This window comes from Daucus carota, chromosome 9, assembly GCF_001625215.2.
Source record: "Daucus carota subsp. sativus chromosome 9, DH1 v3.0, whole genome shotgun sequence".
Taxonomy (NCBI): Eukaryota; Viridiplantae; Streptophyta; class Magnoliopsida; order Apiales; family Apiaceae; genus Daucus; species Daucus carota.
In genome coordinates this window covers 26065719-26312397 of record NC_030389.2, presented here as the reverse complement: position 1 = coordinate 26312397, position 246679 = coordinate 26065719, and the positions used below count along the sequence as shown (strand labels likewise).

Here is a 246679-nt window from a genome sequence, read left to right as displayed (position 1 = left end):
ACTGATAAGACAAAGGATTAAACATGAATTGTAAATAGCAAAAAGTTTCTGGTATTTCATTAGACATTCACCAGAATTCAAACAAGTACATTAGATTACATAAGGATGTTCTTACTGAACATATATTACAAATTCCTTAACAAATCTAAAGATCAACTTCTCCTTCTTCGATATCTGAACTGTGAAGGACAGGAGTTGACGGTTCTTCTCTGGTTGGCACTTCAGATGTAGTGGATTCACCACGCTTCTTTCGTTCCTTTGCCAGAGCCAGTTGATGTAGCACTTCCAAATCCACAGGGTCTTCGCGGAAGTCTGATGGCTGAGATTTTGTAACATGTTTCATCTTTCGAAAGTACTGAGCAACATTCTTTCAAGTGCAATAAGCAAGAATCACATCATCAGCATCAGACTTAGCTTTAGAAGCAAAGCCCTTGGTTCTTAAAAGAGTGGAGGCAAGAGCAAGTTGTTTAGTTGGATACTTTGACAAGGCATCTTCGTTGAGATAGACAGTGCTGAAGATCTCCTTGTGAACGAACTTAACACAGTAAGGATTCCTGACAACCTGAGGACTGTTGAATACAGCTTGTTCCAGCAGTTTGTCACGAAGAAGTTCATTCAGGTTGGAGCTTCGCCTAACCTTGTTTCGAAGTACCCAGAGCTCAGATACAGAGAATGATTTCAGAGATTCGACAGATAGTCTGAAAGAACCATTCCTCTGTGTATAGACAATTAGCTCCCATTGCTCTAGCAAATTGTTGACCCCCACAGTTACATAATTTAATTCCAAAGCAAAGGCATGCATAAAGACATCCTCGTCAGAGTTTACCTCTCTAAGATCATAGATCAAAGATAAGAACTTGTTGTCGTCGAAAGGCTCCCTTTGAGGTCCATTAAAGATTCTTCTTGCAATGTCCCAGCTTTTTCCTTCTTTCCTTCTTATATCAAGATTCTTCTGCTTGCACGCAGCATCATAGATTTTCTGCTTCTCTATCTTGATTTGCTCTTCAGTTATTAACTTGTCCTCTAGAAGTTTCTGGTAATCACGAAGCTTACGCTTCCTAGCTTCATTCTCAACTTTAAACTTCCGGACATTCTCTTCATGTTCAGGGTCAACAGGTTCTTCATCCTGAAACAGATAGCTCTCCTCAAATTTGCCTTCTTCCTCTGCTTGACGGTAGGTAGCATCGAAGACGTCATCATCATCCATGTCTTGTGGAAAATCATCATAGTTATCAGAATCAAAGACATTCTCAGATTGATGTGCCGGCTCTTTGCCCTTAGACTTTCCAGAATTGTCAGGAGCAGATTCAGAAGTATTCCCTTTGTTACTTTAATTCGAACTATTGCCCCTGTCACCTTTGTCTCCATCTCCTCCTCTATCTCTTCTATTCTCCCCCTTAGTTGAGGGATCCTCTCTGGAGGTATCAGCATCTGACTTTGAGTTCCTGAGGAGTTGATCCAGTTTCCTGTCGATATCATCAAACTTTGACATATACAGTGCATGATTAGATCTCATCTCGACAGTCAACCCATGAATTTCTCCTTTAAGCTCATCCCTGGAAGAACTGGATGGCCTTTCATCAGCTTTCTTCTCTAGGGTCACCAACTGTGCACCCTTTAGCCTCTCATTTTCAGCAATCATTCGGGCTAATTCAGCTCTAAGCTTAGACATTTGTTCCTCAAACAGAGCCGGGTTAGTGTGTGCACTCACCTCACGTACACTCAAAGCTGTTTCACTAGCCTCACGTGCATGTGTATCGCTCGGTGTTTGCCTTTCTTCACTCATAGTATTCACTCTTCCAGCTGTACCTGTGTAAACTACCAATGTCCCCTGAGATGGGTTCAAAGGTAGTGGAGGAACAAATTGTCCTCCGAATGCCTGCGAGGGCAGATTGACTTGCAAGCTGCCAAGTTCCTCCTGATCATCAAAGAAAGTGCGATCAGTAAAGTTTTCATACATATTTATTGGATTTTGAAAATCTGTGCAATCAGTAAACATAGTAACCTGTGTATCTGTTTGGTCTTGCACTAGCGTGAGTGCTAGCGCAGTGCTTGACTCTGTACAGGGTACCGTGGCCGGACGGTCAACTTCAATGGCATCATTCTGTTGAGAGAATGAGTCCAGAGACTGTTTCATTGCCTTTTCCAAGTCCAAGCCTTTTTGGGAAGGCAAGGATGAGGCTGCAGATGTCTCCAGGGCTTCCAATCTTGGCTTCTTTATGGAAGACAGAGCTGCGGGTTGACTCGACAAACTGCTTGTACTCCTCTTTCTGGCAATCTTACGAATAGGTTGAGTTGAAGAGTTGGTTGATGTGTTTGGAGAAACAAATATTTGTTGAAGAGAATCTTCAGCTAGGTTATGAACCTGTGTGTTGTCAGGTTCATTGCTGGTAGGCTGGAAAACAAAATCAAGGTCACAAACAAAATCACAACCATAATCTGACGTATCAACATTAAAATTAGATGATAAGTTAGAAAGTACCTGAGCTACCTGTAGGTCCTGACGAAAGGACTGCAACTCTGGATTTGAGGTAGAGTCAGCAGGTAGTGGTTGTGAGGTTGATTGTTGTTGATGGTAAAAGTGGGTGTGTTGTTGTTGCGGTAGTGGTTCAGATGAAGACGGTTGGGTTTCGAAGAAGTTGTATTCCTGACGTTCGTCTTCAACTGTGTGTGTTTGATGTAGAGGGGAATGATGTGGTGATTGGTGTGGTGACTGATGTGGAGATTGATGTGGTGATTGGTGGGGTGACTGATGTGGAGATTGATGTGGTGATTGGTGGGGTTCAGGTTGTAGGTGTTCTGGTTGTGGTTGAGGTTGTTGCTGTTGCTGTTCCTGAGCCACTTGAAACGGAAGCAGGTGTTGTTGAGCGTTGAACTGTTTAAACAAGTATGGAGTTATGACCAGGGGTACATTTTCATGCTTTCTCTTGTTGGTCAGAGATTTCATCAGTTTTGTACAGGCACGCGGAGTTGGTGCAATTGGAGAATTGAAGTATGAATTCTTCTCCGCGTCTGTCATCTTGTCATTCAGAAAGAGCATCAAGAATCGAGGGTAAAAGCATATCACTTTGGCATTCTGTGCAACTGATCGGCTGCTGAGTGGTCCCAACTTCTTTAAAATCGACTGAAGAAGCAACTTGCCAAAGTTGATTCGTCGATTGTGAACAATACAGAACCCAATGATCTGAAGAAGGGAAGATATGATGTTGTAGTTGCTTCGAGTGGTAGGTGAAAAGACTTTTGCCAGCGTGTCGAAGAACAAGTCCCACTCTGGTTTAAGATTCCCTTTCAGCATTCTCGGTAGATGAATCTCTCCTTGATAGTGAATGGTCTGAAAGAATTGGACAATCTCAGCATCTGTAGGAATCTCAGCAAAGTTGTCGCGTGGAAATCCAAGAATCCTATTTACATCATCCACAGATATAGTGATACTTCGTCCACCACCAATATTTCCCGAGACTCTGAAGCTTTCCAGCAATGTAGTGTTGATGGCAGAGGAGTAAAAGTCCTGGAGTGGTCGAATCTGTAAATCAGCATGAGCGGTGATCGCCGTGCTGACTAAACTTTGACTGTTGAGGAATCTCACCCAGGGTCTGAATCTCAGTAAACAGATATCAGGGTCTAAGTACCCGTTGTAGTTCGTCTCCCCGATCACAAATTGGCCAGCCATTTTATAATTAAAAATTGAATTAAACGAGAATTTTTCAAATAAAATGTGAATTCTCAAATTTCTCGTAAATTTCAATTAATAATTAAATAACAATTAACCAATTAATTAATAATTCGAATTAATTGATTAAACTCGAATTAAAAATTAATTAAATTGTGAATAGCCAATTTAAATCCACAATAAACCAACAAAGTCCCAAAAAGCTCCAATTAACTCCAACAAATCTCAAAATTGCTTTAAAAACCCTAAAATTTCGAAATCCAAGTTAGGGTTTTAAGAACTTCAAATAAATCCACCAATAATCAATCCCAAAGCTGAGTTACACAAGTAATGCACGACGTCCCAGCCACAAACTCGGTCAAGAATCGGTCGAACTCGTTCGAACTCGGGGAACCCAGTTAACCCAGTCAAACTCGGTGAAATCAGTGCAAAAACGGGCAGAGTAACGGCTTAGAAATCGATAAATTAGTAACCAGCAAGCAAAATCGTGCTTGAAATCAAGTAATCAGCAAGTTTTTGAAGAGAAAACTTGAAAAACCGAGGAAGAACAATGGAGTTGTGTGTGTAAACGGAGAAGATGAAGTAACAGTATGACAAAGTCTGTTTATGTCATACGAATTTAAAAATTCGGTATGACAATATACGGAAATGTCATACGGGTTTTAAGCTTCGGTATGACAATTGCTTCAATTGTCATACCGAGGTTTGAACAGTTGAGAGAATCGCTCGGTATGACAATATAAGACATTGTCATACCGAGATCTGATATAAAGAGTATGCGACACGCGTTATAACCTTAATATGACAATGCTAATTGTCATACCGAGAAACAAATCAGCCAAACAGACTTGGTATGACAATACTATAGATTGTCATACCGAGTTTAATAAAATTAAAAACAGAAATATATATATATAAATATTATGATTTTTGATTTTCTTTTGAAATAGAACATTTTACATATAAAATCAAAAACCTAATTCAAATAAGATATAATATATTACACAAATATTTTGTAAAATTCAACTTTAATTAAATATAAATATTTATGAATTTAACTTTAATTCATTAAAATGAATTAACTTAAAAACTAATATTTATGCTTAATTAATTTTGAAAAATACAAAATAGACACAAATAATTATCTAAATGCTTGAAAAATAATACAGGGGAGTATGCAGCACTTAGAACATTAACAGAAACATATATGAACATGCATAATTACTCAGAAAATTATCAGATAATGTACAAACAATTATATAAAATCTAATAAAATACATATAATTACACAGAAAATTCACAATAATATATAATAATATATAAAACAAATATATAAAATTTACAAAGAGAATCATGGCATATTTAACATTCCTAGCTCACAAACCAACTTAGAGAAAGTGGATTCATCAAGTGGTTTAGTGAAGATGTCTGCAATCTGATCAGCTGTGGGTACGAAATGTAACACCACAGTACCATTCATGACATGTTCTCGAATGAAATGATACCTGATATCTATGTGCTTGGTCCTGGAGTGTTGCACTGGATTGTTTGAAATGGCTATGGCACTGGTGTTGTCACAAAATATAGGAATTTTGTCGACAGAAATACCATAATCATTTAATTGATTTCTGATCCAGAGAATCTGAGCACAGCAACTGCCAGCCGCAATGTACTCAGCTTCAGCAGTAGAAGTGGACACAGAGTGTTGCTTCTTGCTGTACCAGGAAACCAACCGACGTCCTAGAAATTGACAGCTTCCAGACGTACTCTTTCTATCAATCCTGCAACCTGCATAATCAGAATCTGTATAGCCGGTTAAGTCAAAACCAGTATTCTTAGGGTACCAAATACCTAAACCAGGTGTACCCTTAAGATATCTAAAGATTCTTTTGACGGCTATAAGATGTGATTCCTTAGGATCAGCTTGGAACCTAGCACATAAACATGTTGCAAACATGATATCTGGTCTACTTGCAGTAAGATAAAGTAATGAGCCAATCATACCTCGATAGCTTGTAATATCAACTTTCTTACCAGATTTATCCTGGTCAAGCTTTGTGGCAGTGGCCATGGGTGTCTTTGCCGGAGAAGAGTCTTCTAGATACTACTTCCTTAGAAGATCTCTGACATACTTTGACTGGCAAATGAATATCCCATCTTCTTTTTGGCTTACTTGAAGACCAAGGAAGTAGGATAGTTCACCCATCATACTCATCTCATAATTACTCTGCATTAACTTAGCAAATCTCTTGCACAAGTTATCGTTAGTAGAACCAAATATAATATCATCAACATATATTTGAACAAATATCATATCATTATCATGCAATTTGTAAAAGAGAGTTTTGTCTATGACACCTCTAGTAAATTTATTTTCAATTAGAAATTCAGAGAGGGTGTCATACCATGTCCTTGGTGATTGCTTAAGCCCATAGACAGCTTTGAATAGGAAGTACACAAAATCAGCAAATTCTGGATTTTCAAAGCCAGGGGGCTGTTCCAGATATACTTCTTCTTCCAGCTTTCCATTCAGAAATGCACTTTTCACATCCATTTGATAAACTCTGAAGTTGGAGTGTGCAGCAAATGCAAGAAAAATTCTGATGGCTTCAAGACGAGCAACTGGAGCATAGGTTTCATCGTAGTCAATTCCTTCTTCTTGAGAATAACCTTTTGCAACCAGTCTGGCTTTGTTTCTCACAACAATGCCATCACCATCTAACTTGTTACGGAAGACCCATCTAGATCCAATTGTAGACTTTCCTTTTGGTCTTGGAACTAGGGCCCAGACTTCTTGTCTCTCAAATTGATTGAGTTCTTCTTGCATGGCAAGAACCCAATCAGGATCAGCAAGTGCTTCGTCTATTTTCTTTGGTTCTAATTGTGAAAGAAAACCAGAGAATAGACATTCATTTGTCGTAGCACTTTTAGTCCTTACACCAACATCAGGATCACCAATAATCAGATCAAAGGGATGATCTCTGCTCCAAATCCTTTCCCTTGGAAGTTGTGTCCTTGATGATTCAGCAGTATCATCATTAGGCTGATGTGTATGACTAGTTGATCCACCAGCTCCCCCTGAGCTGTTGCCAGGTTGACTTGATGATCCACCACTAGCATTAGTGGAATCTCCAGCATTATTGCCATTTCCTCCACCATTGCCTGGATCATTATCATTGTTGTCATCACCTGTTGCAACCTCAGGTGGCACATCATCATCTGAATCAGAATCTGGATAGTTGTCAAACCTCAGAGATTCAGATGGATCAGCAGATTGTAAACTTGGTAGTTTAGTGTCATCAAATGTTACATTGACACTAACTTTCACTGACAGAGTATCAATTACAAAAACTCTATAAGCATTGTTTGTATAACCAACAAAAATTACTTCAGATGCCTTTGGCTCAAACTTGTTCAAGTTCTCTTCACCATCCTTGAGAACATAACACTTGGCACCAAAGACATGAAGATGTTTGACATAAGGCTTCTTGTTGTTATACAGATGAAATGGAGTTTTCATATGATCCTTGTTGATCAAAGTTCTATTCTGGGTATAGCAGGCAGTAGACACAGCTTCAGCCCAAAAGTACAGAGGAAGCTTTGCTTCAGCAATCATAGTCCTTGCAGCTTCGATCAGTGTACGATTCTTTCTTTCGACGACTCCATTCTGCTGAGGAGTCCTTGGTGCTGAATACTGCCTTCTAATTCCCTTTTCAGAGTAAAAGTTAATTAGAGTTTGATTCTTGAACTCTGTGCCATTGTCTGACCTTACAGCTTTGACTGGCACACCTTTATCCAATTCAACTAACTTTATATGATCAATCACTGTCAACGGGGTTTCATCCTTAGAAGCCAGGAAGTAAACCCAAGTAAATTTTGAGAAGTCATCCACAATAACCAAGGCATATCTTCCTCCATCAATGGATGCAACATTTACAGGGCCAAACAGATCCATATGCAACAAATGAAGTGGATCTGTAATGGTATTGATGGTTTTGCCTTTGTGAGATGCTCTCTTCGCTTTTCCTTTCTGACAAGCTTCACAAAGATCATCAGTTGAGAATTCCAGGGAAGGCAATCCTCTCACTAGATCTCTCTTGACTAGAGAGTTCATGGTTTTGAAATTGAGATGTGAGAGCTTCTTATGCCATAACCAACTATCTTCAGCAGACGCTTTGGCGTAGAAACAGTGAACTTCGTTTCCTGGTCCTGAAGATAAATCAGCTACGAATATATTGCCTTTCCTTATGCCACATAGTGAAGGACGCTTATCCTTGATATGTTTGATGATACATATCTCCTTTTCAAAATGAACATAATATCCTTTGTCACAAAACTGACTGACACTCAGGAGATTATGTTGAAGTCCTTCAACTATAGCAATATCTTCTATGATGATCCTTCCAATTTTGTACTTGCCATATCCCACAGTACGACCTTTGCTATTATCAGCAAAACTGACTGTAGGGCCAGCTCCTTCTCTTATGTCCTCCAGCAGGGATTTATTGCCAGTCATGTGCATTGACGCTCCACTGTCAAGCACCCAGGTAACACGAACAACTCCACTGGCACCCTGCAAAAGACAACTTGATTAGACAGTCTTTGGGACCCACACTTGATTGGGTCCGGCAGTCTTAAAGAACTGATTTCTATCAGGTAATACAACAGAGCCCCTTGGACTGATACTTGGTTCAGATTTGACTGAACTTACTTCCATAACAACAGCCTTATAAACCTTGGCTTTAGGCTTTGGAACATAATTCTCCTTTTTCTTATGAGAAGGACTAGCAGTCTTTGATCTAGCATGCTTGTTGTTTGTGTGTTGTCTAGGTGATGTGTTTTCATTTTTGGCATGCAAATTTTTAAAATAAGCAGACATCAAATTGAAAGCACAAGTCATACAATTATCAACACTACAAGATTTATGACATGCATCAAAAGCAGGAACAACAGAAGTATCAGTCATAGTAGTAGGAACATCAATAGATTCTACTCTAACCTTGTTATCAGATTTAAAGTTCTCAGTAGAATGACACCTATTGTTCTTGTTCTTACTATTAACAAAATTATTGGGCTTGTTGAATTTGGTTCTCTCAGAGTTGACACCTAAACCAGCTTTAGGCAACCTAACATTGCCTTTCACTTTAATTGGTTTCAGGTTTGTCAAAATCTCATCTCTCATCTCATTACTCTCTTTCATTTTAAGGTCTTCCTGTTTTAGTTCATATCTAATGACAACAGGAGTCTCTAAAAGAGGTTCAGCTTCTGAGGTTTTAAACAAAGGTTTAAGGGAATCTTTCAACACAAAAGGAATCCCTCTCTCTTCAGCACTCTTCTTAAAAGGAGTAATGTTACTAGCCTTACCTACAGATTTGTTATAGTCAAAGCCTATTCCAACAGTTCTCTTGATCTCTTGTTTATCATTAAGTTCTTTGACTATCAAGGAGGCATCCTTAAAGGCTTTACATTTCACTTTCTCTTCGTCTAGCTGAAGTCTTAAAGCAATCTCACCTTTCTCTAGAACTTTGACTTTAGCACATTGTAATCCTAAGTCCATAGTCAATTGTTCTATTTTAGGTTTCAATACTTTCATCTCATTCATTTTATAAGCATGAATATCTAAGACTAAAGTATCAATTTTAAGATTGGCAGCTTTCAACCTTTTAATAGCATCATCTCTTTCGAGTCCTAATTGCATAAAAAGTTTAGGGCATGTAGGATCTACCTGAAAGCTTCCAGTAGGAGGAGGTGAAGATGATCCAGCATTAGCCATGAGAGCAACATTCCCAATCTGCTCTTCTTCATCACTGTCTGTATCATCCCAGCTTTTCCCTTCTGCTAGATATGATTTGCTCTTGAAGCTTTGACTTCCAGAAGTACCATGATGCTTTCTAACCAGTGCATCATACTTCTGCTTCAGCTCATCATACGAATCTTTTCTTTTTCCTTGAACCTTGGGCTGTTTGCATTCAGTTGCAAAGTGTCCAGGTTCACCACAATTGAAGCATTTGAACTTGCTTCTGTCCACCATCCCAGTCTTGTATCCTCCTTTGCTTGTAGAAGATGAATAGCCTCCCTTCTGAAACTTACTAACAGTAGGTTTGTATTTATAGGAAGAGTTCTTCCGAAATCTCATGTTTCCAAACTTCTTGGCAAACAGTGATAGAGATTGATCTTCTAACTGTTCAAGCTCTTCCATTGTATAGAACTCTTCGTCACCACTGGAAGAAGCAGTCTGACCCATCTCAGGTACAACAAATTCCTGAGTGGTTTTAGAAGGAACAACAACATCCTTCTTCTTTTCTTCCAGCACCGGTGACTCAACAACTAGAGCTCTTGACTGGTTCTGTGTTTTACCCCAGCCATATCTCTGTTTACTCTGAACTTGCTCCAGTTCATAAGTTTTCAAAACTCCGTAGAGTCTTTCCAGAGAAATCTCATTCAGATCTCTGCTTTCTCTGATGGCTGTGATTCTGTGTTCCAGATGTTCAGGAAGGGTTAAGAGAAACTTCATGTTGACCTCTTTCTTGTCGTAGAATTTCCCATTCAGATTTAAATTATTTATCAAATTATTAAGTCTGATAAATACTTCTGAAATCCCTTCACCGGGATGTGAACCAAACTGTTCATACTGAGCCATCAGTATCTCTTTCTTGTTTTCCCTAACTTCCTCTGAGCCTTCATTGATAATCTCTAATGTATCCCAGATTTGCTTGGCGTTCGTACAATTTACAACAGCATTGTACATCACTGGATTTAGAGATTCAACCAAGATTAGTTGAAGAGCATCATCTAAGTTCATCTGATCACTCTCTTCATCGGTGTACTCAGAAAGTTCTTTCGGAATGACCTGATGAGGTATCAACACACCATCCTCTTCGTGTGCTAATATGACCTTCATCGGAGTAGTAACACCTTTGTCCAAAATCCCGATGTATTTTCTGTTCGCAGTGCGGAGGAATAGGAACATGTGCCTCTTCCATAGGCCAAAGTGTTCCTGGCTGAACGGTGGGATTTTGATGCTACTGATCTTTTGTGTACTCATGTTTAAGGGTTTGAAGTGAATAGTGTTTGGATGAGATTTGGATTTTTGAAAGAAAAATATTTTAAATCAAAATTAATTTTTGTAATAAAATTAATTCGAATAAAAAATATTTGGACGTTACAGAGTGTGTATAGGATCTGATACGGAAAAATGGTATCAACCTGGCTCTGATACCAATTGTTAGGTCCTGAAACGATTGTAGAAGGGGGGGGGGGGTTGAATACAATCGTCACTAAAAATCGCGGCGGAATAATCTGATTTGAAATAAACTTGTTAATCAGATTTTAATTAATTAATATAACAATGTTTTAAGTCGTTATATAATTAATAAGGTTCGTTTTAATGTCCACTAAAGTTCTTAGAATAAATTCGACAGGATGTATTCTAGTTTAGTGATTAAAACAACCGAATGATCAAAGCACAGGAAACTGTGGATTTAACGAATAGCAAGTTACTAACAACTTGAAAGTTTACAAGGCAATGAACAATTACAAATGAAGAGGTGAAGGCCTATTTATAGGCAAATCACTTGAACTTGTATGACAAAGCTGGTATGACCATGCTACAAAGATCAGAATGACAATGTGAGCTAATGTCATACTAAAATTGAAATCAGTATGACAAATGGTGCTAATGTCATGCCATACAAAATTCGGTATGACAATCTGAAGCATTGTCATACTGAAAAAATTCGGTATGACAATCTGTAAGACTTGGGGGCTAAGTTAGAATCGGTATGACAATGCCTAACAATGTCATACCATATGAATTCGGTATGACAATGCAGGGTATTGTCATGCCAAGTCTAATTCGGTATGACAAACAGAATAATGTCATGCCAGCTGAAATGGAACCTTCCAGGGGCGGTATGACAATCTATATGATTGTCATACCGTGCCCAAAATCAATATAAATTGATTTTCTTTAATATAATTAATTCAATAATTATTCACTTAATTATATTAATCATATAAATTCATAAATTAAATTAATTCAAGTGTGAATCAATTTAATAAATAAATTATATAACTTATATAATTAATTAGAGATGTGAATAAATTAAAAGAATAATTATATTGAGCATAGTCTTCAGCAGCAGGTCTTCTGACTTCCTTTAAAAGATCTGATTCTTTGTCTTGATTGAACGACCACCTATTGTTGATGCAGAATATTTAATCGGAGTAGCTGACACACAAATGTACTGTCTGGTTCATCTGTATCTAGCTGAATCAAATATTCTTTATCAAATAAACATTTGAGAAGTGGCTTGTTCATCGAGTCTTTGTCTTCGTAGTTCATCTTCATCAGTAGAAATAGTTTGGAATTTTCTGAATAAATAAAGTATTAAAACTTTATACCTTCTGGACTTCTGGACGTGCTACAAAATATTATTTGTACACTGAGGCTTGAACATATTAATGAACTTCTTTCAGTGGTGTGCAGCAGCATCTTGAAATTCTTCAGACATATGATTTTAATAAATCACTTGACGTTCTTCGTACGGATTCCTTCAATAGTGCTTGCTAATTTACTTTCTTTCTTATCAGAGTTGAGTTGATACTCTTAAATACAAATAGGCTTAACATATGCCTTTCACTTGAACTAGTGAGAACTTGGAGGAGAAGAGAGAATTTGATAAATGAGTTGTGAGAAATGAGGCAACCTCACTTCTCTTATATAGCACTTGCTTCCAGGTCGCCAGCAGGTTTTACGGGCTTTTGACCTGTAATAGCAGGTTAACAGGCCTGAAATACCGGCCCAATAGCAAGAAAGATCTAGAATTCTACAAGGAAAACATGGAAAAACAAATAATAAGATCCTCCTAGGAGCTTCTAGAATTCTCAAGAAAATATCAAAATATAGGAATTGTACAAAAGATAAATTGAATTTTGAGAAAATTCCAAGCTTGTGAATAATTTGGCCAAGGCCTGAGACGTACGTGTCCCAGATATAAGGTATAATGTATAAGGTCCAATACCTCCGTAAAGGACTATACCAAAAAGCCTGAATAAAGGCTTGGATTACACCTCGAGTAGTAATTACTTCCATGACTAAAACTTTTGATTAGTTTAAGACTTTAAGTAGTAAACATAAAAAAAGATTGGCGGGGTCCAAGCAAAATAAGTTTTTATAACTAATGAAAGCTCCTGTACGATGCTTTAAGTTTGGAAATTATGTGTAAAGTGCCATGCATGCGAGTTATTTTACTAAACATGCGTGCAAATCAGCGTTTTGACCTCATCTCAAAAATAAACACTCGAGCAGGAGCTTGATTTAAGCATTTTTATTTAAGCTGAAACAAACTAAAAATAAGCTTCGTTCTGGGCAAAAAACAAAAAAAAATGCCGCTTTAATCAGCCTCCGTTGAGGTCACAAACACAAGCATATTGTTGTTTCAGAGGCGAGCTTACTTAAGCTCGAACATTAAGCTCAAAACAACGAGCTGGGTGCCCACTCAAAGCTGGTACTCGCCTCGAGCAGTCAACTTCGACCTCGAACGAGACCATGATAAAGCGAAAAACGAGCTCGAAACCACTGTATTTCTGGCTCAGCATCTAGCTCTACAAAACCCTTGATTCCTCCTCGGATTAGTCGCCGAGCTGGAGGGTATTTTTGCATTTAAACCGAGCTAAAACCAGCTCGCTAGTGTGCGTTACCAGCCAAGGAATCGAGCTCGGTTATACAGCCGAGCTGGAGGATGTTCGCATGCGTACACCGATATCAAATGAGGTCGATACAAACCTGGGACTTCAGCTCGCTGGTATGGTCGAGCTGGTGGATAAGGAAGGCCTAAAATCGACCTAAAACCAGGTCGATTATGGCTGGTATTCTGCTCGACAGAAGCCTCGACGTAGAGGCTGTTTTGTTGCCACGGTCGAGCTCGTTCTTTACCTGGGATCCGCCTCGGTTTAGTTGCCGACATGGAGGGTATTTTGATGTCTAAACCGATCTCAAATGAGGTCGGTATGAATCTGAAATTCCAGCTCACCAAGAGCTCCGAGTTGGCCGCTTTTCTTGAAGTTAAACTCTGTTTCGTTCGACCTGGTTTCAAGTCGCTGGGGTTTAAAAAATAGAAAGCTGAGCTTTTTACTCGAAGAACATGGCGAGCTGGAGGTGTATTCACCTATGATTGAGTTGACGCCGAGGAAGGCTTAAGCTTATTTTACAAATGATTCTGGCAAGCACGCATGTAATATGTTAATAAAACTTGCAAGTGAAATCTGCCGCAAAGCTTTTCCTCTCGCTTTGTTTATTTTCTCTTCAGCCAAAGAATCCAGCTTGGTATTCCAGCTCGGTATGTATGACGAGCAGGAGGGTATTTTGACCCTTAAGCCGACCTCAATTGAGGTCGGTAAAAGCCTGTCAGCGAAAAAAGATTCTAAAAAGCAAGCTCAGTGATTAAAAAGGAATCAACAGGTTTGTTATTAAAAATCCTGGAATCCTTATAAAAGTCGGGGTAAATTCACAACAAATGAATTTAATTTTCAAATCATTTTGAAAATTATTTTAAGGCTCAGAAAAACTTCTAAAAGAATCAGGATTTGATTGCGAAAATTCCGATAAAATAGAATTAAGCCCCGAGAAAAATATAAAGATGCTTGGGAGCACTATAAATTCAACAAAAGTATTTGTAAAAATAAATAAAGACTCGATAAGTCGTAAAAAATAAACAGACTTGATAAGTCATAAAAATAACTCGATAAGTTACGCAAAAAAGGCTCAATAAGTCCTGTAAAAGACTTGACAAGTCGATAGAATCCTTTAAAACTTTCGAAAAATTCTATGAAATTTATCGAAAGTTGGGGGGCAAATGATATGGGTCAGAAATAATATTTAATTATTATTAGATATTAATGGCCCAAAAATACGAAAGATTATTTAATTAGGGCCTGAGACACTTAAATATTAATTAATTACGAAGTTAATTAATAAGGCCCACAAGCAGGTCCACGGTTGAGCTACTTGGACTGTCAAAGCCAAGAGTTGAGCTTCCAGCCCACTCGAGGCTGGAATCCAGTAACCAGCCCTGTCAAGGCCCGAATGCACAAATACTACTCCAAGTAGGCAACTGAATAGGACGCTCTAGAACCTCAGTGTCCTACGAGTATTCTAACTCTTCGATGATACACGTCTAGAGACCTAGATAAACATCGAGTCTACAAGATAAGTGCCTTATCTTTTCTCAAGATAAGAAGCATACTTCGATGACGTTTCTGATACATGGAATCACACTTCCATACAATCTCTAACATCGAGACCTCTATATAAAGGGCTCTATCCCTCCAAACTAGAACTACGTTCAGACTTGATTCTTCACATAGCTGGAGATACGTAGGCATCTCGAATCCCGAGAACAGTCTAAAAAGCACGACGCTTCACCTTCGTTTTACGATCTATAACAGGGATGTTACAAATTCCCACTTAAATTCATGGCGTCCTTGTCAGGTCGAACGAATATCCCATAGGTCCAGATCTTACCTCTCTAGTCATTATGGGATAATACCAGCTGGTTTGGCGTCCCCACCTCCGGATTCTTGCCATTGTGGGATAATACCAGATGATTTGGTCTAAACGCGAGTCTAAGTGCCGTTGTAGAGTGACAAATTTGGACTTTTTTTCTGGATCGAGATAATTGGGTCATTCAGCGTCAAAATCACGACACACACTAAGGGCCATTTCTCTATTACTGGTGAGCATAATATTTTTTTAACCATCGCGCAATTACAACCCCAAACCCTCAACCCTAAACCCTAACCGTCAGTTAATTTAATTTAAAGTATAAATTAATCATTCTAAAACCCAAATATAAACCCTAAATGTTAACGATTGTTAATTTATTTTATTAAACCGGTTCCTCGGCTTTAGGGTTTAGGGCCTTCGACCCTAAAGCCTCGAATTAATTAGGGTTTAGCCTCGAGGGATTTGAGCCTAAAGGCCCTAAACCCTCAGTCCTAAACTCTAACCGTCAGTCAATTAATTTAAATTATAATAAATTGATCATTCTAAAACCCAAACATAAACCCTAAAATTTAACGATTGTTAATTTATTTTATTAAACCGGTTCCTCGGCTTTACAGCCTTCAGCCTTAAAGTCTTGAATTAATTAGGGTTTAGACTCGAGGGATTAGCGCCTCTAAAGGCCTAATCCCTCAATCCTAAACCCTAACCGTCAGTCAATTTAATTTAAAGTATAAATTAATCATTCTAAAACTCAAATATAAACTCTAGATGTTAACGATTGTTAATTTATTTTATTAAACCGGTTCCTCGGTTTTAGGGCCTTCGGCCCTAAAATTTTCGAATTAATTAGGGATTAGGATTGAGGGGATTAGGACCCTAACTGTCAGTCAATTTAATTTAATGTATAAATTAATCATTTTAAAACCCTTATACATAGCCTAAATGTTAACGATGGTTTATTTAATTTATTAAATCGATTCCTCGGCTTCGGCGGCCAATTAATTTACGGTTATAAAAAAAATCTTTGTAGACCCATATATGAACCCTTATGTGTTAAATGTTTACCAATTTAATATTTTTTGTAAACGTAACTTGATGTAACGTTAGAGTCTTGTGAAAAATGCTAAGATCAAAACGTGAATGCCTGAAATAAGTTTTATTTTAAAGTGACAGGTTGGGGCTTTTTTTGGATCGTGATAATTTGGCCATTCGGTGTCAAAATCATGACAGGCCTTCTCTCCTATAAATTGAACCCGGCTTCCTAACGTTAGAAATTGAAAATTAAAACGTAAGTGTGATCATAAAGAGCGAGAGAGAGAGAGTTGTGGAGAGGGGTATTGTTAGAGAGAGAGAGAGAGCTGGTTAGATATAGAGAGAGATAGAGGCATAGAGAGAGAGACAAAGAGAGATTGAGTCAGAGGGAGAGGGTTAGAGAGAGAGAGTTGTGGAGAGGGTCAGAGTGAGAGAGAGAGAGCGAATTAGAGTGAGAGACATATAGAGAGGGAGTTAGAGGCATTAGATCACATACAGAGTCAGAGAGAGAGAGATTGAGTTAGAGAGAAAGTTGGAGAGAGAGGGGGTTACAGAGAGTTTGCATGAGAGAGAGGGGGTTACAGAGAGTTTGCATGAGGGAGAGAGGGGGTTACAGAGAGTTTGCATGAGGGAGAGAGGGGGTTTTTCTTTATCATTATTTAATTTGTCGACTTCTTGTTGTAATTCTTAATTGTTAATTCATCAGAGTTTAAAGAAAAAAAGATTTATAGATTTGTGTTTTGTGGGGTCGAATCTTGAACATGCTCTGTTAATATATAAGTTTGTTTTATGGGTTTTGATGTTTTTAATTTGTGGTCATATAATTTTTTATTGGGGGTTTATGTATGAATATTTGACGTCAATGTTTGTGGTTATATGGGTATCTGAATGTGTTTTGCTTTAATTCTTGATGGAACTAGATATTTTGTGGCGGGCTTCTTTCATGTGTGTTTTAGTGTGTACTGGGTTTTTGATGTGTTATATATATAGGTTATAGGTTATCTGTTTTCTTGCAATTCCGATCAAATTACAGGAGAGTATTACTGGATATGCATGTTCACGTAAATCTTGATTTTAGTCCAGGTCCGGTTGGGTTGCCTTTGTTAGATAATTCTATGTATGTGTGTTGAGTTCTCTTTTCGTGATTAGTTTGATCTGAATTCTGAACTGTGTTTGTAATTGTGTAATTGACCTTTTTTGATGATAAAATACTCGTAATCTGAGTTTGATTTAGATTCTTTGTTGCAGATATAATATATACTTCAATATATGTTAGTAATTGTTTGAGAATATCAAAGTTGATACTCTGATTTTTGTATCGCCAGTTGGTGGACAAAAATTGAAATAAGGCAGTTTCAATTATCTGGACTGCGATAAATGTTGGTGATCGAGTTGATAGTGCTTTGAAAGACATGGCAGTTGTAATGAAACAGTTGGACGGACCCGTGGAGGCGATTCAGGCTCTTTCAAACATCCTATCCTTCTGAATCACAACAATATCTTCACAACATGCTCCTTCAATCTGGGATTTGCTTTTGTTTCTAAGGTAGTATCATTTTGTTTTCCCTTGTGTCTGTAACTATTTATGCTACTGCACAATACTGTTGGGATGTTTAATAGATTGAAAGATGGGAGCATTTTCCATGTCTTGCATTATGCTTAAGGATATTAATGTTGAGAATATACATGGCTGACTGAAGTTTGGTTGACAATGTTCTGGTACTCAAGGCATAAAACATGATATTGAAAAATGAATCATTTAAGTCAAATCTCTTCTAAACAATGGTACCTTATCTATTGGCACAATCAATTGCATATGTGTTAATCACATATCCAATGATTGGATATTCTTGGAATGCTTACAAGGTGTTTTGGTACTTCTACTCCATGTTCTGCACTTTGTTGTATTTCACGTATATGGGAATGATGATTGTTTCATTCACGCCTACGTTTCCAGTCGCTGCAATTCTACAGTCTTCCTTCTACACTATGTTTAACCTGTTCTCTGGGTTTATTATTCCTCAACCAGTAAGCTTTATTTCCGTTTTTGTTTCATTATTAATTATGGCCATCAATTATGTCAAATGAGAATGGAATCCACCAATTTTTTTACATGCAGAAAATTCCCAAGTGGTGGTTATGGTTCTATTACCTCATGCCTACTTCTTGGACTCTAAATGGCATGCTTACCTCCCAATATGGAGATGTAGAGAAGGAGATTACCGTGTTTGGAGAAAAGAAGACATTTGCAGCGTTTGTAAAGGATTACTTTGGATTTCACCATGATCGCTTGCAATGGTTGGTGTGATTTTGATGTTATACCCAATTATATTTGCTTCAATTTTTGCATATTGTATAGGGAAGTTCAATTTCCAAAGGAGGTGAATGTTGTGAAGTACTTGTACTACTTATCAAAATTTAGGCATAAAAGTTATCCTTTGATGGATCTGCATATGGGATCTATGTAAATTTGTATGTGTATTCAGTGTGTTTTTTCTGTGTCAATTAAATGTTTAATTAGTAACGGTGATCGAAATTTTGTTATAGGAAATTTGAAGGGGAGCCATACAATTAGAATCAGTAGTTTTCTCGTCTCTGGTTGCTTCTCATGTGAATCAACGATTTTCTGATCTTTTTATTGAACTGTGTAAGGTCTAAAGTCTGGTTTGTTCTGTAAAGTTGTAGATTCATATGCATGCTTTGTTGTGTTTAAGGTTGAAATCATCCTAGTGTTTAGTATCGATCAACTGTAAAACAGCACACTGCTAATGAGATTTCAGTTACTGATTATGTGGTTCATTTAAGGTTTCTAAATGGATAGTCATGCTCACCATATTACTAGTTAGAGGAATCTTTGATTTGCAGGTCTCAAATAATGCCAAAGTCGAATGTGACGCTAATCATCTTCATAGCTCTCGAGCTTGTAACTGCTAAGAAAATTCCAGGCGCGACATACACTGGTACTCTGACCTACACAACCTCCTTATATGATGTAGAGTCTAGAAAGGGTGCTTCTTCACTTTGATTTCATATCAAGCCCAACTTTCCAGTAACTCAATGCTGGTCAGTTTGGGCTTTGCAGTTAGTTTCTAAGGCTTCCTCTCTTCAACCTGCTAGTTGAATTGCCGAATGTTTAGGTGTGTAATGTCTTCTCTGGTGCTAGTGTCACGAGTCCTCTAGTAACGACCTTGCCTCTCTTGACTGTTCCTTGCTGACATGAAACAGAAACCTGTCATATATGGTGATACCATACGCTGTTTACACTGGCACTGTCTAGCAGGAACTTTGACTGCCTCTGCAGTTCCTTCGTGGCACGAGATACACACCTGCTAATATGCTGATAACGTAGACTGCTTACACGAACAACTTATATGATCTGCCCTATATAAGTGCCACATATCTTTCAACTTCAAGGGTGAATAAATTATCAGTCTGTCAGTCAATTTAATATGACCTGTCTATCAGTCTTAAAATTCTCCAAATTCAAGGGTGAAGAAAGTTTTAAGAAGATGTTCATTTCTATCATGTAAGAGGTATTAATGTTCATGATGAAGTTGCAGAATATGGACTGAAATTAACCAATTCCTTCGTGCCAGATGGTATGTTGTTACTGCTTGACTTGCATTGTAGTATCATCTATCTGGCCAAGGTTTAAGAGAGTAATCTCTTAAAGAGGGAACTGTGACCAGCACTTACAAAATTAATCAAAGGATAAAAAACCCCTGAATATCCTCGCACCCTTCTTTCAAAGGTGAATTACTGATACCAATCTGTTTGTTAATATGCCTATCTTATGAATCTATTTGAGTGTATGTTCTATAGTCTTGATTATAAATTCTAGATTTTTTGTATCAGTCCTATTTGAATTAATTAATAATTGAACCGTTAATTATTAAAAGAAGGAATAATGATTGAAATTTGAATATGTTTTTTATGATTTTTTTTGGTTAGAATCTTTTAATTGATGTCTCTCAGTGATAGTGGTTCTCCTTGAGCTTGATTCTCAAGCATCTAGATAGTCACCTTTATTTACATGCGAGGAAACTAATGAATGTGCTTAAGCATTTTATGACTTTTGAGGTCATAGTTTACCTTGGAAAGAAGACAATTATGTTCTTCATTTTAATCGATTTTCACTCTTCATTATCTGACAGGATCACCTTTTCTTCTTATTCATGTTTAATACAGAAGTTTCCTTGTTTATGTTATAGGTATGATATATCTTGTTGTTAGCAGATAAGCAGAAGCATGGTGATCTGGGGGATAATCTCTATGACTTCATCACTGTTGTTCTGTTTCAAAAACTAGAAGGTATCATAGTTGTTGCTTTGTGATTATTGTTAATCATTTTATGGATGTCTTGGTATAAATTAACATATACAGAAAGAAGCCTTAAGTAAAGAATTAATGCATCTCTAAGCTGCTATAATTTTGACCCCTTGGTACCAATTTGCAGGGACCTTCCGCAAGACGTTCTTCTTGCCAGAACAATAAAGAATCTGGAATAGAACCAAACTTTTGTGCACATCCTCGAGTTGCAACAAAAAAAACATACACGTAGTCCTCATCTTTGTCAATTTGATGTGATATGCTATCTTGTTTCTGGAAACTTGGATAGCGGGTGCATGCCAAGAGGAGGAATACCTTTCTGCTGCTGAAGGCATGATGCATGTGTGCTGTGCATCAGGTTTCATATATAGGAACTTGCTATAATTTGATGTGCAAGGACTTAATTGAAAAACTAGTTTTGTCTCTACACTGCGACATTGAAGGCTGCAAAATGCATATTGAATGGCCTTGAAAGAAATGATATGCTATATGATTGATCATATAATTTATAATTCAGAGACTGCAGTCCATAGGTTCCTGACAAAATGTCTGCCACATGCAATAAAACAGTTGTCGTCCTCAATGTTAGGTGGTAATAAACAAAGACCAAATATGTTAAAGTAATAACAGACTTTAACTCTGAGTTTTCAGTGTTTTCCTCGTGCTCTTTAACTTACTATAAGGACATAAGAAACAGATTTTTTTTTTTAATGTAACTGTGTAGGAATCAAGGTAATATTTAAAAATCAGTTGATGCTCGATTATTAGGTAATGCTTCCAATTTAGTAGTTACTTTATTACTTCATTCTTATCTTCTGTATAATATGCATGTCCAGGTAAGATCAAGGCTAATATCCAAAGTATCTTAGTGAAAGATGTAGGTTTGTTTCTGATAAAGTATTTCTCAATGTGATGTTTATTTGCTAATTCTCCGCTGGTTTGTGTATTTGACATTTTGACCAGATATCCTTGAGTATTGCTTAATTAGATTATTAACTCTTGAGCCTAAGTGCTTTAAGAATCTGCTTCATGTAGAGTTAGCTAGCTGACAATAAGCCATCTGGCATATTGAAATATTAAAGCGAATCAAGTGTGAGCTCACCAAAAAGATATCCATGCGCTAATTATAAGAATTGTAAGATGTGCCTTTCCTTACCTTGTTACTTTGTAGTCTTATTCAGACGGACGGCGAGCGATCTATTGACTTACGGGACCATCTCTTCCTGTCATTCGCAGTTTGGTGCTCTGCAAAGTTGTCCTTGATAGCGCAGTTAGCTAGAGCAGGTGATATGTATTCAACAAGAACTGACCTATCAGAGGTAGGAAGAAGTTTGAGACCATCTTCTGAGCTTTCCTTACAAATTCTAATTCTCTGGTGGATAATGAAGATGATGAGTATGTGGAGCAATGGGCTGAGATCAATAGATTGCCTACTTCTCAGCGCTTGAGGTTATCACTGATTGATGATTATAACACCGAAGGAGACAGATGTGATGCTAAAGGGAAGAGGATAATAGATGTTTCTACTGTTGGTGCACTGGACAGGCATATGTTCATTGAGAAACTTATTAAGCATGTTGAGGATGACAATCTACATTTGTTGCACAGGATTAGAAAAAGAATAAACAAGTAAACTCTCTTCTTTCTGCTATAAAAGATGAAGTTGTCTACTTGCAAACAAGTCCTACATACAGATTGAAAGCTGCCAGCGTGGTATGCTCAACATATGGATCACAGACATGAAAGGATGCACTTATGCACATCTATAGAAAGTAAAGAATATTTGAGGGATTGTTACCTGCAAAATATACAGTTCAGTATTACTGCATATGCTAACTACTCACTCTTCATCTTAGCTCTTTAATATTTGTAGTTCCTTGACATTTATAAATTCACAAGCATGACTAAATGGTTAGTTGGGTAAAAGTTCTAAGTATTTCTTGCAGAGTTGGTCTGAAATTTCCTACTGTTGAAGTGAGGTACAATAAGCTGCATGTGGAAGCAGAGTGCGAAGTAGTTAGTGGCAAGCCCCTGCCGACTCTCTGGAACTCCCTGCAAAGAATGATCTTTGTAAGTGGCTACATTATTTTTGAGATCAATTTAGAGGTTTCTTGCTATATTTTTGTGTCTTATTTAATGTAGGATTAGATCTTAGGCAAAACTATGTTTAGAACTTAAAGAAAATAAAAAAGAAAAAAACTATGTTGAGAAGCATTGACGAAAGTAAATTTTCCTTGCCAGTACAATCGAATAAAAAAAATTATCTTCTTTTGAAATTTCCTTTGTTATGCATTGGATGTGTAAGTCGATTAGAGCCACTAATATAGTGTAATTTATCAGTTACAAACTTACAATTACTGAACCACGCTACCACCCAAGTCTTGCTTTATCTTCTCTTAATCTAAAATCTTATAGGGTAATTATTTTTTCCTTTGTAATAGGATATTGCCAAGATTGGTGGATTGAAGTCGAGAAAGGCCAAAATAAGCATCATCAATGAAGTCAGTGGTATCATCAAGCCTGGAAGGTGGCGGCAGAACTTCATCAAATGTAGCTCAATTATGCGCAGAAAATCTTTATCCTACTAATATGTGACTTTCTATATTAAATTTCCTTCCTAGTTCCTTTATAGTCTGCTTTCTAATTAATTACCGAAACCTCCGAAAGAAATGCTTTCCAGTTGCCAGAATGTTTTCCTGAGGATCCACTTATTTGTAGGTATACATGGATATGTCTCGTTACTACCTCCCTAAGTGACCTTCACTGGTGCCAATTGACATCGAGCAGATACATATAATATCATAAATGTGCAAGAACTAAGAAGAATGAGAAAGGATATCCCTGTTATATACAAATAGTTTCTTAACTTGGTTAAGAATTGTAGCATTGTACTAGGATTTATGGCAGGTTTACTCTGTATCATTGTATGTAGAAAAATATGTAAAAATGGTCGATAGAAGTTCTCATATTAAATTGCAGATCATGTTTCCAGTTACCTACAGGCCTATAGGGATTGTGCAATGCTTTCAACTCTTGATACTAATCATTGATTAATTTACATATACTGATTTGCATAGTGAAAGGTTTGTTCTTTTATGGCTAGCATAATTTCGATGTTCTAAGGGCTCAACTTCAATTGCAGAATGACTTTACTGCTTGGCCCTCCAGGATGTGGGAAGACTTCTTTCCTCAAATCACTTTCTGGAAACCCAGATAAATCTTTAAAGGTCCCTCATTTCACTCTTATATTTCAACTACTATATTTTCTGGCATAAATAATGCCTCCTCAGTTAAACCTTACATTACAACCGAATGAAATGTTTTGTATAGAGAAATATTTGCTGGGATGTATTCGCCATGGGCTTATGCACTTGCACAGGTATAACGACTACATTACAGTCTTCGGAGGATAAATTTACAGATTTGCTTTACTGAATACATGCATCACATGTAGGTAATAATTGAGATACCTTATGTATTTTTGCTCAATCACTTGCATGTGGTAATAACCTATCCAATGATTGGATATTCATGGACTTCTTACAAGTTACAAAGTGTTGTGGTATTTCTACTCCATGTTCTGCACATTGTTGTATTTCACATATATGGGGATGATGATTGTTTCGTTCACTCCTACGTATCCAGCAGCTGTGATTCTGCAGTCTACTTTCAACACCGTTTTTAACCTGTTTTCTGGATTTGTTATTCCTCAGCCAGTAAGCCTTGTTTCCGTTCTTTTAGTCAGCAGTTTTCTTAAAAGAGAATGTGGTAATTAATCTTTTTTTTTCCTGCAGCAAATTCCCAAGTGGTGGTTATGGTTATATTACCTCACACCATTGTCATGGACATTGAATATCATGCTCTCGTCTCAGTATGGAGATGTAGAGAAGGAGATTAATCACTTTGGATTTCACCATGATCGCTTACCAATGGTTGGTGTGGTTATGATGTTGTACCCAATTATCTTTGCTATTATATTCGCATATTGTATTGGGAAGTTAAATTTTCAAAGGAGGTGAATGTGGTGAAAGCATTGTATCGGGAAGCTTAGTAAAACTGACCTCGGATGGAACTTGCTGCAAGATCTCTGTAAGTTTGTCTTTATTTAGTGTATTGTTGCGGTGTTTATAACGTGGTTGATTAGCAACTGTGAGGATGGTGGTTGAAATTTGTTCACTCGAAACTTTAAGGTAAACCATACAATGAGAATTCGTAGCTTCCTTCTCTCTCAACTGATCTGAAAATAATTATTGACAATGCCATTTTTGACCACTTCAGTAGGTTTCTTTTCATTGAACTAGCAAATTTCTGATCCTGCTATTGTACTTCCCCAGATCCTGGTTTATTTTGTATTTACGCTTTGTTTGTCTTAAATGATTCGTGTTTCCAACTGAGTTCATTCTGGTCTTAAGCCTGATCGTCGTATGCACAATGAAATAGCATGGGCGACTGTGATTTCATGTTAGAGGAATCCCAATCCTCATACGCCTATTAAGTAGAAAACCATCAAAAGGGAAACCACAACACACCTTAGTTCCTGCGACCTTTTTTAAGAAAAACATTAGTGGTGACGTTTCAGTTTGACGCCAGACTCAGTGTCAAATGATACTAAGAACACTCTAATTTCAGTCTGCAACGACGATGATCAAAATCTCAGGTACTGACATTATGCATAGGGATAACCTAATAGCCTGTTATATAGTATAAATTAGGCAGGAATTCTCAGGTCTTTGGCAGCTAGGCTAGGCTTAAGGCTCTTAGTAAGAGTACCCTTTCACCCTTTTTTTTTTCCCCCCCCCCAGGTTCTGGAGAGGTTTGCCAGTTCGACTTACTTTTGGATCAATCAAATTAGGCACCTAAGGTTACAGAGCTGACCTCTAAGGTTCGGCCTTCTCTTTCAAAGAACTTTGCCGGCATCACTGAGCAATTTCCTATCAAATTGTCAGCCTGCATTGTCCTCTCCAAAAGTGATGGCGGATTTGGACATTTGATTAATAAATTTTTTCTTTCATTTCCTTGCTTTTTCTAATATGTGTTTCAAACCTGTTAGAGCAAGTACAACAATATTTCAGTTAATGCCTTATGAATATAATAAAAAGTAGTTTCCTAGTGATTTAGGACATCATTTTGATGTATGAACTCCAACAACATGCCCTATAATTGTGTCTTATTATTATATTAATAATTTATTTGAATTAGTATTGGAGGGAAGTGAAAAATTAAGAGAGGGATACATCAATTTAGGACGTTGTTGGACTTGCTCTTGACACAATAAAATTAAAAGCATTTTGAATGTGATAAGAATTACATAAAATTTGCTGAACGTGTGAGACATCATGTTGACTACATTAATCGACTATTTATTAGAAATAGTATGTCCCATTTTCTTTTGACCTACCTATATAACCTTTATACAGTAGCTCAAAATTGTCCTGGGAAGGTCCTTTTTCGAACCACGGAAACCTATATTGTTGTACAATTTCGATGAAGTTCCTCTCTCAAGGTAACAATTCTCCATAATAATGTATATAGGTTCATTTTTACAAAATGAATCCATTTGCTATTTCACATGTTCATGGAATTCTCCAGAAAATTTGATACCGCGGGACTTGTCGTTTTCGTGGGCAGGGGCGCATGCAACTTGTTTGAGGACCTACTGCAAGATGTTCTTGCTAAGACATAGAAATCCAGATCTGAGCCTTTTCAAATACTCTAGTTTCAGGAACCACAGGAATTTGTAGTTTCCCAACTTTGTTATTTTAGGTGAAATTATATTGTTTTTATAAAAGATGAAGTTGTCTACTTGTAAACAAGTCCTACATACAGATTGAAAGCTGCCAGCGTGGTATGCTCAACATATGGATCACAGACATGAAAGGACGCACTTATGCACATTTATAGAAAGTAAAGAATATTTGAGGGATTGTTACCTGCAAAATATACAGTTCAGTATTACTGCATATGCTAACTACTCACTCTTCATCTTAGCTCTTTAATATTTGTAGTTCCTTGACATTTATAAATTCACAAGCATGACTAAATGGTTAGTTGGGTACAAGTTCTAAGTATTTCTTGCAGAGTTGGTCTGAAATTTCCTACTGTTGAAGTGAGGTACAATAATCTGCATGTGGAAGCAGAGTGCGAAGTAGTTAGTGGCAAGCCCCTGCCGACTCTCTGGAACTCCCTGCAAAGAATGATCTTTGTAAGTGGCTACATTATTTTTGAGATCAATTTAGAGGTTTCTTGCTATATTTTTGTGTCTTATTTAATGTAGGATTAGATCTTAGGCAAAACTATGTTTAGAACTTAAAGAAAATAAAAAAGAAAAAAACTATGTTGAGAAGCATTGACGAAAGTAAATTTTCCTTTCCAGTACAATCGAATAAAAAAAATTATCTTCTTTTGAAATTTCCTTTGTTATGCATTGGATGTGTAAGTCGATTAGAGCCACTAATATAGTGTATTTTATCAGTTACAAACTTACAATTACTGAACCACGCTACCACCCAAGTCTTGCTTTATCTTCTCTTAATCTAAAATCTTATAGGGTAATTATTTTTTCCTTTGTAATAGGATATTGCCAAGATTGGTGGATTGAAGTCTAGAAAGGCCAAAATAAGCATCATCAATGAAGTCAGTGGTATCATCAAGCCTGGAAGGTAGCGGCAGAACTTCATCAAATGTAGCTCAATTATGCGCAGAAAATCTTTATCCTACTAATATGTGACTTTCTATATTAAATTTCCTTCCTAGTTCGTTTATAGTCTGCTTTCTAATTAATTACCGAAACCTCCGAAAGAAATGCTTTCCAGTTGCCAGAATGTTTTCTTGAGGATCCACTTATTTGTAGGTATACATGGATATGTCTCGTTACTACCTCTCTAAGTGACCTTCACTGGTGCCAATTGACATCGAGCAGATACATAATATCATAAATGTGCAAGAACTAAGAAGAATGAGAAAGGATATCCCTGTTATATACAAATAGTTTCTTAACTTGGTTAAAAACATTAGCATTGTACTAGGATTTATGGCAGGTTTACTCTGTATCATTGTATGTAGAAAAATATGTAAAAATGGTCGATAGAAGTTCTCATATTAAATTGCAGATCATGTTTTCAGTTACCTACAGGCCTATAGGGATTGTGCAATGCTTTCAACGCTTGATACTTATCATTGATTAATTTACATATACTGATTTAAATAGTGAAAGGTTTGTTCTTTTATGGCTAGCATAATTTCGATGTTCTAAGGGCTTAACTTCAATTGCAGAATGACTTTACTGCTTGGCCCTCCAGGATGTGGGAAGACTTCTTTCCGTAAATCACTTTCTGGAAACCTAGATAAATCTTTAAAGGTCCCTCATTTCATAATACCTCACTGCTGTAATTTTGATTTCATAATACCTCACTTCTGTTATTTCTGACCACTCTTCGTTGACTGATGTAGGATGTGATTTTTGGCAAGAGTCTCCCTGGCTATGAATTCACATTCGCAGCAGCCGATGATTAATTGGTCAAGCTCAGGTTTTTATATAAGAGGCCTGATCTTACAATAGTATTTCTTCGCAGCAGCTGATGCTTCATCTCTTCACTCTCTCTCTACAAATCAGATGGTAATGATCTTCATCATTAACCTGTGTGTATATGTGGGTGTATCTATGATGATGAATGTGTAATAATGTAAACGCTGCTGCAGGCATCTAAGAAAGAAAAGGTATCTTCCCTATCTCTAAGCCTCTTCCAGCACTAGGTTAACATTTCCGCCTCTGGGCAACTTGATTCTCTGAAGCTTGCCTTTTAGTTATGAGAATAAATGATCACTTAGAATGATAATCCAATCAGGCTCACCATGGCACTGTATTGATTCAGTATCTTGGTAAGTTGATGATAGTTAGTTTTACATCTTTATGTCTATTATCTGTTAATAAGCAGCGTTAATTAAGAAATTTGTTCAAATTTTGAATGGAGAGATTGTGCAGGACTATGGGTATTGTGAACTCAATCTTCAAATCTTCAAATCTTCGAACATGATATTCGGTAAAACTGAACAGTTTTCGGTCGCACAAGGAACAATCTCAGGTTACGTGATGTTTAATTCTTTGTAGGAGAAAAAGTGTTTATGGATATGAGAAAATTCTGGGGCAACAACTTAGGTATTGATTCTTATCTGTGTATTCAAAGTGTTTGTTTTGTAGGCATACATATTTTGATCACTATTTGATACTCACTAGATGGTGATTCTTCCCGGAGAAGCAATACTGGATAATGATCTCTTTGTTGTCATTGGTTTGATTTTGAACTAATCCCATATTTTCATTTAAACTCTATTTTTCTTTACTATCTCTTTATCAGTCTATAATTATATACATTTTTGTGTTTGTTTATATTAACAATGTTTTGTATGTTTTTGTTATGATATAGGCTCTATAATGATGAAAAGGTATTGTTTGTGGTTTTCCCTTTCCCTGGTACAGGCCCTTGGACAGGAGCCATAATTGCTTCTGTTCTCAGACATGCCATTCTGGTCTGCTGTCTCAGCAAACTTTTTTGGCGTTGTCCTGACTGGCTTTTTGGTTTGCTGATGAATCTTGGCCTCAAGTATGTTGTACTTAATGGTATTGCGCTTTTCATTATATCAACATTCAGTTTTTTTTTTTGCTAAATAAAAAAAAAAAAAAAAAAAATACATCCAATTTTATGGTATTATCACCGTTGTTTTTTAGATAAAAATACATCCAATTATTGAAAACACGTTTTTCTTGGTCTCTAGATGAGGGACTCTGGCATCTGCTATGTTTATCGGATGCCTGCCATACCTAATAACAGTGGTGAAAGGATTATCATGTGCAGGTTTGTCGATCCCAAAAATAACTATTTGTTTTGGCTGAGCCATAAATGTCTCATTTAAAAGATCTGCATTAGGCTTATAGACACCTTGAGTACCAAAACACAAGGAGAAGTCATCTGCTGGGGTTCAACACAACCGGCCTGCACACACACTTGGTGAATCGATGTGCGGAAACTCTTCCACATGCCACGCCATGGATCTGTAAGTTTTCTTCGATTTAAGATGGATTTCGTATGTTGTAAATCTGTTACTAGCATTTGTACATGTGTAATATACGAAGGTTGAGCACTTATATATCTAGATACAATATGTCTGACATATTTCTTAAAAATCTGTTTTTACCCCTTTTTTGATTACTCCCGGTAGTGGTAATTAACGGGAGCCATTTGTTTTTAAAAACATAGACAAAGTTTGGGCATCTTTGTAAGAATTTGAAAATCTGACGAACTGATGTGCTTCATGATTATAACACATTGCAATTATTAAATTTACAATTCTCAATTGTTTTGATACCGCTCAATCCTCTAAATGTTTACTATTCTCATAGTAATGCATAGTGTTTTTTTTTATGAATTAATCTATTTAGAGTCCTTTTTCGCAGCTCGGAAACGTGTATCTGAATCAACAGACCTCGATTTGCAAGGAGGTAAATTTTTTGGTTACAACAGACCTCCTTGCAAATCTAATATCTCATGCAATTTTAAATTTTGGATTGAAAAGCAGTGTTCATTGGTAGTGAAGCAGTTACGCTATATTAACGGGATCCTTTCTTTGGTGAGAATTTCTTCAGTTTCTGATTTATGATGCTAAGGAATTAAGCGATATGCTGTTATTGTGTGATCGTGATCGTTTTCTTGATCGATCGGCTTCAGCCTTCCTGCCTATTCAAATTTCAAACCCAAAATTCTCACCAATATACACGCACAATCAGTATCTCTTATTTCAACTACTTAAAAATCGAGTCGCTGATTTTTATAGTACTCTCTGTATTGCTTCTTTGCTACCTCCATGTAAAGGTATGTTTTGTGTATTTATTAATTTTTTTGTGTTTTGTTGACGTTATATACGGTTGATATGTTATTTGTTTGTTATGCATATGTTTGTAGGAAACTGTTTACCTTAATATGACGGAATACGGCTAGACAAATCTATTGATATAAGATTTACGCATTTTTGTGATTCATCCTGTTTGATATTGATTTCAGAAATAAATTACTCGCAGACCATTGTCTCCTTCAGTCAAGAGTTCCTCTTGGCCTGTTGTTTCCTTCAACAAATAATGGCCGGTAGATTCTTTCACACCCATGTTACCAATCTTGCAGTTTTGTGCAGTTTGTGATGTGTTAAAGATGATGATATGATTCAAGACAATTTCATTAACTATAGAGCGCTTTCTTGCAAATAGTTTTGGGATTCGCATACAAGGTTTTTGATTTACATTCTCTATGATTTTGTTTAATTCTATAAAATCTTCTTACACTTTTCCCTTCTTTTCATTCTCTATGATTTGCATTCCTCTGTGATCTCAAAACAATTCTTTTCGTTTGTTCTATTTTATTCAGAATGGACAGCGGGTTTACAAGAGGAAGATATGGCTGCTTGAGGAAGACATGCCTGGCTTCAAGAGGGAGCTTAATTTTAATTATTTGCCCAATACTAGAGATCTTACAGTGTAAATGTGCAGTGCAAAGGCATCATTTAGTTCAAATTTGAAAGAAAAACATATTTTTTTAAATATAAGCTCTATGGCTTGAATTTCCTTACCCCTGCCCCTCTCTTTTATGTTGTTAACCTTTGTTTGCAACTAATATTTTTCTGTAGAGGATTCATCCAGGGAAGTATTTGCTCAAGTTTCAACCTTTAGATGCCGGAAAATGGAAACGATAAGAGATGGAGTGAGAAATGGTAAGAGATAGAGCTAATCAGGAGATTGCAAAGCAACACAAGTTGGGAAAACCAAAGCTTCCACCTCTGGATCCCCCGGGAAGTCTTGATGGTGTGGAAATGTTTGGTTTGACTTTGCCAACTATTGTGCAGGTAAAAATTTTGTCATAAAGATCCCGTTTCCAAGTCTCTTAGCAAGTTATCTTAGCAGTCTGTCAGCAGTCTAGATCTTATCTTAGCAGTCTGTCATCTCATGGGCAAAATCAAGTTCCAAGATGTGCTCCATATTAGAACATGTCTATTTTGTATAGACAATTCTAGATCTTTTGCCTTGACGTATTCCTCTAACTTTATCATGTAAAGTTTTTCACCTAATGTTGACAGTTGTAATCAATCATTTTACTGCAGTTTTACGTCTTGGAACTCCAACTCCCACCAATATTTCTTGCCAAATGCCATTACATTCTACCCAAGCAACAGTTGAAATACATTTTTTTTTTTTTATCTCAGGTATTTATATTTGCTCATAATATCTTTAAATACCTGATCTTCACTTTTTACATTCTTATTATTTTCTCTTAAACTTACAACATAGGTTCCAATAATCCAAATCGCTCTGAAGTCAATCATCCAGTCCATGGGTTTCAGACATCAACTCAAACCTCATGTATGATAATGCGTCATTTTCTATCCATGACGTTTAATATAAATTATAACTCTGTGTTTTTACTATACTGTATTTCTGAGTATTTCATTGTTAACTTCGATTTCAGGTTCCAATACTACACCTGGTACTTGGTCTCAAATCACTAATCGAAGTCATGGAGTCAGGAATTCAACTCAGACAGAAGGCGACTTTTATCAGGCTGAAACTATTGAGAAAAATACTGTCTTAGAGATTTATTATGTGAACTGGAATCCATAAACATGGTTATTACTACTTCTTCTGCTCAGGCCTACCGGTCTTGGTGGTAGTCAAGGATATCTGACACCATCATAGAGGCGGCTGTATGGCATTGATCTTTCTGGTAAGTATCCCAGTTAAAACTCTACGAAAAGTTTATGTATATATTCATTACTGAGAGTTGAAATTTTGTTAAAATTAGGTTCCAGCCCACATGTTTTAATTAAGCTATCTTGGAAGGTTTTATTGGAGCATTGTTAGAACTATAGTTTCTGCATTTATTAAATTTTATTCACATATGATATTAATATATAAATTGGAAAAGAATGACCTCCACTTCTCTATAAATATGAATTTCTACTATTTTTTCTTTGAATTTCTTTCGCTTCTTTTATTTGCCTAGAGTGCAGTTTCATCCCATTGCGGAACCTAATAAGCTGTAAAATATGGCTCAGTGATATGGTCAGTAGTTTAGCACAAGCTTATTCTGCGGACACCTCTGACTCTTCATATGATGCTCCAAACGTGGTATACATTATAATCCTATGGGACAGAATATGACATTAAATTTTGAGCTGTGATTTAAGGTTCTGTGGTTTTATGTAACTGATGTAATGTTCTTTACAGTATGCACTCAGGTTAGTTTATGTTGCTATTGGAGTTGGAGTAGCTGCTTCCATTACATGATCATCAGTTATCTGCTTCAAGGGAGAACAAGGATCCCACTACTGAAAAATTCTCTAGCCGGCAGATTCACGGGTTCCATCTGGAGCATAGTTTTCCATATGATGAACACAGAGTTTTGATTATACAGTTTTCTAACTAATAATCATTTAAAATTAACTCCTGCCACGAATGTTGGAGTATTTCTTCAGAGTAATTTGATTGATGAAAAAGGGAACAAGAACCTCCAAAAACTACCTTTGTATCTCTTGCCGGTAATTTTTTAAGGTTGTTGTTTTGTCTAATTATTGATAATTGGTATCAATAGAATATTCCTAATCCCCGCTAGCAATAAGTTTTTCTATTTACAATAGATTAGGTGTATCCAATAGCTATTGTTGCAAATAAAAATGATGATCTTACGACTCATTGTGTTCAAATTCCTTCATACAGCTTATGTGATTTTCTCTGCAGGACGAGGTTTTAAACGAGAGAGAGCTAAAAGAAGCCAATTATCCTGATCAGAGTAATTAAATTTGCGTGGCAAAAGGGCACCAAGATTACATGCATGTCTAGCACGTAAGTTTTGACCAAATATCTGGTTCCTATAATTTAGTATTTTTGTCAGCACCTTATTTAATCCACCACTTTTGGAATAGAAATTTGCGGTGAAGTTTTCATGTAGTGTAATTACAGAACTTTCGATTACATTTCTGTGTTATCTTTGTTGTGAACAAGATCAAAAAGATCTGATTGTGTTGCACTAACGAAAAGCCGTGGCAAAAAGTTACTAACTAATCGATCTGTTGAGCACTAAAAAGAAATATAAAAAAATAATCTCTAGCATGTAGCTTCTGGAAAAGTATGTGAAAAAAGTATAATTTAAAAGTCACAATACTGAGCACCCTATAGCTCTCTCCTGCAATCCCTCCTTTATGGTCAGAGTGCCACGATTGAATAAATATCTCAATGATTAAGGCTATGTTTCATGATGACGTGAAGGTGAAGTTTCATAATGTCTAGAAGATTTAGTATAGAATGCTAAGGCCTTTATAATTAGAGTATTATAAGACTTGCTGGTGTGTTTGAGCTCATATAATTAACAAAGCTGAAATTGATGTAATAAAATTGTTGTGTTATTGTTACCTACTTGCAGGCTGCTGAAAGAGAGAAATCACTTAGGCTTCTACACACAAATAGTTTAATTACTTCATAAGCCTAAGTTAATCATCTCGCAGATCTAATTACTTTAAGGAATGTAGAAGCTTAATTCAGTATTTTTACTCTTCAGTCTTCAGTTAGGTTTTTTTCATGATGAGTATAAACATTTCACCTAAGCTCACTAATAATATTCACTCAATTCCTCTGAACAAGCATCAGCGGCGTACTTTTTACTCTAAGTCAGACCCGTATGTGGTTTACTTAACATTAAAATTAAAATAAACTGTTGTGTTATATCCTTAATCACTCATAAAGATGATTTCAGGGTAAAAGCTTTATGTAAAGAGCTGTTAACTTGGTGCCTTTGAAAGCCAGGTTATTTCTAAATTCCAAAGACCATATATCATTTTGGTTCTAGATTAGATTCTGTTGCACCGCATGATGGCTTCCCTTCTCTATTTTTTGAAAATTACAGAGAATTACCAGAATCATAAAACCAGGAGCTGAATTTTTTTATTATATCATGATTTAACTTTTGTCTGTGACTTGCATGTCTATAGCGTGAGTAGAATAAATACTATTATTATAATATTATTAATTAAAAAATCTAATCAGTCACCATGCGAACCAGCTATAAGAGGACAATTTATTACTAAATCTTAGTAACTAAAATAAGATTGATAATTACAATAAATCTAAGTTATTAATCACAGAAAGAATAAAGTGATGATTAAAATAATATTAATGATTAACCGTCCGATGAGTGGAGTATATGAGAGATCTCAAGTGAGATCAGATCAGACGATTGGTAGTGCAGCATCGGTCAATATGTTGTCTTGGTTAATGTACTTAGACATCTAATCTTTGCTTCCCGTGCAAAGTTCCTCTTAATTTGATCAGTACCAACTTAAACAGAATCACAAATCCTTAGAAACGTTGTTTAGGAACCTCCCAGAATACTACAGTTACCAAAGCCAATGGATAATGTCCTGTATTTTCTGTTGCAGTCTGTGGCTAAGCTACTGTCGTTCTGATTATTTTTATAAGACCTGGACTTTAAAATGGACTCAAACTTGGACTGCATAAACAATCAACTAAACTTTGGCCTTGCTGAAGTGGAGTGTCTCAACCAGCTACTATCACGGTATTAGTGAAAACAAAAATCTACTGAACACTTTAAACAATGTCACTATGTGATCAACTGGTTTAATGAAGAATGCAAATTAATCAGACGTCCAAGACTTCAGGCAGTGATAACATGCAGATGCTTATGCTCTGGCTCTGTCCAGTTGACCTGTGTCTGCAAAAAGCTTGCTTGCTTTCTTGGTCGCATATTACAGGACTAATGCTCCTGGGTCCATCACTGGTTTTGTCTATTGTAGCATGAAGTACTCTATGTTCTAATAACTTCCGTAAGCAACAAATATGGATATTCTCATATTGATTTGAGGTTCAGACAGGAGAGCGGATTCTGTGCCGTCACGCATTTAATGAATCAAAAAGGGCTTATGTGGTGCCACAACGTGTTGAGGAGCTTCTCAAGTGCTTTTTGCCTGAAAGTCCTGGTGAGTTTCTATTACTTTATAATGTGTAACTTGTGCCTGAATTTAACTGTTAGCAAACACTTAATTTGGAGGGTTCTTAACTTGCAATCGGAAAACAAATAGGCTACACTGTCCAAGCAAATAATTTGAGAAGATATCTCCATAATTATATTTTTGATATATAACTACAAGTCTAAGATTTTTTTTTCATCTTGAAGATAAAGCAAGAGAAGAATTACTTCCTCTTAAGGATATCATCTCGGAGTTGGTATGTGAGCCTCCCGGCTACTTTGGAGACTTTTTTTATGGTGTTCCGCCGCTGCCTGCAAACATCAGGGTCTAAAGATTTGCAGTTGGCTGTTTTGCTCATGCGGATTTAGAATATTTACTTGCTTCTGGGGTTTTTGCTTGATAATAAAAGCTGTCATATATCTGCAATAACCAAATTTAAGTATTAAAGAAAACTGATTGCCTATCGTAACATAATTATGAAGGATATCTTGAACAAACAAACCTGTACATTATCAGTGCCGATACATTTGAAGTTAAGCATTAGTCTTGAACGAACAAAGGCTTTTATTTGGGACTCAAAATTGAAGACTAATGCTCGGAATGTGTCTGGAGATCTTATATTCATTTTGCTCGAACAATGTATACTTGAGTGCGTTAAGGTCTCGAAGTATAATAACTATGCTCCGGCTGGCAAAATTCCCTAAGGTTTAACCGTGTTTATCGCTGCAATATACACACATGTCTAATTCTCTACCATTTTTTGAATTTAACGAAGTTAATAAAATTAATATATTTTTACGAGGATCCCCGCACGCGTAGCGCGGGCATGCAGGTCCAGAACACCTCTGTGCTGATGTGAGGCATGATGCACTTCTGCTATGTTAGAGGTTTGATTTATATATATATATATATGTGTATATATATATAAAGTTGCAATGTTATGCACAGGGACCTGACTAGTAGATTAATTTCTATTCTACATTGTGTCATTGTAACCTACAATATGCATATCGAATAGAAATGGAAGATATGAATATGCTAAATGGTTGTTGGATCTAATAGTTAATTCTATGCAGATAGATAATGAGACATTTAAATCAAATAACACAGTTCCACAAGAGGATATCTGTCAAACAGAAAGTTTAATATGCTCGATCTTAGGATTGAATAAACAAAGACAATGACTTAAAATAAACAGCACAAGCTGACTCTGAGCCTATAGCGCTTTCCTTGTTATCTTTATTTAATAACGAAATGCAAGAATACTTATGGTTATTTAATCTGTTTTGGCATTTAGGTATAATCTGGACATAAGATAATGCTCTTGTACTGTTGCCTTTTAGATTTGCATGTTCAGGTCGTGTGCTGTACAAATATACTAAGTACATAATGAAAATTGTAAATGATTCTTAATCTCCTCTGCTGTTCTGCGTAATTTATCCCATATTCTTGAATTTATATATCATATTCATAATTCTAGTGTGTAGATGATCAGTCATTTCGCCTAAACATTAGCTAGCCGAATCATCAGATATAATCAAACATAAACAGCATACGTAACTTTGTGATATTGCATAAAAGACTAACTTCAATTTAAGGGTTATGTGGACTGTAAATGCAGTCACACTGTGAGATCCTAGTTTTCTATATGTTCTCCAGTGTGATTGGTAGTCACTCTTAAATATCTGACACGACCAACTATATCCTACTTCGTGTTTGAATAAAAAAAGGTTCTTTGTTTATAAATGATACCTTGTCTTTAGCAGAAACATGGTGAGCTTATTAATAATCATATAAAAGTTTCACTATTATACTTCTTAAACATCACTAGAAGGTATTATGGTCTTTGTTTCACTTTTTGTAGTTTCTCGTATTTCCCATGTCATGTGATGCACTATTCTGTTTATAAACATTTGTTGCAATAATCTGTTACAAATTGACAGATTTTTCGGGTTTATTTTACGGCAGGCCTGCAAGTTTGTATTGTGGGTGCAAACCTTGAGGTCAAGAACACCTTTTTGCTGATTCGAGGCATTATGCATGGCTGCTATGTATACAAGGTCTGGATGCAATGTTGTTATTTACAAAGACTTGATTAGTATATTGATATTGTTTTTACAATCAGATCTGATATGCATACTGAATGGTGAATAAAAATGAAAGAAAGGAACATACTGAATGTTTGTTGGACCTGAATTTAAAAATGTATGCAGATTAATCGTTGGATTTATTAAATCAGAAAAATACAGCTCTATAAGTACCTGACAAGATGTTTGCCACATGCAGCAATTTTTTATATACTTAGCTCTATAGGATTTTAAATAACACCAGACTTTGACTTCAGTGTATATAAAATTGGAGGTTACTAAAACTGTCTTGGCATCAAAGTAATATTTAAACATAAGAAGATGCTCTATAAATACACCTTGTAGTCCTGTACATATATCATTGAGTATTCTTGCCAATGCATTATTTACTTTTAACTATATTTTTGTCTTGTAGCTTTGCATTTTCATCCTTCAGCTTACGTATACATAATTGTTTTAAAATTTATTTTGAAGGTGTCGATTTATATCTGCATACAAGAAGGAAGTAAAAACTTTTGCTACTTTTTAATCGAAATCTTAACTATTGTGCCCAAGTGATTGAACCATATGCTTAGATGAAGATTTGATAGAATCAGGAATCTGAAAGCAGGCAGAACATTGTGATATTGCTTGGAAGACCAACTAAAATTTTATGGGTGCTTAACGTGTAAAAGCCGGTCTTGTATAATACTATGATAATTGGTCTGGAGGTAGACATTAGCTGTAATTTAAAGTTGAGTTTGAATTAAATATACATTGCTGAAGGAAGCTCACATGAAAGTCAACCTTGCTATGGTAGCTACTTGAGCTCTCCATCCTTTTTCCAACTCCCACCTTTTGAAAATGCTTAAATTCAAATGTGAGCTGATATATGAAATAATTAAGTATTTATAAATCAAAAAATATAAGATGATGCATTCCCTTACCTCATAGACATTATACACTTAAATAAATGGAAGTCTATTGTGCCCACACATGCACAGAGAGGGAGAGAGACTCACATATACACAGCAGTCTCTTGACTTGAGCCTTATCTTCTTCTCTCATTGAATTTTTGGTGCTTTGTATAGTTGTCCAGAATGGCTCAGTTAGTTGGTGCAGATGATATTGAGTCACTGAAAAATGAGATTTCAGAGATAGGAAGAAGTTTGAGATCATCTTTTCGGTATTACGCCTCCAGTTTCCGTACGAATTCAAGTTCTCTGGAGGACAATGCCAATGATGAGTATTTGGAGCAATGGGCTGAAATCAATAGATTGCCTAGTTATCGACGCTTGAGGTCATCTCTAGTTGATTATAATGATGAAGGAGACACACTTGATGCTAAGGGAAAGAGAATAGTTGATGTTTCTACTATTGGTGCTTTAGAAAGACATATGTTTATTGAGAAGCTCATTAAGCATATTGAGAATGACAATCTACGTTTGTTGCACAAGCTAAGAAAAAGAATTAACAAGTAATACTTACTTCTCCCTGATATAAAATGTAGTTGACTACATGTAAATGAGTACAACGATACAAAATCATGGAATACAATGAAAAGCTAACAGTGTGGTATGCTGAACATGTACACATAGGTATTTGACAAACACAGTTATGCATGATTCTAGATGGTTAAGAATATTTGGTGCAAATGATAGTACAAAGTGCAGATATAGGGTTTTTTATTACTGTATTATGTGCTATTCTGAATATTCAAGTAGCTATTCGTGTGAATGAATTAATTCCATGGTCTGGATTTCTGTGCTTAATTGTTAAGGCCACATGTGCTTATCGTTTATCTCAACTCCTTGTAATTGTAGTTCCTAACAGTTTAATACTTCACCCGCATGATAAATGGTTATTTAAGCTCAAAATCAGTTATTTTCTGTAGAGTTGGTTTGAAGTTGCCCACTGTTGAAGTGAGATACAATAATCTGCATGTGGAAGCAGAGTGCGAAGTCGTTCATGGCAAGCCCCTACCGACTATATGGAATTCTCTGCAAAGCATGTTTTTTGTAAGTCGACACTGTTCCCTTAAAATTAAGTTAAATAGGTTTTACACTATTTGTGGATTTCATTCTCATTCTATAAAGGATTAGATATCATATTTAAAAATGTATTGAAAATGGTTGAAGGAAGCAAATTTTTTTTGCCAGTGAAGTCAGTTCAGATGAAAAAATTGTTTTTCTAATTGCCTTGACAATGTGTTTGATGTACTAGTGGATTAGGGGACATTGATTGGTGACTTATTAAATGGTACAGTTGGTATCAGTTAGAATGAACAAGACTTACCGTTAATTCTCAGTCCAGCATATCTGAAACAAATTCAGTCCAGATTTGAAGATTAAATTGCTCAACTCATCAGGACGGTATTTTTTGATGGTACACTTTTCTGCATTGATTTCCAAGTCAAATCCGTCACTAACTTATTACTTCCCCTTACCTGCAAGCCCTCTGTAGTAAAGAGTGGATCAGTATGAGACCATTATTGGTAAATTATCAAAGCTTTACTGTCCGAGTTAAGTATCTGTGGATATTGGGAGTATAAGGGTTCTAATTTGAGACAGCTAAGGTACCATGTCACATATATCATCTTAAAAGAATCTAAAACACTATTAGATAATCTTTTCAAGCCTTGCATGCAACTGCTTTCTATCTAGCACAAACATGTATCTTGTTTTCATCATATATCAAAAGAAGAGTTGTGTCATCTACAATTGTTGACATCACTTCCTCCAGGAAACTGTACTTATCATCTATGCCTTGCTTCAGTTTCAGTTATTTTGAAAATTTATTACGGTAACCAAAATTTTCTTTTGTCATAGTATACTGCCAAGCTTGCTGGTTTGAAGTCGACAAAGGCCACAATAAACATCATTAACGAAGTTAGTGGTATCATCAAGCCTGGAAGGTAGCCGCAAAAATTCATCTACAAGTTGCTCAGATTTGTACACAATATATATTACAATCATAGCTATTGACAACTGGAAAACAAAGTTACTTTGGTTATATATTTATGAAAAGCTGGCTGATAAAACTTTCTTTATTCAAAATTGCTTATTACTTATTCGGTTGAATTACGTACAGGAAAATTTGGGTTCTGCAATGCTTTTAACAATGTTTATGATGGATAAGTTTACCCAAGTAGAATATCTGTAAAGAAGTAAAAGGCTTGTTCCCTTTTGGCTACTTCAAATTTAATTATCCAAGTGCTCAACTTTATTTGCAGAATGACTTTGCTGCTTGGTCCTCCAGGATGCGGGAAGACCTCTTTACTGAAAGCACTTTCTGGAAACCTAGACAAATCTCTGAAGGTTCCTCATTTAACAGAATATTTGTTTACATTATAGCTTGAAAAATTTATTTACTTAAACTAAAGTGAATTGGGGGCCTAGTCAGATGTATTGTAGTTAATTTAATTCACATTAAAGAATAACCCAGATAGGGGTCATTGTACTAACTGTATGAGATAAAATAGTTTTTGTATTCTACTTGCTTCCACATTATGATAATTTGGTGCTTGTGAATTGTAATTCTCGTATGTCATTACTGGAAAAGCTATTGGTATGATAAAATTAGCTTGCATGTAGTGTTCACTTGAGATATTCTGCAATCTATCCCTGAGAAGATGTTTTAGTAAAGCCTATCCTAGTGGATACCCATGACCAAGAGCTCTAGGATTCAGGTTCCAGTGGGGAAACATGTGTGCTGCACTTCTAAAATTTCTTGTAATTGATCTTACCCCCCAAAAGAAATTGTTTCTCTAGTGTCAGAGTCTTAACATATATGTCCATCTCCTTTATAGACAATTATAGACTTGCCGTGACCTGTAAGTACTGATGCAAATTACTATCACCTTTACCTCCATTTTGAGTTGTTACCGCAAGATTTTGAAAGGTATAGTGCTAATTCAGCTTACTGTCACCTGTAAATATTTGTCAGTAATTTCATAGGGACTGTTGGAAAGAAGCTCTGTATTTCATCAGGGGATACATATTAATTTTGATCAATCCAAAAATTGTACATTTTTGGGGCAACAGTACTCTGCTGTTTTGATAGCCAGCTTCTTAAATATGCTTATCTACCTTTACGTTGACAGTGTGGTGGAGAGATATCTTATAATGGCTATAAACTTGAAGAGTTTGTCCCTCAGAAAACATCTGCTTATATAAACCAATATGATCTTCATATCCCGGAGATGACTGTAAGGGAAACACTTGATTTTTCAGCCCGCTGTCAGGGCATTGGAAGTCGAGCAGGTATGGTTGCTATGTTTGCACAGTAATTCAATGTATTTTAGGCCTCTTACCAGTATATCACATATTCCAGACATTTTCTTCCATATGGCACAGAGTTGATGGTTGAGGTCAGCAGGAGGGAGAAAGAGGCAGGAGTATTTCCGGATCCCGATATAGATACCTATATGAAGGTATCTTTATCTCTGAATATTTATACAATTGGAGTTTTTATGCTTCTTTATGATTTAGAAGTATACTATGCTTTAATCTAGTCTAGTTCCTGGCACGGGGTAAGTGCACATGAGAGAGACTTAATATTTATTAATTTTTTTAAATTTCTGATTTCACAACTAAATTTTGAAGTTATAACAGTGAAAAGTAACTAATAAGCCATCATTAAAAGTAAAGCGACATTCTTACGTTTATTTCAGTAATCAATATCCACCGATCAAGAAGATAGGGGTGCAGGTTTTCTGAATAAATGGTACAGGTTCTGCTCAAGCTATTTGCATGCTCACCTGTTCCAGGCTTCTAGCACATGTTCCCGGCAATGATTTTCTACCTATTTAACCGTCAACAATATTGAATATGATTTATAGCAGTTCCATGTATATTTCTTGTATAAGCAGCTAACAGGTCCAAAACCCTGTCCATACTGTATTTTGGCACGCTAGAAATATCAAGGATTTTTTGTTTCTAGTATCAATCAACCCAAGATGCTTTTCAGGCACAAGGCTCGAGGGTATTGCAGTCGTTTTGAGATAAAGACGAGATATACTCCCTCTGTCCCATTATACATGTCTCTTCTGAAAAAAATACGCATATTAAGAAAGAAGTTAGTTAGATATAATCTTATCTCATATATCATTAATTAATGCATTGAGAAGTGAGAATAGAGTTGAGTTTCAAGAAAATCACAATAATATAGAAATTTATTGCATTGAGAAATGAGTATAAGATTGAGTTTCAAAAAAGTCATAATAAATATAGAGATAAATTTGTGTTGGAAGAAGAGAGGGACATGTAATTTGGGACTAATTTTTTTTCTTAAAAGGGACATGTGTAGTGGGACGGAGGGAGTATCATATATGTGATTGCAACTAAAGTTACATAAACCTATTTCTTAAGGTCATTTATTTGAAATGTTTACACTGTTTTTCTTTTCGTCTGTAACGTTGTTTCTATAGATGCTTCAACTCAGCTAACTTTTACAGGCGATATCTGTTGAAGGACAAAGTGCCACCCTTCAGACTGACTACATTTTAAAAGTACTACTCTTTTTATCCTGTCCTTAAAAATGTAATTCTCGATGACCAATGCCATTAATGATGCACCCTGTATTCATATGGTTTTATAGATTCTTGGCCTCGATATATGTTCAGACATACTAGTTGGAGATGCCATGAGAAGAGGCATATCTGGTGGTCAGAAGAAGAGATTGACTACAGGTAGTTTGAATACATTTTTCAGCATCCAGATGGAACCACATTTATTCATTTCCTTGAACATTCATGAATCAAGTACATGCTAGTTCATAATGACTCGGTGAGAGATAAGATAATTGATAATGTTCAGGGGAGATGATTGTTGGCCCAACAAAGGCTCTATTTATGGACGAAATATCAAATGGCTTAGATAGTTCCACCACATATCAGATTATTTCATGTCTCCAGCAACTGGCTCACATTACAGATGCAACCATAATTGTGTCACTTCTTCAGCCTGCACCAGAAGCATTTGACATGTTTGACGACATCATATTGATGGCAGAAGGAAAAATTGTGTATCATGGACCACGCAGTCGGATTCTAGAATTTTTTGAGGAATGTGGGTTTAGGTGCCCTGAAAGGAAAGGAGTGGCTGACTTTCTACAGGAGGTAACTTCTGAGCTCATTAGTTATGTTAGTTCGTCTGTCATTTATGCCCTCTGTGGAAGTAAAAATATTTCTTTTTGTCAAGGTTATCTCCATGAAAGATCAAGCACAATACCGTTACAGAACTGAACAAAGTTATGAATATGTTTCTGTAGACACACTATCTAGAATGTTTAGAGAATCCTCCATTGGTAAGAAGTTGAATGAGGAGATGTCCCAGGAATTTATCAAGTCAGATAATCATAAGAAATCAATTTCACATAGTGTATACTCTGTGTCAAAATGGACGCTTTTCAAAGCCTGCATGTCAAGGGAAATTATTCTGATGAGGAGGAATTCGTTCATTTACAAATTCAAAACAATTCAGGTTATTTTGCACGATTTCTTTTGTAAAAGCGATTTCTATTATTTAAACTCTTGCGAATTATTAAACAGTATAGATTTTTTGTCGATAAAATGAAAAAACTTCAAATTATTTTGTGCAGCTTTTTATAATTGCCTCTATCACAATGACTGTATTTTTGCGAACTCGGCTGGAAGTTGATGCTTCACATGCAAACCAATATCTAAGTTCCCTCTTCTATTCTCTCGTTATTCTTTTAGTTGATGGATTTCCAGAATTAACCTTGACTGTAGCGCGACTTTCAGTTTTCTACAAACAGAGAGAATTGTGTTTCTACCCAGCATGGGCATATGCAATTCCAGCTGCCATTCTGAAGATTCCGCTTTCTATATTGGAATCTTTAGTTTGGGTATGTCTGACGTACTACGTCATTGGGTACAGCCCAGAACCTGAGAGGTGAATATCACATAAAAAAGCTCCTCATCATGTAGTTCCTCGACAATCTTTCTCGAATTCTCATTTTTTGATGAATAAGTGCAGTTATATTGATTGTTCCAACCAGTTTGGTTGAATGCATATTTGAAACTAACTTTTCTCATATTTTTAATAGGTTTTTTCAACAGTTACTTCTATTATTTTCTGTGCACTGGACATCAATCTCTATGTTCCGGTTCTTGGCATCTTTCTGTAGGACTTCAAGTGCTGCTACAACTGTTGGTAGCGTGTCAATACTATTTGTACTAGTATTTGGTGGATTCATCATCCCAAGACGTAATGTTTTGACCTCTCTTATATTGTATATTTTTGATACTGAAAATGGAGTAAAAAGATATATATGAATTAATTTTGGTTGCAGCCTCAATGCCATCTTGGTTGAAGTGGGGATTTTGGGTGTCCCCGATAACATATGGTCAGATAGCCCTTACTTTGAATGAGTTTCATGCTCCAAGATGGGAGAAGGTTAGTGTTTAAATTTAATTATTAAATTCCATTGTTTTTGTTCATCTTGTGCTTTTCTCATTTACTTTATGGTGGAATATAGTCTGAAAGTATTCCCTTCAGTACCTAGACAATCCGAAGAATACGTTTACTATCATCATTTATCTGTTCATAACATATTGGGTATCGTAGGTGATACATCTCTTGTAGCAAAGCATATCTATTTTCCACCCTATTTGATCTATTGAATTACTCTGCGACACAGTGATTGTTGTGGTTGTACTTTTAGACTAGGTCAGGCTGTCCACATTGAAATTTCAGACCTTAGTACCTGGAGCTTACTTCTTATTGGAATATCCATCCAAATTTCTAGTAGTAGGAAAAATTCATTTATATGTTACATCACTCTTTATTATGCTTATATACTCAACATGTCTTTTCATGCATGACATGATTTTGAGTCGAACTTTGGGGAATTGGGCCTTACATGTATATGAGGCCATCTACTTTAATACCATGCAGATCATATAAATCGAACAAATAGTAATGGAAGGATTTGTACAGCATTAATGCTGTCTATATATACTGTTAGACATTCATTCTTTCCACTGAGCCACTTGTGATTCCCTACTTTTCACTTCAATTATGTAGATGCTGTCCACGAACACAACAATAGGGCATCAAACTCTCGTTGATCGTGGACTGGACTTCAGTGGGCGCTATCTTTGGGTATCTCTTGCTGCCTTATTTGGGTTTATATTGTTTTTCAATGTTGGATTTATCTTGGCCTTAACTTTCATAAATGGTGAGTTCATCGTTCTTTATATCATGCCAAGTTAAGAATTCAGTGTTCTGCAGTTCTTTTGAAACTTTTAAATTTATTCAGCTCCTAGCTCTCGTGCAATCATATCAAGTGAAAAGCTATTAGAAATAAAGGGAAGTGAAGAAAACACAAAGAATGCGACTGTTGAAGAGAAAACCAGAAAAAGAGGTAGGAAACCATGTAGTATTACATTTAAGAATTCTTTCCAGAAAACTCTGTTAATAATGTTCTTAACATAAAAAACTGCTTGCTTATGATTTTACAGGAAGAATGGTTCTTCCTTTTATACCTGTTAGTGTTGTGTTCCAAAATGTTCACTACTATGTCGACACCCCTTTGGTAATGTTTGAAATAAGTCTTAATTGTACCTCCACATGACTGTACAGTAAAATGCTGATGTTCAGGTGTATTTATGTGGCCATTTCTATCCTGTTACTGTTTTCAGGAAATGATTGAACGTGGATTCAGTCAGAAAAAACTCCAACTGCTTTGTGATATTACTGGTGCATTTAGACCTGGTGTTCTTACTGCACTGATGGGAGTCAGTGGAGCTGGTAAAACAACACTTCTTGATGTTCTTGCTGGTAGAAAAACCAGTGGCACCATCAAAGGTGAAATCAAGATTGGAGGATATCCCAAGGTTCAAGAAACATTTGCTAGAATCTCGGGATACTGTGAGCAATCTGACATACACTCTCCTCAAGTTACTGTCGAAGAATCGGTGATTTTTTCTGCTTGGCTACGTCTTCAACCACAGATTGATGCAAAAACTAAATCGGTATGTTTGATGTACAGAAGTCAATTGTAGTTCTACAGTTTAGTTTACTATTGTAATATGCTTCATCTTAGTATTTTTCTCATTTATATGTAGGATTTTGTGAGGGATGTCCTTGAGACTGTTGAACTAGATGGGATAAAAGATTCCTTAGTTGGCATGCCAGGTGTTAGTGGTCTATCAACTGAGCAACGCAAGCGTCTAACTATAGCTGTAGAGCTCGTCTCTAACCCCTCAATCATTTTCATGGATGAACCTACTACTGGACTGGATGCAAGAGCAGCAGCTATTGTTATGCGGGCCGTAAAGAATGTCGTTGATACCGGAAGAACCATTGTTTGCACCATTCATCAACCTAGTATTGACATATTTGAGGCATTTGACGAGGTAGGAAAAAATAACCTCATGTTATAGAGAAGTTTATGATACAAATATATTCATGGAATCTAATTGGGTAGAACTGCATGGTATCATGATTTGTCTAAATGACAGTGCAACCCCAGTGCTGATCAAACGTTCTCCAAATTTAGGTGCTGATCAGTCATGCCAGGGCAGAACAGAAACACATAAGAATTAAGCATGTCTCAACCAACAGTTGTTCTCTTGACGGTCTTTTTCAGTTAGCATGGATGTCTTTAGATATTGGTGCATGACTACAGTTTTTGCTGTAGTTTGATGTTAGATGTTTATACGTAATTGGCGACTTAGCATAGTTTAAGGATTAAATTGTGGATCAATTGGTTTACAGATATCTTGCTTCCTATATTATATTTCAGGCATGTCTATGCATTCAATACATGAAAGTGGAAACTATGCATTGTTCTGCCTATTTGCTAACAGCAACTGTAATATGTTTGGGGGGACCTTTTGTATATTATTAAACGGTTTTCTAGTGTGTGCCCATGGGCACATGCTAAGCGCGGAATTTTACAAGCTTGGGAGCTTTTAATTGGCTCTCATATCTTAATAATGGTGGACCCCCCCTGCAAATACAACAACCACACCAATCAAAACCTCTCAAACATATCAAATTCCGCGTTTAGCATGTGCCCATGGGCACATACTAGACAAACCCATTATTAAAACTTTTTCTTTTGGACTGATCTAGTCCAGTATAATATATGTTAATACATTTTGGAAAAACATAATTATAACAAACTATGAAATAATGTTGACTTCTTACATGCACATGTAGTTAATTCTGTTGAAATCCGGCGGGCGTGTTATCTACTCTGGACCACTGGGTCTGCATTCAAGTCGAATCACTGATTACTTTGAGGTCAGTTTTCCCAAGAGTATTGAATTGTGTTTTTCCTACTAGTGTTGTTTAGCCTTCAACATCCTCATGTACATGATACAGGCTCCATGTTTGAGTTCAATTTTCTTTGTTTTGCTAACCAGGGCATCTTAGGAATACCAAAGATCAGAAAAAATTATAATCCAGCAACATGGATGTTGGAGGTTACTTCTATATCCGCAGAAGCTGAGCTTGGTTTAGATTTTGCACAGGTTTATGAGAGTTCTATTTTGCATGAGTGAGTTTCCTACCATTCCTTTAGATAAATTCTTACACCACCTAAAGCTTGCTTGGTCTGATTGTCACTGAAGAGTGAGCAATACGACCTATTCTAGAGGTTCATTATGTTAATGACATATTGCCGCCCACCCTCATTCCTCTCATAATTGTAGGTGTATCTTTGGCCTTTATATAAGCCATATTCCTAACTGAAATATCTTATCTCTAAAAAAACTGCGATTACAATTCAAAAATATTTTGGGTGAGTTGGGCAACCTACAAGGCGTATGCTTAAACTGTGTATTAAGCTAAATTATTATATATTAAGGGATTTCCATTCAGACACACCAACAAGATGGAAAAGTTAGAGTTTAAATTCTGCTATTACTTATAGAAGGTAGATCTTGTTTAAGATTACATCTTCAGATAGATGTTAATTTCTTTCTCACTGTTATATCAGAACAACAGTGAAACCAGATAAATTTAGGACATGCTTTGTACTACCATCAGAGCATATATTCAGCTCACTTATATATGACTCTTCATTTGTTTCTATGTGATCTTAGGAGAAATGAAGAGCTAGTCACGAGCTTGAGTACTCCACCTGCAGGTTCTGAGGAGTTGCATTTTTCCACGCGCTTTTCACAAAATGGCATTGGACAGTTCAAATCCTGTTTATGGAAACAGAATTTGTCTTATTGGAGAAGTCCTTCATACAATTTCAATCGTTTTATGCATATGATATTCTCATCTGTTACTTTCGGGATTCTGTTTTGGGATCAAGGACAGAAACTGTAAGACCTTTTGATTCAAGGCTGGTCATGTTAAAACCCTCTCTCTTTCTTGATACTTAATGTTATTTTGTCATTTGAATATAATTACAATAACTGACATTGATATTATTTTCATTTTACAGAGATAACCAACAGAATTTGTTTAGCATATTTGGTTCGATGTTTTCAGCTACTATATTTTGTGGCATAAATAATGCCTCCTCAGTTCTACCATACATTTCAACAGAACGCAATGTTTTCTATCGGGAAAAATTTGCTGGGATGTATGCTCCATGGGCTTATGCACTTGCACAGGTATAACAAGAACTAAAGAGTTATATTTGATAGACTTTGTATTTGGACAAGCCTTTAAAAGAATACATCCAATTTCTACTTGACGAATTTCTGCTTTTCTTCTAGGTGATAATTGAGGTACCTTATCTATTGGCACAATCAATTGCTTATGTGTTAATCACATATCCAATGATTGGATATTCTTGGAATGCTTACAAGGTGTTTTGGTACTTCTACTCCATGTTCTGCACTTTGTTGTATTTCACATATATGGGGATGATGATTGTTTCATTCACGCCTACGTATCCAGTCGCTGCAATTCTACAGAGTTCCTTCTACACTATGTTTAACCTGTTCTCTGGGTTTATTATTCCTCAACCAGTAAGCTTTATTTCCGTTATTGTTTCATTATTAATTATGGTCATCAATTATGTCAAATGAGAATGGAATCCACCATTTTTTTTACATGCAGAAAATTCCCAAGTGGTGGTTATGGTTCTATTACCTCATACCTACTTCTTGGACTCTAAATGGCATGCTTACCTCCCAGTATGGAGATGTAGAGAAGGAGATTATTGTGTTTGGAGAAAAGAAGACAGTTGCAGCGTTTGTAAAGGATTACTTTGGATTTCACCATGATCGCTTGCCAATGGTTGGTGTGATTTTGATGTTATACCCAATTATATTTGCTTCAATTTTTGCATATTGTATAGGGAAGTTGAATTTCCAAAGGAGGTGAATGTTGTAAAGTACTTGTGCTACTTATCAAAATTTAGGCATAAAAGTTGTCCTTTGATGGATCTACATATGGGATTTATGTAAATTTGTATGTATATTCAGTATGTTTTTTCTGTGTCAATTAAATGTTTAATTAGTAACGGTGATTGAAATTTTGTTATAGGAATTTGAAGGTAAGCCATACAATTAGAATCAGTAGTTTTTTCGTCTCTCGTTGCTTCTCATGTGAATCAACGAATTTCTGATCTTTTTATTGAAGTCTGTAAGGTCTAAAGTCCGGTTTGTTCTGTAAAGTTGTAGATTCATATGCATGCTTTGTTGGTTGTGTTTAAGGTTGAAATCATCCTAGTGTTCAGTATGGATCATCTATAAAACAGCACACTGCTAATGAGATCTCAGTTGCTGATTATGTGGGTCATTTAAGGTTCTAAATGGATAGTCATGCACACCATATTACTAGTTAGAGGAATCTAAATCTCATGCGGGCATTACCAAGAGGGCAAGTGAAAGTGAAACAGCAACACAACTTATTTCTTATGAACTGTATCTGAACAGAAAAAACGTGAATCTTTGATTTGCAGGTCTCAAATATCGCCAAAGTTAAATGTGACGCTAATCAGATTCATAGCTCTTGAGCTTGTGGAAACGGCCAAGAGAATTCCTGGTGCGACATACAATGGTACTCTGATCGACACAACCTCCTTTATATTAAGTAGAGTCTAGAAAGGGAGCTTCTTCACTTCAATTTCATATCAAGTCCAACTAGCCAGTAACTCAATGCTGGTCACTTAGGGCTTGACAGTCAGTTTCTAAGGCTTCCTCTTTTCAACCTGGTAGTTGAATTGCAGAATGTTTAGGCGTGTAATGACTTCTTTGGTGATAGTGTCACGAGTACTCTAGTAACGACCTTGCCTGTCTTGACTGTTCCTTGTTGACATGAAACAGAAACCTTTCACATATGGCGATACCATCGCTGTTTGCACCGTTAGCGGGAACTTTGTCTGCCTCTGCAGTTCACTGTTTACACTAGCACCATCTGGCAGAAACTTTGACTGCCTCTGCAGTTCATTCGTGGCACACACCTGCTAATATGCTGATAACTTAGACCTTTTACATGAACACCTTATATGATCTGCCCTATATAAGTCTTTTAACTTCAAGGAGTGAATAATTATCAGTCTGTCAGTCACTATAATATGACCTGTCTGTCAGTCTAAATTTCTATAATTCTCCTAGGCATCTCGAAGAGGAACTTTTTTAAGGAGATGTCATTTCTTTTATGTAAGAGGTCTTAATTCTCATGATGAAGTTGCAGAATATGGACTGGAAATTAACGTGGTTACTGCTGTATGCCTCGCATTGTAGTATCATCTATCCGGCCAAGGTTTAAGAGAGTAATCTCTTAAAAAGGGAACTGCGATAACCACTTACAAAATTGATATAAGGATAAGAAAACCCTGAATATCCTTGCACCCTTTAATTGCTTCCAAAGGTGAATCACTGATAACAATCTGTTTGTTAATATGCCTATTTTATGAATCTATTTGATTGTATGTTGTATAATTTTGATTTAAATTCTAGTGTTTTTGCATCAGTCCAATTTGAATTAATTAATAATTGAACCGTTAATTATTAAGAGAAGAAATAATGATTGAAATGTGAATATGTTCTAATGAATATTTTTGGTTAGAATCTTTTGGATGATGTTCCAAAAACTAGAAGGTATCATAGTTCTTGCTTTGTGATTATTGTTAGTCATTTTACGGACGTCAGTATAAATTAACATATACAGAAAGAAGCCTTTAGTAAAGAATCAATGCATTTTTGAGCTGCTATAATTTTGACCTCTTGGTATCAATTTGCAGGCTGCCGCAAGACGTTCTTTTTGCTAGAACAATTAAGAATCTGGACTAGGACCAAACTTTCTTGCACATGCGTGAGTCAAGAGAAAAAAACATGTAGTCCTCATCTTTGTCGATTCATGTGATACGCTATCATGTTTCTGGAAACTTGGATAGCTGGTGCATGCCAAGAAGAGGACTGCCTTCATGCTGATGAAGGCATGATGCATGTGTACTATGCATCATATACAGGAATTTGCAATTTTTGATGTGCAAGGACTTAATTAGAAAATTAGTTATCCACTGCAACATTGAAGGCTGCATAATGCATATTCAATGGCCTTGAAAGAAATGATTTGCTATATGATTGATCATAAAATTTATAATTCAGAGACTGCAGTCCAATGGTTCCTGACAAGATGTCTCCACATGCAACAAAATAGTTGTCGTACTCAATGTTAGGTGGTAATAAACAAAGACCATATATTGTAAAGTAATAACAGACTTTAACTTTGAGTCTTCAGTGTTTTCCTCATGCTCTTTAACTTACTATAAGGACATAAGAAACTAATTTGGTTTTACTGTAACTGTGTAGGAATCAAGGTAATATTTAAAGGGTTTGGCTAGTGTGTGCCCATGGGCACATGCTAACGCTAAATTTGATGCTCGATTTTTAGGTAATGCTTCCAATTCAGGAGTTGCTTTATTACTTCATTCTTGTCTTGTGTATAAACTTCATGTCCAGGTAAGATCAAGGCTAATATCCCAAGTATCTTAGTGAAAGATGTAGGTTTCTTCCTGATAAAGTATTTCTCAATATGATGTTTATTTGCTAATTCCTCCGCTGTTCTGTGTATCTGACATTTTTGACCACATATCCTTGAGTATTGCTTAATTAGACTATAAACTTTTGAGCCTAAGTGATGTATAAGTTAGCTAGCTGACAATGAGCCATCAGACAGACATATTGAAATTTTACAGCCAATCAAGTGTGAGCTCACCAACAAGATAAACATGTGCTAATTATAAGAATTGTAAGATGATGCATTTCGTTACATTGTTACTTTGTAGTCTTATTCAGACGGACAGCTAGAGATCTATTGACTTACAGCCCCATCTCCTCCTGTCATTCGCAGTTTGGTGCTCTGCAAAGTTGTCCTTGATAGCGCAGCTAGCTAGAGCAGGTGATATGCATTCAACAAGAACTGACCTATCAGAGGTAGGAAAAAGTTTGAGACCATCTTCTGTGCCTTCCAGTTTCCTTACAAATTCTAATTCGATGGTGGATAATAAGGATGATGAGTATGTTGAGCAATGGGCTGAGATCAATAGATTGCCTACTTTTCAACGCTTGAGGTTATCACTCATTGATGATTATAACAATGAAGGAGACAGATGTGATGCTAAAGGGAAGAGGATAATAGATGTTTCTACTGTTGGTGCACTGGAAAGGCATATGTTCATTGAGAAGCTTATTAAGCATGTTGAGGATGACAATCTACATTTGTTGCACAGGATTAGAAAAAGAATAAACAAGTAAACTCTCTTTCTTTTGATATTAAAGATGAAGTTGTCTACTTGTAAACAAGTCCTGAGAAAAATAATATCATGACATACAGATCGAAAGCTGCCAGTGTGGTATGCTCAACATATGGATCACAGACATGAAAGGACACAGTATGCACGTTTATAGAAAGTAAAGAATTTGATAGATTGTTACCTTCAAATATAAAGTTCAGTATGACTACATGTGCTAAATACTCACTCTTCATCTTAACTCTTTAATATTTGTAGTTCCTTGACATTTATAAATTCACAAGCATGACTAAATGGTTAGTTGGGTAAAAGTTGTAAGTATTTCTTGCAGAGTTGGCCTGAAATTTCCTACTGTTGAAGTGAGGTACAATAATCTGCATGTGGAAGCAGAGTGCGAAGTAGTTAGTGGCAAGCCCCTGCCGACTCTCTGGAACTCCCTGCAAAGAATGATCTTTGTAAGTGGCCACGTTATTTTTGGAATCAATTTAGAATTTTCCTTGCCAGTATAATCGAACAAAAAATAAATTATTTTCTTTTGAAATTTCCTTTGTCATGCATTGGATTTGTAAGTGGATTAGAGCCACTAATATATTGTAGTTTATCAGTTACAAACTTACAATTACTGAACCATGCTACCCCCCAGGTCTTGCTTTACCTTCATCTAAAATCTTATAGGGTAATTATTATTTCCTTTGCAATAGGATATTGCCAATATTGGTGGATTGAAGTCGAGAAAGGCCAAAATAAGCATCATCAATGAAGTCAGTGGTATCATCAGGCCTGGAAGGTAGCAGCAGAACTTCATCAACTGTAGCTCAATTATGTGCAGCAAATCTAAATCCTACTAATATGTGACTTTCTAGTTTCTATATTAAATTTCCTTCATAGTTCCTAGTCTGCTTTCTTAATTAATTACAGAAACCTCCGAAAGAAATGCTTGCTGAAATGTATTTTTGAGGTTCCACTTATTTGTAGGTATACATGGATATGTCTCGTTACTACCTCACTATGTGACCTTCACTGGTGCCAATTGACATCGAGCAGATACATAATATCATAAATGTGCAAAAACTAAGAAGAATGAGAAAGGATATCCATGTTATATACAAATAGTCTCTTAACTTGGTTAAGAATTGTAGCATTGTACTAGGATTTATGGCAGGTTTACTCTGTATCATTGTATGAAGAAAACTATGGAAAGATGGTTGATAGAAGTTCTCATATTAAATTGCACATCATGTTTTCAGTTACCTAAGGCATATAGGGATTGTTCAATGCTTTCAACTCTTGATTTTTATCATTGATTAATTTACATATACAGATGTGCATAGTGATAGGTTTGTTCTTTTATGGCTAGCATAATTTCGATGTTCTAAGGGCTTAACTTCATTTGCAGAATGACTTTACTGCTTGGCCCTCCAGGATGTGGGAAGACTTCTTTCCTCAAAGCACTTTCTGGAAACCTAGATAAATCTTTAAAGGTCCCTCATTTCACTCCTATATTGTTACCGGAAAAAATTGAGTGAATCAAGTAGCTCTTTGAAGTGACATGAAGTAAATACTCTGTTCTGGTGATTAAAATGGTTTGATTATAACTTGCATCTCTCCCTGGGAAAATATTGCTCGAGTACTAAGTTATTCACATACAGATTTTTCTTCTTTTGATCTAATGAAAGTAGTTACATACTACTGCATTCACTGTTACCTCCACTTTTTCAGTAGTTTCCTTAAGATTTCTAGTGGGATCTAATCCTACTGCGGATTGTTATTACCTGTAGTACTTTTCATTAATCTTATTTAGATCCCTGGAACATAAAAATTTGGATTAAGAGCACTGTATTTCAATGGGAATACAATAGCAATATTCAAAAATCTTGTAATGCGCTTTTCTTTTTGAAAACCAATTTCTTTAACTATGCTTATCTACCTTTCTGTTGATAGTGTACCGGAATAATCTCTTATAATGGCTGTAGACTTGAAGAGCTTGTGCCTCAAAAATCTTCTGCTTACACAAACCAATATGATCTGCATATCCCTGACATGACTGTAAGGGAAACACTTGATTTTTCAGCTTGCTGTCAGGGTATTGGAAATCGAGCAGGTATGCTAGCTATGGTTGCATAGTAGTTCGATGAAGTTTAGACTGCTTGCCAGTGTATCAAATATTTAGTACTTATTCTTCCATGCGGCACAGAGTTAATGATCGAGGTCCTCAGGAGGGAGAAAGAGGCGGGAATCATTCCAGATTCAGATATTGATACCTTTATGAAGGTTTTTTATAACATCTGATTCCTATTTACCATTCTGGAGTTTATGCGTTGCTTTCTCATTGAGTATCTGATCCTATAAACGTATTTTTTGTTGTCTAGTGTAGTTCTTGGTTACATGAGAAAGAACTTATCACTTTACCATGACTTTGTAACTTTTAAACATTACTTTTCAATTTTCAACCATCAACAAACTAAATTGACATTTGTACAGGTTTTCCAATCAGATTTTTCTGGTTTTGCTTATGCAATTTGCATGCACTTACTTTTTATCCAGGCATCAGCACATTATTCCTAGTAAGTAGTAACAAATATGTCATCGTGTTTACAACATTATCAAGTAAAATTTCTTGGAATTGGTCCAAACAATCTATAGATACTATGTTTTAACATGTTACGAAGCATCAACCAACCCCTACATGATTTGCAAGTACATGGCTTAAAGGATTTATTAGTCCGTATGCAATAAAGAATAAGAAATATACCACTTAACTGCTGGTAAAATAAAATTTATATCTCAAGGATTTATAAAAAAAATTATCACTCTTTCCTTCACTTTGCACCTTTTTACTCACTCTTTAGGCAATATCTGTTGGAGGACAAAGAGCATCCCTTCAGACTGACTACATACTGAAAGTAAGATTCTGTTTATTCTGTCCTTAGATCGTGCAAGTACTATTAGCTAGTTCTATTGATGATAAACACTGTATTCATCTGGTTTCAAAGATTCTTGGCCTTGACATATGTGCGGACATACTAGTAGGAGATGCAATGAGAAGAGGCATATCTGGCGGTCAGAAGAAAAGATTGACTACAGGTAGTTGGACTGCATGTTTCAATCACTAGAAGATGGAACTATGGTTCATGCAGTGCCTTTCAACTTACTGAATTAACTCCATCCATGGTAGTTCATATATGACCAGGTGATAGATAACATAACTGATATTTTGTAGGGGAGATGATCGTTGGCCCCACAAAAGCTCTTTTTATGGATGAAATATCAAATGGACTAGACAGCTCTACCGCGTATCAGATTATTTCATTTCTCCAGCAACTTGTTCACATCACAGAAGCAACGGTTATTGTGTCACTTCTTCAGCCAGCACCAGAAGCCTTTGATATGTTTGATGATATTGTATTAATGGCAGAAGGGCAAATTGTGTACCATGGACCACGTAGTCATGTTCTTGAATATTTCGAGAGATGTGGCTTTAAGTGCCCTGAAAGGAAAGGAGTAGCTGACTTTCTGCAGGAGGTAAATTCTTGATAATTTACAGTTCACTTTGTTCTTGTTTATGTTCATCGTGGAAGTAATGAACTTCTTACCATTTGCAAGGTTATATCCGTAAAAGATCAAGCACAGTATTGGCATAGACCTGAACAAACTCACCATTATGTTTCTGTGGATACACTTTCTAGTATGTTTAAAGAATCAGATTTTGGTAAAAATCATGAGGAGGAGCTATCTAAGGATTATATAAAGTCAGAGAATCATAACAAATCTCCTTCATATAGCATTTACTCTCTGTCAAAATGGACTCTATTTAAAGCCTGCATGACAAGAGAAATTATTCTCATGAGGAGGAACTCGTTCATATACAAATTTAAAATTTTTCAGGTTGTTATCCTCAACTTCTTTTTCTAGTGAATTTTGTTATAATTTGGAAGAAAATTCTATGATAAACTGAAGAAAATGTGCAACATATCTTTGTGCAGCTTTCATTAATTGCATCTATTACAATGACTGTATTTTTGCGAACTCGGATGGAAGTTGTGGCTGCACATGGAAACCAATATTTGGGTTCCTTATTCTACTCTCTCATTATTCTTTTAGTAGATGGATTTCCAGAATTAACGATGACTGTAGCACGGCTTTCAGTTTTCTACAAACAGAGAGATTTGTGTTTCTACCCAGCTTGGGCTTACGCAATTCCAGCTGCCATTCTAAAGATTCCTCTTTCTATTCTGGAATCTTTAGTTTGGGTATGTCTTACGTACTATGTCGTTGGGTATAGCCCAGAGCCGGAGAGGTGGGCACTAAGTGACAAATCATCGTGTTTTGTTGTTCCTAGATAATTTTTTTTCATGTTCTCATTGTTCTTTTATGATAAGTGTTGTTACCTTCATTAATATGAGAGACTTCCTCTACCAAAAACTAAATTATCTCTTATTTTTGGCAGGTTTTTCAGACAGTTATTTTTGTTCTTTTTTGTGCACTGGACATCAATATCTATGTTCCGCTTCTTGGCATCTGTCTGTAGGACTGCAGGTGCTAGCGCTACAGCTGGTAGTGTGTCATTAGTACTTGTATTATTATTTGGGGGCTTCATCGTCCCAAGACGTAAGTTTCTGACAGTTTCTATTTTATATATATAAAAAAATTGGTACGAGGATTGACAATTTGTTTAATGGAAAAGATTGTAACCAAATCAATTTATGCCTTGTCTGTGTTGCAGCCTTAATGCCATCTTGGTTGAAGTGGGGATTTTGGGTTTCACCAATAACATATGGTCAGATAGGCCTTGCTGTGAATGAGTTTCTTTCTCCAAGATGGCAAAAGGTGAGTACAATTTTGACAATCAGCTTCCATGATATTCTTATAGCTCTTCGTCATAAAAAATGCTTGTTTATAGTTCTGTCATGTTCCGAGTGAATAAATGATATGCAGATGCAAATTATTTATTTTACTTAATGAGGAATAATTTTTGTTAACTAATCTCTTAATACTACACAATCCATCAACTGAATTTATATTTATCAGGACCAAATTTTCTATAACACTGGATGAGTGGATGTTATTTCTCCACCATCAATTGAATTTTTATTTTCTAGGTGACAAAATAATGTTTGTTTCTAGTTCAGAGTCTGTTGAACTGCAGTCACTGAAACATTAAACTATTGCACCTGGATCCTACATGTTGTAGTTTTCTACATGGTACGTGTTAACATACCCTCTCTTGCATAACCTGATCTTAGACAAACAAAGGCCATTGGGCGATAAATGTGGATGAGGTCTTTCTCTTTGCCACGATGATCAATTAAATCAAACAACTAGTGTTGATATTTTCTCTCAAAGGTGAGCTAGTTTATTGTTTCCTTATTATTAGTTTTATAATGTAGATGCTGTCCACCAACACAACAATAGGGCAACAAGCTCTTGCGGATCGCGGACTGGACTTCAGTCGGTACTTTTTTTGGATATCTCTTGGTGCCTTATTTGGATTCATACTATTTTTCAATGCTGGATTTGTCTTGGCCTTGAGTTTTTTGAATGGTAATTTCATCTTTCCTGATATGACATCAAGGTAAGAATTCAGTGTTTGTCTTTGCTTAAAATCCTGAATTCTTTGCAGATGCGGGCTCTCGTGCTATTATTTCAAGAGACAAGCTGTCAGCAAACAAAGGAAGTGAAAATATCACAACAAACACAACTAATGAAGAGAAACCCAAAAATGGAGGCAAGAAATTATGTATTACATTATTCAAAACTGTTCTCTCGGAAGCTCAATCTACATTTCCCTAACAATAAACGCCTGCCTATGTTAATACAGGAAGAATTGTTCTACCATTCGAACCTGTTACTCTTGTGTTCCATAATGTTCAATACTACGTGGACACCCCTTTGGTAATATTATTAATAAGCTTGGGTTGTCTGCACTAAAATGCAGTCGTTCAGGTGATATATTAGGCCGTTTCTGCTTTGTTATTGTTTTAGGAAATGTCTGAACATGGATGCAGTCAGAAAATGCTCCAACTTCTTTGTGATATCACTGGTGCATTCAGACCTGGTGTTCTTACTGCGCTGATGGGTGTCAGTGGAGCTGGTAAAACAACACTTCTCGATGTCCTTGCAGGAAGAAAAACTAGTGGCACCATTAATGGAGAAATTAAGATTGGAGGATACCCTAAGGTTCAAGAGACATTTGCTAGGATTTCAGGATATTGTGAGCAATCTGACATACATTCCCCTCAAGTTACTGTTGAAGAGTCGGTGCTTTTTTCTGCTTGGCTACGTCTTCACCCACAGATTGATTCGAGAACTAAATCTGTATGATTTTTTTATTTATAGATGTTAAGTGTATCTCTACTGTTTGGTTTGTAACTGATATTTTACTATATAGTAAAACTCATTCATGTTTTTGAAGGATTTTGTGAGAGATGTCCTTGAGACTGTTGAACTTGATGGTATACAAGATTCCTTAGTTGGCAAGCCAGGTGTTAGTGGTCTATCAAATGAGCAACGCAGGCGTCTAACCATAGCTGTGGAGCTTGTTTCTAACCCCTCAATCGTTTTTATGGATGAACCTACAACGGGACTTGACGCTAGAGCAGCAGCTATTGTCATGCGGGTTATGAAGAATGTGGCTGATACTGGAAGAACAATTGTTTGTACCATTCATCAACCGAGTGTCGATATATTTGAGGCATTCGATGAAGTAAGAAAAATTTCTAATTGTTATACGTAAATTTATGGTATTATTATTTTTATAATGGAAGCTGAATGGAATAGAACTGCATGAATCATGACACCAAGATTTGTCTAAATAGTGAGCTAAACATCGTGTAAATCTTGACAGCAAAGAGTACAAAGTTTAAGCACAGTTGTAAGAACTTAGTAAACATCTTGAATATTTGTTAAAAAAACTTTATTATAACGTCGCCTCTATACTGCTGTGCATGCAGTTGATTCTGTTGAAATCTGGTGGACGTGTTATTTACTCTGGACCATTGGGTCCGAATTCAAGTAGAATAACAGATTACTTTGAGGTAAGTTTTCCACCAAATTTATTAATATATCAACGTATATTTAAGTTAGTTTTGTGTTCCTCCCAGTACCCATGATATGTTATGCGCTCACAATGTTTTATTTATACTTTTTTTGGCTATGTAGAGCATCTCAGGAGTACCAAAGATCAGAAATAATTACAATCCCGCAACATGGATGTTAGAAGTTACTTCTTTATCTGCAGAAGCAGAGCTTGGCCTAGATTTTGCCCAAATCTATGAGAGTTCTTCCTTGAACAAGTGAGTATGTCCCAGGGTTTTACAGATTGATAAGTCATGGCTCAGAAAAAATTTACCACAAATTTTCTTGATCCAACTATGAATTTAATTATGCAAAGCTCGTGGACTACAAGTTATTTTGTCTTATGATGTGTAGCACAGGCATGTCATCCACACTATTAGGTCACCATGATATCAAAATATTGCAGCAAGCATAAGTAAAAAGATCTGTTTTTCTGTTTAGCAAAAAAAAGATCTGTTTTCCTATTCAAAGAGTTCATGCCCTTCATTGTTTTATGCAGTGTGCAGCAGACACACCCGCTCTTTACTCATTTCTCTCTTTTAACAATATTGACATACCCGTTGGGTCCTAAACCCCTCTAAACACCTTAAGATTCTGGGTTAAATAATCACCCAACAAATGGTTAGCTCAGAGTATGTTTCATATCTGCAGTTACTCTTGTCTAATTCTTTCTTTGGTATTATTGTAATCTTAGACACAATGAAGAGATAGTCAAGAGCTTAAGTATTCCGCCTCCAGGTTCCCAGAAGTTGTATTTTGCCACCCCTTTTGCACAAAATGGCATCGGGCAATTTAAATCCTGCCTATGGAAACACCATTTATCTTATTGGAGAAGTCCTTCATACAATTTCAATCGTTTGAGGCATATGATATTTTCATCATTTGTTTTTGGGTTTCTCTTCTGGGATCAAGGGCAGAAACTGTAAGTACATTAATCTCACTTTGGGAGACATGCACCTGACCTCCTAAATAAGATTCTAGTTTCTATCGTTCTTAATGCTTCATATTTTGTCTTTCAAACGGCATTATTTAGATAGCTAACATTTATGTTTGTTTTACAGAGACAACCAACAAAATTTGTTCAGCATATTTGGTTCGATGTTTTCAACTACTATATTTTCTGGCATGAATAATGCCTCCTCAGTTAAACCTTACATTACAACCGAACGAAATGTTTTGTATAGAGAAATATTTGCTGGGACGTATTCGCCATGGGCTTATGCACTTGCACAGGTATAACGACTACATTACAGTCTTCAGAGGATAAATATACAGATTTGCTTTACTGAATACATGCATCACTTGTAGGTAATAATTGAGATACCTTATGTATTTGCTCAATCACTTGCATATGTGGTAATTACCTATCCAATGATTGGATATTCTTGGACTTCTTACAAAGTGTTGTGGTATTTCTACTCCATGTTCTGCACATTGTTGTATTTCACATATATGGGGATGATGATTGTTTCGTTCACTCCTACGTATCCAGCAGCGGTGATTCTACAGTCTACTTTCAACACCATTTTTAACCTGTTTTCTGGATTTATTATTCCTCAACCAGTAAGCCTTTTTCCATTCTTTTAGTCATCAGTTTTCTTAAATGAGAATGTGATAATTAATCTTGTTTTTCCTGCAGCAAATTCCCAAGTGGTGGTTATGGTTATATTACCTCACACCATCATCATGGACATTGAACAGCATGCTCTCCTCTCAGTATGGAGATGTAGAGAAGGAGATTATAGTATTCGGAGAAAAGAAAACAGTTGCAGCCTTTGTAAAGGATTACTTTGGATTTCACCATGATCGCTTACCAATAGTTGGTGTGGTTCTGATGTTATACCCAATTATCTTTGCTTCAATATTCGCATATTGTATTGGGAAGTTAAATTTTCAAAGGAGGTGAATGTGGTGAAAGCATTGTATCGGGAAGCTTAGTACAACTGACCTCGGATGGAACTTGCTGCAAGATCTCTGTAAGTTGTCTTTATTCAGTGTATTGTTGCAGTCTATATAACGTTGTTGATTAGCAACCGTGAGGATGGTGGTTGAAATTTGATCACTCGAAACTTTAAGGTAAACCATACAATGAGAATTCGGAGCTTCCTTCTCTCTCAACTGATCTGAAAATAATTATTGACAATGCCATTTTTGACCACTTCAGTAGGTTTCTTTTCATTGAACTAGCAAATTTCTGATCCTGCTATTGTACTTCCCCAGATCCTGGTTTATTTTGTATTTACGCTTTGTTTGTCTTAAATGATTCGTGTTTCCAACTGAGTTCATTCTGGTCTTAAGCCTGATCGTCGTATGCACATTGAAATAGCATGGGCGACTGTGATTTCATGTTAGAGGAATCCCAATCCTCATACGCCTATTAAGTAGAAAACCAGCAAAAGGGAAACCACAACACACCTTAGTTCCTGCTACCTTTTTTAAGAAAAACATTAGTGGTGACGTTTCAGTTTGACGCCAGACTCAGTCTCAAATGATACTAATTAAGAACACTCTAGTTTCAGTCTGCAACGACGATGATCAAAATCTCAGGTACTGACATTATGCATAGGGATAACCTAATAGCCTGTTATATAGTACGAATTAGGCAGGAATTCTCAGGTCTTTGGCAGCTAGGCTAGGCTTAAGGCTCTTAGTAAGAGTACCCTTTCACCCTTTTTTTTTTTTTAAGGTTCTGGAGAGGTTTGCCAGTTTGACTTACTTTTGGATTCATCAAATTAGGCACCTAAGGTTACAGAGCTGACCTCTAAGGTTCGGCCTTCTCTTTCAAGGAAAAGATGTTTGATGAATCCATCTTAATTCCTTTCAAGCAACTTTGCCGGCATCACTGAGCAATTTCCTATCACATTGTCAGCCTTCATTGTCCTCTCCAAAAGTGATGGCGGATTTGGACATTTGATTAATAAATTTTTTCTTTCATTTCCTTGCTTTTTCTTATATGTGTTTCAAACCTCTTAGAGCCAAGTACAACAATATTTCAGCATATGCCTTATAAATATAATAAAAAAAATAGTTTCCTAGTAATTTAGGACATCATTTTGATGTATGAACTCCAACAACATGCCCTATAATTGTGTCTTATTATTAAATTAACAATTTATTTGAATTAGTATTGGAGGGAAGTGAAAAAAGTAAGAGAGGGATATATTGAAATGGAGTAAAGCTAATATTTTTTTGAGAAATTTGGTTTAGGACATGCCCAATAGTGCCTTAAAAATGAGGCACTTGTCGGATGTCGTACTAAATTAAGGCAGCACTACGACATTGTTGGAGCACACATTTCATTCAAATGCCTTAAATTTGAGCTTAGGACATCAATTTAAGACGTTGGACTTGCTCTTGACACAATAAAATTAAAAGCATTTCGAATGTGATACTAATTACATAAAATTTGCTGAATGTGTTACATTAATTGACTATATTTTAGAAATAGTATGTTATTATTTTTGGTTATAAATAAGATATGATACTTGAATACGGTAATAATAGATGTGAAATCTTTTTACATGTTAAAAATTTGACAAATATAATCAAGATAAGAATGTTGACTAAAATTGTAAACAACAGGAATAATCTATTGAAGTTGATTTTATTTTTATACATAATTTCCATATTATTTATAATTTGTATTTATTAGTTTTAGATGAGAGTTTTACGAAATACTCTAAGAGTCATTAATTGAATAGCATATGGCCTCATATTCAATTTGGTTACTCATAAAAATTGCATGTCAATAACATGTTGAAATTTGATTTGATTCTTAAGAACAACTCAAGAACGCAAATGAAAATTACTGATTTACTCTCGTTTGACTAAAGGTAAAGGTCAAAATAGACGAAAAGGGTACAATCTGTTACGAGATGAAAAGTATGGGGGTGCAAACTGAATTTTATCAAACTACGTTACCTATTTTGCATTTAGGCCAAATCAAGAGGATTCAAAATGCAAATAAGTCTATTTGGAATTGTAATTGGGAAACTCAAACTCCCTCCGTCCTGGCCAATTTTTTAAGTTTGGTTTGGACACGGAAATTAAAAAATAAGTATAAAATAGTGGAAAAAAGAAAGAAAAGTGGGTGACTGTGGTGAGACTCAGGATGATAATGGAATAAAAGTTGAGTGAAAAGGGAGGAAGAGTGATAAAGGTAGTGGGACTCATTGATTATTTTTGGTAACTTTTGAAATGTAAAGAATTGAATGGTACATTTCAAAAAGAAAACCGTGAAGAAATGGTTGGCAGAGAGGGAGTAATTATTAAGCGAATTACACATTAGTTCATAAAAATTTAAAAACCTTGATTTTTGATATATTTTTTGATAATTTAATTATTTTCTTTACAAATACTATATTCACGTATATATAAAAATTTAGACAAGATATGAATCTCAATTTTTATTTGTATTCATTTATTCTATTTTTAAACACACGATAATAATATCGTAGAGACTTGGCTGTATTTTTCACCGAATTCCAAAAAGTAGTCAAATTTTCAATTTCATAAATTAATAACCAAATTTTAATTATGTACTGTCTCGTACTAATTTATAACATGGGAATTAATTGATTTTCAGAAAATGAATGTAAAATTGGCCATCCTTTTGAAAAAAGAAATAAACGACAAATAATAAGTCAACTTTTTGAAATTCAATACAAAATACACTCTCTATTTCCTAACTTATGAATTTCTTTATTATAATTAAACACACTCTTATTTGACTAGATATACCTAGGGCTTATTTCTTGCAGGGCTTGTGCTTCTCCTTGAGCTCGATGGTCCATTTTTGCTTCTTCCTCCATTTTTGCTTCTTCCAAGCATGCCTTTGTGCTTCAGATTCCAGAACCTTACGCTCAGCTTCTGCCAGCATCTCCATAGCTGCCTTGACTCGACGTGAGGGAGAAATATCCTTTATTTCATAACGGAGGCATTTCAAACCCCAGTCCTTTGCAGCATCATTTATAGCCATCACTATCTTCACATCGAGGGTGTCTTGTTGCTCAAAAGATTTGTCCAACGTTATTTGACCAAACACACTACGCATAGTTGTCTGTGCGAGTTGAGTAGCTGCATACAGAGGATTTTCCACCCCATAAGAAGCCAATTTCGGGTCCACGATCTTAACATAGAGAACCCCATCAATGGAGATGCTGGCATTATCCTTGGTAATAGCTGTCTGATCTGGAATATGAATAGCCTCTTCCTTCAATGAGTGCGCGTAAGCAACTCGATCAACAAATGGAATCAGTTGGTGAGTTCCAGGAGTAGTAAGGGTCTTGACGTATTTCCCGAATCGCTCAATGACATAGGCTCTCTTCTCCGGCACAATACAACGCCCCCACTTGATCGGTGGTTCAATAACATAATTGAGATCGCGGACGTAACTGGAGAACGGAGACGACCATAAGAGCGCGGCAGAAGGGCGAAGATTAGGAGCAAGTGAAGCGTTGAGGATGCGTTGTTGATTAATAATCGTTGGCGAGAAAAGAAGAAATCTCGCCGAGATGCGAGAGATTGATCTGGTGAGTGCTTGACTCATGATTATTGTTTGATTTTGTGAGGGTTTTTGAATACAATGATTTTGTGGAGTGAAAAACCCTTGTTATTCTATTCTATTCTCTCTTCCTCGCTCTCTCGGTCGCCCAAAACAGATTGTTATTAGGGGTAGTTCATGTGGGTATCCGAAATGAGGGGGTGAGTATAAGATGGAGGTATCAGATTTTTTATTTTTTATATTTTTCATATTTTTGTCTCTATTTAAATAATGGAATATTAATGTTTGATATAACATTAAATCAATGATACAAAAATATATAATAATAATAATTTTATTAATATTTCTAACTAATATAAATTAATAACTTTTTTTTTAATGAAAATTGTATATATTGATTCCAGCACTCAACCAAACAAATGATATCAGATATGATACCTCAAAACCATACCAATTTAAGTCGATTCCTCATTCTAACCCCATACTACTCCTCGAACCAAACGACCCTTTAGTGTGGAACAAACTATAGATCGTCAATATTTAGAAATAATTTCTAAAATATTTAACATTTTCTTGAATATACAAAATAAATTGAGCGAGACACGTACAATCTTCTGGGAGAAATGTTTGTAGTAGAAAGTTAGTAAGAGATGACGGTGCGTGATGCTGGTATCTATACTATCTATACTATCTATACTATAATATAATAAGCCAACATAGGTTTAATTTGTAGTCGTACAAAATTTTGGTTTGATCATCTTCTTTATAACTACAAGTCGGTCACATGTAGACTTCTCTTACTCTTACAATATTAAAGAGTTTTATACCGTTCAAATTACAAACACTTGTGATATAATACAAGATAAAAAACCTCCACCATTATTCTTTTAAATATAATTTATATATTATTTATATACTATATTATAATAAACCGATATTGGTATAATTCGTAGTCGTCCAAAAAATGTAATCAGTTGGTAAATATAATCTGGTTAAAATTTAATTCATTAATACTGAAATACTAATAAGATGATGTTAAAATTTAAATTATAATTAATAAATTACGAATTTTATACCCGCCCGTGCTTCGCACGGGTTAAAGGCTAGTACTATAAAAAGCCAATATGGGTATAATTTGTAGTCGTACAAAATTTTGGTTTGGTACACTCCTCTAAAACTAAAAGTCTGCAACATGTAGATATCTATTAAACAGTTTCATATACTAAAAACACTCCTGAGTAGTTGAAAAAAGGTGAAACTATTGTTAATAACATATATTAATATTAAAAAATACTTATAAATAAATGTATAACTAATTATAAATATACAATTTTGAATATCTTTTGTCTAAAATACATATAAATAATTGAAAACGCTACTTTTTAATTATAACGTATTCTACTCGAAATTTAACTCTAACATGTTATATTTCATTACAAATATGAACCATTACATAACATATGAAGATATATGATATATGAAAATTTTGATTTAAAATTAATTGAATAATAAACTGTCACATATCAATATCAGAAAAATATTTATAGATAGATAATAAATTGTGAAAGCTAAATTTCCGTTAGAAGATATAATCAGTTGGTTAATATAATTTAATTAGAATTCAATTCATTAATACTAAAATACTAATAAAATGACGTTACGATTTAAATTATAATTAATAATTAATAATTTAAGAATTATATACGCGCCCGTGCTTTGCACGGGTTAAAGGCTAGTATTCATGTAAAACACTGAACTACAATCAGGAATAGTATATTCATGATTTTGTGTATTCATATGGGATTTTGATTGATTACATATAATGTATGATTTTTAATGAATTGTTTTTGATTTTTTTTTTTGACAGAATAAAGCACTTGCTCGTATCGAGATACGCCAATACTCTGAGGAGTTTCTTTCATTCAAAAATCTTATTATCTAACCGAAAGACATGGAAATGTCTCCGGAAGTTTAGACAATAAAATTTAATGTCTGAAATAAAACATCTCAATAGCTCTAATCCACGCTAACATCACCTCATCCCTGAAACAATATAGAGACAAGAAAAGCTTTATTAATAATCGAGCATCACTTAAAATTATTGAGATGAAATAGTAAATAACATCAATACATTTAACAATATATAAAAGATGAAATAGTAAATAACATAAAAGAAAATAAAAAAAAAACTATCCAACCAAAGGGAAACTTTGGTTAGATACTAAAAAACACATTAGCACCCTGCCGTGGGTAATTCTTCTGTTGTCATCAGCTTAGCATTAGACCAGATCGACAACGCAATGTCACGTTCAGTTTCAGTTAATATGGTTGGTCCTTATAAACTAGCAAGCTAATGGGGGGAAGTTTAAATATCAGAATACTACGACCAAGCTTTGCTAAAAAAGACATATCTAACTAGGTTGTTGAGCTACTAACTGAACAAAGCTCCCTCACCATTACTAAGATAAAAGGACTCATGATAGAAAAAAAGAAAATCGGGGCATTATATGAAATTTGCTAAAGATGATCAGATTACAAGCTTAAACCAAATATACATGTAGATTATAAAGACACTCTTATGTATATTTCAGAGGACCAACCATGTAGACTCTCTGTAGAAACAATAAACTGATTTTTGGAAATAAATTCTGCACTAGTACAAATTTATTAAGAAAAACTATACTGATGTAACAATCCCACCCTATTCCTGTTGTTGTCTCATGCTTTCACCATTAAAAAATACATAAGAAAAAGAAAAAATGGTAAACTCCAGCCCATACCTAGAAGGCTAGAACTTATTAAAAACTTTCAATCGAACATAAATACCAGTCAAATTCTTGCTAAAATAATAACTGTTTAAAATCCATACCACTTATTAACTAGTTACTACAGGTCAAGGATTCTAGCCTGGTAAAGGCAAGGTGTTTGCAAAAGTATACAGTATATCTTTTTTAATTGACCTTACCTAAAAACAAACTTTACTAATATAGGGAGGCCACAATCTCAGCAACTGTATATTTGCTAATTCAAGCCAGAATTGTACATGGTCTACATATACACCTTGCCTATAAGAATCACAAGAATTCATGTCATAATTGAAGTTTCTTAGCCTTTAGTTTATTAGACTGAATTTCTTGTCAACATAGTCTTGTAGATGCTAACTTGGTGTCGGGTATTTGATTTAACCCATTTGTTTAAACATCTCATGAACAGGGGCGGATCTAGGAAGAGGCACGGGGGACATGTGCCCCCCCCTAAATTTATTTTTTTACATTTTTCATTATTTTAAGTTTTACAAAATTAGAGAAGCGCTCCCTCAAAATTTAAAAATATATAGATATTTTCCGAAAATTTGCTTGATGTCCTTTAAGAGTTTGTGTCTAGATCCGCCCCTGCTCATGAACATATATAAAGTCCTATCTACATCACTCCAACGAAAATAGCTATATTAGATTAAGCGTTAGAGAGTGCATTGAAAACTCTTCTTGTGAATTCTACTCTAATCGGCTATTATGAAAGATTTGACATACCCAAACACATAGCATTTTTTGGCTTTACACTACAGAATTGTTTTTTATTTTGATTTCATATGGGTTATATAAAATATCGTAAAGTTGCCGTAAAATTTTTAGAATTCAAGTATTGTGCTTGAGATATTATGTATTATTACGATGGGATCTCAAAAAGCATAAAATATACTGAACGATGCGTAAAATTCATTATTTTTATGAACTTCAAAAAAATCTATTCGAATATCATTATATTTTAATAAATTTTAGATAATTACAACCGGATATCATCAAATTTTTAACTATGCTTTAAAATTTTGATTGAATATCACCAGATTTTATAACATAATTTAAAATTTTAATTGAATATCTCGATATTATGATACATCACTTTAAATCTGAATTAAATATACATAAATTTCATGAATGATTTTTTTTTCAAAATCTCAATCCCTAATTATCTTACTACTATTCGAGCCAAACATCAAATTTATTTTTGGAGAAGGCGATCCGAAAATTCCGATAAAAAATAGTCGTTTTTCTTGTAGTGCACGAACCATCTGCAAAAATAAAAAATGCGAGGTAACCAGGACTTTTGTGTCAACCGCACGAATTTAACATAGAAAAACTTTCAGCACAAAGTATATGACAGATATTGTGGTCCTCTTAAGTCTTAACGGAGCTGTCGCGCTGAAATAAGCGAACCAGAAAAAATATAGAAAATCTAACACTAGGCACGTAAAATATGACCAAACTAATCCATCGAAAATGAAAGCTCCAACGTAACATCGTATTCCCAAGAAGATTCCATGATACAAAGTTGCATAAGTTGAATAGAGAGCTGGTCCTGGTGCCCTTGATAGCAAGTTAACTTCGTTTTATTTTGTTTGGTAGGTAAGAGTCATCGCTATCTTTATATATCTTCGTCCATTTGCTCTCTTTAATTTGTTTGGTACCTAAAAAGTAATTCATGTCTTCTTTTTTCTTTATTTTATTTAAAGCATTCCTATCTTTATTTTGTTTTTTAGAAAGTACTCCTATCTTTATTTATTTTTATTTATTGGCTCTCTTTGATTTGGTATCTAAGAGTGATCCATGCCTTTACTTATTTTTGTCTATTTGCTCCCATATAATGGTCGTCTGTGTCTTATGTAGACCTGGCAATTTGACACGTAACACGCTAACACGAAACGAAACGACACGAAAATAATGGATATGGGTTTTGATTTTTGATACACGAAACACGAAAGTACACGAACACGAAATTACACGAAAGATTTCGTGTCGGGTATGGGTTTTCATTTTGGATACACGAAATACACGAAAGTACACGAAATATTTGTACATAATTTTTATTATATATATGTTATAATATATTATTTATATAATAGTGTAAAATATATATATTTATATGTATATGTTAATATATATTAAGGATACATTAACAAATTTGTAGAGAATTGTATGCAAGTATATGTATATCATTCATATTTAGTAAAATTATACAGAAAAATATATATTAAAACTATTTTTTAATTAAAATTATATTAATAATTTTATATATAATATACACGAAAAGTACACGAAAAATACACGAAACGATTCGGATCGGATACGGGTTTCAAATTAGGTACACGAAATCAATAACGGGCGGATACGGGTTTCAACTTCGAGTACACGAAACACGAAAATACACGAAACGAAAGTATACGAAACGAAACGATTGCCACCTCTAGTCTTATGCAGGAAAAAGTAACATATGATATAAATAATTGTGAGGTAAAAAAGATATAATTTGTTGGAGGTAAACATTGTTACAGTAACATAGAGGCAGTTATTTAAAATATTTAACAAACCAATGTCAAGTTCAAAGTTAATGAAACAAAATATGAAGGTATAAAGCATGCATGTCAGTGACTGGATTGTAAAAGATTAGACAGAAGACATAGTGTTCACCATGGTTATAACTATATACAAAAGTGTAGTATGAAATAACTGAGTCGGCAGGCCTTACTCGAAGTCCTAGCTGTTCTTGAATTGATAATTGCTCTTACTTACATTGTGTTGGGATGCCTATAATTTTTTTTTTAAGGATAAGACAACTCCGAGTTTGGTGTTCACAACAACAACAAACTCAACTTCGACTGGTACCTCAGTCGCCGGAGAAACCAACAAACTATATAGCTTGAGAGATGGCAGTGAGTTTAGAGAGAAATGTGTTTTCCGTATGTTTTGTGTTTTTAAGTCTGCTGTCCAGACTCACTATTTATAGTGAGACCAAGTTGTAAGTGAAACGACAACATTAAACAGAAAATATAATAAACTGACAATTTTTAATTTAATAAAAGAATCAAAACATATGTAACGTTAGAATTTATATTTATAATTTTTTAAATTGAATAACATATATACCTATTTGATAAACACGTTCGGATGCATGTGTTAAAAAATTAAAACAATTTTAATATAAAACGGGTATTTGAAAATGTTAAAGAATTATTTAACAACGAAAAGAATATAATTAGGGAATTATACAATCTTCGACCCTTTTATAGCATATCCAAGTGTTGTCTAAGATGGTCGATTAAAATAATATAAAAAACTGGTCGTGTAAAAATAGTTGAACTTATGATATTAGTTTTTTTTGAAACAAAAGTATTAATCTAATAATAAAAGTCCATACGGTATCTACACCAATGATCGAGTCGAACAAACAGTAAATTGCAATCGCCTGCTCTCAGTTAAACGATATTTTGAAGAAAATGTATGTACAAATACAAGTACCCGCTTCATGCATTCTCGTTGAATTACTGGTACCCTCTTCATCATGCCCCGTCAGAGCAATCGTTTGAGCCAGCGATTCCATACAAACTTTCATCACCAAATCAAACCCCGCTTACAATTAAGAAGCGAAAAACAAAGCTCTCACCAGGGAGAGAAAACAACCTTAGATGGAACCACAGAAACAAGAGGAATCTGACTGAAAATCCACCCACTTGAAATAGAGAAGAAAGACAGCGAAATATCCGATAATTTTAGATCTAAGAACTCCCGAGAATAGATCTGGAACAGAACCACAAAAATAAGAAAAACGAACTGCAACTCACCCGCTTGGAAGAGAGACAGCGAAATCTCCGATGGCTCTGAATCTAAGTTTTCCGAGAAAAAGTATTATTCAAAAACTAAGAATAAAACAAGATAGTTAACTGATTCGGGACTTTCCACCGGTGAAAACCGATTACGACAAGAGAGAGGCTAGAGAACTAGGGTTTTTTTGGGAGATTCCTCGTGATATTAGTTATAATGATTAGCTGTATTTTAAAATATTTTCAAATTATTATAAATACAATATTCTTTTTATTATAATAGCAGAAGATATTGAATCTTCGTGCGGGTCTCGTATCATGGTGGAGAATTTTTACATATTCTCTATAATTTTAATAAAATTATTTATCCAATTTAAACTAGTGGGTTAGATAAATGATACGACAAAATTTTTTTTGATATAATTATGTAAATAATTCTTCAATCTAAACACATATTCTTATCATCTAAATCATGTAAAGAAGATTCGACATCATCGATTATCATAATAAAATAATGAATTTTATTTAAATAATTTAAAATAATAACAATATTATTATTTTTAAAATAATAATTAAAAAATATATTCTCCTACATGAAATGACATATGCACACTTAGTGGGATATGCGTTTGTTTTCATCATTACTTGCCACAATAAACATGACTATACACGGTTTGTTTTATTTAATTATCTCAAATAATCTCACTGATAGTATTATGTCACCTGAGAAAATTAAAGCTTTCTGAGTGAGAAGGCAACATGAGTAGTAGAAACCTTGTAGTGTCAGTCTATTCAGACACCAAGTGCTGCACTGACATGTGTTCAAAGACGTATTATTAAACATAGGACAGTTTAAATTTTAATGTGTCCATTCTAATTTTTCCACTCCAAACCAATGAACATCGAAACTTTTTGCAGATGATTATGCATGTGTTCATTGAAGGAACAGTACTATTGTATAAAATAGAAACCTCTGTAAAAAAAGTCCGGGTAATGGAACGTCCACACGGAGGAAAAACACATGGATGGCTTATTTCTATTTTTGATGTATACGCAAAGGTGTTCGGTGTATCATCCAACAAAATACGGAGTCATTTTAATGTTTTTCTTGTTCAACGGTTTTTTTTCTCGCCGGATATATGATAGTAATGATCGATTTTTTTTATATTTTTTCTTTGTCCTTTTTCAAGCTAGTTGGGGGCTTCACTGGTTTTTCACAGTTGAAAACCCCAACTCCTTTGTAAAATCCATTTTTTTGGCGTTCGTGTGTTTCTTCTTTCCGAGTGGTTGTTTATTGTCTCTCCTTTTAGAGTGTTTCGTTATTTGTTGAGAATGATTCTATTGATATTCTTGAGCATTTGGAGAGTCCGTGTAAATTTTGAGCCGATGATAATTATAGCAAGAGTTCATAATCAAAAATTGTTCATTTGTTAAGAGTTTACACATTCAGCATGTCTATAGTTAATATGCGGCATGTTAATAACTGAGTGCCGCTACTCCAATCTTAGTCTCGGTTTATGTGTTTAGGTTTCTGAACATTGTTCTAAAAATGATTTTTATGTGATAAAGTCAATTGAGATATTGTTGCAATTTTGTCGGGACTGTATTTTATTCTGATGGAAAAAAAATCGCTTGTTCTGGAGAATAATCTTTTATGAATTACTTTTTTATGCTCCAAATACATAAAGTGATGGGAAACTATACAGAGACCACCATCATTTTATTAAAACGGAACATGTTTTGGATCAATAACAAGGAAGTCCTCGTGTAACTCAACCTAGTAAAATGAAGACTTTTCTTCCCTCATTAACATTGTAGCAGATAAATATGTGAACATATTCACTGAACCATCTATTGACTTCCACCTTCATCTCTTTCAGGCATTGCCACTTTGTCTGAAATGTCTCAGTTAGTTTCTGGAGGTGATATTGTCACACTGGAAACTGAGCTATCTGAGCTAGGTACAAGTTCGAGTCCAACTTCTGTGGAGCAAAATACTTATGATGAGCATGCTGAAAAATGGGCTGAGCTCAACAGATTGCCTAGTTTCGAACGCTTGAGGTCATCACTAGTTGATGATCATGATGATACTAAAGGGAAAAGAATTGTAGATGTTTCTGCTATTAGTGCATCAGAGAGGCATATCTTTATTGAGAAGCTTATCAAGCATATTGAGAATGACAATCTACGTTTATTGCAGAAGCTTCGAAAAAGAATTTACAAGTAATACTCTTTCTTTCTTCACGTACAAATGCATTTGGCTACTTGCGTTGCAGAAATCAAAAATTGTGCTTTCATGCAGGGACGGATTTAGTAAGAGGCACATGGGGACACGTTCCCCATTAGTTTTTTTTTTTTTTTACCTTTTTTCACCATTCTAAATTTCACCACATAATTATAGAAGTGCCCCCAAAAATTTTTAAGATATATAGGTGTTTTCCGAAAATTTGCTTGGTACCCCCAAGATTTGAATCCTAGATCCCACACAGTTATGCACTTATGCATGGCTCTAGATGGGAAATGACAGTCTTTTTTATGTACTTGTACTGAATATTGAATTAAATTTATTGTTGAACGAAAATATTTCAATGGTCTTGGTTTCTCTGGTGAATTTTAACCACAAAAATGCTCATTGTTGATATTAATTTTCTGTAAAATATGTAGTTTTCCAGCAGTTAATAACTTGGTTAGCACGGATAAGTTGTGAGTTGGGGTCTAAGCCTCAAGTGATTCTTGCAGAGTTGGTTTGAAGTTTCCCACTGTTGATGTACGATACAATAATCTGCGTGTGGAAGCAGAGTGTCGAGTAGTTCGTGGCAAGCCCCTACCAACTATATGGAATTCTCTGCAAAGCTTGATTTTTGTAAGTGTCTTACTTCTCCTCCAAATTGATTTAGAGATTTATCAAGATTTCTGTATTCATGTTATAATGTGTTTGATGTTAGATGTCGAGATTTGTTCAGAATGGTTGCCGGAAGCAATTTTTACTAGCCAGTAGAATCAGATAACCTTATCACAGGGAGTATGCAGCTGACTTTTCTGTCTTGCGATTTACTCACTCGGTCCCAACCATTTCTTTAAACTTTTTTTTCGAGATGTCCCATCCAATTCTTTACATTTCAAAAGTTGCGAAGTATAGTAAAATTTTATAAATATAATAATCAACTACTCCTCTGTTTTTCTTTAGTATGCTTACTTTATATACTGTATTAAATATCAACTGGTCCACCACTATTGTCACTTTTTCTTAGCTTTGGTGTCCAACTAAATGTAAGCCTTTTGAATGGGACGGAGATAGTATTAATTACTATAATTTCCTCCAGGAAACTATAGAACTCATCACATTCTTGCTTCACTTGCTGCTAATTTAAAAACTTGTGTGGCAATTAAATATTTCCCTCTTTGTAATAGAATATTGCTGAGCTTGGTGGACTGAAGTCGAGAAAGGCCAAAATATGCATCATTCACGAAGTCAGTGGTATCATCAAGCCTGGAAGGTAGCATCAGATCTTCATTTAATATTACTCAAACATATGCAAAGAATCTTTATTTGAGTAATTTAGTTACTATTGAATTTCTAGAAACCTGGGTTTCTTATGCTATTAAGAAAATCCCTCCGTATTTTCTGCTTTCTAATTAATTTGAGAAATCTCTAATAGCATGCAAGCTCCAATTATCTATCTACTACCTCCATAATTTTTTTCACCAATTTAGTGCATCATATATTATTCAACACTACGCCTCAATGATATGATTGAACAAACATACACAGACCATAAACAACCAATTAAATTAAACAAATGGAGGTGGGTGGATTCGAACTTGAGAACCCCCTCTAAACCGAGCTTTAATAGGTGCTAAATGGAACTCATAAATATTTTTTGAAAAAAAGAACTAATAGATATGGACTTTACTTATGTTTGTTTTGCTCAACAGTTGAAGATATCTACGTTCATATTTGGTTTTGACATTCATGATTGCAGATTAGTGAGATGACTCTAATGCCTATTACCTTTTAGACTTTCGATTTATAAGCTCCTCTAAACTTTATGACGTCTGAATTGGATTAATCTTGAACAGGGCCACTGGAATAACTGAAATTTGTTCCATTTTTAAAATGTTGCTAAAATATGTACCATACATATATATAGTTGTAGTAAATAGTTGCTTCACTGGAGTAGATAGCTGTAGTTGGCTTTTCCCTTGAAGTGTACTTTAGCACTGCATAAATTGAAATATGGAAAGCTGGTTGATAGAACTTTCTCATTTAGAAATTGCAGATCATGTTTTCCGTTACCTTCAGCAGAATAGCAGTCATGCAATGCTTTTAATACATTATGTTTATCAGATATTATTTTTCCTTTGCAGAATGACACTACTGCTTGGCCCTCCGGGTTGTGGGAAGACCTCTTTCTTGAAAGCACTTTCTGGAAACCTAAACAAATCTCTGAAGGTTCCTCCATTTTTCCTAATTTTATTTACATTGTACCTCGGAAAATCTAGTTACAGAAAAACTGAAGTGAATCAAGTAGCTCTTTTGTTTTAGGTGTTTATGTGTAGTTGATTTGATTCAGATTTTCTTAACACAAAAATATTTTGATTCAGATATAATAATAATTCATAGATGCATCTTTGCATTTCAGATATAATGTGATTTAGTATATGTACTTTGCATTTCAGAAGTGATAATATACTCTACTGCATTACTTGCTATAGCATATATTACAATCAGTTGTTTCCATAGGATTCTGAAAGGGATCTAATGCTAAAGCGGAATGCTGTCACTTGTACATGCTTGTCAGTTCATTGAGACTGTTACAAAAGAATATATTGAATTTTAAGCACTGCATAATCAGATTGGATAAAGTTCAAATACTGAAAAAACATGAAAAAATGTACATTTATGGGGTAATGGTTTTGATTTAATGTACATTTTTGTATTAAAAGCCAACTTTTATCACTATGCCTATGACTGACCTATCTACCTTTCTGTTGACAGTGTAGTGGGGAAATATCCTATAATGGCTTCAAACTCGAAGAGTTTGTGCCTCAGAAAACTTCTGCTTATATCAACCAATATGATCTTCATATATCTGAGATGACTGTAAGGGAAATACTTGATTTTTCAGCCCGCTGTCAGGGTATTGGAAGTCAAGCAGGTGTGCTAATTATAATTGCACAGTAAATTAGTGACTGCTTTCCAATATATCACATATCAATTACTTCGTCTTCTATTCGTCCCAGAGTTGATGACTGAGGTCAGCAGGAGGGAGAAAGAGGCGGGAGTGATTCCAGATCCAGATATAGATACCTTTATGAAGGTAGTATGATTATTGATTTTTTTGATCAACTTATTAGAGTTTCTATGTATTCTAGTTCTCGACAAGGGGTTAGTCTGCTACATGAGAAAGCACAATATTTAACAATGCTACTGCTGATATCTAACTTTCAAATACAAGTATTCCTTTTGCACAAAAAGTAAAGAGTATAGGTTTTCGGATTAGATGGTACAGGTTTTCCACATACAATTCGAATAAGTAGCCTGAAGCGCCGCTTCTATCTCATTTTTCCCAGTAACAGAATTTCTACTTGTTTGGTGCCAAATAAATGATATATCAGGTTACAGCATTGTCAAGCTTGATTGCTTGTTTAAGTTGTTGACAGGTTACATAACCTATCTATATTCGATATGTTAAGGGTGTTTATTTATAATGTATTCATTAATTTCTTCAGTTCGAAATCTTATTTCAACGGATGCTTCTACTCTGTCAAATTTTCAGGCGATATCCATTGAAGGAAAAAGCGCATCCCTTCAGACTGACTACATTCTAAAAGTAAACCTCAGGTGATCTTGGCCTAATGTGTGAGTCTTAATGACCAGTCCCACTAATAGTATACTCTGTATACATTTTGTTTTGCAGATTCTTGGCCTTGATATATGTGCGGACATCCTTGTTGGAGATGCCATGAGAAGAGGCATATCTGGCGGTCAAAAGAAAAGATTGACTACAGGTACTTTAATGCCTGTTTTCAGCATTAGCAGATCGAATTATGTCCATAGCTGATAATTTATGATTTCACAACGTGAATAATATAATTGATCATCTGAAGGGGAAATGATCGTTGGCCCTACAAAAGCTCTGTTTATGGATGAAATATCAAATGGCTTAGACAGTTCCACAACGTATCAGATTGTTTCATGTCTCCAGCATCTGGCTCACATTTCAGAAGCAACTATAATTGTATCACTTCTTCAGCCAGCACCAGAAGCCTTTGATATGTTTGATGACATTATATTAATGGCAGAAGGAAAAATTGTGTATCATGGGCCACGTATACACGTTCTAGAATTCTTCGAGGGATGTGGTTTTAAGTGCCCTTTAAGAAAAGGAGTAGCTGATTTTCTGCAGGAGGTAACTTCCCTGATCATTTAGTATTTGTGAGTTAGCGTTTTATATGTGTGTTGAGGTAATTGAACTTTTGACTGTTCGCAAGGTTATTTCCAAAAAGGATCAAGCTCAGTACTGGCACAGAACAGGACAGACTCACCGCTATGTTTCTGTCGATAGACTATCCCAAATGTTTAAAGAATCTACTTTAGGCAAGACGCTGGACGATGAGATCTCTAAGGATTTTTTGGAGTCAGAGAACCATGACAAATCTATTTCACACAGTGTATACTCTCTGTCAAGGTGGACTTTGTTCAAGGCATGCATGTCAAGAGAAATTATTCTGATGAGGAGGAATTCGTTTATTTACAAATTCAAAACAATTCAGGTTATTTTCTTCAAGCTCTTGTCATAGAGAGTTTTTCATATAATAATTCTGCTAAGTTACTAGGATAATTGGAGAGAAGAAAAGTAGTGATGAACTGAAGAAAGGTCCAAAATATCATTTGTGCAGCTATTGATAATTGCATCTATCACAATGACTGCTTTTTTGCGAACTCGGATGGAAGTTGATGCAGGTCATGCAAATGAATATTTGGGTTCCCTCTTCTATTCTCTTATTATTCTTCTAGTTGATGGATTTCCGGAATTAAGCATGACTGTTGCACGACTTCCAGTTTTCTATAAACAAAGAGAATTGTGTTTTTACCCGGCTTGGGCATATGCAATTCCAGCTGCAATTCTGAAAATTCCCCTTTCTATCCTGGAATCTTTGATTTGGGTGTCTCTGACGTATTATGCCATTGGGTACAGCCCAGAGCCGGAAAGGTGAGTGTCACATGAAATGGCTCCAAGTTATATATCACACATTTAAATGTTTTCTTATATAGTTTCGTTATCTTCTTAAATGTTATTTGACTGCCTCTTCCAACTAAATGGACTTTTATCTAAAACTTGATTATCCCTCATATTTTTGGTAGGTTTTTCCGACAGTTGATTCTATTCTTTGCTGTGCACTTGATGTCAATATCTATGTTCCGGTTCTTGGCATCTGTCTGTAGGACAACAGCTGCTGCCACATTAGCTGGTAGCATGGCAGTACCATTAGGATTACTCTTTGGTGGTTTCATCATCCCAAGACGTAAGATTCAATAATTTTATTATATTTTGGGCCGGGTGAGGTTCTGAGAGTTTTCTTATCTGGAAAAGAGTATAAAAATAAACTGAAGTTTGTTTTGGATTGCAGCCTCAATGCCATCTTTGTTGAAGTTGGGATTTTGGGTTTCCCCAGTAACATATGGCCAGATAGGCCTCGCTGTTAATGAGTTTCATGGTCCAAGATGGCAAAAGGTGAATTTTTCTGTATGATAATACACAAATGGGATGCCATCATGTTTATCTATCTTGATGGTTTATATGATTGTGATCTGTTTACAACAAAAGCCCTCTCCTGTTTAGTCATAAGATCTGAGTAACCAGGAGTCAAATTTTTTAACAGTGGTTGATTGTTTCTCAACCATGGTTTAATCCTATATTTACTTCGTGATTTTCTAGCTCAGAGTCTGTTGAGCAATGCGTAATTATACCAGAGAACATGGATCCCTAAACTACACCACCGTGCCTGAAGCCTACAAATTTATATGTTAAGTGGTTCATTTTGGGACTACTTGGCATGTCCTCTTTTGCATGACATACTTCTAGACTAACGTGGCAAATTAGGCCGTATATGATATTTTATCATGATGAGCATTGCAATCAAAAAATCATAACGGTAAAAATGAGATGATCATTAAAATTTATTGAGAACTAACGGATTTATTTTTTTCCCTGATAGACAATAATTCTCAAGGGCGAACCACTTGATGATTATCTAATTTTCAGTTTTATTATGTAGATGCTGTCCACCAACACGACGATAGGGCATCAAACTCTCGTGGATCGTGGAATGGACTTCAGTGAGCACTTCTACTGGATATCTCTTGGTTCATTATTTGGGTTTACATTGATTTTCAATGTTGGATTTATCTTGGCCTTAAGCTACTTGAAGGGTAAGTTCATCTTTCTTAATATGACGTCAACCTGAGAATACAGTGTTTTTAATCTTGAAATACTTATTATTTATCAGCACCTGGCTCTCGTGCTATTATATCAAGGGAAAAGCTTTCAGAAATACAAGGAAGTGAAGAAATCATGAACGCTGAATGCATTAACAGGAGGTCTAATGCTAACGGTATAAAAATTGCGCTAAGACAAAGACCAGAATTCCCTTTTTTGTTTAAGCTCCTTTATATGTTTCTCCAACAAAGACCAATTGCTTGCCTCTAATTGTACAGGAAGAATGGTTCTACCTTTTGAACCTGTTAGTTTTGTCTTCCAAGATGTCCAGTACTACGTGGAAACCCCTTTGGTAATTGTTGAAAAATTCCTCAATTGTTTCTTAACATGACTGTGTTGTAAAAGTGAGTCATTCAGGTGAAATAATATGGTTAGTTGTGTTCTGTTACTGTTTTCAGGAAATGATTGAACATGGAACCAGTCAGAAAAAGCTACAACTTCTATGTAATATCACTGGTGCATTCAGACCCGGTGTTCTTACTGCATTGATGGGAGTTAGTGGAGCTGGGAAAACAACCCTCCTTGATGTTCTTGCTGGAAGAAAAACTAGTGGCACCATTACAGGAGAAATGAAGATTGGAGGTTACCCTAAAGTTCAAGAGACATTTGCAAGAATTTCAGGTTACTGTGAGCAATCCGACATACATTCTCCACAAGTTACTGTAGAAGAATCTGTGATTTTTTCAGCTTGGCTACGTCTTCACCCACAAATTGATTCAAAAACTAAATATGTATGTTTTTTTTGTGGAAAAGTCGATTTTAGCTCTACTGCTTTATTTGAGGTTAAAATTTTACTCCAACTTTAATTTGGCACTTTTATTCGTAGGATTTTGTGAAGGATGTCCTTGAGACAGTTGAACTTGATGGACTAAAGGACTCCTTAGTTGGCATGCCAGGTGTTAGTGGTCTATCAACCGAGCAACGTAAGCGTCTTACCATAGCTGTGGAGCTTGTTTCCAACCCCTCAATCATATTCATGGATGAGCCCACAACTGGACTGGATGCTCGAGCAGCAGCTATTGTCATGCGTGCTGTGAAGAATGTGGCTGATACTGGAAGAACAATTGTTTGCACCATTCATCAACCGAGTATTGACATATTTGAAGCATTTGATGAGGTAGGGTTCAACTTTCCACTGGTAAAGATAACTTACCGTTATAGATAATTTTGTAAATATTAATGTCTAAGAGTTTTTTGATAGAGCTATGTTTATGTGAACGGAATAGAAGGCATCAAATATAGATTTGTCTAGTTGGCTCTCTAGGCATCCCAGACTAGCTAGTTCTGTCTAAATAACTTGCTCCATCTTTTATCATCTATTGATGTTGCTTGGGCAGTTGAGCCTAAAATACATACGACGCAAGATCCTTAATGATAAAGTTCTTGAGCATTAGAACGCAAGAAACTATTTCAAATAGTTATAGCATTGTGATGTCTATTTGAATTCTAGCATTGTGATGTCTATTTGAATTCTACCATTATATGTTTGATTCGAGGTGGGGTTATGATGAGGTAGAATTGTATACCATAAATAGTATTATATGTCGGCTCTTACATGCTTTGGATGCAGTTAATTCTATTGAAATCTGGTGGACGTGTAATCTACTCTGGACCTCTGGGACTACATTCAAGTAAAATCACTGAGTACTTTGAGGTCAATTTTCCACAGAATAATAATATTAAATTGACTAGTGTTGTTCTCCAACGTCCATATACGTGAAACTCTCTCCTCTGTTGAGAATATTTATCTTTGTTATGCTATACCAGTCCATCTCAGGAGTGCCAAAGATAAAAAATAACTACAATCCAGCAACATGGATGTTAGAGGTTACTTCTACATCTGCAGAAGCTGAGCTTGGTCTAGACTTTGCACAGGTTTATGAGGGTTCTACCTTGCATGAGTGAGTTTATCCTACCATTTAAATTCAGGAAGTTCCATCATGACTTACCCACACAGACACATGTTGGCATAAGAGAATGTAATAGTCTGCTATAGTAAGTATACATGGTGGCCTTATTTGGATGATAACATCTTCTAATAACATTGATTTTTCGCTTTTATATTGTGATGCAAGTGAAACCAGATAAAGTTACGACCTGGTTTATAGTTTTCTTGGAGCTTATCTGCAGTGTTTAGTAACCAGTCATCTAAAACCTTGAGATTTCGAAGGAAGGCCCCAACAGGATCTTATACTCTTCAACATGCAGCTCACTTGTGTCTTGTTTTTGCTGTAATCTTAGGAGCAATAAAGAGCTAGTCTTGAGCTTGATTACTCCGGCTCCAGGTTCAAAGGAGTTGTATTTTCCCACGCGCTTTTCACAAAATGGTATTGCACAGTTCAAATCATGCCTATGGAAACACCATTTGTCATATTGGAGAAGTCCTTCATACAATTTCAATCGTTTGATGTATTTGATCGTCGCGTCTTTTCTCTTCGGGATTCTCTTCTGGGATAAAGGGCAGAAACTGTAAGTACATCAAATTCAAATGAAATCATGTCACTCTTAAAGGGGTAAACTTTTCAAATAATCATAATCCACCTTCTAATTCTTTTTTTAGTTTTTATAAATACAATTTACCTCAAACAATTTTATTTACATCAATATCGTTTTTGTTTTACAGAGATAACCAACAGAATGTGTTCAGTATGTTTGGTTTGATGTTCACAGCTTGTACATTTATTGGCATAAATAATGCCTCCACAGTTCTCCCTTACATTTCAACAGAACGAAACGTTTTGTATCGGGAAAGATTTGCTGGAATGTATGCTCCCTGGGCTTATGCACTTGCACAGGTATGATGACATTATGTACATTGTCAAACCTTTCAAGGATAAATCCGCAATCTCTATTTATTGCATATGTGCATCACTTGTAGGTGACTATCGAGGTACCTTATCTATTTACACAATCAGTTGCATACGTGATAATTACATATCCAATGATCGGATATTCTTGGACTGCTTACAAGGTGTTTTGGTACTTCTACTCCATGTTCTGCACATTGTTGTATTACAATTATATGGGAATGATGGTTGTTTCAATTACGCCAACATATCCGGTAGCTGCAATTCTGCAGTCCTCTATCTACACTATGTTTAGCCTCTTCTCGGGTTTTATTATTCCTCAACCAGTAAGCTTTTCCCCACTTTTAGTACTCACAAATGATTTATCTGTTATGTCGAATGAGGATGTGATGAACAATATTTTGACAATTTTTTTTTTATCCTGCAGCGAATTCCCAAGTGGTGGTTATGGTTTTATTACCTCATTCCAACTTCTTGGACATTAAACGCAATGCTCTCCTCTCAATACGGAGATGTAGACGAAGAAATTATGGTATTTGGAGAAAAGAAAACAGTCGCAGCTTTTCTAAAGGACTACTTCGGATTTCACCATGATCGCTTGCCAATGGTTGGTGTGGTTTTGATGCTATACCCTATCATTTTTGCTTCCATATTTACATATTGCATTGGGAAGTTAAATTTCCAGAGAAGGTGAAATGTAGCTGTAAAGTCATGCAGTGACAGTTTCTCTGGGAACTTAGGCTTAGTAATTTCAGCCCTTAATGACTCTTGCTAGTAAAATTTGTGTAAATTTATATACTCAGAGATCTGTGTAAATTTATCTACTCATTTTATTTTTCTTGTGTTAATAAAGCAACACTAGTTTTTGCAACTGAAATCAACTTAGAAATTTGAAATTAATTCAGATCAAGTAAGCAGTTTTTTCATCTGCCTATTGAACTCGAGTCTCAAGAGTCTTGAGAATAGTTCTTTTCTATAAACATGTCGAAAATAAGACGAAACTAATACTTGCATCTTACGGTACTTAGAGCATCTTCAGCAGCATCTTAGCCCATTCCTTAAATATAATATAAAATATTGGATCCTAGTGGCTTAAGATAATAATAGCTATTCTCACCTCCAACAATATTCCTTATATTCATTCCTTATATATTATTTTATTATTAAAAGTTACCATTATTGCAATAGGTGAAGAGAGAGAACATGTTTGTATTCAAAATTTATTATAAAATAAGATTTAGGAGAGGAGAGAGGTTACCTAAAGATAAGGCATGGCTAGTGGATCTTAGTGATTTAGGGAATCACTAAGATACTGTTGGAGTGGATTATTTTTCCATATTCCTTATATTTTGGTTTAAGACTCCAAATAGGAAAGCTGTTGGAGTTGCTCTTAGAACATCTCCAAAAAATTCTTAAATAATGACTCTTAAATAGGCATCTCCAAAAGATTCTTAAATAGGCTCGCAACTCAAGATATAAAGAGGATGATCAAAAATTGAGCTCAAGAGGCTACCACCGACTCTTAAAAAGGTTAAGAGCCTCTTTCTCCTCTATTTTAGAATTCATATAGTGGCTCCTAACTTGTTTTCGATAATAAAAAATGCATTCTTTCCGCTACTTGAATTTGAATCTTTGACATATTAGATTTAAATATAAATAAAATATATAATAATGAGAGGACTAAAGAGCATTGTTATAGTTCACACTCTTAAAATTACACTATATTACTAAGATCCATATTTTTCATTTTTAATTTAGGAGCCTACAAGAAAGATCTTAGAGATGTTCTTAATCAACGAAACGTACCTCTATTGTATCAAGAGCATCTACAAGAGACTCTCTAAACAAGCTCTTAATTTCAAATTTAAAGAGTCGAGGCAAAAATGAGAGCTCTAATGGTCATGCAGTGACCATAGCAAATGTAACGGCCACTTGTGTGATTGTCACCATGTATGTTAATCTTTTCTTTGTTTATCTTCTGTCGTCGGATTCAATTCTAGCTCAAAACAGATACTTATTTGTGAGGTTATAAATCATATTTATAAAAAAAAATCACAATATACAAACTTTTAAACTAATTATCTGGCTCATAATATTTAGTTGTCGTCCTGTTTTAATACTCATTTAAGTTGACAAATGCATTTTCTTCTTTTGTTGATATTATTTCATCACTTAACAATTCTAATTTGTCAAAAACAAAAAGAACGGGGTGTTACACGAAGTATAATGTGTTGTAAAAAGCTCTACTCACTTGAGCCGAGTTGAACAGTAACTTCATTGTATTATGAATTCTCAGTGCAATTATTTTTTATCAGGTTTCTTAATTCAAAATTTTACACAATTTTTTTTTTGTTACATACATTCCTCTAATTACATACATACATTCCTAAAAGAAATTTCTTTAATAATTGGTAGCAAATAAAATAATATACAAGTTGATTACGAGGAAATATCTTTATAATGCATATGATTATCACATGCTATTTATAATTAGTAATAATAAAGTAAAGTATTAACATATCTTAAAGGATTTTAAATAATAAGATTAATTATTTAATAAATATCAATAATAAAAAAGATTGAAAAAATGACTTCAATTACATTAATATTTTCAAATGTATAAAAGAAATTACATATATACATATAATTTGTTTAGCGAGTATTATCATGAGACATGATTTTATGAATATTATTTATTCAGTAAAAACGTGTTTGATTAAAAGGCTACTTATAAAAGTAAATATTTAAAATTTAATATTTATATCATAATATTTATTTATATAAAAATTCGATCGTATTCTTAATTTTTGTATTATTACATATCCTTTTATTGAGATCGTCCTTTATATAAATATATAAATATATAGATAGATGGGCATATTCATATCTGGTGTCACAAAATTTAAAAACCTGGACTCAACTATCACTATGTTTTGCGATGTAAAAAGCTATACCATATCGCATTTATCTTCTCCTCTTCTTTTCATCGTGTTTTGAAACTCTAAAACTGCTTCATATGAAGTTTTACGATCAAAGCGTAACTTCTTTCTTAACGCTACACGAATAGAGCATTTTAGAATCCTAAATGCTACTTCATGCATCCTTTTTTTTTTTTGCCAAAACGCCAGATGATGTTATATATTATAAGATTTTTTAGACCAAAACGCGACGATATGCCGTTTTCTTCCAAAAATCAAAATACCGAATATCCGACATTAATAAGTGGATGTAGGTCCATTTCTTTCTATCTATTACTTGCTAGTTTTGTGACATGTGAGAACCAATACTTAAAATAGAATCATATAACCACAAAGGTTCTGCTGCGGAACCGTATATTTTTCATAGATTTTCAAGATCTCAATCTAAATACATGTTTTTTTGAATTGTTGTGTGTATTCAAAAGTAATTTCAAAATATAATACATAAATAAGACATTTTTTTCATGTGCAGTTCTGCTGCAGAACCCTAAGAGCAAGTCCAAGAGATGCCCTATATCATGTCGTAAGTTATAATTCAGGACAATTGATGAAAAAACTTGATCCAACAATGTCCTAGTGATGCCTTATATCATTGGGACAAACTCCTCAAGCCTTATTTTTTAGGCACATCTCTCCTTGCCTTATTCTATATAGTATTATAAATTCTAATCAACACTCTCTTTCTCTCTTTACTTTTATATTATGCTTTAATGATGAAAGAGAGTCTTAATAATAAAATATTAGACATATTGTGAAAATAAGGCACATTGTTGGAGTTCAAGTTAGTAAAATATGTCCTAAGTTACTAGGACATGATATTTTATATTATATTTGGAGTTTGAACTAAGACACTCTTGGACTTGCTCTAACTAAGAGTATAAATAAGGTAATTGTTCTAAGGGTTCTCTCTATAAATAAGATAATGGTTCTAAGGGTTCTCTCCATAATGATTCTCTCTTGAAACATGACCCTGCTGATGGTTCTAAGGGTTCTCTCCGTCATGATTTTCTCTGGAACATGACCTCTGTCACTAATTTTATTAATTATGCTTCGGATAAACTTTTCTCATTCATATCTGTGTCTTGTTTCGGTAATTTTATTAATTGTGTTTAGTAATTTAAGATCTAAGCGACAATTTAGTTGTCATCCTTGTTGAGCGGCTCCGTGTACCAAGGTTTTAGTTGGTGTATCTTAAATTCAAATTTAGTTTCAAGCGATAAATTTTTATTTTTATTATGCACCTGTACATAAAAATAATGCATGACTATTGGGTATCCTTGCTCTCAAGCTCAGAATTAGATTCACTCTCATCAACCACTTGACCTTCCCAATCCTTCATTTCATATACTCTGTACATGCAGTCTTTACATATTCTATTTACCAACAAATACATTGTGTGGTCTGTTAAATTAAGCTTCATCTGTCACTCATCAATATTCTTTTGGTGAGAAGATTAAATAAAGTGCTCAAAATTTGTGTTTTAGTTGGAGGAGAAATTATTTGATTTTTATTTGTTTCGATTTACAGGAAATCATCAAGATGATGGAAAGTGATCAGGTGAAGAAAGCAGAAGAGAGTAAGACTAGAGGTCTAGTGGATATTGTGTTTTCTTGGTCTTTCCATGATGCTCTCAACAAAAATATTTACATGGGCAAGGTTCAATTCTTTAACTATTTACTAGAACTACTTTTATTTAAAATTGTAATCAAGTTTTAATAATTAATGTATTCGAGTTCGAGTTTGAAGTTTGTGAAATGGAAGTTTATAATTGTGCATGTGAATTGAACTAAACTAAACATACCCGATATGTTCCGCTCTGGGAGATTTATAAGATGTAGGCGCGGATCTTACCTCTGCTCTTATTTGGTTTTGCTACAGGTGAATAAGATTCCTACAACATTCTTCTCAGTAGAGGAGTACAAGAAGTCATTTATGAATCCTCTTATTGAGGAGACACATGCAGACTTACTCTCTAATATAATGAAGGTGAATCATGCACCACTGTTTGAAATAGTGGATATCAATATGTCAGAAGGGTTTAAGCCTCCCAGAGATCTGTTTTATGATATTGTTTTGAGAAAAATAGGAAGAAAAAATGAAAATGAAGAAAATGATGAACTTCAGATGTTTGATCTTATTGCCTTAACAGACATAAGGCCAAGGTATGTAGCTGATTTGAACCGGCCTAATTGGCCGTATACCATTGCATCAGTTGAAGGGAAAAGTACTACTGTAAATAAAGTTAAAATTTATGAAATCTTATCTTCAAAACCAATCATGCTGGAGAATTTAGGGAAAGGGGGTAGCAAAAGAGTGAACCTTTTTTCAGTTCATCTGACAAATTTGAACACAAATATTCGTATTTGGAAGGCATTAAATTGGAGGGCAGCGAACATAAACATAGTCCGAAACCTTCTGCAAAGTGATTCTACTGTAAGTATTGATTATTGTTTGTAGCTATTTGATCTGTGCATGTATTAGCTTTCTGTGTCACTAATGTTATTTTATTGGAATATACTTAGGCTGGATTAAGCTGTTCTAAGTGTGATGTCCAGGAAATTAATAGTTCTATCTCGACAAAATATGGAGAAACAATTGGATCCTTCAAGCTGGATGATTCTCAAGAAGCTGCTGTTGTAAGTTGTGTAGCGACTAGTAGATGCTTTCATCATCATTCTGTCAAATTGTTATGGGGTCCTCCAGGAACAGGGAAGACGAAGACAGTAGCTTCTTTGCTCTTTATGTTGTTAAGAATGAAGTGCAGAACATTGACATGTGCCCCGACTAACATAGCAGTTGTTGGAGTTGCAAATCGGCTTATGAGCCTAGTGAGGGAAGCTTCAGTGTATGGAACTTATGGACTAGGAGATATAGTTCTATTTGGAAATGTAGTCAAGATGAAGATTGATGATCATAAAGATCTTCGTGACATATTTCTTACTAATCGAGTTTTATGTTATAGGATATTTCTGTCTCCATTTACTGGATGGAGAAGTAGAGTGGAAAGCATTATCTGTCTTCTTGAAGATCCTAAGAAGCAGTATAGAATGCACCTAAATGGACTTGATAAAGAAGTTGCGTTTTTGCCTCCACATAAACGTTTATCAGATATTTGGGAAAAAGAAAGCGATGATGATGACAGTACAGGGATGGGGGGAGAATTAAGTGAAAGTATATTGACATACGAAGAATTTTTGAATGAAAAATTCAGTTCAGTAGGAAAGAGTTTAATGGCTTGTATAGAAAACATGTACACGCACTTGCCTAGTTCTTTCATCTCAGTGGAAGTAGCAAAGAAAATGATACGAGTAGTTGAGCTCCTTCAGACCATAGAGAGTCTGATGAGAAGTGGATCCCCGCCATTTGAAGGTCTTGATGGATTCGAGGATGCAGGAGAGATGGAAAGAAGGCTTTTGTATGGTCCAGTAATTACTTGTATTGAATTGCTAAAAGAACTTCGCGCTACAGTGTCTGTTCCAAATCTAAAAAACAAAACGCAAATTAGAAACTTTTGCTTGCAGAATGCAACTTTAATTTTTTGCACTGCATCAAGCTCAATTAAATTGCACTCTTATGCAAAGCCACCCATGGAGATGTTGGTTATCGATGAGGCTGCACAATTAAAGGAATGTGAATCCACCATCCCTTTGCAACTCACTGGTCTGCGCCATGCTGTACTAATTGGGGACGAGAAGCAACTTCCTGCAATGGTGCAAAGCAAGGTTTCAAATTATATACTGTTTTATATGTTACACTAGTGAATCTTACTGTGTTTTCTTTGTTTATCAATCATGAAACTTCCTATTTGTAATCTTTTTGCAATTTGTCAGATCAGCGCGAAGGCTGACTTTGGACGGAGCTTGTATGAGAGGCTTGTGCATGTGGGACACAAGAAGCACTTACTGAAAGTCCAGTACAGGATGCATCCATCAATAAGCTTATTTCCAAATAAGCAGTTCTATGACAATATGATATTGGATGGCTTCAATGTCAAGAAGAAAACTCATGAAAAGCATCTGCTGGAAGGCAAAATGTTTGGTACATTCTCTTTCATAAATGTCCCTTATGGGAACGAGGAGTTTGATAATAACCATAGTCTGAGAAATATGGCCGAAGTGTGTGTCATTGCTGAGATAGTGGCGAGGCTGTTTGAAGGTAGTACCTGATATTTTTGTCTGAAAAATCTTGCTATATTTTTTAAAATTATTATTATAGCATCATTCACATTTCAGAGTCAATGCTAAGAAAGCAGAGGGTAAGTGTGGGTTGTATATCACCATACAAGGCTCAAGTATACGCCATTCAGGATAAACTGGGAACCAAATACCGAGCAGGATCAAATAATTCTTTTTCTGTCAGTGTTAGCTCTGTTGATGGCTTCCAAGGCAGTGAAGCAGATGTGATAATTATCTCAACTGTGAGAAGTAATGCAAATGGAACTGTTGGTTTTCTGTCTAATCTGCAACGAGCAAATGTTGCTCTTACTCGTGCCAGGTTTAAATATTTACAAGTTCAATATCAATTGGTTTACAAAAATGTAACTGCTAACATGTACTTGATTGTATTCAGGCATTGTCTATGGATATTGGGTAACGGGTCGACTTTAGTAAATAGTGGCTCTGTTTGGAAGAAACTTGTTATAGATGCCAAGTCTCGGGCATGTTTTTACAATGTTCAGGAAGACAAGAAGTTAGCTCTAGCTCTTGCTGGTTGCTTAATTGAGATTGGACAACTTGATTCTCTGGTCGCAAGATCTCTCTTATTCCCGGAGGGAAAATGGAAGGTATTCAGTAATCTAATCCCGTCTTTATGTTTTATGGACTTTGTTTATAATTTTCAACATTACCTCTAGCAGAGTCTATTTTTGTTTAGTTAGTTTAAACATGCGGTAATTGTCTCTAATCTTATGATAGGTTTTCTTGGGCGAAGTTTTCCTGAAATCAATGTCAAAAATTAAAAATGAAAAGGTTTGTTCGCAAGTTCTTTCTCTATTGATGAGAATTGCCAATGGCTTGCGTATGCCACGAGAGGATCAAACTATCAGTGTCATGCATGTGGATGTAACTCTTTCTCAACTGTCAAAAAATGTTGCACGGAGAATCCTACATCTGATTTGGATAGTCGACGTTATCAAGGAAGATGGGAATTGGGTCCAGGTGGTAAAGGTTTTAGATGTTCTGCCAGAGTATAAAATTCCAGAACTGAAACAGAACCTTAAAATATTATTTGAGAAATATACCACTGAACTTAAAAATCGCTGCAACCACCGATGTATTGAAGGGTAAGTATACATGTCTCTCCTGTCCGTAGTCCATAAATTTTACAAACACAATTTAGCTAAAAAAAACGGAAACAGATAGAGTGAGTGCTTACTGTAACACTGTTGGATGCAGGGATACAGTTCTGCCAATGACATGGCGGATGCAATCAAATGTTGCAACTAAAGCTGTAACTTATAGCCCTGATCAGAGCCAGTCAATAGCAAGTCAATTAGCTGCACTCAGTCTTGGCAATGACACAGATAAAGCAACTCAAAGTAACCGGTGAGTTCTATGTAGCTAGTCAGTTCAAATCATTAATTTGTATCCTCAAAATTTTAAAAATGTCTAGTTGCAGAATTGCAGTATAGCCAACTTCGTTTTCAGTTGTGACACTAAGCTAATTAGATCTGTTACATTTCCAAAGAAAGTGATGTTTTATTAAGGAAACGGATAGAGTGAGTGTTTACTGTTGGATGCAGGGATGCGTTTCTGCCAAAGACATGGCCAATGCAATCAAATGTGGCAACTAAAGCTGAAACTCGTAGCCCTGATCAGAGCGAATCAATAGCTAGTCAAGTAGCTGGACTCAGACTTGGCAACGAAACAGAGAAAGCAACTCAAAGTAGGTGAGTTCTATCATCTATGTAGTCTGTTCAAATCATTAATTAGTATCACAAGATTTTAAATATGTCAGTTGCAGAATTGCAGTATAGCCAAATTTGTTTTCAGTTGTGACACTAAGCTAAAATAGATCAGTTATGCTTCTGAAGAATGTGATAATCATAGTGTAATCTTGTTAAGTATGGTTGTATTTTCATGCAGGGGGAGAAGAACAGGATGCTTTATATTGTAAGTTTGTAAGCGGAGGATTTCTCTAGATCATCTGGCAACTCTTTCAGAACTGAACTATTGATATCTTTAGTAATGTGATGCAACCAGCAAGGTTGACAGTATTCTTATTATTTCATAACCGTACTTTTATGGATATATTTTTATCGACTTTTATGGATATTTAGCACTGGTTTTCTCTCAAATTTTTGCTTGTCAATCTTTTATTACTTTGAGCATATCAAAGAAAGGCAAATTCAACGATTGTTTTAAATAGTTCTTTTGTCAGTTAAATCAGTTAATTAAATGGTTCTCTAATTTATATCTTATGAATATTAATGAAGATAAACGTAGATTATATAAATGACATTAATGAAGATAAACGTCTGGATAAACGCATAATCTTTAAGAAGCATCATAAAAGTTTAATATCTGAAAAATACTATACACTACAAATAAAGATAAAAATTCATTTAATATCTTGTCATTAATGAAATTTTGCTTATTTTGAGCATGTTAAGAACTATATAAAGCCATGAAAAAGACACAATCTTACAATCAAAACACCAGAAAAACAGAAGACAAAGAAGTTCAATGGCAAAAACAGTTTCACATTTGTGCTGCATCTCCATTTTACTCGGTCTCATTGCTGTTTCTTCTTGTGAGATATCCACACTGACGGCTAATGAAAAGGATGATATCGTAAGTCTGGCAAATTTTTTTCTGCTAGTTTTTGCTGCAAAAGTTGCAGGAGGACAAAAGTCCTAATGAATTCCCTTCTTCTTGCTAATAAAAAAAATCAGATAATCCGAAATGTCATGCTTGTAAATCATCTAATGTATTTCAAATTATATTATGAACCAGATTCCGGACCAAATTCCTCCACAGACATGGTGTGTAGCTTCAGGTTCTGCAACGGATGCACAACTCCAGGGATTCATAGACTTTGCATGTGGAGGAAAAATAGATTGTCGTTTCATACAGCCTGGGGGAACCTGTTATCAGCCAAACACACCAAGAGGCCACGGATCCTATTGTCTCGATGCATATTACAGAATATATAAAAGCTGCAATCCGATTGGTACTATCGTTTACAAGGACCCTTGTAAGTTACTAGCTCTCTCATTTCATAGTTTTACTGTTACTACCTTCAGATTGCATTCTTTCTTCCCTAAAGTTGCGATTTTGTACTAATGTTTTATCGATTAATTGTTTGTGCAGCTTATGGAGATTGCCTTTACATTTAATTCAACACATTGCAGTTCTTATGGAAGAAAAGGAGCCTCAAAATTATATTTTTTGCTGTTCTGTTTTTTTTTTGCCAGAAATATCCCAGCTGAAAACATATTTCCTGGAGAAACATGTTCATTACTTGAATGATTTTCTTCCTACAAATACTTCAAAATAAGCAATGCAGTGAATATCTAACAAGAATTGATGGTATCTCAGTGTTCAGTTGCATGCAATTCTTTATATAATTTGCTACTAACAATAAATAAGACACGAGTGTTTAGTAGTACAAAATGATCTGATCCAAAAACACTAATATATTACCCTTTAAGTTTTAATGATGTGATTTAATCAAATATTGACGGAGTAGTTTAGAGAAAAGGTCTCATAAGTCACTATTTTAAGTTCAATGGGCCTCAATTTCATTTTTTTTTTGAAGGGAAGGAAACAAGCGTTTCAATTTTTTGAGGAAAACACGGATTCAAGTTGGTTAAGATTTTAAAATTATTATTATGCTATCTTTAAGAGACTTCTAATATTAGTTAAGATTTTGTAATGTAACAGTTATGCCACCAATAGAGTTAAATTACTAACAAAATCCTTGAAATCCTTTACACCGAAACATCAAAAGTACTTCCAAATTTGGTTATCCTGGTATAATTGTATTTGGTTATCATCATATAACTTTTTTATTTAACAATTATTATCATTATGCTATTATGAAAAAACTTTCATATCATCAAGATTTTGTAATAATATAAAAATTATCCCACTCATAGAACTATATCACCCACAAAGTTATTCGTTTTATTTTTTAAAACTCAAACAACTTAATTTATGAAACAACTGAAAATTTCTATAATGTTTAAAAATTCAAATAAATAAGGATTTCATATTGATATTATTAGCTAAATTCATATCATTCATATTCTTTTTTAATAAATGCTATTCACTTTCAATAAAACATCAGAAGCATCATCGAAGTGCCAAAATTTGGTAATCATATGGTTTATTTTTATTTAATAATAATTAGTATAATTTTATGAAAATACTTTCATATTGGTCAGCATTTTGTGATGTAACAATCAATATACTTATATAAAGGAGAAGCGAGGGGCGTGTATGTGGCGCCTCTTACATCGCTCCGTTCTATTTATCTAATTTTCCGGAATTAATATACTTATATAAAGGAGAAGCGAGGGGCGTGTATGTGGCGCCTCTCACATCGCTCCGTTCTATTTTTCTAATTTTCCGGAATTTTTTGATGAAAATTATCAAAAATTAAAAATACTTTTTTTAGTTTTGGGTATATTAGAGGCAAGTTTTGGAATCTGATTTTGTTTCAGATTATTTATGGAATATAGTAGCTTGAAAATTTTAATCTGATTTTGTTTCAGATTATTTAATTATGGGAAAGAGTAGCACACAAGTCTCTCTGCACCTATAAATACCCCTATATGGTTTAGATCATTCAAACACAACCTCTTCTCTTTCAGTACCACAACCCTATCTCTCTCTGATGATAGTTCTCTTGCTCGATTCCTAACTTGGTGGTGCCGTTTTTCTGCAACGATAAGTGAAGGCTGTTTATACAGTATTAGAAAAATATAGATTGTTGTAAGCAAAGGTACTTATAGACCGCCATGTGGGAGTCGACAAATCCAAACACGGGACATGATATTGATGGATGATGTCAATAAATTAGCAAGTTTTGGAATCTGATTTTGTTTCAGATTATTTATGGAATATAGTAGCTTGAAAATTTTAATCTGATTTTGTTTCAGATTATTTAATTATGGGAAAGAGTAGCACACAAGTCTCTCTGCACCTATAAATACCCCTATATGGTTTAGATCATTCAAACACAACCTCTTCTCTTTCAGTACCACAACCCTATCTCTCTCTGATGATAGTTCTCTTGCTCGATTCCTAACTTGGTGGTGCTGTTTTTCTGCAACGATAAGTGAAGGCTGTTTATACAGTATTAGAAAAATATAGATTGTTGTAAGCAAAGGTACTTATAGACCGCCATGTGGGAGTCGACAAATCCAAACACGGGACATGATATTGATGGATGATGTCAATAAATTAACTATTAATGATGTATGTTTGTTGGTTATTCTTTTATAATATTTGTTTTGTTCATCGAACATGTTTGTTGTTGTTAATTTTATATGATTTACTTTGTATACAGGAAAAAATTATTCATGCATTATCTGTTTGCTCCGTTCAATTTGAACTTTAAAGTGAAGGCTGTTTATACAGTATTAAAAAGTAAAAGTTGTTACAAGCAACGGTAGTTATAGACTACTATCTCACGGATTTAAGATAGATGTTTTTGTGCACAATCAATCCAAAAAAATTGGAGGAGGGTGACAATGTAAAAACATGATTACTTTTAAAAAAACAAAAAAATTAAGATTCGTCGTACACTTTAAATTGTTAATTACGTGTATAAATTTATTTTCGTTTTTTCACCATGAATTATAGTCCAATTTTGCAATTTTATATATTATTAATAGTATTACATCATAATTTTTATAATATAAAATTTATCTTATCCTACAAATATTAATTTTGAATTATTAATATACTTTTTATAGACAACCACAAAATTATTTTATTTTACAAATATTAATATTAAATTATTGATATAATTTTTATAGGCTGCCGCAACGCGCGGTTTCTCAACTAGTTATCTCAATAACAGAATTGTATCACACTTGGTTATCTTGTTAAGTTATTGTTGAAACTAGGGCTGAGCATTCGGTCGGTTCGGTACCGAACCGAACCGAACCGAAAAAATCGAAAACCGAATTGAGTGTTTTTTCAAAACCGAACCGAACCGAACTTTCATTCTAAACCGAACCGAACCAACCGAATTATTTCGGTTCGGTTTCGGTTTCGGTTTAAAAAAACCGAATTTTTTGAAAACCCATTACTGTACAAGCATCAGTAGTTACAATCATACGTGGATATACTCAGAAGACCCAAATCCATTTAACAAATCTATCACAGGAGAATTTTCAACTAAAAGTGAGAGTTGTGCAGCAGGTATTGCCGATGAAGTTTATGCTAATCACGCTAATCACTTACTGGGTACTCGAACCTTGACCCAAAGATAAGAGAACAGCCAAAATCCTCCAGAGCTTTTATCAATATGAGAGATTTAGACTTAACTTCTTGTTAGTTCGTGTTGATTACCGACCAGAAACAGAGCTAAGAGACGAGCTGGGTTAAGTGTTATCTATAAATAATATATGTATAATATTTATTTATATACAATAAAAAGTTCGGTTATTTCGGTTTAAACCGAAATATTATATTAAAAACCGAACCAAACCGAAATTATATTCGGTTCAAACCGAAAAACCGAACTAACCGAAATTTTGAAAAAAATGAAACCAAACCGAACCGAAATTATACGTTTCGGTTTTACGGTTTCGGTTCGGTTTTGCTCACCCCTAGTTGAAACAACTATTATTATTGGACCTATGAAAACACATAAAATTTTATTTACTAACTTCTAAAATAATCACTAATCAAAATTTTTATAGAGGCACATGATCATGATAAGATGATAAGACACCTATTAAATATACTCTCCTATCATGACTTGGCAAAACATATATGAAGCCGGCCGTGATATAAAAATATCTAAAAATAACAAAGTACAACATATGATACCATATACTGGTATAATTATGCCAAAACTAAAACATTATTTTCCTTTGGTGCACCATTGTTAAAACTACAAGAATTTCAATCAATATTACACATAACATTTATTAGATATCTAAAATATTACAAATTTCAAATTTTACTAAATATTAGAAACCCTGAAACTCAACTTTTATTTGTTGATATTGTAAATATTTTTTCCATCTCTTTGGAAATCATCGGTGATACCTTCCGACCTATATTAACTCTTAGCAACTCTTGCAATATCAATCGAATCGAGATAATTTTTGAAAACTTATATTTGTTGGTTTTGAATTATTAATATTTAAAATGTTTATGAAATTATCCGGTACTTGGCACTTGTATTAAACCTTTATATAAAACTAGCCTTTTTGGTCCGTGCTACGCACACGGGTATTGATTCTTTGATTTTTTTATCAACTTAACCTATACTTTCGGCCGTGAATAACTCCAAATCTGACGGGTAATAGGCGCAGTCAAACTACTTATTTATAAGTTTTAAGTTATAAAATTTAACGTGTTTATCAGCATTTTGGCCCGTGCTACGCACACAGGTATGATTTTTTGTTTTTTTATCTAATCAACCTATACATTTTTTATTAAAAACAGTATGATATGAGATATAAGTTATGAAAGGCACGTATGTAAGAGTATGATATGATATGATATTGGCGATGAGTACGTTGTAGATGTTAAAGATAATATATATGAATGTCGATCGAAAAATAAATAAAATCACGCAACAAATTTTATAACAACACGGACTATATAAATATTTGTATTTAGAAATATAAATAATTAAAAACTTAACCTGATTATCGAGATTATAAATCTTCCATCCATTCCTTATTTATTAAATTAAGGTGAATATGTTGATGATAGGGTTTCCACCCGTCCTTAATAAAAATTGATAAATAGGTTAAGAAATAATTAACCTTAAACATCAATAAAGGAATACATATGTAGTCATAATTCAGTTACGTTACTATAATTATATGCTACAATTATTGTCTATACCGAAAATTGATAGTAAGAAGATATACGTGATAAATATCTGTGGAATAGATACTGTATTGATTTTATAACATAATAGATTTTTCATTAGTATCATTGATATAACCAAATATTTAATATAATAATAATATTTCAAGTTTAGAATAAAAATTTATAAGTTTATGGATCAATAATCAAATCATTGTTTGTATAGTTAAAATAATAAAAAAAATAGGTAATTGTTTATATAATATTTAAAAAATTCATGAAAACAGTAATGACTATATAATTAAGTATATTAAATAAAATAACGAAAAATTATAGTAAACTATATGCAAGAAATTTTATTGTTAAGTTATTTAAATGAAAATATGCTCATTTATCAAATTTTTATTTATAGGAAAAATATGCTCATAGCATTTCGGCCCGTGCTACGCGCACGGGTATGATTTGTTTTTATCTAGTTAACCTATAAATTTTTTATTAGTAAACAATATGATATGAGATATAAGTTATGAAAGACAACGTATGTAATAGTCAAAATACTCGAGTTATGTTATTGACGATCAGTACGTTGTAGATGTTAAAGATAAAATATATACGAATTTCGATTGAAAAAATAAAATCACACAACAGAAATTATAACGACGCGGACTATATAAATCTTTGTATTTAGAATCATAAATAATTCTTAATTTAACCTGATTATACAGATTATAAAGCTTCCATTCATTTCTTAATTATAAAATTAAGGTAAATATGCTGACGCTAGAGTCTCCTCTTTCCTTAATTAATATTAATAAATTGATTGAGAAATAATTAACCTTAAACGAATACATCAATAAAGAAATACATATGTAGTTATAATTCAGTTACATTACTAAAATTATATGCTACAATTATTGACTATATTTAAAATTGATAATAAGCAGATATACGTGATAAATATTTTTAATAAAACAGTTTCTGTATTGTTTTTATAACGGAATAGATTTTCATTAGTATCATTAATATAACCAAATATTTAATATAATGATAATTTATAATGTTTTGAATAAAAGTTTATAAGTTTATAGATCTATTATTAAATCATTATTTGTATAGATAAAATAATAAAAAAAAATATTAAGTAATTTTTTCTAAAATATTTATAAAAGACATGAAAATAGTAATGATTATATAATTAAAATTTCTCGCGGTCGCCTAACAGCGACCCCTCGTATCTTAAATAAAATAACAAAAAATTATAATTAAATGTATGTAAAAAAAATTATTATTAAGTTATTTAAATGAAAATATGCTCATAGCATTTTGGCCCGTGCTATGTACATGGGTATGATTTTTTGTTTTTTTTATCTAGGTAAGCTATACATTTTTTATTAACAAACAATATGATATGAGATATAAGTTATGAAAGGCAACGCATATAAGAGTCAAAATAATCGTGTTATGTTATTGGCGATCAGTACGCTGTAAATGTTAAAGATAATATATATGATTCGATTGAAAAACAATAAAATCACGCAACAGGAATTATAAAGACGCAGACTATATTAATCTATGTATTTAGAAACAGAATTAGTTTTAAACTTAACCCTATTATGCGGATTATAAAGCTTCCATCAATTCCTTAATTATAAAATTAAGGTGAATATGCTGATAAAAGAGTTTCCTACCTTCCCTAAAAAAAATTGAAAAATAAGTTAAAGAATAACTAACCTTGAAGGAATACATCAATAAAGGAATACTATGCTACAATTATTGCCTATATTTAAAATTTATAATAAGAAGATATACGTGATAAATATTTATAATGAAATAGATTATGTATTGTTTTTATAACGGAATATACTTTGCATTAGTATCATTAATATAACCAAATATTTAATATGATAATAAATTTTTGATGTTTGGAATAGAAATTTATAAATTTATAGGTCTATTTTTAAATTATTATTTATATAGTTAAAATAATTAATAATATTTGGTAATTTTTACTAAAATATTTATAAAAGACACGAAAATAATAATGACTATATAATTAAAATTTCTCGAGGTCGCCTAACGGCGACCCCTCGTATCTTAAATAAAATAACAAAAAATTATAATTAATTGTATGTAAAAAAATTTATTGTTAAGTTATTTAAATGAAAATATCCTCATAGCATTTTGGCCCGTGCTACGCAAATAGGTATGATTTTTTGTTTTTTGTTATATAGTTAAGCTATATATTTTTTTATTAACAAACGATATGATATGAGATATAAGTTATGAAAGGCAACGTATGTAAGAGTCAAAATAATCGTTTTATATTATTGGCGATCAGTACGCTGTAAATGTTAAAGATAAAATATATGATTCGATTCAAAAAAAATAAAATCACGCAACAGAAATTATAACGACGCAGACTATATAAATCTTTGTATTTAGAAACAGAAATAATTTTAAACTTAACCTGATTATGCAGATTATAAAGCTTCCATCATTCCTTAATTATAAAATTATAAAATTAAGGTGAATATGCTGATAAAAGAGTTTCCTCCCGTCCTTAATAAGGGTAGCGGCTGCGGGTTCCTACGTTAAAAATATGAAATAAAAAAAATAAAAAAATTGATAGATAAGTTAAGGAATAACTAACCTTGAAGAAATTGTTTCAAAAAAAAAATAAAAACCTTGAAGAAATACATCAATAAAGGAATACATATGTGATCATAATTCAGTTACATTACTTAAATTATATGCTACAATTATTGTCTATATTTAAAATTTATAATAAGAAGATATACGTGATAAATATTTATAATGAAATAGATTCTGTATTGTTTTTATAACGGAATATACTTTTCATTAGTATCATTAATATAACCAAATATTTAATATAATAATAATTTTTTATGTTTGGAACAAAAATTTATAAGTTTATAGATTTATTATTAAATCATTATTTGTATAGTTAAAAATTTATAAGTTTATAGATCTATTATTAAATAACAATTTGTATAATTTACTGTATGTAAAAAATTTTATTGTTAAGTTATTTAAACTTCTAATATGCTCATTTATCAGATTTTTATTTAAATAAATATATACTCATAGCATTTTGCCCCGTGCTACGCACACGAGTATGATTTTTGTTTTTTTATCCAATATATAAAAACTTCCTAATTAAAAGTTAAAATTGTTGAATGAAAAAATTCTTTATTATTCGAAAACCATAACTGAAAGTCTTAATTTGAAAATTGAATGTGGTGATATGGAAACGGCACAAATTATACGAAAAAACATTGTAGTAATATATGCCAAAAATTAGTGAAAATTAAATTAAGTTTGATTACGTTTTCTTATTTGCATATGAATTATAGCTTGCTAGATCCATATATTTGGAAATTTTAAAAATCTAATATATAAATACTTCATCATTAAGAACTAAAATTGTGGAGTTAAAAAGTGTTGCATTGATATGAAATTATATAAAAAAAAGTCTAGATTTGAAAATTAAATGTGGTGAATATGGAAACCAGTACATATATTAGAAAAAAGGATCGTAATAATAAATGTCAAAATCAGCGAAAAGCAAATAAACATTGACTACCTTTCTTTATTTACATATGAGTTATAGCAGGCTAGACCTATTTATCCGAAAATTTAAAAGTTCAAATATATAAAAACTTACTTATCAAGAACTAAAATTGTGAAGTGAAAAGATACTCTATTAATAATGCAATTATAACAAAAAAAATCTTGATTTTAAAATTGAATATAATGAACATGGACACCGCATAAATTAAACGAAAACGTATTGTAATAATAAATGTCACATCAGTGGAAATCAAATGAAGTTTGACTTCTCTATTCGCATATAAGCTATAGCAATCCATATCCATGTATCGAAAGTTTGAAAAATCTTGTATATGAAAACTTTCTTATCAAGAGCTGAAATTATGCAGTGAGAAAAAACTCAATTAATTTGAAATTATAACAAAAAATATTGATTTGCTTATTGAATATAATGTATATGGAAGCCACTATATTTTATACAAAAATGGATTGTAATAATAAATGCCAAAATCATTGAAAATCGAATAAATTTTGATTATGTTTCCTTATTTACATATAAGTTATAGCAGGCTAGATTCCTGTATCTGAAAATTTAAAAAATCTAATATATGGAAACTTCCTTATCAAGAGTTAAAATTGTGGAGTGAAGAAATACTTCGTTAATATGAAATTATTAGAAAAAATCGATTTGAAAATTGAATATAGTGAAAATAGAAACCGCACAAATTATACGAAAAAATATTGTAGTAATAAATGCTAAAATAAGTGGAAATCAAATTATATTTGACTATGTTTTCTTACTTGCTATGAGTTATAGCAGTGTATACGCATGTATCGGAAATATAAAAAAAAAATTTAATACATAAAAACTTTATTATCAAGAGCTAAAATTGTGGTGTTAAAAAGTGTTGCATTGATTAGGAATTATAACTAAAAGTATTGATTTGGAAATTGAATGTATTAAATATGGAAACCAGTATATATTATACAAAAAAGGAGTGTAATAATAACGGCCAAAATCAGTTAAATCAGATAAACTTTGACTATTTTTTTTATTTAAATATGGGTTATAGCAGGCTAGACCCATGCATCCAAACATTAAAAATTCGAATATATAAAAACTTCCTTATCAAGAGCTAAAATTATGGAATGAAAAAAATACTCTATTAATTTGATTTATGACAAAAAGTCTTGATTTGAAAATTGAATATAATGAACATGGAAACCGCAAAAATCAAATGAAAAAGCTTTTTAGTAATTAATGTCAAAATCAGTGGAAATCAAATAAAGCTTGACTTCCCTGTTTACACATGAGCTATAACAGTCTAGATCCAGTATCCAAATATTTAAAAATCTAATATATAAAAACTTCGTTATTAAGAGCTAAAATTGTGGAGTGAAAAAAAACTCCATTAATTCGAAATTATAAAAAAAGTCAAGATTTGAAAATTGAATATACTGAATATCGAAACCACTACATATTATACAAAAAAGGATTGTAATAATAAATGCCAAAATCATTAAAAATCAAATATATTTTGACTACTTTTCCCTATTTACATATGAGTTGTAGCAGGCTAGATTCATGTATCTGGACGGAAATTGCGTCATATTCATTCTCGGTGTCTCTTTTCAAAAAACAATGGCACATGATAAAAAGTTAACAAAAAGCCTAGATCAATAAAGCAGATGTTGAGGAAAAGTGAATACAAATCTTCACACGATGAGCATCCGATGGTGGCCAGGACGAATCATCACTGTTCAACAGTTGTAAGGAAAACTCAATAACAAAAAGAGGCTCAATAAATACAGTGGAGGACATATATCCATCATCATAATCACTATCAATACGAAAGGAAATTATGCAAAAAAAGATTAAAAAAATTAATTACAAATTATCATGTCATCTATACAAAATCAAAATAAAACGAATCCAGAAGAATTAAAAAACAAAACACTAAGATTACTTTTTGCACAACACAAATCCCAACACGAAGAGTTAAAAATGATGTTCAAAAAATAATCCCAATTTCTATATCACAACACAAATCTTTCATTTGCACTAAAGTGTTCGAACCTTTTCTCAAATTCCTGGAACATGAAATCAATAGAAATCGTGAGGACGGATCTCTCAGCTTTTCTCTGTAGAAAATTATCAAACACGTTAAATACAAAATCATGTACTGATTATGATACCTACAGCGTTCAAACAACAAACTTCAGAACCCGTTCAAAAATAATAGAATGAACAAATATACACAATGTAGCAAATATTGTAAATTAAGATGAAAATAGTGCAGACTTATTTCACGGCCAATGGTGTTATTCTCTTTTTGACTTCGACATCATCCTTTGTCGAAGCATCGTCGCAAGACTTTGACGGATACTACCTGATGTGTAAAGCACAAAGCAAAGTCCGTGGATAGAGAAATTAATGTGTAACGAAAGCCAAGATCAGTAGTACTGCACAAAAATCCGACCGAGAACACAAATCAGTTCGAAAGCCAAGCAAGAAAACATACTCGTCGCGATTAGAGGCGTGGAAGAAAGAATGATTTCGAATGTGAAATCCAACTTATCTGCTTTGATCTAATAAGAATATCATAAGCAAATAAGTAGCAAAGCTTAAATCTAAACTGACGTCGTGATTAGTGGCACGATTCAAGGATGTGTGATTAATGCTATTTTTAAATTCTGATCTCAATATGATGATCCTGATATGATTTGAATGAGCTTGTAATGAGTGGCTTGATCGAAGGGATTGCATTCAATGCTGCGCTACTGATATGGTAGGAACATGGTGCATATCCAGTATTATCCGGGTCGGATCACATAAAGATCCGAAATATATTTTCATAGTGTTAATTTGAATGAGGAAGATTCTGGGTCGATCCAGAGCTTAACGGGTTGATCCAAGAGCATGTGAAATTACCATATCAGCCTTAAAAAATGACTCATGCTTTAAGAAGTATATAGATATACAAGTCCAAGATTTTAAAGAAAATCTCATACCAAGAATTTAAAAATATACAATCTTAAAATCTTTTAGGATCTAGAAAATATCTAATCATAAATGAGAATTTATTTTCTTTAAACATGTTAAACACTATTTAAACACAGGTCAAGGACCACATCTTATAATCAAATTACTGAGAAAATAGTAGAAAAAAAATTTGAATGGCAAAAATAATTTCACATTTGTGTTGCACTTTAATTTTCCTCAGTCTCGTCGCTGCTTCTCAGTGCGAGCGTCTTACAGTGGCTAAGCAAAAGGGTGGTGCTGTAAGTCCCAAATTTTCCCTTTTATGTTTAATTTTGGTCAATTTATTTTCATTAAATACTACTGGAAACAAATCCGCTACAAAAGTTGCAAACAAACATAGTTCCCTTCTTTCCTAATAAGAATTTTCAGATTTCAGATGATTTGAAATTTTTATGAGTGCACGATTAATTGAAATATTAAATATCACATTCTAAATCAGGTTCCGAACCAAATTCCGGCACCAACATGGTGTGTAGCTTCAGATTCAGCTACAGATGAACAACTTCAGGGGTTCATAGACTTTGCATGTAATGGAAAAATAGATTGTCGTTTCATACAGCCTGGAGGATCCTGCTATGACCCAAACACACCAAGAGGCCATGGATCTTATTGTCTTGATGCATATTACCGAATATATAAAGACTGCAATCAGATTGGTACTATCATTTACAAGGACCCTTGTAAGTCACTAGCTATCTCATTCTTACAATTTTTTGTGTTACTTTCTTCTAATTGCATTCTTTCTTGAGTGACATTATGCATATTGTGGTTTTCCACTGATATTTATATTAATTTTTTTGCAGCTTATGGAGACTGCCTTTACATTTAACTTCGATAGCAGTTGTGCATGATGGGAGAAACAAAGCAAAACTTCACTTTATGATTCAGAAAAGATATTGCACAGTGAAATTTTGTGATACATTTGTACAAGTCGTTAAATATCTTATTGGTTTTCATCCTATTATATAATTTATTATAAGGTAATGGTATACAACAATCGATTATAAGTAGCATACGCTCGATGAGAAAAATCTTAAATTGATTATATGTGATTTTGATTTTGTGCGGATTTTTGATAGAATGTCAGTATGTCACAGAGTTGATAAGATTCTTTATGATTTAAGCACAATAGATTTCAAAAAACTTAAAATACACTAAAGAATCCCAAAAAATCCATTATTTTACGAAATCCATCAACATTTGAATACCATCAGATTTTAATGGATTTTAAACAATCCTGATTGAATACCATCGGATTTTAAAGCAAAATTTAAACTCCAAATTAAATACCACAAGAATTTGTAACATAATTTAAAATCTCAATTGAATATCATAAGATTTTAATGGATATCGAACAATCTCAATCGAATATCATTAGATTTCATTAATGAAAAAAAATCCTATCAAATCCCGATTGAATACACCCCCTTAAGACTAATAAATAAATAAAATATGAGCATTATATATGAAAGTATGATCATCCACCCAACACCAATATACTCCTCGACTTTGTCAAATATTGAATGTAACCTTGTTATCCAAATGCAATAGGGGTATATTTATCCGTAAATTCTTATCACATGACTTTTTTTTTAACCGCAGTCGCTACCATTCGAATGCGCACTGGGTAAACCCACGAGCTCACGTAGTAGCCTGTAATGCCACGGTAAACCGCACTTAAGCGACAGGCTCTGGTCCAAGAGGCATAATCATAGATTCTGCTCCCTTCGGGAGTCGAACCTGACAAGAGGATACAAGTCTCCTATTTTAACCAGCTGAACCAACCCTTGCGGCTCTTATCACATGACTTTATCTCACCATTTCTAGTTTCATTATATCTTGTATCTACTTTCTATCAGAGGTATATGTTTGAGATACAGACTCAATACATATTTTAATTTTTAAGACTTTTATAACATATTTTTATAAATTATCTTAAAATTCATTTTCTTACGAATATAATTTTAATGTTTAAATTTTATTCAAAAATATTTTAATTTAACAATAATAATCGTTATACTATTATGAAAAAAAAACCATATCAGTTATGATTCCATAATTATTATTATACTATTTTGAATAAACTTTCATATTAGTTAAGATTTTATAATTATTATTATACTATTTTTAAAAGACTTCTAATACTGGTTAGGTTTTGTAATGTAACAGTTATCCCACGAATAGAGTTAATTACTAATAAAATTATCATTTGAGTTTTAAAACTCAAACAATTTAATTTATGAAACAATTTTGTAAAATTCTATCATACTTGAAACCCTTTTCACTGAAACATCAAAAATACTATCAAATTTGGTTATCATCATATTATTGTATTTGGTTATCATCAAATAACTTTTTTATTTAATAATTATTATCATTATGCTATTATGAAAAAACTCATCCGATTGGTGTAATATATAAGTTATTCCACCAATGAACTATATCGCCCACAAAGTTATTCATTTTAAGTTTTTAAAACTCAAACAATTCAATCTACGAAACAACTCTGAAAATTTCTATCACGTTGAAAAATTCAAATAAATAAAGATTTCATATCAATATTATTAGCTAAATCCATATTATCCATATAGCAATCTTGCCCGTGCTTCGCACACGGGTAATGCTTATATTTTTAATATTTAAATAATAGATTTTAATGTATTCTAAATTGTAACGCGCGAACCATAGTTATTATACCTTGATCGCAGTTATAACCTTGATCAATAATTTATTATTAAACTTTCAGTGATTCAGATTATAACTCACTCAAATTTACTTTTTTAGACCAGACTGAATAACAGATGCTTCAGACACGGTCGGAGCATAAACCTTCTAATTTGAGACCAAACAAACAAAGTGCATGCAGACACAGGGCAGTTGATTGTATATTTGTGCAAAATACAAAAACTTAAACAAAGCCCGGGACTAATGAGCTACATTTTATCACCACTTACATATTTGAAAATAAGCACCAAGACAAATGAATAAAATAATATCTCTCGTCATGCCAGAAGTAGTTTCTTGGATAAGCTTAAATCGTCAGAAGTAGTTTCTGGGATAAGTAGTTTTTGGGATAAGTTTAAATTAGAATATAAACTGTAGATCTAAGTATCCTAAACTGGTCACATTGCTCTGCACGTGCAAATTTAATCACTTAGTGAATCAATGCTTTGAAGTTTGTTTAGCTTATTTCGTGCTGCCGAAAGGATCATCTTATTTTCACGCATGTGCGGCACTATTGTTAAATTTGATAAGTAGCCGAAAACAGAATACTTCAACCAAACGCAAAGCCATCCATTAAGAATATTGTTAGAAAATGGAGTTATTAAGTTCATAATTTTATTATGTTCTTGTTGTTAATTCCATAATCTAATGATTGGAAGTTGTTTCTAGATATCGGGACTTAAACTTTCATGTATGGGTTTAAGAATTTTCTTAATGAAATCCATAAGAGAAATGAAGTTGAAGTTAGTAGCTTGAAAGAGCTTGTTTTGAGAATGTGTTTGTCCCACATAGAAAGAAATAAAGGGGGTGTTGGCTTTATATAGTATAACACACATGGGTAGTGCATAACTACTAAGGTGTGTTATGGTGCATGGTGTTCTCACGAGCCCACGCGCGCGCCGCCGCCGCCGCCCCGCCACGCCATGCCTCGGCTCGGCACGTCACGACACGACACGACTCGGGACGGGTCGAAGGGCGATTTGGGCGAATGTCTCGGCGTCTCGCGTACGCGAGGCGACCTGGGCGGGGATTTTATTTCGGTTTTGATTTAATTTAATTAAATTATTTAATCAGTTGGGCTGGGTTAGTGTCTCTATTGGGCTCTCTTGGACTGGGTTCAATTCTTATGGGCCGAGTCAAAGCCAAGTCAAGATACACTGAATCTGGACATGTAACTGATATAAATTAATTATATATATATCAAAACGGCTGGTTCAATGTGGGTTTTAATGTATAAAATCCGTTATTATTTTATTTAAATACAAATCATACGTTTTTGATTTATTTAATTAATTGGACGGTTTTTATTCGATATTAAATTGAGGTGTATCAGTTACACTTAGCCTCTCCTATAAATAGAGGCCTAAGCAGCTGATTGTTATACACCACACCTTACATTCTCTCTTCTTCACTACCTCTCTGCTCTCTCTCCCTCTCTCATACACTAGTCAGTTCGTGGTTCCCCGGCGAGTGAGGAGCAAGTCGTTGTTGAGCTTTGGAGGTGCTGCTTAACCAAAGCTCTGTGCTGTTTTATCCTGGAGGAGGTGTTGCAAGCATCCCCAGTGCAGCAGGTGGGGGCAATAATCTCTTCAAGAGCAGTCAGGTCTTCGTATAAGGCCTGACGACTCAGCTGTTCTTGTGATTTTCTTGTTGTACATGTTGTTGGCTCAAGCTATGGCTACTGGTACAACTTCTTTCCTTCCTCTATTCTTACAGTCACTGATATGCATGTGTTTTACCTTCACGTTTTGTTTCAACTTGCTTGGCCTTGGCTTGTTTAATATGATATATAACTGCCTCTATGTTGCTACAATAATCAGTATTTCCAACATTCTTGAAGAGATTATTTGTTATATAATATTTAGCATAATGTCGAGCGAAACTGAGGTTCCCGTTGTTGGTGTTGGTGCATCTGCTGTGGCCATTGATTGGACCACTTACAGTTTTCCACAAGCCGTTGAATTAATGGCTTGCCAGAGAAGTTCAATGGTGGTGTAGGCTTTTCTCGCTGGCAGAAAAGAATGAAATTGTGGTTGACTATAAAGGGTCTATGGCCTGTTGTGGAGTATGAGAAACCAGTGGTGGATCAAGAGAAGGCTGAAACTGTTAAGGGTTTTGCGAAGTGGGCTGAGAAGGATGGTGTGGCCAGGGCGGCCATTCTGGCTGCTCTCACTAACACATTGTTTGATGTGTATTCTTCTGATGCCTACTCTGCAAAACTCTTATGGGAGAAGCTGGACCAGACACATAATACTGACTCTCAGGGTCTTGAGAAGTATTTTGTGGCTAAGTTCCTTGAATTCAAGCTGGTGGACAACAAGTCCATGACTGAGCAAGTGCATGAATTCGAGATGATAGTGCATGCTTTGAAGGAGTCCGGAATGGACCTCCCTGAAAAGTTCAAGGTTATGAGTGTGATTGAAAAGCTTCCGAAGTCTTGGGAGGAGTTCTCTCTCTCCCTGAAAAGACAGAAAGGAGAGATCACCTGGACTAACCTTATGCTGGACATCTCGGTTCAAGAACAACACAAGTCCAAACAAGGACATGTGATGCCAACTGAGGCCGGGAGCTCGAAGGTAAATGTAGCAACTGTAGGACAGAAAAGGAAGGGTGTGGCTAAGAAAGTTGTAAGTCTAAATGTAAAGACAACCCTATCTGTTACATAGGGATGATAACTCAACAATAGAACAGGACAAATAAATAACACTACGCCTGCACCGGAATCGGAAGATACGAAGACAAAGGTTGAAGAAGCCATCTACAGTCTTGAAGGAATAAGTTCACTGGAAGAAGTTCATTAATATGTTCATGCCTCAGTGAAGAATAAAGATTGAAGTATTCAAAATTGTGGAAGCAATGAAGATGTTGTCCAAGTACTCGAAAGATTTCAGTGCAACCCCTGAAGCAAGATATTTCTATATATCTTGGTTGGTTATTTATAATCAACAAACTGAAGCATAAACTAACCCGGAACCGACTGATCAATGGTTGCTGACAAAGACGGTACAATGTTCAACTTCAGTGTTAGTCGCTTGTGAACCAGACCAGTGCACTAAGCGTCAGCACGTACGGAGCTTTGCAAAGTATTTATCGATCGAAGAATTGATCAAGTCATAAAAAGTCATTTGTTCCAAAGCCAAGTCAAGCCAAATGCCAGCTATGCCAAAGCTTACTGCTCAAATGCCATATGTCAAAGCTTCCACAGAAAGCCATATCAGGAAGTGACATTTTATATATGTGTGCACTTATATATTTGTATATGTACAAATATAAATATATATGTATATATGTATATTTAATTAAATATAATATATATAATATATATGTATATATGTTTTTAAACATATGTATATGTATATTTATATGTATATATATTTAAATAAATATATATGTATATAGTATATGTATTTATATTTTACATAAACATTTATATATTTAAGTGTATATATATATATTATATTATGTGCATAAATATGTGTATATTTATATCTATAGATAATTATATATATATCCCTATATATATTTATATTTATATTTACATATAATTTTATGTATATTATATATATTTAAATATATGAGAATATATTTAAATATATGTATATATATATATATTACTATATGTTTATATAAATATTATTTATATACATTTATATATATATCTTTATTTATACATATATTTATATAATATTATGAATATAATATAAATATATGGATGGAGCAAATCAAGTCAATCTCAGTCAAAGGAGTGATAACAAGGAAAGCTCTTACTATGTGAGGAACAACATTTGACCGAAGTCAACAGCTCTTCCTCACTTAGAAAATTCTCTAAGTACATCACAGTGAAGACATAGCACTCTTGAGGCGCAACCTTTGACCAAAGTCAAAGTTCGTCCCCAAGAGATGAGAGATAACAGGGGAAGCATTACAATGGTGGAGCAAGTTCATATTTGCCTTAGAATTTCTCTAAGTCACCATATACCTCTTGCACACTCTATGGCGCAACATTTGACCAAGGCGCAAGGTTTGACCCGGGCGCAACATTTGACCCGGGCGCAACATTTGACCGGTCAAATGTTGCTCCTCTACTAACAACTCTTGGCACTAACCCTTTGTGACTTAGAATAATTTCTAAGTCACAACTCTACAAGGGATGCACTATATTGGAACAACATTTGACCTGGTCAAATGTTGCTCCTCTAATCAACAATCATGGCGCAACTTTTGTTACTGGAATTATTTCTAAGTACCAAACAGAGGAGCAATGAAGCGCAACATTGTTGAAGCGCAACATTTGACTTGGTCAAATGTTGCGCCCCAAACCAACATCTCCTGGCACCAATTCAAGTACTTGGGAGTTAGATTTATTTTGTTAAATCGAATCCGTCCAGGACGAACTCAATCCGTCCAGGACGAACTCGTTAACCATGGTTAGTTTATGAAAGCCTATAAATATGTGATTGTGGTTCTCACAATTTACATCATCCTTCGGGATGAAATGGCCAAGTGCTCTGCACGGCTACTCCCACTATATATACACTCTAGTCTAGCTTTGTAATAGAAATATCCGTAGCGGTTAGAGTTTGTAATATTGAGAGTAGTGGTCATTGTAGCCAACCTTCGGGTTTGGATTTGTAGCACCCTTCGAGGTATTTATCAATATACAGATATACCTTGGAAAATATTGTGTGTTGGTTTAATATTTTCATATCCTCAGAAACCGACCCAATAAATATCCGGAACACGAAACCCATTACAAGACTGCAATTTATTTATCCGCAAGATTCGAAAGAATTTTAAATTGTAGTGAGTATCGTATTCAACCCCCCCTTCTACGATACTTTGGACCTAACAATTGGTATCAGAGCCAGGTTGATTGATATACAAATCAGGATCCTTATCGTACGGAAAATCAAGAACCTAGCTTTCGATATTTGATTAGGGGAAATGTTCTTCCGGTTTGTGTTGCTGAATTTGTCCGTAGGCCTAAGCAAGGATTATCTGTCGGATACTGAACTTTGGACCGGGACTTATAAATTTATACTTTAAATTTTAATAAGTTTATTTTATAAATTTAACTTAATTTATTTTAAACTTATTAATTGAGTTTATTATGAATTAATTAAATTTATCTTATAAACTTAATGAAATTTACTTTATAAACTTTGCTAAATTCATTTAATAAAATTGCTTAAATTTATTTTAGACTTGTAAAGTTTACTCTTAGACTTTATCAAGTTTATCATAAATTTTTATAAATTTATTATTTAAATTTGTATAGTTTATGATTTAAATTTAAGTTAAAATATAAAATATAAATTTAAGAGGATTTAACTGATTATGGATATAAGTTCAAGTTCAAGGGTTCAATTTCATTTGTTCTGGAAGCTATGATTTAATTGGAGACGAGACACTTGAATATTTTCAAAAATTAAATTTATCTAATAAATTTTAATATATTTACTAAATGAATTTGAAATAAATTTATTCTAAACTTATTCAGTTTATTATGAATTTATTTGAATTTATTTTTTAAATATAATTAAATTTACTTTATAGATTTAACTAAGTTTATTTTATACTTTATTTTCTTTCATCTTTTAAAACTTATTTTTAAATTTATTTTCTTTATAATTTAAACTTAGTTTAAATAATCAAGTGTCCCGTAACTTTTTTTAATTATTCTACTCCAAGACAAATCAGATTGACATTTAGTTGAGACAGGTCAGGCTGACAGATTACAAGACAAACACCGGGCTTTCAAATACCAGATTCTCAGAACCGGTAATGGAAGTACATTGATGACCCAATCCAATTGATTTCTCAAAGGATTATTAGAAGCAGTTTTCTATGTTCAACAAAGCTGATTGTGATTCGAAGAAGATTCTATTGAAGACTAATTTGGTACTACTAACAGTGGATTTTGAAGAAGATACTTCAGGCCTTGATCTGAGTAATTACTCCGACTTGATTATCAGATCACCAGATCAGGATGGGAATTTGCTACATCTGCAATGAAGCATCTTTCCAGGGCTCGGAATATCAACTTTGAATGGCACCACTAGTAGTAGGAAAAGAGAAGTTTTTGCAGAAGAACTTCAAGGGATTTCAATCTAACTCAGTGATTCAGGGATATACAATTACTCAGTGAATTGTACCAATGCTAAATCTATCTGGAATCAGCTGAGATCAAAGACAGAGAACTGTGGAGGTTTAAAGATATAATTATCGAGTTACTACCGCACCAAATCAGTTTCGTGCATTTATGTCAGAACCTTAGGATTGAACAGAAGAGTTTGTAACTGCTGAATTTGAGGAAGCTCAAGTCGATGAAAGTTAACACTTTTGAAGAATGTGAGGAAAAAAACTTCAAGGATTAGCATAACACTGTCTGAGAGGTTTAGTCATGTCAAGATTCAGATGGAATCCATTGGTTTCAAGTGGTGACTCTTCAGGGTTCAGTTCAAGGAGGTTGTTTTTCAAAACTGAGTTGGTCAGTACACGCAATATTGTTTGGTATCTTTAGCAAAGAATGGTTGCTATATATATTGAAGCCTCGACAAACAAGGATGATAAGGCTTGTCTGAAATTCAAGTGGATGTTTTGAAAGAAACATCACAACAAGTTCTTATGCTATTTTAGGAAAGGTGTGAGATGGATCAGTTGCTGATGAGAAGGATGATTATGGTTATCTGGCTATCCAAGCATTCTCTGAAGATGATTCACTTTGCACATCTCAGGTACGAATTTTTTCTAACTCTGCAATACTCATTTCATTATATATAAAGCATGTTATAAATCTCTGAGTAGAATTGTTTAACACACAAGCACAAGCATGATAGCATCACAATAGATAATGTTGAACTAGTATGCTAGATCACTTCTCTAGTAACTAGGTTTGATGATAATCTTGTGCATGTGTTTTTAGCAGATTCTTAACATGTGTATGAATATTTAGGATTTGATTATTTGCAATGGTGAGATTAGAAGCTTTCCTTTGGAAAATAACTCTTAGTTTTAGGGGTTATGATCCTAGCATGTATAACTTTGTTAAAACACTTACTTTCAGATTCCCTAGTACAATTAGATTTGCTTATCTAATCTGAATTGTTTGTTAAGGATTTTATTTTGTTCTATGATGGAATGTCTACCTTGTGTCAGTAGAACTTTTAGAACTTCATGTTAGATCTAAAACTGACTTAGGTAATAGAGATAGTATAATGCCATATAAAAACAGATTGGAATCAGATCCTTATGCTCTTAGAAGATTATTGAATATATGTAATTCTACTTGCTACCTGTTGCACTTGTGTTAATTGGTTTAAGTAGAGAGTACTGAATCTTCTGAATTGCATAACTGTCTATCTTGCTCTTGTCTTATCTTTGATTGTTTGCCATGTGTATTCAACATCATGTCTGCTTATTTTCATGTCATGAATGCATGTCTTTGTACTTGCATTGATTTTAGAAAAGCATGTTTGAGAATCACATTAGGGCAATGTCTAGATAAGAATTAGCATGTTAAGGTTGCTTCTGTTGTTACCACTGTTAAAGAAAAATCTCTAATCCATCTGGACCCAGTTATGATTGGGGACCATAGAACTCTTTCCATTTGTGATTGCAGGTTACATATGATCCATATGATTTTTGGTGCACTCTGTTTGCTGAGTAGCTGAAATCATACGATTCACAATAAGTACCCTGTTAGCAAATGTGATCATGTGAGCAGTTCCGTCAATAATCTTTGAAAGATGACAACAAAGATTCTCTTGCGGGACATGCCTGTTTTCCTGGAATGTCATCATGGAAGCATATCTTTCTTGGAAGAGTCAAAGCACACAAATTCCTAGTATCAGACTGTTCTCTAACAAATGACAGTATGTCTGTTCATGGAATAGTGTTTTATCTCAAATCAGGAAGGATGTGAATTTTGCTCGTAGCTAATATGGAACTTCAACTGAAGGTGAAGTGAGCTGTTTTGATAGTGATGCTTCATCGGATGAGTATTAGCTATGGCACTTGAAGCTCTCGCACTTGTATGTCAAAACAAGGAGCTCTTTCTATTCGTAAGAAAAGAATTGGTGAGAGGACTACCTCATCTGGAATTCAATATGGATGAAGCTCATGAGGTATGTCAATAGGGAAGTCGAAGGAGCATCGCACAGAAGCAAAGATATGACTAACATTACTGAGCCGCTTCAGATGATACGTATGGATTTCTACGGATCAGCTAATGTCATGTCTGCAAACAAAGCTAGATATCTTTTTGCGATGATCATTGACTGCTCTAGATTCTTTCGTGTTGTTCGTATGTGTTCGAAGGACGAGACGTCACAAATGAAGGTTGATCAAGATGAACCCTGATCATTTATAAATCCAGAAAGACACCATTTTTGCCAGTGGCCAATCAGAAGCAAACACTAACTCTTGGTATGTGTTTGGAGGAAATTGCCTCTTTACAAGTCTTGCATTTGAAGATCAAAGAATATTTTCCTCGGCTACTCTATGGAGTCTACAGTCTACAGGGTGATTGTGATTAATCAATAGAAGGTGATTGTAAGTCTGGACAGGACATTAAACGACACTTTGCTCCAAGCTGTTAAAGGTGATATTATTGGTATAATAATGATTCAGATCCAAGCAGAATTTCTTTGCAAGGATAATGTTTATTAAGAAATCCCAGCAACAGCTTAGGGGGAGCATTTGGTGGATCCACTAGTCAAACTCAACACCACATTGAAGATGAACAGGACATATCAAGAACGTATCTGCTTAGACAAAGGGTTTGGAGTCAATATCATTCCCGGGTTCTAGTTCTTAAATGTTCCGAATGGTGAAGTGAAGACTAGGAGAGCTATTGTAAAAGGATGTTATTTCTTTGGGTTTCAATCTGAAGTGAAACTTAAGGAAGATTCAGAAGCTCTTAAAGGGATCCAGATTGAGTGATTGCACAGCAAGATGATCTCAATCAGTTTGAAAAGCAGATTGTGCGGATTCTGATACCCTGACCTAAAGACAATTCTATACCTAGTACTTGTCGGGTATTCAGATTCCAACTGGATGTTTTTGGCTCTGTTACGAGGGACAAGCCAATTTGGTTGCTTAGAGTTACTACAAAGGAGAAGGTTATGAAGATGATGGAAACAGAATCTTCAAGTTCAGGACTCTACATCTTAGGGGACTCAACGACCTTCATGATTAAACTAAAGCACCATTGACGAGACGTTGGTTCAGGATATTACAGTGAGCTAGAAGATAAAGCTTCATACAACATTTCAAGGACTTTGCAGTTGCAGATCCAACGGAATTTGTATTTTCTTTCTTCACCAACTCTCTATGAGTTTCTATCCAACACCTGATGATCGTCACGGACATGGTATGACTTCTGACTAGCATATTATTTTAATATCTGTTTGCTAGAGTCATATTTGGTATCCAAATTATTACCTCTCATGATACAAGGCACACACAATACAACTATCTGTGCTGTGATACCATGATTATATTATATGTGGACTAATGTCACTTGTGCAAGAGAAATGCTAAGTGAATGCAGATTAGTGATATGATGAGTTTGTTGGAAAGTTGCAATTCTTTATGGCCTACTAGTTAGCCTAAAGAATGATGGCAATAAAAGGAATTCAAGGATCTTTTGAATATGCGCATTTTGGAAGATTCTAGACCTGCCAAGACTTATGCCAACAACCACTGGACTTGATCAGTAAAGAAAGGTACATCAACTGAAATGTCAAGTCTCAGAGGTATTCAACTTATCACTTTACTTAACTGCAAGTAGATCACATACTATATTTTCTATAAGGTATTACTTCTTTCATGAGCATGTCTATCGTATTTCTTGAATGAATTCATGAGTATTAAATTGTCTATACGTAGGACTTGTGAATTTATTTAAAATCCAGTACCTCGTGCTTTTTGCTATTATATGTGATTGCCATGTTTATTGATTTGCATGCTTAGGTGGTGATTATGTATTTTAGCATGAGTATTTGTTATTTCAGATTATTTAAATGTGTTGCATGACAATTAAGTGACTTATTTGTTCATGATTTAAATGATTAGAGATGACATGAAGCATGACTTAATTATGTTATTTTTCTTGATCTATACCTTTTCAACAATTGGTATCTAGTAGAGAACTTTGTCATAATTTGGCCGTAATATATCTGTATTTGTGAACATACTTAGGATTATTTTCTAGGTTGAATTCATTTTTATAGGTATAAAATCTGAAGCATGACTTATTTGTTTCTAGACTTGTGACTTGTATCAGTAATTGGTATGTGGTTAGAATCTAGTTAGAATTTAGTCATGATATACTAGTATTTGTAGAGTTACTTAGATTCTCTCTAGGCTGAATCCATTTATATTAGTTTGTATATATGAAGCATAACTATTTGTGTTGGATATATGATGATTTGTTAATTGATATTTTATTTCATGTCTAACTGCATATAGTTGTGATGCTTTTAGTGTTAGTGATATTTTTGCATGCTTATATGTAGATCACTAATATTAATTGTTAATATTTTCTGCGAGGAGTTGTGTGAGTTTACTTGTACTTAATGCTTACATGTATAGGACTTGTGAACTTTTCTTCAACTTTCCCTCGGGCTTGCGAATATCTTTGTATGATTGTCATGATTTTAGTTGTTATATGCTGATCTGATAATTATATGATATTCCGTAAGTAATTATTATTTTATCTTAGTTAAATTGTGATCCATGACAATTATATGCCTATTTGTTTCATGATTGACTTTGATAGAATAATAGAAGCATGATTAATTCATTTTTTAAATATTTAATTGGTATCTATTTCTGATGCTTTATTGATGTTTTATTTGTGAATTGATTGTGATGTATTGGCACTGGTGAAATATTGTTGCATATCTCTTAAAACCACTGGTGCTAATATATTTTAGGTGTTTAATATTCTGAGTACAAGGGAGACAACATAATCTTTATTCTGTCTCATATTTATGTTCTAGAGTGGTGAGTTTCTTTAAAGAAATTTTCTTATCAATTGATTTCAACAATTGATATCCACTACTCTATATCATAAAATTTCTTAGAATATTTTGCATCTATACATGTAGCGTCATAGGACGAGACATTGATTATCTTGTATTTGTGTACTTGGTGATCTTTGTCACTTGCAGCGTCTGTTTTGACGATGTGCTAGTATGGGGCCTTTTCACTAATTAGTGTGGCGAGTGCTTTATACACTGTAGCGCATAAATTTTCTTGTTTCCTTTTTAAAATTGTAGTGAGAAACAGGAGTCTGTGTCTTTTTCAAAGACAAGTTCATTTAAACCTTTTATTCATAGATTCAGACTCTCGTACTCAAACCAGTTTTTAATGGAAAACTTTGATTCTTTCATCAGGTTGTGATTGTCATTCTTTATGAAAATCATTTTTACAATCACAACTGATTCATTTTTCCTCAAAAGATTAAATGCAATTGCTTTCAATTTAAATCATAGATTTTCTAAAGTGCATTTATATCTCATTCTGTTCTTCGGAACTTAATCAGCCTCTTGGCTTTCCTAAATAGTCATAAGGTTGAAAACCAACAATCTTTATCCCAGACTATAAAACCAAATTCAGAACACATCCCAACTTTCCCCATGGAGTAATAAGGAACTTATTAGACTAGAGGTCAATGACGGAGAAACTGTACTCGTTACAGCAAATAAGGATGTGAGGGATAAAGTGTACCCACAGCTCTACCTCTCAAGAAGAAAAGGTGTTTTCAAACTTGAGGTAACTGTTGCTCATCTGTATTCTCCCAAAAGAATATAGAGCTGAAAAGGTAATTAAACAGTCTCTGGAATCATTCTCTCAACAGGATGAGTCCATTGAAATTCGCTCGTCAGCCAGAGCATCTTGTATTGAGTCAAGCACATTATCAGTAATCACTCTGATGAAGAGCCTAAACAAAAAATCTTATGGACACAATACAAGAGAGTGCACAGTAAAATTAAAGGTTTTGTTCCAGAAGCAACTTCTTCATTTATCATTTTACGATAAATAAGATGGTTGATGCCTTTACAGGTGTAAGGAGGAAACGAGGATCTCAATTGCCAAATCTTCAGGATTCTCGTCTCCCTCCCCAGATAAGAACAGATCTGGATCCAATCGGAATGGATTTCCTATTTATAGGAGATCGGCAACTCTCTGACTATGAGTCAATTTATTGATGAGTCAGTTGAGGATCGGGGATTTACGAAACCCCATTGCACCGCCAGTGACCTCTCTTGAAGGGGCTATGGTGATTTTCTCATGCAGGTACAGAAGACCATACTTTGAGTGCTGAGAGAAACACTGTGAGCCAAACACTGAGAGTTAAACACTTGGTGAGATTCTGAGAAGAACCAGTGAGATATCAGAATGAGAAATACGTGAACATGAGTGAGTGCAAACACATAGGATTTTGAGAAGAGTGAAACACTTGTGAGGTACATATAATAATAATTGGCATTGAAAGCTCACAAGTTGTTGAAAGAATTGACGGAAGCAACTACGGTTCATTCCATTTCATGGTGTGAACCAATGGTTGATGATTCTCATGAATCAAGTGTCTTTACAGACATTGAGGAGGACTTAGGCCTTTGCCATAATTAAGCCTTTGTCTAACCTCCCAGAGCAAACAACTCTGGATCCTTAATTGGATAAGCCACTTAGTGGTTGGCAACTTGTGGACCATGATTCGGATTTATCTGATGAGTCTACAGGGACTGGGAATTACGAACTCCCATTGCACCACCGGTGACCCCCTACAAGGGCGGCTAAGGTGATTTTCTTGCAGGTACTCAGCATTTTGGAAGCTCAATATTTGTGTGGAGGGATACACTTACAGAACTCGTGAGTGACACCCTTACCCAAAAACCGAGAGAAATTTGAGTGTTGAGTGATACACCTGCAGAACATTTTAGTGAGACACCTACTAATTACCAAATTTATACCTAAAGAAAAAGTGGATGTTGTTACTGGAATGTTAGTTTTACTCATTACTTTTCCGTTTGGAACCTATTCTTTCAGCATAGGGACCAACCCAATCAAAGTAAACCCTTCTTCTGAACTCTTTCTTCGACCCCAGCTTTAGCGTTGTTTAGTTCTCTATGGGGAGATTATCTTTTGGTACAGGAAGTATTGTACACGTTCCTTGACCTATTTGATACCACATATCCTCGGAGGATTCCACAACTAAGGGGGAGAATATATTTAGGGGGAGAATATATGAAAGGGGGAAGAAAAAGTAAGTTAGCTTTCTTTAGCTGTCTACTACTAAGGGGGATTAAACTACTCTTTAGCTGTGTACTACTGAGGGGGAGATTCTTCTTTCAACTAAGGAGGAGGATTGATCTTTCATCTAAGGGGAGATAGCTACTTATCACCAAGGGGTACCTGATCAAGGTAATGGGAGGAGAAGTAATAACAACTCATGTACACCTCACCACTGTGTTGTATTCTTATTTAGGTGGTACGTGGTATGATTCCTAGGAAGTAGTGGTATTGGTTCACCACTATCTTTGTTAGAGGAAGAAGCATAAGCGGAGACTTGTTCTTTACTTATTAGGAATCATGGTGATACATTTATTCTTCAGTAAGTGGTAGACATGAACTCATTCATTACCACTGAAGAATTCAATGAAGCTGCTGATTGTTCTTTGCATAATGGAATGTTTTGAATTCTCTTCAAGACAAACTATGAGGATTATCTGGCAGGTAAGCAAAAACCAGAGAAATAAAGGTGATATGCACATCTGTTATTTCTATTCATGAAATCTGGAAATGTATTATATGATCCAGAAACTTTGTAACATTATTTACTGGTCCAGGACTTTACTTTTTCTAGTGTTAGTTGAGTTATCCTCCAGAGGATTTGCTTGTTATGATTAACAAACAAATAGGGGGAGATTGTAAGTCTAAATGTAAAGACAACCCTATCTGTTACATAGGGATGATAACTCAACAATAGAACAGGACAAATAAATAACACTACGCCTGCACCGGAATCGGAAGATACGAAGACAAAGGTTGAAGAAGCCATCTACAGTCTTGAAGGAATAAGTTCACTGGAAGAAGTTCATTAATATGTTCATGCCTCAGTGAAGAATAAAGATTGAAGTATTCAAAATTGTGGAAGCAATGAAGATGTTGTCCAAGTACTCGAAAGATTTCAGTGCAACCCCTGAAGCAAGATATTTCTATATATCTTGGTTGGTTATTTATAATCAACAAACTGAAGCATAAACTAACCCGGAACCGACTGATCAATGGTTGCTGACAAAGACGGTACAATGTTCAACTTCAGTGTTAGTCGCTTGTGAACCAGACCAGTGCACTAAGCGTCAGCACGTACGGAGCTTTGCAAAGTATTTATCGATCGAAGAATTGATCAAGTCATAAAAAGTCATTTGTTCCAAAGCCAAGTCAAGCCAAATGCCAGCTATGCCAAAGCTTACTGCTCAAATGCCATATGTCAAAGCTTCCACAGAAAGCCATATCAGGAAGTGACATTTTATATATGTGTGCACTTATATATTTGTATATGTACAAATATAAATATATATGTATATATGTATATTTAATTAAATATAATATATATAATATATATGTATATATGTTTTTAAACATATGTATATGTATATTTATATGTATATATATTTAAATAAATATATATGTATATAGTATATGTATTTATATTTTACATAAACATTTATATATTTAAGTGTATATATATATATTATATTATGTGCATAAATATGTGTATATTTATATCTATAGATAATTATATATATATCCCTATATATATATTTATATTTATATTTACATATAATTTTATGTATATTATATATATTTAAATATATGAGAATATATTTAAATATATGTATATATATATATTACTATATGTTTATATAAATATTATTTATATACATTTATATATATATCTTTATTTATACATATATTTATATAATATTATGAATATAATATAAATATATGGATGGAGCAAATCAAGTCAATCTCAGTCAAAGGAGTGATAACAAGGAAAGCTCTTACTATGTGAGGAACAACATTTGACCGAAGTCAACAGCTCTTCCTCACTTAGAAAATTCTCTAAGTACATCACAGTGAAGACATAGCACTCTTGAGGCGCAACCTTTGACCAAAGTCAAAGTTCGTCCCCAAGAGATGAGAGATAACAGGGGAAGCATTACAATGGTGGAGCAAGTTCATATTTGCCTTAGAATTTCTCTAAGTCACCATATACCTCTTGCACACTCTATGGCGCAACATTTGACCAAGGCGCAAGGTTTGACCCGGGCGCAACATTTGACCCGGGCGCAACATTTGACCGGTCAAATGTTGCTCCTCTACTAACAACTCTTGGCACTAACCCTTTGTGACTTAGAATAATTTCTAAGTCACAACTCTACAAGGGATGCACTATATTGGAACAACATTTGACCTGGTCAAATGTTGCTCCTCTAATCAACAATCATGGCGCAACTTTTGTTACTGGAATTATTTCTAAGTACCAAACAGAGGAGCAATGAAGCGCAACATTGTTGAAGCGCAACATTTGACTTGGTCAAATGTTGCGCCCCAAACCAACATCTCCTGGCACCAATTCAAGTACTTGGGAGTTAGATTTATTTTGTTAAATCGAATCCGTCCAGGACGAACTCAATCCGTCCAGGACGAACTCGTTAACCATGGTTAGTTTATGAAAGCCTATAAATATGTGATTGTGGTTCTCACAATTTACATCATCCTTCGGGATGAAATGGCCAAGTGCTCTGCACGGCTACTCCCACTATATATACACTCTAGTCTAGCTTTGTAATAGAAATATCCGTAGCGGTTAGAGTTTGTAATATTGAGAGTAGTGGTCATTGTAGCCAACCTTCGGGTTTGGATTTGTAGCACCCTTCGAGGTATTTATCAATATACAGATATACCTTGGAAAATATTGTGTGTTGGTTTAATATTTTCATATCCTCAGAAACCGACCCAATAAATATCCGGAACACGAAACCCATTACAAGACTGCAATTTATTTATCCGCAAGATTCGAAAGAATTTTAAATTGTAGTGAGTATCGTATTCAACCCCCCCTTCTACGATACTTTGGACCTAACAAAAGTTAGCGCTAATAAACCTAAGAGTGACAAGGTTAAGGCCAAGAAACCCAAGGCAAACAAACCGTGTTGGTCTTGTGGGCAGGTTGGGCACTGGAGTAAGGACTGCCCTACAAAGAAGGCGAAGAAGGCTGAGGTGGTAGCACAAGCGAATGATGTGCTTGCAACTACAAGTGGGCCTGTAGTGAACATGGTTGTTGGTGAGGCTACGGCTTCTGAAACCAACGCAGACCGGTATGTTTCCTACAACCCTGTATTATTTTCTACCTATCTGTCAAATGAATGGTTGATAGATACTGGAGCTAATGTGCATATTTTTGCTGATATTAGTTTATTTGTATCTTATCAACAGAGTCATAGCTTGACGGTGACAATGGGGAATGCTAGTGCTGCTCAAGTACATGGAATAGGAAACGTAGACCTGAAGTTCCCTTCTGGACGTATTCTATCCCTAACTAGAGTGCATTATGTTCCCGACATGCGTAGAAATATAATAAGTGGAAGCTGTTTAGTTTCCAATGGCTTTGAAATTTCCTTCAAGTGTAATAAAGTAGTTCTTATTCACACTGGTACATTTTTTGGCAAGGGTTACTTGTCAAATGGTTTGTTTGTAATAAATGCTGAACCCGTTTTGGGTACATTAAATAATGTTATTCTTCCTTCTGTGAATTGTGTTGAATTCTCAAGTTTATGGCATGCTAGACTAGGTCACTTAAACTTTGGTGCTCTTAAGAATATGATGAACTTAGAGTTGATTCCAAAACATACCATAGAAAAGAATTCTAAATGTCAAGTATGTGTGTCAGCTAAACAAATAAGGAAACCTTTTCATAACATTGTTAGGGATTCAGACTTGTTAGATTTAGTACACACTGATATTTGTGAATTTGGTGGTGTGTTGACTAAGGACCAGTTTAGATACTTCATTACCTTTATAGATGATAGTAGTAGATATTGTTATGTTTATTTACTTAAACATAAGGATGAAGCACTTAGTAAATTCATTATATATAAAACTGAAGTAGAAAAACAAACTAGTAAGGTACTTAAACGTTTGAGATCTGACAGAGGTGGTGAGTATACAAGTAACTCCTTTAATGAATTTTGTGAAAACAATGGTATAGTTCATGAAGTTACTCCACCATACACACCTGAGTCTAATGGGGTCGTTGAGCGAAAGAACAAAACATTTAAAGATATGATTAATAGTATGCTTATTAACTCTGGGTTGCCTAAATACATGTGGGGAGAGGCTCTAAATACGGCTTGCCATATTTTGAATAGAGTTCCTCTGAAACACATGGATAAGACACCTTTAGAGTTATGGAGAGGCAGGATGACTAGTCTTAAGTATCTTCGTGTGTGGGGGTGCCTTGCTAAGGTGCTTGTCCCTGAACACAAGAGAAAGAAACTAGGTCCAAAGACTGTTGATTGTATCTTTCTGGGCTATCTTGAGACCACTACAGCTATGAGATTTTTAGTAATAAAATCTGACATAGATGGTATAGTGGTTAATACGATAGTTGAATTTCGTGATGCTACATTCTTTGAGGATGTCTACCCTATGAAGACTGGTATACCTCAAGAGACCTATGATAAGGATCCTACTCACACATCAAGTTCTATTCCCGATCATGTGGAAAAGATGACAAATGTGGGGGCGGAACCTGGTAGTAGTTCTACTCCTAATGAAGTAGAGGAACCAAGGAGAAGTAAGCGTGCAAAGGTGGTTAAGGATTTTGGAAGTGATTTTATCACTTACAATGTCGAGGACGAACCTTTAACTTTCCGACAGGCTATGGACTCTTCGGAGTCTAGGCATTGGAAGGGTGCTGTAAAGAGTGAAATTGACTCTATTGTTTCTAATGGAACATGGGAGTTGGTTGATCTCCCTCCTGGGTGCTCTACTATTGGGTGCAAGTGGGTCTTCAAGAGGAAGTTAAACCCTGACGGCTCAATAGATAAGTACAAAGCTAGACTGGTGGCAAAAGGGTTTAAACAAAAAGAAGGAATTGATTACTTTGACACATACTCTCCGGTTGCTAGGATGGTAACAATCCGTATGCTTATAGCATTGGCTTCGGTCCATGGTCTTATCATCCATCAGATGGATGTAAAGACGGCTTTTCTTCATGGTGAACTTGAAGAGGAGATTTATATGGATCAGCCTGAGGGATTTGTTGCATCTGGCAATGAAAGGAAAGTATGTAAGTTAATTAAGTCCATCTATGGCTTGAAACAAGCTCCCAGGGATTGGCATAAAAAGTTTGATGATACTGTATTGCCATTCAGTTATAAAGTTAATGAAAGCGATAAGTGTGTCTACATCAAAGTTAAAGGTAGTGAGTATGTCATCTTATGCCTATATGTGGATGACATCTTATTGTTTGGAACCAATATTGAGATTATTAATGAGACAAAAGCATTCTTAAAAAGGCACTTTGAAATGAAGGATATGGGGGAGGCTAGTGTGATTCTTGGAATCAAACTGATTCAGTCAACTGAAGGAATAACCTTGACTCAATCTCATTATATAGAGAAATCTATACTTGAGAAATATGGCTATTCACAGTGTAGAATCGCTAGTACACCCTATGATTCTAAAGTTGCCCTTGTCAAGAATACTTCTGGAGTTCCTGTGTTTCAGTTAAGATATTCTCAGATTATTGGAAGCTTGCAGTATCTTGCTAACTGTACTAGACCAGATATCTCATATTCTGTGTCTAAGTTGGCTAGATATACAAGCTGTCCAAACAGAACTCATTGGGATGCTCTTGATAGAGTACTTAGATATCTGAAAGGCACAATGTACCTTAGTTTACACTATAGGAGATTTCCTGGTGTACTTGAAGGGTACAGTGATGCAAGTTGGATAGCTAAGAAGTCTGGTTCCAATGGAGTGACTGGATATGTGTTTACCCTTGCGGGTGGAGCAGTATCCTGGAAGTCGACTAGACAGACTATTGTGACTCGGTCGACATTTGAGGCTGAGCTGTGTGCACTTGATGCCACTGGGACGGAGGCTGAATGGCTACATGGGCTTATGTCCACGTTACCTGTAGTAAGCAGACCGCTTCCTGCGATTGCTATTCATTGTGATAGTCGAACAACTATTGACAAGATTAGCAGTAAAAAGCATAATGCTAAAACAAAGAGACACATCCAAGTTAGACTTAAGTCTATAAGGGGGTTAGTGTCTGACAGGATTATAGCTATAGAGTTCATAAGAACTCAGAATAATATAGCTGATCCTTTGACTAAAGGACTGGAACCTGCAGTAGTCCTTAAGTCGAGGTTGGGGATGAGACTATCAACCCATCATAATTCATCAACAGTGGGAACCCAATACACATGAGAGGAGATCCCTCGAAGTGTATTCAATGTGGTAATAACAAGCTGTAAGGGTGAATTGGTAGTACCTTTGCTACATAGATGATACTCATGTATCTGAGTCTATCCCCTGTAAACCTAGAAGGTACTGTGACTGCTAAGAAAGTAAGAGTGTTACAACTCTGAATGGGATCAAGTCGTTAGACGAGATATTAGTAGTATATCTCTGGAGATGCCCAGCTAAGCGAATGTAATTGTGTGGTCGCAATTAGAGGAAAGGGTTATTCCTTGAAGCATTCGACGAACAGGATCGAGACATGATATGTCTCAAAGCCGTAGATTGGCTCCATAGCCGTTGATTTGTTGTTGTCTATGGAAAGTGGTTACACCCAACGGACTAAGATTCAAGGTGCAATATTCCATCTGAATCCGGTAGCCATTGAAGTAGAGAACTTAGAAGGGTTCAAACCCGGAAGGGTACCGACTCTGAAAAAACAACTCATGATGAGAAACCTGAAACACATTTCTGTATGGATTTGTGGGGGATTGTTAGAAAATGGAGTTATTAAGTTCATAATTTTATTATGTTCTTGTTGTTAATTCCATAATCTAATGATTGGAAGTTGTTTCTAGATATCGGGACTTAAACTTTCATGTATGGGTTTAAGAATTTTCTTAATGAAATCCATAAGAGAAATGAAGTTGAAGTTAGTAGCTTGAAAGAGCTTGTTTTGAGAATGTGTTTGTCCCACATAGAAAGAAATAAAGGGGGTGTTGGCTTTATATAGTATAACACACATGGGTAGTGCATAACTACTAAGGTGTGTTATGGTGCATGGTGTTCTCACGAGCCCACGCGCGCGCCGCCGCCGCCGCCCCGCCACGCCACGCCTCGGCTCGGCTCGGCTCGGCTCGGCTCGGCTCGGCACGTCACGTCACGACACGACTCGGGACGGGTCGAAGGGCGATTTGGGCGAATGTCTCGGCGTCTCGCGTACGCGAGGCGACCTGGGCGGGGATTTTATTTCGGTTTTGATTTAATTTAATTAAATTATTTAATCAGTTGGGCTGGGTTAGTGTCTCTATTGGGCTCTCTTGGACTGGGTTCAATTCTTATGGGCCGAGTCAAAGCCAAGTCAAGATACACTGAATCTGGACATGTAACTGATATAAATTAATTATATATATATCAAAACGGCTGGTTCAATGTGGGTTTTAATGTATAAAAACCGTTATTATTTTATTTAAATACAAATCATACGTTTTTGATTTATTTAATTAATTGGACGGTTTTTATTCGATATTAAATTGAGGTGTATCAGTTACACTTAGCCTCTCCTATAAATAGAGGCCTAAGCAGCTGATTGTTATACACTACACCTTACATTCTCTGTTCTTCACTACCTCTCTGCTCTCTCTCCCTCTCTCATACACTAGTCAGTTCGTGGTTTCCCGACGAGTGAGGAGCAAGTCGTTGTTGAGCTTTGGAGGTGCTGCTTAACCAAAGCTCTGTGCTGTTTTATCCTGGAGGAGGTGTTGCAAGCATCCCAGTGCAGCAGGTGGGGGCAATAATCTCTTCAAGAGCAGTCAGGTCTTCGTATAAGGCCTGACGACTCAGCTGTTCTTGTGATTTTCTTGTTGTACATGTTGTTGGCTCAAGCTATGGCTACTGGTACAACTTCTTTCCTTCCTCTATTCTTACAGTCACTGATATGCATGTGTTTTACCTTCACGTTTTGTTTCAACTTGCTTGGCCTTGGCTTGTTTAATATGATATATAACTGCCTCTATGTTGCTATAATAATCAGTATTTCCAACAAATATAACATTAATCTGAAGCATTCAATAAGGTTGCTTATTGGAAAAAACACAAATAACTTAACTAACATCTATTGCGAATAGTTTGTTTAACTAACATCATTTATTTTTCCTTCTATATTTGACATTATTGAGTATAATAATATTGAGTAGGATGACCTACTTAAGAAGTTATTGGCATGTGATCAAAAGAATACAATATAGAAATCATAAACTACATTATCCTAGTGCAAGGAGTTCACTTCTCAGTTGGCTGACAAAATGTGAAAACCTGTACAGCATGACATGTAGAATAGAACATTTCTGATTGTGCCCAGTAACACATCAAGTTAAAATGCAAGAAAAATATCAAGACTATACAAAAGAACATATGCTATATGTTGAACCCCTTTAACAACTGATTATGTGGAATAATAACCTCCAGCCGCCTATTCTGGAGCTACATAACCGGATGTTTCAAAACTCTTGTAGACACGTGGGTTCTTTCATGTTCTGACACTTCTTTTGCCAGCCGAAAATATGTTCTTTTGCCAGCCGGAAATTGGAGAGCTTTGCAGCCTACTTCTGTTAATCAGTAATGAAGTGTTTGCGATGCAAAATTAATTTAATGGGAACACAATAAACAATCAATATGTTCCACATACAGAATCAATATACTGGATGTTCTAAAATCTCGATGAATCACATTGACTTCTAGACTGTGAAGAAATGCAAGACCCTTTGCGCACCAAGAGCAATACTTATACAAAGATTCCAGGAGAGCGGTTGAAACTTAAAAGTAAGAACCTACTATTAAGTACCTAACTCTTTAAAATTATGTAATAAAAATTAGAAGAGAACCACATAAGCATAAAAAGTTAAAATTTCCATATATAGCATGTGGCACCTCTTCCTTCCATCAACACACACTACAAGAAAATCCGTTATTCCCAACGGAATTTTCCGTTGGTAAACATGAAATTCCGTTGCTAAAACGAAGTGCCAACAGAATTACCAACGGAAAAAACTGTTACTAAAATCCTCGTTGGTAAATTTTTACCAACGGAATATGTATTCGGATGGTAATGTTCCAACCGATTACCAACAGATTAAGAGGCTGTTGACTTTGAAAACAAATCCGAAATACCAACGGATTTTCCGTTGTTAACTTCCCAACAGACTTAAATCCGTTGGTGTTAACTTCCCAACAGAAGTAAATCCGTTGGTATTATGCCAACAGAATGACATTCCGTTGGTAACTTTACCAACAGAGTGCCTACTATTTTGCTCCACCTTTCCGTTGGGAAATTGTCAATAATGATTAAAATTTATTAATTTACATATCAGTTCTGTTGGTAAAATCCGTTGGCAAAATTCAATTTTTTTAAAAAAATTATATTGGTACATTTAAATCCGTTCAAGATTCCTATATTATACACCTAATAAAATAAGTAAATTAAATTAATAAATTAAATAAAGAAAAATGACATAGATTTACAAGCAAAAGTAGCATCCAAGTTATAATTCACAGGTCATACAAACTTAATACATAAATAAAAGGCAGCTAGTCTTTTACACTAATATTTAACTTCCATTCCGATTATTAAGCACCGTAGCAAGTTGGCTCTTCATCTATTCCATCTGCTTTCTCCTCCTTGGACACTGCCTTCCAAGTGAATCCATCAGGATCCCGCTTATCAGATATAGAATCTGTGATAACTCGCGTGCATCTACCTGAAGTCTCTAACCTGAAAATAATAATTAAATTATATTAAATAATTGCATTAGACACTCATTTGACACCTCTGAGTGTAACACGGATATAAGCGGCCAAAGGGACTGAGCAAGCAACCACAACAAGGCACTGAACAGTAGGGGTGAACATAAACCCGTTCAACCCGCTAACCCAACCCAAACCGACCCTTTTTTAGGCCGATTAACCCGACCCGTTCAAAACCGAAAAATAAATGGGTTAATTTTTAAAAAACCCGATTAAGTTGGGTTGGGTCAGGGTTTTACAGATTTTAACCCTGAACTAACCCAACCCAACCCGATTATATATATATATATATATATATATATATATATATATGTATATGTATATGTATATATATATATATATACATATATATAATATTTACAAACCTATTTTACATTTTTTAGTTTATCTCAATCAATCTTTAACCTAATTTAATTTATCTAGGGTGTGTCTATACATTTACAACAGCAATATGAATAATTTTAAGTATCTCGATAACTATAAAATGTAAATGATGACTTTTGGAATTTGAACATGATTAATGATTTGTTAATGAACTGATATACACATTATAAATAAGAGTTCATAACTGAGTGTGTATACAACAATTTTCTATTATTTCACCATTGTTTAAATGTTTCACCAATGTAATAGGCTTCCCTCTTCGATCAAAAACTTACGCATCGACTGATATTGGTGAATGATTCATAGAAACTGAGTAATTATAAATATATATGCCGACTGTTACTAGCTATCGGTGTGCGAGTGAGTTTTTTTTTTTCCTATCGCGATGAATGACTAAATTTTTATTTATTATAATTTTCGCAAATTTAACCCAAACCAATCCGACCCAACCCGAATTAATTGGGTTGGGTAGGGTTGGGTTAGATAAAAAAATTTCAGTTAACGGGTTAAGTTTTTATTAACCCGAACTAATTGGGTTGGGTCGTTTTTTTCCAAAAACCCGCCCAACCCAACCCATGTTCACCCCTGCTGAACAGCTTTATTGACAGCAGCATGTATGGAAATAAAAGTCCAACTATTCAAGAATAAGCAAATATAAGAAACTAATAAACTTTCTCCTGCTTCTTAAAATTGAAAAGACATGTAAGCAACAAAGAATGATCACAAGGCATGTGAAAATTCTGCAAATATATGATCACAACAGTAAACATTAATATAACGAATCAGTAAACTCTCCTCTAATTCTGATTAATACTTCTGTCTAGTGGGATTGGGGCAGAGCGACATGGCAATTCCCCTAATGGCAACAACTACTACAAGGCAGTTTATATTGATGATCCAATAAAATACGACCATTAAATCCAAAACAATATTTTGGATTATCAATAAACTCTCCTCTAATTTTGAATCAGTCATCTGTACACACTAATTTCTCGCAAGAATTCAATTATCAAGGTGGTGTTTAGTAATAATTTAATAAGATATTATATATGAACTTATATTCTGAGACTATAGAACACTTGTAACTTTTTTTAAAATTATAAATGAAATAGCTTGTCTGTAAATTTCTGGATCCACCGAGTGCAGACAGATGTTGAATGAGAACGTATAAAGATTGCCTAAGCAGCCCCAAATGTGTTAGTAGCACTACCTGCAAAAATAATATTAAATTTATAGTGTATATATCAATGGATATATATTTCTGGAGAATATCACGACCAAATCTCATTAAACATGTTAATCAGAGCATCCAACATAAAGTAATTGCAGCATAGCAATCAGTGCAGTGGATAACGGTTTGATTTCTGGCTGTAAGTGGATCTTTAATAGAAGTTGTAATATATGCATACCTCAGGATCTTCTCTCTTCTACTTATGCTTTTTAAACTCTATGATCTTTGTGATATATCACCAACCCATACTCTTCTTCTTTCATGCCAAGCTACCTCATCTACATAGCAAGTCATCCACAAAAACCATAAGTTAGCATGATCTGCCTCGGGAAAAAAAGGTGAAGAATAAACACATATAGGCTACAAGGAAGACGCAGAATTTTGAGCATTTCGATGTTACACACATGAGAAAACAAACTAATGGAGTACAAATAATGATGTTCAAAATTTTATTACACAAATATGGTAATACTCCAAGACAGTGTGAAGGTAGTTCTCCACATTCTGTTACTCAATTAAATAAAACTCTAACTATGCACATTGATACCTAACCTTGAAATAGCATATAACTAAATTAAATGACACACCAAAGTATAGTAAAAAAAGAAGGCTGCCAACAAGAAATTCTCATAATCAAGCTCCTTAAATCCACAAGGAAGAACAAGCCAAACACTAGGATTCTTAAGAGAAATAAGAAATAACACTAATTTATTTTAGACAAACACCAAACATTCAGCCAAATCCCATCTTTCACGGGTTAACAAAAACAAAAACCCAAAACCTGCGGTGTCCACTACAGATGGAGTACAAAAGAAACATCACAGATTCACAAAGAGAACCTAAATAGCAAGACCCTCAATAATCAAACCCCAAACATCAGATACACAAAGAGTAAACCGAGAAGTCCAGAAATACCTGAGAGAAGAGAAAACCAAGAAATCCATCGAGAAGCTAACAAAAACCCAAAACCTGTAAATATCAGATGAACAAATTGAATCAGAACAGCCTGTAAGTCCACCGAGAAGCTAACAATTAATCGAAGATAATAATTGAAACCACCTGAAGAGTGTAAATATCTGATAAACAGCCGCCTGAAGAGTGTAATTACCTGAGAGAGAGAGAGAGAGAGAGAGAGAGTCAGAGACAGAGAGACTTTGTTGCCCCCCTTTGAGATGAGAGAACCCTAACCCGCTCCTATTTTCACGAAGTGCCGCTCTTATTTTCAGTTTTTCACAAAGTGCCGCTCTTATTTTTGTTCGATTTCGCGGTGCTCTAATTTTTAATATAAAAATAAATGTATAAGCAAAATAGGAAGCAAATACTCACTTGAAATTTTCATTATCTAAATAGCGCGTTGCGGCGGCCTATAAAAATTATATTAATGATTCAAAATTAATATTTGTAGCATAATATAAATTTACGAAAGCTTATAAAAATATATATATATTAATGATTCAAAATTAATATTTGTAAAATAAAATAATATTTATATTATAACCATCTCGATGCAATACCAATATTAAAATTACAAAATTGGACTATACCACGTATAATTGCGAAATTGCAACAATCTTTAAATATATAAAGGTAATTTTTATATTAGATATTTTTAAAATTAAAATCATAATTTGAAACTTTGTTCCAATAATTTTGATACTAAAAAAGGTAGGTAGATTTTATTTTTGATATTTTGAAAAAGGCAGTTCCAATATACCGAAACTAAAAAAGCTAGTTTTTATTATTGATATTTTTCATCCAAAAATTTCAGAAAATTAGAAAAATAAAGCGAAGCTATCTGAGAGCCGTCACCTACACGCCCCTCGCTTCTCTTTTATATAATTATATTGATTTGAAATATAATAAAAATGTATATCTCATTATCACTATTTGGATCATCACTTTTTTGATGAGCATATTTTTTCCGAATCTGAATCAAACTCCATTTCTTCTTCTAGTAATCCTTCACCGTCATCTAAATCTATTATTCCTTCATTATCATTAAGATATGTAAGAATATCTTCTGTACTGATCGTGTTTAAGTGTTCAGGTATCTCATCTTGATGCGGCTCTTGTGGTGATTGAGTAGCTTGTGGCAATTCAACAAGCAGAATGATTTTAATCTTACATACGTCTAAACAGTTTGTCTTGTTTCTTCTAACACTTAAATAACTTGTCAAAATAAAAGGTTCGTAAATAGTATAGATCTAACTGAGTAAAGAGGTCCTGAGATAATACCTCGAACAATTTCATTTGGAACCAATGATGGATTTTGTGCCTGAAAGTAGTATTAAATATAATAAGAATACATGTATATAATTGACCTTCATGAACCATATTAATAAAAATCCTGCTTTAACACAATTGATTAATATTAATAAAAAAAATTATTGAACTTGGATATGTATATGTGATTTATAAAAAAATTATTGAATAATATTAATAAAAAAAATTACCAATGGAATTACCAACGGAAATAGTGATGAATTTATCACCAAGCTACCAACGGAAATTCCGTTGCTAACTGACAGATTACCAATGGAATTACCAACGGAAATAGTGATGAATTTATCACCAAGTTACCAACGGAAATTCCGTTGCTAATTGACTGATTACCAATGAAATTACCAACGGAAATTGTGACGAATTCATCACCAAGTTACTAACGGAAATTCCGTCGCTAATCCGTAACAAGTCAGTTGATATTTGGATGCTAAGATTTCCGTTGGAAATCCGTTGATAATTCTGTCGCTATAACTTAGTGGGAGATTTTGGCGCCCTGTTTCCCAACGAAATATTCCGTTGGTAAATTTTAGTTGGTAGTCCATTGGTAATCTGTTGTTGATGGTTTGACCTCCTCCTGCTAGGGGTGAGCAAAAAAAGCGAAAAACCGAAACCGAGCCGAAAAACCGAAAAACCGAAAAACCAAACCGAAAAAAACCGTAACCGACAAAAACCGAAAAAAACCGTAACCGAACCGAACCGACATAACGGTTTGGTTACGGTTACGGTTTTACTCTTAAAACCGAACCGAAAAACTGAACCGCTTATATAATATATAATAAAAATATAATATTTATTATATATTATTAAATATAACATATTATATATATGTGTGTGATACAATATATTATTTATATAGTTTAATAAGAGAAATTGATATTATAAGTATATAAATATTTTTCTAAAATTAAAAATAGTATTAAATTTGTATATACTAGTTTCTAATCATATAAAAACCGGAAAAAACCGAAACCGACCAACAGTTAACCGAACCGAAAAAAACCGTTTCAAACGGTTCGGTTACGGTTTCTATCTAAAAACCGAACCGAACTGAAATACACGGTTCGGTAACGGTTTTAGATAGAAACCGAACCGAACCGACCCATGCACACCCCTACCTCCTGCATAAAAAATGGTCAGTATTCCGTTGGGAAATTGTAACGGAATTATTTCCGTTGGGAAATTTGGTTGGTGATTTCGGGATTTCTTGTAGTATAACTAGTTACTACAGGTCAAGGATTCTAGCCTGGTAGAGAGAAAGTGTTCGCAAAAGTATATATCTTTTCTAATTGACCTTACCCGAAAACAAACATTACTAATAATAGTATGAATGATGGGCGTCATTAAGTTAAAAGCAAAAGGTTTATTAGAAACAGACATACTTGCGATGATGAGAAAGACCTTAATCTTGTAGGTACAGAAATAGAATCAGCTTCAAGTAGTGTAGATACATCAGCCAGAAGCAGCTTCTGAATCCGTCAAACAAACAAGCCCTATGTATTTGAGGATCTTCCACAAGTACCAAATCACAACTTGCATTGACTAATTCTGAAAAAAGAAAGCATGCAACACTAGATGCTAGGGGAGACCAATGTTTCAACGTTTTGACCCAAAATTTTGCATATTCCTTCAACCTATGAGATTGCACATGCAACAAAATTTAGATATTTCTCCAGCCTTTTAGAATGCACCAACAACAGAATACAAGTAACAATAGCCCATTTCATTGATATAGGGAGGCCGCAATCTCAACAACTGTATATTTGCTAATTTAAGCCAGAATTTTATAGCGTCTACATATACACCTTGCCTATAAGAATCACAAGAATTCATGCCATAATTGAAGTTTCTTAGCCTTTAGTTTATTAGACTGAATTTCTTGTCCATCAACATAGTCTTGTAGATGCTAACTTGGTGTCGGGTATTTGGTTTAACCCATTTGTTTAAACATCTCAGGAACAGGGACGGATCTAGGAAGAGGCGTGGGAGATACGTGCCTCCTCTAATTTTTTTTTTTTTTTTTTTTTTTACATCTTTTCACCATTTTAAAATTTACAAATTATAGAAGTGCCCCCCCCTCCCTCCAAAATTTTAAAATATATATGTGTTTTCCGAAAATTTACTTGATGTCCCCTAAAATTTTGTGTCTAGATCCGCCCCTGCTCAGAAACATATATAAAGTCCTATCTACATCACCCCAACGAAAATAGCTATATTAGATTAAGCGTTAGAGAGTGCATTGAAAACTCTTGTTGTGAATTCTACTCTAATCGGCTAGTATGAAAGATTTGATATACCCAAACACCTAACAAGATGAACACCAGATGTTGGCAAGTCTGTTGATTATTATAAATTTTGAGGATACACTACAGCATTTTTTGGCTTTACACTACAGAATTGTTTTTTATTTTGATTTCACATGGGTTATATAAAATATCGTAGAGTTGCCGTAAAATTTTAGAATTTAAGTATTGTGCTTCAGATTTTATGTATTATGATGGGATCTCAAAAAGCATAAAATATACTGAACGGTGCGTAAAATTTATTATTTTTATGAACTTCAAAAAAATCCTATTTGAATATCATTACATTTTAATAAATTTTAGATAATTACAACTGGATATCATCAATTTTTAACTATGCTTTAAAATTCTGATTGAATATCACTAGATTTTATAACATAATTTAAAATTTTAATTGAATATCTCAATATTTTGATACATCACTTTAAATCCGAGTTTTTTTTTTGACAGAAAATACACTTGCTCGTATCGATAAAACGCCAATACTCCGAGGAGTTTCTTTCATTCAAAAAAGTTTATCATCTAACCGAAAGACATGAAAATGTCTCCGGAAGTTTAGACAATAAGACCTTAATGTCCGAAAAGAAATGTCCCAACTTGTAAGACCACGCTACCTGAAACAAATACAATTCATTAATAACAAGAAAATATAATAAATTTAATAAATAAAATCAATATAGTCTATCAAATCAAAAGATGGTAAAAGTAAATGAAATGATAAATATAAAAATAATTCGACAAAAAAGAAGATAATATAAGAAATAAAACAGAAGAAAATATATCTAACCAAAGGGGGATCCTTTGGCTAGATATATCACAAGATAAATAATTAATAAGAATAATTAATGATAAAAGTATTAATATATAAAATTGCAATCTTCAAAAAATATCTAAAATTTTAAGTAACAAATTAAATAAAATGTAATAAACAAGCCAACAAAATGGCACTGAATTGCCGTTTATTAGGCCAAGAATATACGCAATCAATTATGACCACCCATAAATGGTACAAATAAAAGCCAAATCAAGACTGCAAGTCAATATACACCAGTTAACATAATGCATTAAACTCCAATCAATGACAATTAAAGCATTTAGAGCATATATATACAAGCAATTATTCAAGAAAAAATAAAATTCAAAGATTAACACCAATCAAGTGAGTCAACTTACCATTTAAAACTAAAATTTAAATTACAATAACTACTATTAAAGCCAATTTAATTTAATAAAAGAGGCCAAAAACCTTACTAATTTTACAAAGCAAAGCCTTTAATCATGCAATAAAATTAATGAAAATATTTTCAAAATCACGCCGATTGATACTGCCATCTTATCATCACCAACCATCCCCATATCTCATCAAGTCACTGACAAGATGAACAAATTCTAACTTAGAAGATCATAAAACACAATTGCAAATAAAACTTGTGACTCAAAAAATTGATAAGAAAACAACATATTAAGCACCTAATATACATCATAAGTTTGACTACAATTCACCGACATTCTCATCTACCAGATAAATCAAAAAAGACAAAATTATGACATAAAACAACACGTACAACAATTGATAATCGCGCACAAATACAAACTTAAAGAGAAAATCCGAATATCACATCAAAACTTTCAAAAACATAAAGTATTGTACTAAGAAAACAAATAGTCACATAAACATGTAAATTGAGAATCAGAAAAAGTACACCTTTGCTTTTGAATGTCGAAATCTTGACATGTAGATCCATAGATGAGCTCTAACGCGACGATTAGAATACATGTGTATCATATTTGTTGGGAAAGAATCACCAGCACTCCTCTTCCCATTCCATTATTGTGATGCACGATCGGATCTAATTGAAGGGCAACCCTCCACAGAACCGGAGCTAATTGAAAGGCAAGAAAGCAGATTGAGATCAAACCCGAAAAAATCAGAATCACGCGGCAGAACAAACTGATAGAATCTTCGAACAACATAAACAGAGAGGCTAAACCACCGCATGCTTACTGATTAGCCCTAGAGGAGTAGAACGTGAAGGATACTCGTCAGCGTATTTAGGATAAACTACTTGTTACTAAGTACAAGCTTTACACGAGATCTGCTGGTCCTATTATTATAACAACTAGCCTTTGCCCGGCGATTCATTTGAGAGTGTTGAATTGTCGATAAACTTTGATGGGTTTTGAGTTTGATTAACACAACACAAACCAGCCGATACCCGAAATTGGGGCTAGGCAAGGCAACTCAACTTGGTTCTCCTTAAACTACAATTACTTTGCGGTTTCATATTACTTTAAATCCGAGTTAAATATACATAAATTTCATGAATAATTTTTTCTTTCAAAATCTCAATCCCTAATTATCTTACTACTATTCAAGCCAAACATCACATTTATTTTCGGAGAAATGATGTGAAAACCACAAACCATCTGCAAAAATTAAAAATGCGAGGTAACCAGGACTTTTGTGTCAACCGCACGAATTTAACATAGAAAAACTTTCAGCACAAAGTTTATGAACAGATATTGTGGTCCTCTAAACGGAGCTGTCGCGCTGAAATAACCGAACCAGAAAAAATATAGAAAATCTAACACTAGGCACGTAAAAATAAAAATATGACCAAACTAATCCATCGAAAATGAAAGCTCCAACGTAACATCGTATTCCCAAAAAGATTCCATGATACAGAGTTGCATAAGTTGAATAGAGAGCTGGTCCTGGTGCCCTTTATAGCAAGTTAACTTCGTTTTATTTTGTTTGGTAGGCAAGAGTCATCGCTATCTTTACTTATTTTCCTCCATTTGCTATCTTTTGTTTGGTACCTAAAACCTAAAAAGTGATCCATGTCTTTTTTTTTTTCCTTTATTTCATTTAATGTATTCCTATCTTTACTTTGTTATGATTTTTAAAAAGCACTCCTATCTTTATCTATTTTATTTATTGGCTCTCTTTTATTTGGTATCTAAGAGTGATCCATGCCTTTACTTATTTTTGTCTATTTGCTCCCTTGTAATGGCCGTCTGTGTCTTATGGGAGAAAGCAACATATCATATAAATAATTGTGAGGTAAAAATAGATATAATTTGTTGGAGGTAAACTATTACAGCAATATGGAGACAATTATATAAAATATTTAACAAACCAACCAGCTCAAAGTTAATGAAACGAAACAAAACATGAAGATATAAAGCATGCATGCCAGTGACTGAATTGAAAAAGATAAGACACAAGACATAGTGTTCACCATGGATATAACTATGTACAAAAATGTAGTATGAAATAGCTGAGTCGTCAGGTCTTACTCGAGGTTTTGACTATTCTTCAAGAGATAATTGCTCCTATATACATTGTGTTGGGATGCATGTAATTTCCCTTGAAAGATAAAACAGCTCCGAACTTGGTGTTCACAATAACAAACTCAACTTTGACTGGCACCTTAGTCGCCGGAGAAACCAGCAAACTATATAGCTTGAGAGATGGTAGTGAGTTTAGAGAGAAATGTGTTTTCTGTATGTTTTGTGTGTCTGCTGTCCAGCCTCACTATTTATAGTGAGGTCAAGCTATAACTGAAGCGACAACATTAAACACAAAGAATAATAAACTGACGATTTTTAATTTAATAAAAGAATCAAAACGTATATAACATTAGAATATTCAAAACACTCACATAACGTCTGATTTAATTAAAATAAACTCGTAACTGTTATCCCTTATTGATTCACCAATATACTGATTTAATTTGAATGTGTTTGTCTGAGTTACTGTCATGATCCAATGAATCTGTTAGACAGTAAACTTCCAATGAATCCGTCAGACAGTACAAGAACATGTCGTTTTCAAGTATACTGTCACGTGACAGCAACTTTGAAATATATACCGGTGCGTAGCGTGGCGTGGCGAAGCGGCGGCGACGCGCATGTTTGAAGCACATAATAATACCATACACTATCAGTTGTACACTACCTTGTGTGGGATACTATATAAACCATCAACCCCCTTTATTCTCTTTTGTGTGTGGCAAATAACACATTCTCATTTCAAACTCTTTCAAGCCACTAACTTCAACTCTATTTCTCTTTGCATTTCATTAAAAAAAATTCTTAAACCCATCCTTGAAAATTTAAATTCCCATATCAAGGAACAACTTCCAATCATTATATTTTGGAATTAACATCAAGAATATAATAATAAATTATATCCTTGCAACTCCATTTTTCTTACATAATTTTCTAAACCGAGGTTCGGGATAAAATAAAGTTGGCTTTAGAGAAAATAAGTTCTTTGGTACCTAAAATAAAGAAATATTGTGAAAACAATATTTTTTGAAAATGAATGAATTTCATTTTCTTACTATTATGATTATTATTTCATTAGTCTAGTTATTAAATTAAAAAAGCAGTATCTCGTTTGTATAAGATATTTTTAAGTATCACAAAAAATATTATAATTAATTATAAGATATTATGCCTACAAAATATACGGATATAAAAAATGTTTATTTAACTTTTGTAAGATCGCATTCTGTTACAATCATTTTTAAAAAGGATTTTATATCAAACAGACCACTCGTTACATCAAAATGTCTCACTTGACCCACCAATCTCATAAGGGACTTATTTAAGCCACTATAAATTAAATATATATCATTTTACCCACATTACTATTCATACCTCTTTACTTAATCATTTATCAAAAATCTAACTGTTTGTCTTTTTACTGTAAAACCCCTTCGACTACTTTCACAATTATCCCTAGTATTTATCAAAATAATTTGAGAATTTTTAAAGCAACATAGCTAGAGTGATCAAATAAATATATATTTATAGCTCAATTGTTTTTTAATATATAGCTATACTGTTTTAGAAATTTCTAGATTATTTTGATAAATACTAGAAACAATTATGAAAGTACTCGAAGTGGTTTTGTAGTAAAAAAATAAACGGTTGATTTTTGATAAATGATTAAGTAAAGAGATATAAATAGTAATGTGAGTAAAATGATATATATTTGATTTATAGTGGCTTAAATGAGTCGCCGATAAGATGAGTGAGTCAAGTGAGACATTTTGACGCAACGGGTGGTCAGTTCGATATAAAACCCTTTTTAAAAAAGCATTTGCAAATGAAGTCCAGCTCTCCTTCGCGGAGAAACACGTAGGGGCCGGGGTAAGATTCATTTGTAATGCATGTCAATTAAACGAGACTTTATTATTAAAGAAGATTTGACATTATCAATTATCATAATAAAATAATAAATTTTATTTAAATAATTTAAAATAATAACAATATTATTATTTTTTAAAATAATAATTAAAAAAATATATTCTTAATATTTTCCTACATGATATGACAAATGCACATCATTTGTTAAACCTTAACGGTATTTGCTGGATGAGTGGAATTCTGGACCATTGATAAATCTGAATGATGAAGAGATGTTACATCTGAACAATAGTTTCTGAATGATCAAAAATTCCGGATAAATTATAAATATGAATACTCGAACGAGTGGTTACGTTTGATAAATAATTTAGTTTTTTAATAATAAAATACATTGTAAAATTTTAGAATTTCTTAAATGTTCATTTTCATTTCACAAAATAGATTAATGTAATTTTTTGATGATTTTTTTATTCTCTAATTTATACACATAAATTCGATTTATTTATGTATTTTATTAAGATGAAAATATATTTTTATAATTGAATAGAATTTATAAAATTATATGTATAATTTATAGTTCAAATAAAACCATGTCAAAAATAACTAAAATGATAAAATAAGAAACTTAACAGTTAACAGATTAAAATTCTTGAGAATATTACAATTTCAAGTATTTGAAATTATTCCCGACAAAAAAAATGTATTTGAAATTAAGCATAATATTACTATTGGCTTCTGAAAAACATACATGAAAACATGCTGAGGCCGTCTGGACGACGGAGGCTCTGTTTTTAAAGGTGCGTCGTTCAGAGGATTGGCAGCCATCCAGATAAAACAAAACAGTTAATAAACAATCTCAATAACAGAAAGATGCCTCGTCCAGTCCTTCAGGTTCCGTTCAGGTGTTAACAAATGAGACCTTAGTGGATATGCGCTTGTTTTCATCATTACTTGCCACAATAAACATGATTATACACAGTTTGTTTTATTTAATTATCTCACATAATCTCACTGATAATATTATATGTCAACTGAGAAAATTAAAGTTTTCTGAGTGCGAAGGCAACATGAGTGGTAGAAACTTTGTAGTGTCAGTCTACTCAGACATCAAGTGCTGCACTGGCATGTGTTCAAAGACGTATTATTAAACATAGGACGGTTTGAACTTTAATGTACTCCCTCCGTCCCAATCAATTGTATTTTTTGGATGTGCCATCATTTCTATACATTACCAAAATAGCAACTCTTTATAATATAAAACACTACTCCACCCACTACATTCTCCCACTATCTTCATTCTATAATAATAAAAACACTATTACACCCACTACTTTCTTCCACTACATCAAATCTATTATTAAAAAAATATGTGGGTCCCACCACTTTACCCACTTTCCATCTAACTTTACTCATTTCTTACACTTTTTCTTGGTCTCCGTGTCCAATCCCAATGTATATACTCCCTCTGTCCCATTTAATTGTATACGTTTCTTTTCAAAGGCTTGACACGCATTTCAACGCTCTTATAAAATATAGTTCCGTAACTTATTTTTGAGATTTTCTTTTTTTGAATAAAAATATAACATCCAAACTTTAATTCAGAAAAAGAAAATTTTAAAAATAAATTACACAACTACACTTTACAGAAGCATTAAAGTCCGTGCTGCGTCCCCGTCCCCCAGTATATACTACTCAGGGACGGAGGGAGTAATTCATTGGGACAGAGGGAGTAATTTTTACACTGTCATGTTTCCACAGAGAGAAGTGACAAAAAAAGTGTCCATACTAATTTTTCCACTTCAAACCAATGAACATTCAAGCTTTTCGGCTTTCGCAGATAATTATGCATGTGTTCATTGACGGAATACTATATTTGTATACAATAGAAACCTCTGTAAAAATGGGTCCGACCTCTGTAAGAAAAGTCCGGGTCGCTCATATATAATCGAACGTCCACGCGGAGAAAAACATATGGATGGCTTAGTTTTATCCTTGATGTATACACAAGGGTGCTACAGTATCATTCAATAAACTGCTGAGTCATTTTAATGTTTTCCTTATCCAACATTTTTTTTCCCTGGATATATGTTAGTAATAATCGTTCTCTTTTTATTTTATTTTTTGTCCTTTTTCAAGCTAGTGGTGGTTTCCACTTATTTTTCGCCGGAGAAAATACCCAACTCCTTTGTAAAATTTAATCTTTTGGGTGTTGTTATGTCTCTCCTTTCATAGTAGTTGTTTTGTCTCTCCTTTTAGAGTGTTTCGTTATGTTTCTGCTTAGTTATGTTTGGATTTGTTAGCTGTTAGATGTGTTGAGAATGATTTCATTGAGATTCTTGAGGATATGGAGAGCTCGCGTAAAATTTGAGCCGGTGATAATTATGGAAAGAGTGTACAACCAAAGATTGTTCATCTGTTAAGGGTTTACACATTTGACCTGTCTATAATTGATATCCGACATGTTCATAGTTGGATTGGCGCTCCTCCAATCTCAGTCTCAGTTTATATGATTAGGATTTCTGAACACTATTCAAATAATGACTTTTATGTGACAAGGTCAATTGTGATATGTTGCTTTCCGTGATGTTGGTGCAATTTGGATTGTTTAGAGACTTTCATTTTTAGTTTTAAAAATTTTCAAATTTCATATGTGAAGCAATCAGGAAACAAATCATCTTATTATTTCTAGTATGTTATTTATTTTCCAACCTGAGTATATAGTTGGAGGTTTGTCGTGACTATATTTTATTCTGATTAATAAAAGTGTTTTAGGAAAAAAAAAATTGCTTATTCAGGAGAACAATCTTTTATGAATTATTTTTTTATGCTCCAAATACGTAAAGTGATGGGAAATTATACAGAGACCACCATCAATTTATTAAAACGGAACATGTTTTGGATCAATAACAAGGAAGTCCTCGTGTAACTCAACCTAGTAAAACGAAGACTTTCCTTCCCTCATTAACATTGTAGTAACTAAATATGTGAACATATTCACTGAACCATCTATTGACTTCCACTTCATCTCTTCCAGGCATTGCCACTTTGTCTGCAATGTCTCACTTAGTTGCTGGAGGTGATATTGTCACACTGGAAACTGAGCTATCTGAGCTAGGTACAAGTTCGAGTCCAACTTCTGTGGAGCAAAATACTTATGATGAGCATGCTGAAAAATGGGCTGAGCTCAACAGATTGCCTAGTTTCGAACGCTTGAGGTCATCACTAGTTGATGATCATGATGATACTAAAGGGAAAAGAATTGTAGATGTTTCTGCTATTAGTGCATCAGAGAGGCATATCTTTATTGAGAAGCTTATCAAGCATATTGAGAATGACAATCTACGTTTATTGCAGAAGCTTCGAAAAAGAATTAACAAGTAATACTCTTTTTTTCTTCACATACAAATGCATCTGGCTACTTGCGTTGCAAAAATTAAAAATTGTGCTTTCATGCAGGGACGGATTTAGGCACACGGGGACACGTTCCTCACTTTTTTTTAATATATTTTTCACCATTCTAAATTTCACAAAATTATAGATAGAAGTGCACCACAAAATTTTAAGATATATAGGTGTTTTCTGAAAATTTGTTTGGTATCCCCAAATCCTAGATCCGCCCGAACACAGTTATGCACTTATGCATGGCTCTAGATGGGAAATGACAGTCTTTTTTATGTACTTGTACTGAATATTGAATTAAATTTATTGTTAAACGAAAATATTTCAATGGTCTTGGTTTCTCTGGTGAATTTTAACCACAAAAATGCTCATTGTTCATATTAATTTTCTGTAAAATATGTAGTTTTCCAGCAGTTAATAACTTCGTTAGCACGGATAAGTTGTGAGTTGGGGTCTAAGCCTCAAGTGATTCTTGCAGAGTTGGTTTGAAGTTTCCCACTGTTGATGTACGATACAATAATCTGCGTGTGGAAGCAGAGTGTCGAGTAGTTCGCGGCAAGCCCCTACCAACTATATGGAATTCTCTGCAAAGCTTGATTTTTGTAAGTGTCTTATTTCTCCTCGAAATTGATTTAGAGATTTTTCAAGAATTCTGTATTTCATCTTATGATATATTCGATGTTAGATATCGAAATTTGTTGAGAATGTTGCCAGAAGCAATTTTTAATAGCCAGTAGAATCAGATAACCTTTTCACAGGGAGTATGCAGCTGACTTTTTTGTCTAAGACTACTGATCTTGCGAGCTTTAGACTTTCTTTTTAAGATGTTTCATTAAATTCTTTACATTTCAAAACTTACCAAATATAATAAAATTGTATAATATAATAATCAACTAACTCTCTATTTTTAGGAAAATGCTAGGGACCCCGAATATTTATCCCAGAAAATTTTCCCAAATGACGTGGCGAAATCTCATTGGTTGCATTCATTCCCATAATAATGAGGCACCCCCTGCAGATTCATCAATCACCCAATCAAATTTTGCCACTTGTTAGCCACGTCATTTGATAACAAATTTTGGGGGAAAAATTTGGGGTCTCTAGCATTGCCCCTGTTTTTATTTAGGATACTTACTTTATACATTAAATATACTATTGTCACTTTTTCTTAACCTTCGTGTCCAACTAAATGTAAGCCTTTTGAATGGGACGGAGGTAGTATTAATTACTATAATTTCCTCCAGGAAACTATAGAAGTCATCACATTCTTGCTGCTAATTTAAAATCTTGTGTGGCAATTTAATATTTCCCTCTTTGTAATAGAATATTGCCGAGCTTGGTGGACTGAAGTCGAGAAAGGCCAAAATATGCATCCTTCACGAAGTCAGTGGTATCATCAAGCCTGGAAGGTAGCATCAGATCTTCATTTGATATTACTCAAACATATGCAAAGAATCTTTATTTGAGTAATTTAGTTACTATTGAATTTCTAGAAACCTGGGTTTCTTATGCTATTAAGAAAATCCCTCCGCATTGTCTGCTTTCTAATTAATTAGAGAAATCTCTGACAGAAATATTTAGCATGCAAGCTCCAATTATCTATCTACTCATCCATAATTTTTTTCACCAATTTAGTGGATCTTATGTAATTCAACACCACCCTCGATGACATGATTGAACAAACATACACAGACCACAAACAACCAATTAAATTAAACAAATGGAGGTGAGTGGACTCGAATTTGAGTACCCTCTATACACCGAGCTTTGATACTATTTTAAATGGAACTGATAAATATTCTTGAAAAAAAAACTCGTAGATATGGACTTTACTTAATTTTATTTTGCTCAACAGTTGAAGAATCCACGTTCATATTGGTTTTGACATTGATGATTGCAGATTAGTGAGATGACTCTAATGCCTATTACCTTTTAGACTTTCTATTTATAAGCTCCAGTGTGGTGCACCTACTGTATCCCCTGGTTCTAAACTTTAGGACGTCTGAATCGGATTAATCTTGAATAAGGCCACTGGAATAACTGAAATTTGTTCCATTTTTAAAATGTTGCTAAAATATGTACCATACATATAGTTGTAGTAAATAGTTGCTTCACTGGAGTAGATGGCTGTAGTTGGCTTTTCCTTGACGTGAACTTTAGCACAGCATAAATTGAAATATGGAAAGCTGGTTGATAGAACTTCCTCATTTAAAAATTGCAGATCATATTTTCCGATACCTTCAGCAGAATAGCGGTCATGCAATGCTTTTAATACATTATGTTTATCAGATATTATTTTTTCTTTGCAGAATGACACTACTGCTTGGCCCTCCGGGTTGTGGGAAGACCTCTTTCTTGAAAGCACTTTCTGGAAACCTAAATAAATCTCTGAAGGTTCCTCCATTTTTTCTAATTTTATTTACATTGTACCTTGGAAAATCTAGTTACAGAAAAACTGAAGTGAATCAAGTAGCTCTTTTGTTTTAGGTGGATATGTGTAGTTAATCTGATTCAGATTTTCTTGACACAATATTATAAAATTTGGTGCATGTAAATATGTAATTCTCTTATGGAAACATGCCAACAATTACCACTATTACTCAATTTGACAAAAATAACCATTTTGAAAATGGCCAATTTGAGCTTTTAATGCGTCAATTTTGTATGAATATGTCAAGTTTCAGGTAATTTAGTTAGCTTGAGTGTAGCTTTCACTTAACCTATTCAGGAATCTGTCCATGTGATTTAGTATATGTACTTTGCATTTCAAAAGTGATAATATACTCTACTGCATTACTTGCTATAGCATATATTACAATCAGTTGTTTCCATAAGATTCTACATGCTGTCACTTGTACATGCTTGTCAGTTCATTGAGACTGTTACAAAAGAATATATTGAATTTTAAGCACTGCATAATCAGATTGGATAAAGTTCAAATACTGAAAAAACATGAAAAAATGTACATTTATGGGGTAATGGTTTTGATTTAATGTACATTTTTGTATTAAAAGCCAACTTTTATCACTATGCCTATGACTGACCTATCTACCTTTCTGTTGACAGTGTAGTGGGGAAATATCCTATAATGGCTTCAAACTCGAAGAGTTTGTGCCTCAGAAAACTTCTGCTTATATCAACCAATATGATCTTCATATATCTGAGATGACTGTAAGGGAAATACTTGATTTTTCAGCCCGCTGTCAGGGTATTGGAAGTCGAGCAGGTGTGCTAATTATAATTGCACAGTAAATTAGTGACTGCTTTCCAATATATCACATATCAATTACTTCGTCTTCTATTCGTCCCAGAGTTGATGACTGAGGTCAGCAGGAGGGAGAAAGAGGCGGGAGTGATTCCAGATCCAGATATAGATACCTTTATGAAGGTAGTATGATTATTGATTTTTTTAATCAACTTATTAGAGTTTCTATGTATTCTAGTTCTCGACAAGGGGTTAGTCTGCTACATGAGAAAGCACAGTATTTAACAATGCTACTGCTGATATCTAACTTTCAAATACAAGTATTCCTTTTGCACAAAAAGTAAAGAGTATAGGTTTTCGGATTAGATGGTACAGGTTTTCCACATACAATTCGAATAAGTAGCCTGAAGCGCCGCTTCTATCTCATTTTTCCCAGTAACAGAATTTCTACTTGTTTGGTGCCAAATAAATGATATATCAGGTTACAGCATTGTCAAGCTTGATTGCTTGTTTAAGTTGTTGACAGGTTACATAACCTATCTATATTCGATATGTTAAGGGTGTTTATTTATAATGTATTCATTAATTTCTTCAGTTCGGAATCGTATTTCAACGGATGCTTCTACTCTGTCAAATTTTCAGGCGATATCCATTGAAGGAAAAAGCGCATCCCTTCAGACTGACTACATTCTAAAAGTAAACCTCAGGTGATCTTGTCCTAATGTGTGAGTCTTAATGACCAGTCCCACTAATAGTATACTCTGTATACATTTTGTTTTGCAGATTCTTGGCCTTGATATATGTGCGGACATCCTTGTTGGAGATGCCATGAGAAGAGGCATATCTGGCGGTCAAAAGAAAAGATTGACTACAGGTACTTTAATGCCTGTTTTCAGCATTAGCAGATCGAATTATGTCCATAGCTGATAATTTATGATTTCACAACGTGAATAATATAATTGATCATCTGAAGGGGAAATGATCGTTGGCCCTACAAAAGCTCTGTTTATGGATGAAATATCAAATGGCTTAGACAGTTCCACGACGTATCAGATTGTTTCATGTCTCCAGCATCTGGCTCACATTTCAGAAGCAACTATAATTGTATCACTTCTTCAGCCAGCACCAGAAGCCTTTGATATGTTTGATGACATTATATTAATGGCAGAAGGAAAAATTGTGTATCATGGGCCACGTATACACGTTCTAGAATTCTTCGAGGGATGTGGTTTTAAGTGCCCTTTAAGAAAAGGAGTAGCTGATTTTCTGCAGGAGGTAACTTCCCTGATCATTTAGTATTTGTGAGTTAGCGTTTTATATGTGTGTTGAGGTAATTGAACTTTTGATTGTTCGCAAGGTTATTTCCAAAAAGGATCAAGCTCAGTACTGGCACAGAACAGGACAGACTCACCGCTATGTTTCTGTCGATAGACTATCCCAAATGTTTAAAGAATCTACTTTAGGCAAGACGCTGGACGATGAGATCTCTAAGGATTTTTTGGAGTCAGAGAACCATGACAAATCTATTTCACACAGTGTATACTCTCTGTCAAGGTGGACTTTGTTCAAGGCATGCATGTCAAGAGAAATTATTCTGATGAGGAGGAATTCGTTTATTTACAAATTCAAAACAATTCAGGTTATTTTCTTCAAGCTCTTGTCATAGAGAGTTTTTCATATAATAATTCTGCTAAGTTACTAGGATAATTGGAGAGAAGAAAAGTAGTGATGAACTGAAGAAAGGTCCAAAATATCATTTGTGCAGCTATTGATAATTGCATCTATCACAATGACTGCTTTTTTGCGAACTCGGATGGAAGTTGATGCAGGTCATGCAAATGAATATTTGGGTTCCCTCTTCTATTCTCTTATTATTCTTCTAGTTGATGGATTTCCGGAATTAAGCATGACTGTTGCACGACTTCCAGTTTTCTATAAACAAAGAGAATTGTGTTTTTACCCGGCTTGGGCATATGCAATTCCAGCTGCAATTCTGAAAATTCCCCTTTCTATCCTGGAATCTTTGATTTGGGTGTCTCTGACGTATTATGCCATTGGGTACAGCCCAGAGCCGGAAAGGTGAGTGTCACATGAAATGGCTCCAAGTTATATATCACACATTTAAATGTTTTCTTATATAGTTTCGTTATCTTCTTAAATGTTATTTGACTGCCTCTTCCAACTAAATGGACTTTTATCTAAAACTTGATTATCCCTCATATTTTTGGTAGGTTTTTCCGACAGTTGATTCTATTCTTTGCTGTGCACTTGATGTCAATATCTATGTTCCGGTTCTTGGCATCTGTCTGTAGGACAACAGCTGCTGCCACATTAGCTGGTAGCATGGCAGTACCATTAGGATTACTCTTTGGTGGTTTCATCATCCCAAGACGTAAGATTCAATAATTTTATTATATTTTGGGCCGGGTGAGGTTCTGAGAGTTTTCTTATCTGGAAAAGAGTATAAAAATAAACTGAAGTTTGTTTTGGATTGCAGCCTCAATGCCATCTTTGTTGAAGTTGGGATTTTGGGTTTCCCCAGTAACATATGGCCAGATAGGCCTCGCTGTTAATGAGTTTCATGGTCCAAGATGGCAAAAGGTGAATTTTTCTGTATGATAATACACAAATGGGATGCCATCATGTTTATCTATCTTGATGGTTTATATGATTGTGATCTGTTTACAACAAAAGCCCTCTCCTGTTTAGTCATAAGATCTGAGTAACCAGGAGTCAAATTTTTTAACAGTGGTTGATTGTTTCTCCACCATGGTTTAATCCTATATTTACTTCGTGATTTTCTAGCTCAGAGTCTGTTGAGCAATGCGTAATTATACCAGAGAACATGGATCCCTAAACTACACCACCGTGCCTGAAGCCTACAAATTTATATGTTAAGTGGTTCATTTTGGGACTACTTGGCATGTCCTCTTTTGCATGACATACTTCTAGACTAACGTGGCAAATTAGGCCGTATATGATATTTTATCATGATGAGCATTGCAATCAAAAAATCATAACGGTAAAAATGAGATGATCATTAAAATTTATTGAGAACTAGCGGATTTATTTTTTTCCCTGATAGACAATAATTCTCAAGGGCGAACCACTTGATGATTATCTAATTTTCAGTTTTATTATGTAGATGCTGTCCACCAACACGACGATAGGGCATCAAACTCTCGTGGATCGTGGAATGGACTTCAGTGAGCACTTCTACTGGATATCTCTTGGTTCATTATTTGGGTTTACATTGATTTTCAATGTTGGATTTATCTTGGCCTTAAGCTACTTGAAGGGTAAGTTCATCTTTTTTAATATGACGTCAACCTGAGAATACAGTGTTTTTAATCTTGAAATACTTATTATTTATCAGCACCTGGCTCTCGTGCTATTATATCAAGGGAAAAGCTTTCAGAAATACAAGGAAGTGAAGAAATCATGAACGCTGAATGCATTAACAGGAGGTCTAATGCTAACGGTATAAAAATTGCGCCAAGACAAAGACCAGAATTCCCTTTTTTGTTTAAGCTCCTTTATATGTTTCTCCAACAAAGACCAATTGCTTGCCTCTAATTGTACAGGAAGAATGGTTCTACCTTTTGAACCTGTTAGTTTTGTCTTCCAAGATGTCCAGTACTACGTGGAAACCCCTTTGGTAATTGTTGAAAAATTCCTCAATTGTTTCTTAACATGACTGTGTTGTAAAAGTGAGTCATTCAGGTGAAATAATATGGTTAGTTGTGTTCTGTTACTGTTTTCAGGAAATGATTGAACATGGAACCAGTCAGAAAAAGCTACAACTTCTATGTAATATCACTGGTGCATTCAGACCCGGTGTTCTTACTGCATTGATGGGAGTTAGTGGAGCTGGGAAAACAACCCTCCTTGATGTTCTTGCTGGAAGAAAAACTAGTGGCACCATTACAGGAGAAATGAAGATTGGAGGTTACCCTAAAGTTCAAGAGACATTTGCAAGAATTTCGGGTTACTGTGAGCAATCGGACATACATTCTCCACAAGTTACTGTAGAAGAATCTGTGATTTTTTCAGCTTGGCTACGTCTTCACCCACAAATTGATTCAAAAACTAAATATGTATGTTTTTTATGTGGAAAAGTCGAGTTTAGCTCTACTGCTTTATTTGAGGTCAAAATTTTACTCACTTTAATTTGGCGCTTTTATTCATAGGATTTTGTGAAGGATGTCCTTGAGACAGTTGAACTTGATGGAATAAAGGACTCCTTAGTTGGCATGCCAGGTGTTAGTGGTCTATCAACTGAGCAACGTAAGCGTCTTACCATAGTTGTGGAGCTTGTTTCCAACCCCTCAATCATATTCATGGATGAGCCTACAACTGGACTGGATGCACGAGCAGCAGCTATTGTTATGCGTGCTGTGAAGAATGTGGCTGATACTGGAAGAACCATTGTTTGCACCATTCATCAACCGAGTATTGACATATTTGAAGCATTTGATGAGGTAGGGTTCAACTTTCCACTGGTAAAGATAACTTACCGTTACAGATAATTTTGTAAATATTAATGTCTTTAAGAGTTATTTGATAGAGCTGTGTTTATGTGAACGGAATAGAAGTCATCAAATAAAGATTTGTCTAGTTGGCTCTCTAGGCATCCTAGACTAGTTAGTTCTGTCTAAATAACTTGATCCATCTTTTAGCATCTTATTGATGTTGCTTGAGCCTAAAATACATACGACGCAAACCCCTCAGTGATAAAGTTCTTGAGCATTAGAACGTAAGAAAGTTTTTTAACATAGTTCTATCATTGTGATGTCTATTTGAATTCTACCATTATATGTTTGATTCGAGGTGGGGTTATGAGGTAGAATTTTATACCATAAATAGCAAATTAAAAAATTCCAGTCATGTCATATTTTGCACTGATATCTTAACCATGTAACTTCTAAAATAATTGAACATTAGAATAATAAACTTGTGTTTTAGGTCTATTTGCTAATAACCATAATATGTTAGAGGGGTGTGGGTGGGGGGGTTAGTGAGTCAGAATCTTAGAGCATAACAAGTGACTTCAATAATATGTCAGCCCTGAGATCAGATAACACTGATAGTGTAATACATATATAGAGCTCTAAGAAACAAAGCTTCAACTAATGTTGGCTCTTACATGCTTTGGATGCAGTTAATTCTGTTGAAATCTGGTGGACGTGTAATCTACTCTGGACCACTGGGACTACATTCAAGTAAAATCACTGATTACTTTGAGGTCAATTTTCCACAGAATAATAATATTACATTGACTAGTGTTGTTCTCCAACATCCATATACATGATACTCTCTCCACTGTTGAGAATATTTATATTTGTTATGCTATACCAGTCCATCTCAGGAGTGCCAAAGATCAAAAATAACTACAATCCAGCTACATGGATGTTAGAGGTTACTTCTACATCTGCAGAAGCTGAGCTTGGTCTAGACTTTGCACAGATTTATGAGGGCTCTGCCTTGCATGAGTGAGTGTTTCTTACCAATTTATATACTACAAGCTTGCTTGGTCTATCTGTTAGGAAAGAGTACAGACTGTAACTTGTTGTAGAGGTGCACTATGTCAACGACACTCATATAGTACCTTAATATTTTGGTTGAGTTGGTCAGACTGCACATTATAACTTTGCACTGTGTATTTGGTTATATTAATTCAAATTTAGGAAGTTCCATCATGACTTAGAACCCACACAGGCACATGTTGGCATAAGAGAATGTAATAGTCTGCTACAGTAAGTATACATGGTGGTCTTATTAGGATGATAACATCTTCTAATAACATTGATTTTTCGCTTTTATATTGTGATACAAGTCAAACCAGATAAATTTACGACCTGGTTTATAGTTTTCGTGGAGCTTATCTGCAGTGTTAAGTAACGAATCCATCTAAAACCTTAAGGTTTCAAAGGAAGGCCCCACCAGGATCTTATACTCTTCAACATGCAGCTCTTGTGTCTGACTGCTTGTTTTTGCTGTAATCTTAGGAGCAATAAAGAGCTAGTCTTGAGCTTGATTACTCCAGCTCCAGGTTCAAAGGAGTTGTATTTTCCCACGCGCTTTTCACAAAATGGAATTGCACAGTTCAAATCATGCCTGTGGAAACACCATTTGTCATATTGGAGAAGTCCTTCATACAATTTCAATCGTTTGATGTATTTGATTGTCGCGTCTTTTCTCTTCGGGATCCTCTTCTGGGATAAAGGGCAGAAACTGTAAGTACATCAAATTCAAATGAAATCATGTCAATCTAAAAGTGGTAAACTTTTCAAATAATCATAACCTACCTTCTAATCCTTTCTTAGTTTTTATAAATTACAATTTACCTCAAACAATTTAATTAACATCGATATCATTTTTGTTTTACAGAGATAACCAACAGAATGTGTTCAGTATGTTTGGTTTGATGTTCACAGCTTGTACATTTATTGGCATAAATAATGCCTCCACAGTTCTCCCTTACATTTCAACAGAACGAAACGTTTTGTATCGGGAAAGATTTGCTGGAATGTATGCGCCCTGGGCTTATGCACTTGCACAGGTATGACAACTAAGAAGGGTAATTTCAGATTATGTATTATCAGACCTTTTCAAGGATAAATCCGCAATCTCTATTTATTGCATATGTGCATCACTTGTAGGTGACTATCGAGGTACCTTATCTGTTTACACAATCAGTTGCATACGTGATAATTACATATCCAATGATTGGATATTCTTGGACTGCTTACAAGGTGTTTTGGTACTTCTACTCCATGTTCTGCACATTGTTGTATTACAATTATATGGGAATGATGGTTGTTTCAATTACGCCAACATATCCGGTAGCTGCAATTCTGCAGTCTTCTATCTACACTATGTTTAGCCTGTTCTCGGGATTTATTATTCCTCAACCAGTAAGCTTTTCCCCACTTTTAGTACTCACAAATAATTTATCTGTTATGTCGAATGAGAATGTGATGAACAATATTTTGACATTTTTTCTTATCCTGCAGCGAATTCCCAAGTGGTGGTTATGGTTTTATTACCTCATTCCAACTTCTTGGACATTAAACGCAATGCTCTCCTCTCAATACGGAGATGTAGACGAAGAAATTATGGTATTTGGAGAAAAGAAAACAGTTGCAGCTTTTCTAAAGGACTACTTCGGATTTCACCATGATCGCTTGCCAATGGTTGGTGTGGTTTTGATGCTATACCCTATCATTTTTGCTTCCATATTTACATATTGCATTGGGAAGTTAAATTTCCAGAGAAGGTGAAATGTAGCTGTAAAGTCATGCAGTGACAGTTTCTCTGGGAACTCAGGCTTAGTAATTTCAGCCCTTAATGACTCTTGCTAGTAAAATTTGTGTAAATTTATATACTCAGAGATCTGTGTAAATTTATCTACTCATTTTATATTTCTTGTGTTAATAAAGCAACACTAGTTTTTGCAACTGAAATCAAGTTAGAAAATTGAAATTAATTCAGATCAAGTAAGCAATTTTTTCATCTGCCTATTGAACTCGAGTCTCAAGAGTCTTGAGAATAGTTCTTTTCTATAAACCATGTCGAAAATAAGACGAAACTAATACTTGCATCTTACGGTACTTAGAACATCTCCAAAAAATTCTTAAATAAAGACTCTTAAATAGGCATCTCCAAAAGATTCTTAAATAGGCTCGCAACTCAAGATATAAAGAGGATGATCAAAAATTGAGCTCAAGAGGCTACCACCGACTCTTAAAAAGGTTAAGAGCCTCTTTCTCCTCTATTTTAGAATTCATATAGTGGCTCCTAACTTGTTTTCAATAATAAAAAATGCATTCATTCCGCTACTTGAATTTGAATCTTTGACATACTGGGTTTAAATATAAATAAAATATATAATAATGAGAGGACTAAAGAGCATTGTTATAGTTCACACTCTTAAAATTACACTATATTACTAAGATTCATATTTTTCATTTTTAATTTAGGAGCCCACAAGGAAGATCTTAGAGATGCTCTTAGTCAACGAAACGTACCTCCATTGTATCAAGAGCATCTATAAGGAACTCTCTAAACAAGCTCTTAATTTCAAATTTAAAGAATCGAGACAAAAATGAGAGCTCTAATGGTCATGCAGTGACCATAGCAAATGTAACGGCCACTTGTGTGATTGTCTGTTAATCTTTTCTTTGTTTATCTTCTGTCGTCGGATTCAATCCTGGCTCAAAACAGATACTTATTTGTGAGGTTATAAATCATATTTATAAAAAAAAATCACAATATACAAACTTTTAAACTAATTATCTGGCTCATAATATTTAGTTGTCGTCCTGTTTTAATACTCATTTAAGTTGACAAATGCATTTTCTTCGTTTGTTGATATTATATCATCACTTAACAATTCTAATTTGTCAAAAACACAAAAAACGGGGTGTTACACGAAGTATAATGTGTTGTAAAAAGCTCTACTCACTTGAGCCGAGTTGAACAGTACCAGTCATGCTCCAATTCAAACTTCATTGTATTATGAATTCTCAGTGCAATTATTTTTTATCAGGTTTCTTAATTCAAAATTTTACACAATTTTTTTTTGTTAAGATATACAAGAACTCGTATTCATCTTACTATAAACCGGAAATTGACAAATTATAAAATTGATAAGTTTAATCTCATGAGTTCGACTCTAAGTTCAACTAATATAAAATATTTTATTTTAACTGAACGACGCCAAAAGTGATTTAGTTATGGTTCTTATATAAAGCATAAGCCAGATGTATTGAGATTGCGTCTACATATTTTTTTTTATCTATATTTCTAATTGTTTTCAATTTTTAAATTTTGATATCTGAAATATAGACTACCTTTTTTTTAAATATGTCGGAAGAAAGTTTCCAATATATTTGAAAAATCATATTAAAAAAATCAAAATTACCTTTTTGAGTTTCAAATATATTATAACAAAGTTTCAAATACGAGAAAAAAATTGTTGGAGAAAAGTTTATATATTATCGAAAGACAATATTGAAATATCAAAACTATTTTTTCAGATTTGAATTTTTAAGAAAAAAAATATTTTACTTGACACCGTAAAATATTTATTAAAAACCTAAAAGTACTTTTCTAGTTACATACATTCCTCTAAAGAAATTTCTTTAATAATTGGTAGCAAATAAAATAATATACAAGTTGATTACGAGGAAATATCTTTATAATGCATATGATTATCACATGCTATTTATAATTAGTAATAATAAAGTAAAGTATTAACATATCTTAAAGGATTTTAAATAATAAGATTAATTATTTAATAAATATCAATAATAAAAAAGATTGAAAAAATGACTTCAATTACATTAATATTTTCAAATGTATAAAAGAAATTACATATATACATATAATTTGTTTAGCGAGTATTATCATGAGACATGATTTTATGAATATTATTTATTCAGTAAAAACGTGTTTGATTAAAAGGCTACTTATAAAAGTAAATATTTAAAATTTAATATTTATATCATAATATTTATTTATATAAAAATTCGATCATATTCTTAATTTTTGTATTATTACATATCCTTTTATTGAGATCGTCCTTTATATAAATATATAAATATATAGATAGATGGGCATATTCATATCTGGTGTCACAAAATTTAAAAACCTGGACTCAACTATCACTATGTTTTGCGATGTAAAAAGCTATACCATATCGCATTTATCTTCTCCTCTTCTTTTCATCGTGTTTTGAAACTCTAAAACTGCTTCATATGAAGTTTTACGATCAAAGCGTAACTTCTTTCTTAACGCCACACGAATAGAGCGTTTTAGAATCCTAAATGCTACTTCATGCATCCTTTTTTTTTTTGCCAAAACGCCAGATGATGTTATATATTATAAGATTTTTTAGACCAAAACGCGACGATATGCCGTTTTCTTCCAAAAATCAAAATACCGAATATCCGACATTAATAAGTGGATGTAGGTCCATTTCTTTCTATCTATTACTTGCTAATTTTGTGACATGTGGGAACCAATGCTTAAAATAGAATCATATAACCACAAAGGTTCTGCTGCGGAACCGTATATTTTTCATAGATTTTCAAGATCTCAATCTAAATACATGTTTTTTTGAATTGTTGTGTGTATTCAAAAGTAATTTCAAAATATAATACATAAATAAGACATTTTTTTCATGTGCAGTTCTGCTGCAGAACCCTAAGAGCAAGTCCAAGAGATGCCCTATATCATGTCGTAAGTTATAATTCAGGGCAATTGATGAAAAAACTTGATCCAACAATGTCCTAGTGATGCCTTATATCATTGGGACAAACTCCTCAAGCCTTATTTTTGAGGCACATCTCTCCTTGCCTTATTCTATATTTTATTATAAATTCTAATCAACACTCTCTTTCTCTCTCTACTTTTATATTATGCTTTAATGATGAAAGAGAGTCTTAATAATAAAATATTAGACATATTGTGAAAATAAGGCACATTGTTGGAGTTCAAGTTAGTAAAATATGTCCTAAGTTACTAGGACATGATATTTTATATTATATTTGGAGCTTGAACTAAGACACTCTTGGACTTGCTCTAACTAAGAGTATAAATAAGGTAATGGTTCTAAGGGTTTTCTCTATAAATAAGATAATGGTTCTAAGGGTTCTCTCCATAATGATTCTCTCTTGAAACATGACCCTGCTAATGGTTCTAAGGGTTCTCTCCGTCATGATTTTCTCTGGAACATGACCTGTGTCAGTAATTTTATTAATTATGTTTCGGATAAACTTTTCTCATTCATATCTGTGTCTTGTTTCGGTAATTTTATTAATTGTGTTTAGTAATTTAAGATCTAAGCGACTATTTAGTTGTCATCCTTGTTGAGCGGCTCCGTGTACCAAGGTTTTAGTTGGTGTATCTTAAATTCAAATTTAGTTTCAAGCGATAAATTTTTATTATGCACCTGTACATAAAAATAATGCATGACTATTGGGTATCCTTGCTCTCAAGCTCAGAATTAGATTCACTCTCATCAACCACTTGACCTTCCCAATCCTTCATTTCATATACTCTCTACATGCAGTCTTTACATATTCTATTTACCAACAAATACATTGTGTGGTGGTCTGTTAAATTAAGCTTCATCTGTCACTCATCAATATTCTTTTGGTGAGAAGATTAAATAAAGTGCTCAAAATTTGTGTTTTAGTTGGAGGAGAAATTATTTGATTTTTATTTGTTTCGATTTACAGGAAATCATCAAGATGATGGAAAGTGATCAGGTGAAGAAAGCAGAAGAGAGTAAGACTAGAGGTCTAGTGGATATTGTGTTTTCTTGGTCTTTCCATGATGCTCTCAACAAAAATCTTTACATGGGAAAGGTTCAATTCTTTAACTATTTACTAGAACTACTTTTATTTGAAAATGTAATCTAAGTTTTATTAATTAGTTAAAGTTTGTAAAATGAAAGTTTATAATTGTGCATGTGAATCGAACTAAACTAAACATACCCGATATGTTCCGCTCTGGGAGATTTATAAGATGTAGGCGCGGATCTTACCTCTGCTCTTATTTGGTTTTGCTACAGGTGAATAAGATTCCTACAACATTCTTCTCAGTAGAGGAGTACAAGAAGTCATTTATGAATCCTCTTATTGAGGAGACACATGCAGACTTACTCTCTAATATAATGAAGGTGAATCATGCACCATTGTTTGAAATAGTGGATATCAATATGTCAGAAGGGTTTAAGCCTCCCAGAGATCTGTTTTATGATATTGTTTTGAGAAAAATAGGAAGAAAAAATGAAAATGAAGAAAATGATGAACTTCAGATGTTTGATCTTATTGCCTTAACAGACATAAGGCCAAGGTATGTAGCTGATTTGAACCGACCTAATTGGCCGTATACCATTGCATCAGTTGAAGGGAAAAGTACTACTGTAAATAAAGTTAAAATTTATGAAATCTTATCTTCAAAACCAATCATGCTGGAGAATTTAGGGAAAGGGGGTAGCAAAAGAGTGAACCTTTTCTCAGTTCATCTGACAAATTTGAACACAAATATTCGTATTTGGAAGGCATTAAATTGGAGGGCAGCGAACATAAACATAGTCCGAAACCTTCTGCAAAGTGATTCTACTGTAAGTATTGATTATTGTTTGTAGCTATTTGATCTGTGCATGTATTAGCTTTCTGTGTCACTAATGTTATTTTATTGGAATATACTTAGGCTGGATTAAGCTGTTCTAAGTGTGATGTCCAGGAAATTAATAGTTCTATCTCGACAAAATATGGAGAAACAATTGGATCCTTCAAGCTGGATGATTCTCAAGAAGCTGCTGTTGTAAGTTGTGTAGCGACTAGTAGATGCTTTCATCATCATTCTGTCAAATTGTTATGGGGTCCTCCAGGAACAGGGAAGACGAAGACAGTAGCTTCTTTGCTCTTTATGTTGTTAAGAATGAAGTGCAGAACATTGACATGTGCCCCGACTAACATAGCAGTTGTTGGAGTTGCAAATCGGCTTATGAGCCTAGTGAGGGAAGCTTCAGTGTATGGAACTTATGGACTAGGAGATATAGTTCTATTTGGAAATGTAGTCAAGATGAAGATTGATGATCATAAAGATCTTCGTGACATATTTCTTACTAATCGAGTTTTATGTTATAGGATATTTCTGTCTCCATTTACTGGATGGAGAAGTAGAGTGGAAAGCATTATCTGTCTTCTTGAAGATCCTAAGAAGCAGTATAGAATGCACCTAAATGGACTTGATAAAGAAGTTGCGTTTTTGCCTCCACATAAACGTTTATCAGATATTTGGGAAAAAGAAAGCGATGATGATGACAGTACAGGGATGGGGGGAGAATTAAGCGAAAGTATATTGACATACGAAGAATTTTTGAATGAAAAATTCAGTTCAGTAGGAAAGAGTTTAATGGCTTGTATAGAAAACATGTACACGCACTTGCCTAGTTCTTTCATCTCAGTGGAAGTAGCAAAGAAAATGATACGAGTAGTTGAGCTCCTTCAGACCATAGAGAGTCTGATGAGAAGTGGATCCCCGCCATTTGAAGGTCTTGATGGATTCGAGGATGCAGGAGAGATGGAAACAAGGCTTTTGTATGGTCCAGTAATTACTTGTATTGAATTGCTAAAAGAACTTCGCGCTACAGTGTCTGTTCCAAATCTAAAAAACAAAACGCAAGTTAGAAACTTTTGCTTGCAGAATGCAACTTTACTTTTTTGCACTGCATCAAGCTCAATTAAATTGCACTCTTATGCAAAGCCACCCATGGAGATGTTGGTTATCGATGAGGCTGCACAATTAAAGGAATGTGAATCCACCATCCCTTTGCAACTCACTGGTCTGCGCCATGCTGTACTAATTGGGGACGAGAAGCAACTTCCTGCAATGGTGCAAAGCAAGGTTTCAAATTATATACTGTTTTATATGTTACACTAGTGAATCTTACTGTGTTTTCTTTGTTTATGAATCATGAAACTTCCTATTTGTAATCTTTTTGCAATTTGTCAGATCAGCGCGAAGGCTGACTTTGGACGGAGCTTGTATGAGAGGCTTGTGCATGTGGGACACAAGAAGCACTTACTGAAAGTCCAGTACAGGATGCATCCATCAATAAGCTTATTTCCAAATAAGCAGTTCTATGACAATATGATATTGGATGGCTTCAATGTCAAGAAGAAAACTCATGAAAAGCATCTGCTGGAAGGCAAAATGTTTGGTACATTCTCTTTCATAAATGTCCCTTATGGGAACGAGGAGTTTGATAATAACCATAGTCTGAGAAATATGGCCGAAGTGTGTGTCATTGCTGAGATAGTGGCGAGGCTGTTTGAAGGTAGTACCTGATATTTTTGTCTGAAAAATCTTGCTATATTTTTAAAATTATTATTATAGCATCATTCACATTTCAGAGTCAATGCTAAGAAAGCAGAGGGTAAGTGTGGGTTGTATATCACCATACAAGGCTCAAGTATACGCCATTCAGGATAAACTGGGAACCAAATACCGAGCAGGATCAAATAATTCTTTTTCTGTCAGTGTTAGCTCTGTTGATGGCTTCCAAGGCAGTGAAGCAGATGTGATAATTATCTCAACTGTGAGAAGTAATGCAAATGGAACTGTTGGTTTTCTGTCTAATCTGCAACGAGCAAATGTTGCTCTTACTCGTGCCAGGTTTAAATATTTACAAGTTCAATATCAATTGGTTTACAAAAATGTAACTGCTAACATGTACTTGATTGTATTCAGGCATTGTCTATGGATATTGGGTAACGGGTCGACTTTAGTAAATAGTGGCTCTGTTTGGAAGAAACTTGTTATAGATGCCAAGTCTCGGGCATGTTTTTACAATGTTCAGGAAGACAAGAAGTTAGCTCTAGCTCTTGCTGGTTGCTTAATTGAGATTGGACAACTTGATTCTTTGGTCGCAAGATCTCTCTTATTCCCGGAGGGAAAATGGAAGGTATTCAGTAATCTAATCCCGTCTTTATGTTTTATGGACTTTGTTTATAATTTTCAACATTACCTCTAGCAGAGTCTATTTTTGTTTAGTTAGTTTAAACATGCGGTAATTGTCTCTAATCTTATGATAGGTTTTCTTGGGCGAAGTTTTCCTGAAATCAATGTCAACAATTAAAAATGAAAAGGTTTGTTCGCAAGTTCTTTCTCTATTGATGAGAATTGCCAATGGCTTGCGTATGCCACGAGAGGATCAAACTATCAGTGTCATGCATGTGGATGTAACTCTTTTTCAACTGTCAAAAAATGTTGCACGGAGAATCCTACATCTGATTTGGATAGTCGACGTTATCAAGGAAGATGGGAATTGGGTCCAGGTGGTAAAGGTTTTAGATGTTCTGCCAGAGTATAAAATTCCAGAACTGAAACAGAACCTTAAAATATTATTTGAGAAATATACCACTGAACTTAAAAATCGCTGCAACCACCGATGTATTGAAGGGTAAGTATACATGTCTCTCCTGTCCGTAGTCCATAAATTTTACAAACACAATTTAGCTAAAAAAAACGGAAACAGATAGAGTGAGTGCTTACTGTAACACTGTTGGATGCAGGGATACAGTTCTGCCAATGACATGGCGGATGCAATCAAATGTTGCAACTAAAGCTGTAACTTATAGCCCTGATCAGAGCCAGTCAATAGCAAGTCAATTAGCTGCACTCAGTCTTGGCAATAACACAGATAAAGCAACTCAAAGTAACCGGTGAGTTCTATGTAGCTAGTCAGTTCAAATCATTAATTTGTATCCTCAAAATTTTAAAAATGTCTAGTTGCAGAATTGCAGTATAGCCAACTTCGTTTTCAGTTGTGACACTAAGCTAATTAGATCTGTTACATTTCCAAAGAAAGTGATGTTTTATTAAGGAAACGGATATAGTGAGTGCTTACTATTGGATGCAGGGATGCGGTTCTGCCAATGACATGGCCAATGCAATCAAATGTTGCAACTAAAGCTGAATCTCATAGCCCTGATCAGAGCCAATCAATAGCTAGTCAAGTAGCTGGACTCAGACGTGGCAACGAAACAGGGAAAGCAACTCAAAGTAGGTGAGTTCTATGTAGTTTGTTCAAATCATTAATTAGTATCACAAAAATTTAAATATGTCAGTTGCAGAACTGCAGTATAGCCAAATTCGTTTTCAGTTGTGACACTAAGCTAACATAGATCAGTTACGTTTCTGAAGAACGTGATAATTATAGTGTAATTTTGTTAAGTATGGTTGTATTTTCATGCAGGGGGAGAAGAACAGGATGCTTTATATTGTAAGTTTGTAAGTGGAGGATTTCTCTAGTGATCATCTAGCAACTCTTTCAGAACTGAACTATTGATATCTTGAGTAATGTGATGCAACCAGCAAGGTTGACAGTATTCTTATTATTTCATAACCGTACTTTTATGGATATATTTTTATCGACTTTTATGGATATTTAGCACTGGTTTTCTCTCAAATTTTTGCTTGTCAATCTTTTATTACTTTGAGCATATCAAAGAAAGGCAAATTCAACGATTGTTTTAAATAGTTCTTTTGTCAGTTAGTAAATCAATTAATTAAATGGTTCTCTAATTTATATCTTATGAATATTAATGAAGATAAACGTAGATTATATAAATGACATTAATGAAGATAAACGTCTGGATAAACGCATAATCTTTATATTAAGAAGCATCATAAAAGTTTAATATCTGAAAAATACTATACACTACAAATAAAGATAAAAATTCATTTAATATCTTGTCATTAATGAAATTTTGCTTATTTTGAGCATGTTAAGAACTATATAAAGCCATGAAAAAGACACAATCTTACAATCAAAACACCAGAAAAACAAAAGACAAAGAAGTTCAATGGCAAAAACAGTTTCACATTTGTGCTGCATCTCCATTTTACTCGGTCTCATTGCTGTTTCTTCTTGTGAGATATCCACACTGACGGCTAATGAAAAGGATGATATCGTAAGTCTGGCAAAAAAATTTCTGCTAGTTTTTGCTGCAAAAGTTGCAGGAGGACAAAAGTCCTAATGAATTCCCTTCTTCTTGCTAATAAAAAAAATCAGATAATCCGAAATGTCATGCTTGTAAATCATCTAATGTATTTCAAATTATATTATGAACCAGATTCCGGACCAAATTCCTCCACAGACATGGTGTGTAGCTTCAGGTTCTGCAACGGATGCACAACTCCAGGGATTCATAGACTTTGCATGTGGAGGAAAAATAGATTGTCGTTTCATACAGCCTGGGGGAACCTGTTATCAGCCAAACACACCAAGAGGCCACGGATCCTATTGTCTCGATGCATATTACAGAATATATAAAAGCTGTAATCCGATTGGTACTATCGTTTACAAGGACCCTTGTAAGTTACTAGCTCTCTCATTCCCATAGTTTTACTGTTACTTCCTTCAAATTGCATTCTTTCTTGCCTAAAGTTGCGATTTTCTACTAATGTTTTATCGATAAATTGTTTGTGCAGCTTATGGAGATTGCCTTTACATTTAATTCAACACGTTGCAGTTCTGATGGAAGAAAAGGAGCCTCAAAATTATATTTTTTGCTGTTCTGTTTTTTTTTTTGTGCCAGAAATATCCCAGCTGAAAAAATATTTCCTGGAGAAATATGTTCATTACTTGAATGATTTTCTTCCTACAAATACTTCAAAATAAGCAATGCAGTGAATATCTTAGAAGAATTGATGGTATCTCAGTGTTCAGTTGCATGCAATTCTTTATATCATTTGCTACTAACAATAAATAAGACATGAGTGTTTAGTACAAAATGATCTCCAAAAACACTAATATATTACCCTTTAAGTTTTAATGATGTGATTTAATCAAATATTAACCGAGTAGTTTAGAGAAAAGGTCTCGTAACTATTAAATATATATATAAATATTAATTTAATGATATTTCAAATTAATTACAATTAATAACTCATAAATATTATAATTCAACCATATTCATTATTTCATTACACCACTCAACCAAACACCTGATATCAGAAATGATACCTCAAACTCATACCAGCTTAACCCGGTTCCTCGTTGCAACCCCATACCCTCTCTTCAGCCAAACGACCCCTAATAGAACTATATCACCCACAAAATTATTCGTTTTATTTTTTAAAACTCAAACAATTTGATCTATGAAACAACTGAAAATTTCTATCATGTTTAAAAATTCAAATAAATAAGGATTTCATATTATCATTATTAGCTAAATTCATATCATCCATATTCTTTTTTTAATAAATTCTATTCACTTTCAATAAAACATCAAAAGTATTATCGAAGTGCGAAAATTTGGTAATCATATAGTTTATTTTTATTTTATTTAATAGTAATTATTATACTTTTATGAAAAAACTTTCATATTGGTCAGGATTTTGTGATGCCAGATCTATATTAGTGCAAAATTAAATCTTTAACTTAAAAATTTAACTTAAACACTTCTGTTAGATTTCTATATTAATCCGTCGAAGTAACTTGTTAAGTTATTGTTGAAAAAATTGTTATTATTGGACCTATGAGAACACATAAAATTTTACTTATTAGACTTCTAAAATTATCATTAATCAAATTTTTTATAGAAGCACATGATAAGCCCTATTAAATATATTCTTCTATCATGACTTGGCAAAACATATATGAAGCCGACAGTGATATAAAAATATCTAAAAATAACAAAGTAAAACATATTATACCATATACTCGTATAATTATGCCAAAACTAAAACATTATTTTCCTTTGTTGCACCATTGTTAAAACTACAAGAATTTCAATCAATATTACACATAACATTTATTAGATATCTAAAACATTACAAATTTCAAATTTTACTAAATATTAGAAACCCTGAAACTCAAATTATATTTGTTGATATTGTAAATATTTTTTCCATCTCTTTGGAAATCATCAGTGATAGCTTCCGACCTATATTAACTCTTAGCAACTCTTGCACTATCATCGAATTGAGATAATTTTTGAAAATTTATATTTGTTGGTTTTGAATTATTAATATTTAAAATATTTATGAAATTATCCGGAACTTGGCACTTGTATTAAACCTTTATATAAAATATACAAGTCCAAGATTTTAAAGAAAATCTCATACCAAGAATTTAAAAATATACAATCTTAAAATCTTTTAGGATCTAGAAAATATCTAATCATAAATGAGAATTTATTTTCTTTAAACATGTTAAACACTATTTAAACACAGGTCAAGGACCACATCTTATAATCAAATTACTGAGAAAATAGTAGAAAAAAAATTTGAATGGCAAAAATAATTTCACATTTGTGTTGCACTTTAATTTTCCTCAGTCTCGTCGCTGCTTCTCAGTGCGAGCGTCTTACAGTGGCTAAGCAAAAGGGTGGTGCTGTAAGTCCCAAATTTTCCCTTTTATGTTTAATTTTGGTCAATTTATTTTCATTAAATACTACTGGAAACAAATCCGCTACAAAAGTTGCAACCAAACATAGTTCTTTTCTTTCCTAATAAAAATTTTCAGAAATCAGATGATTTGAAATTTTTATGAGTGCGCGATTAATTGAAATATTAAATATCAAATTCTAAATCAGGTTCCGAACCAAATTCCGGCACCGACATGGTGTGTAGCTTCAGATTCAGCTACAGATGAACAACTTCAGGGGTTCATAGACTTTGCATGTAATGGAAAAATAGATTGTCGTTTCATACAGCCTGGGGGATCCTGCTATGACCCAAACACACCAAGAGGCCATGGATCTTATTGTCTCGATGCATATTACCGAATATATAAAGACTGCAATCCGATTGGTACTATTATTTACAAGGACCCTTGTAAGTCACTAAGCTATCTCATTTTTACAATTTTTTATGTTACTTTCTTCAAATTGCATTCTTTCTTGAGTGACATTATGCATATTGTGGTTTTCCACTGATATTTATATTAATTTTTTTGCAGCTTATGGAGACTGCCTTTACATTTAACTTCGATAGCAGTTGTGCATGATGGGAGAAACAAAGCAAAACTTCACTTTATGATTCAGAAAAGATATTGCACAGTGAAATTTTGTGATACATTTGTACAAGTCGTTAAATATCTTATTGGTTTTCATCCTATTATATAATTTATTATAAGGTAATGGTACACAACAATCGATTATAAGTAGCATACGCTCGATGGGAAAAATCTTAAATTGATTATATGTGATTTTGATTTTGTGCGGATTTTTGATAGAATGTCAGTATGTCACAGAGTTGATAAGATTCTTTATGATTTAAGCACAATAGATTTCAAAAAACTTAAAATACACTAAAGAATCCCAAAAAATCCATTATTTTACGAAATCCATCAACATTTGAATACCATCAGATTTTAATGGATTTTAAACAATCCTGATTGAATACCATCGGATTTTAAAACAAAATTTAAACTCCAAATTAAATACCACAATAATTTGTAACATAATTTAAAATCTCAATTGAATATAATAAGATTTTAATGGATATCGAACAATCTCAATCGAATATCATTAGATTTCATTAATGAAAAAAAATCCTATCAAATCCCGATTGAATACACCCCTTTAAGACTAATAAATAAATAAAATATGAGCATTATATATGAAAGTATGATCATCCACCCAACACCAATATACTCCTCGACTTTGTCAAATATTGAATGTAACCTTGTTATCCAAATGCAATAGGGGTATATTTATCCGTAAATTCTTATCACATGACTTTTTTTTTAACCGCAGTCGCTACCATTCGGATGCGCACTGGGTAAACCCACGAGCTCACGTAGTAGCCTGCAATGCCACGGTAAACCGCACTTAAACGACAGGTTTTGGTCCAAGAGGCATAATCATAGATTCTGCTCCCTTCGGGAGTCGAACCTGATCAAGAAGATACAAGTCTCCTCTTTTAACCAGCTGAACCAACCCTTGCGGCTCTTATCACATGACTTTACCTCACCATTTCTAGTTTCATTATATCTTGTATCTACTTTCTATCAGAGGTATATGTTTGAGATACAGACTCAATACATATTTTAATTTTTAAGACTTTTTTAACATATTTTTATAAATTATCTTAAAATTCATTTTCTTACGAATATAATTTTAATGTTTAAATTTTATTCAAAAATATTTTAATTTAACAATAATAATCGTTATACTATTATGAAAAAAAAAACCATATCAGTTATGATTCCATAATCATTATTATACTATTTTGAATAAACTTTCATATTAGTTAAGATTTTATAATTATTATTATACTATTTTTAAAAGACATCTAATACTGGTTAGGTTTTGTAATGTAACAGTTATCCCACGAATAGAGTTAATTACTAATAAAATTATCATTTGAGTTTTAAAACTCAAACAATTTAATTTATGAAACAATTTTGTAAAATTCTATCATACTTGAAACCCTTTTCACTGAAACATCAAAAATACTATGAAATTTGGTTATCATCATATTATTGTATTTGGTTATCATCAAATAACTTTTTTATTTAATAATTATTATTATCATTATGCTATTATGAAAAAACTTTTATATTCATCCGATTGGTGTAATATATAAGTTATTCCACCAATGAACTATATCGCCCACAAAGTTATTCATTTTAAGTTTTTAAAACTCAAACAATTTAATCTACGAAACAACTCTGAAAATTTCTATCACGTTGAAAAATTCAAATAAATAAAGATTTCATATTAATATTATTAGCTAAATCCATATTATCCATATAGCAATCTTGCCCGTGCTTCGCACACGGGTAATGCTTATATTTTTAATATTTAAATAATAGATTTTAATGTATTCTAAATTGTAACGCGCGGACCATAGTTATTATACCTTGATCGCAGTTATAACCTTGATCAATAATTTATTATTAAACTTTTAGTGATTCAGATTATAACTCACTCAAATTTACTTTTTTAGACCAGACTGAATATCAGATGCTTCAGACACGGTCGGAGCATAAACCTTCTAATTTGAGGCCAAACAAACAAAGTGCATGCAGACACAGGGCAGTTGGTTGTATATTTGTGCAAAATACAAAAACTTAAACAAAGCCCGGGACTAATGAGCTACATTTTATCACCGCTTACATATTTGAAAATAAGCACCAAGACAAATGAATAAAATAATATCTCTCGTCATGCCAGAAGTAGTTTCTTGGATAAGCTTAAATCGTCAGAAGTAGTTTCTGGGATATGTAGTTTTTGGGATAAGTTTAAATTAGAATATAAACTGTAGATCTAAGTATCCTAAACTGGTCACATTGCTCTGCACGTGCAAATTTAATCACTTAGTGAATCAATGCTTTGAAGTTTGTTTAGCTTATTTCGTGCTGCCGAAAGGATCATCTTATTTTCACGCATGTGCGGCACTATTGTTAAATTTGATAAGTAGCCGAAAACAGAATACTTCAACCAAACGCAAAGCCATCCATTATGAATATAACATTAATCTGAAGCATTCAATAAGGTTGCTTATTGGAAAAAACACAAATAACTTAACTAACATCTATTGCGAATAGTTTGTTTAACTAACATCATTTATTTTTCCTTCTATATTTCAAATTATTGAGTATAATAATATTGAGTAAGATGACCTACTTAAGAAGTTATTGGCATGTGATCAAAAGAATACAGTATAGAAATCATAAACTACATTATCCTAGTGCAAGGAGTTCACTTCTCAGTTGGCTGACAAAATGTGAAAATATGTACAGCATGACATGTAGAATAGAACAGTTCTGATTGTGCCCAGTAACACATCAAGTTAAAATGCAAGAAAAATATCAAGACTACACAAAAGAACATATGCTATATGTTGAACCCTTTTAACAACTGATTATGTGGAATAATAACCTCCAGCCGCCTATTCTGGAGCTACATAACCGGATGTTTCAAAACTCTTGTAGACACGTGGGTTCTTTCATGTTCTGACACTTCTTTTGCCAGCCGAAAATATGTTCTTTTGCCAGCCGGAAATTGGAGAGCTTTGCAGCCTACTTCTGTTAATCAGTAATGAAGTGTTTGCGATGCAAAATTAATTTAATGGGAACACAATAAACAATCAATATGTTCCACATACAGAATCAATATACTGGATGTTCTAAAATCTCGATGAATCACATTGACTTCTAGACTGTGAAGAAATGCAAGACCCTTTGCGCACCAAAAGCAATACTTATACAAAGATTCCAGGAGAGCGGTTGAAACTTAAAAGTAAGAACCTACTATTAAGTACCTGACTCTTTAAAATTATGTAATAGAATTAGAAGAGAACCACATAAGCATAAAAAGTTAAAATTTCCATATATAGCATGTGGCACCTCTTCCTTCCATCAACACAGGACCACAAAATATGAACTAAAAATCGATGCCTATGAAAAGCAGCCTCCTAGAGTTGGATTTTGGTTCTGAAGTTCTTTCTCAACAATGATCATAATTGATTTTTACCTAACAGGAAGGGTAGACACTCCAATGGTATTATGTATAATATGATGGCTAAAATTATACCTAAGAGCTTTGTTGGTTCAACAAATATAGCCAATCAAAATATGGTTATCTATAATTTTTGCTAAGGGGAATATGGTTGGAGTCCAAAACTTTTACATGATCTCTAAAAATTGACACCTAGATGCCACCTAAGTGCCATGCAGACATTTTAGCTAAGGGTTTTGTTCCCTTGGAGATGCTCTAAATCACTAAGCTATCTCATTCTTACAATTTTTATGTTACTCTCTTCAAATCGCATTCTTTCTTGATTGACGTTATGAATACTGTGGTTTTCTATTGATGTTTTATCTATTAATTGTTTTTGTAGCTTATGGAGACTGCCTTTACATTTAACTTCGATAGCAGTTGTGCATGATTGGTGGAACAAAGCAAAACTCCACTTTGTGATACAGAAAATATTGCATAGTGAAATTTTGTGATACATTTATACAAGTTGTTAAATATTTTAATGATTTTCATCCTATTATATAATTTATTATAGGGTAAATGGTACACAATAATCGATTATTAACAGCATACGTTTGGTGGAAACACCTGCTCGATTGTAAAAATCTTAAATTGAGTGATTTTTTCGCTCAAAAAAATATACAGCAGTCCCTCCATTTTCATTAAAAATATGGAAATAATACCATCCAACGGCAAAACTCCGCTGATAATATATTGCACCATACATATGACAGGAATCATATACTTTATTATATATTTCAATATGCGCAACTCTAGTGATTACCTAACCGAACCGAATTGATGGTATTTCCAGTATTCGTTTGAGATTTTAATGGATCGTTTTAATCTATGGATTTTAATTGATTATATGTGATTTTGATTTTGTGCAGATTTTTGATAGAATGTCGCAGAGTTGATAAGATTCTTTATGATTTAAGCACAATACTTCAAAATCTCATTGATTTTGATGATATTTCAAAAAACGTAAAATACACTAAAGAATCCCACAAAATCCATTATTTTACGAAATCCAAAAAAATCCATCAATATTTGAATACCATTAGATTTTAAACAATTCCGATTGAACACCATCGGATTTTAAAGCAAAATTTAAACTCCAAATTGAATACCACAAGAATTTGTAATATAATTTAAAATCTCAATTGAATATCATAAGATTTTAATGGATATCGAACAATCTCAATCGAATTATCACTGGATTTCATTAATGAAAAAAAACTTATCAAATCCCGATTGAATATACCCCCTCAAAACTAATAAATAAATAAAATATGAGCATTATATATGAAAGTATGATCATCCACCCAACACCTATATATTACTCATCGACTTTGTCAAATATTGAATGTAACCTTGTTATCCAAATGCAATAGGGGTATATTTATCCGTAAATTTTTATCACATGACTTTATCTCACCATTTCTAATTTGATTATATTTTTGTATCTACTTTCTGTCAGAGGTATATGTTTGAGATACAGACTCAATACATATTTTAATTTTAAGACTTTTGTAACATATATTTTTATAAATTATTTTAAAATTCATTTTCTTACGAATATAATTTCAATGTTTAAATTTTATTCAAAAATATTTATTTTAAAAACATAAATAACATTATATTTTATAAAAGTCTTAATATACATACTGAATAATATAAAAATAAGTATGGTAAAAAGTATGGGACAAAGACTGACAGTAGGGTCCATTATACAACATCGTGCCTTTTTGGCCATGGAGCTGTAATTCGATTCGGGCGGCTCGCGAGCTCGCCCGGCTCGAACTCGTTTAACTAGGCTCGACTCGGCTCGTTTAGTTAAACGAGCCGAGCTCGGGCAAAGGTTCAGACTCGTTTAATTAAACGAGCCGGCTCGACTCGACTCGTAAAATTAAACGAGCCGAGTTCGCGTAGAGATTTAGGCTCGATTAAGTGTAAAATTAAACGAGCCGTTCGCCTGACTTGCTAAAACCGGCTTGTTTAGCTAAATGAGCCAGCTCGACTCGACTCGTGAAATTAAATGAGTCGAGTTCGGGCAAAAATTTAGGATCAATTAGTTAAACGAGCCGGCTCGACTCGGCTCGAATTCCGGCTCGAATTACGCCCGGCTCGAAACTCGGCTCGCTCGGTCCGAATTACATCTGTTGGGCCATAAAATTGATAACTGTGCCTAAGAGGGCCATAGTCACGAAATTGAACCCCGACCTATTTGGAGTAAGGATTCCGAACCAAAAGGCCCAACAGGATTTAAGATATATTCAATCACTCGCACAAAATTACTGGAGCAGTCTAACAAAAACGATGGCCCCCAGCTCTCCCAATTTTTCAATGTTTTCCTTAAAAAAAGGGGAAGAGAAAAGGGAGGGGGAGCAGTGTGGTTAGCACCTAATCAAGAACATGCCCGAAGAAAAAGGTAAAAGAATTTCAGTTTGAACTACAATTCGGAACTAATATGCACCCCAGATGTTTGTTTAATCGATCACGTATATTAAAGTAGGGCACAACACGATGTGTTTTATTTGTGCTTTATCTGCTGCATCACACAATGTTTTGTGGTAAATTATAGATTATAGTGTTCATCTGCTATATAAATTGACATTTTAACAAGAATGTGATTGCTGATGATCAGGTTGTTATAGGGGAAGAGAGGGGCCTTGTCAGATTGATCACCTCGATTCGACTTCGTCGATTGAATTTTATTTCTTCCAAAGTGGTCAGAGCTCACACTAATTCTCAACAGAAACAAGGCTCTGATACCAACACAACAAGGACCGATAAGGATTATAGATAGAACAACAAGTTATGAACTTGATTAATTTAAACAGATATAATCTGTAATTTAAATAACAAAGATAAAGATTAAGAATACTTACACGAGTTATTACTCATGTAGAAGAGCTGATATACAAACTCCAAACCTTCTTATTGATCTTCAAAACTTTTACAATACATGGGTGTTTATTTTACAAGAGTGGTTGAGAGTGATTTTGAAGGGTTGTGGTTTTCGATCCCCTTCTACTAAGTTACACACATCTATTTATAGTAGTTGCACACTAAAAAAGACAAACTATATTACATTATTGCTTCCATCATGAATTTAATCATGCAGCTCTATTATTGCTTTGCATTATTGTAGTTCCATGATTGTCTTCAATTATTGGTGTCCAGAATTTTCTTGATGATGTCACTGCTTATGTCATCTTAGTGGTTGCATCATCACCTACATCACTACTGCATCATCCAGTGAGATTATTTTGATGTAGAAAAATTCTTTCCATTTCCCTTGCTCTGTGTCGTTTGTAGATTAATGTCATTTCTTCTCTAAGTCCATAAAGGAGAAAATTCATTTCTTCTTCATCTGACTCAAAGTTGCTGAGATTTCTTTGATATGTGTCGATCAGGGTTTCAACCCATATTTCTAGGGTTCTAACTTTCTCTTTCTTTTTCTTTAATTTTCTGAATACTTGATGGATCGTATTCATACTGTAAGATTGCTAGATTCCACGAGTTTTTTGTATAACCAATCTCTTTTGAGCCTTATTCGTAATTCTTTATCATGAAGTGCCCACAATTCAGCAGTTTTGTTTTCAGCTGCAATTCTGGCTGAGTGCATTTCCTGAAATGAACCATATCTGGTTAACACATATTTATTGTATGCTAATTGACTTTTTATCTTTAAGTTTTCCAACTCCTTGGTTGCTTCTTGAATCTTTGGATATATCATACTAAGCTTTCTTTCATGCTTATTAAGCTTGCGAAATCTTTCCTTGATTGGATCCATTATTGAGCTTGAGCGTACTGGAGATTCTCCTCAAAATCTTCAGGGGATTCCTCTGTGATTGACATATTGGTATTACCATCATCTTCATCTTCATTATCAGAAAATGAAGCAATTTCTAATAGCTTCTTTTGAATTTCTTTTTTAGAAGCTTGAGGATATTTCCTTCTCAAGGTCTCTTTAAGAGATTTTAGAGGATCTTTTATTTCCTCTTTTTCCTGAAGTTTTAACTTCTCTTGATTTTTATTTTTACAATACTGAATATCAGCTTTCAACTGTTTAACAGTTTCTTCAGTATTAAACTTATTCCACCATTTATATTTAAATTGGCGAACTAAGGTAGGAAGACCTTTATTAAAGTCTTGAATTTGCTTGGTAGCATATTCCCAAGTCCAAATCCATGGTAGGTTATAAACCATCATTAATTTCATCATAAGAATATCATTCCCTTCATTTGAGCATTTGCAACATTCTTCCTTATATCCAGGAAATAAGAGATATAACTCTTCTGGTAAAACATTAATTTTGGGACCAAATTTTTCCCACCAATGAATACTCCAATTTGGAGGATCATTAAGAACAAAATCAGACATAAATCTGAAAAACCAAGTATGTTTAAAATCTGGATTATTATAATAAAAACAATTATACCAAGCATCCTTATAATCCCAGTAGGTATAAGGCATATTTGGATAATTGGTCATTTGTCTAGTCCTATTAGGATCTAGTCCCCAATCTGTTGGAGATAACATCTTTTTAAAAGACGCTTTAGAAAAGCTATAAGGAGCATGTTTATTTTGTTGGGTATTTCCACCTCTATAAAAGTGTTCAAATTCAACACTTTGAGTTTCTTTGAGAATTGTTTCATAAAACAATCTGGTATTATTGGATCCTTTTAAAGGATAATGATTATAGGGTTCAAAATATCGTGATGCAATATAATTAGCATCTGAAAACCATTTAAGGTCAGAATTTTCCAAAGTAAGTATTACTTCACAAGCATTTGAGGTGTAGATATCATCTACTTGTTCTCTTTTAAGAACATCTTTTAAAGAAGATCTATTTTCTCTGGTATTACCACTTGTGGATCCTCTGGTATAACCACCACGATTCATAATTAATTTCCCTCTATCCCTTGAGAGGGTAATCCCTGTAAAAATTCACGGGTCAAATAATCTGGTAGGGAATTTGATTCCCCTTTTATATATTCAATTTGAAAATCAAATATTGATAATAAAGCTTGCCATCTAGCAAACTGCTGTTTTGCTACTAAATTCTTCACATCTTTTTCAATAATTTCTTTAGCTGAAGAGCAATCAATTCTCAGGAGAAAATTTTGATTTAGTAAATCATCCTGAAATTTAAATAAACATTTTAATATTGCTAACATCTCTTTTTTAACAGTTGAGTAATTTAACTGGGTTTTATTCCAGTGACCAGAAGTAAATCTTAATAATTCTTCTTTTTTAGTATTAGGATTTATCTGTTTCAATATTCCACCATAACCAATATTTGAAGCATCTGTCTCAACAATTTTAAACCATTGAGGATTTGCCAAATATATACAAGGTATTGTTTTAGTTTTTAACTTAATTTTCTGAACAGCTTTAGTATGCTCATCTGTCCATGGAGTAGGATTTTTACCTAATCTTTTATATAATATCTTAGTATCTTGTGCTAAATTTTTATAAAAATCAGCAATATAATTTAAACTTCCTAAAAATCTTTGTAACATTTTCTTATCAGTAATTCTATCAGGAAAATTATCAGCAAAAGTTAAAGATCTTTCTATAGGAATTATTGTTCCTTGGTTTATATTATGTCCTAGAAATCTAATTTTTGTTTGAAATAAATTTATTTTATTTGGTGATAAAACTAATCCATTCTTTTTAACAACATCAATAAATGTATTTAAATGTTTAAAATGCTGATCAATATTATCAGAAAATATTAATATATCATCAATATATACTATGCAAAATTGTGAATGAGGAATAAATATGTCATTCATTATTTTCTGAAATTCTGAAGGGGCGTTTTTTAAACCAAAAGGCATTACTGTCCATTCATATTGTCCAAAAGGAACAGTAAATGCAGTTTTATACCTATCTTTAGGTTCTATTTGTATCTGCCAAAAACCTGATTTTAAATCAAATTTAGAAAATATTTTAGCTTGACTTATTCTATTTAATAGGTCTTTTTTATTAGGAATAGGATATCTAATCCATTTTAATGCTTTATTAAGCGGTTTGTAATTAATTACTAGTCTTGGAGTTCCTCTTTCTATTTCTGACTTTTTATTGACATAAAAAGCAGCACAACTCCAAGGAGACTTACTTGGGGTTATTAGTCCTTTTTCTAATAAAGTATCTATTTCCTTTTTACAAAATTCTAACATCTCTTTATCCATTTGGGATGGTCTTGCTTTAGTAGGGATTTTATCCTCTGTAAATCCTTCATCATATGGTAAACTTACCATGTGTTTCTTTCTTTCCCAAAAAGCATTAGGTAAAGTATTACATACGTCTTGTTGTATAGTTATTTCTAATTGTTTTATCTTTTCTTGTATAACATTTTCTTTTATTTTTTCTTCTATTGTTAATAAATTTATTTCTTGTTTTAGTGAATTGCTATGGTTTTGTTTATACTCTAAATTTTTCTTTAATATATTAATATTGTTTATAGGTAATTCATTTACATTTTTGGTTATGGGAGTAGTTATAAAATTATAGGATATATCAATCCCATTTATTTTAGTATGTATTCCTGCTTGATTTACGGTCATTGGTTGTATACTATTAAGGAAAGGTGTTCCTAATATTATTCCTTGTGATAAATAAGGAACCATTATAAATGTAGAATTTAAACATGTTCCTTGATTACAAATTGCAACATTTGTCAATTTATATTTAATCCATAATTTACTACCATCAGCAGTACTTAAATCTTGCTTAGTTTTCTCATAGTATTGGGTTGGAATTAGTCCTTCTCTTATGCAGTTTATGTCTGCACCACTATCTACCAAAGCTATAGTAGACAGAGTAAATGTATTATTAATTACAATGGTTATATTAATATACCATTTTTGATAAGTAATTTGGTGTATATTACACAAAAATTGATTAGAAGTTTCTCCTACCTCTCTAGGAGTTATATTTCCAGGAGTAGAACAATTATTTTCTAATTGTTTTACTCTTTGTTTTAGTTCATTTATTTCTTTTTTCTGAGAATTTAATTCTTCTTTTAGATCTTTAAGAGTTATAGGTCTCTCAGATTGATTATTAAATCTAGCTATTACTTCTTGTAAAGTATAAGGGGTATAAATTTGAGGTTGTTTTTGGGGTTTTTCCCTAGGTGTTTCTTTTACCTGATTCAAATATTGTTCAATCATTTGTCTTTTCTGAATAGGGTCATTTATTTTCTCTATCATATCTAAAATAAATTGATCAGAACTACTCAAGACATTGATGCTTAAACCATTCATGTTTAAGTTAGCTATATAAGGATCATTACTTGTTTTACAAGCGCATACATCTTCTTCAGATTCAGAAGTACTATCCTCAATATCAGAATCATGTATGTCACATATTTCATTAGAATCATAATCAGATATATCAGAATCTATAATTTCAGACTCAATAATATTATAAATTTCCTGTTTTACAGAATCATCTAAAGACAAAGTACTTATTTTCTTTTTAAGCATGCATTTATTTGCATAATGACCTTTTTTGCCACACTTATGACATGTTACAGATTTAATAAATTGTTTTTTAGGAATTTTCTTTTTAAAATTCTTTTTAGGTAGATAATCTTGATAGTGTTTTTTCTTTCTCCTTTTCCTATACGGATATGGTTTCTTCTGAGATTTTTTATGAACTTTTCTATCCTTTATTAAGGGATAACTAAATTGTTCACAAAATTCTCCTATTTCTCTTCTATGATTAATTCCTTGTTTTTTCAATTGTGCTTTTAAATTTAAATCATTACGCAGATTTAATCCTTCTGCTATCATTTCATTAGTTAATTCTCCATAAGTATAGTGATCTAAGGGTATTTCCAAACCACTATGTTTTGTTCTTAATCTATTTCTAATTCTTTCTGCAAATAATGCAGGTAATCCTGAAATATATTTTTCTTTCCAAAATGTGGAATTTCCATCTTGTCTATGCATAATTTTAGACAAAAATACATCTTTATACCATCTAAAATGAGTGAGTGTAGGGCATCTTAGATTTATTAGTAATTCCCTGCTGACATCTAAAATGAGTGAGTGTAGGGCATCTTAGATTTATTAGTAATTCCCTGCTGCAATCCATTGTATGGAAAGCATTCCCTACAAAATGTTTTAAAATTGTTTGAATTAATGTATAAACACTATCTTCCTGATATTCAGATTTTATTATACTATTATCAGGTGAATTAGTATGTATTAGTTTTTTAGCTTGTAAAATTTCTTCTCTTTGAAATGGTGTTAGAATATTATCCCACCATCCTTTAAGTTGTCCTGTAAATCCTGCTATTATAAAACTAGCAATATTTGCATCTGTATTACCATTAGCTTTACATATTGTAGAATACATTAACATTTTGTGTAGAACAGCAAATATTTGTTGTTCTGCACAACCATCTATGTTCCATTCATAGATTTGGTCTGCTGAAAAACTTGATTTTTCTGTATTTATAAAATTTTCTTCAAATAATACATCCATAGGTGTTGGCCTAGGATAGTAGTATCTTCCATAAGGAACTTTATTTTTTAAAGGTCTTTTATCAAATTCAATTTTATTCAAGGATTGATTGATTTCCTGGTTTTCATTATCTAAGGATTGAAATTGATTGTTTAATTGGGCTAATTCTGTTTCACTGATATTATCTTCTCCTTCAGTTTCTTCTTTATTTATAACTGCTACTGAAGACGAAGACTCAGTTATTTTTTCTTGTTGTTTTAATTCTTCTAGTTTTGTAACTAACGCATTAACTAAATTTGTTTCTTTTTTAGATTGAAGATTAAAGGGTGTATAAACTGGCGGAGGAATTAAAACTGTTTCCTGTTTTAGAGGAGTAGAGGGTTTTATAGATTGCTGTATTTTTTCTAACATTGTATTAGTATTATTCTCTACTCTAGTTAATTGTTTACCTAGAGTATGCAAATGCATATTTGAGAAATTATTTTGAGATAATATTTTCTCATGAGTAATATTTTCTGTAAATGTCTCAGATATAGCATGAGCAGTTACAGGGTTTCCATTCATTGTAGTTAAAAATATTTTATTCTCTATTGGAGGGTGTAAAGAGGTTAGTTTAGGGCCATGTGTTGTTTGCCATTCTTTATAATAATTACTAATCATATTTATTTGAGGAAATTCATTTTGTGTCATGAAAAACCAGTCTACAAAATTTAATATAATTTTATGTTCTTCAAGATGTTTATAAAACAAATCTTTAAATTCTAAAGTTTTCTCTTTAGAATAACTCTTAAAAAACCATTCTCTAAAAACCCTATATTTAGGTTGATTAAATTCATTATTAATCTTATTTCTGTCTATTTTAAATTCTTGAATATTATTTAATTCTAATACATTTATAGAGAAATTCATGTCACTAAAAGTTGGTGATCCTATCTTATCCTTGGCTTTATAAATAGCATGAGGGATTTGATTATTTGATTCTTTAATTCCTACTACATTTTCTGTTTCTATTCTGGTAGGAATAGATGAAGTAGAAGCTCTTCCTGATTGACTTAAAGTTTCAAAATTAGTTATATTAAACCTTGCTATTCTTCCTTGTTGACCAAAATATATTTCAACATTTCCATCTGGGGTTTCAATTATTTGTTCTATTTCTCTATTTTCATTTTTATCTGAACTAGGAACCTTAGCTCCAGGTAATAACCATTTTTCTGGTAATGTTATTTCAGACCATGATATAGTTTTAGGAATATATATAAATGATTTAGCTAAATTAGCTTCAAATAATGTTGTTTTACCTTTAACATCAAATTTCTTAGCTTTGGGTGCTAAGGTATTTAATACCTTAAAACTGACTCTATAAATTAAAGCTATATTTTCTGTTCCTGTTTTCATATCATAACCACTAGTTTGTATAAACAGAGTTAAAACATCTGATATATTTTTATCTGTAAGTGATACCTCAAAATTAGGATAACAATTGAAATAAACAGGGCCTTTACATAGACTAGTCTCAACTAATCCTAGTAAAGCGTCTGTAAATTTATTATGCCTATTATCACATAAGGCTACACACATAGATGTATTTAAACCTTCTCGAGTTAAAGGTTTGAAACCTATTTGTACACATCCTAGATGTAGAAAATTATATTGATCTTTATATCTCTTAACATCATCATTTATTAATGATATTGTTTCATAAGTTTCAGATATAGGTATAGTTTTCTCTACGGTTTTAATTATCATTTTTGATTTTAAATCAAAAGTACCTATCTCATAAATTTCTGTGGGTTTAACCTTAGGTAATGACCAATCTTTAAGATGTTGTTCTAAAAGTTCATATTCTATTTCATTACTATTCTTAACGAAATCCTTATTCATATTAGTATGTTTACCAAATCCTATTGATCTTAGCATGTTTTAAGAACTTTAATTCTTAAGTCAATAGCTCGGCTGTCAACGACTGATTACGTGGATAAACACCCATGTATTGTAACAACTTAAAGGATGGTGGGATAATATTCTAACACCATTTCAAAGAGAAGAAATTTTACAAGCTAAAAAACTAATACATTCTAATTCACCTGATAATAGTGTAATAAAATCTGAATATCAGGAAGATAGTGTTTATACATTAATTCAAACAATTTTAAAACATTTTGTAGGAAATGCTTTCCATACAATGGATTGCAGCAGGGAATTACTAATAAATCTAAGATGCCCTACACTCACTCATTTTTGATGGTATAAAGATGTATTTTTGTCTAAAATTATGCATAGACAAGATGGAAATTCCACATTTTGGAAAGAGAAATATATTTCAGGATTACCTGCATTATTTGCAGAAAGAATTAGAAATAGATTAAGAACAAAACATAGTGGTTTGGAAATACCCTTAGATCACTATACTTATGGAGAATTAACTAATGAAATGATAGCAGAAGGATTAAATCTGTGTAATGATTTAAATTTAAAAGCACAATTGAAAAAATAAGGAATTAATCATAGAAGAGAAATAGGAGAATTTTGTGAACAATTTAGTTATCCCTTAATAAAGGATAGAAAAGTTCATAAAAAATCTCAGAAGAAACCATATCCGTTTAGGAAAAGGAGAAAGAAAAAACACTATCAAGATTATCTACCTAAAAAGAATTTTAAAAAGAAAATTCCTAAAAAACAATTTATTAAATCTGTAACATGTCATAAGTGTGGCAAAAAAGGTCATTATGCAAATAAATGCATGCTTAAAAAGAAAATAAGTACTTTGTCTTTAGATGATTCTGTAAAACAGGAAATTTATAATATTATTGAGTCTGAAATTATAGATTCTGATATATCTGATTATGATTCTAATGAAATATGTGACATACATGATTCTGATATTGAGGATAGTACTTCTGAATCTGAAGAAGAAGTATGCGCTTGTAAAACAAGTAATGATCCTTATATAGCTAACTTAAACATGAATGGTTTAAGCATCAATGTCTTGAGTAGTTCTGATCAATTTATTTTAGATATGATAGAGAAAATAAATGACCCTATTCAGAAAAGACAAATGATTGAACAATATTTGAATCAGGTAAAAGAAACACCTAGGGAAAAACCCCAAAAACAACCTCAAATTTATACCCCTTATACTTTACAAGAAGTAATAGCTAGATTTAATAATCAATCTGAGAAACCTATAACTCTTAAAGATCTAAAAGAAGAATTAAATTCTCAGAAAAAAGAAATAAATGAATTAAAACAAAGAGTAAAACAATTAGAAAATAATTGTTCTACTCCTGGAAATATAACTCCTAGAGAGGTAGGAGAAACTTCTAATCAATTTTTGTGTAATATACACCAAATTACTTATCAAAAATGGTATATTAATATAACCATTGTAATTAATAATACATTTACTCTGTCTACTATAGCTTTGGTAGATAGTGGTGCAGACATAAACTGCATAAGAGAAGGACTAATTCCAACCCAATACTATGAAAAAACTAAGCAAGATTTAAGTACTGCTGATGGTAGTAAATTATGGATTAAATATAAATTGACAAATGTTTCAATTTGTAATCAAGGAACATGTTTAAATTCTACATTTATAATGGTTCCTTATTTATCACAAGGAATAATATTAGGAACACCTTTCCTTAATAGTATACAACCAATGACCGTAAATCAAGCAGGAATACATACTAAAATAAATGGGATTGATATATCCTATAATTTTATAACTACTCCTATAACCAAAAATGTAAATGAATTACCTATAAACAATATTAATATATTAAAGAAAAATTTAGAGTATAAACAAAACCATAGCAATTCACTAAAACAAGAGATAAATTTATTAACAATAGAAGAAAAAATAAAAGAAAATGTTATACAAGAAAAGATAAAACAATTAGAAATAACTATACAACAAGAGGTGTGTAATACTTTACCTAATGCTTTTTGGGAAAGAAAGAAACACATGGTAAGTTTACCATATGATGAAGGATTTACATAGAATAAAATCCCTACTAAAGCAAGACCATCTCAAATGGATAAAGAGATGTTAGAATTTTGTAAAAAGGAAATAGATACTTTATTAGAAAAAGGACTAATAACCCCAAGTAAGTCTCCTTGGAGTTGTGCTGCTTTTTATGTCAATAAAAAGTCAGAAATAGAAAGAGGAACTCCAAGACTAGTAATTAATTACAAACCGCTTAATAAAGCATTAAAATGGATTAGATATCCTATTCCTAATAAAAAAGACCTATTAAATAGAATAAGTCAAGCTAAAATATTTTCTAAATTTGATTTAAAATCAGGTTTTTGGCAGATACAAATAGAACCTAAAGATAGATATAAAACTGCATTTACTGTTCCTTTTGGACAATATGAATGGACAGTAATGCCTTTTGGTTTAAAAAACGCCCCTTCAGAATTTCAGAAAATAATGAATGACATATTTATTCCTCATTCACAATTTTGCATAGTATATATTGATGATATATTAATATTTTCTGATAATATTGATCAGCATTTTAAACATTTAAATACATTTATTGATGTTGTTAAAAAGAATGGATTAGTTTTATCACCAACTAAAATAAATTTATTTCAAACAAAAATTAGATTTCTAGGACATAATATAAACCAAGGAACAATAATTCCTATAGAAAAGATCTTTAACTTTTGCTGATAATTTTCCTGATAGAATTACTGATAAGAAAATGTTACAAAGATTTTTAGGAAGTTTAAATTATATTGCTGATTTTTATAAAAATTTAGCACAAGATACTAAGATATTATATAAAAGATTACGTAAAAATCCTACTCCATGGACGGATGAGCATACTAAAGCTGTTCAGAAAATTAAGTTAAAAACTAAAACAATACCTTGTATATATTTGGCAAATCCTCAATGGTTTAAAATTGTTGAGACAGATGCTTCAAATATTGGTTATGGTGGAATATTGAAACAGATAAATCCTAATACTAAAAAAGAAGAATTATTAAGATTTACTTCTGGTCACTGGAACAAAACCCAGTTGAATTACTCAACTGTTAAAAAAGAGATGTTAGCAATATTAAAATGTTTATTTAAATTTCAGGATGATTTACTAAATCAAAATTTTCTCCTGAGAATTGATTGCTCTTCAGCTAAAGAAATTATTGAAAAAGATGTGAAGAATTTAGTAGCAAAACAGCAGTTTGCTAGATGGCAAGCTTTATTATCAATATTTGATTTTCAAATTGAATATATAAAAGGGGAATCAAATTCCCTACCAGATTATTTGACCCGTGAATTTTTACAGGGATTACCCTCTCAAGGGATAGAGGGAAATTAATTATGAATCGTGGTGGTTATACCAGAGGATCCACAAGTGGTAATACCAGAGAAAATAGATCTTCTTTAAAAGATGTTCTTAAAAGAGAACAAGTAGATGATATCTACACCTCAAATGCTTGTGAAGTAATACTTACTCTGGAAAATTCTGACCTTAAATGGTTTTCAGATGCTAATTATATTGCATCACGATATTTTGAACCCTATAATCATTATCCTTTAAAAGGATCCAATAATACCAGATTGTTTTATGAAACAATTCTCAAAGAAACTCAAAGTGTTGAATTTGAACACTTTTATAGAGGTGGAAATACCCAACAAAATAAACATGCTCCTTATAGCTTTTCTAAAGCGTCTTTTAAAAAGATGTTATCTCCAACAGATTGGGGACTAGATCCTAATAGGACTAGACAAATGACCAATTATCCAAATATGCCTTATACCTACTGGGATTATAAGGATGCTTGGTATAATTGTTTTTATTATAATAATCCAGATTTTAAACATACTTGGTTTTTCAGATTTATGTCTGATTTTGTTCTTAATGATCCTCCAAATTGGAGTATTCATTTGTGGGAAAAATTTGGTCCCAAAATTAATGTTTTACCAGAAGAGTTATATCTCTTATTTCCTGGATATAAGGAAGAATGTTGCAAATGCTCAAATGAAGGGAATGATATTCCTATGATGAAATTAATGATGGTTTATAACCTACCATGAATCTGGACTTGGGAATATGCTACCAAGCAAATTCAAGACTTTAATAAAGGTCTTCCTACCTTAGTTCGCCAATTTAAATATAAATGGTGGAATAAGTTTAATACTGAAGAAACTGTTAAACAGTTGAAAGCTGATATTCAGTATTGTAAAAATAAAAATCAAGAGAAGTTAAAACTTCAGGAAAAAGAGGAAATAAAAGATCCTCTAAAATCTCTTAAAGAGACCTTGAGAAGGAAATATCCTCAAGCTTCTAAAAAAGAAATTCAAAAGAAGCTATTAGAAATTGCTTCATTTTCTGATAATGAAGATGAAGATGATGGTAATACCAATATGTCAATCACAGAGGAATCCCCTGAAGATTTTGAGGAGAATCTCCAGTACGCTCAAACTCAATAATGGATCCAATCAAGGAAAGATTTCGCAAGCTTAATAAGCAAGAAAGAAAGCTTAGTATGATATATCCAAAGATTCAAGAAGCAACCAAGGAGTTGGAAAACTTAAAGATAAAAAGTCAATTAGCATACAATAAGTATGTATTAACCAGATATGGTTCATTTCAAGAAATGCACTCAGCCAGAATTGCAGCTGAAAACAAAACTGCTGAATTGTGGGCACTTCATGATAAAGAATTACGAATAAGGCTCAAAAGAGATTGGTTATACAAAAAACTCGTGGAATCTAGCAATCTTACAGTATGAATACGATCCATCAAGTATTCAGAAAATTAAAGAAAAAGAAAGAGAAAGTTAGAACCCTAGAAATATGGGTTGAAACCCTGATCGACACATATCAAAGAAATCTCAGCAACTTTGAGTCAGATGAAGAAGAAATGAATTTTCTCCTTTATGGACTTAGAGAAGAAATGACATTAATCTACAAACGACACAGAGCAAGAGAAATGGAAAGAATTTTTCTACATCAAAATAATCTCACTGGATGATGCAGTAGTGATGCAGGTGATGATGCAACCACTAAGATGACATAAGCAGTGACATCATCAAGAAAATTCTGGACACCAATAATTGAAGACAATCATGGAACTACAATAATGCAAAGCAATAATAGAGCTGCATGATTAAATTCATGATGGAAGCAATGATGTAATATAGTTTGCCTTTTTTAGTGTGCAACTACTATAAATAGATGTGTGTAACTTAGTAGAAGGGTATCGGAAAACCACAACCCTTCAAAATCACTCTCAACCACTCTTGTAAAATAAACACCCATGTATTGTAAAAGTTTTGAAGATCAATAAGAAGGTTTGGAGTTTGTATATCAGCTCTTCTACATGAGTAATAACTCGTGTAAGTATTCTTAATCTTTATCTTTGTTATTTAAATTACAGATTATATCTGTTTAAATATATCTGTTTAAATTAATCAAGTTCATAACTTGTTGTTCTATCTATAATCCTTATCGGTCCTTGTTGTGTTGTTGTAAAATTTCTTCTCTTTGAAATGGTTTTAGAATATTATCACACCATCCTTTAAGTTGTCCTGTAAATCCTGCTATTATAAAACTAGCAATATTTGCATCTGTATTACCATTAGCTTTACATATTGTAGAATACATTAACATTTTGTGTAGAACAGCAAATATTTGTTGTTCTGCACAACCATCTATGTTCCATTCATAGATTTGGTCTGCTGAAAAACTTGATTTTTCTGTATTTATAAAATTTTCTTCAAATAATACATCCATAGGTGTTGGCCTAGGATAGTAGTATCTTCCATAAGGAACTTTATTTTTTAAAGGTCTTTTATCAAATTCAATTTTATTCAAGGATTGATTGATTCCCTGGTTTTCATTATCTAAGGATTGAAATTGATTGTTTAATTGGGCTAATTCTGTTTCACTGATATTATCTTCTTCCTCAGTTTCTTCTTTATTTATAACTGCTACTGAAGACGAAGACTCAGTTATTTTTTCTTGTTGTTTTAATTCTTCTAGTTTTGAAACTAACGCATTAACTAAATTTGTTTCTTTTTTAGATTGAAGATTAAAGGGTGTATAAACTGGCGGAGGAATTAAAACTGTTTCCTGTTTTACAGGAGTAGAGGGTTTTATAGATTGCTGTATTTTTTCTAGCATTGTATTAGTATTATTCTCTACTCTAGTTAATTGTTTCCCTAGAGTATGCAAATGCATATTTGAGAAATTATTTTGAGATAATATTTTCTCATGAGTGATATTTTCTGTAAATGTCTCAGATATAGCATGAGCAGTTACAGGGTTTCCATTTATTGTAGTTAAAAATATTTTATTCTCTATTGGAGGATGTAAAGAGGTTAGTTTAGGGCCATGTGTTGTTTGCCATTCTTTATAATAATTACTAATCATATTTATTTGAGGAAATTTATTTTGTGTCATGAAAAACCAGTCTACAAAATTTAATATAATTTTATGTTCTTCAAGATGTTTATAAAACAAATCTTTAAATTCTAAAGTTTTCTCGTTAGAATAACTTTTAAAAAACCATTCTCTAAAAACCTTATATTTAGGTTGATTAAATTCATTATTAATCTTATTTCTATCTATTTTAAATTCTTGAATATTATTTAATTCTAATACATTTATAGAGAAATTCATGTCACTAAAAGTTGGTGATCTTATCTTATCCTTGGCTTTATAAATAGCATGAGGAATTTGATTGTTTGATTCTTTAATTCCTACTACATTTTCTGTTTCTATTCTGGTAGGAATAGATGAAGTAGAAGCTCTTCCTGATTGACTTAAAGTTTCAAAATTAGTTATATTAAACCTTGCTATTCTTCCTTGTTGACCAAAATATATTTCAACATTTCCATCGGGGGTTTCAACTATTTGTTCTATTTCTCTATTTTCATTTTTATCTGAACTAGGGACCTTAGCTCCAGGTAATAACCACTTTTCTGGTAATGTTATTTCAGACCATGATATAGTTTTAGGAATAGATATAAATGATTTAGCTAAATTAGCTTCAAATAATGTTGTTTTACCTTTAACATCAAATTTCTTAGCTTTGGGTGCTAAGGTATTTAATACTTTAAAACTGACTCTATAAATTAAAGCTATATTTTCTGTTCCTGTTTTCATATCATAACCACTAGTTTGTATAAACAGAGTTAAAACATCTGATATATTTTTATCTGTAAGTGATACCTCAAAATTAGGATAACAATTGAAATAAACAGGGCCTTTACATAGACTAGTCTCAACTAATCCTAGTAAAGCATCTGTAAATTTATTATGCCTATTATCACATAAGGCTACACACATAGATGTATTTAAACCTTCTCGAGTTAAAGGTTTGAAACCTATTTGTACACATCCTAGATGTAGAAAATTATATTGATCTTTATATCTCTTAACATCATCATTTATTAATGATATTGTTTCATAAGTTTCAGATATAGGTATAGTTTTCTCTACGGTTTTAATTATCATTTTTGATTTTAAATCAAAAGTACCTATCTCATAAATTTCTGTGGGTTTAACCTTAGGTAATGACCAATCTTTAAGATGTTGTTCTAAAAGTTCATATTCTATTTCATTACTATTCTTAACGAAATCCTTATTCATATTAGTATGTTTACCAAATCCTATTGATCTTAGCATGTTTTAAGAACTTTAATTCTTAAGTCAATAGCTCGGCTGTCAACGACTGATTACGTGGATAATAAACCCTAACACGCCTAACTCTGGCTAACGGGCAAGACTCCACAACGCGACTTGGGACCGATCGACTACGACGATAAGAGATTAAAGTGCTTAATTCACACTAATTCTCAACAGAAACAAGGCTCTGATACCAACACAACAAGGACCGATAAGGATTATAGATAGAACAACAAGTTATGAACTTGATTAATTTAAACAGATATATTTAAACAGATATAATCTGTAATTTAAATAACAAAGATAAAGATTAAGAATACTTACACGAGTTATTACTCATGTAGAAGAGCTGATATAAACTTGTTGGCTCTGATACCAACACAACAAGGACCGATAAGGATTATAGATAGAACAACAAGTTATGAACTTGATTAATTTAAACAGATATATTTAAACAGATATAATCTGTAATTTAAATAACAAAGATAAAGATTAAGAATACTTACACGAGTTATTACTCATGTAGAAGAGCTGATATACAAACTCCAAACCTTCTTATTGATCTTCAAAACTTTTACAATACATGGGTGTTTATTTTACAAGAGTGGTTGAGAGTGATTTTGAAGGGTTGTGGTTTTCCGATGCCCTTCTATTAAGTTACACACATCTATTTATAGTAGTTGCACACTAAAAAAGACAAACTATATTACATCATTGCTTCCATCATGAATTTAATCATGCAGCTCTATTATTGCTTTGCATTATTGTAGTTCCATGATTGTCTTCAATTATTGGTGTCCAGAATTTTCTTGATGATGTCACTGCTTATGTCATCTTAGTGGTTGCATCATCACCTGCATCACTACTGCATCATCCAGTGAGATTATTTTGATGTAGAAAAATTCTTTCCATTTCTCTTGCTCTCTGCATCACTACTGCATCATCCAGTGAGATTATTTTGATGTAGAAAAATTCTTTCCATTTCTCTTGCTCTGTGTCGTTTGTAGATTAATGTCATTTCTTCTCTAAGTCCATAAAGGAGAAAATTCATTTCTTCTTCATCTGACTCAAAGTTGCTAAGATTTCTTTGATATGTGTCGATCAGGGTTTCAACCCATATTTCTAGGGTTCTAACTTTCTCTTTCTTTTTCTTTAATTTTCTGAATACTTGATGGATCGTATTCATACTGTAAGATTGCTAGATTCCACGAGTTTTTTGTATAACCAATCTCTTTTGAGCCTTATTCGTAATTCTTTATCATGAAGTGCCCACAATTCAGCAGTTTTGTTTTCAGCTGCAATTCTGGCTGAGTGCATTTCCTGAAATGAACCATATCTGGTTAATACATACTTATTGTATGCTAATTGACTTTTTATCTTTAAGTTTTCTAACTCCTTGGTTGCTTCTTGAATCTTTGGATATATCATACTAAGCTTTCTTTCTTGCTTATTAAGCTTGCGAAATCTTTCCTTGATTGGATCCATTATTGAGCTTGAGCGTATTGGAGATTCTCCTCAAAATCTTCAGGGGATTCCTCTGTGATTAACATATTGGTATTACCATCATCTTCATCTTCATTATCAGAAAATGAAGCAATTTCTAATAGCTTCTTTTGAATTTCTTTTTTAGAAGCTTGAGGATATTTCCTTCTCAAGGTCTCTTTAAGAGATTTTAGAGGATCTTTTATTTCCTCTTTTTCCTGAAGTTTTAACTTCTCTTGATTTTTATTTTTACAATACTGAATATCAGCTTTCAACTGTTTAACAGTTTCTTCAGTATTAAACTTATTCCACCATTTATATTTAAATTGGCGAACTAAGGTAGGAAGACCTTTATTAAAGTCTTGAATTTGCTTGGTAGCATATTCCCAAGTCCAGATCCATGGTAGGTTATAAACCATCATTAATTTCATCATAGGAATATCATTCCCTTCATTTGAGCATTTGCAACATTCTTCCTTATATCCAGGAAATAAGAGATATAACTCTTCTGGTAAAACATTAATTTTGGGACCAAATTTTTCCCACCAATGAATACTCCAATTTGGAGGATCATTAAGAACAAAATCAGACATAAATCTGAAAAACCAAGTATGTTTAAAATCTGGATTATTATAATAAAAACAATTATACCAAGCATCCTTATAATCCCAGTAGGTATAAGGCATATTTGGATAATTGGTCATTTGTCTAGTCCTATTAGGATCTAGTCCCCAATCTGTTGGAGATAACATCTTTTTAAAAGACGCTTTAGAAAAGCTATAAGGAGCATGTTTATTTTGTTGGGTATTTCCACTTCTATAAAAGTGTTCAAATTCAACACTTTGAGTTTCTTTGAGAATTGTTTCATAAAACAATCTGGTATTATTGGATCCTTTTAAAGGATAATGATTATAGGGTTCAAAATATCGTGATGCAATATAATTAGCATCTGAAAACCATTTAAGGTCAGAATTTTCCAAAGTAAGTATTACTTCACAAGCATTTGAGGTGTAGATATCATCTACTTGTTCTCTTTTAAGAACATCTTTTAAAGAAGATCTATTTTCTCTGGTATTACCACTTGTGGATCCTCTGGTATAACCACCACGATTCATAATTAATTTCCCTCTGTCCCGTGAGAGGGTAATCCCTGTAAAAATTCTCGGGTCAAATAATCTGGTAGGGAATTTGATTCCCCTTTTATATATTCAATTTGAAAATCAAATATTGATAATAAAGCTTGCCATCTAGCAAACTGCTGTTTTGCTACTAAATTTTTCACATCTTTTTCAATAATTTCTTTAGCTGAAGAGCAATCAATTCTCAGGAGAAAATTTTGATTTAGTAAATCATCTTGAAATTTAAATAAACATTTTAATATTGCTAACATCTCTTTTTTAACAGTTGAGTAATTCAACTGGGTTTTGTTCGAGTGACCAGAAGTAAATCTTAATAATTCTTCTTTTTTAGTATTAGGATTTATCTGTTTCAATATTCCACCATAACCAATATTTGAAGCATCTGTCTCAACAATTTTAAACCATTGAGGATTTGCCAAATATATACAAGGTATTGTTTTAGTTTTTAACTTAATTTTCTGAACAGCTTTAGTATGCTCATCTGTCCATGGAGTAGGATTTTTACCTAATCTTTTATATAATATCTTAGTATCTTGTGCTAAATTTTTATAAAAATCAGCAATATAATTTAAACTTCCTAAAAATCTTTGTAACATTTTCTTATCAGTAATTCTATCAGGAAAATTATCAGCAAAAGTTAAAGATCTTTCTATAGGAATTATTGTTCCTTGGTTTATATTATGTCCTAGAAATCTAATTTTTGTTTGAAATAAATTTATTTTAGTTGGTGATAAAACTAATCCATTCTTTTTAACAACATCAATAAATGTATTTAAATGTTTAAAATGCTGATCAATATTATCAGAAAATATTAATATATCATCAATATATACTATGCAAAATTGTGAATGAGGAATAAATATGTCATTCATTATTTTCTGAAATTCTGAAGGGGCGTTTTTTAAACCAAAAGGCATTACTGTCCATTCATATTGTCCAAAAGGAATAGTGTAAATGCAGTTTTATACCTATCTTTAGGTTCTATTTGTATCTGCCAAAAACCTGATTTTAAATCAAATTTAGAAAATATTTTAGCTTGACTTATTCTATTTAATAGGTCTTTTTTATTAGGAATAGGATATCTAATCCATTTTAATGCTTTATTAAGCGGTTTGTAATTAATTACTAGTCTTGGAGTTCCTCTTTCTATTTCTGACTTTTTATTGACATAAAAAGCAGCACAACTCCAAGGAGACTTACTTGGGGTTATTAGTCCTTTTTCTAATAAAGTATCTATTTCCTTTTTACAAAATTCTAACATCTCTTTATCCATTTGAGATGGTCTTGCTTTAGTAGGGATTTTATCCTCTGTAAATCCTTCATCATATGGTAAACTTACCATGTGTTTCTTTCTTTCCCAAAAAGCATTAGGTAAAGTATTACACACCTCTTGTTGTATAGTTATTTCTAATTGTTTTATCTTTTCTTGTATAACATTTTCTTTTATTTTTTCTTCTATTGTTAATAAATTTATCTCTTGTTTTAGTGAATTGCTATGGTTTTGTTTATACTCTAAATTTTTCTTTAATATATTAATATTGTTTATAGGTAATTCATTTACATTTTTGGTTATAGGAGTAGTTATAAAATTATAGGATATATCAATCCCATTTATTTTAGCATGTATTCCTGATTGATTTATGGTCATTGGTTGTATACTATTAAGGAAAGGTGTTCCTAATATTATTCCTTGTGATAAGTAAGGAACCATTATAAATGTAGAATTTAAACATGTTCCTTGATTACAAATTGCAACATTTGTCAATTTATATTTAATCCATAATTTACTACCATCAGCAGTACTTAAATCTTGCTTAGTTTTCTCATAGTATTGGGTTGGAATTAGTCCTTCTCTTATGCAGTTTATGTCTGCACCACTATCTACCAAAGCTATAGTAGACAGAGTAAATGTATTATTAATTACAATGGTTATATTAATATACCATTTTTGATAAGTAATTTGGTGTATATTACACAAAAATTGATTAGAAGTTTCTCCTACCTCTCTAGGAGTTATATTTCCAGGAGTAGAACAATTATTTTCTAATTGTTTTACTCTTTGTTTTAGTTCATTTATTTCTTTTTTCTGAGAATTTAATTCTTCTTTTAGATCTTTAAGAGTTATAGGTTTCTCAGATTGATTATTAAATCTAGCTATTACTTCTTGTAAAGTATAAGGGGTATAAATTTGAGGTTGTTTTTGGGGTTTTTCCCTAGGTGTTTCTTTTACCTGATTCAAATATTGTTCAATCATTTGTCTTTTCTGAATAGGGTCATTTATTTTCTCTATCATATCTAAAATAAATTGATCAGAACTACTCAAGACATTGATGCTTAAACCATTCATGTTTAAGTTAGCTATATAAGGATCATTACGTGTTTTACAAGCGCATACTTCTTCTTCAGATTCAGAAGTACTATCCTCAATATCAGAATCATGTATGTCACATATTTCATTAGAATCATAATCAGATATATCAGAATCTATAATTTCAGACTCAATAATATTATAAATTTCCTGTTTTACAGAATCGTCTAAAGACAAAGTACTTATTTTCTTTTTAAGCATGCATTTATTTGCATAATGACCTTTTTTGCCACACTTATGACATGTTACGGATTTAATAAATTGTTTTTTAGGAATTTTCTTTTTAAAATTCTTTTTAGGTAGATAATCTTGATAGTGTTTTTTCTTTCTCTTTTTCCTATACGGATATGGTTTCTTCTGAGATTTTTTATGAACTTTTCTATCCTTTATTAAGGGATAACTAAATTGTTCACAAAATTCTCCTATTTCTTTTCTATGATTAATTCCTTGTTTTTTCAATTGTGCTTTTAAATTTAAATCATTACACAGATTTAATCCTTCTGCTATCATTTCATTAGTTAATTCTCCATAAGTATAGTGATCTAAGGGTATTTCCACACCACTATGTTTTGTTCTTAATCTATTTCTAATTCTTTCTGCAAATAATGCAGGTAATCCTGAAATATATTTCTCTTTCCAAAATGTGGAATTTCCATCTTGTCTATGCATAATTTTAGACAAAAATACATCTTTATACCATCTAAAATGAGTGAGTGTAGGGCATCTTAGATTTATTAGTAATTCCCTGCTGCAATCCATTGTATGGAAAGCATTCCCTACAAAATGTTTTAAAATTGTTTGAATTAATGTATAAACACTATCTTCCTGATATTCAGATTTTATTACACTATTATCAGGTGATGTTAGGTCCAAAGTATCGTAGAAGGGGGGTTGAATACGATACTCACTACAATTTAAAATTCTTTCGAATCTTGCGGATAAATAAATTGCAGTCCTGTAATGGGTTTCGTGTTCCGGATATTTATTGGGTCGGTTTCTGAGGATATGAAAATATTAAACCAACACACAATATTTTCCAAGGTATATCTGTATATTGATAAATACCTCGAAGGGTGCTATAAATCCAAACCCGAAGGTTGGCTACAATGGCTACTACTACTTACACTCACAAACCCTAGCTTCTAAATATATATATAATACAAAACTAAGCTAGAGGTTATTTGTGTGTAGTAGTGTGCAAGGCACAAAGCCATTCCACCATAAAGGTGGTGGAGAGTGTTTTTGAATAATGAACTCACATCTCAAGTATTTATAGACTTCTCACTAACTAACCATGGTTAACTTCATAAAGCCAAACTTGCGCCACCTTCATCCACTGAACTTGCGCCAAGTAAAGGAAGATGCGCCCATGTGATTATAAGAGAGGTGAAATTGCGCTAGAATACAGTATTCATTGTGAGTTTCTTTCACGTGTATTACCAACTCTTCAAGGCGCCATAATGGATAAGACACATAAGTCCTTGCGCAGACTTAATCTTTTAGTATACATGCAGCAGGAGGCGCAAGGTTAGTTATGGGAATAACTAACTCGCGCTCCACACAGTTAGCATGCAATAAGTCTGAGTGGCGCTTTAACGTTGATGTGCTCACAGTGAGTTTATTCTAGACTTGCGCTTGTAACCCTCCCTGTACTCCACAGTAATGCTATTGCCTTAGAGAAATATCATCAACTGGCGCCATGGTGTCTTCTCTGTGTACTGTATGAATCCTGCCTTAGTCTGTTTCACCTAACATGTAACTTGCGCCATAACAAGGTGTTCCTTGTGTTCACAGTGAAACTCTAACATCACATGCACATGCAAACCCTAGGGTGCCCTAGACACCTGACATCATCACATGCATAATATATATAATATAATATATTATGTTGTTATTATATTAATAAATAAAAGTATATATAAATATATACACACATATATATTTTATTTATATGAACATATAATAATATATGTACATATATTTAAATATATTTTCATATATTTAAATATATATAATATATAAATATATGTAAATACAAATGTAAATATATATAAATATATATAGAGATATATAGTTATTTATAAATATAAATATAAACATAAATATATATAAAGAAAGGTATATATAAATATATACATATATATAATATTTATATAAACATATAGTAATATATATATACACATATATTTAAATATATTCTCATATATTTAAATATATATAATATACATATAACTATGTGTAAATATAAATATAAATATATATATATAAAGATATATATAGCTCTCTCTAAATATAAATATATTTATGCACATAATATAATATGTATATATACACTTAATTATATAATTGCTTATGTAAAATATAAATACATATACTATATACATATATATTTCTTTAAATATACATACATATAAATATACATATACATATGTTTAAAAAAAACATATATACATATATATTATATATATTATATTTAATTAAATATACATATATACATATATATAAATATATTTGTACATATACAAATATATAAGTGCACACATATAAAAGATAGGTCACTTCCTGATATGGCTTTGTGTGGAAGCTTGACATATGGCATTTGAGCAGAGACTTTGGCATAGCTGATGGAGACTAGACATTTGACTTGGCTTGGCTTTGGAACAAATGACTTGTTATGACTAGATCAATTCTTCGATCGATAAATACTTTGCAAAGCTCCGTACGTGCTGACGCTTAGTGCACTGGTCTGGTTCACAAGCGACTAACACTGAAGTCAAACATTGTACCGTCTTTGTCGGCAAACATTGATCAGTCGGTTCCGGGTTAGTTTATGCTTCAGTTTGTTGATTATAATTAACCAACCAAGATATAGACATATCTTGCTTCAATGGTTGCACTGAAATCTTTCGAGTACTTGGACAACATCTTCATTGCTTCCACAATCTTGAATACTTCAATCTTTATTCTTCACTGAGGCATGAACATATTAATGAACTTCTTCCAGTGAACTTATTCCTTCAAGACTGTAGATGGCTTCTTCAACCTTTGTCTTCGTATCTTCCGATTCCGGTGCAGGCGTAGTATTATTTACTTGTCCTGTTCTATTGTTGAGTTATCATCCCTATGTAACAGATAGGGTTGTCTTTACATTTAGACTTACAATCTCCCCCTATTTGTTTGTTAATCATAACAAGCAAATCCTCTGGAGGATAACTCAACTAACACTAGAAAAAGTAAAGTCCTGGACTAGTAAATAATGCTACAAAGTTTCTGGATCATATAATACATTTCCAGATTTCATGAATAGAAATAACAAATGTGCATATCACCTTTATTTCTCTGGTTCTTGCTTACCTGCCAGATAATCCTCATAGTATGTCTTGAAGAGAATCCAAAACATTCCATTATGCAAAGAACAATCAGCAGCTTCAATGAATTCTTCAGTGGTAATGAATAAGTTCCTGTCTACCACTTACTGAAGAATAAATACATCTCCTCCCGTTACCTTGATCAGGTTCCCCTTGGTGATAAGTAGCTATCTCCCTTTAGATGAAAGATCAATCCTCCTCCTTAGTTGAAAGAAGAATCTCCCTCTCAGTAGTACACAGCTAAAGAGTAGTTTAATCCCCCTTAGTAGTACACAGCTAAAGAGTAGTTTAATCCCCCTTAGTTGTAGACAACTAAAGAAAGCTAACTTACTTTTTCTTCCCCCTTTCATATATTCTCCCCCTAAATATATTCTCCCCCTTAGTTGTGGAATCCTCCGAGGATATGTGGTATCAAATAGGTCAAGGAACGTGTACAATACTTCCTGTACCAAAAGATGATCTCCCCATAGAGAACTAAACAACGCTAAAGCTGGGGTCGAAGAAAGAGTTCAGAAGAAGGGTTTACTTTGATTGGGTTGGTCCCTATGCTGAAAGAATAGGTTCCAAACGGAAAAGTAAGGAATAAAAACTGACATTCCAGTAACAACATCCACTTTGTCTTTAGGTATAAATTTGGTAATTAGTGGGTGTCTCACTAAAATGTTCTGCAGGTGTATCACTCAACACTCAATTTTCTCTCGGTTTTTGGGTAAGGGTGTCACTCACGAGATCTGTAAGTGTATCCCTCCACACAAATACTGAGCTTCCAAAATGCTGAGTACCTGCAAGAAAATCACCTTAGCCACCCTTAAAGGGGGTCACCGGTGGTGCAATGGGAGTTCGTAATTCCCAGTCCCTGCAGACTCATCAGATAAATCCGAATCATGGTCCACAAGTTGCCAACCACTAAGTGGCTTATCCAATTAAGGATCCAGAGTTGTTTGCTCTGGGAGGTTAGACAAAGGCTTAATTATGGCAAAGGCCTAAGTCCTCCTCAATGTCTGTGAAGACACTTGATTCAAGAGAATCATCAACCATAAGTTCACAACGTGAAATGGAATGAACCGTAGTTGCTTCCGTCAATTCTTTCAACAACTTGTGAGCTTTCAATACCAATTATTATTATATGTACCTCACAAGTGTTTCACTCTTCTCAATTTCCTATGTGTTTGCACTCACTCATGCTCACATATTTCTCATTCAGATATCTAACTGGTTCTTCTCAGAATCTCACCAAGTGTTTAACTCTCAGTGTTTGGCTCACAGTGTTTCTCTCAGCACTCAAAGTATGGTCTTCTGTACCTGCATGAGAAAATCACCATAGCCCCTTCAAGAGAGGTCACTGGCGGTGCAATGGGGTTTCGTAAATCCCCGATCCTCAACTGACTCATCAATAAATTGACTCATAGTCAGAAAGTTGCCGATCTCCTATAAATAGGAAATCCATTCCGATTGGATCCAGATCTGTTCTTATCTGGGGAGGGAGACGAGAATCCTGAAGATTTGGCAATTGAGATCCTCGTTTCCTCCTTACACCTGTAAAGGCATCAACCATCTTATCTACCGTGAAATGGTAAATGAAGAAGTTGCTTCTGGAACAAAACCTTTAACCTTACTGTGCACTCTCTTGTATTGTGTCCATAAGATTTTTGCTTAGGCTCTTCATCAGAGTGATTACTGATGATGTGCTTGACTCAATACAAGATGCTCTGGCTGACGAGCGAATTTCAATGGATTCATCCTGTTGAGAGAATGATTCCAGAGACTGTTTTATTGCCTTTTCAGCTCTATATTCTTTTGAGAGAATACAGATGAGCAACAGTTACCTCAAGTTCAAAAACACCTTTTCTCCTTGAGAGGTAGAGCTGTGGGTACACTATCCCTCACATCCTTATTTGCTGCAACAAGTACAGTATCTCCCTCGTTGACTTTTTGTTTGAAAAGTTCCTTATTACTCCAGGGGGAAAGTTGGGATGTGTTCTGAATTTGGTTTTATAGTCGGGGATAAAGATTGTTGGTTTTCAACCTTATGACTATCTAGGAGAGCCAAGAGGCTGATTAAGTTCCAAAGAACAGAAAGAGATATAAATGCATTTTAGAAAATCTATGATTTTGAATGAAAGCAATTGCATTTAATCTTTTTAGGAAAAATGAATCAGTTGTGATTGTAAAAATGATTTTCATAAAGAATGACAATCACAATCGATGAAAGAATCAAAGTTTTCCATTAAAAACTGGTTTGAGTACGAGAGTCTGAATCTATGCATAAAAGGTTTAAATGAACTTGTCTTTGAAAAAGACACAGACTCCTGTTTCTCACTACAATCTAAAAAGGAAACAAGAAAATTTATGCGCTACAATGTATAAAGCACTCACCACAATAATTAGTGAAAAGGCCTCATACTAGCACATCGTCAAAACAGACGCTGCAAGTGACAAAGATCACCAAGTACACAAATACAAGATAATCAATGTCTCGTCCTATGACGCTACATGTATAGATGCAAAATATTCTAAGAAATATTTATGAAATAGAGTAGTGGATACCAATTGTTGAAATCAATTGATAAGAAAATTTCTTTGAAGAAACTCACCACTCCAGAACATAAATATGAGACAGAATAAAGATTATGTTGTCTCCCTTGTACTCAGAATATTAAGCACCTAAAATATATTAGCACCAGTGGTTTTAAGAAATATGCAACAATATTTCACCAGTGCCAATACATCACAATCAATTCACAAATAAAACATCAATAAAGCATCAAAAGTAGATACCAATTAAATATTTCAAAAATGAATTAATCATGCTTCTATTATTCTATCAAAGTCAATCATGAAACAAATAAGCATATAATTGTGATGGATCACAATTTAACTAAGATAAAATAATAATTACCTACGCAATATCATATGATTATTAGATGAGCATATAACAACTAAAATCATGACAATCATACAAAGATATTCGCAAGCCCGAGGGAATGTTGAAGAAAAGTTCACGAGTCTTATACAGATAATCATTAAACACAAGTGAACTCACACAACTCCTCGCAGAAAATATTAACACTTAATATTAGTGATCTACATATAAGCATGCAAAAATATCACTAACACTAAAAGTATCACAACTATATGCAGTTAGACATGAAAAAAAATATCAATTAATAAATCATCAAATATCTAACACAAATAGCTATGCTTCAAGTATATACACTAATATAAATGGATTCAGCCTAGAGAGAATCTAAGTAACTCCACACATACTAGTATATCATGACTAAAGTCTAACTAGATTCTAACCACATACCAATTACTGATACAAGTCACGAGTCTAGAAACAAATAAGTCATACTTCAGATTTTATACCTATAAAAATGAATTCAACCTAGAAAATAATCCTAAGTATGTTCACATATACAGATATATCACGACCAAATTATGACAAAGTTCTCTACTAGATACCAATTGTTAAAGAAGTATAGTTCAAGAAAAATAACATAATTAAGTCATGCTTCATGTCATCTCTAATCATTTAAATCATGAACAAATAAGTCACTTAATTGTCATGCAACACAATTTAAATAATTGAAATAACAAACACTCATGCTAAAACATATAATCACCATCTAAGCATGCAAAGCAATAAACATGGCAATCACATAGAATAGCAAAAAGCACGAGGTACTGGATTTTAAATAAATTCACAAGTCCTATGTATAGACAATTTAATACTTATGAATTCATTCAAGAAATACGATAGACATGCTTATGAAAGAAGTAACACCTTATAGAAAATATAGTATGTGATCTACTTGCGGTTAAGTAAAGTGATAAGTTGAATACCTCTGAGACTTGACATTTCAGTTGATGTACCTTTCTTGTACTGATCAAGTCCAGTGGTTGTTGGCATAAGTCTTGGCAGGTCTAGAATCTTCCAAAATGCACATATTCAAAAGATCCTTGACTTCCTTTTATTGCCATCATTCTTTAGGCTAACAAGTAGACCATGAAGAATTGCAACTTTCCAACAAACTCATCATATCACTAATCTGCATTCACTTAGCAATTATCTTGCACAAGTGACATTAGTCCACATATAATATAATCATGGTATCACAGCACAGATAGTTGTATTGTGTGTGCCTTGTATTATGAGAGGTAATAATTTGGATACCAAATATGACTCTAGCAAAGAGATATTAAAATAATATGCTAGTCAGAAGTCATACCATGTCCGTGACGATCATCAGGTATTGGATAGCAACTCATAGAGAGATGGTGAAGTAAGAGAATACAAACTCCGTTGGATCTGCAACTGCAAAGTCCTTGAAATATTTTATGAAGCTTCATCTTCTAGCTCACTGTAATATCTTGAACCCGAGTCTCGTCAATGGTGCTTTAGTTCAATCATGAAGGTCGTTGAGTTCCCTAAGATGTAAAGTCCTGAACTTGAAGATTCTATTTCTATCATCTTCATAACCTTCTCCTTTGAAGTAACTCTAAGCAACCAAATTTGGCTTGTCCCTCGTAACAGAGCCAAAATTATCCAGTTGGAATCTGAATACCCGACAAGTATGAAGTACTGAATTGTCTTTAGGTCAGGGTATATATCAGAATCCGCACAATCTGCTTTACAACTTGATTGAGATCATATTGTTGTGCAATCACTCAATCTGGATCCCTTTAAGAGCTTCTGAATCTTCCTTAAGTTTCACTTCAGATTGAAACCCAAAGAAATAACATCCTTTCACAATATCTCTCCTAGTCTTCACTTCACCATTCGAAACATTTAAGAACTAGAACCAGGGAATGATATTGACTCCAAACCCTTTGTCTAAGCAGATACGTTCTTTATATGTCCTGTTCATCTTGTGTGGTGTTGAGTTTGACTAGTAGATCCACCAAATGCTCCCCCTAAGCTGTTGCTGGGATTTCTTTAATAATCCTTATCCTTGCAAAGAGATTCTGCTTGGATCTAAATCATTATTAAACCAATAATATCACCTTTAACAGCTTGGAGCAAAGTGTCGTTCAATCTCTTGTCCAGACTTACAATCACCTTCTGTTGATTAATCACAATCACCCTGTAGACTGCAGACTCCATAGGGTAGCCGAGGAAAATATTCTTTGATCTTCAAATGCAAGACTTGTAAAGAGGCATTTTCCTCCAAACACATACCAAGAGTTAGTGTTTGCTTCTGATTGGCCACTGGCAAAAATGGTGTCTTTCTGGATTTATCAATGATCAGGGTTCATCTTGATCAACCTTCATTTGTGACGTCTCGTCCTTCGAACACATACGAACAACACGAAAGAATCTAGGGCAGTCAATGATCATCGCAAAAAGATATCTAGCTTTGTTTGCAGACATGACATTAGCTGATCCGTAGAAATCCATACGTATCATCTGAAGAGGCTCAGTAATGTTAGTCATATCTTTGCTTCTGTGCGATGCTCCTTCGACTTCCCTATTGACATACCTCATGAGCTTCATCCATATTGAATTCCAGATGAGGTAGTCCTCTCACCAATTCTCTTCTTACGAATAGAAAGAGCTCCTTGTTTGACATACAAGTGCGAGAGCTTCAAGTGCCATAGCTAATACTCATCTGATGAGGCTTCACTATCAAAACAGCTCACTCCATCTTCAGTTGAAGTTCCATATTAGCTACGAGCAAAATTCACATCCTTCCTGATTTGAGATAAAACACTATTCCATGAACTGACATACTGTCATTTGTTAGAGAACAGTCTGATACTAGGAATTTGTGTGCTTTGACTCTTCCAAGAAAGATATGCTTCCATGATGACATTCCAGGAAAACAGGCATGTCCCGCAAGAGAATCTTTGTTGTCATCTTTCAAAGATTATTGACGGAACTGCTCATACGATCACATTTGCTAACAGGGTACTTTTGGTGAATCATATGATTTCAGCTACTCAGCAAACAGAGTGCACCAAAAATCATATGGATCATATGTAACCTGCAATCACAAATGGAAAGAGTTCTATGGTCCCCAATCATAACTGGGTCCGGATGGATTAGAGATTTTTCTTTAACAGTGGTAACAATAGAATCAACTTTAACATGCTAATTCTTATTTAGACATTGCCCTAATGTGATTCTCAAACATGCTTTTCTAAAATCAATGCAAGTACAAAGACATGCATTCATGACATGAAAGTAAGCAGACATGATGTTGAATACACATGGCAAACAATCAAAGATAAGACAAGAGCAAGACAGGAAGTTATGCAATTCAGAAGATTCAGTACTCTCTACTTAAACCAATTAACACAAGTGCAACAGGTAGCAAGTAGAATTACATATATTCAATAATCTTCGAAAAGCATATGGATTAGACACAAGAAATTAATAATCACATTATCAATTCATACTAATCCCAATCTGTTGTTATATGGCATTATACTATCTCTATTACCTAAGTCAGTTTTAGATCTAACATGAAGTTCTAATAGTTCTACTGACATAAGGTAGACATTCCATCATAGAACAAATAAATTCCTTAACAAACAATTCAGATTAGATAAGCAAATCTAATTGTACTAGGGAATCTGAAAGTAAGTGTTTTAACAAAGTTATACATGCTAGGATCATAACCCCTAAACTAAGAGTCGTGTTCCAAAGGAAAGCTTCTAATCTCACCATTGCAAATAATCAAATCCTAATATTCATACACATGTTAAGAATCTGCTAAAGACACATGCACAAGATTATCATCAATCCTAGTTACCAGAATAGTCATCTAGCATACTAGTTTAACATTATCTATTGTGATGCTATCATGCTTGTGCTTGTGTGTTAAACAATTCTACTCAGAGATTTATAACATGCTTTGAATATAAAGAAATATGTAATGCATAGTTAGAAAGAATTCGTACCTGAGATGTGCAAGTTGAGTCATCTTCAGAGAATGCTAGGATAGCCAGATAACCATAATCATCCTTCTCATCAGCAACTGATCCAGCTCACACCTTTCCTAAAATAGCATAAGAACTTGTTGTGATGTTTCTTTCAAAACATCCACTTGATTTTCAGACAAGCCCTATCATCCTTGTTTGTCGAGGCTTCAATATATATAGCAACCCACCTTTGCTAAAGATACCAACAATATTGTGTGTATTGACCAACTCAGTTTTGAAAACAACCTCCTTGAATTGAACCCTGAAGAGTCACCACTTGAAACTAATGGATTCCATCTGAATCTGACATGACTAAACCTCTCAGACAGTGTTATGCTAATCCTTGAAGTTCTGTCCTCACATTCTCCAAAAGTATTAACTTTCGTCGACTTGAGCTTCCTCAAATTCAGTAGTTACAAACTCTTCTGTTCAATCCTAAGGTTCTGACATAAATGCATGAAACTGATTTGGTGCGGTAGTAACTTGATAATTATATCCTTAAACCTCCACAGTTCTCTGTCTTTGGTTCAGTTGATTCTGGATGGATTTAGTATTGATACAATTCACTATGTAATTGTATATCCCTGAATCACTGAGTTAGATTGAAATCCCTTGAAGATTCGTCCGTAAAACTTCTCTTTTCCTACTACCAGTGGTGCCATTCAAAGTTGACATTCGAGCCCGGGGAAGATGCCTCAACACATAAAGCAAGTTCCCATCCTGATCTGGTGATCTGATAATCAAGTAGGAGTAATTACTCAGATCAAGGCCTGAAGTACCTTCTTCAAAATCCACTGTTAGTAGTACCAAATTAGTCTTCAATGGAATCTTCTTCGAATCACAATCATCTTTGTCGAACATGGAAACTGCTTCTAATATCCTTTGAGTAATCAATTGGATTGGGTCATCAATGTAATTCATTACCGGTTCTGAGAATCTGGTATTTGAAAGCCCGGTGTTTGTCTTGTAATCTGTCAGCCTGATCCTGTCTCAACTAAATGTCATCTGATTTGTCTTGGAGTAGAATAATTAAAAAGGTTACGGGACACTTGATTATTTAAACTAAGTTTAATTATAAAGAAAATAATTTTAAAATAAGTTTTAAAAGATGAAAGAAAATAAAGTATAAAATAAACTAGTTAAATCTAAAGTAAATTTAATTATATTTAAAAATAAATTCAAATAAATTCATATAAACTGAATAGTTTAGAATAAATTTATTTCAAATTCATTTAGTAAATATATTAAAATTTATTAGATAAATTTAATTTTGAAAATATTCAAGTGTCTCGTCTCCAATTAATCATAGCTTCCAGAACAAATGAAATTGAACCCTTGAACTTGAACTTATATCCATAATCAGTTAAATCCTCTTAAATTTATATTTTATATTTTAACTTAAATTTAAATCATAAACTATACAAATTTAAATAATAAATTTATAAAAATTTATGATAAACTTGATAAAGTCTAAGAGTAAACTTACAAGTCTAAAATAAATTTAAGCAAATTTATTAAATGAATTTAGCAAAGTTTATAAAGTAAATTTAATTAAGTTTATAAGATAAATTTAATTAATTCATAATAAACTCAATTAATAAGTTTAAAATAAATTAAGTCAAATTTATAAATAAACTTATTAAAATTTAAAGTATAAATTTATAGTCCCAGTCCAAAGTTCAGTATCCGACGGATAATCCTTGCTTAGGCCTACGGACAAATTCAGCAACACAAACCGGAAGAACATTTCCCCTAATCAAATATCGAAAGCTAGGTTCTTGATTTTCGTACGATTAGGATCCTGATTTGTATATCAATCAGCCTCGCTCTGATGCCAATTGTTAGGTCCAAAGTATCGTAGAAGGGGGGGTTGAATACGATACTCACTACAATTTAAAATTCTTCGAATCTTGCGGATAAATAAATTGCAGTCCTGTAATGGGTTTCGTGTTCCGGATATTTATTGGGTCGGTTTCTGAGGATATGAAAATATTAAACCAACACACAATATTTTCCAAGGTATATCTGTATATTGATAAATACCTCGAAGGGTGCTATAAATCCAAACCCGAAGGTTGGCTACAATGGCTACTACTACTTACACTCACAAACCCTAGCTTCTAAATATATATATAATACAAAACTAAGCTAGAGGTTATTTGTGTGTAGTAGTGGTGCAAGGCACAAAGCCATTCCACCATAAAGGTGGTGGAGAGTGTTTTTGAATAATGAACTCACATCTCAAGTATTTATAGACTTCTCACTAACTAACCATGGTTAACTTCATAAAGCCAAACTTGCGCACCTTCATCCACTGAACTTGCGCCAAGTAAAGGAAGATGCGCCATGTGATTATAAGAAGGTGAAATTGCGCTAGAATCAAGATTGCATTGTGAGTTTCTTTCACGTGGATTACCACTCTTCAAGGCGCCCTAATGGATAGACACATAAAAGTCCTTGGCAGACTTATTTTAGTATACATGCAGCAAGGAGGCGCAAGGTTAGTTATGGGATACTAACTCGCGCTCCAACAGTTAGCAGGCAATAAGTTAAGTCTGAGTGGCGCTTTAACGTTGATGTGTTCACATTGAGTTTATTCTAGACTTGCGCTTGTAACCCTCCTGACTCCAGCAGTAATGCTATTGCCTTAGAGAAATATCATCAACTGGCGCCATGGTGTCTTCTCTGTGTACTGTATGAATCCTCCTTAGTCTGTTTTCACCTAACATGTTAACTGGCGCCATAAACAAGGTGTTCCTTGTGTTCACAGTGAACCCTAAAAGCACATGCACATGCAAACCCTAGGGTGCCCTAGACACCTGACATCATCACATGCATAATATATATAATATAAATATTATGTTGTTATTATATTAATAAATAAAAGTATATATAAATATATACACACATATATATTTATTTATATGAACATATAATAATATATGTACATATATTTAAACATATTTTCATATATTAAATATATATAATATATAAATATATGTAAATACAAATGTAAATATATATAAATATATATAGAGATATATATAGCCATTGTGTCCATAAGATTTTTCTTAGGCTCCTTCTCAGATGTGATTACTGATGATGGTGCTTGAACCTACAAGATGCTCTGCTGAACTAGCGATTTCAATGGATTCATCCTGTTGAGAGCATGATTCCAAAGACTGTTTTTGCCTTTTCAGCTCTATATTCTTTTGAGAGAAGACAGATGAGCAACAGTACCTCAAGTTCAAAAACACCTTTTCGTCCTTGAGAGTAGAGCTGTGGGTACACTATCCCTCACATCCTTATTTGCTGCAAACAAGTACAGTATCTCTCCCTCGTTGACTTTTTGTGAAAAGTTCCTTATTACTCCAGGGGGAAAGTTGGGATGTGTTCTGAATTTGGTTTTATAGTCGGGATAAAGATTGTTGGTTTTCAACCTTATGACTATCTAGGAGAGCCAAGAGGCTGATTAAGTCCCAAAGAACAGAAAGAGAAAACATTTTAGAAAATCTATGATTTTGAATGAAAGCAATGCAATTATCTTTTTAGGAAAAAATGAATCAGTTGTGATTGTAAAAATGATTTTCATAAAGAATGACAATCACAACGATGAAAAGCAAAGTTTTCCATTAAAAACTGGTTTGAGTACGAGAGTCTGAACTATGCATAAAAGGTTTAAATGAACTTGTCTTTGAAAAGACACAGACTCTGTTTCTCACTACAATCTAAAAAGGAAACAAGAAAATTTATGCGCTACAATGTATAAAGCACTCACCACAATAATTAGTGAAAAGGCCTCATACTAGCACATCGTCAAAACAGACGCTGCAAGTGACAAGAATCACCAAGTAACACAAATACAAGATAATCAATGTCTCGCCTATGACGCTACATGTATGAGATGCAAAATATTCTAAGAAATATTTATGAATAGAGTAGTGGATACCAATTGTTGAAATCATTGATAAGAAAATTTCTTTGAAGAAACTCACCACTCCAAGAACATAAATATGAGACAGAAAAAGAATGTTGTCTCCCTTGTACTCAGAATATTAAGCACTAAAAAATATAGCACAGTGGTTTTAAGAAATGACAACAATATTTCACCAGTGCCAATACATCACAATCAATTCACAAATAAAACATCAATAAGCATCAAAAGTAGATACCAATTAAATATTCAAAAATGAATTAATCATGCTTCTATTATTCTATCAAAGTCAATCATGAAACAAATAAGCAATAAATGTGATGGATCACAATTTACTAAGATAAAATAATAATTACCTACGCAATATCATATGATATTAGATGAGCATATAACAACTAAAATCATGACAATCAACAAAGATATTCGCAAGCCCAGGGAAGTTGAAGAAAAGTTCACGAGTCTTATACAGATAATCATTAAACACAAGTAACCACACAACCCTCGCAGAAAAATTAACACTTAATATTAGTGATCTACATATAAGCAATGGCAAAAATATCACACACTAAAAAGTATCACAACTATATGCAGTTAGACATGAAAAAAATATCAATTAATAAATCATCAATATCTAACACAAATACTATGCTTCAAGTATATACACTAATATAAATGGATTCAGCCTAGAGAGAACTAAGTAACTCCACATACTAGTATATCATGACTAAATCTAACTAGATTCTAACCACATACCAATTACTGATACAAGTCACGAGTCTAGAAACAAATAAGTCATACTTCAGATTTTATACCTATAAAAAGAAATTCACATAGAAAATAATCCTAAGTATGTTCACATATACAGATATATCACGACCAAATTATGACAAAGTTCTCCTACTAGATACCAATTGTTAAAGAAGTATAGTTTCAAGAAAAATAACATAATTAAGTCATGCTTCATGTCCATCTCTAATCATTTAAATCATGAACAAATAAGTCACTTAATTGTCATGCAACACAATTTAAATAATGAAATAACAAAACACTCATGCTAAAACATATATCACCATCTAAGCATGCAAGACAATAAACATGGCAATACATAGAATAGCAAAAAGCACGAGGTACTGGATTAAATAAATTCACAAGTCCTATGTATAGACAATTTAATACTATGAATTCATCAAGAAATCGATAGACATGCTTATGAAGAAAGTAACACCTTATAGAAAATATAGTTGTGATCTACTTGCGGTTAAGTAAAGTGATAAGTTGAATACCTCTGAGAATTGACATTTCAGTTGATGTACCTTCTTGTACGGATCAAGTCCAGTGGTTGTTGGCATAAGTCTTGGCAGGTCTAGAATCTCAAAATGCACATATTCAAAAATCCTGACTTCCTTTATTGCCATCATTCTTTAGGCTAACATAAGACCATGAAGAATTGCAACTTTCCAACAAACTCATCAATCACAATCTGCATTCACTTAGCAATTATCTTGCACAAGTGACATTAGTCCACATATAATATAATCATGGTATCACAGCACAGATAGTTGTATTGGTGTGTGCCTTGTATTATGAGAGGTAATAATGGGGATACCAATATGACTCTAGCAAGAGATATTAAATAATATGCTAGTCAGAGTCATACCATGTCCGTGACGATCATCAGGTATTGGATAGCACCAGAGAGAGATGGTGAAGTAAGAGAATACAAACTCCGTGGATCTGCAACTGCAAAGTCCTTGAAATATTTTATGAAGCTTCATCTTCTAGCTCACTGTAATATCTGAACCCGAGTCTCGTCAATGGTGCTTTAGTTCAATCAGAAGGTCGTTGAGTCCCTAAGATGTAAAGTCCTGAACTTGAAGATCTATTTCTATCATCTTCATACCTCTCCTTTGAAGTAACCTAAGCAACCAAATTTGGCTTGTCCCTCGTAACAGAGCCAAAATTATCCAGTGGAATCTGAATACCCGACAAGTATGAAGTACTGAATTGTTTAGGTCAGGGTATAATCAAAATCCGCACAATCGCTTTAACAACTTGATTGAAGATCATATTGTTTGTGCAATCACTCAATCTGGATCCTTTTAAGAGCTTCTGAATCTCCTTAAGTTTCAATCATAGATTGAAACCCAAAGAAATAACATCCTTTCACAATATCTCTCCTAGTCTTCACTTCACCATTCGAAACATTAAAGAACTAGAACCAGGGAATGATATTGACTCCAAACCCTTTGTCTAAGCAGATACGTTCTTTATAGTCCTGTTCACTTGTGTGGTGTTGATTTTTGACTAGTAGATCCACCAATGCTCCCCCTAAGCTGTTGCTGGGATTTCTTAATAATCCTTATCCTTGCAAAGAGATTCTTCTGGATCTAATCTTATTAAACCAATAATATCACCTTTAACAGCTTGGAGCAAAGTGTCGTTCAATCTCTTGTCCGACTTACAATCACTTCTGTTGATTAATCACATCACACCCTGTAGACTGCAGTGCCCTCCATAGGTAGCCGAGGAAAATATTCTTTGATCTTCAAATGCAAGACTTGTAAAGAGGCATTTTCCTCCAACACATACCAAGAGTTAGTGTTTGCTTCTGATTGGGCAACTGGAAAAAATGGTGTCTTTCTGGATTTATCAATGATCAGGGTTCATCTTGATCAACCTCTTTTGTGACGTCTCGTCCTTCGAACACATACGAACAACACGAAAGAATCTAGGGCAGTCAATGATCATCGCAAAAAGATACAGCTTTGTTTGCAGACATGACATTAGCTGATCCGTAGAAATCCATACGTACATCTGAAGAGGCTCAGTAATGTTAGTCATATCTTTGCTTCTGTGCGATGCTCCTTCGACTTCCCTATTGACATACCTCATGAGCTTCATCCATATTGAATTCCAGATGAGGTAGTCCTCTCACCAATTCTCTTCTTACGAATAGAAAGAGCCTTGTTTGACATACAAGTGCGAGAGCTTCAGTGCCATAGCTAATACTCTCTGATGAGCGTTCACTATCAAACAGTCATCCATCTTCAGTTGAAGTTCCCATATAGCTACGAGCAAAATTCACATCCTTCCTGATTTGAGATAAAACACTATTCCATGAACTGACATACTGTCATTGTTAGAGAACATCTGATACTAGGAATTTGTGTGCTTGATCTTCCAAGAAAGATATGCTTCCAGGATGACATTCCAGGAAAACAGGCATGTCCGCAAGAGAATCTTTGTTGTCATCTTTCAAAGATTATTGACGGAACTGCCATACGATCACATTTGCTAACAGGGTACTTTTTGGTGAATCATATGATTTCATCAGCTACTCAGCAAACAGAGTGCACCAAAAACATATGGATCATATGTAACCTGCAATCACAAATGGAAAGAGTTCTATGGTCCCCAATCATAACTGGGGTCCGATGGATTAGAGATTTTTCTTTAACAGTGGTAACAATAGAATCAACTTTAACATGCTAATCTATTAGAGACATTGCCCTAATGATTCTCAAACATGCTTTTCTAAAATCAATGCAAGTACAAAGACATGCATTCAGGACATGAAAGTAAGCAGACATGATGTTGAAATACAATGGCAAACATCAAAGATAAGACAAGAGCAAGACAGGAAGTTATGCAATCAGAAGATTCAGTACTTTCACTTAAACCAATTAACACAAGTGCAACAGGTAGCAAGTAGAATTACATATATTCAATAATCTTCGAAAAGCATATGGATTAGACACAAGAAATTAATAACACATTATCAATTCAACTAATCCCAATCGTTGTTATATGGCATATACATATCTCATTACTAAGTCAGTTTTAGATCAACAGGAAGTTCTAATAGTTCTACTGACATAAGGTAGACATTCCATCATAGAACAATAAATTCCTTAACAAACAATTCAGATTAGATAAGCAAATCTAATGGTACTAGGGAATCTGAAAGTAAGTGTTTTAAACAAGTTACATGCTAGGATCATAACCCTAAAACTAAGAGTCTGTTCCAAGAAAGCTTCTAATCTCACCATTGCAAATAATCAAATCCTAAATATTCATACACATGTAAGAACTGCTAAAGACACATGCACAAGATTATCATCAATCCTAGTTACCAGAATAGTCATCTAGCATACTAGTTTAAACATTACTAGTGGATGCTATCATGCTGTGCTTGTGTGTTAAACAATTCTACTCAGAGATTATAACATGCTTTGAATATAAAGAATATGTAATGCATAGTTAAAAGAATTCGTACCTGAGATGTGCAAGTTGAGTCATCTTCAGAGAATGCTAGGATAGCCAAATAACCATAATCATCCTCTCATCAGCAACTGATCCAGCTCACACACTTTCCAAAATAGCATAAGAACTTGTTGTGAGTGTTTCAAAACATCCACTTGATTTCAGACAAGCCCTATCATCCTTGTGTGTCGAGGCTTCAATATATAAGCAACCCACCTTTGCTAAAGATACCAAACAATATTGTGGTATTGACCAACTCAGTTTTGAAAAACAACTCCTTGAATTGAACCCTGAAGAGTCACCACTTGAAAACTATGGATTCCATCTGAATCTGACATGACTAAACCTCTCAGACAGTGTTATGTCAATCCTTGAAGTTCTGTCCTCACATTCTCCAAAAGTATTAACTTTTCGTCGACTGAGCTTCCTCAAATTCAGTATTTACAAACTCTTCTGTTCAATCCTAAGGTTCTGACATAAATGCATGAAACTGATTTGGTGCGGTAGTAACTTGAAATTATCCTCCTTAAACCTCCACAGTTCTCTGTCTTTGTTCAGTTGATTCTGGATGGATTTATAGTACATATATACATATATATAAATATATTTGTACAATAAAATATATAAGTGCACACATATAAAAGATAGGTCACTTCCTGATATGGCTTTGTGTGGAAGCTTGACATATGGCATTTGAGCAGAGAACTTGGCATAGCTTGATGGACGACTAGACATTTGACTTGGCTTGGCTTTGGAACAAAGACTTGATTATGACGATAATCTTCGATCGATAAATACTTTGCAAAGCTCCGTACGGCTGACGCTTAGTTGCACTGGTCTGGTTCACAAGCGACTACTGAAGTCAAACATTGTACCGTCTTTGTCGGCAAACATTGATCAGTCGGTTTCCGGGTTAGTTTATGCTTCAGTTTGTTGATTATAATTAACCAACCAAGATATAGAAATATCTTGCTTCAGGGGTTGGCACTGAAATCTTTCGAGTACTTGGACAACATCTCATTGCTTCCACAATCTTGAATACTTCAATCTTTATTCTTCACTGAGGCATGAACATATAATGAACTTCTTCCAGTGAACTTATTCCTTCAAGACTGTAGATGGCTTCTTCAACCTTTGTCTTCGTATCTTCCGATTCCGTGCAGGCGTAGTGTTATTTACTTGTCCTGTTCTATTGTTGAGTTATCATCCTATGTAACAGATAGGGGTTGTCTTTACATTTAGACTTACAATCCCCCTATTTGTTTGTTAATCATAACAAGCAAATCCTCTGGAGGATAACTCAACTAACACTAGAAAAAGTAAAGTCCTGGACTAGTAAATAATGCTACAACGTTTCTGGATCATATAATACATTTCCAGATTTCATGAATAGAAATAACAAATGTGCATATCACCTTTATTTCTTGGTTCTTGCTTACCTGCCAGATAATCCTCATAGTCTGTCTTGAAGAGAATTCAAAAAACATTCCATTATGCAAAGAACAATCAGCAGCTTCATTGAATTCTTCAGTGGTAATGAATAAGTTCCTGTCTACCACTTACTGAAGAATAAAATTACATCTCCTCCCGTTACCTTGATCAGGTTCCCCTTGGTGATAGTAGCTATCTCCCTTAGATGAAAGATCAATCCTCCTCCTTAGTTGAAAGAAGAATCTCCCTCTCAGTATACACAGCTAAAGAGTAGTTTAATCCCCTTAGTAGTACACAGCTAAAGAGTAGTTTTTAATCCCCCTTAGTTGTAGACAGCTAAAGAAAGCTAACTTACTTTTTCTTCCCCCTTTCATATATTCTCCCCTAAATATATTCTCCCCCTTAGTTGTGGAATCCTCCGAGGATATGTGGTATCAAATAGGTCAAGGAACGTGTACAATACTTCCTGTACCAAAAGATAATCTCCCCATAGAGAACTAAACAACGCTAAAGCTGGGGTCGAAGAAAGAGTTCAGAAGAAGGGTTTACTTTGATTGGGTTGGTCCCTATGCTGAAAGAATAGGTTCCAAACGGAAAAGTAAGGATAAAAACTGACATTCCAGTAACAACATCCACTTTGTCTTTAGGTATAAATTTGGTAATTAGTGGGTGTCTCACTAAAATGTTCTGCAGGTGTATCACTCAACACTCATTTTCTCTCGGTTTTTGGGTAAGGGTGTCACTCACGAGTTCTGTAAGTGTATCCCTCCACACAAATACTGAGCTTCCAAAATGCTGAGTACCTGCAAGAAAATCACCTTAGCCACCCTTAAAGGGGGTCACCGGTGGTGCAATGGGAGTTCGTAATTCCCAGTCCCTGCAGACTCATCAGATAAATCCGAATCATGGTCCACAAGTTGCCAACCACTAAGTGGCTTATACAATTAAGGATCCAGAGTTGTTGCTCTGGGAGGTTAGACAAAGGCTTAATTATGGCAAAGGCCTAAGTCTCCTCAATGTCTGTGAAGACACTTGATTCAAGAGAATCATCAACCATAAGTTCACAACGTGAAATGGAATGAACCGTAGTTGCTTCCGTCAATTCTTTCAACAACTTGTGAGCTTTCATACCAATTATATTATATGTACCTCACAAGTGTTTCACTCTTCTCAATTTCCTATGTGTTTGCACTCACTCATGCTCACATATTTCTCATTCAGATATCTAACTGGTCTTCTCAGAATCTCACCAAGTGTTTAACTCTCAGTGTTTGGCTCACAGTGTTTCTCTCAGCACTCAAAGTATGGTCTTCTGTACCTGCATGAGAAAATCACCATAGCCCCTTCAAGAGAGGTCACTGGCGGTTGCAAATGGGGTTTCGTAAATCCCCGATCCTCAACTGACTCATCAATAAATTGACTCATAGTCAGAAAGTTGGCCGATCTCCTATAAATAGGAAATCCATTCCGATTGGATTCCAGATCTGTTCTTATCTGGGGAGGGAGACGAGAATCCTGAAGATTTGGCAATTGAGATCCTCGTTTCCTCCTTACACCTGTAAAGGCATCAACCATCTTATCTACCGTGAAATGGTAAATGAAGAAGTTGCTTCTGGAACAAAACCTTTAACCTTACTGTGCACTCTCTTGTATTGTGTCCATAAGATTTTGCTTAGGCTCTTCATCAGAGTGATTACTGATGATGTGCTTGACTCAATACAAGATGCTCTGGCTGACGAGCGAATTTCAATGGATTCATCCTGTTGAGAGAATGATTCCAGAGACTGTTTTATTGCCTTTTCAGCTCTATATTCTTTTGAGAGAATACAGATGAGCAACAGTTACCTCAAGTTCAAAAACACCTTTTCTCCTTGAGAGGTAGAGCTGTGGGTACACTATCCCTCACATCCTTATTTGCTGCAACAAGTACAGTATCTCCCTCGTTGACTTTTTGTTTGAAAAGTTCCTTATTACTCCAGGGGGAAAGTTGGGATGTGTTCTGAATTTGGTTTTATAGTCGGGGATAAAGATTGTTGGTTTTCAACCTTATGACTATCTAGGAGAGCCAAGAGGCTGATTAAGTTCCAAAGAACAGAAGAGATATAAATGCATTTTAGAAAATCTATGATTTTGAATGAAAGCAATTGCATTTAATCTTTTTAGGAAAAATGAATCAGTTGTGATTGTAAAAATGATTTTCATAAAGAATGACAATCACAATCGATGAAAGAATCAAAGTTTTCCATTAAAAACTGGTTTGAGTACGAGAGTCTGAATCTATGCATAAAAGGTTTAAATGAACTTGTCTTTGAAAAAGACACAGACTCCTGTTTCTCACTACAATCTAAAAAGGAAACAAGAAAATTTATGCGCTACAATGTATAAAGCACTCACCACAATAATTAGTGAAAAGGCCTCATACTAGCACATCGTCAAAACAGACGCTGCAAGTGACAAAGATCACCAAGTACACAAATACAAGATAATCAATGTCTCGTCCTATGACGCTACATGTATAGATGCAAAATATTCTAAGAAATATTTATGAAATAGAGTAGTGGATACCAATTGTTGAAATCAATTGATAAGAAAATTTCTTTGAAGAAACTCACCACTCCAGAACATAAATATGAGACAGAATAAAGATTATGTTGTCTCCCTTGTACTCAGAATATTAAGCACCTAAAATATATTAGCACCAGTGGTTTTAAGAAATATGCAACAATATTTCACCAGTGCCAATACATCACAATCAATTCACAAATAAAACATCAATAAAGCATCAAAAGTAGATACCAATTAAATATTTCAAAAATGAATTAATCATGCTTCTATTATTCTATCAAAGTCAATCATGAAACAAATAAGCATATAATTGTGATGGATCACAATTTAACTAAGATAAAATAATAATTACCTACGCAATATCATATGATTATTAGATGAGCATATAACAACTAAAATCATGACAATCATACAAAGATATTCGCAAGCCCGAGGGAATGTTGAAGAAAAGTTCACGAGTCTTATACAGATAATCATTAAACACAAGTGAACTCACACAACTCCTCGCAGAAAATATTAACACTTAATATTAGTGATCTACATATAAGCATGCAAAAATATCACTAACACTAAAAGTATCACAACTATATGCAGTTAGACATGAAAAAAAATATCAATTAATAAATCATCAAATATCTAACACAAATAGCTATGCTTCAAGTATATACACTAATATAAATGGATTCAGCCTAGAGAGAATCTAAGTAACTCCACACATACTAGTATATCATGACTAAAGTCTAACTAGATTCTAACCACATACCAATTACTGATACAAGTCACGAGTCTAGAAACAAATAAGTCATACTTCAGATTTTATACCTATAAAAATGAATTCAACCTAGAAAATAATCCTAAGTATGTTCACATATACAGATATATCACGACCAAATTATGACAAAGTTCTCTACTAGATACCAATTGTTAAAGAAGTATAGTTCAAGAAAAATAACATAATTAAGTCATGCTTCATGTCATCTCTAATCATTTAAATCATGAACAAATAAGTCACTTAATTGTCATGCAACACAATTTAAATAATTGAAATAACAAACACTCATGCTAAAACATATAATCACCATCTAAGCATGCAAAGCAATAAACATGGCAATCACATAGAATAGCAAAAAGCACGAGGTACTGGATTTTAAATAAATTCACAAGTCCTATGTATAGACAATTTAATACTTATGAATTCATTCAAGAAATACGATAGACATGCTTATGAAAGAAGTAACACCTTATAGAAAATATAGTATGTGATCTACTTGCGGTTAAGTAAAGTGATAAGTTGAATACCTCTGAGACTTGACATTTCAGTTGATGTACCTTTCTTGTACTGATCAAGTCCAGTGGTTGTTGGCATAAGTCTTGGCAGGTCTAGAATCTTCCAAAATGCACATATTCAAAAGATCCTTGACTTCCTTTTATTGCCATCATTCTTTAGGCTAACAAGTAGACCATGAAGAATTGCAACTTTCCAACAAACTCATCATATCACTAATCTGCATTCACTTAGCAATTATCTTGCACAAGTGACATTAGTCCACATATAATATAATCATGGTATCACAGCACAGATAGTTGTATTGTGTGTGCCTTGTATTATGAGAGGTAATAATTTGGATACCAAATATGACTCTAGCAAAGAGATATTAAAATAATATGCTAGTCAGAAGTCATACCATGTCCGTGACGATCATCAGGTATTGGATAGCAACTCATAGAGAGATGGTGAAGTAAGAGAATACAAACTCCGTTGGATCTGCAACTGCAAAGTCCTTGAAATATTTTATGAAGCTTCATCTTCTAGCTCACTGTAATATCTTGAACCCGAGTCTCGTCAATGGTGCTTTAGTTCAATCATGAAGGTCGTTGAGTTCCCTAAGATGTAAAGTCCTGAACTTGAAGATTCTATTTCTATCATCTTCATAACCTTCTCCTTTGAAGTAACTCTAAGCAACCAAATTTGGCTTGTCCCTCGTAACAGAGCCAAAATTATCCAGTTGGAATCTGAATACCCGACAAGTATGAAGTACTGAATTGTCTTTAGGTCAGGGTATATATCAGAATCCGCACAATCTGCTTTACAACTTGATTGAGATCATATTGTTGTGCAATCACTCAATCTGGATCCCTTTAAGAGCTTCTGAATCTTCCTTAAGTTTCACTTCAGATTGAAACCCAAAGAAATAACATCCTTTCACAATATCTCTCCTAGTCTTCACTTCACCATTCGAAACATTTAAGAACTAGAACCAGGGAATGATATTGACTCCAAACCCTTTGTCTAAGCAGATACGTTCTTTATATGTCCTGTTCATCTTGTGTGGTGTTGAGTTTGACTAGTAGATCCACCAAATGCTCCCCCTAAGCTGTTGCTGGGATTTCTTTAATAATCCTTATCCTTGCAAAGAGATTCTGCTTGGATCTAAATCATTATTAAACCAATAATATCACCTTTAACAGCTTGGAGCAAAGTGTCGTTCAATCTCTTGTCCAGACTTACAATCACCTTCTGTTGATTAATCACAATCACCCTGTAGACTGCAGACTCCATAGGGTAGCCGAGGAAAATATTCTTTGATCTTCAAATGCAAGACTTGTAAAGAGGCATTTTCCTCCAAACACATACCAAGAGTTAGTGTTTGCTTCTGATTGGCCACTGGCAAAAATGGTGTCTTTCTGGATTTATCAATGATCAGGGTTCATCTTGATCAACCTTCATTTGTGACGTCTCGTCCTTCGAACACATACGAACAACACGAAAGAATCTAGGGCAGTCAATGATCATCGCAAAAAGATATCTAGCTTTGTTTGCAGACATGACATTAGCTGATCCGTAGAAATCCATACGTATCATCTGAAGAGGCTCAGTAATGTTAGTCATATCTTTGCTTCTGTGCGATGCTCCTTCGACTTCCCTATTGACATACCTCATGAGCTTCATCCATATTGAATTCCAGATGAGGTAGTCCTCTCACCAATTCTCTTCTTACGAATAGAAAGAGCTCCTTGTTTTGACATACAAGTGCGAGAGCTTCAAGTGCCATAGCTAATACTCATCTGATGAGGCTTCACTATCAAAACAGCTCACTCCATCTTCAGTTGAAGTTCCATATTAGCTACGAGCAAAATTCACATCCTTCCTGATTTGAGATAAAACACTATTCCATGAACTGACATACTGTCATTTGTTAGAGAACAGTCTGATACTAGGAATTTGTGTGCTTTGACTCTTCCAAGAAAGATATGCTTCCATGATGACATTCCAGGAAAACAGGCATGTCCCGCAAGAGAATCTTTGTTGTCATCTTTCAAAGATTATTGACGGAACTGCTCATACGATCACATTTGCTAACAGGGTACTTTTGGTGAATCATATGATTTCAGCTACTCAGCAAACAGAGTGCACCAAAAATCATATGGATCATATGTAACCTGCAATCACAAATGGAAAGAGTTCTATGGTCCCCAATCATAACTGGGTCCGGATGGATTAGAGATTTTTCTTTAACAGTGGTAACAATAGAATCAACTTTAACATGCTAATTCTTATTTAGACATTGCCCTAATGTGATTCTCAAACATGCTTTTCTAAAATCAATGCAAGTACAAAGACATGCATTCATGACATGAAAGTAAGCAGACATGATGTTGAATACACATGGCAAACAATCAAAGATAAGACAAGAGCAAGACAGGAAGTTATGCAATTCAGAAGATTCAGTACTCTCTACTTAAACCAATTAACACAAGTGCAACAGGTAGCAAGTAGAATTACATATATTCAATAATCTTCGAAAAGCATATGGATTAGACACAAGAAATTAATAATCACATTATCAATTCATACTAATCCCAATCTGTTGTTATATGGCATTATACTATCTCTATTACCTAAGTCAGTTTTAGATCTAACATGAAGTTCTAATAGTTCTACTGACATAAGGTAGACATTCCATCATAGAACAAATAAATTCCTTAACAAACAATTCAGATTAGATAAGCAAATCTAATTGTACTAGGGAATCTGAAAGTAAGTGTTTTAACAAAGTTATACATGCTAGGATCATAACCCCTAAAACTAAGAGTCGTGTTCCAAAGGAAAGCTTCTAATCTCACCATTGCAAATAATCAAATCCTAAATATTCATACACATGTTAAGAATCTGCTAAAGACACATGCACAAGATTATCATCAATCCTAGTTACCAGAATAGTCATCTAGCATACTAGTTTAACATTATCTATTGTGATGCTATCATGCTTGTGCTTGTGTGTTAAACAATTCTACTCAGAGATTTATAACATGCTTTGAATATAAAGAAATATGTAATGCATAGTTAGAAAGAATTCGTACCTGAGATGTGCAAGTTGAGTCATCTTCAGAGAATGCTAGGATAGCCAGATAACCATAATCATCCTTCTCATCAGCAACTGATCCAGCTCACACCTTTCCTAAAATAGCATAAGAACTTGTTGTGATGTTTCTTTCAAAACATCCACTTGATTTTCAGACAAGCCCTATCATCCTTGTTTGTCGAGGCTTCAATATATATAGCAACCCACCTTTGCTAAAGATACCAAACAATATTGTGTGTATTGACCAACTCAGTTTTGAAAACAACCTCCTTGAATTGAACCCTGAAGAGTCACCACTTGAAACTAATGGATTCCATCTGAATCTGACATGACTAAACCTCTCAGACAGTGTTATGCTAATCCTTGAAGTTCTGTCCTCACATTCTCCAAAAGTATTAACTTTCGTCGACTTGAGCTTCCTCAAATTCAGTAGTTACAAACTCTTCTGTTCAATCCTAAGGTTCTGACATAAATGCATGAAACTGATTTGGTGCGGTAGTAACTTGATAATTATATCCTTAAACCTCCACAGTTCTCTGTCTTTGGTTCAGTTGATTCTGGATGGATTTAGTATTGATACAATTCACTATGTAATTGTATATCCCTGAATCACTGAGTTAGATTGAAATCCCTTGAAGATTCGTCCGTAAAAACTTCTCTTTTCCTACTACCAGTGGTGCCATTCAAAGTTGACATTCCGAGCCCTGGGAAGATGCACTCAACACATAAAGCAAGTTCCCATCCTGATCTGGTGATCTGATAATCAAGTAGGAGTAATTACTCAGATCAAGGCCTGAAGTACCTTCTTCAAAATCCACTGTTAGTAGTACCAAATTAGTCTTCAATGGAATCTTCTTCGAATCACAATCATCTTTGTCGAACATGGAAAACTGCTTCTAATAATCCTTTGAGTAATCAATTGGATTGGGTCATCAATGTAATTCCATTACCGGTTCTGAGAATCTGGTATTTGAAAGCCCGGTGTTTGTCTTGTAATCTGTCAGCCTGATCTGTCTCAACTAAATGTCAATCTGATTTGTCTTGGAGTAGAATAATTAAAAAGGTTACGGGACACTTGATTATTTAAACTAAGTTTAAATTATAAAGAAAATAAATTTTAAAATTAAGTTTTAAAAGATGAAAGAAAATAAAGTATAAAATAAACTTAGTTAAATCTATAAAGTAAATTTAATTATATTTAAAAAATAAATTCAAATAAATTCATAATAAACTGAATAAGTTTAGAATAAATTTATTTCAAATTCATTTAGTAAATATATTAAAATTTATTAGATAAATTTAATTTTTGAAAATATTCAAGTGTCTCGTCTCCAATTAAATCATAGCTTCCAGAACAAATGAAATTGAACCCTTGAACTTGAACTTATATCCATAATCAGTTAAATCCTCTTAAATTTATATTTTATATTTTAACTTAAATTTAAATCATAAACTATACAAATTTAAATAATAAATTTATAAAAATTTATGATAAACTTGATAAAGTCTAAGAGTAAACTTTACAAGTCTAAAATAAATTTAAGCAAATTTATTAAATGAATTTAGCAAAGTTTATAAAGTAAATTTAATTAAGTTTATAAGATAAATTTAATTAATTCATAATAAACTCAATTAATAAGTTTAAAATAAATTAAGTCAAATTTATAAAATAAACTTATTAAAATTTAAAGTATAAATTTATAAGTCCCAGTCCAAAGTTCAGTATCCGACGGATAATCCTTGCTTAGGCCTACGGACAAATTCAGCAACACAAACCGGAAGAACATTTCCCCTAATCAAATATCGAAAGCTAGGTTCTTGATTTTCCGTACGATTAGGATCCTGATTTGTATATCAATCAGCCTCGCTCTGATGCCAATTGTTAGGTCCAAAGTATCGTAGAAGGGGGGGTTGAATACGATACTCACTACAATTTAAAATTCTTTCGAATCTTGCGGATAAATAAATTGCAGTCCTGTAATGGGTTTCGTGTTCCGGATATTTATTGGGTCGGTTTCTGAGGATATGAAAATATTAAACCAACACACAATATTTTCCAAGGTATATCTGTATATTGATAAATACCTCGAAGGGTGCTATAAATCCAAACCCGAAGGTTGGCTACAATGGCTACTACTACTTACACTCACAAACCCTAGCTTCTAAATATATATATAATACAAAACTAAGCTAGAGGTTATTTGTGTGTAGTAGTGTGCAAGGCACAAAGCCATTCCACCATAAAGGTGGTGGAGAGTGTTTTTGAATAATGAACTCACATCTCAAGTATTTATAGACTTCTCACTAACTAACCATGGTTAACTTCATAAAGCCAAACTTGCGCCACCTTCATCCACTGAACTTGCGCCAAGTAAAGGAAGATGCGCCCATGTGATTATAAGAGAGGTGAAATTGCGCTAGAATACAGTATTCATTGTGAGTTTCTTTCACGTGTATTACCAACTCTTCAAGGCGCCATAATGGATAAGACACATAAGTCCTTGCGCAGACTTAATCTTTTAGTATACATGCAGCAGGAGGCGCAAGGTTAGTTATGGGAATAACTAACTCGCGCTCCACACAGTTAGCATGCAATAAGTCTGAGTGGCGCTTTAACGTTGATGTGTTCACAGTGAGTTTATTCTAGACTTGCGCTTGTAACCCTCCCTGTACTCCACAGTAATGCTATTGCCTTAGAGAAATATCATCAACTGGCGCCATGGTGTCTTCTCTGTGTACTGTATGAATCCTGCCTTAGTCTGTTTCACCTAACATGTAACTTGCGCCATAACAAGGTGTTCCTTGTGTTCACAGTGAAACCCTAACATCACATGCACATGCAAACCCTAGGGTGCCCTAGACACCTGACATCATCACATGCATAATATATATAATATAATATATTATGTTGTTATTATATTAATAAATAAAAGTATATATAAATATATACACACATATATATTTTATTTATATGAACATATAATAATATATGTACATATATTTAAACATATTTTCATATATTTAAATATATATAATATATAAATATATGTAAATACAAATGTAAATATATATAAATATATATAGAGATATATATAGTTATTTATAAATATAAATATAAACATAAATATATATAAAGAAAGGTATATATAAATATATACATATATATAATATTTATATAAACATATAGTAATATATATATACACATATATTTAAATATATTCTCATATATTTAAATATATATAATATACATATAACTATGTGTAAATATAAATATAAATATATATATATAAAGATATATATAGCTCTCTCTAAATATAAATATATTTATGCACATAATATAATATGTATATATACACTTAATTATATAATTGCTTATGTAAAATATAAATACATATACTATATACATATATATTTCTTTAAATATACATACATATAAATATACATATACATATGTTTAAAAAAAACATATATACATATATATTATATATATTATATTTAATTAAATATACATATATACATATATATAAATATATTTGTACATATACAAATATATAAGTGCACACATATAAAAGATAGGTCACTTCCTGATATGGCTTTGTGTGGAAGCTTGACATATGGCATTTGAGCAGAAACTTTGGCATAGCTGATGGAGACTAGACATTTGACTTGGCTTGGCTTTGGAACAAATGACTTGTTATGACTAGATCAATTCTTCGATCGATAAATACTTTGCAAAGCTCCGTACGTGCTGACGCTTAGTGCACTGGTCTGGTTCACAAGCGACTAACACTGAAGTCAAACATTGTACCGTCTTTGTCGGCAAACATTGATCAGTCGGTTCCGGGTTAGTTTATGCTTCAGTTTGTTGATTATAATTAACCAACCAAGATATAGACATATCTTGCTTCAATGGTTGCACTGAAATCTTTCGAGTACTTGGACAACATCTTCATTGCTTCCACAATCTTGAATACTTCAATCTTTATTCTTCACTGAGGCATGAACATATTAATGAACTTCTTCCAGTGAACTTATTCCTTCAAGACTGTAGATGGCTTCTTCAACCTTTGTCTTCGTATCTTCCGATTCCGGTGCAGGCGTAGTATTATTTACTTGTCCTGTTCTATTGTTGAGTTATCATCCCTATGTAACAGATAGGGTTGTCTTTACATTTAGACTTACAGGTGAATTAGTATGTATTAGTTTTTTAGCATGTAAAATTTCTTCTCTTTGAAATGGTGTTAGAATATTATCCCACCATCCTTTAAGTTGTCCTGTAAATCCTGCTATTATAAAACTAGCAATATTTGCATCTGTATTACCATTAGCTTTACATATTGTAGAATACATTAACATTTTGTGTAGAACAGCAAATATTTGTTGCTCTGCACAACCATCTATGTTCCATTCATAGATTTGGTCTGCTGAAAAACTTGATTTTTCTGTATTTATAAAATTTTCTTCAAATAATACATCCATAGGTGTTGGCCTAGGATAGTAGTATCTTCCATAAGGAACTTTATTTTTTAAAGGTCTTTTATCAAATTCAATTTTATTCAAGGATTGATTGATTTCCTGGTTTTCATTATCTAGGGATTGAAATTGATTGTTTAATTGGGCTAATTCTGTTTCACTGATATTATCTTCTTCTTCAGTTTCTTCTTTATTTATAACTGCTACTGAAGACGAAGACTCAGTTATTTTTTCTTGTTGTTTTAATTCTTCTAGTTTTGCAACTAGTGTATTAACTAAATTTGTTTCTTTTTTAGATTGAAGATTAAAGGGTGTATAAACTGGCGGAGGAATTAAAACTGTTTCCTGTTTTACAGGAGTAGGGGGTTTTATAGATTGCTGTATTTTTTCTAGCATTGTATTAGTATTATTCTCTACTCTAGTATAATAAACCCTAACACAACAAGGACCGATAAGGATTATAGATAGAACAACAAGTTATGAACTTGATTAATTTAAACAGATATATTTAAACAGATATAATCTGTAATTTAAATAACAAAGATAAAGATTAAGAATACTTACACGAGTTATTACTCATGTAGAAGAGCTGATATACAAACTCCAAACCTTCTTATTGATCTTCAAAACTTTTACAATACATGGGTGTTTATTTTACAAGAGTGGTTGAGAGTGATTTTGAAGGGTTGTGGTTTTCGATGCCCTTCTACTAAGTTACACACATCTATTTATAGTAGTTGCACACTAAAAAAGACAAACTATATTACATTATTGCTTCCATCATGAATTTAATCATGCAGCTCTATTATTGCTTTGCATTATTGTAGTTCCATGATTGTCTTCAATTATTGGTTTCCAGAATTTTCTTGATGATGTCACTGCTTATGTCATCTTAGTGGTTGCATCATCACCTGCATCACTACTGCATCATCCAGTGAGATTATTTTGATGTAGAAAAATTCTTTCCATTTCCCTTGCTCTGTGTCGTTTGTAGATTAATGTCATTTCTTCTCTAAGTCCATAAAGGAGAAAATTCATTTCTTCTTCATCTGACTCAAAGTTGCTGAGATTTCTTTGATATGTGTCGATCAGGGTTTCAACCCATATTTCTAGGGTTCTAACTTTCTCTTTCTTTTTCTTTAATTTTCTGAATACTTGATGGATCGTATTCATACTGTAAGATTGCTAGATTCCACGAGTTTTTTGTATAACCAATCTCTTTTGAGCCTTATTCGTAATTCTTTATCATGAAGTGCCCACAATTCAGCAGTTTTGTTTTCAGCTGCAATTCTGGCTGAGTGCATTTCCTGAAATGAACCATATCTGGTTAACACATATTTATTGTATGCTAATTGACTTTTTATCTTTAAGTTTTCCAACTCCTTGGTTGCTTCTTGAATTTTTGGATATATCATACTAAGCTTTCTTTCCTGCTTATTAAGCTTGCGAAATCTTTCCTTGATTGGATCCATTATTGAGCTTGAGCGTACTGGAGATTCTCCTCAAAATCTTCAGGGGATTCCTCTGTGATTGACATATTGGTATTACCATCATCTTCATCTTCATTATCAGAAAATGAAGCAATTTCTAATAGCTTCTTTTGAATTTCTTTTTTAGAAGCTTGAGGATATTTCCTTCTCAAGGTCTCTTTAAGAGATTTTAGAGGATCTTTTATTTCCTCTTTTTCCTGAAGTTTTAACTTCTCTTGATTTTTATTTTTACAATACTGAATATCAGCTTTCAACTGTTTAACAGTTTCTTCAGTATTAAACTTATTCCACCATTTATATTTAAATTGGCGAACTAAGGTAGGAAGACCTTTATTAAAGTCTTGAATTTGCTTGGTAGCATATTCCCAAGTCCAAATCCATGGTAGGTTATAAACCATCATTAATTTCATCATAGGAATATCATTCCCTTCATTTGAGCATTTGCAACATTCTTCCTTATATCCAGGAAATAAGAGATATAACTCTTCTGGTAAAACATTAATTTTGGGACCAAATTTTTCCCACCAATGAATACTCCAATTTGGAGGATCATTAAGAACAAAATCAGACATAAATCTGAAAAACCAAGTATGTTTAAAATCTGGATTATTATAATAAAAACAATTATACCAAGCATCCTTATAATCCCAATAGGTATAAGGCATATTTGGATAATTGGTCATTTGTCTAGTCCTATTAGGATCTAGTCCCCAATCTGTTGGAGATAACATCTTTTTAAAAGACGCTTTAGAAAAGCTATAAGGAGCATGTTTATTTTGTTGGGTATTTCCACCTCTATAAAAGTGTTCAAATTCAACACTTTGAGTTTCTTTGAGAATTGTTTCATAAAACAATCTGGTATTATTGGATCCTTTTAAAGGATAATGATTATAGGGTTCAAAATATCGTGATGCAATATAATTAGCATCTGAAAACCATTTAAGGTCAGAATTTTCCAAAGTAAGTATTACTTCACAAGCATTTGAGGTGTAGATATCATCTACTTGTTCTCTTTTAAGAACATCTTTTAAAGAAGATCTATTTTCTCTGGTATTACCACTTGTGGATCCTCTGGTATAACCACCACGATTCATAATTAATTTCCCTCTATCCCTTGAGAGGGTAATCCCTGTAAAAATTCTCGGGTCAAATAATCTGGTAGGGAATTTGATTCCCCTTTTTATATATTCAATTTGAAAATCAAATATTGATAATAAAGCTTGCCATCTAGCAAACTGCTGTTTTGCTACTAAATTCTTCACATCTTTTTCAATAATTTCTTTAGCTGAAGAGCAATCAATTCTCAGGAGAAAATTTTGATTTAGTAAATCATCCTGAAATTTAAATAAACATTTTAATATTGCTAACATCTCTTTTTTAACAGTTGAGTAATTTAACTGGGTTTTATTCCAGTGACCAGAAGTAAATCTTAATAATTCTTCTTTTTTAGTATTAGGATTTATCTGTTTCAATATTCCACCATAACCAATATTTGAAGCATCTGTCTCAACAATTTTAAACCATTGAGGATTTGCCAAATATATACAAGGTATTGTTTTAGTTTTTAACTTAATTTTCTGAACAGCTTTAGTATGCTCATCTGTCCATGGAGTAGGATTTTTACCTAATCTTTTATATAATATCTTAGTATCTTGTGCTAAATTTTTATAAAAATCAGCAATATAATTTAAACTTCCTAAAAATCTTTGTAACATTTTCTTATCAGTAATTCTATCAGGAAAATTATCAGCAAAAGTTAAAGATCTTTCTATAGGAATTATTGTTCCTTGGTTTATATTATGTCCTAGAAATCTAATTTTTGTTTGAAATAAATTTATTTTAGTTGGTGATAAAACTAATCCATTCTTTTTAACAACATCAATAAATGTATTTAAATGTTTAAAATGCTGATCAATATTATCAGAAAATATTAATATATCATCAATATATACTATGCAAAATTGTGAATGAGGAATAAATATGTCATTCATTATTTTCTGAAATTCTGAAGGGGCGTTTTTTAAACCAAAAGGCATTACTGTCCATTCATATTGTCCAAAAGGAACAGTAAATGCAGTTTTATACCTATCTTTAGGTTCTATTTGTATCTGCCAAAAACCTGATTTTAAATCAAATTTAGAAAATATTTTAGCTTGACTTATTCTATTTAATAGGTCTTTTTTATTAGGAATAGGATATCTAATCCATTTTAATGCTTTATTAAGCGGTTTGTAATTAATTACTAGTCTTGGAGTTCCTCTTTCTATTTCTGACTTTTTATTGACATAAAAAGCAGCACAACTCCAAGGAGACTTACTTGGGGTTATTAGTCCTTTTTCTAATAAAGTATCTATTTCCTTTTTACAAAATTCTAACATCTTTTTATCCATTTGGGATGGTCTTGCTTTAGTAGGGATTTTATCCTCTGTAAATCCTTCATCATATGGTAAACTTACCATGTGTTTCTTTCTTTCCCAAAAAGCATTAGGTAAAGTATTACATACTTCTTGTTGTATAGTTATTTCTAATTGTTTTATCTTTTCTTGTATAACATTTTCTTTTATTTTTTCTTCTATTGTTAATAAATTTATTTCTTGTTTTAGTGAATTGCTATGGTTTTGTTTATACTCTAAATTTTTCTTTAATATATTAATATTGTTTATAGGTAATTCATTTACATTTTTGGTTATGGGAGTAGTTATAAAATTATAGGATATATCAATCCCATTTATTTTAGTATGTATTCCTGCTTGATTTACGGTCATTGGTTGTATACTATTAAGGAAAGGTGTTCCTAATATTACTCCTTGTGATAAATAAGGAACCATTATAAATGTAGAATTTAAACATGTTCCTTGATTACAAATTGCAACATTTGTCAATTTATATTTAATCCATAATTTACTACCATCAGCAGTACTTAAATCTTGCTTAGTTTTCTCATAGTATTGGGTTGGAATTAGTCCTTCTCTTATGCAGTTTATGTCTGCACCACTATCTACCAAAGCTATAGTAGACAGAGTAAATGTATTATTAATTACAATGGTTATATTAATATACCATTTTTGATAAGTAATTTGGTGTATATTACACAAAAACTGATTAGAAGTTTCTCCTACCTCTCTAGGAGTTATATTTCCAGGAGTAGAACAATTATTTTCTAATTGTTTTACTCTTTGTTTTAGTTCATTTATTTCTTTATTCTGAGAATTTAATTCTTCTTTTAGATCTTTAAGAGTTATAGGTCTCTCAGATTGATTATTAAATCTAGCTATTACTTCTGGTAAAGTATAAGGGGTATAAATTTGAGGTTGTTTTTGGGGTTTTTCCCTAGGTGTTTCTTTTACCTGATTCAAATATTGTTCAATCATTTGTCTTTTCTGAGTAGGGTCATTTATTTTCTCTATCATATCTAAAATAAATTGATCAGAACTACTCAAGACATTGATGCTTAAACCATTCATGTTTAAGTTAGCTATATAAGGATCATTACTTGTTTTACAAGCGCATACATCTTCTTCAGATTCAGAAGTACTATCCTCAATATCAGAATCATGTATGTCACATATTTCATTAGAATCATAATCAGATATATCAGAATCTATAATTTCAGACTCAATAATATTATAAATTTCCTGTTTTACAGAATCATCTAAAGACAAAGTACTTATTTTCTTTTTAAGCATGCATTTATTTGCATAATGACCTTTTTTGCCACACTTATGACATGTTACAGATTTAATAAATTGTTTTTTTGGAATTTTCTTTTTAAAATTCTTTTTAGGTAGGTAATCTTGATAGTGTTTTTTCTTTCTCTTTTTCCTATACGGATATGGTTTCTTCTGAGATTTTTTATGAACTTTTCTATCCTTTATTAAGGGATAACTAAATTGTTCACAAAATTCTCCTATTTCTTTTCTATGATTAATTCCTTGTTTTTTCAATTGTGCTTTTAAATTTAAATCATTACACAGATTTAATCCTTCTGCTATCATTTCATTAGTTAATTCTCCATAAGTATAGTGATCTAAGGGTATTTCCAAACCACTATGTTTTGTTCTTAATCTATTTCTAATTCTTTCTGCAAATAATGCAGGTAATCCTGAAATATATTTTTCTTTCCAAAATGTGGAATTTCCATCTTGTCTATGCATAATTTTAGACAAAAATACATCTTTATACCATCTAAAATGAGTGAGTGTAGGGCATCTTAGATTTATTAGTAATTCCCTGCTGCAATCCATTGTATGGAAAGCATTCCCTACAAAATGTTTTAAAATTGTTTGAATTAATGTATAAACACTATCTTCCTGATATTCAGATTTTATTATACTATTATCAGGTGAATTAGTATGTATTAGTTTTTTAGCTTGTAAAATTTCTTCTCTTTGAAATGGTGTTAGAATATTATCCCACCATCCTTTAAGTTGTCCTGTAAATCCTGCTATTATAAAACTAGCAATATTTGCATCTGTATTACCATTAGCTTTACATATTGTAGAATACATTAACATTTTGTGTAGAACAGCAAATATTTGTTGTTCTGCACAACCATCTATGTTCCATTCATAGATTTGGTCTGCTGAAAAACTTGATTTTTCTGTATTTATAAAATTTTCTTCAAATAATACATCCATAGGTGTTGGCCTAGGATAGTAGTATCTTCCATAAGGAACTTTATTTTTTAAAGGTCTTTTATCAAATTCAATTTTATTCAAGGATTGATTGATTTCCTGGTTTTCATTATCTAAGGATTGAAATTGACTGTTTAATTGGGCTAATTCTGTTTCACTGATATTATCTTCTCCTTCAGTTTCTTCTTTATTTATAACTGCTACTGAAGACGAAGACTCAGTTATTTTTTCTTGTTGTTTTAATTCTTCTAGTTTTGTAACTAACGCATTAACTAAATTTGTTTCTTTTTTAGATTGAAGATTAAAGGGTTAAATTCATTATTAATCTTATTTCTGTCTATTTTAAATTCTTGAATATTATTTAATTCTAATACATTTATAGAGAAATTCATGTCACTAAAAGTTGGTGATCCTATCTTATCCTTGGCTTTATAAATAGCATGAGGGATTTGATTATTTGATTCTTTAATTCCTACTACATTTTCTGTTTCTATTCTGGTAGGAATAGATGAAGTAGAAGCTCTTCCTGATTGACTTAAAGTTTCAAAATTAGTTATATTAAACCTTGCTATTCTTCCTTGTTGACCAAAATATATTTCAACATTTCCATCTGGGGTTTCAATTATTTGTTCTATTTCTCTATTTTCATTTTTATCTGAACTAGGAACCTTAGCTCCAGGTAATAACCATTTTTCTGGTAATGTTATTTCAGACCATGATATAGTTTTAGGAATAGATATAAATGATTTAGCTAAATTAGCTTCAAATAATGTTGTTTTACCTTTAACATCAAATTTCTTAGCTTTGGGTGCTAAGGTATTTAATACCTTAAAACTGACTCTATAAATTAAAGCTATATTTTCTGTTCCTGTTTTCATATCATAACCACTAGTTTGTATAAACAGAGTTAAAACATCTGATATATTTTTATCTGTAAGTGATACCTCAAAATTAGGATAACAATTGAAATAAACAGGGCCTTTACATAGACTAGTCTCAACTAATCCTAGTAAAGCGTCTGTAAATTTATTAAGCCTATTATCACATAAGGCTACACACATAGATGTATTTAAACCTTCTCGAGTTAAAGGTTTGAAACCTATTTGTACACATCCTAGATGTAGAAAATTATATTGATCTTTATATCTCTTAACATCATCATTTATTAATGATATTGTTTCATAAGTTTCAGATATAGGTATAGTTTTCTCTACGGTTTTAATTATCATTTTTGATTTTAAATCAAAAGTACCTATCTCATAAATTTCTGTGGGTTTAACCTTAGGTAATGACCAATCTTTAAGATGTTGTTCTAAAAGTTCATATTCTATTTCATTACTATTCTTAACGAAATCCTTATTCATATTAGTATGTTTACCAAATCCTATTGATCTTAGCATGTTTTAAGAACTTTAATTCTTAAGTCAATAGCTCGGCTGTCAACGACTGATTACGTGGATAATAAACCCTAACACGCCTAACTCTGGCTAACGGGCAAGACTCCACAACGCGACTTGGGACCGATCGACTACGACGATAAGAGATTAAAGTGCTTAATTCACACTAATTCTCAACAGAAACAAGGCTCTGATACCAACACAACAAGGACCGATAAGGATTATAGATAGAACAACAAGTTATGAACTTGATTAATTTAAACAGATATATTTAAACAGATATAATCTGTAATTTAAATAACAAAGATAAAGATTAAGAATACTTACACGAGTTATTACTCATGTAGAAGAGCTGATATACAAACTCCAAACCTTCTTATTGATCTTCAAAACTTTTACAATACATGGGTGTTTATTTTACAAGAGTGGTTGAGAGTGATTTTGAAGGGTTGTGGTTTTCGATGCCCTTCTACTAAGTTACACACATCTATTTATAGTAGTTGCACACTAAAAAAGACAAACTATATTACATTATTGCTTCTATCATGAATTTAATCATGCAGCTCTATTATTGCTTTGCATTATTGTAGTTCCATGATTGTCTTCAATTATTGGTGTCCAGAATTTTCTTGATGATGTCACTGCTTATGTCATCTTAGTGGTTGCATCATCACCTGCATCACTACTGCATCATCCAGTGAGATTATTTTGATGTAGAAAAATTCTTTCCATTTCCCTTGCTCTGTGTCGTTTGTAGATTAATGTCATTTCTTCTCTAAGTCCATAAAGGAGAAAATTCATTTCTTCTTCATCTGACTCAAAGTTGCTGAGATTTCTTTGATATGTGTCGATCAGGGTTTCAACCCATATTTCTAGGGTTCTAACTTTCTCTTTCTTTTTCTTTAATTTTCTGAATACTTGATGGATCGTATTCATACTGTAAGATTGCTAGATTCCACGAGTTTTTTGTATAACCAATCTCTTTTGAGCCTTATTCGTAATTCTTTATCATGAAGTGCCCACAATTCAGCAGTTTTGTTTTCAGCTGCAATTCTGGCTGAGTGCATTTCCTGAAATGAACCATATCTGGTTAACACATATTTATTGTATGCTAATTGACTTTTTATCTTTAAGTTTTCCAACTCCTTGGTTGCTTCTTGAATTTTTGGATATATCATACTAAGCTTTCTTTCCTGCTTATTAAGCTTGCGAAATCTTTCCTTGATTGGATCCATTATTGAGCTTGAGCGTACTGGAGATTCTCCTCAAAATCTTCAGGGGATTCCTCTGTGATTGACATATTGGTATTACCATCATCTTCATCTTCATTATCAGAAAATGAAGCAATTTCTAATAGCTTCTTTTGAATTTCTTTTTTAGAAGCTTGAGGATATTTCCTTCTCAAGGTCTCTTTAAGAGATTTTAGAGGATCTTTTATTTCCTCTTTTTCCTGAAGTTTTAACTTCTCTTGATTTTTATTTTTACAATACTGAATATCAGCTTTCAACTGTTTAACAGTTTCTTCAGTATTAAACTTATTCCACCATTTATATTTAAATTGGCGAACTAAGGTAGGAAGACCTTTATTAAAGTCTTGAATTTGCTTGGTAGCATATTCCCAAGTCCAAATCCATGGTAGGTTATAAACCATCATTAATTTCATCATAGGAATATCATTCCCTTCATTTGAGCATTTGCAACATTCTTCCTTATATCCAGGAAATAAGAGATATAACTCTTCTGGTAAAACATTAATTTTGGGACCAAATTTTTCCCACCAATGAATACTCCAATTTGGAGGATCATTAAGAACAAAATCAGACATAAATCTGAAAAACCAAGTATGTTTAAAATCTGGATTATTATAATAAAAACAATTATACCAAGCATCCTTATAATCCCAGTAGGTATAAGGCATATTTGGATAATTGGTCATTTGTCTAGTCCTATTAGGATCTAGTCCCCAATCTGTTGGAGATAACATCTTTTTAAAAGACGCTTTAGAAAAGCTATAAGGAGCATGTTTATTTTGTTGGGTATTTCCACCTCTATAAAAGTGTTCAAATTCAACACTTTGAGTTTCTTTGAGAATTGTTTCATAAAACAATCTGGTATTATTGGATCCTTTTAAAGGATAATGATTATAGGGTTCAAAATATCGTGATGCAATATAATTAGCATCTGAAAACCATTTAAGGTCAGAATTTTCCAAAGTAAGTATTACTTCACAAGCATTTGAGGTGTAGATATCATCTACTTGTTCTCTTTTAAGAACATCTTTTAAAGAAGATCTATTTTCTCTGGTATTACCACTTGTGGATCCTCTGGTATAACCACCACGATTCATAATTAATTTCCCTCTATCCCTTGAGAGGGTAATCCCTGTAAAAATTCTCGGGTCAAATAATCTGGTAGGGAATTTGATTCCCCTTTTATATATTCAATTTGAAAATCAAATATTGATAATAAAGCTTGCCATCTAGCAAACTGCTGTTTTGCTACTAAATTCTTCACATCTTTTTCAATAATTTCTTTAGCTGAAGAGCAATCAATTCTCAGGAGAAAATTTTGATTTAGTAAATCATCCTGAAATTTAAATAAACATTTTAATATTGCTAACATCTCTTTTTTAACAGTTGAGTAATTTAACTGGGTTTTATTCCAGTGACCAGAAGTAAATCTTAATAATTCTTCTTTTTTAGTATTAGGATTTATCTGTTTCAATATTCCACCATAACCAATATTTGAAGCATCTGTCTCAACAATTTTAAACCATTGAGGATTTGCCAAATATATACAAGGTATTGTTTTAGTTTTTAACTTAATTTTCTGAACAGCTTTAGTATGCTCATCTGTCCATGGAGTAGGATTTTTACCTAATCTTTTATATAATATCTTAGTATCTTGTGCTAAATTTTTATAAAAATCAGCAATATAATTTAAACTTCCTAAAAATCTTTGTAACATTTTCTTATCAGTAATTCTATCAGGAAAATTATCAGCAAAAGTTAAAGATCTTTCTATAGGAATTATTGTTCCTTGGTTTATATTATGTCCTAGAAATCTAATTTTTGTTTGAAATAAATTTATTTTAGTTGGTGATAAAACTAATCCATTCTTTTTAACAACATCAATAAATGTATTTAAATGTTTAAAATGCTGATCAATATTATCAGAAAATATTAATATATCATCAATATATATACTATGCAAAATTGTGAATGAGGAATAAATATGTCATTCATTATTTTCTGAAATTCTGAAGGGGCGTTTTTTAAACCAAAAGGCATTACTGTCCATTCATATTGTCCAAAAGGAACAGTAAATGCAGTTTTATACCTATCTTTAGGTTCTATTTGTATCTGCCAAAAACCTGATTTTAAATCAAATTTAGAAAATATTTTAGCTTGACTTATTCTATTTAATAGGTCTTTTTTATTAGGAATAGGATATCTAATCCATTTTAATGCTTTATTAAGCGGTTTGTAATTAATTACTAGTATTGGAGTTCCTCTTTCTATTTCTGACTTTTTATTGACATAAAAAGCAGCACAACTCCAAGGAGACTTACTTGGGGTTATTAGTCCTTTTTCTAATAAAGTATCTATTTCCCTTTTACAAAATTCTAACATCTCTTTATCCATTTGGGATGGTCTTGCTTTAGTAGGGATTTTATCCTCTGTAAATCCTTCATCATATGGTAAACTTACCATGTGTTTCTTTCTTTCCCAAAAAGCATTAGGTAAAGTATTACATACTTCTTGTTGTATAGTTATTTCTAATTGTTTTATCTTTTCTTGTATAACATTTTCTTTTATTTTTTCTTCTATTGTTAATAAATTTATTTCTTGTTTTAGTGAATTGCTATGGTTTTGTTTATACTCTAAATTTTTCTTTAATATATTAATATTGTTTATAGGTAATTCATTTACATTTTTGGTTATGGGAGTAGTTATAAAATTATAGGATATATCAATCCCATTTATTTTAGTATGTATTCCTGCTTGATTTACGGTCATTGGTTGTATACTATTAAGGAAAGGTGTTCCTAATATTATTCCTTGTGATAAATAAGGAACCATTATAAATGTAGAATTTAAACATGTTCCTTGATTACAAATTGCAACATTTGTCAATTTATATTTAATCCATAATTTACTACCATCAGCAGTACTTAAATCTTGCTTAGTTTTCTCATAGTATTGGGTTGGAATTAGTCCTTCTCTTATGCAGTTTATGTCTGCACCACTATCTACCAAAGCTATAGTAGACAGAGTAAATGTATTATTAATTACAATGGTTATATTAATATACCATTTTTGATAAGTAATTTGGTGTATATTACACAAAAATTGATTAGAAGTTTCTCCTACCTCTCTAGGAGTTATATTTCCAGGAGTAGAACAATTATTTTCTAATTGTTTTACTCTTTGTTTTAGTTCATTTATTTCTTTTTTCTGAGAATTTAATTCTTCTTTTAGATCTTTAAGAGTTATAGGTCTCTCAGATTGATTATTAAATCTAGCTATTACTTCTTGTAAAGTATAAGGGGTATAAATTTGAGGTTGTTTTTGGGGTTTTTCCCTAGGTGTTTCTTTTACCTGATTCAAATATTGTTCAATCATTTGTCTTTTCTGAATAGGGTCATTTATTTTCTCTATCATATCTAAAATAAATTGATCAGAACTACTCAAGACATTGATGCTTAAACCATTCATGTTTAAGTTAGCTATATAAGGATCATTACTTGTTTTACAAGCGCATACATCTTCTTCAGATTCAGAAGTACTATCCTCAATATCAGAATCATGTATGTCACATATTTCATTAGAATCATAATCAGATATATCAGAATCTATAATTTCAGACTCAATAATATTATAAATTTCCTGTTTTACAGAATCATCTAAAGACAAAGTACTTATTTTCTTTTTAAGCATGCATTTATTTGCATAATGACCTTTTTTGCCACACTTATGACATGTTACAGATTTAATAAATTGTTTTTTAGGAATTTTCTTTTTAAAATTCTTTTTAGGTAGATAATCTTGATAGTGTTTTTTCTTTCTCCTTTTCCTATACGGATATGGTTTCTTCTGAGATTTTTTATGAACTTTTCTATCCTTTATTAAGGGATAACTAATTTGTTCACAAAATTCTCCTATTTCTCTTCTATGATTAATTCCTTGTTTTTTCAATTGTGCTTTTAAATTTAAATCATTACACAGATTTAATCCTTCTGCTATCATTTCATTAGTTAATTCTCCATAAGTATAGTGATCTAAGGGTATTTCCAAACCACTATGTTTTGTTCTTAATCTATTTCTAATTCTTTCTGCAAATAATGCAGGTAATCCTGAAATATATTTTTCTTTCCAAAATGTGGAATTTCCATCTTGTCTATGCATAATTTTAGACAAAAATACATCTTTATACCATCTAAAATGAGTGAGTGTAGGGCATCTTAGATTTATTAGTAATTCCCTGCTGCAATCCATTGTATGGAAAGCATTCCCTACAAAATGTTTTAAAATTGTTTGAATTAATGAATAAACACTATCTTCCTGATATTCAGATTTTATTATACTATTATCAGGTGAATTAGTATGTATTAGTTTTTTAGCTTGTAAAATTTCTTCTCTTTGAAATGGTGTTAGAATATTATCCCACCATCCTTTAAGTTGTCCTGTAAATCCTGCTATTATAAAACTAGCAATATTTGCATCTGTATTACCATTAGCTTTACATATTGTAGAATACATTAACATTTTGTGTAGAACAGCAAATATTTGTTGTTCTGCACAACCATCTATGTTCCATTCATAGATTTGGTCTGCTGAAAAACTTGATTTTTCTGTATTTATAAAATTTTCTTCAAATAATACATCCATAGGTGTTGGCCTAGGATAGTAGTATCTTCCATAAGGAACTTTATTTTTTTAAAGGTCTTTTATCAAATTCAATTTTATTCAAGGATTGATTGATTTCCTGGTTTTCATTATCTAAGGATTGAAATTGATTGTTTAATTGGGCTAATTCTGTTTCACTGATATTATCTTCTCCTTCAGTTTCTTCTTTATTTATAACTGCTACTGAAGACGAAGACTCAGTTATTTTTTCTTGTTGTTTTAATTCTTCTAGTTTTGTAACTAACGCATTAACTAAATTTGTTTCTTTTTTAGATTGAAGATTAAAGGGTGTATAAACTGGCGGAGGAATTAAAACTGTTTCCTGTTTTACAGGAGTAGAGGGTTTTATAGATTGCTGTATTTTTTCTAACATTGTATTAGTATTATTCTCTACTCTAGTTAATTGTTTACCTAGAGTATGCAAATGCATATTTGAGAAATTATTTTGAGATAATATTTTCTCATGAGTAGTATTTTCTGTAAATGTCTCAGATATAGCATGAGCAGTTACAGGGTTTCCATTCATTGTAGTTAAAAATATTTTATTCTCTATTGGAGGGTGTAAAGAGGTTAGTTTAGGGCCATGTGTTGTTTGCCATTCTTTATAATAATTACTAATCATATTTATTTGAGGAAATTCATTTTGTGTCATGAAAAACCAGTCTACAAAATTTAATATAATTTTATGTTCTTCAAGATGTTTATAAAACAAATCTTTAAATTCTAAAGTTTTCTCTTTAGAATAACTCTTAAAAACCATTCTCTAAAAACCCTATATTTAGGTTGATTAAATTCATTATTAATCTTATTTCTGTCTATTTTAAATTCTTGAATATTATTTAATTCTAATACATTTATAGAGAAATTCATGTCACTAAAAGTTGGTGATCCTATCTTATCCTTGGCTTTATAAATAGCATGAGGGATTTGATTATTTGATTCTTTAATTCCTACTACATTTTCTGTTTCTATTCTGGTAGGAATAGATGAAGTAGAAGCTCTTCCTGATTGACTTAAAGTTTCAAAATTAGTTATATTAAACCTTGCTATTCTTCCTTGTTGACCAAAATATATTTCAACATTTCCATCTGGGGTTTCAATTATTTGTTCTATTTCTCTATTTTCATTTTTATCTGAACTAGGAACCTTAGCTCCAGGTAATAACCATTTTTCTGGTAATGTTATTTCAGACCATGATATAGTTTTAGGAATAGATATAAATGATTTAGCTAAATTAGCTTCAAATAATGTTGTTTTACCTTTAACATCAAATTTCTTAGCTTTGGGTGCTAAGGTATTTAATACCTTAAAACTGACTCTATAAATTAAAGCTATATTTTCTGTTCCTGTTTTCATATCATAACCACTAGTTTGTATAAACAGAGTTAAAACATCTGATATATTTTTATCTGTAAGTGATACCTCAAAATTAGGATAACAATTGAAATAAACAGGGCCTTTACATAGACTAGTCTCAACTAATCCTAGTAAAGCGTCTGTAAATTTATTATGCCTATTATCACATAAGGCTACACACATAGATGTATTTAAACCTTCTCGAGTTAAAGGTTTGAAACCTATTTGTACACATCCTAGATGTAGAAAATTATATTGATCTTTATATCTCTTAACATCATCATTTATTAATGATATTGTTTCATAAGTTTCAGATATAGGTATAGTTTTCTCTACGGTTTTAATTATCATTTTTGATTTTAAATCAAAAGTACCTATCTCACAAATTTAGTTAATGCGTTAGTTACAAAACTAGAAGAATTAAAACAACAAGAAAAAATAACTGAGTCTTCGTCTTCAGTAGCAGTTATAAATAAAGAAGAAACTGAAGGAGAAGATAATATCAGTGAAACAGAATTAGCCCAATTAAACAATCAATTTCAATCCTTAGATAATGAAAACCAGGAAATCAATCAATCCTTGAATAAAATTGAATTTGATAAAAGACCTTTAAAAAATAAAGTTCCTTATGTTAAATGTCTAGACCTTGATATACAAACTCCAAACCTTCTTGTTGTGTTGGTATCAGAGCCTTGTTTCTGTTGAAAATTAGTGTGAATTAAGTACTTTAATCTCTTATCGTCGTAGTCGATCGGTCCCAAGTCGCGTTGTGGAGTCTTGCCCGTTAGCCAGAGTTAGGCGAGTTAGGGTTTATTATCCACGTAATCAGTCGTTGACAGCCGAGCTATTGACTTAAGGATTAAAGTTCTTAAAACATGCTAAGATCAATAGGATTTGGTAAACATACTAAGATGAATAAGGATTTCGTCAAGAATAGTAATGAAATAGAATATGAACTTTTAGAACAACATCTTAAAGATTGGTCATTACCTAAGGTTAAACCAACAGAAATTTATGAGATAGGTACTTTTGATTTAAAATCAAAAATGATAATTAAAACCGTAGAGAAAACTATACCTATATCTGAAACTTATGAAACAATATCATTAATAAATGATGATGTTAAGAGATATAAGGATCAATATAATTTTCTACATCTAGGATGTGTACAAATAGGTTTCAAACCTTTAACTCGAGAAGGTTTAAATACATCTATGTGTGTAGCCTTATGTGATAATAGGCATAATAAATTTACGGACGCTTTACTAGGATTAGTTGAGACTAGTCTATGTAAAGGCCCTGTTTATTTCAACTGTTATCCTAATTTTGAGATATCACTTACAGATAAAAATATATCAGATGTTTTAACTCTGTTTATACAAACTAGTGGTTATGATATGAAAACAGGAACAGAAAATATAGCTTTAATTTATAGAGTCAGTTTTAAGGTATTAAATACCTTAGCACCCAAAGCTAAGAAATTTGATGTCAAAGGTAAAACAACATTATTTGAAGCTAATTTAGCTAAATCATTTATATCTATTCCTAAAACTATATCATGGTCTGAAATAACATTACCAGAAAAATGGTTATTACCTGGAGCTAAGGTTCCTAGTTCAGATAAAAATGAAAATAGAGAAATAGAACAAATAATTGAAACCCCAGATGGAAATGTTGAAATATATTTTGGTCAACAAGGAAGAATAGCAAGGTTTAATATAACTAATTTTGAAACTTTAAGTCAATCAGGAAGAGCTTCTACTTCATCTATTCCTACCAGAATAGAAACAGAAAATGTAGTAGGAATTAAAGAATCAAATAATCAAATTCCTCATGCTATTTATAAAGCCAAAGATAAGATAGGATCACCAACTTTTAGTGACATGAATTTCTCTATAAATGTATTAGAATTAAATAATATTCAAGAATTTAAAATAGACAGAAATAAGATTAATAATGAATTTAATCAATCTAAATATAGGGTTTTTAGAGAATGGTTTTTTAAGAGTTATTCTAAAGAGAAAACTTTAGAATTTAAAGATTTGTTTTATAAACATCTTGAAGAACATAAAATTATATTAAATTTTGTAGACTGGTTTTTCATGACACAAAATGAATTTCCTCAAATAAATATGATTAATAATTATTATAAAGAATGGCAAACAACACATGGCCCTAAACTAACCTCTTTACACCCTCCAATAGAGAATAAAATATTTTTAACTACAATAAATGGAAACCCTGTAACTGCTCATGCTATATCTGAGACATTTACAGAAAATATCACTCATGAGAAAATATTATCTCAAAATAATTTCTCAAATATGCATTTGCATACTCTAGGGAAACAATTAACTAGAGTAGAGAATAATACTAATACAATGCTAGAAAAAATACAGCAATCTATAAAACCCTCTACTCCTGTAAAACAGGAAACAGTTTTAATTCCTCCGCCAGTTTATACACCCTTTAATCTTCAATCTAAAAAAGAAACAAATTTAGTTAATACACTAGTTGCAAAACTAGAAGAATTAAAACAACAAGAAAAAATAACTGAGTCTTCGTCTTCAGTAGCAGTTATAAATAAAGAAGAAACTGAAGAAGAAGATAATATCAGTGAAACAGAATTAGCCCAATTAAACAATCAATTTCAATCCCTAGATAATGAAAACCAGGAAATCAATCAATCCTTGAATAAAATTGAATTTGATAAAAGACCTTTAAAAAATAAAGTTCCTTATGGAAGATACTACTATCCTAGGCCAACACCTATGGATGTATTATTTGAAAAAAAATTTATAAATACAGAAAAATCAAGTTTTTCAGCAGACCAAATCTATGAATGGAACATAGATGGTTGTGCAGAGCAACAAATATTTGCTGTTCTACACAAAATGTTAATGTATTCTACAATATGTAAAGCTAATGGTAATACAGATGCAAATATTGCTAGTTTTATAATAGCAGGATTTACAGGACAACTTAAAGGATGGTGGGATAATATTCTAACACCATTTCAAAGAGAAGAAATTTTACAAGCTAAAAAACTAATACATACTAATTCACCTGATAATAGTATAATAAAATCTGAATATCAGGAAGATAGTGTTTATACATTAATTCAAACAATTTTAAAACATTTTGTAGGGAATGCTTTCCATACAATGGATTGCAGCAGGGAATTATTAATAAATCTAAGATGCCCTACACTCACTCATTTTAGATGGTATAAAGATGTATTTTTGTCTAAAATTATGCATAGACAAGATGGAAATTCCACATTTTGGAAAGAAAAATATATTTCAGGATTACCTGCATTATTTGCAGAAAGAATTAGAAATAGATTAAGAACAAAACATAGTGGTTTGGAAATACCCTTAGATCACTATACTTATGGAGAATTAACTAATGAAATGATAGCAGAAGGATTAAATCTGTGTAATGATTTAAATTTAAAAGCACAATTGAAAAAACAAGGAATTAATCATAGAAAAGAAATAGGAGAATTTTGTGAACAATTTAGTTATCCCTTAATAAAGGACAGAAAAGTTCATAAAAAATCTCAGAAGAAACCATATCCGTTTAGGAAAAGGAGAAAGAAAAAACACTATCAAGATTACCTACCTAAAAAGAATTTTAAAAAGAAAATTCCTAAGAAACAATTTATTAAATCTGTAACATGTCACAAGTGTGGCAAAAAAGGTCATTATGCAAATAAATGCATGCTTAAAAAGAAAATAAGTACTTTATCTTTAGATGATTCTGTAAAACAGGAAATTTATAATATTATTGAGTCTGAAATTATAGATTCTGATATATCTGATTATGATTCTAATGAAATATGTGACATACATGATTCTGATATTGAGGATAGTACTTCTGAATCTGAAGAAGATGTATGCGCTTGTAAAACAAGTAATGATCCTTATATAGCTAACTTAAACATGAATGGTTTAAGCATCAATGTCTTGAGTAGTTCTGATCAATTTATTTTAGATATGATAGAGAAAATAAATGACCCTATTCAGAAAAGACAAATGATTGAACAATATTTGAATCAGGTAAAAGAAACACCTAGGGAAAAACCCCAAAAACAACCTCAAATTTATACCCCTTATACTTTACAAGAAGTAATAGCTAGATTTAATAATCAATCTGAGAGACCTATAACTCTTAAAGATCTAAAAGAAGAATTAAATTCTCAGAAAAAAGAAATAAATGAACTAAAACAAAGAGTAAAACAATTAGAAAATAATTGTTCTACTCCTGGAAATATAACTCCTAGAGAGGTAGGAGAAACTTCTAATCAATTTTTGTGTAATATACACCAAATTACTTATCAAAAATGGTATATTAATATAACCATTGTAATTAATAATACATTTACTCTGTCTACTATAGCTTTGGTAGATAGTGGTGCAGACATAAACTGCATAAGAGAAGGACTAATTCCAACCCAATACTATGAGAAAACTAAGCAAGATTTAAGTACTGCTGATGGTAGTAAATTATGGATTAAATATAAATTGACAAATGTTGCAATTTGTAATCAAGGAACATGTTTAAATTCTACATTTATAATGGTTCCTTATTTATCACAAGGAATAATATTAGGAACACCTTTCCTTAATAGTATACAACCAATGACCGTAAATCAAGCAGGAATACATACTAAAATAAATGGGATTGATATATCCTATAATTTTATAACTACTCCCATAACCAAAAATGTAAATGAATTACCTATAAACAATATTAATATATTAAAGAAAAATTTAGAGTATAAACAAAACCATAGCAATTCACTAAAACAAGAAATAAATTTATTAACAATAGAAGAAAAAATAAAAGAAAATGTTATACAAGAAAAGATAAAACAATTAGAAATAACTATACAACAAGAAGTATGTAATACTTTACCTAATGCTTTTTGGGAAAGAAAGAAACACATGGTAAGTTTACCATATGATGAAGGATTTACAGAGGATAAAATCCCTACTAAAGCAAGACCATCCCAAATGGATAAAGAGATGTTAGAATTTTGTAAAAAGGAAATAGATACTTTATTAGAAAAAGGACTAATAACCCCAAGTAAGTCTCCTTGGAGTTGTGCTGCTTTTTATGTCAATAAAAAGTCAGAAATAGAAAGAGGAACTCCAAGACTAGTAATTAATTACAAACCGCTTAATAAAGCATTAAAATGGATTAGATATCCTATTCCTAATAAAAAAGACCTATTAAATAGAATAAGTCAAGCTAAAATATTTTCTAAATTTGATTTA

General features: G+C 33.3%; 8 protein-coding genes and 2 long non-coding RNA genes across 26 annotated transcripts; 8 read left to right on the top strand and 2 right to left on the bottom strand.

Annotated features, from left to right (window-relative positions):
* Positions 1-16318: 16318 nt before the first annotated feature.
* LOC108214250 (pleiotropic drug resistance protein 3-like) lies at positions 16319-22268 on the top strand. Of its 4 annotated transcripts, XM_064084541.1 has the most exons (8): positions 16319-17291; positions 17534-17754; positions 18166-18236; positions 18328-18506; positions 19074-19168; positions 20445-20519; positions 20665-21672; positions 21774-22268. In XM_064084541.1, the coding sequence occupies exons 3-7, from the start codon at positions 18198-18200 to the stop codon at positions 20700-20702; spliced, it is 426 nt and encodes a 141-aa protein (XP_063940611.1). In that variant the 5' UTR covers positions 16319-17291; positions 17534-17754; positions 18166-18197; the 3' UTR covers positions 20703-21672; positions 21774-22268. The 4 variants fall into 4 exon arrangements, with proteins under 4 accessions (XP_063940611.1, XP_063940610.1, XP_017241654.1 ...); XM_064084540.1 differs by having other exon boundaries at positions 16319-17754; XM_017386165.2 differs by lacking the exons at positions 16319-17291; positions 17534-17754 and having other exon boundaries at positions 17765-18236.
* Positions 22269-24552: 2284 nt separating this feature from the next.
* Positions 24553-36114, top strand: LOC135149286 (pleiotropic drug resistance protein 3-like). 3 transcript variants are annotated; one of them, XM_064084544.1, is made up of 20 exons: positions 24553-26739; positions 27111-27196; positions 27810-27894; positions 27987-28152; positions 28236-28415; positions 28519-29154; positions 29310-29389; positions 29470-29588; positions 29989-30161; positions 30593-30812; positions 30950-31059; positions 31209-31424; positions 31680-31781; positions 31867-31938; positions 32045-32299; positions 32579-32703; positions 32803-33113; positions 33313-33417; positions 35456-35564; positions 35762-36114. In XM_064084544.1, the coding sequence occupies exons 6-10, from the start codon at positions 29140-29142 to the stop codon at positions 30596-30598; spliced, it is 393 nt and encodes a 130-aa protein (XP_063940614.1). In that variant the 5' UTR covers positions 24553-26739; positions 27111-27196; positions 27810-27894; positions 27987-28152; positions 28236-28415; positions 28519-29139; the 3' UTR covers positions 30599-30812; positions 30950-31059; positions 31209-31424; positions 31680-31781; positions 31867-31938; positions 32045-32299; positions 32579-32703; positions 32803-33113; positions 33313-33417; positions 35456-35564; positions 35762-36114. The 3 variants fall into 3 exon arrangements, with proteins under 3 accessions (XP_063940614.1, XP_063940613.1, XP_063940612.1); XM_064084543.1 differs by having other exon boundaries at positions 29462-29588; positions 29989-30812; XM_064084542.1 differs by having other exon boundaries at positions 24557-26739; positions 29462-29588; positions 29989-30812.
* A 1366-nt stretch (positions 36115-37480) lies between these two features.
* Positions 37481-50077, top strand: LOC108214246 (pleiotropic drug resistance protein 3-like). 5 transcript variants are annotated; one of them, XM_064084537.1, is made up of 25 exons: positions 38603-39098; positions 39516-39639; positions 40450-40535; positions 40854-40938; positions 41724-41883; positions 41977-42053; positions 43077-43130; positions 43220-43310; positions 43438-43739; positions 43822-44103; positions 44222-44535; positions 44690-44850; positions 44936-45039; positions 45670-45823; positions 45905-46009; positions 46107-46180; positions 46287-46619; positions 46713-47003; positions 47812-47895; positions 48018-48151; positions 48699-48926; positions 49049-49220; positions 49326-49418; positions 49510-49580; positions 49672-49873. In XM_064084537.1, the coding sequence occupies exons 1-25, from the start codon at positions 38722-38724 to the stop codon at positions 49727-49729; spliced, it is 4014 nt and encodes a 1337-aa protein (XP_063940607.1). In that variant the 5' UTR covers positions 38603-38721; the 3' UTR covers positions 49730-49873. The 5 variants fall into 5 exon arrangements, with proteins under 5 accessions (XP_017241646.1, XP_063940607.1, XP_063940606.1 ...); XM_017386157.2 differs by lacking the exon at positions 38603-39098 and adding an exon at positions 37481-37615 and having other exon boundaries at positions 49326-49580; positions 49672-50077; XM_064084536.1 differs by having other exon boundaries at positions 49326-49580; positions 49672-50077.
* A 413-nt stretch (positions 50078-50490) lies between these two features.
* LOC108214248 (pleiotropic drug resistance protein 3) lies at positions 50491-63270 on the top strand. 3 transcript variants are annotated; one of them, XR_010287257.1, is made up of 26 exons: positions 50491-50616; positions 51803-52812; positions 52915-53314; positions 53646-53769; positions 54016-54101; positions 54711-54795; positions 55256-55415; positions 55509-55585; positions 56164-56217; positions 56308-56398; positions 56535-56836; positions 56918-57199; positions 57298-57611; positions 57762-57922; positions 58038-58141; positions 58702-58855; positions 58935-59039; positions 59133-59206; positions 59297-59629; positions 59727-60017; positions 60265-60348; positions 60473-60606; positions 61083-61310; positions 61450-61621; positions 61884-61951; positions 62028-62093. XR_010287257.1 is itself a non-coding variant. In XM_064084011.1 (26 exons), the coding sequence occupies exons 3-26, from the start codon at positions 52968-52970 to the stop codon at positions 62292-62294; spliced, it is 4284 nt and encodes a 1427-aa protein (XP_063940081.1). In that variant the 5' UTR covers positions 50496-50616; positions 51803-52812; positions 52915-52967; the 3' UTR covers positions 62295-63270. The 3 variants fall into 3 exon arrangements, 1 of the variants encoding a protein (XP_063940081.1); XR_010287256.1 differs by having other exon boundaries at positions 61881-61951; positions 62028-62092; XM_064084011.1 differs by having other exon boundaries at positions 50496-50616; positions 61697-61951; positions 62028-63270.
* Positions 63271-65135: 1865 nt separating this feature from the next.
* LOC108213749 (uncharacterized) lies at positions 65136-65936 on the bottom strand. The gene has a single exon (XM_064085269.1). The coding sequence runs from the start codon at positions 65934-65936 to the stop codon at positions 65136-65138; it is 801 nt and encodes a 266-aa protein (XP_063941339.1).
* Positions 65937-74170: 8234 nt separating this feature from the next.
* LOC108214764 (pleiotropic drug resistance protein 3) lies at positions 74171-156606 on the top strand. Of its 5 annotated transcripts, XM_017386941.2 has the most exons (25): positions 74171-74266; positions 74367-74709; positions 75226-75349; positions 75898-75983; positions 76855-76939; positions 77486-77645; positions 77731-77807; positions 78267-78320; positions 78408-78498; positions 78598-78899; positions 78982-79263; positions 79390-79703; positions 79856-80016; positions 80122-80225; positions 80770-80923; positions 81001-81105; positions 81209-81282; positions 81389-81721; positions 81817-82107; positions 82561-82644; positions 82758-82891; positions 83232-83459; positions 83614-83785; positions 83869-84123; positions 84225-84668. In XM_017386941.2, exons 2-25 carry the CDS (start codon positions 74387-74389, stop codon positions 84489-84491), a joined length of 4260 nt encoding a protein of 1419 aa, XP_017242430.1. In that variant the 5' UTR covers positions 74171-74266; positions 74367-74386; the 3' UTR covers positions 84492-84668. The 5 variants fall into 5 exon arrangements, 4 of the variants coding, with proteins under 4 accessions (XP_017242430.1, XP_063940422.1, XP_063940421.1 ...); XM_064084352.1 differs by lacking the exon at positions 84225-84668 and adding an exon at positions 156163-156606 and having other exon boundaries at positions 74180-74709; XM_064084351.1 differs by having other exon boundaries at positions 74181-74709.
* LOC108212574 (probable helicase MAGATAMA 3) lies at positions 87967-93039 on the top strand. 2 transcript variants are annotated; one of them, XM_017384299.2, is made up of 11 exons: positions 87967-88219; positions 88303-88431; positions 88654-89208; positions 89298-90497; positions 90606-90930; positions 91008-91269; positions 91345-91558; positions 91689-92056; positions 92169-92318; positions 92516-92658; positions 92859-93039. In XM_017384299.2, the coding sequence occupies exons 2-11, from the start codon at positions 88315-88317 to the stop codon at positions 92912-92914; spliced, it is 3390 nt and encodes a 1129-aa protein (XP_017239788.2). In that variant the 5' UTR covers positions 87967-88219; positions 88303-88314; the 3' UTR covers positions 92915-93039. The 2 variants fall into 2 exon arrangements, with proteins under 2 accessions (XP_017239788.2, XP_063940423.1); XM_064084353.1 differs by having other exon boundaries at positions 87968-88219; positions 92516-92662; positions 92859-93038.
* On the bottom strand, positions 130874-134063 carry LOC108213685 (uncharacterized). The gene is made up of 4 exons (XR_010287322.1): positions 133908-134063; positions 133715-133768; positions 132978-133077; positions 130874-131152 (listed from the first exon to the last, which is right to left on the bottom strand). It is a non-coding gene; the product is annotated as an uncharacterized LOC108213685 (long non-coding RNA).
* A 3450-nt stretch (positions 156607-160056) lies between the features above and the next one.
* Positions 160057-161027, top strand: LOC135149232 (uncharacterized). The gene is made up of 3 exons (XR_010287512.1): positions 160057-160309; positions 160393-160521; positions 160728-161027. It is a non-coding gene; the product is annotated as an uncharacterized LOC135149232 (long non-coding RNA).
* A 99-nt stretch (positions 161028-161126) lies between these two features.
* On the top strand, positions 161127-165110 carry LOC108212575 (uncharacterized). The gene is made up of 9 exons (XM_017384300.2): positions 161127-161282; positions 161372-162571; positions 162680-163004; positions 163081-163342; positions 163418-163631; positions 163762-164129; positions 164242-164391; positions 164589-164735; positions 164925-165110. The coding sequence occupies exons 1-9, from the start codon at positions 161127-161129 to the stop codon at positions 164953-164955; spliced, it is 2853 nt and encodes a 950-aa protein (XP_017239789.2). The 3' UTR covers positions 164956-165110.
* The last annotated feature ends 81569 nt before the right edge of the window (positions 165111-246679 follow it).

Coding starts and splice junctions, on each gene's coding strand:
- LOC108214248 (XM_064084011.1), top strand. CDS start 52,968: ATGCATTCAACAAGAACTGACCTATCAGAGGTAGGAAAAAGTTTGAGA. Junction 56,399..56,534: donor GAAGAAAAGATTGACTACAG/GTAGTTGGACTG, acceptor GATATTTTGTAG/GGGAGATGATCGTTGGCCCC. Junction 57,200..57,297: donor ACAAATTTAAAATTTTTCAG/GTTGTTATCCTC, acceptor ATCTTTGTGCAG/CTTTCATTAATTGCATCTAT.
- LOC108214250 (XM_017386165.2), top strand. CDS start 17,991: ATGGTACCTTATCTATTGGCACAATCAATTGCATATGTGTTAATCACA. Junction 18,507..19,073: donor CACCATGATCGCTTGCAATG/GTTGGTGTGATT, acceptor TTTGATTTGCAG/GTCTCAAATAATGCCAAAGT. Junction 20,520..20,664: donor TCTGTTTCAAAAACTAGAAG/GTATCATAGTTG, acceptor ACCAATTTGCAG/GGACCTTCCGCAAGACGTTC.
- LOC108212574 (XM_017384299.2), top strand. CDS start 88,315: ATGATGGAAAGTGATCAGGTGAAGAAAGCAGAAGAGAGTAAGACTAGA. Junction 88,432..88,653: donor AAAATATTTACATGGGCAAG/GTTCAATTCTTT, acceptor GTTTTGCTACAG/GTGAATAAGATTCCTACAAC. Junction 92,319..92,515: donor AAAGCAACTCAAAGTAACCG/GTGAGTTCTATG, acceptor TGTTGGATGCAG/GGATGCGTTTCTGCCAAAGA.
- LOC108213749 (XM_064085269.1), bottom strand. CDS start 65,936: ATGAGTCAAGCACTCACCAGATCAATCTCTCGCATCTCGGCGAGATTT.
- LOC135149286 (XM_064084542.1), top strand. CDS start 31,290: ATGGTAAGAGATAGAGCTAATCAGGAGATTGCAAAGCAACACAAGTTG. Junction 31,425..31,679: donor CTTTGCCAACTATTGTGCAG/GTAAAAATTTTG, acceptor ATTTTACTGCAG/TTTTACGTCTTGGAACTCCA. Junction 31,939..32,044: donor GACATCAACTCAAACCTCAT/GTATGATAATGC, acceptor CTTCGATTTCAG/GTTCCAATACTACACCTGGT.
- LOC108214764 (XM_064084352.1), top strand. CDS start 74,387: ATGTCTCAGTTAGTTTCTGGAGGTGATATTGTCACACTGGAAACTGAG. Junction 79,704..79,855: donor TACAGCCCAGAGCCGGAAAG/GTGAGTGTCACA, acceptor TATTTTTGGTAG/GTTTTTCCGACAGTTGATTC. Junction 80,226..80,769: donor ATGGTCCAAGATGGCAAAAG/GTGAATTTTTCT, acceptor TTTATTATGTAG/ATGCTGTCCACCAACACGAC.
- LOC108212575 (XM_017384300.2), top strand. CDS start 161,127: ATGCTGGAGAATTTAGGGAAAGGGGGTAGCAAAAGAGTGAACCTTTTC. Junction 162,572..162,679: donor CTGCAATGGTGCAAAGCAAG/GTTTCAAATTAT, acceptor GCAATTTGTCAG/ATCAGCGCGAAGGCTGACTT. Junction 164,392..164,588: donor AAAGCAACTCAAAGTAACCG/GTGAGTTCTATG, acceptor TATTGGATGCAG/GGATGCGGTTCTGCCAATGA.
- LOC108214246 (XM_064084536.1), top strand. CDS start 38,722: ATGGCTCAGTTAGTTGGTGCAGATGATATTGAGTCACTGAAAAATGAG. Junction 43,131..43,219: donor AGACTGACTACATTTTAAAA/GTACTACTCTTT, acceptor ATGGTTTTATAG/ATTCTTGGCCTCGATATATG. Junction 44,104..44,221: donor ACAAATTCAAAACAATTCAG/GTTATTTTGCAC, acceptor TATTTTGTGCAG/CTTTTTATAATTGCCTCTAT.